A 288358-nucleotide genomic window follows, 5' to 3' on the forward strand; every position below is an offset into this window, starting at 1 on the left:
GACTTATTTCACTTTCTCTTTCCTAGTCCTGTGCACCCTCTGGTGGTGATTCTTGTAAGTAATAAAGTGGCCAAGAAGAACTTAACTGGAGAAATGGAGTTATTATCAATTACAAAAATTCTGACATATATCATGTAATTCCAAGAATTATGTCATTTATCTCATTCTAAGGCTTTTATACACTGTACAATTGAGATCCAGAATATAAAATGAAAGTGTTCACTAGTTGTCTGAGGAACTTAAAGTAGAATATATGTCTTCTGGCTCCACATGCATCCTTCTTTCTCACCATTTCACCATTTTTCCCATTTCTTTCTATATGGATCTTTTTTCAGAAGTTTCTTTTTTCCATGCTGGGGATTGAACCCAGGGACTTGTGCTTCCAACACAAGCACTCTACCGACTGATCTATCTCCCCAGTCCCCCATTTCTTTCTAAAATTCAATTTTTCAACAAAAAAAAATTTGAGTTCTTAAAAAAGGTAATTTCTGAACTGTAACAGCATTCCAATTATTCAAATTTTAGATGCAATATCTTTAGAGTAGGAAAAGTTTATATTTTTAAAAAATAAAGTTATAATTCAAGGGTTGCTCAAATTAGAATGCTGATATTAAAAAGAAAAAATAGTTTTCAGGGAGAAATGAGAGCAGAATAGAATGTTTAAGAAAGACGTTTGAAATAATCAGAATCCTCTAGAAGTTGACGGTGGAGATAATTTGGATCTCTATGAGAACAAGGGCCCTTCTTTACTTGGATCTTGTGGAAATGATCCCTGCTCTCTATGGATGGTTAGACTAGTTGGTCTTTATTGTTTTTCTCGGTGCTGAGAGTCCAGGCAACCAACCTCTGAAATTCATTAATTACATTAATTCAAGAAGAAGAAAACTGAAGATCTGCTCCATTTGCTCCTCTCTATGATGACCCAGCATTTTTTTATGGCAGGCCTTCTTGCAAACCAGGTGTATCACTTCATGTGAGGTAATTCACTTTAGAACTCCCAACACTGTAAGTTAGGGCTACACTATTATAATCCTCCTTTTATAATTCAGAAAACTAAGTCACAGGGAGGTTAAGTAACTTGTCCAAATTAGCATTACTGGAAGTGGCAGAGGTTTTACACACAAATGGTCTGGCAGTGGAGCCACGTCCATTACCACCATGCAATACTACCACTGGGAGCACTAAAACTCAGCTCTAGAGTGTATGGAGTGCTAGCCAAATGCATCCAATATCCTACATTCCAAAATGCTTTAAAGAAATACTGAAAATGCAAAAGCAAAAAATAAAAAAAATTATAAGTGAGAACGTGGAGAGTATCACAAGAAGAGTATCAGACACAGAGAATGAGCCAAGAATGAGATCAGTTTGTAAACTAAAAGTAATAAATCCCATATATAAAATTAGAACTGAACTCCAGATCTGGCTTAAGCTTTCTAGCAGTTAATAAGATGAGAGAAAGAATTGGTTATATATTTTCCTTTGAAATGAACAAAACAAGCAGCATTACTCATCACATGTACAACTATTTCTCCTATAGAAACCAGAGAAAAATTCAAACTCTGGGACTTCATAAAGAGATCATTGTCAATAATAAGAACAGTGTTTCCATAGTCTTAGGGTAAATAAAGTAACAAATTTCATGTTTCTTTTTTCTTTTTAAATAAAACTACTCCTCAACATAAGCCAATATACAATTCAGGCCAACAAACTTGTGTTTGGGATTTATTAAAAAGGAAAGTAGTAAGTCATGTCATTCAGAAACTGGTGGTAAATTGCATAGGATCTAGGAAACTGAATGGGCTTCACGTATTTCACCAAGTTTACAACGATTAAATGTTGGACGTACAATATGACTTTGTGGTTAAACTTCTGGGTTCAGAATTTAGAGTCAGTCGTGGGTCCACATCTAAGCTCTGCCTCTTCTTTGATTCCCTGCTATTGAACTAAATATTTACCCTCACTGGCCAAGTAAGATGGTGGCATGTCATTAGGAAATCTGTTAACAAAATTAATTTACATAATCCTTTATATACATATTATGTATGTTTTGTAAATCACTACCTACATACGTGCAAATCAGTGTAACTGGTTATTTATCTGGAGAGGAATGGATGAAAGGGATAGAGGGGTCATATCATGTTTTCTTTCATTCAGTAAATTTCAACATTTAAATTTTGTGCAAAGTGAGGCAATGTATTGCTCCTCCTAAAAATTCAGTTATAAAAATAAAATGAGTAGGTCATAACACAAAACTAAAAGACTGGTGTTTGAAAACAAATTTAAATACAACTAATAATAGATCAAAATTTTTTGAACATTGAATATGTACATAAATCATTTTGAACAATTATTAGGACACAGAAGTGAATTAATAAAAAACAAAATTATTCCTGGCTAATCAGAGATCCTTTGTCCCTCAAATATAGCCTCCATCAGAGCAGCTCTCACTCCATCTACTTTTCTCTTTTCTACTCCCTTGCATTCTGATCCCTCTCTGATTTTGTGTACATTTCGTGAGTGAACTTTGGGCAAGTTACTGTTCTTTTATGTTTCTCATTTCAAAAGAACATTCGGAGTGGGCCATCTCTGTGCTTCCTTTTACCTGTCATCTAGTGGGTTTCTGTTACTCTCTTGAAGTGTTGATAAAGGATGAATGTATACTCTCTTGGACAGGTAATGGGTTTTAACAAAGATAATGACTCAGATCAAAGATACAATCCTAAACTGAAATTCTCTTGGACAAATATAGGTAGAGAAAGTGAATCCTGCTTGGGTGTGGAACTTTTACTCTTTAAGGAATCAACACACTAAAGAAAAAAAAGAAAAAAGAAACCAGTACACATTGCATTATAGACTAATCTAACTAACACTATCTTGCATACAAAATTGAGATATTGTGTCTACCTTCAATACATTTACTTACTTTACACTACTTCACTATGCTTTCAGTCACTCTCTTGTTTTGTCTTTATTTCCTACTAATTTGTATTTTATTTGAGACAGTTTCTAGTTTTTACGCAAAAGGAAAATAATGATAATACAACAGAAAATTAGATGTAAAAGTTTAGATGCAAAACTTAGATGTAGCCAAAAAAAAAGGTCAACTGATACCTAAGTATCAGTTGAAGTTCTGTTTTTAGTTTATTATCTCTCTGGATCTCAATTTCTTCACCTAAAAAGGAGACCAGTAGCTTCAGAAGCTCAAAAGCAAATATAAACAGTCCCTCAATGCTGTTTTTCCCTGTCATTTTGATTAGAGAATTAGAGTAGACATTTAAGATATTTTCCAATTATAAAAATCTTTATTCTATTTTTCCGAGTCAAAGACAGAAAATGAGGAGGCAGGATAAGGGTAACCATGAAATCCAGAGTCAGGGAAGCATACAATCAAAAACTGTCATGTCACAAATAGCAAAAGATAGAACAAAATGGCAGATCGGAAAATAAATGCAAAGAAACAGCAATGAAGGGTAGTGCAAGCACTAAAAGGGGGCACACACTTAATAAGCAGGTTGTTAACAAGACGATGATTCTCCAGAAACTGGCAAATGACTCCAGAGCCCAGGAAAGCCCCATTTGGCCCGACTCTTACTTTAGAACCAGTGTCCATAGACCTTGGCTTTGAGGGAAATAGACAATGATAATTGAAAGCAGCTGGCTGGCAGAGAGTGTAGCAACCAGAAGACAGCACTTGGCAGGAGTGCTTTTCTGACACTTGCACTAAGTCACAGTGCATTACAGTTATCATGAATCATTATCAGCATTATTAATGGCACCTTCTCCCCACCTCCCGAATAGAATTCTGGGAACCATTAAGTCCACGGCACAAAAAAATGAGAAAAATGAGTCAATTATTCACATAATTCATATCAAAAATCACTTTGAAATGTACACATAATACAGGTTAGAATTGGGGTTCATTTGCTGTCCAGTAAATTGTCACCCATCATTGCCATGACCTATGAGTGTGAATGCAGCTGCAGAGGAGGGGACATCGTGATGATTCGCTCATGCACTTAAAGTACCCTGGATGCCTCAAGGGAGGGGAAGTCAGTGACTGAAATTACCGAGAAATAAACTAGGCCCCTTCTTTATTTAATAAATCAATCTTAACAAAAATTACTATTAACAAATCTTAACAAAAATTTAGAAAAATTGAGCCATCTGCATTTAAAAACGTTTTGTGTTTTTCTTATGTAATTATCACCATCCGTCGAAACTCTTTTGGGGCTTTTTGAGTGACTTTATCCTTTTTGATTCTTTGAATCTTTAAAATGCTAAATGAAAACAAGAAATCTCTTGCTATTTACTTACATTTCATTTTCTTCACATGGCAGATCCGAGAGCACCAACTGAAACACATGTTTAGAACAATAAAATCCAAACATCTCATCAGTCTAATCCTTTAATACGAGCAGTGCCTAGAGACAATGTGGGTTTACATCTTTCTTTCTTTCTTTCTTTTAATTAAAAGCTCTGCTGCATAGTTTATTGTTGGTGTACAGAGTTTTAATTGAAAAAATTTCTCTGGGGTCTGGAGGTGTAGCTCAGTGGTAGAGAGCCTGTCTAGAATACCAGGCCCTGGGTTTGATCCCCAGCACCGCCATAAAACAACAACAACAAAAATTCTCTAAGTAGGTTTTTAAATTCTGCAGTGACAGGAGATGAATATTGCAAACTAGATTCTTATCCTATAAACACTATAGATGGATTTGAAAAGAAGTTTTTGTTTTCTCTATAGGCAGATTTTGCTTGCTCTAAAGAGCTTTTGTATGCCTTGCATTTTTCCCTTTATTTTCACATTCAAGGCAGAAGAAAGAGTTCATTAGTTGTGAGTAGTGTTTTCATGCAAAGGAAGCCAATTCCCAGTATGTGGAAACGTAAGTCAAACCTATTTGCATTAATGGGTGTTAAATACATGCATGAAGGAGTGACTTTAACAGGTCTAGGTCTGAGGTCACATGACATTCCTGATGAGATTTATAATCTTTATCAAAAAAGAAGGAAGGTAATAATAACTTTTAAAAGACCCAAACCCTTAAGCATTCCATCACAATTGTCTTAGTTCTCTGTATTGAACCTTATAGGTTATAACATTGCAGGTCTGCAATTACAAGGGAAGAAACTATTTCTCTCTAAAGACTTTGTGCGTGTGTGTGTGTGTGTGTGTGTGTGTGTGTGTGTTCCTTAAGAACTGGAACTCTTTCTGTGTACAATAAAAAAAAGCAGGGGAACTTTAGATTATGTAGAAGGAAATGAGAGGGAGGGGGATATGAAAAATGGTGGGATGAGACAGACATCATTACCCTGTGTACATGTATGATTACACAAATGGCATGAATCTACATCATGTACAACCATAGAAACGAAATGATGTACCCCATTTGTGTACAATGAATCAAAATGCAGTCTGTAAAAAAATTAAAAGACAAATTTTTTAAAAAGCCTTAAAATGTCACTTAAATGTAGTTCTAAAACTGGGCCAATGAGGTCAGTGGAAGCATGTATTTCACTGGACTGTAGCATATAAGTACAGATAAAAACTTACAGAATTTAAGGTGATAGACCTGGGAATTTTGTATGAGATATGTATTTCCTCCCTTAATCCCAAATGCTTCTTCTTCAGCACCTTGTATCTACTCCACCAAGTTTATCTGGGTAAAGAGATGTGTGGAGTTGCAGATGGAGTCATGAATTGGTCATCAGAGAGTATGGTAATGAACAATTTATAAGCACGGAAAATGAGTTGCATTCTCTTTTGCTAGAATGCTGCAGATAGATTTGCATACTAACTGAGAGGAAAATGAACATTCAAATTTTGTCCATAAAGAAAGTTTATTTATGAGTAAATGAAATCATTTGGGATCTAGCTTAACAGATAAACAAATAAAGCCAGCATTTCAAGTCACATCCTAGTCTTCTTTGCATGCTGTGCCCGAGTATATATGGTATTTCATTTTTACCACCTAACTGCCAAAGCATTAGCTGTCAGACTCCCAGGTTATTTTGAAATGGTGAGGGAAGTTTTAATATACTTTAGACCTAAGTCTTTCAGATATATTGCTTTCAAGTAACACAGATACAGTGATGCAGTTATTGGTCAGAAAGAGATGCTGGAGCGGGGGAACCAAAATAAACCCTAAATGTTTTTGTCTACATCAGTCAGCATTTAAAAAATGTTGAGAATCAAATATGGTTGCAGGCAACAGCAACATTTTTTTAAATTAATCTAGCCATGGCACCTTTATCTGTGCCAATAACATTTTTGATGTTTTGAAAATTCACGGCACAGCAAAGTGAAGTAAAGGTTAAATGTGCATCATATTATTTCAATAATAAGAATAGAACTAAATAAAGAAGATATGTACTGAATGCTGTGGATGTTCTGTTTGCCATATCTTCAGTCAACAAATAAGTCATAAGATGCTGATAACACCTTCTTAAAGGAACCATTTAAAAATAGTAGTTAAAATGCCTAAAGAACAAATCCATAGCAAGTCAAGTCCTCAGAGTACTTCAGAAAATTTTCCTGAAAGAGAGAGGGTTACCTGGAATAGTGAAAAGCACCAGGTTCCTGTTGAGATCACTGAAGTGACATTGAAAGATCTGGATCTTGACATCCTTAAAGGACAGTCTGCTCAGAGATGGTGCTTTGCTGACTCTGCTAGTCTCTCTTTCTCAGAACTTGCTAGCTTCTCCATGCTGTGCTTCCTTCCAGAGCATGCATTAATGATGGCTCCTTGTGACTAATCAAGTGCACACTGGAAAAGAATGTTGGGTGCATGATCTTGGGTACTAAGAGTTTAAAGAATTTTAGTTTAAGGTCAGAACCTTGGTACTGTTTGTCAAGGCCCTAAAAGTGAGGGTTATAAATCCTGACCTCCAAAGCTAGCTGACTGCTTAAGTTACTTTCAAGTGCATGCCTTATTCCAGGGAACTTGTGGGATCTTTTTAAAAACATAGAATCTCATACTGGGAACATTTATTCATTTTTCTACCCTTTATGTGTCCTCTTTGCTCTTCTTTTCCTATCCATCATTATCAGAATCAGGTCTAACCCAGTCTTAAATTTATAATTACCAGACTGGCAAATTCAAAATTCAGTAATGTAGCAGGAGGGGCTAAATATAGAGAAAAACCTTTTTGTATGTAACTGGGAAAACTATACAAATTTTTGGAAAAACAATTGGAATGTCTATCAAACTAATAAATGAATGTACCCTTGGGCCAAGGATTCTACTTCTGTTGCAGATAAAGGACATCTACAGAGATTAGGTGTCCACAAATGTCCTTGTGTACTGGTTCTTGCAAGTGTTTTAAACATGTCACTCTGAGTAGGAGACATGAATTTATTAGAAAGTATAGGAAAAAGAGAAAAAGGGGATTCTTTGAAGGGAGAAAGTGCGTCCTTTCAGAGAGGAGAAAGATAGCACCCTCCTCCTGAACTCCAGTTTTATTGGGGATCCCAGGGAATTTTCCAGAGAGTCCCACACCACTCCAGTTCTTAACTTTTGATTGACAGCAGGTTTGCATTAGAATTTTAAGTCCCCACTTCATAGTCTTACCCCATGAAGGGAAGATTTTATTATTATAATGACATATTAAGATCTACAGCAACACTGAGTCACCTTCCCCCCTGGCTGACTTGCTCTAATCGGAACTTGTTCTTAAAGATTTTATGGGTAGAGAGGTTTGTTTTCAATTACTGTATTTCCTTGAGTTCTGGAATCTGGTCTGTGTAAAGTTCACGAAATTTCCCCCTTTAGGGTAATTTGTGTTGTTCTTATCCACAGGGAGAATCCTCGTGGGTCTGCATTTCTCCTGCAGATAACAGGTTGTTTGCTGATGATATGCAGCATATCCTATTGATTTAGGCCAGGGAGGGTCACAGGTAAATAACTCTTTAAAAGAAAGCATGAGGGAGTCAGCACAGTATGCCCAGTTTATAGTTATCCCCTTAACCTCACACTCCCACCACTCATGTCTGTCTGTTACTTAGCACTTCGAAGAATATGTCCTTATAGACTTAGATTATTTGTACCTATGTGTAAGCCACACACAATAATGCTCAATGAAACTGAAAATATCCATCAAAATGTGACTGGCACATACAAAATGGTTATATCCATTTAATAAAATACTAGTAAACTGATGGTTAATCTCAGAAGGTGTTTTTAAAAAGTGGAGACAGATCACAGATGCTGAGGTAGAGAGATTTTTAAGAGTTTTTTTAAATAAAAGGTACAGATCATGGAATACTTTGTATACCATGATACATTATATTCAAATAAAAGAGGGAGATATAACTATAGTGTTTCTCTCTAAACAAAATTTATGTATATATACCCATCTATATATAGATTGTCCCTGCATGAATGAAACTGTTAACAGTGATCAATTCTGCTAAAGTAAAATGGGAGACTAAGAAAATGAGACCGAGAAGGAAACTTAATTTTCACTGTTAGTTTCTTGTATGTTTAATATATGTACATTTTATAATGTCTGTATGTCAGCTAATCATTTTATACATGCATATCTTTCCAAGGGCTGATTTTGAAGCCAAACATCTAAAATTCAGGAGAAGCATATTGTAGTTCAAGCCCCAGTGTAGTTCACCAAATCTAATTCAAATTATAATATATGAACCCATTTATGATTGCATGCATAGATTGCACTAGAAACAAATGAGCCATATTAGTTAACTAAACTACTGCTCTGAATTGGCCATTAAGGTATATGGATTATTTGAGCTGCATCTGGACGGGCTAAGTAGGCTACGTAGTGGCAATGGTCTGTTTAGTATGCAGTCACAGTCACAGCCATGAATTTCAAAGCAGAGGAAGGGCCCGGTGCCAATGCCAATAGGAGAAAAGTAAACCAAGCCTACAGTATTATTTGTCCCTAAGACACCCTCCATTTTGAGTGTCTCTGAAGCCTGTAATTAAACAGAATGAAAAATAGGCTTTTCACTGGTGAACTTATTTATTAGTCGGTCAGAAGCCTGACTTCCGTCAGCGGAGTCAATTGATCTTAAGAATTTCTGGGAAAGGAAGGGAAGGCCAGATGACTAGAAAAGAGATGGAAGGAAGACAAGGGCAGCATGTTTGGTTTGGCTTTAGAAAATGGAAAAATGACCAGCCAGATACTTAGATTAAATAATTCTTGTCAAAAAGTACATGATCTTGTAGCAGGTGGCTGACCAGGAAAACAGTAACTGATTGGAGATGGGGGTTTATATTCATAATAATACTGCAAACACCACTACTCAAGTTTGGTGCTAAAATAAAAATTATGTGTTACCACCTTTCTTCTCCCACGTTGCTATTTATTCACTTACTTCGGTGACTTCCCCACATCACTCTCCAAAGTTTGGCATGGTAACTTCTGTCTAAGACAGTGGTTTCTCTAATATATTTCCTCTCTAGCATCATGACAGTTTTGGGAACTAGAAGTCTGGCTATGAATGCTGTTTTAGCTGCATGATTTCTTTAGCTTTTTATTTTAGATTATTGTAGATTATCTTACAGTTTTAAGAAATAAAACAGATGGTTGGAGATGTAGTTCAGTGGTAGAATTTAGAACGGTTGCTTAGCAAAACCCTGAGTTCAATCCCCCGCAGGACTAAAACAAACAAACAAACAAACAAACAAACAAAAAACACCCCAAAACAAACAAAACCCAGCAACATCAATAAATCTGATTGAGAGATTCCGTATCACTTTCATCCCATTTTCCCCAATGGTAGCATCTTACATAACCGTTGTACAACATCCAACCAGGAAATTGACACTGTCACAATCCACCACCCTCAAGATTTTGTAGTTTATAATTTTTCACATAAAATTAGTCATCGGTTGTGTTTGTCCAACTACATGCCAATGTGCCTGAACTTGTGCTAGTAAATGCTCATCATTGGAAGGTCCAGTTGAAGATGGACAGTTGTAATTCTTATTAACACGATCCCTTAGGTTCACATGGACTTCTTATGTTGGAATATAAGGGTAGAAGGAAGCAAAAATCTCAAAACTAATCAGGGAGAAGAAGGGACATGTATCATGATGGCACATGAGATCGCACTGTAGACTCACTGAGTACTTGGATGTTGGACCTGAGAGTCTCATGCTTGTACCAAGAGCACATATGTATTCAACCGTTTAGTCCTGACCATTTACCAAGAACTCCTCTTTTCTAGGAGAAATTAAATCCTGTAGAAATGGACAGAGCAGGGGATATGAAAGCTATCCTTTGGATTCAGACCCTGGCAAAAGCCTAAATTCCCTGAAGCACTGAAGTCATATTGATATTTGTCCTTAAAGGTCATGGCATGCAGCTGTTCAAAAGGAACTAAGGACTAAATTTCAATGGATTAAGCAAGAATAAATAAAAGGTATGAAAGAAGTGGCATGCATAAAACAAGGTCCAAAGAATAAGCAAGAAGGCATCAGTTACTCTTTTTATGGAAACTGTAGGAACAGTGTAAGGTTTTAGAAACTGGAAGACATTGGCTAAAGTCATCACTAATCTGTGCTGTAATAATGAATTACTTATCTTCTCAAAAGCTACATTTTTTAAAGTGATGATGATTTCAATTTATTCTCCTCAAATAATTTCATTTTGAAGATCAAATTAAAAATATTAACATGAATTCAGACTTTGCAGTGATATAAAGAATTGGTTCCTAGAGCAAAAATAATAAAACAAAATAAAGAATTCCAAAGTCAGTTCGAATGATGCAGGGCACTGTCTTCACATTTGGTTTCTTCATTTGCTGCTTCTCCCTGGTGAGAAGAAATACTGAGCACCTTGGTAGAGCAATGGCCAATTTTCAGCTTTCATCTTACTTGAAGTAATGGTCAGCATTTGACACAGTTCAATACTTTTCTAATTTAAACACTCTCTTCACCTGGCTCCCAGAACAATATATTTCCTGATTTACCTCCCACTTCCCTGACACTCCTCTCCATCTTCCCAAAGTTGACATGTTAGGAGTACTCTAAGACACAGTCCTCAGACCCCTTTCTTTGTATCTACATTCACTCTCATAGGAACCTCCTTTAGATTATCTCTTTAAACTGACAACTCCTAAATTCATATCTTCAACCTAGATCTCTTCCCTGGACCATATAATCAATTTCCCACTCTATGTTACCATTTGAATGTCTATTAGATGTTTGTAAATAAACTTACCACAAAACTAGCATCTGATCTTTCCCATCTCTCCTCTACCATTCCCCTAACTCATATTTTCCCTGTATCAGTATGCTATATCTTTATCTTTTTACTAATTCATAGCAAAGAAACTTGTAACTTTTTCTGAGTTTTCTTTCATACACCACTTTCAATCAATCATAAAATCCTATAGTCTCTACTTTTAAAATATATATAGACCTTCACTGCTTTTCTTTACTTTCACTAATTACTTCCCACCCAAGTTATCCACCAGTGACCATCATTGACTGCTGAAATGATGGCAATAGCTTCTTAGCAGGTTCTTCCCTGTACACAGCTGCCCACCTGCATTCTGCCCTGAATATAGAAGCCAAAGTGATGTTTTTAACTCTAAGTCAGATCCTATGGCTTCTCCACACAGAACTCTTGAATAGCTTATTTCCCTCAAGGTGCAAAAACAGTCCTTGCAATTGGCTCATAAAGCCTCATGAGGTCTGTTCCCTTCTCTTCTGACCTCATATTCTACCAGTCTCTTGGCTCACTCTGTCCCAAGCTCAATGGTCTTCTTCCTTTTTTGAATTTTTTTTGAATTTCGTGTCTCAGGGCTTTTGCATTTGCTCTTGTGATTGAAAGGTACCTCCCTCATGTATCCACATGGCTCACTGCTTCACCCGTTAAGATCTCTGCTGAAACGCCATTTTCTCAGTGAGATTTTCCTTAACCTTTAGATTTGATATTGCAATAACCTCCGCTCCAGTCAATGCTTCTTATCCTCTTGGTGTAATTTATGTTTTCCAGATAATTTTGAAAAAATGATTGTTTATAATATCACATAAATAACACTTATTTATTGTCTTTCTCTTTCCTCTGGAATGTAAACTTCATGAGTAAAGTCACTTAATCTGACCTAGAATAGTACCTAGAATAGTACCTCTCACATAGTAAACAATCAATCAAAAGTAATATTTGAAGAATAGATGAACTAATGAATTAGTTAAGTAATGTGTGAATGCATGGGCCTAGAAACTAGAGTAGGGTACTAGTAATTCTTCTACAGGCAAGTCATCTTCCAGTGGATATAAGAGAGAAAAAGTAAATATAAATTTTAGATCACTTGGCTGAAATTTGACTAAGCCAATGCTGTAGGTTTATAAGTAGGTGTCAACCAATAAAAATAAAATGCAAAGGGAAGAAGGATGTCAGAGTTGCTACAAAGGCAGAGCATTTAGATAAATCTAATGCCAGCTTGGGCAGATAAGTGTTTCTATGGATTTTTGAATGGAAAACTTGACATTGGTTTGTTCTACATTCATTACTTGATTGTACCAGCAACCAAGAGGCCATGTCTGAAATGAACCATTAAATGTAGTCCTCTGCAGATTTAACACAAATTATATCACTCTGAAAAGTGCTTTGACATAACTTAGAGTTAAACATTTGCTATAAGTGCCACTGTTTATGGTAATAATTGACAAGCCAGGCTTAAGCTAGATGTGTGTAAAGGTAGAAGTTGTTTTATTAACTCAAGACATTATTGAATTCCTGAAAAAAATTGGAGATTCTGGTTACATTTTAAAACCTACTGGATAAACATTGAAGTTGCTAGCAGCTGATTTTACCGTTCTACTAAATATAATGTGACAAACATTAAACTCTACTTCTTACATTAATTTTCATAGAATTTTATTTCTTGAAAAATACTGAACATTTAGGATTCCAACTTCTAACACAGGTTTTGCAAAACATTACCCAAACCTTTGAAAATACATGAGGGATAAATATTCTTAGTTTTTCTTTTACATCTTACATTTCTTCCTTCTCCATTCCCATTTGGGGTACCTGGTTTTCTCCATAAAGATTAAGGTCATAATTTCTTTAAAAAGAATAATAAAATTATTTTGGAACTATTTTGTTATTTTAAATCCAGGGGATGTAATGGAAGAATTTAGTTTATCAATTTTGCTAAATGTTTCTCTAATAGTAGAGGACAATATAATCCTCTAGGCACATGCAGTAGTATGGAGATTGGCTTTATTTGGCTTGTGGAGAGAATACAAGCTCCAGCAAACTCAATCTGTTTCCCTACCCACACAGACCAAAGTAGTCATTACTTTCTTATCTAAGCAGATCTTTCTGACTCTGGCTGCTATTTACCATGTCTCTGCCATTGGGCTAAACAATTTACAAATGTCTATTCACTTAAGCCTTACCATAACTTATTTGCATGTAATCATTCAATTTTATAGGTGGAGAAAGCAAAACTATGGAATTTATTGTATTTGCCAAAGTCTATATTAGCTAGGAAGAGACAGAGGTGAATTTAGAAGCAGAAATGATCATGACTACCAGCATTGTATGTACTGAATTGTTCCTCTTCTTGAACTTCTAGACATGGGGTATGTACAGAAACATCTTTCTGTTATTCAAGGATCCCACTGATGGTCCCTCTACTGAGATTTGCTTTCACAGACCTTTCTGGACACCCACAGTTGTGTCCTGAGGATAGAGATCCTGAGGATAGAGAGAAAGTCTTCTGGACACTCACTGTTGTGATCCTGGGGATAGAGAGAAAGTCTTGAGACTGTTCCTCATGTCAGACACAGGACAGACTGGAATAGCTTTTCTTTAATAACTGTGTAAAGAGAATGGATTTTGATTTAAAAAACAATTAATTTTTGCATTGGAAAGAACTGAAAACTATAATTGTCTATCCCAAATATACTCCTCTCTTAAGCTAACACTGGTCTTACTGAACTACTCTATTTTTCTTCTATATGGCTCAAGTCATTCAACCATCTCTGATGTTCATTCATTCAGCTTGTTGATAATTAGTTTAGGCATAATGTTAATTTAGGCATGCCCATTTCTGAACAATCAGACATGATAGAAAATGGGTTTGGAAGATGTGCACTATAGGGAACATTTCTCCATGCTTATGAAATATTAACCAGAGAATGGTAAAGGCTTTCTGAATGGGTTGTTTTGTGTTTAAAATATTATGTCTGCTTTGCATGCTTTGATGAGAATATTGGAGATGGAGCATGAAGGGTGTATAGAGGTAAAGTGAAGGGTTTGGGCATCTTAGGTGGAAACAACAGAGTGTGCAAACATGTGGCGTCAAAGATGTGTAAGATATCACTGGAGATGGCATCCCAGGACTCCAACAGGACTAGAACAGGGATACAGGGACAGATCACAGAAGCTTTGATTATTAGAATAGAGAAACTAGATGAGTGTTTCCTTTCACGAAATGAATTGCTTAGAATGAATTTTTTTTATATCAGTATGTCATCTAAAGATGACTCAGGCTGGAGAAAATGTCAAGTGAAGTGCTTGCCATTATTAACATCTAGACCGCACAACGGCTGCATGTACTTCAGGATATTATTAACAATTAATCGTATATTTACTTAGTTTTTATTCAGATGTTAAACCTGGGAAAATTAATCAGATTCATAAAAGAATGATTAAAATAATTGCAACTATAAATGTGACAGCATGTCAAAGACGCAAAATATTCATTTTCTTATCACATAACTTTGCCAGAAATTCTCTAGGATGAAGAATGTGAAAGAAATGAAAGATTGACTAGTGAATGCCCTAGGGAACAATTTATGCTCCATGGAGTTTGCATTCCACTGTGGCTGAGGGAAGGAACACTTTGTCTTTGTAATTTAAACTATAATTTGGGTTGTGATAGGGTGACACTAAGTGGCTGAAAACGGAAAGGCTTAGTCAATGGAAATCAAAATAAGAACAAAAAATTGCACTTGTAGTGACATTTATGACTCCCCAGCAACAACATGAGAAAATTATATTCGTAGTAACTCAGTCATTAAAAAAATCAACAACTAGCAATTTCTTTCCTCTGTGAAGCCAAAGATCCTTATAAATGGAAGATAAAAACCAATAGAAATCTAATCATGGAAGCTGAATTTGAAGACTTTTTCTTTTAAATTGGATGAAAATATTATTCTACTTTTGTACTCTGTTCATGGTTTTATATCCCTTACTCCTTTTAGAATCATTTTTTAAAGAAGTGGCTATATATTTATTCACTGAAAAGGAATAAAGCTTCCTAATCTAATATTCATGTTTGTTTATTCAATAAATGTTAGATTGAATTTTATAAAATCATTTTTTTTTTGGTTAAAAATGATTTAAGATTGTCAGTTACATATTACTTAACCTAGGGTTCTGGAAGTACTTTGAGGCTATGGTAATAAATACATGGTCTCTCTATAAAAGGACCCTTTTTCTCAATCTAGTACTAAACACATCCACTGCAGCAGCCCATTTCATCTCTGGAGAAATTTTACAAAATGCAGAGGACCTTTCCTTCCTTAAATTGGATTGTTTCTGGACATTCTACATGTTGGTTATAATTCTGATTTTTTGAAGCCAACATGCACACAAAAAATCTGCTCCATTTTACGTATGATTAATCTTCAGTCTTCAGACATCACACCTCCAACTATGCACCTATTTCTGCTCCAGTCTTATAGTCATCACACTTTGAATTAGGCACTTTTCTCACCTCACCTGACATGTGGTAATCTCAAATTGACATTTGAAAAATGTTGGTGAATTCATCTTCCTGAATTTTCCCTCTCTGAGCTTCTGGGACATCCCTCTCTTCTTGCTTTCATTGGGCCTCTCAGATTCTCCTTCATTTTCTAGGGTTTCTTCTTTGACTGATCCCTTCAACACCAGGTGTCCCTGGAGCCCATCCTTAGCCCTTTGCTCTATTCGTGAGAGGGGCTCTAGATCGTCCCATCCTTTCCCTTTGCTTCATGACCATCCACATGCTAAATGTTCCCACACGTACAGCTCTAACTGAAAACTCTATACAGCCCTTTATGTTCAACTGCCTCATCAATATATCCACTTTAAAGTTTCATGTATACTTCCAGCTACACCTGTGCACAGCTAAATGTATTAGCTTGAATCCAGCTATCATTAGGTCTGTATTTCTGTGTGGTATTTCTTCATCCACCCCATTACCCAAAGTAGAGTCATAGATGCCTGATACGCTCATTCTCACTCTCTACATCGCCTTCCAACCAGTGCAGAAATTCTATCACCTCAAGGACTGTTAAACTATGCCTTCCTATTTGTACTTATTAAGGATCGTATCTCTTCAATAGTCTTTTTAAAATTGCTTTATTTTTTTTTTTTACTATTTTCTCCTTCCTATCTTTCTCTTCATCTACCAATATAACATCCCAGTCAGGCTGTTTCTTTCAAAGCTCTAAGGTCAATCACATAGTTCTGCTTCTTAAAAAGTATGTATTGGCTTCCAACAGCTTTTAGAATTAAATTTCAAGCTTCCTAATTTAGTACAAAAAAGAAGGAAGTAGAAGGAAGGAGATCAAGTATTTCAGTATCCTAATGGGTCAATTTAATCCTCCCTGGCCATATGAATGTATTAGAGGAAGAGAGAGGGAGTAAGAAATAAAGAGAGAAGAGAGAGAGCAAGAAAAGAAGGAGGGAGAGGGAACAGAGAAGAAGAGAAGAAAGGGTGGGGGAGGGGCAGTGAGGAGAGAAGATAGGCTGAAGTTAAGAGAAACCCAAGTGAACTCACAGCCTGAGCACTGTAACCAGAAGAAGTCTGGTTCCATTGTCATCCAATGAAGCCAATAAATGAAGAGGAAGTGACAGAAGAAGAGAAGTAAGAGTATTATTGGCTGGCAGCAGGCCAGCAAGTGGAAGATAGAAGACCTTCACTCCCAAGTCCGTCTAGTCAGGGATAGGTAACAGGCACAAAAGCTCACATAGCATTTCTAGAGAGTTCGATGTTAGCCATAGGGCACTGGAATGGTCATCAATCCTTGTTGTAGTCAATTGCCTTGACCTAATATTGTTAGGTCACTAGGTTTTCCTGGTTCTTGTAGGCTTAAGGAAGATGACTGATGAGGAAACATCACGGATGTTTTCCCTTGTTCTTCCTTTCAGTCAAGGCTGACTTTGTTTTCTGAGAAGGGAGGCGGAGAGGGAGGGATGAGGCGAAACAGAAAGAAACATCAAAGAAAGGACTTGCTCTTGTTCATGCTAGAAGTGAGCTAACCCATTTATCACTTCCCTAGTTGAGGGCAGGAGGGAGAAGAGAGTTCAGCAGAACTGGGACTATATGGAAATGGCAGCTGAGACAACTCATCTACATGCTTAAAAAGAAGAAATTAGGGAGATGGAGATAGAAGTCTATAATTATCCTTCACCTGAACAGTGGTCCCCTTCCCATGTGGACATTATTGCCTTGTCATCTGTCAATCTAAATAAATTTCCATTTTTCCAGGGTAGAGGTGAGGGCAAAGGCAGAACCTATTTGCAAGATGGAGAAAGTGAGCTTTCCCTTATTACCTGTTTGTTTCATTTTCCAGTCTGTTATGTTCTTACAAAATTTGGCAAGTGTTAGATTATCTACCCTTTAATTATCATAAAGCTCCAGGGTTTACATTTTTCTGTCTTATCTAAAAGATTATAAAAATACTCAGATTGAAATGTACCAAGTCTATAGCATTGTTATAAAACAACATTTACAGAAGGTTGACTGAAAAATTAATGAGATAAATTGTAAATAACTTGTTCTTTAATGAATAGTCTACCTTGTTTCACTCTACTTTTGTTTGTTTTTACCAATTTATTATAGAATAATGTGCATTTAATAAATTACAAATTATTTAAAAGCTTTCAGTGAACTTGGTGTATGTATATGCCCATGATTTTACTTTAAAGAAGATACTGAAAAATTCCACAAATCCTGAGTATTCCTCTAGTCCCTTGGCAATGTCCCCCTTCATCCAATCAGTTCTCAGGCAATCGATATCTGATTCCTGATATTATTGCTTACCAGCAGACTTTAGAATTTTATTTAAATGGAATCCCACAATCTGAGCACTTTGTATTTGACTTCTGTCATTCAGATTTATCCATGTTGTTTCATATTTCGTATTTCATTTATTTTTATTGATGAATAATATTTCACTTGGCACACTCTACTTATGGACTCACTTGTTGATGGACACTTTGTTGTTTCTAGGACTTATTGATTACAAATAAAACTTACATGAACTTGCATGTGCGAGTTTTGTGGGAACACATGTCTTCATTTCTTTGTGGTAAGTATCCTAGAAATAGAATGACTTAGTCACCTAGGGCATTTTTGTTTAACTATTTAAGAACATTTCACAAAGCTTTTCAATGCAACTGCAATAATTTAGATTACCTCCAGCAGTGAATGACAGTTAAAATTGCCCCATATTTTTGTCAACATTTGGTATAGTCAGTTATTTTAATTTCAGCTGTTCTAAGGAGCATGTGTTGACATAGCATGGTGTTTTTCAAAAATTTGCATTACTTCCATGACTAAAAATGCTAATCATCTTTTCATATGCTTATTGGTCCTTTGCATATCTTTTATATGTCCAAATTTTGCCATTTTTTAGATTGATTTGTCTTGTTATTGTGTTGCAAAAATGTTTAATATATTCTGGAAACAAATCTTTGCTGATATATTGTACCTATTTCCTTTTAATCCGTTACTGGCACTTTTATTTTTGTGAGAAAAAGTTTAGATTTTGATAAGGTTCAGTGTATTTTGTGTTTTATGCTTCACGATTTTTATGGATTTTCTAATAAATTTTTGTCTACTCTGTCCTCAAAAAGATGTTTTCTGTTATACTGCAGAACTTCATACTTTTATTTCCTCTATTTCTCATCTATATACATGTGTATATGAGCCAAATTGTTGGGTCAAATGGTTACTCTACATTTAACATTTTGAGGAACTGCCAGCATGTTTTCCAAAGTGGTTAGAACATTTTACACTCCTGCCAGCAGGTTATGAAGGTTTCGACTTCTTCCTTCCTCACATTGCTGTCAACACTTGTTATTCTCCTACTTTTTTATTCTATCCATAGTGGCAGCAGGTATGAAGTGATAACTCACTGTGGCTTTGATTATTGGTTTCCTGAAGGCTAATAATTTTTAGTATCTTGTGCTTTTTGAATAACTGTATATCTTCTTTGGAGATAAATATTTTTCCAAAGTACACACAAAAGTGTGTTAAATCTGACCTCAAGATTTCATGGAAATCACTAATATAATTATAAAATTCATTAGTCTGGGAACTTTCTATTATGAAATGTTTTAACTAAGAGTTAACTCTAAGTTTAATTTTTATAACACATATATACCTGTTCTTCCTTATTTTTTCTCTTTTTCCCCCCTTCTTCTCTTGGATTGTTGTTTGTTCTTTTTTTGCGGCCAGTTTTGGCTATTGTGCTTTTGTACAATATACTTGTCAAATTCACTGACATTGAAATGTTTCTAATATTTTTTCGTTATCCTTTTTATGTGTGTATGCCCTGGGGTTATGTGTTATGGTTGTCCACAGAAGCAGAATAAATAATACATATATAAACACATAAGTGGAGGTTTTATGTGAACTGACTCATGCAAGAAGACTCACAAGATGTGATTTGTAAGCTGGGGTGCCAGTAGAGCCAGTGATATAATTCAGTCCACATCCAAAGGCCTGAAAAGCATAGTCAATCGCATAACTCCTAGTGTAAACCCAAAGACCTGAGAACCAGTGGAGGTTCAAGGCGCAAGAGCAGAAGATGAATCTATCAGCTGCAAAAGGGAGTGAATTCCCCCGTCTCTGCTTTTAATTCCACATGTGGGTTCTATTTTTCTTGAGAAAATATTCTTGTTTTTATTTTAGCAGAAACTCAATCTAGTTATATTTTAATTAAAAATTCTGTTTCACCTTTTGAGAATGATAATTTAAACCTCAGTTCAGTTCTATAAAGTTTAGTTCCACTGTTTGGATCAGTCCTGTAAACTGTTTTCTGTCTTTGGTTATTAGGCAGTATTTTAATATTAATTCATCGATTTTGCAAAGCTAAAAGAGAGATCTAAGAAGCACATAGGAATTGAGTTTTTATCTATCCTGTTGCAGTCCCCAAAGTTGACACCAAAATAACAATCTACTGATCTATCATGGCCCCAAGTATATTTTTCTTTGCTATACTTCAGTACAGCTCAGAATTAGGGATCTAAATTAGAAATTATCCAATCTGATTAGTTATAGAACTGTTTCATTTTTTTAGAGAAAGCCATTAAAAATATGATGAACCCACAGTAAGAGGGGCTGTCTGCAAGCTTTTTATGGTCCTCATCTCATAGAAGAATAGCAATACAATAAAATACATCTGAAATTTATGGATTTAGGCTTAAAATATGATGACTATAATTTTTGATCTTAATAAGCTTTTTATTCTTCAATAAATGAATAAGGAATAATTTTTAAATTACATTTGATTTTTCAGGCAGTTACTTTTATTTCTGTCTCCCCACAACATATCCATTCGTTCATTAGAATCTGTACCTAGACATACTTTGTAATTGGCATATAAGAAAAAAGATATGGAAAAAAATTTATATCTAATTTTAAGCTTTAAATTCCACTTAATCCTGTGAAAGTGGGGATAGAAAGAGAAAGGAAAAAAATGACTTTTTAAAATATAACATTTGTAATTTTTACTCCATTTTTGAAACACTGAGGCAGTTTTAGTTTGGACGTAGAAGTTAGATGATAATTGCTGGCACTTTTCATGAAGCATTATCAAGTCAATTCCCTTGCCAAAACCACTTAGCAATGAATACTTAAATATATTCTGCTTTAAGGTATTTTATCAGCTAATTCATGCACACTGTATTTGAAATTTTATATTTAGATGGTATATATGACTGCAGCATGATAAATGTCAAAAAAGATTGTTGAGAACCTCAATATTTCCATGACTGTGAATAATTTATTTTCTTTTCTATTTCCAATCTTAAAAGAACTTGTCCATAATTTTCCTGTGGGTATACTTTTACCTTTTTTATATTTTCTAATAATTATTTTATTAAAAACATCTCTGGACCCACAGTACATGATTTGCTATATTATTATGATCTGGATACTCATCCCTGCTCTTTGAAATTTTGTGATGTACAGGAAAATCCTAGAAGTGAAGTGAGAAGTTTTTGGGCGTCTGCTCTGAGTTTTGCTGAATATCTTTCCAACAACTGAGGAATCCCTGTTTCCTTCTAAATGGAGAAGCCTTGTCGTCATTACCATATCAGAAGTTTTAATTGAAAGCTCTGTGTGAAAAAGGGTGGTCTTATTCTACAATATCTTGTGCATAGTGATCTTTCAATATAGAAAGTATTGTTGATGGTGCCAGCCCATTTGATCTTGATTAAATGATGGACAAAAATAGTGTAAAATTCCTTCCAACATGAGCAACTAAAGATGCTAGAATTAATACAACTATATATAAAACATGTAACTGATCTAACAAGAGGGGAAGAGAATTTCCCAAGTGCTGGGAGTGAAGAGTAAATTCCTGGTATGAACCTCTGAAAATCATAGAAGACAGTAAACAGAATGGTTGAACACATGGCTTAGTGGGACTAGCACTTAGATTTTAATGACTTAGTTCAGTTTGTTTAAGTGGGAAGCTGGAAGAGATATTAATGCATACAGCTGGAGTCCTGAGAGGGTTGAAACCTCAGTTAAAAGGTAAACTAAAATCTACACACTGATATAGGAAGTCAATAGAAAACAATGAAGATTCTCTCTGCCTAAACTCTAGATGGAAAAAGGGAAAAAGGAGAACTTGTGAGCAAGTTTGAACATTAGAATCTAAACTGCCAATAGTTGCAATATATAGATACCCTCACCTAAATAGTTAAGACAAAAATTGAATCCAGTGTTTGCCTAACAAATGTAAATACAAAACCACTTGAAAGAGAAATTCTATGATGTAGATTGCACTAGGAAATCTCAGAAAAGTTTTGTTGAAATGACATCATAATAAAAATTACATATCAGCAGTCAGTAAAAACTGAAGCATCAATTGAAGAAATGAAAGATAAATTGAAGAAAATTACCTGTAGTACAGCAAAAACAATGATAGAAACATGGAAGACAGATTGAGACAGAGAGTATTAAAAAATAATGCCCAATAAATGCTTTGTAGGAGTTTCAGAAGAGTTTCAGAAGACCACTTAGAAAATAAAGGAGTACAACAATAGGTGTTGGCAAGGATGTGGGGAAAAAGGTACACTCATACATTGCTGGTGGAGTTGCAAATTAGTGCAGCCAATCTGGAAAGCAGTGTGGAGATTCCTCAGAAAGTTTGGAATGGAACCACTATTTGACCCAGCTATCCCACTCCTTGGCTTATACCCAAAGGACTTAAAAGCAGAATACTACAAAGAAGCAGCCACATCAATGGTGATAGCTGCTCAATTCACAGTAGCCAGATTGTGGAACCAACCTAGATGCCCTTCAATTGATGAATGGATAAAGAAACTGTGGTATATTTATACAATGGAATATTACTCAGTCACAAAGAATAATAAAATTATGGTATTTGCAGGCAAATGGAGGAAACTGGAGAATATCATGCTAAGTGAGATAAGCCAATCTCAAAAAACCAAAGGAGGAATGATCTCGCTGATAAGCGGATGATGACACATAATTGGGGGGAGGGGGCAAGAATGGAGGAAGGAGGGACTGTATAGAGAGAAAAGAGGAGTGGGAGGGGTGGGAGGGTAGGGAAAAAAATAACAGAATGAATCAAACAACATTACCCTATGTAAATGTATGATTACACAAATGGTATGCCTTTATCCGTGTACAAACAGAGAATCAGCATGTATCCCATTTGTTTACAATAAAAATAAATTTAAAAAAAGAAAAGAAAAGAAAAGAAAGGAGTAGCTGGGTTTGGTGGTGCACACCTGTAATATCAGTTGCTCAGGAGGCTGAGACAGGGAGATCACAAGTTAAAAGTCAGGTTCAGTAAAAGTAAGGCACTAAGCAACTCAGTGAGACTCTGTCTCTAAATAAAATACAAAATAGGGCTGAGGATGTGGCTCAGTAGTCAAGTGCTCCTGAATTCAATCCCCAGTACCAAAATATAAAATAAAAAATAAGGAAGTCTACATTTGAAGGGAATGCATTTCAGAATTTTTGGAATTTAAATTCTACATATTCAAGAATCAAAAGTTTTATAAAGATAAATAATTTCATGCTTGTGCACATTTTAGTGACTTCAGAACATCAAATAAAAATATGTAAAATATAACTAAAACTAAAAGATATATTAAAAACAATGCAATTAGACTGACTATAGATAGCTTAACAAAAAAATTGAAGGTCAAGATTATGAAACATTATCTTACAGTATGGAGAGAAGTAACTGCCAATCAATAATTCTGTACCCAACTAAACTATCAAGAGTGAGGGTTATACAGAGGAAATTTCAGATAAATAAGAATGGAGAGAGTTTTCCCCAATAGGCCTCACTTTCAGGAAAAAGGATTTTGAATCCTGGAAGAAGTAGAATGTAGTAATCAACGATGAGCAAAATTTTAGGAAATGTGTGAGCATCTATAAACATTATTCTTGCAATTTCATATTATTTGTGTAGAAGATAAAATAAAACTATTGATTTAACTTTAAATCAAATCTAAAAGTTCAATTTAACTACAGAAAGAATATGTGAAAATATAAAACATTAAAACTAGTAGTGACAAAATAAGGAAAGACCTTATATTATACTAAAACCAATACAGTGGAAGAATAGAATAGAGAAAAAAGCCAAGAAGAAAGAATGGAATGAAAAGCATAATTTCATGTATTTATATTTACACCAATACACACACACACACACATACTCAAACATATACATACATACACATATATGTATATACATGTATACTTAAACATATATATGTATATGTGTGTGTATATATATGTGTGTGTATGTGTGTGTGTGTGTATATATATGGAAAGATATTGACTGCATTTAGTAAAATTAGACAGTACTGTATTAGGTAACTTTTCTTACTTAACCCTTACAGTGAAGTTGAGTAAGAAATATCATAATCCTTCCATTTTAGAGATTAAGGAAATCAATTTGCAAAATACTTAAATATTTTGCATAAACTCACACACTACTAAGTGTAAACTCAGAGAGTCTGGTCCAATATCTTACTACTATAATTTTTCTATATATAAAATTAAGATGGTGAAATAAATCTAAATACACCTTTAACCATAGTAAATGTAAAGGATATAAATTTTCCATTTAAATATAGATAGCATAATATTGGTTTTTAAAAGAGTTTCAGAATGGATGATAAGAACAGTAGCAACAAACTACATACATTACTTACAAGAGGAGGACATGACAGAACAAATAATAGCAGATGTATGGGGTGGGAAAAGATGTGAAGCAACTTCTAACAAAAGGAATGTTAGTTTATCTATAATAATAACCAGAAAAAATACATATTAATTCAAAAATATTTTAAGAATTAAGAAAATGAAAGCTAGGCATTACATACCTGTTAATCCCAGGTACATGGGAAGCTGAGGCAGGAGGCTCACAAGTTTGAGGCCAACCTGGGAAACATAGCAAGATTCTATTTCCAAACAAAAATAAAAAAGGTGGAATATAGTTCAGTAGTAACAAATTTCATTTTCAAGATGAAAGCAAAAAAAAAAAAAATGCAAATCAAAAGACGTATTTGTAAAACATACAAAGAACCAGCTGAAGAATAGTAATCTCCCCTTACTATTTCCATATTAGAAAATATAGCACAGTTTTTCTCTGGTTAAGCAAAAGCCCTATGTTAACACTGATGTTCAAAATTAGCAAATCAAGCTTACTCAGAATTCAAGAGGTGAAACTTTTAGTCAAGTGTACCTTGGAAATAATGCTAATGATGACTCCTTTGAATCAACTCTTCCATGAAAATTATCTGGATTTTCCCAACTGGGTAGGTCTGTCCCTGTTTTGAATCCCTAATACATATTGGTCTACTTATGGTACCATCTTACATTAACTCAGCGATCTCAATAGATTTTGTTGTGTTCACCTGGAAATAGTTGGCAATGTCTGGAGATAACTTTGGTTATCACAAATGGTGGGGTGGGGTTGTAGTAGCTGCACAACAGAGGTATTGTTAAACATTCTACAATGCCCAGGACAGGCCCCACAATACAAAAACATCTGGGTCAAATGTCAATATTGCTGAGGTGGAGAATGAGCAATCCTATTTCAGTTTATAATTATTTGAATTTTTATATCCTCTGCTTTCAGTTGTAAGAATCTGGAACTGAGTCTTACTTGTCTTCCAAACAATATGTAGAATACATGGCATTGTGTTTGCTCCAGAGTAAATCAACATTTGTTAAGCTGAATTTGCATTCAGCAGCAATCCTTAGTGATTACTTTGTTTTGTGAACTCTCTTTAGAATTTGTGTTGAAAGTGTAATTAGACAGTCTTTATCCTCTACAAATTCCTAGCTTACAGTGAAAGAGATGTATAAATAGATAATTTATAGTGTAATACACCATGTACTTAAACAAAAATATGAGGGGAGAAGTATGCAATGGGAAGCCAAAATAAACAGAAACTAATTCTGCTTGCAGGAATTGGAATTTGGAGAAGGAAAAGAATTTCAATAATTCATAGCACTGTAAAACAGGAAATTACCTTGGGGTTCCTCTACTCTAGCCTCAAATTTTATATATAGTGAGAGTTGAGTTTTAGAGAAGAGAAGTGATTGACAGGATCTTTGAGATGACCTGGCAGAGCCTGTGCTAGGACTCAGGTCTCCGGATTTTTGATTTTTGACTTGACTTCTCTCCATCATAATCCGTTGCCCTACTTCAATGACTATTCAAGGGTTAGCATAGTTTTACCAAATTATGGAGACATGGGATGGATGTTTCTGCGTTATTTTTAGTTCAGTTAATGTGTTAGTCAGGGTTAGCCAGAAAGAAGCAAAAGCAATGGATTGTGGACCGGTGTACATGCATCTACACTATAGGCATCAATAGATTAGCTAGATGAATGAATAGATAGACACAGAAAGACAGAGTCGATAAAATAAAATTCACTCATGGAATTATGGAGGCTGACAAGTCTCAAGATCTGCTGTCAGGAAGTGAAGCCCAGGAGAGTCCATGTAGTTCCAGTTTGAACACCAGCAGGTTCAGGACTCAGAAAGAACCCAAGATTCAGTTTAAGTCCAGAGGAAAGGAAGAGCCCTATCCTAACTCAAGACAAGTCAGGCAGGAGGGACTTCCTCTTACTCAACTTCTTTTGTTTATGCAGACCTTCAGTTGATGAGGTGTGGCCCATGTATAACAGGGAAGACAACCTCCTTTACTCAGGGTGCTAATTCGAATGTTAATCTCACCCACAAACACTCTCACAAACACACCCAGAATAATGTTTTACCCTACATATGGACACCCTGAAGTCCAATGCTGTTGGCACATAAAATTAACCATCAGAGTCAGTAACAACAGCTGACATCCTCTGTCTAGCACATGGTATATCTGAGAGCTGTTCTACTTAGTCTGGAAGAAATAAGATTTCATAAAGGAAACCAAAACAAACCAGAACCTATTTGGTCCCCAACAATTTTGGAAAACGGCTTTAACTAGTTTGGTTAGGTAAACTAGAATTAGAGAATAAAATATAAAATATAGAGATATAATGCTATCAAAAATCTTTCCTTTAGCATTAGGGTTAGGGTTTGGTTTAGGGTTTGGGATAAGGAAGGGGTAAGAATGGAGGAAGGAAGGACTGTATAGAGGGAAAAGAGGGGTGGGAGGGGTGCGGGGGAAGGGAAAAAATAACAGAATGAATCAAACAACATTACCCTATGTAAATTTATGATTACACAAATGGTATGCCTTGACTCCATGTACAAATAGAGAAACAACATGTATCCCATTTGTTTACAATAAAAAAAAAAATCTTTCCTTCCAACATTGGCAATTTAATGATGTTTGCAAAAAAGTGAGAGATTTTCTTGAATTCATATTTTACAATTTCTGAGAGTTCTTCCCTCTACTCATTTGTATTTTTTTCATGGTATTTTATTTTTATTTCATTTGTGAAATATGTTCTCTAATCACTGTGTGGGCTTCCATGAGAGTGTTATTTTTCTATGAGTTTCTTTTGTCTAAAAAAATTATCTGTGTTATCTTCAGTGATATATTTCCTTTGGTTACTTCTTTAGTTCAAATCTTTTATTTTGTAAAACTTGTTTTATGTATACTGATGTCTGGCTGTTTATTCATATTTAAGACTGAAACAATGGAATTTAAGAAGCTTCACATATGCAAAATCATTATATTAAGGTAAACATTCCTTCTATATTCAAATAACAGCTATGTAAAAGTAAATTTAAAACTATTTAGAAACTCAAACTTGAAAGAATGAAGAAAGTCAGTTTTTAAAATTCTAATATTTATATGGGAAACTAGATAAGAGAATTAAAAAATTTTTAAAGAGTAAAGAAATAAGAAGATACAATTACTCTCATATATGAAGTTTAGTATGACAATATAATAATCAAAAGACAGATATTGGAAAATAAAAATAAGGGATGGGGATATACCTCAGTTGATAGAGTGCTTGCCTCCCATGCACAAGGCCCCGCAGTTCAATCCCCAGCACCAGAGAAAGAAAGAAAGGAAGGAAGGAAGGAAGGAAGGAAGGAAGGAAGGAAGGAAGGAAGGAAGATAAAAATATAAGTGGTTACTTACCTTACTTCTTTTTATTTATTTGTTTATTTTTTGGAAGGGTGGTTCTGGGGATTGAACTCAGGGGCTCTCAACCACTGAGTCACATGCCCAGCCCCTATTTTGTATTTTATTTAGAGACAGGGTCTCACTGAGTTTCTTAGTGTCTCGCTTTTGCTGAGGCTGGCTTCACACTGGAGATCCTCCTGCCTCAGCCTCCCAAGGCATGGGTCACTGCACCCAGCCCTTACCTCACTTCTTACTTTAAAATACATGGCAAACTATTCATAAACTGTACTATGAAAATTAAGCCATGAAAGAATTAAGAGAGTCTGGAGAGTTTTACACATGTATGTGCACACATACTCTGTAAGTGGAGTGATGCAGTCTGAGTTGGAAGAATTCAAAAGCTGGGAAAGAAAAGATTGTTGAGGACTGGGCATATAGTTCAGCTGGTAGAATGCTTGCCTTGCAAGCACAAGGCCCTGGGTTCAATCCCCAGCACCAAAAAAAAAAAAAAAAAGATTGTTGAATTCAATTATATTATTTAAAAAATCTACATGGCAAAGTAATATAATTACAATGAAGAGGGAAGAAATTGTAATAGATGATAGACAATAAGTCTGATTTCCTAAATACATAATGCTCTCCCACAATTTAATAAGCAAAAGATAAACAATACTGAAAAAGTGAAGCGATTATAAATAGGAATGACAGTATGTATAATTCTCAAACATGAAAGTACATCCAACCACAGTCATAATAGGAGAAAGGCAAAGGCATCCAAATACAATTTTCACCTGTCAGAATGGCAATTAGAAAAAAGAGAATGACAATCATCAAGAATAAAAATTGCTGAAGAAGTTGCTGTACTACCAGCTTACATACCGTTGGTGGTACAGCAAATTGGTACAACCACTTTGGGAAGCAGTATGGAGATCCCTCAAAAGATGAGGAATGGAACCACCAAATAACCCAGCTATTCCTCTCCTTGGTATTTAACCAAAAGAACTAAAATCGGCATCCTTTAGTGATACAGCATACCAATGTTTACAGCAGCACAATTCACAATAGCCAAATTATAGAACCAGCAAACATGCCCAACAACAGATGGATAAAGAAAACATTATACACATACACACATATAAATATATACATATATACATATATCTGTGTGTAACAGGGCCTTGTGCTTGCAAGGCAAGCATTCTACCAGCTGAACTATATGCCCAGTCCTCGACAATCTTTTCTTTCCCAGCTTTTGAATTCTTCCAACTCAGACAGCATCACTCCACTTACGGACTATGTGTATATATACATATATACATATATGTATATTTGTATATACATATATGTATATATATAGATATATGTGTATATGTATATATTTGAGTTTCACTGCACTATAAGCAGGAATGAAATTATGTCATTTGGTGGCAAATGGATGGAACTGGAGAACATTATATTAAGTGAAGTAAGTCAAACTCAGTCAAGAGTAGAATGTTTTCTCTCATATATGGAAGCTAGTGGGGAAGAAGGGGAAATAAAAAGATCTCATGAGTGTAGAAAGGAAGCCAACAGAGTAGAGGAAGAAGATCTGGAGGCAGGGAGGAGGGGAAGTTATGGGGAAGCACTGGGGAACAAAATCTACCAAATTACACCATGTCTATGTATGAATATACCATAATGAATAATGTATATGTATATAATTAAATGTGCTAGCAACAATAATGATAATAATGATAATAATAATAATAATGATAATATTAAAAGATCAGTAGTGTAGAGGTAGAATAGAGTATGCAGATCAAGGAGAGGAAGAAGGGGAAGGAAAGGAAAGATACTGGAGAATGAAATTGATCCAATTTTGCTATGTGCATGTACAGATATGGCATAATGAATCCCTCTGTTAAGCATAATTACATTGCACCAATGCAAAAATTTTTTTTAAAAGAATAAAATGTAACATTATGTGATGATTAAAAGAATAGATGCTGGAACCATGCTGCGTGGGTTTGAATTCTGGCATTGCATTTCCTAATTGCATAGCTTTGGGAATATTATCTAAACACTCTTGTGCCAGAGTCTTCTAATATATAAAATGGCATGATAATAGCAACTATCTCAAAGGGTTGCTATGATGATTAAATGAGGTAATACATGTAAAATGTTTGGTATATATTAAGTGCTATATAAGTAGCATGATTATGCATTCCAGTTTCTCTAGGATATAGTCCTACTTTACACTCCTGCCCATTGTAATTACAAATACCACTGTTCTTACTCTTAAAGATGTCCTCATTTGGATGATAAAATTATAGACACTTGTAAGTAAATGGAAAGTAATTATATGTAAAGATATCATCTGTGGTATTCTTATAATAGCAAACATTAAAAATAATGCCCATCTTAGCAAGTTCCTAGTCAACTCAATGAGAGCTTGTCTCTAAATAAAATACAATGAAGGGCTGGAGATGTGGCTCAGTGGTAAAGAGCCCCTGGGTTCAATCCCTAATACCAAAAAAAAAAAAAAAAAACCAATAATGCCCATCAACAGATGAACTTGCTAAATACACTCCATTCCTTCAATGGAATACAATGCTGCCCTCAAAAAAAGGAAATTAACCCTAGCAATTGTTTGGAACAGTGGTTTTCCAGTTTTATGTTCTTATGTTCACTTAAATTAATAAAAATTATCGAGGACCTCAAGCACCTTTTATTTTTGTGACTTACATTTACTGATACTTATTGTATTAGAAATTACCGTGGAATAATTAAATGTGTATTTTATAATTCATTTTAAAATAAAAATAAACCTATAACATGTTAAATTTATTTTTAATAAAAAATTGCACTGCATTTAAAATTAGCATGGAAGTCTTTTGCTCTACATTCTGACCAATGTCAATCACTTTCATTTGCTTCAGCTTCTGTATTGTACTATCACATGCCATGCAGTTTCCAGAAGTCCACTGCCTGCTGAGGAGAATATGAGAAAAATGGTAAATAGCATTTTAGCATTATTACAAAAATAATCTTGATCTCAAAACCTTCCCAAAAGGACTCCCAGTGGTCTTGGGTCATATTGTAAGGACTATTTGTTTAGATTTGGGGCCAGAAAAAAATTATTATTTGAAGGTGAGTATTTTATTACTGACATTGCTTAGAAGCACTTGTACATGGTTATACTAAAAGAATGATTTCATTCAGTGGTTTCATTGTTGTCTATAAATTCTATACCCATGATACATCTTCTCTTGCCTATATTGGGGGTACACTCCTCCTACCGTCCCCCCCACGCCCGTACACTGGTGTACAGCAGAGACACCTTATGCTAAAATGCTTGAGCTGTTGCCATAATGTGTTAAAATTATATTAATGTTAAGGATTAAAAATCTTATATTTACTCAGAGTCACTGGAAACTAAAAGAAAAATCTACACCAACATAATCTCCATCACAGACTGAGACCAAGTGGAGGATGGATACAAGACACCCCAGGAAGGAAAGGAAAAACAGTTATCCATTGCTTCTGGAATCCAAGCAGAGGGTCCAAACACACTCATACTAAAACAGAGTTACTGCTCTGTGGGAGGCATTTAAATCTCTGAAAACTTGAAGAAAATAGCTAATTATCATTCTGAGATAATTACTGTTGTGAATTCAGTCATTCAGCCTCTGTTTTTACAACCTGGCATTTTGCACACAGAGTAATCTGCCCTTTGCAAGAAGCTTATTTTCCAGGATCTTCCAAGAGTCTGGCAGCACTGCCCTGGCTCACCAGCTGGGGCTCCCTGAGGAGACGCAGGAGAGAAGAGAATCCCCAGTGCATGTCCTCCAACACGTTTTGGAACTCCCAGTGCATTTCATTGTGACAGTTAGGTTGTATAGTCACCAAAAATCTTCTAAGCAGTTTAATTAAATGAGATTCCAGGAAATTAAACTAAATATGAGGCGAGATGTGGAGCATTCCTTCCAATGTAGCTTGAAATGGAAGCTAATAGGGTCAGAGCGAAAACTCAACTAGAAACCCAAAAAAGTTGTAGGCAAGTAGAATCTGATGAATGCTGATTCAATACATTTAGAGACTGAAATTTTATCTTGGGTGGTCAGGAAGAAAAAACAGTGCAAAAATTTCCAAGATGAGTGACAAGAAGAAGACATTGATAATGGTATACGAAACCCCTAAGATAGTAGAACTAGAAAATATCTGATGGACCATCCAGAATAACCTCTTTATTTTAAAAATGGAATAATAAATCCCCATATTACTACAGTTATAGGAATTGATATTTTGTTTTTCTTTGTTGAGACAGAGTCTGGCTATGTTGCCCAAGCTGGTCTTAGCAATTCTCCTGCCTTAGCCTTCCAAGTACCAGGGATTACAGACACATGCCACCGCTCCTGGTTTGTGCTTTATGTATTAAATATTGCTAATTTATCATCAGATAAACTGTAAGATACATGATATCTCTTAGAAGGAATATACATTGTAGATACTGTTTTCCATAGTCTTCCTTTTCATGTTATATAAACTGTTCTAGCAATACTGAATGCAATACCAGCATAAATCACATCCAAAGATGATAATGTTATTTTGAACTTTATAATTTTGAATTAGCCACATCATTAAATAGAATTCAAAAGCACTGTTTCGATTCTTAGTTCTTACAGCCACTATGCTTAACTCTTCAGAGGAAGCGTCAACGGAATTCAATAAGGTTCCTGACCTCCAGTGATTCGGTTATCCAAGACACATTAACTGTAAGCAAAAACTAGAGAGCTTACAGGCAAAAATAAACAAAGAAATAAATAAATAAAGGCATCTTAAAAGGGACACTGAGAGAACAGGTCACACAGAGTTTAGTTCTATTTAGATAGTTGAGGAAAGCCTCATGAAATTAAAGTGAGAAAGACCTTGGAGGAACAGTAAATCCTGAGATGTAGATTGGGAGAAAAGTCCATTTCAGAGTGAAAAAAAGAATTACAAAGAAAAGTAGAGAAATGGGAAAATCTAGCAAGTTTTTAAAGGAAAGATAAGTGTACTGGCTGTGTGTATTTAGGTGAGGAAGAAGGTAGTTAGCTTCCTGATTGTAGTTCTTCCCATATACATAATCTCTTCTTCAAGGCCAACCACTGTCCAGCCCTGACTTTCTTATAGGTAGCTATAATTGTTCCTATGTGTCCTTGTCTCCATAGGCACCTCGTGGGATTGGACATGAGCTCCTCCACAGGTTAACCAAAAAACTCTATGTTAGGTGAGCCAAAAAAATGAACAAGGTCAATAACATTCCCTCTCTTGATTATTTGCACTCAGAAACACAAGGTTTCAGTGGAAGCCAAAACTGAAAGAGAATATATTTAATCGCTTGGGTCTGAGGTGAGGGAAGGGCATGGTGGAAGAAAGTGCTCAGCTCATAGCAGCCAGAAAGCAGAGATAGAGACAGAGGTGTTGGGGTGGGGGGACAGGGACAATAAACACCCTTCTGGGGCACGCCCCAGTGACCTACTTCCTCCAGCCATGCTCCATCTCCTACAGTTTTCACCATCTGCCAGTAGTTCATGCAGCCATTGGTGGGTTAATGCACTGATGAGATCAGAGCCCTCGTGATCTAAGCATTTTCCAAAAGCCTGACCTTTAGACATTGCAGTACAAGGAATTGAGCCTTTGATACATGAGTCTTTGGTGACTATTCCTGATCTTATATATATATAGGTGTTTATATATATATATGTAAATATATACACATATTTATATATATTTATGTAAACATATTTATATATAATCTTTGTATACATATTATACATATTTTATATCTTTAGTTTACATATATAGTTATATATGTAAATATATACATATTTATATTTTTTTCATGCATTATACATGTATATGGCTTACAATATTTATATTGTAAGATACAGTCAGATCAGGGTAAGGGCAGCTTGGTATTGCAAGGGGAAAGGAGCTCCATGTAGAGAGACAATGGAGTTCTTAAAGAGAGTCACAGAATAGCTGGTCCACATGGCTTCCTCAGTCTTTGAGGTAGTCGTCTAAACCTTCTTTATCCTGACTAAACTCAAGGGGCTCTCTAAATCTTAAATTAAAAGAAACTGGTCAATTCAGAAAGTAAGAAAGCTCATGAAAAATTAGGCGACACTTAATAGTATCAGAGGGAGCAAGCTGGGCATGTGAGATTGCACTGTATGTATTAATAACTGATGATCTAGGAATTACCATGGGGCTTGTTAAAAAGGCATAGAGATTCCGACTCATTGGACTGGGGAGAAGACTAGGAATCTACTTTTCCATAGGTTGTCCTGAGGATTCGGAATCAGTGTTCATAGACAACTACTCGAAAAAATTTGATAAAATTTATTTTTTGGTAGGTCATTATCATAATTATGTGTTTTTTTGTGGGACAGATGTAAATAACAGTGGGACCCATAAGTAAGCTATTAGAATATTCTAGATGAAGATAAGTGATTGTGCAAGAAAAGGTGGTTGCTGATGTAATAAATACTCTTTAATTAGATGTCCTTTTCCAAATTTGCATACATATATCATCTTAGTTTCTTATCTGTATTACCTCCCTTCATTATTTTCTATGTATGTTGTGTTAATTCCAAGCCAATTGAGAATAATTCCAAAGCTGGATATGAAGGTTAGCACATCTGACCCCTGAATTCAGTGATTTGACCAAAACCAGCTCAACTGATTGCTAGGAAGCCTCCTAAAAGACTCGAAGTTTAGCCAGAATTAAGAAGATCTGATGATGTGAAAGGCTATATCTTAATGTTGAGAAATCATTTATAATAATAAAGTTTAATAATAAAAAAATTAAAATAAAAAATTTAACAGTGATAAAGGCTTACCTAGAGATATTTTTGGTTTGACACAGCAACACACTAAAACATAATGTCAGGCATTGGTAACAGGGAGTTGAAAGCAGAGGACTGCATAGAGCAAAAGTCAGACTGCAGTATTTCCGCAGTATTCTTACTTCTAAAATGTGTTTTTAAATTGTAGACTTTAATTTAATAAACTGCTTGTACTTATTAGCCATCATCAGAAACCCATCTTGGAATTAACGTTATGATTTACTTCGGGGTTTTGATATTAACGACCAAAAGCATTTTTCTGTGCCTCTGACTGTGACCAAAGACATGTGATCTGTCACGATTTGAATCAATTATCAAAAACAACAACAACAACGACAACAAAAAAGACCAAAACAAAACAAAACAAAAAACAAGAAAAACACAGAGTAAGAAGACTTGATAAGTTTGAGAAGACTTAGTTTTTCAAGTAAAACTTTAATGACAGAAACGTAAAAGACACAGAGAAATCCCTTAAAATATTTTTGCTATGAATTCACAATATAATTTCCTGAATTTCTCCAATTTTCTTTGCATTAGCCTGTTTCATCTGTGTTGTAAATAAGAAGCAGAATAACTGGGCTTAGATGTGCTTTCAAAGGTAATAGCCAATCTGTGCAGACTTCTAATTGCCTTAACTTGAAAAGAAAGTACACTATTTAAAAAAAAGGAACATAATTCCCTGCAAAACCTAATTGATATCTTGATAGCACTGAAGAATAATTAAAGCTTCCCTTTGCTATAAAGCTTTTTATACTGACACAATCCTTTATCATAAATGTTTTCGAGTATTAGTAAAAGAATATAGAATAGTAACATAAAATTAAAGGCCTGATGGAAAAAAAAACCTATTCACTACAGGTTATGTTAAAGAATAATTTAATGTCAATATTCCAGTTAATGGAAATGGAATTATCTGCATAGCAAATATTAACTCCTATGTCTTATGATGCAGCGACTTTAAAGAGCTGGTATTTGGAGAACTGGTTGAAAAAGAGTTTTTGTTTAAAAGCTTCTCAGAAATGTCAAACATATACTAAATCTACCCGTGATAAAACTGGGAAAATGTTTGAGTTTTTCCTTAATGAATTTCTAAGTGGTCTGGAACAAGTGAACGATAACATAAAACGTCCCTGTTTTAGGGCAAAGACTTGGTAGCACAGTTCTTAGAGATGAAGATTTTATCCTCTGCCAAATCTCCTTTGTATAGTAGGATGTCAGAGCTGGGCTTCAACCCATTTGGTGTGAAAAAGCCGAGAGGTCCTTGTGAAGGCGGAAAGAAAAGAAGGGATCAGGAAGAGGAAGGCAGTGGCTGAATGAATGATAATGAGTTCAGAGGAGCCGCTTCATCATTTGCCTTCCGTGGGCTTCTGTCCGGATAGGACCAAAGGAGCTTCATTTAATGAGAAGATTTATCTTTGATGCCTATGTAGTGAGAGATGATCTGACATTGTTTAAACAGACAACATCAGAATGCAGGGGTTTACTGGCGTTTTCCTGAAATGCTCAAGGAATCCCATAACAAATACATTTAAAACACATAATCTAAATCCTTTTCAAAGGGCACCTCACATTAATCCCTCAGCTGGGGCTCCTCATTTTTATAGCATCATTTATCACTTTAATATAACATTAGTTTAGGGGCTAAAAGCCATGGCGGAAAAGCCGCACTGAATGTTGGAACATTAATGACTTAAGCAGAAAGGAAACACTTGAAAGACCAGCCGGCGCTCCTGTTCTTTCCCCTAGGTTATAATCACAGATGCAGGAAGCAATCGCTGCTATATAAATAATACTGCAATGTGGTTAATGTTGGCAAGACCAGACTTATTTGTAACGCTAAAGGGTAAATAACAAAAGGTTTGACAAACTGACTCTAGGGGAAAATGTGTGTTTATATGTTGGTGGGGGGAGTGGTAAGGGAGAGAGGGAAGAGATCAAGCAGTTCTCTGCTTCGACTGCAGATTTTTCTAAGGAAAGAACAGAGGTGGAGATGAGATGTAGGGGGTGGAGAGTGGAAATACCAGGGCATCCCAGTAGCACAGATGGCATCATGGACTTACTGCCTCCCACTGTACCTGAGGCTGTAGACGCTGCAGGAAACAGACACGGCTGTGGGTGTGGGGAGGGTTTGTGGAGGCATCACACTCTACTTAGCAGACAAAACTCCTGGTGTTGTGAAATGAAATTCTCTGCATGGAAAACTCCTTCTAATGTTTGACTAAAGCATAGCTAGCCCTTTCCCTAACTTCGAGTATGTCATGTTGAGAAAGACACTGGCCTTTCTTGAATCACTTTTCCACGTTTATGAAATAGGCCAGAGACAGGAATGCAGAGGCTGGGGCAGTCTTGATGAACACTTAGCAATAATCTTTTATGGATTTATTTTGCTCTTAATAATAGCTGTGAGTTTTAAACGATGCTTTTGGTGCTGTGGCTGACTCATATCAAAGGGATAGCTCTGTGGGCATGTGTGCAGAAGAGCCTTTTAGGAACTTCTCATCAACTTCAATGTCACACTACTCACATAACCGTCACCCTCATTCATCTCAAGAAGAATACTTCCTTAACATCCTTTTGGTTCAGAAGGGTACAATTCAAGCAGGTTTCTCATCTTGCATTTTATTTAGCCTATGGTGGGCATTTCCCATCTGCCCTACCACTTCTTCTGTCTTTGGGGCCCATCTGGCTTTTGTTTTAATCTCTAACACAGCAGATGACATTCTCTGCCAGTGAATCCTATTTTCAGCTCTCTTGGGCAAGCTACAGAAGCTGAGCCATGCTCCCAAATTTACTGCCAGTTTTAAAACAATAAAAAGCCAGTAGTTTTTATTTCTCACTGACCTAAGTAGGGTCTAAAATGATGGACTTCAATTTTTCTGCAAAGATTTGAAAACCTGTTTAAAAAGTAATTTATCTACCAAATTATTACTTCTGAATGGCCTTGCCCAGCTTATGGGTCTCGGAGGAATTCTTGCTTGCTGAATGCAGTTTCTCCATTGCAACCATCCTCAGTTCCTTGGGAGGTGCTTCAAGCTTAGCCTTGTGCTGTGCTACCTCAGTCTCCTATTCTGTATAGCAGAGGTTGGTAGTTCCCTGCCCCAGCCTACCCCACCTTGAACTTGGAATTCTCAGTCCTACACTGAATCTAACCTTTTTGGGCTTGCAATTTCCAGAGCACAAAGTAAATGTAACCTACATAAGGCCCCTGGTACAAGGATCCTCACTCAAGGTGGCCTGTCTGTCCTGACCTGCTACTTTTGCTTTAGAGCTTTGCTACTCAGAAGGGTACCATCAGCAACTGCAATACTTTAGAGCTTATTCAAAATACAGAATCTCAAGCTGAACCCCTGACCTACTCAGCCTGAATCTGCATTTTAAAAAGAGTCCCAGGAGAAAGTTTGAGAAGCACTATTTATAATATTTCTATTACTAGCTCTTTTCTGGACTCCTCTGTGTAATTCCTGACCTCCTGTCTTCCTAAATACCCAGGGTCTTGAGGGTAGGGACCTTTCCTTATTGTTTGCAGTTTTTTCCTTTGTAGACATAGTTGTGGTCAGTATTCTGGACCCCACCCGCGGTGGCTTTTCTGCCTGTCTGACAGGACCCCTGAGCAAATCTCTTTCAGTTTCCGTTTGCTCTTCATAGGATACAGGACTTACCCTTCCAAGCTGGACACTCTCAGAGTTAATCTCTTGCTCAACACCTGCTCCTTCTTGGTGGACACATCTGGTTCTATGTAAACCTGTCCTCATTAGCCCTATAGTGAGGAATCTAACCTTTACATGGCAGTAGGTTCCATAGAAAGAGACCAAATGAAACTCAGTGGCGATTAGATAATTTTGCAAGAAGTATAGACCTAGAGGAATAACCCATGGGATTTAACTTCATCTAGTGTTGGTGTTGTGACTTGATAGTTGGACCTTTGAATGTCTCTCAAGTAAATATAATTTTATTCACATCTGAAGGTGTTGTAGGACATGGATAATGATGTGATGGAAGCACTTGGAAAAGTCAAATACTGAAACATCATTGGACTATTTGACTGAGAGGTAGTAGTTACAAGGCTGGGGCTTCTGGGAAACTTGGCAGCGCCAAGGTACCCTTTGAAACCCCAGGTCTTGCAATCAAGTCAGAAAGATTTCAGACATGAGTTTATTAGAAGGGATAAGAAAGGGTAAAGGGGATACTCTCAAGGGAGAGAGTGGGTCCTCTCAGGTTCTCAGTCTCCTGCACCTCAGTTTAATTGGGGGTCCCAGGGGAGTTTCCAGAGAGTCCCACCCAGGTCTACTTCTTGATTTTTGACAGAGAAGGGTTATATGAGACACTCAAGTCCCTATTGCTATGAGCAGTCCAGGTCACTTTGACTAATACTGAATGGTTCTAAATCAGATCTGTTCTTACAGGTTTTATGGTAGGGGGAATTATACTTATCTCCCTGAATTCCAGGATTTGGTCAGTATAAGTGTCACAAAATTCTCCCCCTTCAGAGTAACTTGTGTTCCTTTTATTGTAATTATTTGGGCCCACATTTCTCCCGTAGATAACAAGTAGTTTGCTGAAGATTGTAACATATTCTGTCCACTTAAGCCAGGCAGGGCTCCAGGTAAATTGCTATTCAAAGGGGGTTAGCACAGTGGGCCCATTTTAGAGAATTATTCCCTTAACCTCATGTTCCCACCACTGGCATCTATCTGTTCCATTTCAAAATGACTTACTAATATCACATCCCTCTTACAGATATATTTTAGAAAATATTTAGAGATAGTGATAAATAATAAACCAGCACCTCAGAGAAATAATGCATCCTGATTTAATGGGATTGTGGTTGATATTTTATTTTAAATTTTCTGAAGGCTTGCTTTCTTGCTTTTATATGTTTTTAATAACTTTATAAACTTTTTTAAAACAGAGTAAGGAGGGGGAGGAGCTTAGCAGATTCCCCTCAGAGTGGCATTCAAGAAATTCTGTGAAGTGATTACAAGCCCGCGTGCCAACTCCCATCTGGTTCCTCTCTTCACTACCACCTCAACCCATGCCCATCACAAGTCCTTCACATTCTTCCTGGAGCACACCAAGTGACCTTTTCCCTCCGCCTTGAATTCCCCTTTTCACTTTAATCTACTTTTGTGAAAAATATCTTTTTTGTTGTTCTTATGCCCGAAAGTCTCACAATTGTTTATTATTCCAAATTAAATATATCTGAATTTGCCTCTGTCCACAGGATTGGCATGGAATTGGATCTTTTTATTGTTTTGGGGGAGTTGGGGATTTTCCCCCCTCTTTTTGTGTCATGTAGGAATTTGGAAGGCTTATGGAATCCAGAACCTTGGAAAATAGTTTCCAGACCATAGTAATTTATGGCTACTCCTATCAGGAATGAAATTATAGAAAATGTCAATTTTTATGTACGATTTCTTGATTTTTAAAGGTTAGCAAATAATTTGAAATCTAAAAGCTTTCATTTTTTATAAATTTCTTGCAACTCGAAGAATAAGACAGAATTAGAAATTGAATAAATTATGCTACCCCACATATTGAAATGCTATGAAAACGTTAAAGCTTAGCTCAGCTATCTTCCATGACTTTCCCAGAGCCAAGAACTGTTTTAATGAAATTAATTGCTGTCTCCTCTATATGCAATTGCATTTCACATTCTTCCCCCTCTCTCTTCTTTCTTCCTTCCTGCCTTCCTTCCTCCTTCTAAACTGATTTAATTCTACCCTAAAGACAGGTAATTTTATTGTTCCATGTCTATTTAAATACAGGCCAACTGATGCTTATGCAAACTTCCCAAAGTTACCCCATTAACAAGAAGTGTTTTGGGTATTCAAACTCAGGTAGGAATATAAATCCAAAGATTGAACACTTAACTACCATACCATGGAATTTATAATCTAGCAAAGACACATTAGTTAATTTCCCAAACTATTACTCTTAAACGGGGCTGCCATGCATTAGATTAGTTTATAGACTTATATATTCCCCTACCATACTATAAATCCTTTGAAGTGAAGAATCACATGTGATTGGTTTATTACTCTTCTGTACACCTGGCACAGTAACTATCCTACAGCAAACCTCCATAAATATGTATTGAAGTTATTACCCATACCTTAATATAACAAATTCCATGCACTCTGCTTTAAATAAATCCAACTACTACCCTTCACTTCCCAACCTCTTGATCCAGGAAGACTCAAAAACACATGCTCTAGCACCAGCGAGATCTAACATCGTCATGAGTTTTGTGTAATGGAAATAACACAAAATGGGTCAGGGGACATAGATTTGGATTCTTACTCTTTGAGTTAATTTTATATAATCCTTTCTCCTCTCAGATCTCTTTCTTTCACAAAACAGTACATGGACTAAATGATCTCCAGGTGCCTTTCAACTGTGGTAGTACAAAAAAAAAAAAAGCTATGAAGATAGACACAGTGGGATTCAAATCCCACACTTCCAATTCTTCAGCTGTATGAACTTAATCAAATTTCCCAATCTCTAAGACAAGGTATTTACCACAGCACATGGCAAATAGAATTCTCCCAATAATTATTAGATTTTTTTATTACACAATCTTTGATTATTATCAACTTTTTAGGTTAGTTTTTCTAATGCAAATGCACATAGTAGCACATTTGCAATTATGGGCTGATGATATCGGCTTATAGTATCTATAAACCCACTTCAGATTGTCTGTGGTTATGTATGTATGCAAAAAACACTCTTATGAACATTTGGAGAATGAAAAATGGAATCATGCAAGGAGTTGTTTTGTAACTAACATCTTCCATGATTTATTTCTCATTCATTTGACTTGCTTTTCTTTTCAACATGAATTGACCAGATTTATGGCTTTGTGTAGGCACAGCCCATCTCTGATCTTTAGGCACTGTTAAGAGAAAGTAAGATCAGGAAAGCAAATTCTCTGTACATATGAATCTTTTTGAAAATTCATTAGGGTTCCACTTTCACCAAGAAAAATCAGCAGAGACAGGCAAAACCCATAACTTCTTGTTGAGAAAATAGTAAACTTTCTCTCCTTTGGGGAGAGTTGTAAAATTTTAGAAACTTGTCTTGAAGTGTAAATCTACAGAAGACTCAACTTTCATTTCTCTCTCTTTACTACAGAGTAATTGTTAACTTCAGCACTATACATATCTTTGTGTATCTTTATTCTGTATCTATATATTTGTTATTCTTACCAGAATCTGTTATTTGAAAGTTTAATGAATCTTCGCTCTGTTTTTATCCACTAGCAAGAGCATGAAACCCAATTAGGCACATAATGGATTCCTGTGTCACCTCACTGCAAAGTTCCCTTTAAAAGTTAGAACAGGGGGCTGGGGATATAGCTCAGTTGGTTGAGTGCTTGCTTTGCAAGAACAAGGACTGGGTTCAGTCCCCAGCACTGCAACAAGAAAAAAAAAAAAAAAAATAGAAGAGTCCCAAAACTTCTGAATGATACTTAGAGGTCAATTTCACTCTCAATTGTATTGATATTTCTTAACCCTCTCTTTTAATTCTAAAATGTACACAATATACAAAATAGGGAAAAGAGGGATGGAATTTGGAAACAAAAATGTATATGCAATATTTTTAGTGACTTATATTGCTCCTCAGAGTTGGTTATTAGACCTATCTTTGAAAATCTTCCTACCTTGCTTAATTAAGTCAACCAGGTTAAGGTGAGATCAATGTGTGTCATCTTCAAAATATAATATTCTCTAAGATGTTACTTGAGAGATTCACCCTCCCTCTAATAAATACTTTGATGAAATTATCATAAATTTAATTCTACCGATAGAAGAGTCTGGGTCCAATTAGGAGATAGAAATCTCACAGTAAGCTAGACAGGGGAATTTTTGAATATAAAGAATGTTAACTATGATAATAGACTAACTACAGATGTGAAGAAATGATGTAGCACATTGGGATGGATGGAGTACCCAAGAAAAGGTAAACTTGGGACATGTTTAGACCTCATTGGAAAAAGTATGACCCAGATGGCCAGAGATGGTATAGAGCTGCAGGGCAAACAATAAGCCACCCTGTGGAGTGTGAACGACCTATGTGTGATGAGCCACCTGCCCTATAGGAGTGTAGTGGGAGTCTCTGACAGGGAGGAGGATAAGCTTGCAGCTTGCAGATGAAACGACCCTGGGACACTGGGCTTGGGGCTTACCCAGAGAGTATAGGCAGGTGGCTACTTTGAAATCTTAAAGGGTCTTTGGAGGTCATTGAATCTCCATTTTTAACAGTTGTGGAAAGTAGGTCTTGAACAAAATTGACTTGTTCAAATTTGTACAAAGATATAATGGCAAAAAGAAAACTGAGGTCTGAATATAACATCCGGCAGGTTAGGATTAAAAATCAAACCAGTCCCCAAGATAAAAAATAAAATTGCTCTCTGTCCTGAGCGGCAGAGAGGTGAGTGACTAGAATTTGGTTCCAAACAAGCTGGCTTTATTTGATACACTCGGGATAACACAAACCTTAATATTCCTAATATCACACATCAATCAAATCATATGGCAAGTAAACACACCTCAATCAAATAGTCCAAAGTCCTCTCTGCCTTGTTGGTTCAGAGGACCCCGAATGCAACGTTATCTTAGTCGGAGAGAAGACGACAGCTGGTCTCAGAACTTCCTCCGGCCAATGGTCTGGGGAATCGAGGACAGGCAGGCTCCACTGGCCGTGAAACCGTCAGAGCAGCGGAGTCTCGGCAGTCTCCGCGGATGATCGGTGGGGCTACCGAACCTGGCTGACGTGGATTCGTCAGGAGATCTGGGCTGAGCCCAGGAGCTGTCTGAGGGGTGAGTTTATATACCCTTCTTCTTGGCTTGTTTCCAATTCTGGTCCAGATGGTGTCTTATCTCCTTGGTGCAGTGCTCTCGTGACACATGTCTTTTTGGCTTGCCGTCCACTAGGGGCTGGCCATTTATTCGTCAGACATCCAAGTCTGCTCCTTTCACTCTCCAGTTTGGTTTTAACTTGATTTCCATAGGTGGTGAGTGTGGTAATCAGAGTGATGAGGGGTGTGCAGTGAGTCCAGTTTGGATTCTGTTGAGAGCTCTCCACCCTATGACCTGTGTACAGCACCTAACGGGGAAGGTGCAAAGGCTTCCTGTGAAGGGGATCCTTTTATCATTTGGTCATGTTGTTCTTTGCAACTGTTTGGAGTCTTTTCTCTAAAACACTTTTCCCTAATTATTTTAACATACTTTCCATTTCCTAAATCCTTTCACTCTTTGAGCCCTAGCATTGCTCTGCCTTTCTCAGAGGAGAATGCTCAGTGCAAAATGCTGGTTGCTAAGCAGTGCCTATTTTTACTCCTCTTGAGCAGAATAGGGACCCATTGGATGAGATTGTTATCCCTGAGACTAGCTTCAAAGCAGCTTCAGGTTAAGTATTTATCGTACTTAAATAGTTAGTTAGGCATATTGCAGGTTAAGTATTTATCATACTTAAATACTTAGTTGCTGAGACAGAAAAACAAGGAAGGAGGAAGTTTATTTTAAATAGGGTCCAAACCAGAGGGCTTCCTAAGGCTTAGGTGCAGTGAGGAAGAAGAAGCCCATCATCTGAGGTATATTCCAGGCAGAAGGAAATGTTTCTGCACATGCCGTGGAGGAGGTAGGGTAGGATAGGACCACCAGAAGTTGGGGAGGGGCAGGGAAGGAAAGCTGCCCTGCAGGAACTGAGAAATGGACACTGCAATGGGGTTTAGTGAGTGAGAAATGAGGTTGGGGTCACAAACAGAAATTTCAATTCTAGCTAAAGTGACTGAATGGAAATGCTTTGGAGAGCTTTTATGCAGCAAGTGATTTCATCCAGCTTACATTTTTAAAAGATCCTAGTCATTTTTAGAAGAGAATGCATATAGGAGGGCAAGAATGGAACAGAGTCCAGTTAGTAGGCTGGGGGATATTTGATGAGAGGACAAGCAGTGGAGATAACAAAAAGACAAATCTGAGATATATTTGGGAGGTGGAAGAAAATAAACTCGATGATGAGCTTCTCATCTACTACCACGAACCCACTCCTTTTCTCATTTTTCTATCTTTAGCTAATGATTGCTATATCCTTGTTGTTGTTCCTTGGAGTCTTTCCCTCATATCTTTCATTCAAACACTCAGAAAGTCCACATTCGGATTCACCCAGAACTGACAACATCTCACCACTTATGCCTCTACATCCTTAGCCCAAACCACCTTTGTCTCTCACCTAGATTATTGCAGTGGCCTCATGGTCCCACGCTCTGTCTTTCCTCCTGCAGTCTATGATCCATACAACACTCAAAGAGATCCCACTAAAAAATAGATCAACTCATGTTAATTTTCGCTTAACATCCACCAGAAGCTTCCTATCCCACTTTCAGTATGAAAAAAATGCTTTACAATAACTAAAAGGCCCTATGTGATCAAGCCAACCACTGAATTCCTCACTGAACATTCTACTCCTCTTCCCATTGTCCACTCTATTGCAGTCCCTCTGGATCTGCTATTCCTCAAATATGGTGAGATTATGCATACCTCAGGACCTTGGCACTTGCTATTTCATCCTGGATCTCTTTTCCAATTAGTTCCATGATTTTTCCAATTAGCTACATACCTTACCTCCTTTGAGTCTTTTTTCAAATATCAGTCTCTCAAGTAGACTTTCTCTGGCTATTGTATATTAAATTATGCTACCCTTCAAACTCTCTTTTTTCTGCTTTATTCTCCTTACCAGAACTTCTTCTTACATACTATATATTTTATAATTTATTTTACATAAATTAGTGAACACTATTAAGTGGAGACATTCTTTAAAGTTTAATTTTTAGGACAGCTTTATATCTTAAGAAAAATTCAGGAGACAGTACAGTTTCTGCATATCTGGCACTAGTTCCCCCCATTCTCAACAACTTACTTTACCATGGTACATTTGTCACAGTTAATGAACCAATATTGATATATTGTTGCTAAAAAAATTTCCATGGCTTATTCCATTTTCTTCAGTCTTTTTCCCAGTTCCCTTTTTCTATTCCAAGAATCTATCCAGAATACTATATTACATTACGTTGTCATGTCTCCTTTAGTTTCTCTTGTGTATAATAATAATTTTTAAGACTGTTCCTACTTTTGATGCTTTGACAGTTTGGAGAAGCATTGGTCACATATGTTACAGGATGCCCTTTATTAGAAGTTGTCCGATGTTTTTCTCATGGTCAGACTGAGGTTACAGGTTTTGGAGAAGAAGTTCAGAGGTAAAGTACCATTTTATTACCTCATATAAAATGCAAATACTTTCAGTATGAATTATAGCTAGTGATATTGACCTCAATGATGGCCTGGCTGACATGGTGTTTGTCAAATTTCTCTGTCATCTTGCTTCTTTTTCTCTTTATGTACTATATTCTTTGGGTGGAGGGGGCGGGAAACACTGGGAATGGCCCACACTTCCTTGGAAACTAACTCCTTGAGGGAAGAACATCAGTGTAATTATCTGGAATTCTTGTGCATGGGAGATTTGTTTCTTCTCAGCAATTTATTAGTTTTTCAATCATTTTATCAATATGAGCTCATGAACATTTATTTTATTCTTTGAGTAACAGTCCAATGCTACTTTATTTGGTTGTTTTAATAGTTCCAACTTTGACCAGTGGGAATTTTTAAGATTCCCTATAACCATTTGACATATCCTTATTAATTTTTTTAGTACTGTCTTCCTGGTATCCAGAGATGCTCTACACTTATGTATTTTCCTGACTCCATTCTAGGATCAGACATTGTTCCAAGGAATATCAGTGAATCTTTGTCTGATCAATCATTTCGTCATCCCTGACCCTCGGAACTGTACCTATTCCCAAGGAATCACTCAAAAAATGACTGTTGAATGGATATGTTAATGAATTGGAAACAGGAGTCATGGATAGGGCAGTTAGGGTCAGAATCCCCTCCCTGTATTTGACTCTTCTCTCATCAAGACAAGTGGGATTCAGTACTTTGGAATAAAACCTTATATAGGCAGTATTGCAGGATGTAAATTTGCTTCATTTTTAAGTGTTATTATTTTCTAAGGAAGCAATCATCCTGAAAATTATGTGTGGAAACCTTCAATTTATTTACTTTAAAATTATAAGCAATGATTCCTCAGTTCGAATTAATCATTCTCCACTCAGTACTCCCTACCTTCTCATATCCTAATTAAATACCTGATTTTATTTGTTCTTCATTGTCTCTTACTAGGCTGCGAACAGCTTGACTGGAACCACATCTTATTTTGTGCAGTGCCCACAGCACCAAGGAGCTGACATGCGAAAGGGGTGAATGTAAATGGGCTGCATGCACAAGAGCGTTGGCACATGAGAATAAGACTGTCATTTTCTGAGGCAATAATCATTCAAATTAGAAAGCAAGCATAATAAAAAATCTAAGTTTTAAAACCATGAGACAATTGTCTGAAGAAAAAAAAAAAAGCTTCAACTTTGAATACTTAATGGACAGAGGTAATTTTTAAAAAATTAATCAGCTCTTTTGCTGCTGTGACTAAAAGGACTGACCAGAACAACTGTAGAGGAGGAAAGGTCTATTTAAGGGCTCAGGATTTCAGAGGTCTCAGTTCACATACAGCAGGTTCCATTCCTCAGGGCTGGAGGTGAGGCTGAACATCATGAAGAGTGTGGCAGAGGGAAGGGGCTCACATGTGATCAGGGAGCAGAGAGAGATCCACTGGCCAGATCCAAATATATACTCCAAAGCCACATGCCCAGTGAACCACTTCCTCCAGACACACCCTACCACTTCAGTTTTCACTCAGTTAATCCCTGTCAGGGTACTCTTACAACCCAATCACTTCTCCTCTGAACTTCCTTGCATTGTCTCACATGTGAGCTTTTGGGGGACACCTCACATCCAAACCATATCAAATCCATTTTTCGACTATACTAAATAACTGTCTTTTTTCCCCTCTTTCTTTTGTATTGTTTGCCATAAATTCTAGTAAGCAAGTAACTCTCTTTCTTGTTTGGTTCATTTCCTCATTTTAAGAATAGAGCAATTGTAGAGGTGATTTGTTCACACCATCACACAGGAAGGAGTCTGGATCGCAGTCCCCTGTCACAGCAGCTGAGTTGCTGTGACAAGAAGAGTTCACGTTAACACACTCACACATAAAGGATACTTCATGGTCACCCATAACACTGGAAACAGCATGTTTGTTGAATAAAACAAATGAGAGTTAGCTGAACTAATTTGAAGGTGGAATATATTAAAATCATTTAAAAGCATTTAATATTTCTTTAAGTGAGTGAGGGACTCTACACTTAAAATCTACAGAAAACAAAGCTATTATTTCCAAACAATTAACAGCCAACATGAGGTCAGAACAGAAAAGGTAAAGGAGAGCAACATATGGCAAGTGTCCATGATGTTTAGGTTGCCCTTACGTATTGCTTAGTTTACGTTTTCAAATCTTCAACTGTCATTCTGATTGGAGAAGTTAAACAAAACACACTCATACACACAACAGTCTAGTGTAAGAGCAGAAATTTACAATTAGCCTCTGTGCCTCGTGTGTCCAGATATATTTTTTATACTATAATACCTCAAAACTCTTAAGATTTGAATTATTCTTATTGCAGATTTAAACCATTGTGTTGATTTAATTCATTCTTTGTAGTGTATACTATTTAATTCAATTTCATTCAAACAATATTTATAACATGTTTACTGTGTTTTGGGTGGTATATACTACCTGCTAGACAGAAATAAAGGGATTGATCCATCTAGATCCTAAATGGGTACTGCATGCTCATATTTACCTTTAAGGGAATATATGACAACTTGAATGGATGACCAAAGTGCTGTATAAAGTAGTCTATGTTCGTATTAGTGTGTTTAGCACAAGTGTAGAGTGAGAGTACTGATTGGTGCACGTGCGTGTGTGTGCACATGGGTATACATGCATATAAAATCAGCACCCTAAATTTATAGTTGCCCTATACGCATTTCATGTGTATGTAAATAGAATGTATATAAATGCTATTGTTTAATTTTAGTACTTTCCTTACATTTTTCCCCCATGACTGTAGAGCTTAAAATGTTTGAATGCTAACTTATATATAACTCAAAAAAATCTACATCCATTATATATATATATATTTTTTTTTTTTCTATTAGGGTAAAAAGTACTAATGATGTGATCATGACTCAGAATTTTGGAAGCACAATAAAAAAAGAACAATAACACAAAATTTAAAAATTGATAAAGGCCTGACTAGCAAAAAAAAAAAAAAATCATAGAAAAGACTTTTTCACAGGGACTTGGGATTTTCTAACACATTCATTTTTTATTTCAGACTTGGCACATTGTATAAGCATGCCTTATTTGTCAAATTCCAAATTTATAACTTTCCTTCCTATTCTCTAGTCTCAAATTAATTTTCTCTGTCATACCTCAAAGAAATTCAAGGAAAAAAAATGCTATTACACTGCTCCATTTGTCCTGACATACATAAACGGTGAGTTTATAATAGTCATTTTATCCAGCTAATCTCTTCAGAACATTTGTTCTTTAGTCATCATGAAATTCACATAGAAGAGCAGGTCACTTGCAGTCTGACCTTTAAAACTTGCAGTAATGGGCTGCACGTTTTTCTGTCAGATGTCCTGTCTCCTCCATTGTCCTTTGGAAGAGATGATCCTAAGTCAGAAGTCATGAGCTTGAGTCCAGACAATTGGACACCTTTTTCTATTTACTTTGAAAATTTAGCAATAAGGATGTCAAGACTGTCATTAGTAGGGAGATAATGAGCAGAATTAACCTCTTTCTTCCCAAAACCAAGAGGAGGGGATGGAAGAGGTAAAAAGAGACTTTTTTTTTAATGGTGATTAATTCAGGGAAAACCAACATAGGATACAGAGCAAGAGTGTGGGATGTTAAATTTTTACAAAATTGTTTAAAGCCAGGGAATATACATGGAAGAGACAATTTGCCAGATAGAACCAATCGGAGTGATATTTTTTAAAAACTTCTCTAACTCCTTCACACTCTATGGCTCTCATCTCATCTTCCTTCTGTGATATCTATTTGTGTGTTCTTACCTCCTATAAATTTCCAAAAATTTATTGAGGGCAGAGAGTGCATCTGGTTCTGAGTATTCTTTTCCACAGTGTCTTGCACAGTACTTTGAACATAGTAGAAGCACGGCAAATGATGATTGATTTGCTGCAGGCATGAGAAGGGAGATGGGGCTAATATTAAGAGCACATGGATTACAACACCCTGCATGATGTTGTCAATCATTTTCAAAGAATCACTTTTGCTTCCTGTTCCTTAAAGAAAGACCCGCATATGGGAGGAAAATGATAGCTGCATGATCCAATGTTGCCTAACACATAAGAGCATCTTAGGAGAGGAGATATTGGCTTGTGTTTCAGTGGGGTTGGGTCTAATGAAATCAAATCACATAGCAATTGTGCTCATGTCAGATAGCTGCTGTCAATGGTCTTCGGAAGGATGGTGGCAGTTTTCCTTTTGAGATGCCGACTTCATTTAATTGGTTTGCAGACAAGACAATTTCACCCATTCATTTTATGCACTAAGGCCCTTTTTTACAACCTCACCTCTGAGTTGTGTATCTTCAAGGGAAAGAGCTTCAAAGGTGATGCTTGTTTAACAGGAGTGGAGTGTGAAAAGTATTGGTGGAAGAGCCCAGATGAAATAATGATGACTAATTTAATAAAATTGTCTTTTTGTGTCTTTCTAAGGGGAAGCCAACTTGTCTAACTAAACCTCTATGCAATACTAGGTGGAGGCTCATATCTAAACATTTCGAAGCTTTGTGATAATGATACGGACTAGCTTTGCAATCATGTAATCATGGTTATAAACCTATAAGAAAGGCAGGACAACAAGGCTCTGTGAAGCATGTGACAGATATGCCAAAACAGCGTCGTAGGGGGTCACCTGGTGAGGCAGGCCTGGAATCAGTTCCCTTTGCTGGCTTTTACTGCATGTGTCGCCCCTGGAAAGGCACATCTTTCATCTTGAGTCTTATTGTACAAGGGGAATAATAATTCCTGCTTCTTAACTTTCTTACATCATTGTTTAGAGGATGAATTTTATAGATAATAATGCTTTGTAAGGCATAAGAGAGCACATAAACATAAAGGATTATAATTATAAAAATTGTTTCAGGGAGAGATCTTTCTTCTTAGATGTTTATGTAGAGGCCAACTCCATAGCTTCTGTGCATCTGGTACCTGGGTCTTCTCATAATAAATCAGGAAAGCATTTTAAGACTATGTATTTCCTGTTGCAATGTTGATCAAACAAAAAATATTTACTGAGTGACTGTGTTAATCAATAAATGTATGTCAGTGACATATTGACATACAAGTAAGAAATTGTGTTTCTTTTTGTTTTTTTTTTTCTTTTTTGCGGTGCTGGGGATTGAACCCAGAACATTGTGCTTGTGAGATAAGCACTCTACCAACTCAGCTACATCCCCATTCCTTGTGTTTGGTTTGTGAGGAGAACAATAATTAGTACTAACCATTTCCCTTAAAGTTCCTGTGATTCCTTTGGGACAGAAGACCAGTTAGAAGTTGAGAAGGTAGGGCAGTTATTTCTATATTCTGTACAGAGATGATATGCAAGACCTTACGGTAATTTTTTTACATTTATTATCGCATTGAAGCCCCATAATAACTCATATTTTGAGATCGAAGTTTTGTAATACTGTTATAGTTTGGATGTGAGGTGTCCCCCAAAAGCTTACATGTGAGACAATGCAGGAAGGTTCAGAGGAGAAATGATTGGGTTGTAAGAGTCTTAAACCAATCAGTGATTAATCCCTGATGGGATTAGTTGAAGTGATAGAATGTGGCTGGAGGAGATTGGAATTGGGGCGTGGCTTTGGAGTATATATTTGTGTCTGGAGAGTGAAGATTCTCTCTCTCTGCTTCCTGATGATGTGAGCTGCTTCCCTCTGCCACGTTCTTCTGCCATGATGTTCTGCCTCACCTCAGGCCCTGAGGAATGGAGCCAGCCTTCTATGGAATAAGACTTCTGAAACCCATGAGCCCTCAAATAAACCTTTCCTCCTCTATAATTGTGCTGGTCAAATCATTTAGTCACAGCAGCGAAAATGCTGACTAAAACAAGTATCCTTTTTTTCTTTTGTAAATACTAAGACACAGAGAATTCAGATAACTCACTCAAAGGTTCACAGTCAACAAGTTGGAGAGTTGGAAATTTCACCAGCTTTCTAGTCCGAACACCAGCACATAAGCAAATGTCAGGAAACAGTGGCTAATCACAGCAGGGCTGATGACAGCATCCTTTCCCCTCTTGTTACTGTGACTCCTCAACAATATTTTCCACAAACTCACGTCTTTGGGAAATTTACACTCTGCTCCTTTCCCCTCTCTTTATCCTATAGTCTGCTTCACAACAGAACTCTTTACTTAAGTGTTAATTATTTAAATATGGTTGTTTCCTATTACTTCATCCATCCTCATCGAATATTTGAGATCACAAAGCACATAAATCATTTTCACAGTTAGAAAAATTGTTCAATAATATCTCAGAAACCATTGCACACAGGTTAATATCAGATTTAAATGTCATTTATCATAAACTACTTGTAAAAAACGGAGTGTACATTTATTGAATGAATAAACATTCAAAGCTAACATCAATGTCCTCTAAAAATTACTTATTATAAAGACTATCTACCACACATTTTCTCTTAATGTCCATTACTAAATTGCAGATATATTCCAATAGAAAATTGTTTTGACAACATTTGATATAAACACATATACACAAAGGAACATTACTAACATCATAAAAACATATATGGGGGCTGGGGATATAGCTCAGTTGGTATAGTGATTGCCTTGCATGCACAAGGTCCTGGGTTCAATCCCCAGTGCCACAATAAATAAATAAACAAATAAATAGATAAAATCATACATGTAAAAGGAAAAAACTGTTTAGTGAAACATTTGTGACAACAATATTAAAAATGAATCATAACTAGAATTGTTAAAACAAAAGTAATAAATAAAACTCTTAGTTTCCTTTTATCCTTGGGCTTTTCTATAACTCATGGTTTAACTTCTATTTATTGCTTTTTTAATACACTGAACTAAATGCTGTGTTTTGATTTTTCTTTTCAAATATATAACAAATTACTTATGTGTTCACTTTTCTATGGGAAAAAAGAATATTTATCTTTAATTCTTTTCCACAAGAGAAAACGCTGAAGCCCCTTTTTGAAGATATAGTGACAATTTTATTTCTTCTACAAATAACATTGTAGAATAACATAAATAATAACAGATTTTTGCATGCAGTCCAATGTCTTAATACTTCACTTCTTTTCATTTTAGAATTGATTGTGTGGCTATAAATAGAAGGGTTTTGAAGATTACATTTTAAAATTTAAATAAAAGAAAGTTTATGTGTAATTTTAATTTCTAATGTCTATATATAATTTTATGAGATGTTGATCAAATTGACTAAATTGGGCTGGGGTGTAAACTCAGTGTTAGATCCGTGAGACCATATGTTCCATTCCCAGGTACCACTCCCACAAATTGTCTAAATTATTTTCCTAATTTCTTTTTTTTTTTTTTGGTGGTGCTGGGCATCGAACCCAGGGCCTTGTGCTTGCAAGACAAGCATTCTACCGACTGAGCTATCTCCCCAGCCCCTATTTTCCTAATTTCTAACATGAACAAACTACCATTTTTTAAAATTGTGGTGAGATACACATGACACAAAGTTAACTCTCTGAACCATTTTTAAGTGTGTAGAGGACTTGAGTACATTCACATTCTTATCCAAGCAATCTTGAAAAAACTGGAATTCTAGATCCATTAAACAATAACTCCTAATTCTCCTCTGTCGGTATTTGGCAGTCACCTTTATACTTCATGTTTCTGTGAATTTCACTACCCTAGTTACCTCTTGTTTAAGTGGAATTACATAGTATTTGTCTTTATATGACTGGTTTATTTCACTTGGCAAAATGTTTCCAAGATTCATGCATGTTACAGCATGTATCAGATTTACTTCCTTCATAGGGTTGAATAATTTTCCATTGTACATGTGTGTAATACATCATTCTGTTTATCCATTCACCTGATGACAGGCTCTTGGTTGCTTCTGCTTTGGGTTATTGAGAATAGGGCTGCTATGAACATGAGTAAAACAGAACCTTTCAATTCTTTTGAGTATTTAACCAGAACTGGACCTGCTGAATCATATAGTAATTCTATGTTTATTTTTCAGAGGAATCACCCATACTTTTCTTTTCCATAGAGTTTGCACCATTTTACACAGTACTGAGAGTAAATGAAATCCCAATCTGTCTGTATTTATCAACAACAAATGTTATTTTCATTCTTTTCTCTTTTTTTGATACTGGACATCTTAATGGTTATTGGTAACTATCTCATTTTTATTTGCATTCCCTGATGATTCATTATATTGAGCATTTTTCTCATGTTTATTATCTGTGGGATTCGCCCCTTGAAATGTATATTCAAATCCTTTGTCTATTATTTATCAGGTTATTTGTATTTTTGTTGTTGGGTTATGGGAGTTCTTTATATATTCTAGTCATACTTATACAGGTATAGTTACATTTTGGTTGCCATTGTTCTTTTGCAATGAATATCTATGCCATTTTTTTCTTTGTTTTAATTATTTCTTTAGGTAAATTTCCAGGACTAGAATTTCTGGCTTGGGGAATATACCTTGAATCAGTTGCCAAATTGCTTCTTCAAAGAATTTTGTCTACTAACATTAGCATCATGAAAATGTAGCATTTCACTTCTTTGATTATTAGCAAAATTGTAAAGAACATCACTTCATGTGTTCTGGATCTGACTACCTTCCCTTATTTATTCATAGTTTGATCACATATTTGCCTATTTAACTATTGAAATTTGAAAGATTTTCTTATCACTTTTCAAATGTCCTGCCATAGTGTCTCCACACACATTTTTAATTTTAGTTCTTATTGTTAAGATGGTATGTGTATGTGTATAATTGTTAATTCAATCTTCGTCCTGAATTGTGGTATTGGATTTTTCTTTCTACTTGATTTTCTATGATTTTTTTTTAAGAGCAAGGTCAAACTGTATAATTTTTTCTCAAGGTAACTTGCAATTGACATGTTGGAGTTATGGAATTTACACAATCTGCTGCTCTCCTGAGTGGTCACCAAAATGTCAGCCTATGCTATTACGTGGCCAGCTGAACATATTGGTGGAGGGAAATGCATCTTTTGGAAACATAGCACCGATAAATAAAATGGCCTTCAGGGGCAATGAAAGTGTCTTGGTGTCAGCAGTAGCAATCAAAGCCACGTTGGAAGCACCGTGGCCAAGAAAAGAAAGCAAAGGGTCCTAGTTGGATTGGGAAAGGCTGGCAAATGTTGTCCCATGAATTTTACAAGAACAGTAAAATTAAGGTCTCTGACCACAGAGGGTCTTTACAAGGACCAGGATGAGTGGTGATATTAAATCTGAAGACCTTGGCCAAATTCCAGTGTGGGTAATTGCATTCAGCCAATTTCAAATTCCCTCCACAATTTCTAATGCAACCCCCTTCTGTGCTTCCTGATGCCAACCTACCGCCTGCTGTTGCTCTGCATTGATAAGTCACAGTTGAACTTTACCCTGGAGGAGGCCTTGAAGCCACCAGAGGAAAATTTATTATAAAAGTCATTCCTGTCTTTCACTTCAAAAGAATCCCACTTGTAAGCACTTAGGCTGCTATGAGGAAGTGTCGGGACCATTAAGTATGATGTTAGTGCTTATTCTTTTGGGACCCTACTGACCAGATTTGAGTAGTTGGGGGCAATAAAAAGATCTTCAGACTTCAGATGATGTGAATTCCAGTCCTGTTCTCTAATTCTGATAACCTGTATGACCTTGAACGATTCTCTCTTATTCCTCAGCTTTATTCCAATGACTTTCCCCGGCTTCAGAAAACAATGTCTTAAAATAACCAGGCCTCCTTAAGTTTATAGTCTAATCAGTTTTCCTATCAAGTTGACCTATTCCCTGGGATAGAGTCTCACAAGAAAAACAGACCATTTCCTGTCTGTTTGCTGTGCAAGTTCATGTCACTTTGCTTCTGCCTCTGCCATTTCTACAATGCCTCTCTACACTTCTACAATGCCCATGCCTCTCTCTGTTTTTGACAAATCCTCAGTATTGATCTCAATATCATCTCTATAATATCATCCCTGATTTCCCAATTGGAAGTCATCTTGGATGACTCCAGTCCACAGTATGCACATGAGGATGTTCAGTTGCCACACAAAGCATTCATGCTAGAAGTTTCTCTAAGATGACTTTGCACTTCCTGTGGAACACAATAAAGGATTTTATAGTTACTAATTGATTTAATTATTTAATTGATTTTATAGTTACAAATTGATTTATTTTCTTGTGGTCAATATCTGAATATCAAATGTCTCAATATCAAAACAGGTCTTCAATAAGCAAAGAATATTATCTGCTAATTAAAGTTAACAAGTATGTATAAATACTATCAATCTCTTATTGTTTCTTTCCTTCCTGGGTACTTTAGTGATATTACATGCTACATATGTGTAAATTTTACCAAATGTATTTTAACTACTTCTTCTGATAACAATAATGGGATTATATCTTTCTGATAAATACATTTCCAATATGTAGTTTTTAATTTGATTTCTTGTGAAGTTGAATTACATAATTTTGTAAATTTTCCAAATTTGTATTTGAACTAACATGTGACATTAGAGAAGTTGTCCTGGAATGTAGCTGAGGAATCAGCAATTCCAGTCATCTTAATATCAAATTTTAATTTTACATGTCACTTCTGAAGTGAGGTGACTCATCTCACACAATACTCATAACTCACAGGTCTGCATAGGGTTTGAACATCTCTAACAGCTAAATGCAAAACACACCATATAAAACACAATAAAATATAAAAAGCACAGGTTATGTGAGTGCCTATCAAGGGCTGATGACCACTATTCGAGGGCAATTTTGCGAATTAATGACCATTGTAGAGGTAAAGAACCAGAAACTCAGAAAGCAAAAATGACTGTCAAGAATAGGCAGAGAATGAGTGAGTGATGTTTAGACTACTTTCTACATCTCTACATCTTTGCAAGTGTTCTCTTATCTGGGCTCTCTAACTGCTTTAACTTTTACAGGTTATAATTGTATATATGCAATAAGCTGGTATGTTAATTACAGAATATTTTCACAATTAGATGCAGGAATCTCACTGCTACCTCTCTTTTTGCTGCTTGGCATTCAGAGGCATCTAGATCTGCTCCAGGTCTAATAGTCCCAAGGTATGTTTCTAATCCTGAAATCATAGTTTACAATGAAACTAGATTTTCCACTTCCACCGGAGTGCGGGGGGGTCTCTATAAGCTTCAGTTCTTAATGGTGGACCCTAGCAGCTCACAGTCAATTTCTTTCTGGGTTCTTATATCAGCAAATCAAAGAATGAAATACATGGACAAAAAAGAGGGACCATAAAAGTTTAGGATTTGAGTGACAAGAAAAAACGCACATCTCCCAGTAGTTAAGAGGGGACCTGACAATAGGTTTTCTACTTAAATGTATTAGTCCAGAAGCTGATGTATCTTCAGGGTAGAGTTGTTGATCAAAATTCATGTTAAAAATGTATTGGAAAAGTACAAAACCTGTTTGGTTAAAATCTGTGTTTCTCAGGTTTTGGAAAAGTACCAAAGTTATTGGATCAATTTGTAACTTTCTAATTGGCTGTGCCCTTTTAGCACTTGAGTTTGAACTTACCCCTCAACTCCATTCAGGTCTGCCCCAATTCCATTTTCCCACCCCTTTGGGATAAAGGAGTTGTTTGGAATATTTCTACAGGTTAACCTCATGGAGTGGTCTTTACATTTGAAAAAAATTTTAATTGGTGTCCATTACCCTGACTACTTGACCATTTGACTATCTATTCTATTTTATTCAATGCTGTTGCTTAACAAAGGCAATTTCTGACTTTGAGGAGAATATATGCTGGTATCATTCACCAGCTAGCTCACTTTCCAGGCAAGTTTTGACTTTATTGCTAGTGTTCCCAAGAAAAACATGTTGATGAAACCTATGAGAGGAAGCATTGTGCACCAACAGAAATGAAGGTGCTATCAAATTAAGTAAAAGTTCATATCATCTCGTATTAAATAAAATCCATAGCCTGTGGTACTGATAGAGGACAGACAGACGTCAGTGGTGGGATCATGAGGATAAAGGAATAATTCTATAAAATGGGCTCACCCTGCTGATCCCTTACATGCTTTCTTTTCCAAGAAGTAATTTACCTGCAGCCCTGTGTGGCCTAAGTGTCAGAATATGTTACAATCCTCAGCAAGCTACCCGTTATCTGTAGGAGAAATGCAGGCCGGAAATAATGCCAATGAGAGGAACATGAGTTACCCACAAAGGGAAGATTTTTGTGACCCTTTCATTGACCAGATCCTGGAACTCAAGGAGATAAGGATGATTCCCCCTGATCATAAAATCTGTAATAACAGGTTCCAACTAGAACCAGTCAGTATGGACCAAAGTGACCCAGAGTGGTCATGGCAGTGGATACTTGAAAGTCTCATGTCACCCTGCTATTAATCAAGTCAAGAGGTGGAACTGGATGTGACTCTCTGGAAACTTCCCTGGGACCTCAATAAAAGTTGAGGGTAGGAAAAACATGCTGTAACACGCCTGTTACTCTGAGTAATAGTACTGTTAACAGTGCTGGGGCCTTCTGAGAAACTGAAGCAGTACCAAGGCTCCCCCTTCAAATCCTGATTCTTGTGATCAAGTCAGAAATATTTTAGATTGTCACTCAGATTAACACGTATGATTAACATGTATGAGTTTATTGAAGGATAGGAAGAGGGAAAGGAAACACTCTCAAGGGAGAGAGTGGTCCTCCCAGAGAGGAGAGGACCATTGCAACTCTCCTGACCTCCTGTTTTATTAGGGGTCCCATGAAACTTTACAGAGACTCCTGCCCAGATCCACATATTGCCACCACTCAGGTCTGTCTGTCCCCTATCACTATGATTGTCTTGATCTTGATCCTAGTTATGTGTTGTGTTTACTTTGTTACAATTCATCATGCTGTAAACATATGATTAGTGCAATTTTATATATGCATGTTGCACTTTAAAATGTTTACTTAATTTTTGTATTTTATTTTTTTATTTTGATTCATTGTACACAAATGGAGTACAACTATCATTTCTGATTGTACACGAAGTAGAGTTATACCACTTGCATAATCATACATGTAATGATGTTTGTTTCATTCTATTACCTTCTTTCCCCCTGCCCCCTCCTCGCTCCTCATTTCCTTCTCACAATCCATCCTTCTTCCATTCTTTCCTTACCTCTTACCCCGCTCTCGTTATATACCATCATTCACTTATCAGAGAAATCCTTTGGCCTTTGTTCTTTGGGGATTGGCTTATTTCACTTAGCATGATATTCTCCAACTCCATCCATTTGCCTGCAAATGCCATAATTTATTCTTCTTTATGACTGAATAATATTCCATTGTGTATGTATACCACAGTTCCTTTATCCATTCATCAATTGAAGGGCATCTCATTTGATTCCAGAATCTAGCTATTGTGAATTGAGCTGCTATAAACATTGATATGGTTGTGTCACTGTGGTATGCTGATTTTAAGTTCTTTGGGTATAGGCCAAGGAGTATGGGATAGCTGGGTCAAATGGTGGTTCTATTCCAAGTGTTCTAAGGAATCTCCACACTGCTTTCCAGAGTGGCTGCACCAATTTGCAACCCCAACAGCAATGTATGAGCGTACCTTTTCCCCACATCTTCACCAACACCTATTGTTGCTTGTATTCTTGATAATAGATGTTCTAATTGAGTTGAGATAAAATCTTAGGGTAGTTTTGATTTGCACTTCTCTTAGGTTAAAATTTTTTTCATACATCTGTTGATTGCTATAGATCTTCTTCTGTGAAGTGTCTGCTCATTTCCTTAGCCCATTTATTGATTGGGTTATTTGTATTCTTGGTGTAAAGTTTTTTGAGTTCTTTAAAGATTCTAGAGATTAGTGCTTTAAAGCATGTGGCAAAAATTTTCTCCCACTCTGTAGGCTCTCTCTTCACATTGTTGATTATTTCCTTTGCTGAGAAGAAGCTTTTTAGTTTGAATCTATCCCAATTATTGATTCCTATTTTTATTTCTTGTGCTTTGGGAGTCATGTTAAGGAATTCTGGTCCTAAGCCGACATGATGAAGATTTGGACCTACTTTTTCTTCTATTAGGTGCAGGGTCTAATTCCTAGGTCCTTGATCCATTTTGAGTTGAGTTTTGTGCAGGTTGAGAGATAGGGGTTTAATTTCATTTGACTGCATATGGATTTCCAGTTTTCCCAGCACTATTTGTTGAAGAGGCTATTTTTTCTCCATTGTATGTTTTGGCACTGTATTTATGTGGGTTTGTCTCTGTGTCCTCTATTCTGTACCATTGATCTACCTGCCTATTTTGGTGCCAATACCATGCCATTTTTGTTACTATTACTCTGTGGTATAGTCGAAGGTCTGGTATTGTGATACCTGATGCTTCACACTCCCTGTTAAACATTGTTAACTATTCTGGGTCTCTTATTCTTCCAAATGAATTTCACGATTGCTTTCTCTATTTCTATGAGGTTAAACAGAGGTGTTTGTTTGTTTGTTTGTTTGTTTTTTCAGTGCTGGGGATTGAACCCAGGGTCTTGTGTTTGGAAGGCAAGCACTCTACCAACTGAGCTAGATCCCCACCCCTTAAAATGTTTATTTAAAACACTATGAGTAGTAACAACACAGTACTGCTTTAGTTTGTCACATACACCAAGGCAGAGAGTAGAGAATAATCATAAGTTCTGGAGTCAAACTTCAAACCTTCTTAACTGTGTGATGTTTTGTTTCCAGGAGCTTCAATTATTTTGTATCTCTGAACTTGGGAAAAACAGTAACCTCATGGAAGTATTATTGATGACATAATATTTACAAAGGTCACATGCTTAGAGAACCCCTATCTCTCAGAAGGCAGCAGTAAAACTCAGTTATTGATTCGAACATTTCTTATGCCTCGCACCATTTTGGGAGACAAGGACAAGTAACTTAAAGTTCTTGCTCTGAGTGACATAAGTGATGTCCTCTCTTTCTTTTCTACAGATGCCTGATCCAAACAGAGTTGTCCACCTTTTTTCCCTAGTACCACCCAGATGTTCTCCAGCTGGAGTCAAGGATTCTCTCTGCTTCATGGTTCCCATTCCTCGGTGATGGGTTCTGGGCTTACATGAAATATCATGCCATCTTTCCAAAGCACATACCCCATCATGCTGCAGTTGTAATTGAATGGGTGAATGAGTGAATGCTCTTCCCGAATCCTATTGGGTCTCACTCCTCCTTTTATCCTGATAAATTTTAATTCCTATTTCTCCTTCGAGTCCCTTTTAGCGACGCCCTTTCTGTTTGTTTTCTTGATCCCTTCTAAACATAAGTCATTTTTCCTCTCAATAGACCAAGAGTACTTTACTTGAAATTTCTTATGGATATTAGTGAAGATAGGGAAAGTATAGTTCTAGAATCTTTTAGACCTGGGGTTTAGAATGTGCTTTAATGTTAACAAGCTGTGTGACTTTAGGAAATTCAGCTTCTCTGACTCTGTTTTTTGAACACTAAAAGTAGGGAAGATTACTTCTGCCTTTTAAAGCTATTGTAAGGTAGAAATAACATGATCCAAGGGCATGCCACATACTCAATGCCAATTGCTCCACAAAGAGGAGGTATTATTTCACCCTTGTATTCTATAATCTTTGTAACCATGGTATCTTTCATGTCTTCTCTCTTCTCCTGGCCTATAGTAAGAAAGCCATCTCTACCTTAACTCAGCACTGCTCACCATTCCTGAATACAGCAAATGTTCAACACATGTTTGAATAAATGAATGAATAAAAGATAAATTGCTCAATGCTAGTGGCAGAGAAAGAATCATGTACAAAATGCCTGAATCTCATATGACTACTTGAAGATTTTTCTCCAGAGATGAATAATACAAACGCCTCGCTGCCAGAGGATCATTCAGTCTCCCTGTTGCTGCACAGAAGAAAATAGAGCTGGAATGGCATAGTCCACTCAAGTTGCTGTAGGAACAGGCAGACATTAGCATGATTTTAACTGGCACTGACTGGTTGCTATTCACCAGATGGTGACCAATTTGGATTGGGTCTGCCTTAAAGAATATTGCAGTGGTTTGGCTTATGGGATAATGCAGGCGATGGTATCTACCAAAGAGCAAGCTTTCAGTTGGATTGGAGTTTGAAGTCTGGAAGCTGGTAAATGTGTTAACTACTTACAAGGCCAAGTTAGAGCTATGAAAGGTAAGTTTTCCTTTTTTGTATGCAAAGTTCTTGTCTTTAAATGTCCTACTGTAGTAAAGAGTCAACATTGCATAATAACCATCCTCCAAGACTTTATTAAAATCCTGACCTTTGCTTCAAAGTTTTTGTTTGGAAGGAAAAAAACAAGGAGAGAAAATTAGGTCTTTGCTAATAGTTTCCAGGAGCATCAAGCCACAGGCCAGAAAGACTCAGGATGCCTTTTGGAAACCATTCTTTTGCCTGTCACCCTGTCACTGACGCCTCTCTGATGACACTGGGGGGAATATCACTAAAATGACAGCATTCTAAGAAAAGAGAAAATGATTTGAAAGGAGAAACAACTCAGAGAAAGGGATTCTGATCCTCTGACTGTGGGTATTTCCTGATCTCTGGGAACTGCAGCACTCTGCACCTATCAGCTCCCTCCAAACCCCTGCACCAAGAGAACTGGCTACAATCCAGCATGGCTTCTGGAAGCCTAAGACAGTGTTTGGAGGATGAGCCCCACCCCATTAAAATGCCCATCTGAGAAGGCCGAAGACTGTCAGGAGATTGAGCTAGCTGTTGGTTCCAGCCAACACCTGAGAAGGGGCTGTGACTCCCTTTCTTGGAGCATGTCTGAAAAGGCCTTTCTATTTTGAATATGTATCTTTCATGACTCAGTGTAATCTCTCAAGTCTCCAGGACCTTTTCTTTAAAATGCTACCACCTAGAAGGATAGGGCCTCCTTAGCCAGTCTGTGGTAGGATAGAACCCTAATTTCCATGACAGTCGGCTAGCAGACACACTGACCTCATCACATTTATAGTGACCAATCTTACGGTATTTCCCTTCTCTGAGTTCAAACTTCTTCCCTTCCCCCTCCTTCATTCTCCCTTTAAAATGTCTGCACAAATAAGAATGGAACTCATATCTTTACTGTCAATAGTTATGAATAAAATCTGTTTTCATGAGATTTTATCTGTTTTACTGGCTGAGTTTATTTTTGACATCTCGATGGGAAGCAATGCCTTTTCCTGGGGCTCACCTCCATCCCTGTACAGATAAAGGAAATTCTGAAGGGATCTAGAAATTCTCCTTTCTCCTCGCTTCTTCCAGGACAAACAAAACCCAGTCTGTGAGGTCGAGAGATAGAAATGAAGAAAGCTTCCACCACACAGTCACATTTCCTCTTCCAAACTAGAGTTTCAATAGTTACATACCTGTGCTATGAGCATGTACTTCTGACAAGACAGGGTTTAGTAATCTCCACCTTAACATGGCCTTGTTTAGTCTGCTTGATTTTTTTTTTTCATGTGTAGCTAATCAAAACTAAGGGAAAGGGCTTTATCAGGAACAGAGATACTGAGAACCAAGAGGCTCAGGAGGAGTGGGGAAAGACATCCCCTGAGTACCACAAGAGCAACTTGGTATAGCTGAGAACAGATGTGAGTGCTAGAGGGTTGGAAGAAAAAAGTGAGAGGTATGTAAGGTGGGGACATCAAAAATATGGAAGGTGAAGTAATTACTTTTTCTTTTTTCACACTTTATTTCACTTGACTCAGTTCTTCCATTTACCTTTCATTCAAAAACTCAAAGCAAAATGTCTCTATACTGTTCTTTATCCTGAACCCAGCCCCAGAAAGCTATTTGTTGTTTTATTTTTCTTTTAACTTTTCTGGTCTTGCAAAAATAAAAATAAAAGGAGAAGAGCAATGCATTCATCACTTAATGTTTGGGGGTCTTAGTATAACCATGAAAGATTTAGACAAAATTCATGTCTCATCTAACATTTATTAAATGAACACCTTGTGCAAAGTACTCTCCACTCAGAAGGGAGGCTTCATATTACCCTGCTGAAGCTTTCACTCCTGTTAGAAGGCATTCAATAAGCAAGTAAATTAAAATGTAACATTATTAAGACCAAATTAAAAAGGTATTATGTAATGCTATTGTCTGAAAGGGTTTTACTGAGAAGGCGAGAGTTGAGAAGTGATGTGAATGAAGAGGTGAATGAAATGAGGATGAACCATGAAGGAAGAACATTCCGAGAAAAGGGAACAGCAAGTGCAAAAGCCCAGGATGGGAACATGTTAGTGTGCTTGAACAGTAGTAAGGATCACATGATAAGAGGTTTATAGGAATAAGTAGTGCTGCATCAGGGAAGTCCCCTTATGCCACAATAAGGGCTCTGGAAATTTACCTAATCACGATAAGAAATCACTGAATATTTGAAAGCAGATGATGATGTACTATTTCTTGTAAAAATAACAAGGAATACTTACATACCCTTTATAGGTGCCATAGCTTTATAGGTGTTTCAAGTGTTTTACTTGCATAAGATCATTAAAATTTAAAACAGCACTATGGTATTATTATTCCCATTTTACAGAGGATGAAACTGAAGAAAACGAAGTTAAGTAACTTGATAATGTTATGTTAATATGTTACAGAATTTGAAATTAGACTAAGGCAGTCTGCCATCAGAGTCTTGCTCTTAATCACTAGCCTGTATTTGTTCTGATTTCCATTTTTAAAGGTATCTGAAGTATGGGAAATAAATTCTCTGGACTAGAGTTTAAGCAAAGAGACCAGTGAGGAGAGAGGTGACAGTGTATTAGACCATAGTGGTTGTGTGGAGGAGAGGAATAGTGTGCTCAGATTCAAGATGTAGTTCAGATACATTAGAAGTGGAAGGTTTGTGGATGAATTGCACACCAGCAATGAAAGAAAGAGTGAAATCAATGATAATGCCAAAGTTTTGACTTTACCACTGTTTAAAAGATGGTGTTTCTTGAAAATCTATAGAAATGGAAAGGAGATTGTTTGGTAAGGGATAGCAATAAAGAGCTTGATTGTCACCCAGTATGGTACCACACTGTATAATCCCAGAGACTCAGGAAGCTGAGGCAGAAGGATCTTGAGTCCAAGCCAGCCTCAGCAACTTCCCAAGGCCCTACATAACTTAGTGAGACCATGTCTCTAAATAAAATATAAAACAGGACTGGGGATGTGGCTCACTGGTTAAATGACCCTGGGTTCAATCACCAGTATCAATCAACCAACAAACAAAAAAGCTTGATTTTGAACATGTAAACTTCGGGGTGTACACAAAATGTCATAAGGGAAATGAGACTGGACACAGGGGTGCAAACCTATTACTGTCCTCTGGAGACTGAGGCATGTTCAAGGCCAGCCTGGGCAACTTAGTTCAAATCCCTCTCAAAACAGACAATCGAAAGGACTGAGGATATAACTGTGTGGTAAAGGACCCCTGGGTTCAATCCCAGGAACACACACACACACACACACACACACACACACACACATACACACACGCCAGGGAAAACAAAGGAGGCGATCTGGTATACACAGTCCATGGTTTGAAATGTACATTTAAATTTGCACATCATTACCATATAGATATTTTAGAAGTTATATCTCTGGATAAGATCCCAAGAAAGGGAATATAATCACTCCAAAGATTCATCTGTGGGACATTCCTATCTTCAGATATCATGAAGAAGTAAAGAATCCAGCAAAACCGTATGATAAGGAGCAGCAGAAGAAATAGACAAAAAAAAAAAAAAAAAAAAAAAAAAAAATGGATTCCAGAAAGAACTAAGGTGAAGGAGCAATAGATTGACTGTGGAAGCTGCTTGCTAATAGGTCAAGTAAAATGATGACTGAAAATTGACCAGTGAATTTGTTGAGGCGAATATCATTAGAAACCATGATTATGATTTTGTTAGGGACAAAATTCTGACTGGATGGGGTTCAAAGAACTAGAAAAACCTGAGGCTCCATATAAACATACCTAAGTGCCAAAAAAGTGGGGATAATAGGAGAGGGAAGAAAGAAATAGTAATGCTTTTTCCAAACACTTTAATCAATTGCAAAGAAGTTGCATTGAGTGTCTCCTATACACCCAGCACTGTTAAGCACTGCACCGCAATGCAGTTTTATTCATTCTCAGAAAACAATTATTTTTTGAATGCCTGTTATGTGATAGATACTTTAAAATGTTTTAAATTTTTGTAGTACAATCTTGATATTACAACAAAATTTAAAAGAAAAAACTGTTGCTATATTTCCATAATCCTAATGCATCAACATTTTTTCACATTTCTTTCAACCACTATCCATATGTCTTCATAACTTTAACTCAAGATTATTATGTTGAAAGCCTTTTTCCTGATAGATATATTTCCATAATATGAAAAATTTGACAGCAAATTGGTTAACTAATCATTTTTATTTCCAATCATTTATACAGTCTTCAAATGACAATCCACTATCGTTATTTGTCTATGTGTCTTTTATTTTCAGTAAGTTATAAGTAGACTCTCAAAAAGTCCAGGACTCCTTCTGGTTTGATTCTGAACTCCCATTATCTGCCCATCTTCTAGGTAGTACAAAGTTTGCTCAGAGGTGTCTAAGAGCATGAATGCTGACCACTTGGGTTCTTATTTTGACTTCTCCACTTGTAGGCTTGTAACCTTGGCTATTTGATTTGCCATCTCTCTATTCCATCTATAAAGTGGAGATAATAATAGTAGCCTACATGTTAATGGGAGAGTGAAGTGAGCATGTGGAAAGTCCTCATGATTGTGCCTACTACTTGGTAGACTCTATGAAAGTGTGCTACATGACACACAAAAATTGGTGCCTGAGATATGCTTAATGAATGAATAATAAATCAATGAAGAATATTTTTGCTTCACAAAGTTAACTTTTTGAATGTTTGGATTATTTCCTCTTTGGATCAGCAGCAATGTGGTGAGCATGTACTATATGCCAGTTATCCAAAGATAAATAATACTTTCTTGGGATGCATTTTCCTAAGTGATATCAAGAGGTGACATAATGTGACTCTTTCTATAGTTTTGATTACACTGTTAGTTCAACCTGGGGAGTTAAGCTCCACCAGGGCAGGGGCAGAATGTGAACCTTTAGCAAGACTGGCATCTACTAGCTCCCCTTTCATCTGCACTCACCTAGGCCCTTTTCTTCTTTTACATGCCTTTACTTCTTCTCCTTAATTGCTTTCTCTGGATTTCCTTAATAAATAAATTAATATGTTTCAATTAGGTAGCTCTAGGAGTGGGAGGAGTGGGAGAAAGTCAAGGATGGGAGGAGTGAGGCACTTGTGAAGAGACAAGTCAGTTTGACAGATTGCCTTGGTCAGAGAATGGGGGCAGAGATTGAAGGGCAAGCCAGTCAGGATGAAATCCTATTGGACTATCAAAGGTAGCAACAGAAGGTTCTTAAAGAAGGGAGTTTACTTAACGAATGACATTATAAAGCTCCTTGGGATGACTACACAAATGTTACCAGAATTTTTAGGGAAAAGGCTTTGGCTTTGGGGTTCTAATGAACTAGGTTTGGCCACCTGTCCCAAGATGCCAAAGAAAGAGACATGCAGTATGAAGGTAGGAAAGAGCTTTAATCAATGTAGCCATACTGAGAAGCCACACTTAGGTCAAGTGACGTAAAACCGTCTTAAAGGGGTGACAAAGAACTTTGAGGTTTTATGGAAATGAGCAGGCAGACAAGGTTTGCATAGCTGACAAAGCTGGGAATTTTGGTCAGGCGGTGATCTGATTGATCCTTATCTCAGGACTGGTTCTCCAAAGCTCAGGGGGAAGTTTTGTTGGATAAGGGGGCAAATCTGTTCCCATCATGAGAGGATTGCTCCTGCTTAGGGGCTAGTTTCAGTTCTGTCATGAACATGAGGGTAATTGCTCCTGCTTAGGGGACAATTTCATCATGGGGGATTTTGGGGGGAACCTCATTATGGGGTAATCTTCCTGCAAGGCTCGCTGTTGCTTGGGGATAGTTTTTGTGTCTCTGGTCATAGAGATGTTTGTCAATCAGACCTGTTAGAATCCAAGATAACTGCAGGAGAGAATGACTCAGGAGACCTCAGGAGAGAAAGCAAAGATGCAAGATGGAGTCAGAGAGGGAAAGAGTTTAGTTTAGGTCTGTGCTGGGTCCACCTTTACAGCTACCACCCAGAGGGTGTGTGTGAGCGGGGAGTGGGGTTGGTGTGTGTGTGTGTGTTGAGGGGTGGCAGCAGAAGTCTCTTGCTGAAACCTGGAGAAATGAGAATGAATGAAGTCTTTCTTTGGGGATTATTTCCTTCTATAACCTATTAGTTATTTCATTCATTCATTCATTTATTTAGCACACATGTACTAAGTGCCTACTTTGTTCCAGGTATGTGCTGAGTACTGATTATTCACCAGTGGACAATCCAGATGCAGTCTTCTGTCATAACCAACCGGTTGCTTCTTCACATCACTGTCAGTTTTAGTAAGAGCTCTAGACTGCCGAGATGGCTTTTCTGTTTCCTCCTGTTGCACTCGGTGCTTGGTACATGGTGGACGCTCAAAAAGACTGTCATGGCCTTGCTACATGACAGCTAGAGATACGTGGAGATGGGAAGAAAATTCAGGGTTGCATCGACCTCAACTGTGAGACCATAATTTGCAAGGAGCACATGTCTGCGTCTATGTGTATAGTGTATGTGCGGGGCTGGGGTAATCGTCCCAGGGCGCCTGGCAGCGTGCCAAGCTGAGCTGCAGGAGGACGGCTCTCCCTTCCTCGCGCGCTCAGACCAGTCCAGGCGGTGACTGGGCGCTTGAGGAAGAAGCACAGCTTCGCATCCGCCCGCAGGCGGGCACCGCGGGGCTCCTCCTCGCAGCGGGCGGGACTGGCCCGCTGTGCCGCCCAGAAGCCGCAGACTCGGGAAGCCCTGAACGCCGGTGGATCGCGAGCCAAGGCGGCGGGTGGAGCCTGATCCACGATATCGCGGCCAATCGCGCGGCGCCGGGGGAGGAGCCCCGAAGGGGGAAAAAGAAAGTGCGGCGGAAAGTAAGAGGTTCATTGGGGAAGACTGCCGGGATCCAGGTCCCCTGGGCTTTGCTTTGGCCCGGAGCACGGAGAGAAGCAGTGCAGGGAGACCCTCCACCCATCCCGCCGCTTTCGCTGAGCCCGCTCAGCTTCTCAAGAAAGGTGAGTCTCGCGCTGCAGTGAGGACTGGGAGGAATCATCCTGCCGCAGAAACTCCGGGTAGATGGATTCTTAGAGATGGTCTCGTTCAATCCTCCTGTTTTACAGAAGGGAAAACTGAGACACAGGGCGAAGCAGTGGCCAGGGTAGCTCACTCAGTGGCGGGGATTCGAACCCAGCAGTTCAGAGCCCCTTCTTTGCTTGTGTAGGGATTAAGTAACGCAGTCGTGGGATGGCCGCGCGTTTCTGTGCCCGTTCTCAGTCCTTTGCGGGATCTGCTCTGGTCTTCCTGAGCCTTGCTTGCTCCAGTGCGCTAATGTAAGCAATGAGGATAGGAGGCTGTGTGTCCCAGCATGCCCATTCAGTGTCACGTCGCTCTCAACCCCGAGCTATGACAGCCTGGCTAAAGGCTGCCAGCAGCCTCACTCTCTCCTTTCCTGACCTGCTTTCTCGAAAAGATGCTCCTGCTGAGGGTGTCCCACAGGCTCCAGGCGGAGTTGGGGGAGAGGGAAGGGACGTCTGGGTGCTGATGTCCTCCTATGGTACTCCCAGTTCTCTCCCCAGCCCCGGAGGGAGCGGAGCTGTTGGCTCTGTGGGGAACGAGATGTTCCTCCTTAAGGAATTGACTTCATGGAATCATATCGTCCCTCCCTTTCCAGTTCGAAGTATTGGGAGGGTATCAGAGACTGAGTTAGAAAAAAATCGAAAACAAAAACAAACTTCTGCTGTTTCCTTAAAGAGCCCGACCCCAACCTGTCTTTCGTCCATCCTCTGGTTGTGAAATTGTGACCCAGGACACCAGGGGAAGCATTTCCCTGCTCTGCTGTCAGATCCACGGTTCGTTACCAGCTGTAAAAGGAGTTCTTGCCTAGTTTCCAGCTCTGCCATGTGTTAGCTGTCTGAACTTGGGCAAATTAGCCCATCTTTCTAATACCATTTTTTCCCACAGTCACAAAAATGGAGATTATAATGGTCACTGTGAGTCCTTAGGGTAGTTGGGAGGATGAAATGGGGCAGGGAATTCAAGTTACATTTTTTTTAGCACAGTGGCTGACCTGGCACCTGGTCTGGTTGAAACTGATGATAACTATTGCAAATATTCTTGAATAATAATCCTAAAGACATTGAATTTTGAGAACCGTGCTTTCTTATTACCTTCAAGTGACTTTTTTTTTTTTTTAATATGGAAATGGGATGTTTTCTTCTTTGGAGTTTGAACAGTTCTTTTATTTTTTTTTTACTTTTACAGACTGCATTTTGATTCATTGTACACAAATGGGGTACAACTTTTCGTTTTTATGATTGTGGTTCTATGGTTCAATATAGATTCATATCATACATATACATTTTTCACATGTGACTTGGATCATGGTGCTTGATGTGGAATATAAAATTGATATTTCTCAGTGATGTGAATTTTCTACTAGTTTTTAGGTCAAGGCTCAGGCCTGTGAACTGCCCTGACCTGAGGCATCCTTCATGGACAACAAGGAACTTTAATTTAATGAGGGGTAAAAAAGACAAGAGGAGGAAGTTGGAAGTTGCAGCTGTAATAGGCTGTGCTAAGCTTTCTATTCCTGCTCCCTTAGATCAGTCAAGCAACTTTATGTTATTCAGCTAATATTTGTGCAGGGATGCTGCTAAATTCATTCTCTTCTGGACACTAACTTGTTCTATTTAAACACAAACACACACAGGCCTACACTGGTCTTCCCGTATTATTGCTATTTTAAAATTAAATAGCTTTCTTCATACACCTGTACCCTGCTCATGAGAGTTGATTTTATTTGAGTCATACAGTTATTTAGTTCTATCTATAGGCCATGCCATTAGTCCCTGACTTTAGTATTTATAATTGGTTCCCCTCATAGTCCATAATATTTCTATGCAGTATTGATGTGCACCTGAGAATGGGTGTGGTACATTTTGAGAGAAGGTAAAAGTCCAGTGGTGCCCACTCAGGTACCTCCCACACCAAGCATTTGCAGGGGATGGGATCTCTTGCTTCCGTCAGCTTGTTCCGTGTGCTTGCATTGTGATGAGCTGGCTGGGATACATCTGAACGTGTGCCTGAGAGACCAGGGACTTGTGGGGAAAAGGAAAATGTTCAAAATAAGGTCAGAACAAGGGGACAGAGGGGAGATTGAAAACAAATTTCTTCTGGTTCTGGTTCTTTGAAGAAAGAATACCCAGTTATATCCTTATTCCTTATACACATTATTATTTGTTGCTAGCAAAACTGTATGTATATATAGAACTTTAACATTTCCAAAGTGCATCCCACATATATTATCTTCCTTGTTATTTGCAATAGCCCTGGAGAAGGACATGGCAGGCATATTAATAGTGTAAGATGCCCATGTTTTGTGATAAAACATACTTGATTTCAAATTCCAGCTCTGGTACCTAAGGAGTGGGGTGATACTAGCAACTTATTTCACTATTTAGGGCTTCTGTTTTACCCAATTCTAAAGTGGATAAAATTGCTTACTCTAAGAATTTATGTGAAGATTAAATTCAGTGAAATGATGTCAAATACATGTAGTAAATAGGTGCTCATTAAATGACACCTCTTCTTAGCTAGTCTCCCTTTACTGAAAACTGGAATGAGACTCAGAAATGAGAGGCTGCCATGGGTCACCTGGTTGAAAATTTTAGCCGTAGGAATATAGTGCACACTTTTTGACTTCTAGTTTTCCTGTAACACCCTGCCACCTCTCCAATGAGATCTTGAATAGTTGACTTTAGGTGAGGTTAGATTATCTTATCTGGCTGGTGATTTCAAGGTATCCTTTTGGTCACAGAGTAGGTATTTCCTTGCTAAGAGAACAATCCTTCAACATGACTTTGTAGAATTTAGTGAAGCTGACTCTCAGGAGAGGGAGAATTTAAAGTGACGCTCTCTAAGGCAACTTTCTTATTCTCATTTGTTTGATGCGATGCCATTTCAACTCTTAGGAGGAAGGGTTACTATGAATACAATACAGAAAGTTCAGAAATATGTCTGATTATTTTTTCCTGTTCAGAGTGGTTTCTTCCCTCTGCCATCCTGTAATAGTTTGAAGACTGAAGATTGAGGAACAAATGCCATGTGTGACCATAGCTTCATTTAGCTCTCTCACAAATTCCATGGAAAAAGAATGGAGCAGAACAATATGCAAAGGCAACATTTGGAAAAAAAAAAAAAAAAAAAAAACAGAAGCATCCCTTGCTGTTGATGCTAATCATTTGTTTGGAGTCTCAGTTCTCCTTGTGGAAACGGATGGCTGCAGACTTCAGTCGCAAGATGAGCAGATCTGTTTCTGGTCCAGGCAGTAGGGCCATTCATCTATAGAGGCTCCTCACAGGCCATCAGGTTTCTTTCCTTTGTAGCAAGCAGACAGGCTTGCAAATGCAGTCCTGTGAGAAATGTTTTGTTCCTTGCTTTTGGCATTTGGGAGCATATATTTGCTTTTGCCAAAAGTAGGTACATCTTACCTGGTGTAGTAAGGAAAGCAGAATGTGACTAGAGGAAATCAGGAGAGGAGTCAGGGGAAGGAGAGGTTATCTCCAGTGTACACACAGTTTCATTTGTTGCTCAACTTCATCAGGCTTTTGCTGGTGACACAGATGTAGGTTCTGGTGAGTCACTGTTGCCTTGTCTGTGAAATATTAAAGAGAGCCACCTACTGTGCTCTTTGCCCATTTTGGAAATTGCTCTGTGGGGGAAGAAAAACCACCAAAGAATAAGAAGGTTACAAAACATTTAGTGTCTGACATTTTTGGGGAATAAATTCAGGTTAACTTCTCATATGCTTATTTTTATAAAATTTGGAGTGCATTGTTTATGCTGATAGAATAGCTAGGATACCTTTCTAGTCTGAATTTATTTTAACTCTCAGCTACAGTGGTGTGAATTCTAGACTCTGGTAGGTACCTGAGGCTCTCTTAAAGGGATGATTCTCAGGCTCTGCAGTTAGGATGTAGGGATGCTCGTGTCTCCTTAGAACCTTTAGTCTCTGTCTTTTCCAAAAGTCAGCATCTTTTCATAGGAAGAATTTAATAAACACTAATTCTTTCTTCTGCCAGAAATTCCTTCAATTTATTAGTCTGTTAAATTATGGTCATCAAAATTTAATAGCTACCCTTTATTGAACTCCATCATGGTTTGTGCTGAGTGCTTTACATACATCATCTTATTCAATCCTTGCAATAATTCTGTTTTTATTTTTATTTTTTAAGGAAACTTATGCTCATAGAAGTTAAATAGCATGACCCATGCCACATAGCACAACGAAAGTAATGATGCTGAGGACCATCAGTGTATTTCATTTTAGAACTAGGAAGGAACTTAAATTGTCCTTCCTCTGGACTAGAACAGAGGACCTGGGCTAAGACCTCTAGCCATCTCCTCTGCATCCTGCCATTCTAGTCCTGGTATTACTTTGTGCCTGAGGAATCTCTCTATTTTGGGGCCTAAATTGTGAGAGAGCTGAACTAGATGGTCTCTAAGGTTATTCTGCTGCAGTGCCTTGTGTAGTTTTCTTTAAGATTCTTTTCAACTGAAATTCTGCAATCACATCTCTCTGAAAAAGTCAAGGTTAAAGGGGGAAATGGGACTAAAGAGGAAATACCCTTGTTTTTTGCCCCAGAGATGTATTTTCAAGACAGACAGACCACGGCAAGGGAAAACAGCATTTACTGGTGCATGTACTCTTGTCATTTTATTTAAACACCAATGATAACTCTCACATGTATATTACTGTCTGCCTTTTCCTGATGAAAGAACTGAGGCTCAGATTAACTTAAAGGTCTGCTCAAGTTTATCCAGTTAGTAAAGATTAGAACCTGTGTGTGCTTCAGTGTAAAGCCCTTTGGTTCACTGTACTGTATTTTCTGGTCACCACATCAGAAGACTTGTATAACCATAATCATAAATGCCCCCTCCCTGTGTCCTTATGCCATATCTACTCGGACTGTCTTTTACTTTTCTTCTCTTCTTTCCTTCCAGACATGCTGTTCAAATTCTTTTTTGATTCTTCTTAGTTTATGGAACTGCCTTAAATGCTTATAACATCTTCTATCTCTGTTTTAATTTTTTTCTATTTGTCAGTAGTCTGTTCATGTCCTTGATTGGCACCTAAGTAGCCATGGACATGATTTATCCTGTCCTGTGCCTAACACAGTGCCTTGCACAAACAAAGTACAAAACTGAATTGATAACAGATTCATACTAAGTCAGACAGGCCCAGAATTAGTTTTCTGATTTTTTTCTCTATTTTATCCTAGCAGTAATTTTCTCAAAAGGTTGCCTCTATAGACAAATAAGATAATTTTAATTTCCTTTAATTTTTTGTTCACAAAATCAGACACATGATAAGGAGTTATAGAATCTAAAAGATTGGACATTGCTGGCTCAATAATGGGAAAACACATTTATAACCTAATAATAAAGGATGTTTTGCAACAAACACAGTGAAGGTTGACACTGAAGTGCATGCTTGCATATATTGACAGCAAGGCCAATGTCAAGTGTCATAAATAAATTACCTGGTGAAAGTAGGAACTTTCCACAGAAGAGAGCAGCTGAAAAAGGCTTCAGTCTTAAGACTTGTAAAAGTAGTGAAGAATTCATTTTACTTGATATAATTGGCATCAGGTGAACATAAGGACAGATATCTTTGATTTCTAGTTTATGCCCAGCAGGAGCCTATAGCTTCTACCTATCTGGCATATAAGTTTTTATGATCACACTGGCTTCCTCCTTTACCAATCAATTCCAAAGGCAAAAGTAAAAAGAATCAGTGATTTTATAAATTCTGATATCTGAAATGCTTTTATTTTAATGGATAGAATAGTTCCTTAAACTAGTATGATTAGAAGCTACAGTGACTCAAAATTGTGTTTCTGTAACGTAGTTGGCTTTAACATCATACTGACCCCTGGGCTTGACTTTGGAAACATTATTTGGTCTGTCTCTGCCTTATTTTCAGCACCTGTAAAATGAAGATAATAAATTCCATTTCATCAGGCTTTTGGTAGGTGTCAGTCTAAATTATAATATTTGTTAAAAACCTGATACATGAGGGTTTTAAACTTTATTATGATTAACAACCATGATAATAATTCCATTGCATGTCCAAATGGATACTGACTTAGAAAATAAAAGACCTAGTCCAAACAATAAGTTTTTATTTATATAGAACTTGAAGCCTTCAAAATCTCAAAGTGCTGGCTACTATATACACATGCACACTTTTCAAAATATTACTTAATACTTTGTTCCTCAGAGAGACTAAATATTTGCTAAGATCATGTGTGAAGTAGGAGGACTGAGCCTCAGACCCTGTCTTTCTAATACCAAGTCAGCATAGTGTAAGACCATGAGTTTTCCCTCAGCCATTCAGCCCACCTGCCCTGGTTCTGGTTAGTTGCTTTTTGCTCTGGGCCTTCCTTACCTATGAAATGAGGGTGTGGACAGGATTCTTTCTCAAATGGTTGCTATGAATATGTGACTGCTGAGCTCTGCCTTAGGATATACCATGCAAGACTGAGAGCAGAACTTCACTCCTTCCACACAAAAGAGGCATCCACACGTCATGACGTGTGGAACATGACATGGTAAGTCACAGACACCTGGCAGTATCACTGGCTTCAGTGAGAATCACAGCTGAGCACTGCATCAAGAGTCAGATGCATAAAGCCATCTATCTGCCTTAGGGATGTGATTCTGCCACATTTCTCTAACCTGCAGATCCCCCTACCTGTTCTGGATTCCATTTTGGGAGTGGGGAAGAGAAAATAGCTGGGTTAGGAAAATGTACATTTATTTGGGAAATGAAAATGGAAATTTTGAAAAAATAAAACAAGCTCTGTGTCACCATTAATCATAAAAGGATAAAATCTTTGGCTTTCATTTGGATTTTAGCATTATGAGTGCAAATTTTCTGCTTTATTCTTCTAAGTTTTTACTGCTAATGGAAGAAGCTCGGCTTTCATTAAAATACAGGAGTTCCTTCACTTTATAGAAATGATAGAGACTCAAGAATCATAGTACATAAGAAATAGTGCTTTTCTAGAAGATTTGGTCTGTTTTCCAATTACAGAGATGATGGGAACAGGGGACTGAATGATGGTGACAGTAGGTAGTGGAAAGTTGCCTGACTTTGAATTTGGGATTGGATTTGAATCCTAGATACTGCTTGTTTAGGCTCTCCAGTTTTAGTCCCCTCAAATGGAAAATGGTAATAAATGTGTCCTATTTATCTCTCAGATGGATAGATAGATGGAGATTCCTCATAATATTTAATTACTTTATTTAGTCTGTTGTTTTTTTTATCTCATTCCTACTAGAATACAAAATCTATAAGGTCAGATGTGTTTGATCTATTATTGCTGTATCCTAGGTGCCTAGAATATTACCTAGCAAATGGCAGCTATCCAGTCAAGTCAATGATGGATAAGTAAATGTATGGATAGATATAAGTATGATTAATTATCCTCAAGAAGTAGAAAGAAATATATGGAACTAGATAAAGAAATAATTTATATTTATAATATTGAAGTAAAATTTGATATGTATTCTTAAATACACATTTATATATACCCTTATACACATGCATATACAAGTGTATATATAGGTATAAGTGTATATATAGGTATATGTGTATATATATGTGAAATGTTTTATTTTATATAGACTATTGAAATGATAATATATGTACATGTATCATATCTCTATAATCTGTCTGTTTTGGAGTTATCTGAAACTGCCTTAGGTAACAGAAGTGTTGAAGTGATTTGTTTATTGTTTCAATGCTATAGTTGTTTAGAGAGTTTGGGAGAAAGGAAAAATATATATACATAAATATATATGTATATTTATTTCCTGTCTGTCTATTTATAATATGGACAGACAAGTAAAGAAAAGAGAAACAAGTGATTTCAGGATGAAGAAATGGGAGACTGACCGAACGTCAACATTGAAGGGATATGGATGAGGGACAGTTTTAGATAGGGTGTTCAGGAAAGGCCATCTCTGAGAAGGTGACATTTGGATGAAGAGAAAAGCCTGCCAAAGAGGTGAACCTGAGGTCATGGCTGAGGTGACTGGGTCTGTGTAGGAAGGAGAGAAAGACTGGAAATAAGGACCTGTGACCATTTGTGGATAGATCAGACTGGCCTTGCTGGCCAAGGTAAGGAGTCTGGATTTTGCATAAATAATGTGGGACAGGCTGTCCCTTGAGAGCACAGAAGCAGGATGGTGACCAGATTTAACACATTTGGAGCCTTGAACAGAGTGAAGGAAAATGGAGGAGCTTGTTAATAAGTAGAGGAGATGGACTGCTCTGATCTTGTATAGGCTGCTGTGAACGGATGAGAAAGACATTTTGGTTTCATTGATGTGTCATTCATAGCCTCTTGTTCCCCTTAGAATGTCTCAAAGGAAAAAAAATAGGGAAAATAGGAAAACTGTATTCCTTTGGTTTTTCTCAAACGAGACTGTTCTTATTTCCAAATGCAATGAGTGGAAGGAAATGTATGCACTGTTGCTCAATTCAATTCAGCTGGAAATTTCACAGTTCTTGTGTAGGTGTTTTATGTAATCAGTCCCCCAAAACATTGGACCTAGAGTTATTTCCTTATAAAACTTCAGCTACCAGTTTCTGAAATCTGAAGAGTGAGCAAATTTAATTCCATATAAAATCAATTTCTTCTTTCTGACTCTACACTTTTAAATGGTACCCAACCCTTCAAGAAATTGCTTGAAGGCCATCTCTCCATGAACTATTTATTGGTCTATGCACATATAGTCAATCTCATAAGTGGCTCTTCATAAGAGGAGTTAAAAATAACTGGAAAACATATGACAAGACACCATTTCAAGTGCTTTATACACATTAGCTTTGAAATCTCAGAACAATCCTATGAGGCAGGTAGTTATAACCAACATATTATAGAAGAGGAAATTGAGGCCAAAAGTCTGGAGTCAGTCAGTAGCATATTTGAACTTGAGCAAGCTTGATCATTATGTCATTCTGCACTTTGATTATAAGAAGTGACCCTGCATATTTATTCACCTCTATTTGTCCCACTTACTTCATGATGCTTTATATGAAGGAATAGTTCAGTAAGTGTATTTAATCAGTGAATGAATATGTGACCTTTACTCTCAGGTGATATCATTTCATAAGCATTTAATGGTAAAAGCATGGGTTTTCTACTTGAGACAACCTGGGCAGGCAAATGCTTCTCCCTACCTTTGGGATATGGTCAAATTACTTAACAGCTCAACCTGCTTCCTCATCTGTGTTCTTGGCACAAAGATAGGGCAGTTGTGAGGATTAAATAAAATATGCATATAAAGTACTTAGCACAGTGCCTGGAACATAATTAGTGCTCAGTCCATTTGAGCCCTTTTTATTACTTTTCTGAACTAAAATAATGTCCCCAAACATGCTTATAGTTATATACACAGGCAGTTTTTCTAGTTGTGCTTGTTTTATTAACTTCCCTTTAAAAATCAAAGCCAAAGATCCAATCATAATCAGTGATGTTAATTTTGTTTCAGGGCCCATTCTGGCACATTGCCCAAAGCAAATCATGCACTGTGGATGCTAAAAGGCCCTCTTATAGGAAGAACAGCCGGTTCTGGGGAACTGCATGGGAGCAAAAGGTGTTGTGTGACTGCCCTGTCTCTTCCCTGTAAACATTGGATACACCTGCAGGCATCGCTTAAAACCCTGCCCATTCTTCTCCCCAGGCCATCTGCCTGGCTGGAGTTATTTTGTATTCCAGCATTGACCCCTGAGCATCCTGGGTGACAAGGGAAATGCAGGAGAATACCAACATTTTGCCCCAGATAACACTTAATAAGGCTAATTCACAGAGCTGACTGTAAGTTTAGGACCAAATATTGATCCAGGGCTTCTTGTGGCCTGGAGCTGTGCTGAGTGTGTTATTTTCATTATCTCATTTAATCATTATTGTATCCCTATGCAAATTTTAAATTTTAGTTATAAACCTAATTTACAACAACAACAAATAATGTGCCAGAGTCGTTGCTTCCATCAGTGCATTTGGGGGCTGTGATGATTAAATCAAGTATTTTTTTCTGTTTTGCTACAGTTTTCTTCAAAAACAAATTGTGCAGGGTTGCAGCACCTTTGGAATCTCCAGGGACCTCCCCTACAGTGAAGAGATGTTTGGCAGAGAAATGAGACAAAGGTTGTATGAGGGAGGCAAGAAACTTCACTCCATTTGACAGTTTGTTTTGCTCTGGAAGAAGCTAGTAACAACCAACTGAGTCCTGCATGCATTTGTTTACTTCTTTGTAAGAAATCACTGGTGCTTATTTACTGTCTTAGCTTATCTCCTGCTGTTATAACAAAATACCCTGAGACTGGGTAACTGATGAAGAACAGAAGTTTATTTCTAACAGTTCTGGAGGCTGGGAAGTCCAAAGTTAAGTGGTCCTCATCTGGAAAGGCCATCTTACTGCATTATCCCAAGGCAGATGGTAGAAAGACAAGAAAGCACACATATTCTCAAAAGAAAAGGGGCTAAATTGACCTTTTTATCAGGAACTCACTCCCTGAATAACTAATCCACTCCCATTGTAATGGCATAAATCCATTCAAGGGCAGGGCACTCATGACCTGTCACCTCTCAGTGTCGCACCCCTCAGTGCTGTGGGGATCACACACATAAATGCGGGAGAGAGAGAGAGAGAGAAAGAGAGAGAGAGAGAGAAGAGAATAGGAGAGGAGAGGAAAGGAGAGGAGAGGAGAGGAGAGAGGAGGGAGAGAATGGTGCCTGATTCATAGTTGGAACTCATACATATTTTAAGAATGAGTGCATGAGGAAATAAATATCCCTTGGATTTTTTTTCCCTCTGAGAATGGGAGATGCTGTGGAATAATTAAAAATGGTGAATTTTCAGTGTATGCCTTTCTTTTTAAAGTTTTACTTTCAAAATTATTTCAGAAGGAGATTATTTTAAATTATGTGGCATTACTTAATCTTGGTTATTCAGGACAGTTTGTTGGAGTGGACTGTAATTCCTTTAGAATTTATTGAGGTGAGATCATTTACCCATATACTAAATGGCTGCAGACTGGTATACTTTTAAATTTATGCAATCTGATTTTCATAAATTTTCTGTTCTTCTCTCTTACTGTCTGCTAGTTCTTTTTTTCAGCTCACTTTTTTTTTTCTAGCTGTTTTCTCCCAATTCCATGTACAGGGAACAGTTCTACTTTACTGTAGACTAGAAATTCAGGCAACAAATTTGCTAGAACTCTGTGTGTGATAAGAATAAAAGGTGTTGAAAGTAGACTAGAGAGATTCTTCTCTGAGTGAGGGGAACAGAAAAGTGTAGTAGTTCTAAAACCTGTCTTCATATAAGTCAGGTGGTATCTTATTTAGTAGCTCTGGTTTTCAGTTACCTGTGTCAGAAAAACGGAACCAGTGACAGGGACAATTCCTTTGCTCTTTTGGACAGTAGCATTTTCTGAGAACCTTACAGAGGCAAGGCACTGGTGAGATATGGAGATTAAAAAATGATTACACAAACCCAGCCTCTGCAGAGTAAGTTTATAGATTGTTATGAATGATAAGATACATACAGGGGTTTGTAATACAATGTACTTAATATTTGAAATAGTGTAAGAGTATATAGTGCAAATTAAAAAATATATAATAAAGCATTTGGTGTTTTAAGAAAAGAGACAACGGTGTAGCTCAGGAAAGGGTTTATGAGAAGTTCCATTTGAAGGGAGTCTTAAAGTGCTTGGACATAAAGAATTGGTGAGAAGGAGTGATATGTGAATGGGGGTCTAACCAGGGAGCAGAAATGAATGAATGGATTATATGAATGATGTGGAAATTTGGGATTTATCAGAGAGAGCTATAGTTGTGGGAGAAGATAAGCAATTAAAGACCTGGAAGGAGGCAGTTTGGAGATCAGAGGAAAGTCACTATCCACAGTCCCTGAGAAAGAGCTGGTGAAGAGGTCTGTGGAAGGCTGTTTTCTCTGTGGTTGGCAGACAGGCAGAAAGAAAAGCTGGATATGAAGTAGAAGAGAGCAATCCAGAACCCATGAGGACAAATTACAGACCTCTACTGCCCCTCACTGTATGATGTGGGTGGTCTGCAGAGAGGTCTGGTACACAGGCTATGGAGCATCTCACTTGCTTAGCTCACACTTGGAGAGGTTGGAGGGGGATCGGGCAAGGTTGGAAGAACAGTGGATGTGACTGCTGCTACCACCTAGGAGGAAACAGCGATGGTGTGCATCAACTACAGGAGTACCTAGGGCCTGGATGGGCCCTCTGAAGGCCAGCCCTAACTCAAAACCAGAGAGAGCAGGAATCCTGGGAAATGTAATCCCAGTTTAACTACATTGACACTGTTAAAAATCTCCATGAAGGCCAGGTGTGGTGGCACACGCCTATAATACCAGCAGCTTGGGAGGTTGAGTTAGAAGGATCCCAAGTTCAAATTCAGCTTTAGCAACTTAGCGAGACCCTAAGCAATGCAGTGAGACCCTGTCTCAAAATTAAAAAAAAAAAAAAAAAAAAAAAAAAAAATCACCACAAGTGATACTTCAGCAAAGGGAACAAGACTAAAACACAGAGGAAAGCAGGGCCTTCCTCAGGGAGGACCCAGTTCAACTGAGAAATGGCCTATGAGGGATTACTAAGATCAGACCGTAAATTTGGGGATATGGCTCATTGGCAGAGCACTTTCCTGGCATTTGCAAGGCTGTGTGTTTAGTCCTGAGCACTACTGAAGAAGAAAAGAAAAATGTGAGCCCAAGCTGTATTGTTGACTACCTAAAATATCCTTTTGAGAAATTTTTACTTAATCCTGTAAGGCAAGGAGAACCACTGAATATTCTTGAGCAAAGGGGGGGCATTATCAGATCTGTGTTTTAGACAAATCTGGCATTGGTGAAAAAATGTTGCAGATTAGAGAGGAAATAAGTGAGGAATATAATATGATTATATATTATAATATAATATAATATATATTTAATTAATAATTATATATTTATATAATTTATATAATTAATAATTATATTTAATAATTATATATTATAATTATAATAGGAATTCTATTATAATAACCCAGGGGAAATTTTTGCATTCCCAGAACTCTATTCTGTCCTCACCAAGGCTGGTGATCCAGAGTCATCGTAATGGTTGTTCAGGACTGTTCTTGGAATTAAAATGCCAGTGTATATTGCAAGCCAAGGCTGGAATGCCCTTGTGACATGGCTAGATAATTCTTTAAAATTCCCTAGTGTGCGAAGAATAAGGGGAAGTATATAAGCAATAGGAATAGAGACCTAAATGAAGTTGGCTTATGCGGCCACATCAGTGTCATTTGAGGGAAGGCAAAGTCTCTAAAGATGAAGATACTTATTTCCCTTACTAAGATTTTGGACTTTACTGAGTGTTAGTCAGGGTATTCCTTGTGTTTGTCCAAGTGCCCAGTAATTTATGAACTGCTTTCTTGTATCTGGATTTGATAATAGCTCTGTAAGGTCAGTTTGTTCTGAATTATTGTAAGTGAGAAAACTGAAAGCTCAGAGGTTGAGATGACCATCAAGTGGCCACTTAGTCTTGGATGATCAAGAGATCTTGCTGGAGTTCTGTCTATTCAGTGGGCACCTTTCAGTCACTCACTTCCACTTCTCTGCCTGATTATCTTCTTGAGACACATCTTTGGTCATGCTGTATCCCTGTTCTAAATATGACCATGGGGTTTGGACTTCATTACATGTTAGGTCTTTCTGCAACCAGCAGCAGGTGTCTAGTGATTGGATGGTACAGTTCTAGCTTTTTTGATTCTTCACCCCTGTGCAGTATTTTCACTGATTCCAATCAAACTCAAGGTAAAGAAGAAAGTGTCCTTTACAAAAACATACCTGAGTACTTTAACATCCCTAGGAGTTGCACACATTTTGAATTAGGCTGTTCCTGTCTTCCCTGCCAGCACTTCCCAGCACACCCTCCTGCATATTTAAAAACCTTATCTTCAGCCCTCCTGCCTGTCAGGACACAGCTGAACTCCTTCACTTGTCTTGACTTATTTAAAACACTCACACGCTCACATCCAGTGCCGTATCACCTGAAATCTCAACAGACGGCAGCAAGTGACTAGAAGAACTGTAGCCACTATTCATGGCACCCAGGCAGTGTTTTGTTCTCTAAGAGGGACCCCCTAAGGCAAATAAAAATGAGGTGACTGCCGCAGGATCTCACTTTGGGGAGTCTAGGATTTTTGTTGCTAATGATGTGGAGACATAGTGTGGGGACTGGCAGGAGGCATAGAAAAATGCCTAGTATTCTATGAATACTAGGTTGCCAGGATCCAAAGGACTAAAGCTCTGGCTTTGCCAGTGGGCCATTGAGGACTATGCCATGTTTAGAGCCAGCTGAACCTGCCCATAGCTGGCATAGCCAGCCTGCTGACTTCTTATCCACCAATGAAATCCCTCTCTTGTCTTGCTTCTCACATGAGAATGGACCTTCTGATTGCTCCCTACCAGATACTTAGATTTTCTACTTCCTTCTTTTTGCTACAAGGAAAAATATGTTGGGAAAAGTTTGAGAGAATCAAAGATTAGACTTCTGATAATAAGACAAAAATAATACTAGCCAACCACTTTGAGTGTTTATGCTGTGACAGGTGTTGTACAAAATTATTTTACATATCTAATTCCATGAGGGATTTACTAACCCTCTTCACCAATAGGGAAACAGATTCAGCAGGGCTAAGTAGCATGCACAGATATGGAGAAGGATTTGGGCCCAGGTCTGTGACTACAGCCTGCCGTGAAACATCGTGCTTTGCTTAGGTGTGCTGAGGCTTGCCCTGTGTCTCATGACTCCCATCTAATTTGCTTACATATACAGCGAAGCATCTTGTAACAGGTGTTTAGTTACTGCGTGATTTGTCTGACAGTTCTTTAGAAACCCATCTTGGACTAACTCAGCATCAGTGGGCATTTGAGTTTCTGGCCTCTTATTGCTTCCTTTTCTTCTTTTCCACTTTCTTTTAAGTTCAAACACATGGGAGATACCTTATTCAGTTGATGACATTTGTTCCTATTTTAATGATATTTTCATTTCCTCAGTATATTTTTCTCACTTCAAGGGTTAGAGAGGTAAGTAAGGAAATAGTACTTTTTAATGGTCCTGGGATCTACGTAGACATGGAAATTCTGCTTTCAAATACCAGCACCACTGAATTAAATGCCCAAAGGTGTCTGAGGAAGATGGGGCCACTTATCCAACTTGGCTCTAGAGATCTCAACCAGGACAAAGTAGATCAAAATTATAGAGGACCAGAATCTAACTCAACATCCTGACACATTTATTACAGTCAGGACCATATGAAAACTGGACTGGAAATGAATTCACCACTACTAGAGATATTTAAAAAGGGCCTAGACATCCACTTGGCAAGGATGTTACAGGGAGACTTGAATATTGGAAAAAGGAGTTTGAATTAAACTGACATTTAAGTATCTTTCCGGCCTTGAGATTCTGTCTTGAATTCACTTAGAAACTTTATATTGGGAATAAAGGTTTCCCCTTGTTATAATTAACACCAAGTAGTGATGTCGCCTCCTCACTCCCCCCACCCCCCTGCGCTTCCCCCTTCTGAACAACTGCTCAATTTAAGAAGGGGACTTAGGCTGAGGAAGGATGTGGTTCCTTCCCTCTTGGCAGCACTCCGTGTCAGAATGGAGGACTTGTGTCTGGGCCTGGCATGGTTCCCTCATTGGTCCCTCTTACCAGCCTAGTCGTGTCTGTGACCAGAGCACGTGGGAGGTGCACATCCGTGTAGAAAACCCTCCCACTGGCTGCCAGCTCTGGAATTTTTTTTTTTTTTTTTTTTTCAAGTTCCCAATGCATGCAGTCTTGCCCAGGGCAAACCTCTTGAAGGAAAGATGACACACCCCAAAACAAGTTCAGGTCAGACCAGACAAGCCTCCCCTGGAAAAATATTGTTTGTAGTTGACAGCGTATGAGAAAGATTCTTTAAAAATGGTTGCTTCTTGCTTTCAAAGGACAGCAACTCGCAGGTCAGAATGTCAGGAGTACATATTCCCCTCCCCACCCCTCCCTACTGGACCCCCTCCTTTTCTATTTTCTTCCTAATTTTTCTTTTAAATTTAGTTTATTATTAATCTGAAAGCTCTGCTGTTAAAAAGTGATAGTCCTTTGATTTAATATCAGGATTGAGATATTTCATTGGTTCTTGAAGCAAGGAATGTTACACTGGGAGGAAGTGATCAGCAGCTGATTAACAGCTTAAATGTGACCATTAAAAGACAGGAGGACTGGCAGTGGGTTCCACTGGTCAGGACTGCAACTAAGAGTGGACAGTGCTGTTCAATTAAATAGGGTGATCTTTCCCTTCTGGATGTACAGACTTAAAAACTAATCTTCAATCCCGTTCGACTTTTTAAATGAAATGTTATAGCGCAGTATGTTATGCTCAAATCTATCATGTTTGGGTATCTCAAACTATGAAGTTTTATTCCTTGTAGGGAAACTTAAGAAAGTGCTAGATATCTTCAGTCAAGTCAGTTCAACAGTCTCTAGGAAATAGATGTTGACAACTTCATAGCTGCAAGAAATCCTTAGGGATCTGATCAAATACTGCCTGTAGGACATTTGGCCAAGATTTCCCATATACACCATAAATCTTCACCAAAGTCATGAGAAGAATAGCAGCTTCAGCTTCTTTAGCAGCCTGCTTATTTCTCCTGGACCCAAATAGCTGTCTTGATCCGGGACCATTCCCTGCTTAACCATGACTCTTCTCCTGGATATGAATGATGTGAGATTTTTTTTTAGGGACAGTGATATTTCTTTGTGAACTTTCAGGGTTAGGAGGCAGCATGGCTTCATCAAAGAAAGGCCTAAACTGGGAATCAGAAAACATCTGGTTTTATATTTACAATAACAAGTTATCGACCTCATGAAAGTCACCTCTCCTTCCTGGACTTCAGTTTCCCAACTAGTGTCCTGAATAACGTGACGGACTTATAAGTTCCTTTCTGATTTTCTAGAGGTTATCTTGATAAGAAGGTAAGATAAAGTGTGAGAGAATTAAAAGAAAACACTAGAAAATTCAGGGTGTTGTATAGGAAAAAGAGTCCACTGTTTTAAACTCTTTTTAGAAAGTCTTTGCTGCAACAAAGGTCCCTGTGAATATGGGAAACTCTTTTTTGCATAGTACAGGGTATATGAATACCTGCTATTTGTCTCACTTCTGTTGGCTGGGAAATGACTAGAAACACGAATTTTATCACAATATTTCTTAATCTAAAACTTCTACTGTCTGAAAAAAGCTTAATGATGGGTAAATTCTAGGTCATAGACCATTATGGAAAGTTAAGGTTTCAGTCCCTGATTAGCAATTTTGCAATTGTGGAGTGGCCACAAGTATAGGGAATAAAAATCACAAATTCTGTATTATAGCTCTGATTATTTCCAGTAAGTACTGACCTTGGGTCTCTCTTGTTATCTTTGTGCTTTTGTTTTTCTGTCAGTTCAGTGTGGTGGTTGATGCAAAATCTTCCTCAGGTCTCCTGTGATCAAGAATCTCTTTGTCACTCTTTTGATAGGCTGTCTTTCTAAAATGTATTCTATACTTCACTGCTGTCTTATAGCAAGTATTCTGAGAAATTATACTTTCATTCATAATTCAGGGCCAGGATTTTGAACATCTATTATTTCTCATGCACATAATGATGTCCCCAGGACCTACTGAAATATGTAGGACTGACACTAAGTAACTCCAGACCCCCACATTGCTGGCTTTCTTTGTTTTTAATTTTTTGTTTCCTTTTAACATCCTGGCTATCTTCCTCCCATCAACATGCCTGCTGGTAAAAAAAGTTTACCTTCCATCCACATTTTCTACTTCTCTGCTCTGGTATAAGGACTCAGATAACCAAGTTGTTAGAATGAGGATATGAGGATCTGTATCCTAAGTAAAGTTCTTCATTTTTTTTTTTAAGTTGATGCATCCTTGTTGCCATTTAGAGCTCTGGTTTGCCCAGATGTTGGTTTGGGGTATTTATTTGATAATTGACACAGCCTAGTAATTCTTTCAACTGTTGAAGTTGATTTGGGGGGGGTCTCACTTTCCTCTTATTTAGATGTTAATCTTGAGCAATAGACTCATCTCAGGTTTTTACTGAGATCCTCTGGGACCCTATTGATTTTTGAGTATAAACGAAAATGACCATAAGTGTAAGTGTAAATTTTTGAAAATAATCAAAATGTATCAATGGGAAATGACTAGATTCTCTATAGCTGGATAACAATCGTATTTAGGCATTGAAAGGAATAAAGTATATTTACAAGAACTGATCTGGAAAAATATGAATGATTTAATGTTAAGTGAAAGAAGCAAGTTATAGATACACACATGATTCACTTTTTATAAATGAAGAGAAAAAAATGAATGAAGTTAGATACAAAAAAATGGCAAAATCTGTTTCTGGTAGCTACACATGTGATTATGCTGGGAGAGGGATTGGATGAATGCTAAAGGGAGAGAATGGACATATTTTTTTCACCTCCTACCTAATATGATTTTTTTTAAAAAAGAGGAATATTTTCCCCTAACTTTTTAAGGAAAGTTTTAAAAGTTGGAAATATGTGATGGTGAACACGTATGTCCCCCCTCACCAAGATTCCACTGCTAACATTATGTAACCCTTGCTTCATCACGTGTCTCACATGGTTGTGTCTATGCACGGTCTCCATGTGTGCGCCTGTGTGTTTTCAGATGTGTTTACTTATTTAAGGAATTAGCCTGGAGCTTTGTGCTAAATGAGACTCATCACCTATCCCAAATAATGTCAGATGTAGAGATTTGACTGACTCACACAGACACAGAAACAAGTACTGACAGAGGGTTTATTAGCTGCCTTTACTTTAGATACCTTTTCTCTTTATTATTGATAATGTTGGCAGGGGAGGCAGGGAACTGCCCATTAGTGTTTGGCATTTGCTTGAGTTTCCTGGTCACCTGGCAAGTCCTCTGTCTCCTACCATATCACATTTACTCGACTCTTTGTCTTTACATGGAGGCAACTGTACAAATCCTGTGTACTCTTGTAGCCTCATTTATTTTACGTCTTCAGGATATAACTTTATGAAACACTTCTGGAAGCATTTAGGTTTTGAGAACAAATATGAATGCTTTGTGGTGCCACTGAATCACAGCTTGGTTTTAGGGTATGGGGTCATGAACCTTTCAAGGACGTTGGGAAAGGTCATGTTTTGTTTTGGCCTAAATGGTATCATTTAAAGAAAGGTTATTCATTTGAGGATAGGTTATGAATAACAGAGGCAATAGTGGAGAATAATGATAACAGTAATAAATATCAAAAAGTAAAATATGAATAACTTTAGACCAGACCAAAATTCTAGGCTCTTTAATTTTGCATAATTCATTTTAACTGTTGGAATTTGCCTTTCTTATTCGTGATCAGATGTTCCTTCCACCTACACAAAAAATAGAGTCAAACTCATAAAATCTGTATCGTTTTCCCCTGGCATATCACTCTTAGCCATTTTCCCATAATTCTTTGCCTACTCCTCTGCAGATTATACTCATCAGATTTCTCACTTTCCTTTAAATACCCCATTCACTCTTCTGCATTCAGAATTTTGCTCAAGTTATTTTCTCCTTTTGGAAAGCCTCTCCTTTTCCCTTCCCTCCTTTTCTTTTCACTCGCTGCTATCTCTTGTCCTCACTTGCCACACAGACACATATGCCAGTACCTCTGCCTCTTTCCCTGTTTAGATGTGGGTTCTTCTTTATGATACCTTCCAATGCTGTCAGACAGAAGGAATCACTTCTAACTTAGCATGTCAGGGCCCATTATTTACACTGTTCCTTCTCACTGTATGGTCTGTGGATCTGCAGCAGTGGCAACCTCCAAGTGTTGACTGGAAATGCAGGCACTTGAGTCTTGACCTGGAGTTAGAGAATGTGAATCTTCATTATACCCTGGTACTCAGAGCATCTTTATGTGCTTTGCTGTTTGAGAAATACTTTCTTAGAACAGGTTTCCAACTTTGCCTTTCACTAGATTGCTTTTGTGTCAGTGGATTCTAAAAGACCATGTCTTGAGATCAGAAACTCTATCTCCAGCTTTTGTCTGCAAGGCAGGTTGGAGAGCTTTACACACAGAAGGAGCCCTAAGTGTGTGCTGCTGAAAGAAAGCCTGTGCTTTCAGTGAGGGCACAGAGGGGCTCACCTATTATCTCAGTTTCTGCCTCTTACTTCTTTGAGAAAAGCAGCACTGATAGGATATGGGGAATGTGAGCCTTCAGAATCTCAGGTGAGTTCACTGTCGGAGAATTGTGTTTAAAGCATAGGAAAACACCTTAAATTAAGACTTTATTAGCAGGGTTATATCTGTATCACTCACGATTGTGATTTTGTTCCAGGAATCAGAGGTCAGTGCAAGACCCAGAATCAGATTTTGGTGCTTCTGATCTCAGGAAAATAGCACTGCTTTAGTTGATTACATTTTCTTTTTAAAGACTTGACAAGGCAGAGGCCTCATGATTCCAAAGGGTTTTTTTCTGCCTCCCATCTCAGTTTGTCTTCAGATTCGTTCTCTTAATGTCCCCATCTTCTCCATTTTCCCTGGCATTACCGATTCTTATTGCCATCACTTCTGCCTTCTCTTTTGGTCTCTACATATTGCTTTGCAGTTTTCTTAGTTATCCCACTAGTATTGAATAGTCAACTTTTCTCTATTGTTTTATTCTGGTGTTGTCCCTAATCACTCATCATATGTTGAATGTAATTATTACTGACAAGAAATCTAAATAAATGTAATAAATGTATAAAATAAAATAATAAATACAGTAATGAAGTAGATTAAAGAAATAGGAATAGAATGAAATAAATATGAATATATGATTACAAACAAAATGAAAATTAAAGATAACAAAACAGATGACTATTTGACTTACAGAAGAACAAACCCAGCAGAGGCTTGCCATCTTTTTGTGTTTTTGCAGTCAAATCTTGACCATGTGATATCTGCTATATCCATTTCTTTAATATTATTAAGATTACAAAACTGAATACTTCTGTCTACTTTTATTCATGACTTTTTAGAAGATGCATTTTAGATCTGTTCTCTGCCTGTGGCATTGGAATGGATGCAAAAATGAATTAGAAGAAACATGGCTTATTTTGCCTTCAAACCTTCGAGGTGCACACAATGAAATGGAGAGATAAGATGTGTACATATAACCAAAGAACAAGGTAGAAAGGTAAATTCAAACACGTATTTTAAAAAGTCTTTGTTCAGAGATCCAGGAGGTAGTCCATATGAAGACGTTGGCAGGCAGGTTATTAGGACATTAAGAGTGATTAGAGGAATTCTGATTGCCATTACTCACATTCCTCCTCTTCCCCAGTCCTCAGTGTTCTTTTCTCTCTGCCCTCCTCCCTTCTTTCCAGTAAGGGGTCACTTATTACCTTACCTTCTTTCTTTTTTTTATTTTTCTTTTATGGGTGAATATCTGTATGATGTCCATTCTGATGTCCACAGCTTCAAAGACATACAATTCTTTTTTTTTTTAAACTCCTTTACAAACCCTTTTTATGAACCCTTCTACAGAGAAGATTTTTTCCTCTCCTGCCTGTACAATTAGCCATGTGTTTGTTTTCATAAATACTCATTATTTAAAGCGTCTTTCCTTTAGGTTTTTCTGCCTACTTGTAATAATGGGAATTGGTCTTTCTCATGTATATCTGTGTTTTAGTTTTATCTCCCTAGTATTTATTGTAGTGGAAATTATAAAAATTTCAGGCTTGGAGGTGTTGGGGGAATTAAGTTAACAACAAAAATTTCATGCGAGAAATTCCTTCCACAACGTAGAAAGGAAAGAAAACAGCCTTATTATTGAATGAGCTTTTAATCAGAATGTGATGCATATTGTAGTTAATCCACTATGAGATTGCAAAGACAGAAATTTCAATCCTTTTTGTACCTGTTTTCAAGGTAAACAATAACTTGTCCTCAAGTAAGAAGGCTTGACAGCATCATTTGTCACTCACAATCTGTCTTAACTTCACCTGGTAATTGGGGTGACCAGTGGTGTTAGGTGTTAGGTAATTGGCTTTATCCAAAGGAAAACCAAAATTCTTTTATCTTTGTGTCAGGAGGTAATTTTGGAATTTGGAGCAGATACCTACCCAGGTTAGGCTCCTATTCTCCCATAGAAACTAGGAGATGGGCAAAATCTCCCTTGATGCTTACTTTTCAAAGAGATGGCACCCAGGTTTTTGAAAAAGGCATTCCTAGGTCAGGAAATGAACGAAAGACCTATCCAGTTTTCAAAAGGATTTATATATATTTCAAAGAGAGGACAAAGTCCTTAACGATTACAAGTGTTCTAAAGTAAATGTTCTGAGAAAGGAAGGATGCAGAATAAGGGGTAAGAATCACTTATTTTGAACTAGAAGAATTAAACCTCTTATTTTTAGTTTGTATTTGTTCTTACAGAGGGTAGATTATATTTCACTATTTTTAACTACTGCAGTTCAGAATTAAAGCTTTATTTTTCTGAGTTTGAGGTCAACCAGAGATTCATCTGAAGTTTATCTTTGACCTTGTGTAATGTATTAAATGTCTCCATGATGGACTATGATTTTAAAATCTGTTTGAATTTCCTTTGTTTTAATTCTTGTCATGATAAGAGTAATACAATTTGCTCTTTTAACCAATTTTAAGTGTGCCGTTTAGTGACATTAGGTGCATTTACATTGCTGTACAACTGTCTGCTCCAACCACGTCCAGATCTTTTCATTTTCTCCAACTGGATCTGTACCCTTTAAACACCAATTTTCCCTTCCCAGCCCCTGACAAACACTAGGCGTCCTGCCTATGAGCAATAAGTGAAAAGTTGTGTTTCCCCAGAACTTGAGAGACAAAGGTGTTTTCTTGAGAAACTAACTGGGAAAAATCAACTTTAAAACCTTTGCATGTGGTTCCCCCATTTGTGCAAGTGAGGCTACACTAATTACAAACAATCTCAGTCAGTGCACTTCCTCAGAATCATCTCATTTGTGCCACTCCATTACTTTCAAAGTAATAAAAAAGACTTTTCTAGTGAAATATTTTTTTGCTTATAATTCAGGCATTTTACTAATGTAGACTTGGCATTTTCCATGACCTTTGCTCCAGTGAATCTTTATTTTTCTTAATTGATCTTTTAGATCATATTGTGAAACACCACAAACTAAATATTGAACACTTCCTTCATATGTTTCATTAATAGTCTGCCATGGGCGTTGGGGAGGCTGATGTGAATCATGGCAGACTTTCTGCTGCAGTCAGAGAACCTTATTTAAAACCAAGTTTTGCTGTTTGCTGTGATGTCTTAAGGTAGGCACGTCACCTTTTTGGCCTAATTTCATCATCCATAAACAGGAAAATTATATTCCTTTCAGAATAAGTTATGTGAATTATCAAGTAAAATAAGACACGAACAGCAGCACTTTGCATTCTGTCAAAGCACAACTTATTTCTGTTCGCTAAGGTTCCCAGCACCTAGGGGAATGTGGAAGGTATTTGTTGAGTGAATGAACATATACTGTTCTCAAAGTTGAATCTCCTGGGGTTCCTTGCCACAAGTACTCCTGACTTGACTTATCATCTCCCCACTCTTTGTGTTCTTTTCATCAAACTTTCCTTTCCCAAGTTATGCTTCAGGTTCAAAAACTCAAGAATTCAGACTTTGAGTAATGATCTGAAGGAGCTCAAGGACTTTCTGTTACAGCTTTCCATCACCTTTTACTTTCTAAATGTGATTTCCTCTCCAAGGCTTTGGGTGGTAGGGGTGGGTAGGGGTGGGGGGTGGATTTAGAAATGTCAGTTGCAAACAGTCATCCTCTGGAACATACATGGTTAAGATGCAGAGTACTTTCTCTTGTTTCTGTTCAGTGTCAGCATGCCCAAGGGATTTCACCCTGGTCAAAAGATAAATGAGCTACAATAATATTGACTCAGACAATGTGAATCCAAATGAAGCAGTATGCAGTGTCAATCCCAGGAGTCCCTGTATGGACACTTGGGTGGTAGCTCACTGAGAAGCTCTTGTTCAGTGTCACCATGCACATGGTAAATGCAAACACATGGATTATGAGGCATAACCAACTCACACTGACAAAGGCAGGTGGCAGTCTCAGTATTCTATTGAACATAAATTGATCAATTTTATGAGAAAACACCTCCCTAAAGATGATCTGGGAAAAGTAATGAGTGTTCAGCAGCCAAAGGTGTGGAAAACAAATGAAGGAGTTACTGTATTTTTCTGGACTGAGAATCAGCCAGTAGAATAACTCTGTTTGGAAGATTGCAATTATTCAATCAGTAGTCCAGAATATGTCCTATGTGCCTGGCTTCATGCTCGCCCTAGGAGACAAAATGAATCAGATGTTAGTTAGTCTTGTTTGCAAGAGTCAAGACATACATACTTAATTGTAGTTCAAGATAAGCAATTACACTGTCCAGACCATAAGGGAAGCACAGTGAAAGGTGTAAGGGGAAGGGAGAAATTACATCTGACACAGGGAAGCAGGGAGGCTTCCTGAAACAAGTGGTTTAGGTCTTGAAGGACGGGCAGCATTTGTGCAGGTGGAAAGGGAATGAAGGACATTGCAGACAGAAGGAACGATTAGAGGGGAAGGAAGGCACAGGGGTGATTTATGACACCATCTGTGAGTGAACCTGTGACGAGAGTCCAGGTTATACTAGAAGGAGTGGTGCAGAAAAGGACTGGAAAGAGGCGTTCGCTGTCAGATCCTGGAGCATCCAGAATGTCATATGAAGGACATGCGGGAAATAACATTAGGATGTGCTGTGTGGGAAGATTGCTTTGGTCCTTGTCATCAGTCAGCCTTTACAGGTGTCCCCTTGACACCCAAAGCTTACCTAACACTATTTCTATAGCTTTCTTATTTGTGATGTGGTAAACATCTCTTCCTTTGGATTTAGAGGATAGCATTTCAGTCTGCTTTTCAGGCCCTGGTGGATGGAAGGAATTATTACGTTTAAAAACAATTGGATTTTAGGTTAGCCTAATGAATACACACATTTGCTCACCTTTCTCTTTTTCAGAAATAGCAAAACAATTAAAAATAATAGTGCCCTTTATTTCTCTAGCAGATACAAGGTCACATAGGTGAAGGGGTTACTGACTAGATCCCCTCGTATGCTGAATCCTTTTCTAATTGGAGGAATAAAGGCTACCTTCTGTTTTGTGACTCTTTTTCTTTGGTGTCTTACATTCAGATTTGACATTAGTCTTTAAGTATCCAGAATGCTAGAAGAAGTGTAATCACCTTCAATTAGCTATGCTGATGGAGCACAGCATTATAGTGAAATCCACCAGTGTGTCTTATGTCTCATTTTAGCTAGTCATTATGCCACTGTTCCTCCATCAACTGGCCATAGGAATGCATTAGCAAATTAGAAAATTGATTTGAATTTCCCACTTTTTTTTCCCAGTTAAGAATTCATGACCCTTAACTATAAAACCACCTCAACCAGGAAGACTACACCCCACAAGAGAACTTTCCATAAATTTCTCAAAGCTTGGGTTATTGCCGGGATATCTTCCACAGTCCAAACCCCCTTCTTCTGAAAGATCTTCTGTCAGCATTTTGAAACTGTGCCAAGGATCCTAATGTGTGGAGATAATATGAAAGAATTCCTAAAGTCGGTTAGGTTTGAGGACAATTGTAAATTATTCATAAGTAATTTAGTTTTACAGTGTGCTCTGGCATTCTAAAAGGACCTAAGAAGTCCTATAGAAAATGATAACTTTTTAGCTTAATAGAGCACCTAATTATTATGACCTGGTGTTTCTTTAAAATGATGGTGAAACACCAAAATATAACCTCTCAATATCATTCTGTAGAAGCCCAAGCTGGACAATATGGATCAGTAAGCAACCTTTAATGGGTCCAAGGTAATCTGAGAATAAAATTTTATCAAGAGGTTTGAATTTGGTAAGTGCATATATTAGGGCTATATATCAAATCCATCCTTTACCTACCAGGATTTACATGAAAAAAAATTTTTTTTATAACTTGGCAACCCTTTAAAACCTTTCTGTGTCAACAGAGCTGCTCCATCTGATATTATTTTCATGACTCCGAAGAAACACCAAAGGGGACTGAAATAATAAGACATTAATTTTAGCTGCAGAATGCCGATGTTGCTGACCCTGTGGGGTTATTGCAGAGTGAGATTAATTATGCAGATCTGCCACCCTAGGCTTTGGAGTTGAAGTACCCTGTTGTAATTCACTGCAGGATCATTCATGTAGCCAGCATATTGATATGATTATTATTCCACCAAGGTTTTATCTGCCCCTAGACAATTACAGAACCACTTACCAGCATCTCTCATTGACTTCTTATTTAAAATTCCCAGGGCCACGGCAGGCATTCAGGTCCTTTTGTTGGAGACAGCTACAGATCAATGGCATGAAGCAACATGGGATTTTCCTCAGGACATGATGAATGCCGAGCTTGTTTGCTAAGCAGAAGATAGACATTCAGTTTCCAGTAGAAAATAGTGTTTCCGGTCTTGTTGTCCTTAACACCAACTTTTAAACTACTAACAGCAAGAGGAGAGAGGGAACATACAGTGAAAAGAAAGATCCAGAGATTTGGGGTTTCACTTCGAATACAGGCTTCTCTATTTACTACCTATGGAACTTTGGGGAAATCACCATTTCTGCAAAGTGTGATCTATATGAAATGCCAAACTCCTGGCAGTCTTCAGAAGTTTAAATGTATATGTGTGTGAAGAAAACTTTGTGAATGGCAAAGTGTTGTAATAATATTTTCTGTGCTAATGGCTATGGGTTCCATTCATAGATCTTTAGTGTCATTATAATCTAACTTACTTCTCATGGCCCTATTGCTTGCATAATGTCCCGTTCACTCCTGTAGTCACTAGTACTGCTTCCCAGTGCGAAGCGTGGTAACCATGCATTGTTGATGTGATTAGAAGCTCCAAGGAATGCATGTCCTTGAAATGATGGACAGAATAAAATTCCTGTTCCTCCTCTGTGGTTTTAGGGACTTCATACCTACAGGATGATAGTCATCTAATTAGCATTTTTCAATATGTTTTTCTTTCTGTTCTAGGATCAGTGGCAAAAAATATGGCTTGCTTGTATTATAATTTTGCCTTGGATGTCTTTCTTCCTTATGCATGGGGGCATTTCAGAGTACTATCTGTTTTTGGAGTCCAGCTGTAACTGCAGCTCCAGGGAGTCTTCCCACCCCTCACCCTTTGGTGGAAACCCTTTCAGTGGAAACCCCTTTCCTCACTCCATCACCCTCACCCTCCCATACCCTGTTAAAATGCAGGTGACTCCTTCTGCACAGCATGTTGCTTGGCCCCATCCAGTTACTTAATGACATGAGCAAACACAGCTAACCTGCTATGCACAGTTTAAAAATAATAGCAAATACTCTTTTAGGTATTTTGAAATATGTTAACACATACAATCTCTTCAATGAATATATGAAGTAAGAACTATTAGTCTCCCCATTTTGCAATTGGAGAAAATGATAAGGGAGAGACAAATGTGAATGGAGGGAACATGAAGTTAAGGGAATTCCATACAATGGGCCCATTGTGCTGACCCCCACATATTTTCTTTTCCAAGAAGCAGTTTACCTGCAGTCCTGCCTGGCTCAAATGGATACACAATGTCACATTCCTCAGCAAACTACCTGTTATCTGCAGGAGAAATGCACTGCAATATGTGGAACATATGTTACCCTTAAGGGGTGACTTTTGTGATACTTATACAGACCAGATTCCAGAATTCAGGGAGGTAAGGATAATTCCCCTTAACCATAAAATCTGTCAGAACAGGTTGCAGTTAGCATGGGCTGAAGTATTCTTGAGTGGTCACGGCAGTGGGGTTTTGAAAGTTTGATATCATCCTTCTGTCGGTCAAAGGTCAAGAGGTGGATCTCAGTGGGACTCTGGAAACTTCCCTGGGATTCTCTAATAAAACTGGATGACAGAAGAGGCACAGTGTCTCTCTCTTCTCTGAGAGAACCCACTGTCTCTCATTTTCCCTTTCCCATCCCTTCTAATAAACTCATGCCTGATACTCTGATACTTTCAGACTTGATTGAAAGAATCAGGGCTTGAAGGTGGGCAGGGAGCCTTCATGCTGCCTCAGTTTCCCAGAAGACCCCAGCCCTGTAACAAAAATAAGGCACAAAGAGATTCAATAACTTGCCCAGTGTTCTATAGGAATTATGTGGCCGAGTCAGCAGTTGCATGTTTAACTAAAAAAATAGACTTTTGAGCTCACAAGGTATAATAAGTCATATCCAAGTTGGAGATCCTTACTAGGTTGTGAGTTCCTGAATTCCTGGGCAGCGTAAGATGTGTATAATCCTGTAGTATTTAGTATAGGGACTCCATGTTGTAGCACTCAGTTATGATTAATCAGCTTGGACTGGAAAAAATGCCCCCAGAAAGCTTACAGTGCAGCTGCAAAATGCGCCCCCCCATTGTTCTCTGTCAATATTTTTTTTAGTACATGTTCTGCCCTCCTGCTCAATTTGCCTGTCAAAGCATTTTAAAACCTCATATTAAGCACGGCTTGAACACCTCTCTGAGAGGGAGGCCTGTGTTTTTTGTAAGGAGCTGTATGGTGAAGATAAGGCATACTTGTTGAAATTAGGGTCACTTGAGTCTTTAGTGGTTTATGGATTGGTAGGTAATAACACTATAAAATTCCAGCTCATTTTCATTCTTATGTAAGATGGATTGCAGGGTCTTACTTTCTTTGCAATAAAGTCACCAATTGCCAAATGCATATGAAAAGAACTGCGCCTAGAGTCTCCAACCCCTCCCCTCCCCGTGTAACTAGTGGACTGAGGTCACAGCCCAGACTATGGGATCGGTGGGTACACATTGCCATCTGTCAGGATGATCCTGATGCCCAAAAATTGGTGAAAGAAGCCATAGAATTTTCTCAACAGGGACACAGACTCACACAGACCTCCTCAGTGTTAGTTCCAAAGGGGATTTTCTTTTAACACTTTAGATACAGAGGCATGGGATTTTCTTTAGGATTTGCTTTTTCTTTTATTATTATTATTTAAAAAATTTTGTTTTTGGCTTATGTAAATTCCCATAAGACTTGTGACCTTAACTTTGCATCAGGGACAAGTTTGGGGATAGGAATGGGGAGGATGCCAAACAGGCTGCTTTCTCCAGTGGTCTGAGACTGTGTGGATGTGGAAGCTGTGCTTTGTCAGCCTGGTATACGCTGAGTCCTTTGTGAAGGTTCTACTTTAATTGTTGACTTTAACTCTTCCTAATAAAACTAGTTGTGGAAACAGAGGCACAGGACAATAAAATGCACAGCCCAAGTCATGCAGTGAGTTAATGGCACAGTCAGGACTAGGGTCCTGGACTCAACCCACCTCTTCTCTTGTAATTGAGCATGAGGAGCCCTTGAGAGCTGAGTGGACTCGGGGTTCCAGCCCCTGAACTCAAGGGGAGGTTCTGCTGTGGTCTGATGAATGAACTCCAGCAAGGCACTCGGTTTTCTGACAGAATCAAGGGGATGGTACAAGGGTGTGCTCTCTGAAGGGTCAGCTGACTTTGGCTTTCACGATCCATTTATTTTTCATTTCTGAAGATGGGATCTTGGTGATATCTGCTTACCCCAGTGCCCGGGGAGCTTGCTTACTGAGGGTAGCCTTAGCCACCTGTGGATAGGTACCTATGAACAGGTGTGTAAAACTGCATATTTGTATCACATTTCACCATTTATGAGGTCTTTTCATCAACTTCCAGTGTGACCCCACAGCATCCTTTGAGGTGATAATTTAGTATCCCTACTTTATTGATGAGGAGACCAGTATCCAGAGGGGTTGCATAAATAATCCAAGACCACAGCTAAACAGTGACCAATGGACACAGGATCAGAGACTGACTGTGTCCTAGGGGCATGTTCCTCTCACCACCCAGAAGTCATCCTATATTTGTTTACTGTGTAACAGCACTAGACCCCAGGCTGTGGATGCACACCTGGAGTCCTGGTCTGAAGAGGGGTGATAAGATAGAACCTAAACAAAACAGGTAGGGTAGAACTTTCTCAGGGCTCTAGGAGAGGAACAGTACCTGCTCCCAGGTTTTAGAGAAAGAATAGTTATTTTGGGGGAGGTAAGATAAGAAAGAACCAGCAAAGACTGCAGAGGGGAGGTAGGGCTTAGGAGAGATGCTGGGAAAGGTAGATTCATTTTCTTTCAGTGATAGCCAATTCAGTCTCAAGTGCAAAACCAGCAGCATCTTGTGGATTGAGGATTTATTTGGAATATATGGCTTGGGTTCTCCCTTTCCAGTTCAGAACTTTGACCATCTATATCAATATTTCTAGGTGGACCCTAATAGCTACATTGCAACCAAGAAAGAGTTCATGGTCTAATAACTTTGGTTAATGTTTTGTTCAACCAAGTTGACCATAATATTTACTTGACAGATTATCTTGAACCTTTAAAATGCCAATGTTTATTGTGAATCTTCAGGGATATGATACATTACTTTTCAGACTCATTTTTTTTTTTTTTTTTTTTTGTGGAGGGGCAGAACACTTGGCCAGGACCATGAGCATTTGCAGTACTCACTATAGGACACAATAGTTTTAAATATGCAATTTAGGGAGATTGTATTGAACTTGGCCATTTACTTTCCTGTTTTTTTTTTTTTTTTCTCTCTTTTTATTTTATGTGTGTCTGCTCCCAAGCTGTGAGATTCCTGATTATAAGAACAGGGTGCTTATTTCTGTATACTGCACAGCTTCTATTCAAGCATATGGAATAGGAGCTCGGTAAATACTGCTTGATGAGAGCACAGGTTGGTGCTTTAGACTCAGAAGCCAGAGTGCACAGTCTTGATGGATATATCTATGAAAACTTGGCTGCAGGATTTTTTCTTGTGTCCTTTCTGACAGTGTGCCATGAAGGTGCCTTTCTCTTGCAAGGCTCACAGGACTGTGATCTTCCAACCATCCCTTTGAATTACAGAGGTTATTAGTGGCCATGTCACTACATGAAATTTAAGGAGCGAAAACCTCAGTTGACCAAGAAGCTTTTCTGTGCTGGAAAAGTAATTAATTCACTAAACTGGAAGTGACTGGATCTTGGTCTACAAGGTGATAAGACTCTTTTGTGTCTGTGGTTGTTGTAATTACACCGAATTCCGGACTTGAACTTCAAATGACATAACAGGACCCCAGTGAGTTGCTTCCTCCTCTCAGAAGGCAGGTGCTTCGCGGGGTGGGCTTCTGTATGCCTAGGAATTGCAACCACCATGAGAACAGGGGTGGTTTCTGTCTTTCCTCTTCCTGTTTGTTTCCAGAGCTAGATAAATTTTACTGAGTGAAATAGGAAAAATATTAGAACCTCTCATCATCAGTTTTCCTCCTTCCAGCCCTGGAGTTCCTGGGAATAAATCCTTGTCATGCCACAGTATGTGTGGGACTTAATTGATTTTCTTAGTTTAAAGGTGTAGATGTGTGTGAGCGTGTGTGTAGATATATATAAAGTTCTTCTGTATCTTTCTGTAAGGTTTTTTATTTCGTGGGGAAGGATTGAACTTAGGGGCACTTAACCACTGAGCCACATCCTCAGCCCCATTTTGTGTTTTATTTAGAGACAGGGTCTCACTGAGTCACTGAATGCCTCGATTTTGCTGAGGCTGGCTTTGAATTTGAGATTCTCCTGCCTCAGCCTCCCAAGCTGCTGGGATGGCAGGCATGCACCACCACACTGGGCTTCTTGTTGTTTTAAGCACCCTTTAACTTTAAACAAGCAAAAATGTCCTATATATTTTATAGAAACAAATATTAACAGTAAAATACATAAATTTACAACTTGTTGATTTTTTTTAACAAATGTGTCATTGAGTAACCATCATCAAGGAATCAGCATTTTCGGACTCCACAAGCTTCACTTTTATCCCTCCCCATTATTGTCTGCATAACATTAACATTTTCTAATCTGAATTCATTAAGTTACAAAATATTTCCTTTTTGACTTGAAATCTCCATCCCATTTGCTCCTTTCAAATTTAAGGAAAACAAAACAAAACAAAAAAATCAAACTTATTGCATCCTCACCAAACTTTAACACTGTGTATTAATATAGAATTTATACTCACAGAGCCTCTTTTCACCTGTTGGGAGCATCATCTGATCCTCTGTATCACTGTGGAAGGTCAGAGGTTTTTACTGTACTTTTTAAAAATGAGGATTTGAAGGCCAGAAGGTCAGGCTTCATCATAGAGTCTATCACAATAATCTTGACTTTTCGGGAAGTTATAGAGCCCAAGCTTAACTTTTTGGCTTGCTCCTTTGAACATTTTGCAAACACAGCTCTAAACCTGGACCCAGTACATGCAAGAGCAGGACATGGCAAATATGAACATTGCCACAATGGTCCACTGTAAATGTGGATCAAGTTGCTTGGGCTCATCTTTGAAAATATTAATGGTAACTCATGTTGTCTGTTGCTGCTCAGTTTCAAGTGTTTCACATCTATTATCTCACTTGATAAAAACTGTAATAACTAGTCCATGATTGATAGTATTTATGATCCTGACCATGCTGGGTCCACCACAGGAATTATTAATAATATTCCTCATGACAAATGGTGAGGTTGTATTAATTCCTATCATTCCCCTGTTCAAGTGTCCCCAAACATGGAATCATTCATCATCAACTTTTCCACCTACTCCTGAACTCATTTAGAAGTACCCATGAACCCTAGCATGTCAGTCTTAAATTGGTCATGAGGAGTGAGCAGGTTATAGCCCTTCCTAAGTGGTCACTGTATTTGCCCCACTTCTCTTCTCAGAATGTCCAAGATCATGCAAACATAGAACTCCAACTTAGTGCTCTTTATAAATTGCTCTTTCACCTCCCTCTCTGAAAATTCAGTTCTAGTTCTCCCCATGAGACAGAGGACTTCATGATGATATTTCTTCCCTCACCCCAGAGAGCATGTTGCTATTCAAAATACCAAAGAACAAAAGGAAATCAATCTGCTCACATTCTATTCCAAGCTTCCAAAGATGGCAGGTGGTATATTATGTTGTATCTGTCCTCTCTGAGTTCTGAGCACTTTGAAGCTATGGGGGAAGGCAATACCTAAGAGGAGTGTGCTAATATTTTCTGGTGTGAACTTTGGCTCTGCTGTTCTATCAGTAAAGGTTAACAGCACTGACTTGGTAAGCCAAAAGTTGAGGCAGTTCACTGATCTCTCCCTGTGTGTCTATTGCTGGACTTTTCTGGAACATTCAGTGCTTAATGACAAGACTGTTATTTTGAAAGCAAAGGTTGAAAATAGAAACCATATTTAGGTTAAAACAGCCTTCATTTATTTAAACTGCCTAGAAGGGCTCAAAAATCATTTGTTCAGTTTTTTAAAAAGAAAAATTATGTCACATAAAAATATATTTTTAATCAGTATACAATAGAAGTGACCTTTTTTAGAGTGGAGCTGTGTGAATCTTTTTCTCGTGTGTTGAATCATGTAACTACTGCCATAATCAGGGTACAGAACTGCTGTGTGTCCCTATACTGTTCCTGTGTGCTTTTCCTTTGTAGTAACCCTCACCTGCCATCCTGACCACCGTGCTCTGCCTTTTTGAGAGTGTCATTTAAATGGAATCATACAGTAGGTAACCTAGGTTGATCCAGAGTGCTTATCAATAACAATATATAAAACTCGTTGCTTAAGTTTGCTAAATTGTATTCTGTTTTATTGAATGCACCAAAGTTTGTTGATCTGTTTACCTAGTGAATGACATTTGAATTGTTTCCAGTTTGAGGCAATTAATAATAGAGCTGCTAAAATATTCATGTAGAGCTCTTTGTGTGAACATAGTTTTTATTCTCTTGGGGAAAATTCTTAGGAGTGAGATTGTGGTGCTGTATGGCAAGATGATGTTTAACTATGTAATAAAACTGCAACTGTTTTCCAGAGAGTCTAAACTATTACATATTCCACCAGTATGGGAGTTCCAGTTGCTTTGCATTCTCTTCAGCTCTTGTTATTTTCAGTAATTTTTAAAATTTATTCTGAAAAGTGTGTAATGGTATCCCATTGTGGTTTTAATTTACATTCCCCTAATGGTTAATGATTTGAACATCTTCTCACATGTTTATAGTCTGCATATCCTTTTTCATAAAGTACCTCTTCATGACTTAACATTTTAAAATTATGCTGTTTGCAATATGTTTCCTCCAGCTATATTCTTTTTAAAAAAAAATAGTTTCCAATATTTTAGGGCCTTTCTCCTTCCATGTAAGTATTAGAATGAACTCAGCTGCATCTAAAAATATCTTGCTAAGATTTTGATTGGAATGAACAAAATCTGTACATGTCAGTTTTGGGAATATTGACATCTTCTCAATGTTGAATCTTGTATTCATGAATATGGTATATCTCTTTTATCATTTTCTGTTACTACTATAACGAATTGCTAGAAAAAATACTTTAAAAGCACCCATGTATTATTGCACAGTTCCTGTGAATCAGAAGGCTAAGAAGGGTATGACTTAGCTGGGTCTCTACTTAGGGTTTTACAAGGCTAGATACCTAGCTGTCAGCAAGATTGTATTCCTTTCTGGATGCTTTACAGATGAGTTATGGAACACTTCAATTTCTTTAATAGTTATAGGACTATTTGGGTTGTCTATTTCTTTTTTTTTTAATTTTGGTAGTTTAAAGTTTTCGATATGTTGGGTCATTTCATCCAACTTTTGGAATTGATGTGCCTAGAGTTTATAGAATAGTTTTATTACAATTTTAATGAGTCTGTGATCAGTAGTTACATCACCTCTTTCATTCCTATTATTAGTGATGTGTATCTTCTAGAGCTATATTAATTTTATTGTTCCTTTTAAAGAACCCATTTTTTGTTTCTTTTTTTTTTTTTCTACTTTTTTCTTTCTATTTTTTTGATGTTCTTTGATCTCTACTCATGTTTTCCTGCATTTTTCTTGCTTGGTTTATCTTTCCCTTCTTTTTCTTGGAAGTTTAGATCATCTACTTGACATATTTCTTCTTTATTTTTCTTTAGTTCAAGAAATTATCCTCTAGGCACACATTTGGTATGCTGTATTTTAATTTTAGTTCAAATTCAAAATATTTTCTAAATTTCCTTGGGACTTTCTCTTTAACATATGAATTATTTACAAGTATATTTTTAAATTTTGAAGTGTTTGGAGACTTTCCTTTATATTTTGGATGTCTTGTTTAATTCTATGGATAGAGAATATATTCTCAATTACTTTCAATTTGTTATGGTTTGATTTATGGTACATGATATGACCCATCTTGGTTAATGTCCTCTGTATACTTAAAAAGAACATGCTGTTATGTTGTGCCATATAAAATACATGTATTAAAGCTGCATTCACTGAGAAAGACAGATTAGAATATGCGTCCTTCATTTTACTGAGAATTAAAGAATTCATGTTCCTTAGCTAAAACTTGTTTACTGATAAATATCAGATTCTGAAATACTCTTCACAAGGATTCTCTTACGATTTAAAAATTATGAACTAGAAAAGAGATTGATGATTAAAACAATCCTGATTTCTCAATAAATGCTATGTCCTTTTCTGTAAAATGGTATAATTTTGCTGTGCCCTTCAAGGGTGTGATTGTCACATTTTGAAGGTTGTACCAATTCAAAACGTACTCAAACTTTCTCAGTAAATTAGAGAAGGGAAAAGGAAAAATATATGGATGGGATCAGGAGGACTCTGGCAAGTGATGTGGTAGCAGGGTTGACCCCACATGGGGATGGTCATCTAGAGTTCATGCCTTAGTATTAATGGCCAGGTTTTCAGTGGGTAGATCATAGCCAAGGGCATCTGTCAACAGTGCCAGAAATGAAACAAGCCATAGCAGTTTCATGGCCACAAGAGGTTTATCTGGCTGTGTTAGTCAGCTTTTTATCACTGTGACCAAAAAACCTGACAGAAACAACTGGGAGGAGGTAAAGTTTATTTGGACTCACAGTTTCAGACATCTCAGTTCATAGTCATCTGGTGCCATGGCTTTGAGCCTGAGGTGAGGCAGAACATTATGTCAGAGGGCATGGTGGAAGAGAGTCGCTCAGCTCATGGCAGCCAGGAAACAGGAAGGGGCTAGTAGGGACAAGATAAATCTGGTGCATCCTGATAACCTATTTTCTCCAGCAGGGTCCCACTTTCCAGTAGTTCATTGAGTCCTCAGTGGATTAATCCATCAATGAGGTTAGAACCCTCATGATTATTCCATCATTCCCCTAAAGCCTACCTCTGGACACATGAGACATTGGGAGACATTCTAGACATCAACTTAGAACAAGATTTTACAGGGTACAAAATGAGGTTTCTTGGAAGGAGAACTGACAACCACCTGGAGGATATTCCATTTCCAAGCTGTAAGCAGTCTGTATGAATACGGAGCAATACATGGAATTGGGAAGCTGGGAGAAATCAATCTTATGGCCTGGTGAAATGCCACCGTGGAGAAGAAATGCTGAAAAATGTTGACCCAGAGCAATACCAGCCTTGGGGCAGCAAAGCTAGCTTCAGCCTATCACCTGTTGGTCTTACCAGGGAATCTAGTAATTGGAGTGATTCTGAGGTAAAGAGGTTCTGAAGTTCATCAAGCTAGAGAATGCAGACTTTAGAAAATTCCTTATATAGGGACAGATGTTACAATGCTGAGCACATGTTAACAATCCTCATTAACTTTTTTTTTTGATTGCACAGAACTAAATACATATTTGCTACATGATGTAGGCATCTAAGTTGATACATTAGAAAACAATGGCATTAAATATGAGAGAAGTACTAATACCTAAGGGGAGGAGTATAGAAATGTCCATACAGTAAATAAAATGAATAACACAGAAAAGTGTAGCTTGGAATTTTTTATATGTAGGTTCCAGACGTCTGAAGCAAGAGTAAGATCTGATGGGCCCCACACAGTAATCTAAAGCTCAACTGTAATTCAGATACAGGGAGCCATTGCCTTATCAGGCAGGTTCCTTTGTTTTCTGTCAGTTTTCCCATCTTGGACCCAACACCCCCTTACCTTAGGAAACAAGAACCAAAATTGTATTACTGTTTACAATAATAAAATTCCAAGGTTGAATGCAAGATGATTTTAAATGAACCAGCATTCTCTGAGGAGTTTCAGATCAGCCAACCGCCTCCTGCTAACCTTGGTACCTTTAGTCTGTCAGAACTATCTCCTTCAATCACGTTTCTTTTCATTGTGCTTTGTTTTAATTCATCACAGGGAAGGACTGATCCTAGATGTGTGTTTGCACACAGGTTACTTTGGATTAGCTTTCCTCAGTGACCTCTCTGCTGCCTCTGGCATAGTCCAATTACTCTTGGGAATATCAATTAAGGTCCTCAATCACACTAATTAGAATGTCTTATAAGTATTGCTTTAGGAGTTCAGCAGCTTATAAACAAGCAAATTGGGAAAATCTAGAGGTGTGCATGGGTTTTTAAAATAAGCAAAAGCAGTTCAGAAGGCCAGATTGTTTCAGTATAGCCAAGTAGTAGGGCTAAAATTACTGTGCCCTGAATCTCCAATGAACTGTCTAGTTGCTCTTGCTGACAAGGATTAATGCAGAATTATTAATTACTTTTATTAATGACTTGGATGAGGACATAGGTAGCATGCTGATCGAGTTTGTAGATAACACAAAGCTAGGAGGATAGCAATTACTATGATAGCCCCAGGACCCAAGATGATTTTAAGACAGAATTTAGTGACAGTCCATCCAGTACATGCCTAACAGTGTGACCTTCATAATGCACAACTTGATAATTATATCACTCCTCTAATCAGAAAATCATAATGTTTCCCTATTTGCTATTTAAGTAAAGTCCCAAGTCTTCAGTCTTCTCTTCATGGCATTGCTGTGTTCTGATCCTAAGGCTCTCTGCTTTCCAGAAAATTCTTCTATAGTCTTTTTCCAATACCTTGTACTTGAGCCAAACAGGGTTTTTTATATTCTATCTCCTATTTATGTCTCATATTTTCATTAAGAAAATATGAAGATTATCTCCACCAAGAGTTTCTTTTAACCATACTTTTACCTCAGTTCTAACCAACCAAACCAGTTCTTGTTCAGTTGGAAAGAACCTCTTATGTTCAGTCTATGCCTGCTTTGGCTGCAGTAATCGCTTTCCTTGCTAATCTTCAATAACACTTATCATATCCACTCTATTTTTATCACCTTCTTCTTTGTATTGCAGTACTTTTTGTACACAGTTTAAGTCCCTGCTAGACTCTGCCTAGTGCTATAACTTCTGTCTGATAAGTCTCTGCCTTTCGTAAATGCCTGTGCATGTGTGTGTTTTAAACATAGTTGATGACATTGAAGTGCTTTGAATGGAGTTTATCTATTGCAGAGAAGTACCTTTAGAAAAGGCTCTAAATCTTGCTTGCTAGAGGCCCCTGCAGTTAGTTTATAGTAAATTGTAAACAGAAAATGCTCCTTCCAATTTTTTTTTTTTTTTTTTCAGAAGTGCCGGGGTCAAACCCAGGCCTTGCACATGTTAGGCAAATGCTTTACCACTGAGCTACCCCTAGCCCTTGATGCATGTTTATTGAATAAATCAGTGACTGATGGGGAAAAGTAGATGTCCATAAGGTAATGGTGTAGGGATTGGAAAGGGGTGGTTTGGGGAAGAAAGAGACATTTAATCTCTGAGATAAACTAGTTGCTTGTGATATAATAAACTCCCTGTGATTTGTGTATGACTAGGCTAGAGAAGGAAGCATGATATGACCCATAGATTTTTGTTGGTGTTTGGCTAAGACAGGAGACATGGGTTGGAAGCTTGCATTGTCCTTTAGGATGACCACAGCCTGAACTGCTTGGCAGTACCAATTTATACCTTCTCTTTCTATGTAAAATTCTTAAAAGTGGCCCATTTAATTGATGGTATATGGTCATGCTATTTATTGAATACCTCTTTGGCTATATTAGGCGGTGGGTCCCTTTGGTTATGAAACTCATGGTGTAGACTTTTTTGTTGTTGTTACTGATGATTAAAGCCAGGGACATTGTACCACTGAGGTATATCCCTACATCCCTAGACCATTTTATTTTTTCCTTTGAGACAGGGTCTTGTTAAGTTACTGAGGCTGGCCTTGAACACAATCCTCCTGCCTCAGCCTCCTGTGTAGCTGGGATTACAGGCTTGTGTACCATTCCCAACTATGTCATAGGCTCTTTGGGATAACAGCTGTCAGTTTGATGAGGGTATAAATTCCCCTTCTGTCACTCTCCAGAAACAATCTGGACAAGTTCCCAAGACCTCTGTATGTATCTTTGTATGACTGTTTTCTTCAAAACAGAAAACAGAGGTCTTGAGCGGGGAATTTCCAAGTCATTTCCAGGTTTCAGTGTTTTTAAACCCAGAGGATTTATCAGTGGTCAGACATGTCTGGGGTAGTAGGAAAATAAATACTTCACAGAGTTGTTAAATTGCTTGGTCTTCTGCATTAACGATCACACAACCAGATGCAAGGGCAGGATTCCTGCTAGTTGGCAGCTGCAGCTGGTTATCAGTAGGAAGGCTAGAGATCATAGAAATTGGACTTCTGCCTCATCATTTGTCTCTTCCAGTGAGAAGAGCAAGAGCAGCAGGGCATGAGGTTTATATATTTCCCCTTAATATAAATTCAGAGTGTGGTGGACGACAGACTAAGTCTGAATCCAGGACTTCTAGACTTTCCATTCATCACTAAGAAGGAAAAGTACCTGGATCATAAAATATTCCCCACTGGAATAGACCAAGGACCTCAAAAAAAGGGTAAGAATAGATTTCTCTGCTATAAATGTGTCTCCCCGTCAAACATCAAGATGAATATATATATAAATATATATATTTATGTAGGCAGTTGTAGTTCAGTGATTAAGAGAGAGTTCTGGAACTTGGCAGCTGGTGTTTGATCATAGTGCCACCCATTTCTAGCCAAAGGATCTTGGTTATATTACTTCAACTTGTCTAAGTTTCCTTATCTGTATGTAATTTGGAGGTTAAATAATAAATGACAAAACAAAATCCCTCTAATTGGTAGATTCTGACAACTAAACCTGTTGGTCTCATAAAACTGTTGTAGCAGTACTTAATCTATAGTCAGCGTTCCTACACTCTAGTTTTTACTGTTTAAACACTTGAGAGTAGTAGCAAGTATTCTGCCTTACCTTTGTATTTATGTTGACAGGATGGAACTTCTGTGGTGTGTAATGAGTCTCTGCTTCTATGGGATCCTACAAGTTGATGCCTCAGGTAAGTGAATGTCTTTTGACAATCAATTAAAATTTAAGTCTTGTTCAGGGCAATGTATCCACTCTTTGAGAACTAATTGAAAAGAAAATAATGTCTATTCCCGTTATCTTCTGTAGTAGCACAGAATCATAGGTTTGACAGAATTGGTAGAATTTGGTGATAAGAGGGATCATTGATATCTCTGGTCTTCATGGGACACAGTGCACTTGGGGCATGTGGTCTGTTGTGTATAGACAGAGGACATGTTCATCACCTTCAAGACAATTAGAAGACTGATTCTTTTCCCTTATCCTAGGTTCTATGGGAAAACAAATGGTAGTACTGTCTGTTTCCCAAACCTCGGTGGAGAAGCCTCAGTGGTTAATAGGCCACTGAGACCCTAAAAACAAACCAGAAACCAAACCAAAAACTTAAGATGGATTTTTGCCATAATGCTTCTATATGGGAAAGAAAGGACTTTTCTTTAGACTCATTCTTTCTTGGAATGTTGCTTTAGAAGAGGAGCCAGCCAAGACCTTTACTGAGTTTGAATAAATGAATAGCCATCATCAACCTGGATCATATGAAATCAGAGTTGGAAGGGCCTTGATATTAGAGAGGGCATGTTTTGGGGTCTCCTCTCATCTCCAGCATCGCTGTTCAGAATCATCCCCTGGAACTTCTAACTAGTGATCGCCCATTGTATTTTTGGATTGATCACATTTTTAGAAAGTTTTTAGTACAAACAGAAATTTCTCTTTGTCATTTTCATACATTTCTTCAGTTCAGTTATATGATTGAAACAGAAAATAGTTAATGCAAAGTTTCTTCAATTTTAATGCAAAGAACATGGGGATCCTCATTTGAAAAAGATTCCCATGTATAATTCTCCTGAATACCATAGACTATGAATATCTTTGCTTTAATTCCTATTCTATGTGAGAGGGCTTCAGAGATGTTGAATCAGTGATTATGTAACCATGACCCGAGTGTTCTGCACTATATACCTTCAACTGTTGTTCACATGGCATGAATTTGAGCCCTCCTACCAACCTGATCATCTTTGCTGGGTGCATTTCAGTTTTCTATGCCACTTAAAGCATTGTATTAGAAACCAAAAATAGCTCTAAAGGAGGGGTATAACTAGGACAGAGTGCAGCTCAAAGCTGAAAGTAGAGATAACTTCTAAACTTGTTGGCCCTTTGGGACTTCACAGAGGAAAGATATATTTTAACAAGGGTGATATTCAGTTGGGATACACTAGTATACAGACAGGCTACACTAGTATTCCAGCATCTCTCCAACTTGTTTGGGTTTCTCATTTGCTTGTGAATGACTCCATGTCCTGATTTTTAAATATAACCCCCAGTTTTAATTTGTTCTTCTTTGAGTTAGTTCTGTTGAATGTTAACTACTCACGTTCCTTCCTTCCTTGTCCATTTCAATTAAAACAATACTGCAAATCACTTTTAATCCCTCTAACCTGGTTTTAATTTTCTTCATGCCAGTTATTTCCTAAATGACATTAGCTCTTTCTTCTCTCTTCCTCTCCTATTCCCCATTCTTCTGCTCCTCCTCCCCACTCTTTTTTCTCCCCAAACACCTGTCCTCCTCTTCTCTTTTCTTTCCCTTCCTTCCTTCCCTCCGTCCCCTCTCCCTCATCATTTCCTCCCTTGGTTTTAGCTACCTGAGGGCACAGATTTGTCCATTTTGTTTGTTCTCCAAACACTTGGTATAATGATTGACACATGGAGACATAGTAGGTGCTCAATAATACATGTTAAATTAATGAATAAATATGCCTTCACCTTTCCACTTTTTTTTAAACTCAGACTGGCTAGTTTTATAAAGGAAATATTTAAATCCATACTGGTAATTCATTGTGGTTCCATGTTTTACCTCACCTTTAAGAAAAAGGAGAGGGGCGAGGTTTTCCTGTTGAAAGATGAAGGAGTTCTGAGGGTAGTGAGAGCTGATGCCTCCCCAGTGGCTCTGGCAGAGCTTTTTTTTTTTTTTTTTTTTTTTTTTTTCCCGAATGACCTTTACTGTAATCCATCCAAGGAGTGTCCCTTCCCCAAATGCCATTGGTAAGTGAGCTCTACCCAGGAACTATGACTCATACTTCTGCCAGGGGAAGCTGACTTCTTGAATAAGATAAATTCTCATTCCAGCCCCATTGAGTCACCGTGGGAGCAGGAAACATGCTGTAATCCCCTAGGCCCATCTGGCACATACTCATTTGCCTTCCTCATGAAGAGGTGTATTGTGTCTGCGTCAGGGCCGCACTTCCTAGTCGGAGGGAGAGGAGTAAAAGGGAAGCATTGTTAACAAAAATAAAAGGGGCAACTGACTCTGAGGAGGAAAGGGACCATTGCACATCTTGAGGGATCAACCAAGTTCTCTGTGTGCGAAGGTATCGCCTTTTAAGATGGAGATGCTGGCTGACCCGCTGGTCTTTGATGAGGCTCTCTCTGCGCTATGGGTTCTTATCTTTATGGAAGCACCAGTTTTTATAAGGAGCAAAAGAGAGTCTGAAAACCTCAAAGCACTTTACCTGCATATGGCATTAGTAAGAGTCTTATTTGTTGTTTGGGGATTGTCCGTGGGACCTCGCTTTAAAGAGAAGTTTCCAGTTTTAAAAAAGGGAACCATAACAATTTCAGGGTTTAGTAGTACACACTGAGGCACAGAATTCTGACTTCCAGACATGGTCTTCTGGTAGCAGAACTATGGTTTCTTACCCCTCCAGGGGTGGGTGAGCAACATTTACATCTCAGGTAGTGACAAAAGCAAATAATATTTAAAAAAAAAAATATCCTTACTTCCTTTTAAGGAACTAAATATTAGATAATTATAATAGCGATACATAATTATCATGTGGTAGAGTGATAATAATAAAGTTCCTTTTGTTTTAAAAAGCAGTTTGCATTTTATGTATTCAATGTCATTTGATTCTCACACCCAGATGATCAGATGGCCCATGACTATTAGAACTCCCCTTTTTGGATAAGAAAACTTAAAATCAAAATGGCAAATGAATTGCCCAAAGTCACACAGGTAATAACTTAGCATAACTGAGACTTCAGCTAGTTTCTCAGTTCCCAGGACCCATGTTATTCTTACTAGATATGCTTCTCTTGGACCCTAGCATAATGTAAATAATTTAGAAAGAAGGTCTAGGTCCACGGAATTACAGGTAAATCATTTGAAGGAGACAAAAGTAGTCATCTTGCTAATTGTTGAAGAAATACTCAGTAATGGTTTTCTGTGCTGTCTAGATAAGGAGTCTCTTTACAACCTTATCTTCAGAAGGAAAATCTTGACAATCCTAACTTCAAACCTCAGTATTCTCATTGTTGCTTGTTAGAGGGTTCAGCACTTCCACTATTATACTCAGAGACGTTTCCATTTGCGAGAATTGAAAAGGAAACCTTGGAGTCACCCCACATTTCTCCTTGGCTTGCTTCCTGTTGGCTGTGTGTTAGAAACCTAAACTGTTAAAGCTGCCTCATACTAGAAATAAAGATATGGAACCTGAGACTCCAAATTGGGGAGACAGTGAAAGTGGCACCATATCCAGTATGGTGAACTTGAATGATATTGCTTCAACAAAAACATTTGCTGCACAGTTCATTTGAGAGAGAATATACTCTGCGTTATTTCCCCCAAATGCGTGTGTGCATACAGATCTTTGAAAGTAGCTTTTAATTTCCCAGTCAACAGTTAACTATGTGCTCATTGCAGTGTTAAATTTCCAACATATTCTCATTGGGGTGAAGGTTAGGAAGTGACGAGCCAGGGAGATAGCGCAAGCATATGATGCTCATGATAACATGCCTGATAGAGCAGATAGAGCTGGTTTTGAAGGCTGACTCCACCTCAGAAGCAGGGCTCTTTCCTTGATAGCACATTGCCTTGGTTCTGCTATTGAAAGCAAAATCCTCTGATTCGTTTTCTATAATGTTTTTATGAAATCTGCAAAGAGCAGAAATGATCTGTTGATTTATTGGGCATGAATTACACAATGCAAAATAAATAAATAAGTAAAAATGATGAGTTATGCTAGTAATTTACCATGTTAGGTTCTGATTGTTTTACTGTGCAAGCTGTTTAATGACATTAAAAAAGTCATTTCATCACTTTTTGTCACTATGTTCTGACTTGTAAACCCAACCAGCCAACCAACTAACCAACAATAACAGCAGACCTCAGCTAATTCAGCCTTGTCCTCATTAAGGAAGATTATGCCTTAATGACACCAATGGGATATACCGTTCTTATTACTCAATTAAATGGCTTCTAAGAACAATCTTGACAACAATAATTTCACATTTGATCATACATTTGATCATTCTATTTTGCAGAATCCAGGGTGAAAAGGGGATGGTTCTTCTTTTAAAGGTCCTACATTAAAATTTGAGAGAATGGATAGAGAATAAATACCCAGTGGGATGCCATGAGAGACCAGAGAAGTTAATAACTGTTTCAAGAGGTAGCAGGGAAGACTTTTCAATCAAAGAATAAGTGCTCTTTCCTTGGAGGAAATGCATTTCTTGTTTGGTAACAGAATAGTACAAGGTAACTGAAAGGATAGTGTAAAGGCGATTCGAAGCCAAGCCAAGCTGGAACAGGAGGTTGGGAACAGATTGTGGAGCACAGGAATCCATTCAGAAAAAGACAATCATTGTGTTTAATGTATTTAAATATAGTTCGCTAGAGTGCTTCCCCCCCAAATTCTATCTTATTTCTATAAGGATGTATCATATCTTTAATGCTATGTAATGGTTCTTTCAGCTTTTGTTAAGAATTCAGTTCGTTGCCAGCCTCAATGGCCTCATTTTATTTGAATGTGCTTTTTGAAAAACTCCACACTCAGATGTACTTGTGACATTCAGTCCTGTCTCTGTCGCCCATGGCCGGTCATACTGAACGCTCTTCGTTTCTATGCAATTTAGTGCAAACATTTGGAGAATGTATGAAGAATATCATTTCATTTTATTCTTAGTCCTAAAGGTCATTGGAGTCACAGAATTTCACTCTGTTGTCCTTTAAATGCTGCTTCTTAGGAGCCAATCTCACCATCGACCATTGAATTTTTTTTCCCCCTCCAAGCTGCATTTATATTTTGGAACACACTGATGTTTATTTTTTAGTTATTTGTACTTCCCAAGGGTGCATATTATGTAGCCTGATTGAAAAGAGATTTGAGTACCCTAATTTATTGGTCTGATGCTGACTCTGCAAATAAACAGCTTCTTGTAGTGCAGTGATGATTCTGTGATTGAAAAATGACCTGATTCTTCCTTCCCATGGCCTTGTTAGTTAAGAGAAACTAGAAATTCTTCAGGGAACACATGAGTGCCTATGACTGAAAGTAGCAAGGATTGGTTCATAGGAATTTATTTTGCCCTTTGAGTCACTTTCCTTTTCTGCTATTTCCCTTCCTTATTCCAGAATATGTGTTTCTGCCCTACTGAGGTGAGCTCTGTAGAATCAGATCTGCACCTTAGAAGTGACTCGCCACTAGACCCATTCTTGCTCATTTTTATTCCACTGCTTTCTGCTTAGCCCATTACCTACTTTAGGACACAAGATATGTTCCCACCCAAGATGAAACATGATGATTGCCCTCTAGTCTACTGGGTGCTGCCATCTCTCATTTAGTTCTGAGAGATGAAGAGATAATAGATACACTTTACAAAAACTCTGGGAACCTCAGTCAATCACTCCAGGTACTTGCCATCCAAATCTATAAAAGCTCAGGTATAGAACTGCCTTCTGTTGTCTTTCCCCATTTTAGACACAGTAGGAAGATTGAAAAATACAGGATGGCTAAGAACATGAGAGAACAGAGAGAAATTAATCACACCTTCAGTGATCTTGACTTGTCTGTGTTCTCTTGTTTCCTTGAATTTTGTTTCTCTTTCTACCTCAGGAGTCAAACGCATGTGCAATAAAGCAGTGTATTAGTAGAAAGTGAATCTCACTTTCCTACGATGTTTGTAGGTACTGAAATAATAATAGTTTAAGGCTCTTGCCTATCACTCGTTTTTTTCCTTCCAAGATACATTTCTATTTTTGGAAGTGCTCTTTGAGACAGACAGGAATGTGGATTTTGATATGTATATCAAGGTGTCCGTGTTTGCATTTTTCACCTGAGCATAATATATAGAATGTTGTGGTCTCTTCAAGATTTGGGTTTGCCCTGCCATGCCAACAAGATGGACCAGGGGAAAATATTTGCTCAACTGTGCATCCTCAGTGTAAACTCCAGAGCCTGCTCCTTTAGACAGATGTTCAAGAAAGAGAGGAAGCAGAAAGCAAGTGTATCTATTAGTCACTAATGATCTTTCTATATAAATGTTGATCTTTATTAATTTACTATGGTGTGTTTTTTTATTACATTTGCATAACAAGTACAACTATAGTTGAAATATAGAACTTCATTATGTTTCAAAGCAAACACGAATATGTAAATTATTATTCTCAAGAGATCCCAAATGGACCATTATTTGGTTCTCTTTTGTTTGTCTTTTACTTGGAGAGAAAGCTTTAATTGTTCATCACAGACTTGTTTGATGTTTATATGCAGTAAACCTACTAACTTTAAATGGATATGGCTGAGTTAACCTGAAAGGTCTGTCCTTCTGTGCATTCTCTGGGACTTCACGCTGCCCCAAAAGTTGACTAATGAACTAATTTTTGCTTTTCAGAGAGAAAACATTAATTTTATCCTTATATTTTCTAATTTTCTTTGGGCCGGTTTTGATTTATATGGTCTCCTAAGGAAAATGGAATTTCTCTTATGCAACATGATCTGACACCCATAGATGCACCTTACGTACCTTTTCAGCATTATTCACTGTCCACTCAAGATAAAGGAAAATGAAGAGAAGGGAGGAAGAGAGAAGGAGAGACAGAAGGAGAAATACAGTGAGAAAAAGAGAAACAAATACAAAGGATAAAAAGAGAGATACAAATACATTTTAGAAATGCAGAGAGGGATTTGCTTAATTTGATATACACCCTACTGCACTCTTTTCAGATTACAAAAAAGCTTTTTTGTTTTTGTGTTTTGATACTACACTTAAATATTCTCTCTTTTGTCCTGAAGTTTGCATTGGATCATTGAATGATTTCCTTTTGGGACAGTTGGTTTTTTTCCTAGTATTTTTTTATTGTTTTATTATGTTCTTCCTTCTTAGTATATTAAAATGATAAGAAGAAATAGAAATGTTAAATATTATAGAAGTTTCCTTACATGTAGTGCACCTCCAGATACGAGAGCCATCGCCATCTCCAGGGATAAGGCTTTGCAACTCAAGACTTGTATACAGCAGTGGCAGTGGAGGCTTGGAGCTTCTCATGACTTTCACAATAATGAAGGAAGTGGAGATAGTCAGAGTCTGGATCCCCTTTTGCATTTTCATAAATTCCAAGGCACAAAAAAATCTGCTATTTGAAACTGACACTGAGCTGTGAAATGTCTTTGCTAGTTGCAATGTATTGCTTGAGTCTCAGTATAAACCCAGCTTATAGTCAGATCTAGAAGAAGGATGTAGCTTTGGAGAATAATTGAAATGAAATTTTTGAATAGAGTAACTAGTAAATGGAATTGTAGCAGGAATCCCTCCCTCCCATGTATGCAATGTTAACAGAATGCTAAGGAGTGTTTCAAGAAAAAAGTGAAGACAATGTCCTTTGTTCCTGATTGCTTTATTAAAGCAAGGTCTTAGTTAGTTCACCTTTATTACTCTAAATGTCCTGTTATTAAAAATGATTCTTCATTTCATCTACAATACAGTGATAACTGATGACTGCAATAATAGCCATGAAGCATTATACACTATTGATATTTTTAATCAGTTAAGGAAGATCATGTTAAACTAAACATGACTTTAGATCTCTTACTAATGGAGAATAGCCAAAGTGTGTGTGTGTGTGTGTGTGTCTGTGTGTGTGTCTGTGTGTGCGCACACACATGAAATAGCAAGGAGGAAAGGAGAGGGAAATAATATTAATTGAATGAGAGAGTATATTTGTATAATAGTATATAAATTACTAAGTAGTTCCATGTGATAGAGGAATGTTTTCTTCTATGTTTACCAGTGAGGAACTCCAGATTCAGAAAAGTGAATTAACTCATCACAGCTAGTAAAGGGTAAAAACTTGTACTGCTATTTCGTTTTAAGATGTATGCCATTTTAAATATACCATGCTGATAACTGAATTCTTTGTAATTAAAACTCTTTATTTTCAAAACGTGTCAACCAATGCTGTCTGTCAAAAATTGATGACAGAGAAAATATGTATTTGAAAAGAGATACCTAACCAATTAGCAAAACAGAACATAAGATGTGCTTTTTAGTTATGCAAATACTGTTTCAAATTGATTTGTACCAAACTTCCTGAAACTCCTACAGTATATTTCAAAGGTATATATTCAGATTATAGACCACTTTCCAAGTTTATATACATTTCCCTAAAGGAAAACACTTCTAAACAAGAACAACTTTGCAGATGGATGAAGGGAATCTGACTTAATACAGATGTTGTGGGTTTGTGTGGAGTGGGAGGCTGGTAACTTCAGTGTGCCACACAGTTGCTTTTGGTATATCCATTTGGTTTCCATGTGGCTAACTCAGATACTAACTGTACCTCTTTCTCTCTAGCCATCTACTGCAGGCTCTGTTTCTCCTATGTGTTAAGGGACATAGTGAATGATGTTTACATGTGGCTCAGAGATGTTTTTGGTATCCAACAGTATACAGTTCTAGAAAATTCTTTGCAGTCTAAAAATGCCAGTTCTTTTTCACTATGCTTTGGCAGTGATGGGGTGTGAATTTTGAAATTTGATTGTGGTTTCACTCCAAGTTCCTTTTTATTTCTGATGGAGTTGGAATGTTTTATTCTGCACAGAAATTGTCACTTTTGTGTGTGTGTGTAGCAACAAAACAGCTAAAATAACCATCACCTGGACTTAGCAAGCATACAAAAGATTGGGCTGGAGGGATTATCACCAACCTATTCATAGGTAAGCTATTCCACTTACTGCAGGCTTTCCAAAATTGAAATCCAAGAATGTTAATGCAGAAATCCTCTTCAGTCCTAGGAAAATCAGTTTCTTAATAGGCTGCTTATTCATTTTAAAGGTACAATACTTTTGTCACAAAAGGATAAATATCCCCCTCTAATTTTGAGACTGTATCTGTGATGTGATAATAACAGGTCAAAGATCTATATAACCTCCAATTTTAGGGAAACTAGTACTTTATGATTAGGTGAAAAAACAAGTTCAGCAGATGCTGTCTGGGTACCTGTTATGGACAAAGCTTTGTGTAATGGGGAATGTAAAGGCAAACAAGACATTTTGCATTTATTAATTGTTCATAGTGTATGGGCATGGACTAGACATCATACTTGCCTATACTGGTAAAGAAGGCAGTTATCTTTTCCATTATGGTGCTTACACTCTTGGGGATGGATTGCAGATGAACAAAAGGGATAATTAAACAGATTTTTATAAACAGTTCTATGCTGGTTATCTATAGGGCTTTATATTGATGGAAAGTAATGGTGCAATACTTCCCTTGCTGGGTGGTTAGGAAAGATCTATGTAAGATGTCTTTCTATTGAGGTTGAAGGAAGAGAAATTGCCATCTATATGCAAAGCAGAGGGAAAGGCAGTGGGGTAGCATGTGTCAAGGAAGATGCTGAGGATCATTCCACCAGTGTTGCTGGAGCTTCAAGAACTTGTGAGCAAAGGGCAAAGTAGAGGTAGGCAGAGTCCAACACATACTAAAGTTTTGTTACATTTTCCTTCATGGTTGGAAAAACCACTGGAAGAATCGATGAGGGCCATGACATTATTCAGCAGTCATTCAGTGTTCATGCTAGTTACTATGTAGGAAATAGATTGGAGAAGATCCCAGTTTATCTCTGCATGGTGAACAAGGCCCCTTAAGCAAACCTTTTGTTGTAAAGCAGGTAGAAATGCTACATTTGAAATATATGTCTTTTAAAATGAATTGATGAGTTGGGAAGAAATCCTCAGAGGCCCAAACTGAAGTGAAAACAAGAATCCATAAAAGGAAGCCAGTTCTATAGCTGGCAACTACCCAGGATAACATCTAGAGTCTGCAGCAAAAGATATGTTTACATACTATGACATTCGGGGTAAGTTTGTTTAAAAATAAAACAGAATTCTTACGTTAAAGTACTAAAAATTCTAAAAGCAACAAATGTATGCAAACATTTTTATAAAGTTGGTATAGAGAAGACCTTTCCAGATAAATCACCAAAGGTAAAGGCCTTGAAAGAAAATTTGATATATGTGACTATATAATGATTGGGAAAAGTAATAGGGCATCAAGATATTATAAGTTAGAGGGCAAATGAAAAATTGGAAAAATACAAATATGTAGTCGATGATATCAGAATACAAGGGGCTCTTGCACACACAAATCTTTCCTATATAAACTCTGGAAAATGAACAAATATTTGTAACTGGTGGTTCAGGCAGTTCAAAAAAGAATTGAAAATGAAGTGATCATACTAAAATTAAGGTCAAGTTCATGAGAAAGAAAAGCAACAATGCAACACCACTTTTCACTCATCAGTTGGGCAGAGATTAACAACAGTCCTGCTGGCATTGGTGGGGGCATGGTGATCTAATGAGCAGGTATGGTATTCTCATACACAGGGGTGAGCAAAGTGAGAGTGTACCTGGACTAGGTGGCATGGAGGGTATCGTGGCTGTTTGTTTCTAAGGTGCTGCTGGAATGCCTCTTGGTGTCCTGATAATGGCTCTTCCACACATAAACCCTGAGGAAATATTCAGAAAGCATCAAAATGTATTCACAACTATGTTTTCCATAGGATTATTAAAAGTGATAACACTGAATGTAAATATTCACTGATAAAGTATGCATAAATAAATTGCTATGTCAATGAAGGGGAATACTATAGACCCATTTAAAATGTTATATGAATAAGTTATATTGCCCATATGTATAATGTCAAAATACACTGTCATGTATATCTAAAAAGAACAAATAAAAATTAATTAATTAAAAATGTATATAATATGCATTGATATTTATCAATGTGGTAGTATGTTTCTGATAGATCTTTCTGATTAAAAAAAGGTACCATAAAGGAGGGATAGATCAAACCTTTAAAAATGGCAGCAGTTGTTTGCTGGAACTGGATGGTACTAGCTCGTGAGAGTCAAATGTTCAATTTTTCAGGAAGATTTTTAGCCAGTTATCAAATGTTTGGTAGTTTGGAATTATCTCTAGTGAGAATATTTATCCTATAGAAACTGGAAAACAGATGCTACAATTTAGCTTTCTCACCTCCTGGCTGGTGTACCAGCCCATCATGCATGTGTAAGGCCGTGTGTGCATATATGTAAGAAGCCTTTGTAGAATACACCCAAACCTTGACAGGAATTATCTTTACAAAGTGGAATGATGTTTGGGCTTATTTCCCCATTTAAAAAACAATTTTATTTGCTGTCTGACTATATTACAATCCTATTATAGTTATAGATAGAGAGTAATTTTATTTTTGGAAATAGGTGAGAATGAAGATCTCTACTTGTTGGAATCCTAGGGATGGTAAGCAAGGGCTAACTGGGAGAGACACTGTTGTTGACTTTTTGTTTTCACCTATGTTGGTATGTTAATAACTTCCCTAGCACAGAGACATGATATGATTTCAATATTCATACAATGACCTTGCTAGATTACTAAGTTAGATGCTTTCTGAGGGCAAAGAAATATTAGTATTGATTTTCCTGCATTATTACCATGGCCAGTCTTTGTATATTTGTTAAGTATATATTGTCAAGAGAATAAATATTAGCTACAGAAATAGCTGGAAGTTCCAATCAGTGAGTCCTCACTTTGCCTCATCAAAATTTGCTAATTCTGGATACTTGGTCCCCATAGTACCTATATGCTTACCTATTTACCTGCTCTTTAAAACATTTATGTTGATTACAGACAGATTTCTGTTTTTTTGTTTTTCATCTTTGTGCTTGTTAAACACAAAATCAGTGCGACAGAGTATGCTCAGCCAGCTGTCAACATTTCAATTTCTGTGGGCATGATTATGCATGTGTTAAACAAATGAATAGTTTTTCCTTCAGCTGTCAGCATTCCTGCATTCTCCATGCAACAGCATATGTAGTACTGGGTTTACATTAGATGCTGGGGACAGTGCACATTATTTTATGTTCACCAAACAGCACTTTCATAATGCAGTGTTTTGCAGTCTAAACACTGTAGAGGATAGCATCATTCCTCTTCACAGATGAGGAAGTATAGGCTTGTAGAGGTTAGATGATTTAGCCATAGTCCTGCAGGTAGTAAGTAAGAGAAGTAGGACTCAAGCTCTTTTATTCCCAAGGCCATTATTCTTTTTCCTGGACGGCCCATGGGATTCCCTACCCTTTCACTATTGAGGATATCATTTATTTTATATTTTTCTAAATACTCCATGTGTTTCACAAAAGAAAACTAGACATGCTAGTTACATAGCCATCAGTGCAATATTGCAATATAATCTGAGAACCTTTCATTAGCCCAAGAGTAAACCCTGTATTCATTAGCTGCTAACCTTCAACCCCTTCCCTCTCTCCTCCAGACCTACTCACTAATCTGCTTTCTATTTGTATAGATTTTCCTGTTCTGGACATTTCATATAAGTGGAGGAATCATACTAGAGGAGACTTTTTTTTGGACTTGTTTAGCATAATGTTTTCACTTAACACCATGTTTTTAAAATGTGTCCATATTACAGCATGAATCAATACTCCATTACATTTTATTGACAGATAATATTCAATTGTTTATTCATTCATCATTTATAGATATTTGGATTCTTTCCACTTTTTAGCTGTTATGAATAATACTGCTCTGAACATTGTAAGTTTTTGCGTGGACACACACATTTTCATTCTCTAGGGGATATACCTAGAAATAGAATTCCTGGGTCATGGTAAATTTATGTTGAACATTTTGAAGAACTGTCAAAGCTATTTTCCAAGGTGACTGCACCATGATAAATGCTTTTTGAAGTATTGAAATAGCAGGTGAGTCTGAGGTTGTGTTTGATAACTCAGCTTTATAGAATGACTCCTTAGGGTAAAACACATTGCAACAAAAAAGAGACTGTTGCCCATTCAGGGTACTTCCATGTGTTAGCTATAGTGAGTACTGCTGCTGCTGCCATGAACTTGAGAGTGCACCTATCTTTTTGGGGTCCTGATTTCAGTTACTGTGTATGTACACACCCAAAGTGAGATTGCTGGGTCACATGGTAGTTATGTTTTTAATTTTTCAAGGAATGTTCCTAAAGTTTTCCAGAATGGATGAAGAAAATGTGGTTTACAAAATACAAGGAATCAATCTTATGGAAAGAGAAAAAACCCTGCTGCTTGCAGCAATATGGATGAACCTCGAAGTCATTATGCTAAGTAAATAAGCCAATATAACATGATATCACCTGAGGAATCTAAAATCGTCAAACTCATAGAAACAGAGTAGAGTGGTTATTGTAAGGGCTGGAAGAGGTGGAAGCAGATATTAGTGAAAGGATACAAAGTTTCAGTTACCCAAATTGAATAAATCCTAGAGATTTACTGTATAACTCTATCATTAGCAAGATTGCCTTGTATAAATTTGCAAAGATGTTAGATCTTATGTAAAGTGTTTTTTTTTTTTTCATAACAATAATGAAAATAATAACAACAAAGATGGCTGGAGGAAACTTTAGGATTTCACCTTGTGGAGGTTTCAGGGTATGTAATTATATTCAAATCCATCGAGTTGGATTCAATAAACATGTACACCTTTTATATGTCAATCAAACTTCACTGAAGTGAAAAGAAGAGGAGGGGTAAAGTGAGGAGAAAATCATGGTAAATTCCGAAGCCTTCTAGTTCTGCCCCTTAATCTTTGATTGAGCAGTGGAACATCTGAACATTTCCTTTTTGTTTAGTATGACAAAATTAAATCTCAGTACTGTGCAAGCTCAGGAAATATCCTGGGTCAGAAAATGCCCTGGTTAATTCACAATATATACAGCAGAATGAAAAATTCTGAATTCAAGTTAGATCATGGTACCATATGACTCTTAGTGTCCTTATCTGTAAAATGAAGATGATAATATGGGTCCTGCCTACTCTCTTGTGGAGTTGTTATGGAGATTCAGTGAGATAATATATTTAAAAGTTTTTTGTACCCAGCAAAAGGAAGCAGATGCTTGTTCAAAGAAGCCTGGAAACTGAGAGCACACACTTGGCAGATGGGTAAGCACCAACTGGTCCTCTGTGATATGAGATTAGGATTGAGATTTTTGCACTGGAGGGTGGATGCTGGCTTGCAAGAATGCACATTTCCAATGTGATTAAACCTTTTCCCAGAAAGGATTTTCACAAACTAAATGTTCATTTACTTATCAATTTTCTAAGAATTCAAAGGCAAGAGGTAGCATCTTCTTCAAACCGAGTTGCTTACAAACTAGTCTCTGGTCTCATGGTTCTGTGACACTCACTCTGGTTTTGATGATTCGAAATCAGTTCTCACTTGTATTATTTTTCAGTTGTGGTTTTTAATGTAATTGCAGAAGAAAGATGGGGAAAGAAAATGTATTCGTCATTTCAATTGTGATTTGTTGAGGTTTTTCCATGAGCCAGGCATTTGCTAAACATGGGATACAATGGTCAACAAAACAGGACTTGTTCCTTTCTTCATTCTACAGTATTTATAATCTCCTGTGTTTTTTTGTCTAAATGTCTCTGGGTCTTTGTTATGCACCATGATTCATAGGTGGCCCCATGACTGTTTGCTTCAAAAATGAAGAACAAAGGAGAGGTTAGTTACATTTAGTCTCTTAAAAAATACAAATAAGTGAGAAATAGCACAAAGAACATAAAGGATCTCAATGCTGTGGTTCAACTTTGTTGCTAATTTGCTGGGTGACCTTGGGCAAGCTCCTTATCCTCCCTAAATCTGTTTCCTCATCTGTAAAATTGTTCACTTTCTTTGGACTCTAATACTTTAGGATTTCATAACTGAAATAAGTTTGAGGTTCAGGAACTTCCAAGCCAAGTCACCTTCCTTTTACTTACGCTTTTCGTCAAACCATCTCAGCTCTTTCCTCTGACTCTGCCTGCTTCTGTCCATCTTAACTTTCATCCTAGGCCAGGCCGAGCTATCTCACTCTGGGACTTTTTTGCAGGAACTTCCTAACTGGCTACTGCTTCGCTCTTACTCCCTCCAATCCAGTCTTAACACAGCAACCAGTATGATCTATTTAAAATGCTAAATTAAACCAGGTTTCCCCTTCGAAAATATTTACTGTTACTTTTAGGATTAACTTCCAGGTCCTTGTAGTAAACAGCCTGACCCAATGTGTTCAGATCCCTACCTGTTGCTTCAGTTCTTTATATGTCTCTCTTTTTCTTGCTTCTGTCAATGAAACTTCTTGGGGTTCTTCCAGACATTCACTTGTGTGGTTTCCTTTCTACTCTTAAGTTCTTTCTTAACACAACTTTCCTCTCAACTGTGCTCTTCACCTCTTCACTCTGTAGCACTCAGCTCAGAAACCTCAACAAACACCCTCTACCTCCCCAACTGCCAACAGCTGGGGGGAGTAATATCCCTGTGATGTATTTGTCAGGTGACCCTGCACTTCCTTTTCATGGTACCCATTTCAATAGCAATTAAGTTATTGATTGTGTAAATGTTTACTTATTACCTAGTTAATTCATTATTTAAAGTCTCTCGCCTATCAAAGCTCCCTGAGAACAGGCATAATTGTATTCACCTGTGTATCTCTAGTGCCTGGCAGAAGGCTGTGCACTTAGTAGGTGCTCAGTAAATAACCAGTGAATGAGGGAATGAATTTAATCAATGGCAAAAATTTCCTTCTTTACATTAGAAACGAGATTATGAGAGATCATGACCTGTGTCAGAGAGTCCTGAGGAAGCAGAGACTTTTATTTCTATGCAATTATTCGTCTCTATTGTTAGTAGTGTCCTCATTTCACCCTGTTTAGAAACATATATCCACCAGACTATGCTGGGCACTGTGCAGGGTGTGCAGGACCCAGGTCCTGTCCTTGAGCTCACAATCTAGTAGGGGGTCCAGCCAAATCCTCAAGTAACAATTACACAAAGTAAGAAGTGGTGAGGGTCACAAGAAGGGTTCAGCGAAACTGCTATAGTGGTTTTGAAGTGAGAGAAATTGCTTCAAACTGAGAACAGGCAGCTGTGTCTAGAGGTGTAGTGTCTGATTGAGGCTTTGAATAGTGTGATTTGACTACTTGTAGATTGTGGAGAAAAGACATAGCAAAAGGGCCTATGACCAAATAATTTCCTCCTCCCAACTGTTAAAAACAAAACCAAAGTTTTTAAGACCTGGAAGAGGCAGGAATTGCACCTTTGACATAATTTATTTTTTATTCACTCTTAGTTTTATCTAATATATTTTTTAGGTGTATGAAGTCTATGAATTGACAAATGCATACAACTGTATAAAAACCACCACAATTATGATACAGAAAAGTTGCATTGCCCCCCTGAATTTCTCATGCTGTCATTGTGTAATCAACCCTCCCCCAACAATAGTAATCACTAGCAATCCCTAATCTGTTTTCTGTTTCTGTAATTCTACTTTTTCCAGAATGTCAAATAGATGGAATCATGCAGGACCTGTTTCTCTCACTAAGCATAATGCATTCAGGATGCATCCATCCTGTTGGGTGTATCAGGAGCTCACTCCTCGTTGCAAAGTAGTAGTTTATCTTTCATCCTATGGTTTCATCAGTTTGTTTATTCATTCAGTAATTGAAGAACATTTGATGACTTTAAGTTTCTGACTATTAAGATTAAGGTTCCTATAAACATCTGTGCACAGCTTTGTCTGAACACACATTTTCATTTCTTTTGGGTAAATATCTAGGACTGACATTGCTAGGTCATATGATAGGTATATCTTTAGTGCCAAACTATTTTGCAAAGTGATTGTGCTGCCGTTTGCATTTCCATCTTCAATGAATGAGAATTCCAGCTGCGGCCTATCTAACCAACACTTGGAATTTTCTATTTTAAAATGTTTTCCATTTTAATAGTTAAGTAGAGGCATCTCATATCATTTTTAACTTGTACATACTAATTACATTGATTTTGGAGCATCTTTTCATATATTTATTTGTCAAGGTATATGTCCTCTGATGAAGTGTGTTGAACTAATTTTTCCCTTTCATAATTAAGTGGTTTGCTTTCTTTTTAAATTTTGAGATTTCTATTTATATTCTGGATATAATTCTGTTATCAGGTGATTTGTAAATATTTTATTCTCATTGTGGTTCATCCTTGCTAACTTTTAATTTTTCTAGTTCTTTTAAAGTCCTGCTCCCTTGTCCCTTAAGCGGACCTACCACTATTCTTTCCCTACTCAGCATGCTTACAGAACTTCTAGGCTTTTTCAGGCATAGTCAAACTGGGGGGGTCTGAAGATGAAAAAGAGAATTATCTCATTAATATGGAGACTTTTGGTATCTGGAAAGAGAATCTGATTATTCAAACATCTGTAACCTATGGAACAATGTTCTGAGTGTCATAGGAAAGTATAAATGGTATACTATACCACCAAGTACTGTCATTCTTTGAGGTTTCTAGTTGTTAAAATACCTTGAGATCAGAACAAGGGAACAGTGAAGACTCTAGATAATTAGATCTCACAAACTTCAGTAATTGCCCATCTGCAGTTCCGTGAATTACCACTGATGATGATGGGGTGGGGGGGGATGTAAAAGGAGCAGGTACTGGCAACTCAGTCTTTCTCACCTTGATAAGTCAGTCTCTCACTTTAACAGTTGTAGAGCAACAAGTCCACCTCAGAAACCATTAGCCTCACTACAACCCTCCTTAGTCAGGTTTCTATTGACTTCATTTGTGGTTCAATAAGTAAAAGCAGATGATGTCTTACACACGTGGAGATTCATCAGCCTCAGGGCACACACATTTTTCCCAACCTCTCTTTTATTTCTGCTTGTTTTTATTGATAGGTGTCAATCATTCTTCAGGTATCACCAGTGGCTTTTAGTTACCACAAACATTATGTCTTATTTTTACCCTCTATGACACCGGTCTACCATTCTCATGCTCTGATGTTATCCCAAACCCTGTCACCAACCCCAGCTGACTGGCTCCTGTGGCTTCCATAGCCCAGGCTCCTTCCCTTGTATTTGTCAGTGCCCATTCTGTTTGCTTTTTAGGCATAATTCAGATGCCATCTCTTTTGTAAAAGCATCATTGAAATTTACCCTGCTCGCAATCAGAATGAAGAGCTCCTTTAGCATTTTATGACATCCTTTCTCTTTTTAGCATTTGCTTCATTTTTACTTTGCGTTGTATTTGTCTGACTCTCCTTTCTTTCACCTCGTAAGAATTGTCGAGAGCAGAAACTGTCTTCCTTGTATCTCTATCCCCCATCGAAGTCTGTTATCAAGTGTCACATGCTGTAGGTTCTCACTGAGGGTTTATTGATTGAAGGACATGACATAACCCACAGTTCATCCTGCTTCATGACCCAGACAGAGGAGGTGCCTGAGTGGCTGATAGTTGTAACTGGAGGTGACAGGGTGATCTGATGTGTTCTAAGCCAAGACAGTCCTATTTCCCCACCGGCTGTGACTATGCTCTCCTGTCTAGAATAGGAAAAGGATGATTTGATTTTGAGTAATAAGCAACCCAACTCTAATTGTCTATCTTAAATGCCTTCCATTGTTCTGCTTAAGGTGATTTTCTACCAGCATGAAATGTTCTCCTTCCCAGACAGTTGATGGAGGAGCTGAGTCATGCTTGACTATACTTAATAAGACAGAGGCAGCTCATGCCTGAGGGAGCTGCCTTCGAGGACAGGTTGACATTTCTGACTCCTTTGCTTTTTAAAAGTGGGTGTTGTGAGAGAAAGTTGAGCATGAAGATAACTTTGGAGTCTCCACTGGAAACAGGCCTGTACAATGACACTCTCTAATTCAGACAGACGTGATTGGAGCCACCTCTTGGTTGCAATATGTGCCGTCTGATGCCAGCAACTGCTAATCAGGGATTTTACACTTCTCATTAAAGAGACTCACTCACTTTGTCCCACTTTCTGTTAACCAGTGCCCTCACCCCCACCCTTTTCTCTGAAAAACTGACTTGTTTTCATGTTCTTTTAGATTCAGACAGGGAATATTCTTGAAGTTTAGCATAGATTATATACCCTATCACATTATAGAGATGGAAGAGATTAGAGATCATCTGGTTCCACCTTACATTACACAAGAGAAACTGAGTCCCAGAGAAGGTAGGTTACTTGGCCACAGTCAGCATGAGAGCTTAGATCTGGAAAAAGGCAGATGTGTGTCAGAATCCCTTTCTCTTGCTTACTTACTGTGTAACATGCAATGCTTCGTGCCCATCATTTCTTAAAAGGAACCAATAAAGTCAGATGTGGTGGCACAGGTCCATATTCCCAGTGCCTCAGGAAGCTGAGGAGGAGCACCACAAGTTCTAGACCAACCTCAGCAACTGAGTGAGATCCTGTCTTAAAATAAAAACAAAAACAAAAAGGGCCAGGAATGTGACTTAGTATTAGAGCACTCTGGGTTAAATCCCCAGTACCACAAGGAAAAAATAAAGCTAGTAATAAAACTATCTGGAAGAGTTCTTATGAAGATTTAAAGTAAGAATAAATGAAAAGAACTCAATACATGGCTTCTGAAAAGCAGCCGATATTTGAGAGGTGGTGGTGGTAGTTAGATTAATAATGGAACTCACACTGGAAAAATTAGGACAAGAAACCAGAGTCCTGACCCTGTGCCATTGTTCCCATAGGGAATAAAATGAGATTTACCCCAGCAACTATATTTAGTGGTGAGAAAATTTAAAGAGTCTCCCTGACAATGAATTCCTATATTCAGTAGCTAGTTTGCTACAGGACAGAAGAAAAGAACATGGTTTGAAATGATTGTTAACATAAAGAATCAAAGTGAGTGGAGTGTTTGGTGGAAGGAATTGTATATAAGGTCTACAAATTAGAAACCAAAAAGCTGAATATGATCTGAGAGACTGAGATCAGTAGAGTGATGATTGATTCAGAAATCTGCTGCCCTAGCTCTGTGAGCTTCCTAGGTACCCCTCAGAGTCTCTTTTCAAATCTCAAAATGAGGTAGTGATCACCACTTCTTGTATTTAAAACTGCCATCTATACTATAGATTATGATGAATTGCTAATAGTTAGCAATCATGGACTTATAGTCTTTGGTGGAATATGTTGTGGGAAAGAAGGCAATGACTCCTAAGTGACAAGTTTGAAACATTTTCCTCCCTTCAAGGGTATGGAAATAAAAACTGTGTTACATCTTTCTGAGCAGCCAATTTCACTGTCAGTTTTTACCATGCAGATTGGGAGACTAGAAGTCCCCACAGATCAGCATTCTGGACTAGACAGTGTTGCTTTGGGATATGCACCTGGAGACCCATGAGATAGATTCCTGGGCACTTATAGTTGTACTGTGAAGCCACTAAAAATCCTCTTCATATGACTGCAGGCTCTTTTCCTGATCTAGCACCTATTTTTCTAACTTTAAATTTTCAACTTTCCAGTAATTATTTTGCCTTTTTTTTTTTTTTTTCTGCAACAGAACATTGTTGACCTAGTCAATGGTGAGTATGAGTAGAGCGAAGGGTACAAGAGAAGTCAAAAGGATTATTTAGGAGATTGAAAATATGATAATTTTGGAGTGTTTGCTGTTGCCTCATGTGAGAAAAGTGTGCTCTCCTGTTTTGCTTTCTTTGTGTTAAGAGCTCTGGATTTCAGAGAAGTTGGTTTACAGTTTCTGTTTCTTCTTCAGCAATAAATGTGAGAGACATTTTTAACCTCAAGATTATAGTGAGTCAAGAACCTGAATACAAATAAAAGTTTAAAAATTTAATCCCTGCATAGTAGTCAGAGGCAGAACATCATGATGGGCAGCATGTGGTAGAGCTGGATTGCTCATTTCATCGGGGCTGGGAAGGAGAGAGAAAGGGGGCCAGGGACAAAATAATACCCTTCCATGGCATGACCCCATTAACCCTCTTCCTCCAATTAGGTCCCGCCTTCTATAGTTTCTACTCCCTCCCAAAAGTCCATTCAGTTATGAACCCATCAATGGACTAACCCGGTGATGGCATCAGAACTCTCATTACCCTACTGCATTTCAAAAGCCCTACTTTTAAACATTGCTGCATTGGAGACCAAGCTTTTAACACATGAGCCTTTGGGGGACATTTGAGATTCAACCTGTATGTTTTAGTCAGCTTTTCTGCTGCTGTGATGAAAAGACCTGAAAAAAAGTACAATTTTTAGGAGGAAAAGTTTATTTGAGGCTCAAAGTTACAGAGGTCTTTATCCATAGGTGGCCGACTCCATTCTTTGGGTCCAAGGTGAGGCAGAACATCATGGAGGAAGAATGTGGCAGAGAAAAGCAGCTCAGGACATCACAACACAGAAGCAGAGAGAAACTAAGCTCAGTTCACAAAATATATACCCCAAAGGCACATCCCCAATAATCCACCTCCTCCAAACATACCCTACCTGCCTACAGTCACCACTCAGTTAATCCCTGTCAGAGGATTAACACACTGATTGGATTAAGGCTCTCTCATAACCCAGTTATTTCACCTGTAAACCTTCTTGCATTGTGTCACACATGAGTTTTTGGGGGACACCTCACATCTAATCATAACACTGTAACACACTCACTGACCTCCTAGGAGAAAGGAAAACAGGCTGGTGTTAAGTGTAGTATTAACTCTCTTTTGTGTTTGGCTTTATATGCTGAGGTAATATATGATTGTGATATAGAGCAAATAGCAGTCTGGGAGATTTTCATCCTCCTCTGTAACTAACCCAGTCTTTAACCTCAGGCATCCTCTCAAATCTGTGTGTTGTGGGACTGAATGATTTCTAAAACCCCCCTCAGCTCTCATGTGCAGCCATTTTCAAAGAGGTACACTGGAATAGAGATGACTTCAATATTTGAAAAGTTGGACTGGTATTTCATTTGAGCCTTTTCTCTTCCCAAATTCTGTTCTTCTCCTTGGGAGGGGACCCTGCTCTCTAGTGAGTGACCAGTGAATACTGAACCATTTGGAACCCTCACCGTTTGAATTCTTTCTTCAATCCTTTTCCTTCATCCTTCACCTGACAGACATCGCTTGAAGCTCCCTCCCTCAGCTCTCAGCTTTTGACGCTTGCTTCACTCACTTTTCTCTTAGAATCTTTTGTTTCCTGCTTGTCACTACCAGCCTTCAAGAAAATCTACATGCTTGACACATTATTAAAATTGGATGAGACTGCACTGGCATTTCACAGGTGAGGCCTCTGTTAAACACTGTGGCAGGATTGTAGCCTGCGTCTCTTCCTCTGGCAGGTGATGGAGATCGCAAGCTCCCTTTTACTCCAAGCAATTTGCTCAGAATTTCTGAGGAGGTTGCTGGCAAGGCTTACAGATGTGCTTTCCTTTGATTTTGTAGTTGTACAAAGAATACAGCTACAAATCCTGAGGAAGAGAATCACATAGCCTAATTGAAAACCGAAGACCTTGGGTGCTTTTACTGTGCCTTCCTGTGGAAAGCCTATCCTGTTTTGAAGGGGAGTATCCTCTTCTGCTATTTCTCAATACCAACAGAGAATGTTTATGCCATTATGTTTGGAATATATATATATATTTTTTACTGAGATGACACAGTGGAAAGAACAGAAAATTTAGGCTGAAAAAGAATGATTCCATGTGTCTAATCCGTGTATTCCACGTTGTTCATCAAGCTAGCTCTCTGGGCTTAGCTAGCCTAGTTGTAAAATGAGAGAATTTTTTTAAATGTGTTTTCAAAACTCCCTTGTAGTCCAGTACTCTCAACACGTGGCTAGAGATCAGCCCCCATAAGTTATACATCAGTATTTGCAGAAGAGTTTGAAATTGGCCAGACTCTGTTTGGAATTGATTGAGGAATAAAATATTAACCATAGCAAGGACTTACATGGAGAGCTGTCTGCTCAATGCTTTACCGGTCTCATTTCATCTTCACAACAGTCTTCTTTTACACATGGGAATATTTAATTTACTTCCTTATCATCACATGGCTAGGAAGTAGAAGAACAAGGACTAGAACTGGGATTGTCAGAGACTCACCCTTGTTTACAGCATAGTCAAAGCAGTTTGGAGCTATAAGAGACTTGGTTTGGTCCTATCGCTATCATATACTGTCCCATCTCTGAGACCTGTCTCTTGACTGCATTCACTGCATCCATGGAATGGGGTGTTGTCCTTCTGGAACTGGAGGCTGTGACTAGATCTAAGACCAATACGTTCTGGGAATCTTCAATAATGTGTACAATATCTTGACCTCCAGTGCACACAGTTTATTTCTTGAATAGAAATTTGAAGGAGGAAACCACATTTTTTTCTGGAGTTTGTTTATAGCCCCTAGTGCCCATGGAACCCTGAATAAAAATTAGGTAATAATAAAACTAAAAAGAATAAAGGATGTTTGATTATTATATGAGAATTGTAATTGGATCTTTACATCCTAATCATGGATTAGAAAAGATTGCTTGGGAGGAGGAAAAAGGAACTCAAAAGCCAACTAATGACTGCTTAGAGTTTCCCCAGTGTACTGTGCCACACTTGACATAAGCCAGTTTATTTATTGTCACAACAGCCCTGCAAAGAAAATCATTCCCTTCAGCCACATGAGAATACTCATTACAGTAATTTTTTTGTAAGGAAAATAATGGAACCATGGTACAAAGGCAGCATACCCAGAATCCCTTCTTCAGCCTGCTAACCCTTACTGACGCTTTGATGAGAGAAGCAGGCTATTCTAGGTGTCAATTAGATGATGCCATCTGCATTCTTCCTTATTATGTGCAGCAGCAGGCAGAGTGGCTACTGGATCCTTCTTGGACGTTTAAGCATAAGAATTCAGGGTCCCTTTTTTGGTGTTGTAAAACCAGTTGTGAAATGATTTGATGGAGACTGGGAAGGAACCTGGAGACCTTAGAAGCTCCTCTAGACCTAGGGTTTTTGCTCATGTCCTCTGCCACAGGAAAACTTTGTAGAAACTGACAATCGTGTCCTCAAACTGAAAAAAGATACTCAGCATGACAGGTAATGAATGAAAACCGAAGGGCTCAGAGATCATAATGTTGATCCAGTTATAATAGTTAGGAAAGATCCCAACTCTAAGCCATTCTTTAGGTAATTTCATTTTATTATAATGTATTAGCTACTACATTTCTGAATTTAAACTTCTTAGGTTTGTTTTCATCTGATATGTGTGTGGGGAGGATCTTCATTACCTTTTTCACTTCTTCCTTTTCTCCTTTCTCCCCCACTCTCTTTTCTTTGTTTTTATGATCATCTGGTAATGCTTTTTAAATTCAGCTAGCCAGTCCTGACACTTCCAATGAATATAAAATGAACAGAACAGTGTAAATATAAATACCCAGTGTCACAGGGAGGAGTCATACACAAACTTGTTGAGGAATGAACAAATCTGAAGCTCTGACTTGTGGATTTTCCTCCGCAATGCCAACCCTTGTTCAGAATTTGGCATTCTTTCCTTATCTGGCAAATCTTATCATCTGTTATCATCTGCCCAGGGCTAGTTCCTATTTTCTTCAAATTACTCAATCAAGAAAACTCCCTTTTTTTTTGGTGGGAGTAAGGTATTTCTAATTATCTGGTCCAGGAAAGCCATCTGCTGAGTTATTAGTGCAGTATTATTGAACAGTACCAGCAACATGAGGATGGATGACAGATGCCACAGCACTCCACCCTTCCCAGCCCCCAACTTGTCTCTTTCCTTCTGATGGTTTAGTTGACAAATAAGAATTCTCAGAAACATTTTCTACACCTTTGAGACTTTTGTTTTATTCTCCTCTGAATGAGAAAAGTATTGTTTTAATAATATTTTCTCACTGTAAATCATTTTCTACATAAATACCGTTTGCAGATTTTTTGAAAATTGGTGATTTATTATGGGACAATATTAGAGAAATATCCAGCTGTTTTAAATATTTTTTCATTGAGAAACAAAAATAATATATTTTCAAATTTAAATATCAATCAAGGAGACTTCAACTCATGGAATGGATAAAAACCTTAGGATTTGTTTGAGTGCCCACTTACTTAAACAAAGGAAATAGGACATTGTTATCAGTGAGGATGCTGATCAGCTACAAATAAGGAGACTCAAAAGAGTCCTGTAAACTAATGTGTCTCCATCTTTAATGTGGCTAAGGATTACCTGAAGATCTTTAAAATTAAGGTTCTGGTCAGTAGGCCTGAAAGTCTGCAGTGCCTACAACCACTCAAGGATGTTGTTGGATCCTGGGCCACACTTTGAGTGATAGGACTATTTAAAAAAGCTTATTTCTCATTTAAAATCTAGAGGTAGAAAATTCAGGTAAGGCACCTTCATAAGCTATTCAAGGTCCCATCTTCTTTCACTATCAAATTTCATAGTCTTGAGGGTATGTTGGTCATTCTTATAGTCCATGACTTAGCTTCTAGCCATCATATCTATGTGCCAGGGAGCAGAATGGAAGTAATGGCATGGTAGAGGAAGCACAGGAAACAAGACCATGTCAGTGTCTCTCAAGGAAGTTTTCTAGAATCTATACCCATGAAAATTTTAAACATATTCCATTGACCAGAACTTAGTCCCTTGACCACATCTGGGTGAGAGGCAAGTTGGAAAATGACACCTCTATTCTGGTGATAGACCATTTACTCAGCTGAAAACTCCCCATTCCAGAAGAAGGAAGGGGATGGGGTTGGGAGTATGGTAAATGTGATGTATCCAGCAGTTTTTAACACAGATCTGGAGATCTGTCACAAGAAATGGTTTTCCAAAGGTTACACAGAATATTATAGTTCACAGATTAATGTAACCAGTGCATGTGTGTTAGTCAACTTTTTGTTGCTATGACCAAAAGACCTGACAATGACAACTTAGAGGAATAAAAGTTTACTTTGACTTATGGTTTCAGAGGTTCTGTTCATGTCCCACTAACTCCATAAGCTCTTGGTCTGAGGTTAAGTCAGAATATCATGGCAGAAGTACATGGCAGAGGAAAGAAGCTCAGTTTTTGACAGTCAGAGAGAGAGAGAGAGAGAGAGAGAGAGAGAGAGAGAGAGAGAGAGAGAGGTAGAGAGAGAGAGGTGCCATATATAAAATATAAATCCCAAAGACAAGATCCCAGTGAAGAACTTTCTCTAACCATACCCTACCTTCTCATTCATGTCCCACATGGACCAGGGAATAGACACCCATTGGAGGGATGGACTGACTACAAAATAAAAGCTATGAAAGTCATACATCAGAAAATAAGACAAAAAGGCAAGAATATTTTTAAAGTGTGGTGTGATCAGTTGAGCTCACCAGATGGGTCTGACTTTAACCAAGAAGTTTGAGCTTGCTTTTTTTATAGTGGTAGAGATCAAAGGGGATTTGTAGGTATAAGATTTCAGTGTGGGAGAATTCGCCTCGAGGCTTGCTTCTTGATGTGGCAGGGATCTTGCAGTGAACATGTTATTTGGCATTTGGTTCTTGGTGGGTTATTCCCTTCTCTGGGGCCATGTTTGAACTTGAGCTGTGAGATAGATCAGGGTGTCAACGTGAGGTCACCATGGGGTTCTGCCAGAAGTTCCCAAAATGGGGCTCCAAGGTCACTCATTTCACACATGGCTCATAGACGACTTCTTGTACTACCTGACTACTTTTGTCACCCAGTTAATCCATTCAAGTGGATTAATCCACAGATTAGGTCATAACTCTCATAATCTGATCATTTCACCTTTGAATATCCTTTCATTAACACATGAATTTTGGGGGGATGCTTCATATCTGAACCATAACAACATGTGTAAAAATTCTCAGCTTTGTAGTACATTATATTATAGGGTGTTGTATTTGGAGGTGTCTCCCCAGAAGCTTATGTGATAGACAATATAGTGATTTTCAGAGGTTAAATGATCAGATTGTGAGAGCTTTAACCTAATCAGTGAATTAATCCATTTGGTTGATAATTTGAATGATTACCATACTAGATGATAACTGTAGGCTGATGAGGCATGGCTGAAGGAAGTATATTACCAGGGATATGACCTTAGGGAGTATATCTCGTACCCATGGTTCCTTGTTCTGTTTCCTGACTGGCATGAACTAAAGAGCTTTCCTTTGCCAGATCCTTCCACCATGATATTCTGTTTCTTCTTAGGCCCAGAGCAAAAGGCCTATGAAGCCTGAGCCAAAATAAACTTTTCCTCCTCTAAGTTGCTCTTGCTAAGTCTTTTAGTCACAGCAACTAAAAGCTGACTAATATATAAGGTCATTCACTTTTTATAACTGTTTTATATTATCATGAGTTTACTTTCTTAAGTATGAAAACCAAGGTACAAATGGTTGAGGGACTTCATTGGTCATGATGCCCACTTGACTTCCCTCTTTAATACTGTATACCTTGCCCCTCCCCCATTCCCAGGCCCTCTTTCCAGGTTCTGTGTTTGTCTTTGCTTCATTGACTTACCATCTTCCAACATACTATCATATGTAACTTTTTTATTTAGCATGTTAATTATTTATGGTTAGTCTCCCAGTGTTTAGAAGGTGAGTTCCATGAGACCTTTGTTTTTTCAACCAGGTATCACAAGCTTCTGTTTTGGCACATGGTGGAATTCTTAGTACATAATTTTTATATGAATGAATAAAATCAATAGGTGTCAGAGGTTGCCTTTTAATCATGTCTTTATCCTCAACCCTAGCATTCCATACTCTGTGTCACATGCCCCCTCTGTTGGGGCTTCTGCTGATGTTTTAGTAGAATTCTTCTTTGCCACAGAAACTCAGCTCACCCACACTTAACTTGTTTTATTCTTTGTCCTTATGATTTTCACTCAATGTGCCTACCCAACTAAACACCTTGCTTGTACCTCAAATTCTCTGGGGATCACAGTCCTAGGATAATATTTCCTGAAGAGTCATACATATCACTAGAAAGTAAAAACTAAGCAAATCTACGAGAATGGATATAAAACCAGCCTTTCCGTTTGACTTAATCTCTGCTTTCAGCTTAGATTCAACTACTAAAATCTGCTGATGGGAGAATTTTTAAAGTGATTGGGTCATTGACATTGGAGTCCAGTTTGGAATGTAAGAAATGACTGGTATTGACTTCAACCCAGTCTCATGACTACCACCTCTACCCTCTACCCTGTTTATAATCATAATATGGTACAGTACGGCATGGTATGGTATAATATAACATAACAAAATAAACCATATTTTCATGCTTCTATTTAGAAGCCATCACCTACTGAGTTCATTTTGCTCAGTTAATAGTGTGTCTGTGCCATTCTTTTATAAAGATTGTTAGCTTCTCCATGAGCTAGACTCAATTCACATTTGTCATGCACATTCAGCTAACATATTGCTATAGTTTATTTATTTATTTATTTACTTAGTTTTTTTTTTTTTTTGAAAAATGTGTTCTAGTTAGTTATACATGATAGTAGAATGCACTTTGGTACATCACACATTGGTGGGGTATAATTTCTCATTCTTCTGGTTGTACATGATGTAGAATCTCACCAGTCATGTAGTTATATATGTACATAGAGTAATAATATCTGATTCATTCTACTATTCTTCTTACCCCCATACTCCCCTCTACCTAATCTAAAGTAACTCTGTTCTTCCATTGGCCCCTCCTTATTGTGAATTAGCATCCACATATCAGAGAAAACATTCAGCCTTTGGTTTTTTGGGATTGACTTATTTCACTTTGCACGATAACCCCCAGCTCCATCCATTTACTGGCAAATGCCATAATTAATTCTTCTTTAAGCCTGAGTAATATAGTCCATCATATATATACACACACCACATTTTCTTTATCCATTCATCTGTTGATGGGCACCCAGGTTGGTTTCATAGTTTAGCTATTGTGAGTTGAGCTGCTATAAACATTGATGTGACTGTATCCCTGTAGTATGCTGATTTTAAGTCCTTTGGGTGTAAACTGAGGTGTGGGATAGGTGGGTCAAATGGTGGTTTCATTCCAAGTTTTCTGAGGAATCTTCATACCGTTTTCCAGAGTGGTTGCACCAATTTGCATTCCCACCAGTAATGTATGAGTGTGCCTTTTTTCTCACATCTCACCAACAATTTCTCTAATTGCTAGAGATGTTGAACATTTCTTCATATATTTGTTGATTGATTGTACTTATTCTGTGAAGTGTCTTCTTCCTTAGCCCATTTATCGATTGGGTTATTTGGTGGTTTTTTTTTTTTTTTTTTGAGTTCTTTGTATATCCTGGAGATTAATGCTCTATCTGAGGTGCATGTGGTAAAGATGGTAAAGATTTTCTCCCATTCTGTAGGCTCTCCGCATTATTGATTGTTTTCTTTGCTGAGAAGAAGCTTTTTAGTTTGAGTCCATCCCATTTATTGATTCTTGATTTTACTTCTTGTGTTTTAGGAGTCTTGTTAAGGAAGTCAGATCCTAAGCTGACATGGTAAAGATTTGGGCCTACTTTTTCTTCTATTAGGCACAGGATCTTTGTTCTAGTGCCTAAGTCTTTGATCCATTTTGAGTTGAATTTCATGCAGGGTGAGAGAAAAGGGTTTAATTTCATTTTGTTACATATGGCTTTTCCAATTTTCCCAGCACTTGAATGTCCCCTAAAAGCCCGTGTGTTGAAGGCTTGGTCTCCAGCCTGTGACACTATTTGGAGGTAGTGAAACCTTGAAGATATGGGACTGGTGAGAGGAAGGAAGGTCACTGGAGGTAGGAAGGGGATATTGGAACACTGGCCTCTTCCTCTTTCTCTATTTGATTCCTGGCCACCATGTGGTAAACAGACCTGTATCATATACTTTGTTGTCATAGGCTAAAAGCAACAGAGCCAAGCAACCTTGGACTGAAATCCTTAAAATTAGGTACCAAAATAAACCCTTCCTTTTTTATTTATTTAATTTTACTTGTTTTTTTACTTATATATGACAGTAGAATCTATTCTGACATATTTATACAAACATGGAATTTATCTTATTCCAATTAGGATCCCTGTCTTATGGTTGTATACGATATTGAGATTCATTGTGGTATATTCATCTATGTGCATGGGAACATTATATCAGATTCATTCCACTGTCTTAAACCTTTTCTCTTTTTAAATTGATTTACCTCAAGCATTTGTTGCAGCACAAGAAAGCTTACTAATGCACATATACTGAGCTCCTTTCATATTGCTAGCCCCTTTAATTCTCATATAGCACTACAATACAAGTAGTTTGCATGAGCAGAAACAAAGTTTAAAAGGAAGAGCATTTTATTCAAGATCATATTACCTCTAAGTTGCACATGGCAAATAATTACATATGGAAAGTAACTCTACCTTAGGTCTTACACAATTTGAGTATTTGCTCTCTTTCACATATCTGAGTGTCCTCAGTCTTTGTACTTATGTGTCTCTGTACCCTAGTACTCAGCACAGTGCCTTGCTTACAGAAGGTCTCAATAAATTTTTAATAAATACAAATATATGAGCAACTTTCCTGTGGGAAATAATCCTGCGTTTAATGTGTGAGCATAGATTTGGGGCAAGCATCCTAGATCTATGTTCAGGCAGCTTTTATTTGTGCTACCACTCAGGCAAAAGTAAGTCAATTAATCTCTCTGTCTCCGTTTCCTGGCATGTAATGTGGGAATGGGCATGAAAGCCGAGAGGGTGTTGTGAGATTAATTAGTTAAAATGTATACCCTGCTATATAAATGCTAATTGCTGTCAGGAGCGTGGGGTGGATTTTCCAGTGACTTGGCTTCCCGAGGCTTTGCACATTTCCATTAGTCCTCTGTGCCACCAAGTCGCAGCCTTAAGAAACCCTTTGGCTGAGAGAAATGATGACTTTGTTGTTCCCCCATGTTGAAGGGCCAATTTAGAAAGGACTTCCACTGTGGAGTAAACTGGATAAGAAGGGGCATTTTAAACAAAAAGTAATTCAGTGTGCCAGTAATTTGCTAAATTCTCTTTGCTGTTATTAGAGACAAATCTATTTGCATAACAGCCTTTCCCTGTCTTTTCTGAGGCTGGTGCCTGCAGTGAATCATATAATTAATTTGGTATTACATGACACTCCAGCCTGTTGCCATAGATTTTATTTTTATTTGTTCATTGAATAATTTAAAAAGCTCTGACAAAATACCCTCAGGTAGCTGGCTGGAAAAACTTAAAAGCTCACAGAACAAATTTCAAATGGACAAATATCCCAAAGAAAAAGCTTAATAATAATAGCATTTTTGCTAATGCTTATGAATACTAATACAAATGCTTTCAGTCCCTATTGTAAAGGAGTCTTATTCTCTTTCTAGACATACACATTTGATCCATGAAATGTAATGTAAAAGAGACACATAACAGACATAATTATGTCTTTTCTCTTTTAAAATGTATTCAATTTAATTTGATTGAAAACAAATTAAGTTAATGGAATCAACCAAAATCTTGATGATTGATCTGTAATTAAATTTTAGTATGTAAGGACCTTTAACAAATACTATTTTAAAAAATGTCTACTCTTAATTTATTAACATATTATGAAAGGAAAATCACCATTATTATTCACGATATGCAATACCAGTCGCTTTGATGAATTTCAGTGCCTTAATACAATACAGGCTTATTTTTTGCTCACATCACAGTCCCTTGAAAGTGATATGGCATTCCTAAGTAGCTCTGTCTGACACAGGAATCCAGGCTCCTTCCTTCTTGTGATGCTACCCCTTTTAAAATGTCTGCTTTTCAGGCTCTCCCTATAAGGAAAAGAGAAAGCACCAAAAATCAGACGCGAGGTTCATGTTGCATGTCCTTTCTGGACCTGTTTCATTAACCAGATTAAATCACATGACCCAAACCCTATTACTAGGAAGGGATATGTCATTTTCACATGGGTGCAGGAAGAGAAAACGAGTCTATCCCTGGAATCACCAAAAGTCTGTTTCATAACTCCTCCTAAATTGTCTGCCTGAGTACCTGCTCGTAGTTGACAATTGCATGCTAGTTTTATTTTTTATTTTTTCCCTATCTCCTCTTTCTCAATCAGATTCTTGTACTTCACAAAAGAAAAAACTACCCTTCACTCCTCATCTATCTTCTTAACATTCATAGTTCAGGGCTATGGCGACCTCCAAGGACTAAGTGACACATTGTAATAGTGGGGTCAGAACACCTCCATTAATAAAAGCACTGTTAACCTCTAGTAGAGCTTCCTTTTTCTCTCCAGTTTACCGGTGTTCCTGTAGCAGTGAATCATGGCATTAGAACTGTGATATGTGGCCCAAGTTTTTGTGATGTGAATTGAACTATATTGCACAGTGGTGTGGCCTAAAGGATACTAATTTTCATTTAACAATTGTGCCATCAGTGATTTGGGTCAACCAACTCAGAGACAGGAGGTACCTTTGGAAGCAGCATAAGGAATGTCTTTATGATAAACAGAAGGTGGAGACATCTGATTCCATCTAGACAACAAACCTAACGTGGTGAAGTTCCAGCCTCCATCTGTTGTCCAATTGTCTGTCTGTCTCTTACTCTTTTTAATCATATACTTTATACTTAGAAATTGAAATGACTGTTATACCAATAGATGCCAACACAATTTTTGGAATTAAAAACTAAACGCAAGACTTTTCCTAAGAAACAGGAGGTGCAATTGGGATGGTTTGACACTGGCAGTGACTTTGCCAGTTGTAGAATGGGGTTGATATTTCTTTCCCTCCTTCCTTCTTTCTATTTCTAATTATTGTTTTAATAGAAAATCATACTTAGAGATTGTTTTAAGGTCAATGTATTAAAATATCTATACCCACATAATTGCATCCTTTCTGCTGTAAATTCCCTGATTCCCACTAGTTTTCCACCTCAGAGGTAAACACCTTTGAGTATTTTATTTATTTCTCCTGGCATTTCCTGTCTATACTTTGCTAACCAATTTGTGTGTATTATTTTTTCTTTCAGTCAACAATATGCATTTTATTTTCATTTTTAAAAAATTACAGTAAATGGGGGCTGGGGTTGTGGCTCAGTGGTGGAGCATTTGCCTAGCATGTGTGAGGCACTGGTTTGAGTCTCAGCACCACATGAAAATAAATAAATAAAATAGAGGTATCGTGTCCATCTATGACTAAATACAAAAAAATTAAAAATTACAGTAAGTGAGGGTTTTCTCTCTTCAGCTGCTGTACCTTATTTCCTATTCATTCTTCTGTATATAATACTGGTACTTATATGGTAGAATCAATAACCATTTAACTAATATGTCTTTACCTCTTATTCCCTAGGGAATCCTCAACTATAACTTCCAAACAAACCATCAATTAGGGTTTTACATTTATAAGATTATGTTAAATTATATTTATATTGTAATGTATTACATTACATTTGTATGCAATACATTACATTTATAATCAGTTTTAGTTTCAGTCAGCTCTTTGTTTCTCTGAATATTCCTTGTTACAGCATCCTGTTCCTCTTTCTCATGAATGCAGTAGGTTCCTTTCTCTCTGAAATTAATGATAATTTTTAAAAATATTTTCTTTTTTAAAATACCAGTGTAATTATCTGGAATACCAAATCCTATTAATAATTTGGAGGAAGAAATTTCCTTTACTTTACCGGAAACTACATTTTGTAGTGGAGATTTTTTCTCAAGATAACTTCTGGCGTTAACTGTATTTAAGAAGCAATTAAGAACCTGATTGGTGTGAAGCTTGTTAACCTCGAGCTTTTCTCTTGGCTGATGTGGCTGTACAATCTGTTAAAGAGTCTGTGATGTTAAAAATGTTAGGTCTTTCTACTTAAGTCTACTTTTACACTGCCTGGAGGGTAAAAGTTTGGCTACCCCCATCCTTGGATCTGAGTGGGGAAAGTTGTCACTCGAAGAATGATATTAGAATAAAGTTCGTAACCTGTTTGATAGAGCTTTTGTACAATCTTTTTTATTTCACCACTTTCCCCGTAGCCTCAGTTTTGAGGTACCTGGTCGCATCTGCCATGTTAGGATAATTATTGGTACTGATTATCGATGACTTAATAACAGAGATCTACTCTTTTACTTTAAGGAACAAGCTGGAGATATCTTAGTTTGTGTGTTCATATTTTCCAAGGCAGAAGAAAAGGGAAATTGGTGAATATACCATAGATATTAAAACATCCACTACAAGTGACACTCTTTGCCATCTTGGCCAAAGTAAGTCACATGGCTTCTCCTTATGTCAGAAATTCAGGAAAGTACAATCTTATAATGTGCCTGGTAGGATAACCAGAATTTTGTGACTAGCACTAATAATGACTTCTTACTTTTTACCGATAGTTCCTGGGTCTTCTCATCATCTGAATTATAGATTGGTTTATTCTCCAGCTTTCCCCTGCAGGTTTATGACATGTATTTTAAAATCCACTTGTCCATTTTGATGTTTTTTTCTCATGTTCTTGCTGTTACCTAGGATTGTCTAGAAAATTATTTTAGTTTTAGTGGTGTTACAGAAAGGAATGATATTGAATGGGTTTATTAAGTGTCATATTTATCAGAAAAACTATGGTTGTATTTTTTCTATAAACTGAGCTAATTCTGCAACTTTGCAGTGTTAAAGAAAAGGTAGTTAGTGAAAGTGATAAAATAGACATTTTATTTCATTTAAAAATATTGTACAGGTATCACAAAGGTGTATTGATGTAAACAACCTTTTGATCTTTCCAAATCTCTCTGTATGTTTGATTTTAAAAGGTAATTCTAATTAAAGGATAGAAAAAATAGTCATCTGTAGAGTCTTGAAAAAAATAGTTTCATTTCCCAGAGATTTATTATTTACTTAATTGTCAATTTGTTTTCAAGTCAGAAAGATTCAAATTCTTTCCTTTCAAAAAAAGGAAAATAACTACTATTTAGTTGTTCTATCAGTTATCTAGTGCTACAGAAATGTTGCCTAACAATCATCAGTTTTAATGGCAGAACTTCATTTTATTTGTTAGACATGCATTTTTGCTCATGAGGCCATGGGTTGCCAGGCACTGTTGGTCCAGGCTGGGCTTGAGCATCTTTGGTCAGTGTGGAAGGGCTGGATAGCTATGCTTCTGGAGCTGTCCAGCAGCTTTAGCCCACATGTTCTCTTATTTACTATTCAGCTTTTCAGGGCTTGTTCTATAGTGGTAACATGGTTCCTAGAGAAAGCAAAAACTTTTAAGTCTGAGGCTTAGATTGTCCTAGGATGGCTTTTGCTACATTGTGTTGGCCAATACAAGTGACAAGGGGCAGCCCCAATTCAAGGGTTGGGAAATAGACTTGCTCTGATTGAAAGACTCACAGTTTCCAATTGCAGAGGGTGATCATTCTGGGAGGAATTAAGGATGGGGCCTTTTTTAAAAATAGGCTCTGTCTTTAAGAATTGTCAAGTTATCATTAAAAATAATTTTTGATAGTAAAATAAATAAATTGGGCATATCACTGAAAGAATTCAAAGAATTGAGTGACATTTTTCCTGGCTATGAAAAATGTCCTCAATGCTTATATATTAACAATTAATTTCCAACCGATACTTAACTCCTCTCATTCAGAATCAACCCATCCACACTATGAATACCTAATTTCAATGAAATTTTATATTTGGCAAATACTTATAAAATTGAAAATCTAACCTGAATTGTACGTACTATAATCATAATAAAACTCATCCAGAAGAAACAAAGTATAGCACATATAGCTTTATATATTTCTTTATTCTTAGAAGAATAAGATGATGAAAAAATGTTTGAAGACTATCAGACATAAGAATATATTCCACAAAGTAAAATTATGTGTGAAGACAGTGGAATTGATACACGTTCAAGGAGAAAAAAATATTATGGAATTAATAAGTTAAAAAAAGTGTCTTTGTCTATTTTTAGGTTTGACATCATTGTATGGCAAATCTCTATTCCGTTGGGTGTAATTAAAGGAGTGATGTAACCCTTTTATTTAAAAATGCCATTATTTACCATATGACACTATATATGTTCTTTCCAGTTATTATACTTAGCATGAAAACTGAAATGTATGGAAGACTATATGGTTAGAGTGTATGTAAGAGACACAATAAACAAATAAAACTGTCTTAAAATAATTTGGGGGAACTTATAGAACTCCATCACCCCTGCAGTCTCGTCTGTCTTTGCCCCACCACTCATATTTCACTTGTAAGAAAAGAAGTAATTCTCATGGGTTTTTTTTTTTTTTTCTGAATTGAGGGATTATTTTTCATTATAAAAAATAAATTCTAAAAACCACTACTAGTTTTGTTTGACTCTGAATCTTTGAACCACTAGCACTTTTATTCCTCAGTGTGCATCCTGAAGACCTCAACTTCTTAAGGTCCATAGTCACACTCCTAGGCACTGTAGCCAGGAGACAGAATGGCTAGCCCAGGTGGAGGTGTGCAGTAAGTGTAAAATACGTTGAATGTGGAAGATTCACTGCAAAAAGAATTAAAATGTAAAATAACTTCATTAACATCTTTTCGATATCTTGAATATAACCATGGATAAAAAATACATTACTAACATTAATTTCACCTGCTTCTTTTTATGTTTTTAATGACGCAACTGGCACATGTGGCTCATATTATATTTCTATGGGATGGTGCAGATATGAACTCCAGAGCAGGAGATGTGGGAACACAGAGAGTTCTCTCTCTCCTACCTAGGCAAGGGTTGTCTTCTCAGTTACAATTTTCTCCTGAGGACTTCTCTATCTCCAGGAAATGAGAAAGCACATGATTTCTTGCTCATGACACCTCCCTAAGTCCTTGTAGGGTTTCACAGGATCAAGCTGTCAGATCAAATTTTTATCCAAAAGATACCCAAAAGACAATGAAGAAATGGAACGAAGCATTTTTTTTTCACCAGTGGTGTTTATTATATGCATTTATTGGAGGACCCAGAGAAGGAGGTACCTGGAAAAGACTGGGTATCCTAAAGAGAAAGTGTGTCCTCTGGAGAACTTCATTTTGAAGTGACTTTATCTCCTCTTTTCTTTCCTTTTGATGATTCCAGAACGCTGCGATGACTGGGGTCTGGATACCATGAGGCAGATTCAAGTATTCGAAGATGAGCCAGCTCGCATCAAGTGTCCGCTCTTTGAACACTTCTTGAAGTTTAACTACAGCACCGCCCACTCTGCTGGACTTACTCTGATTTGGTATTGGACTAGGCAAGACCGGGACCTGGAGGAGCCCATTAACTTCCGCCTTCCTGAGAACCGCATCAGTAAAGAGAAAGATGTGCTCTGGTTCCGGCCCACCCTCCTCAATGACACAGGCAACTACACCTGCATGTTAAGGTAGCCCAACTCACAGCTGCTGCTGTCTTTTCCCTTGATTCCTACCTAGGCTTTATTCAGATGATGAATGTGCCATGAAGCCAGGGAGGGAACAAAGTATTTAGAGTTATGCTTCACTTCAGTGTATTAGCCTAGAAGGATTGAAGAATGTGTGCAGAGAGAATGAGCGTATTCCAGAAATATTCTCCATGGGTGGTTCCTTTTCAGATCCCAACACAGGTCACAGTTGTCTAAAGGTGGAACTTTATTTATTTGCCCCCTTTCCTTGATATTGGAACCTGCCAACATGTATCCCTCACCTGGAAGCATCCATTTCCCTAGAAAATTAACAGGGCAGGGAATAGAGCCCATTTGTGTCTTTTATTCTTGGCATCTTTCAAAGTGCCTGGCCTAGAATAGACACTGAGAGCACCTTTATAGAAAAGAATATTTAGGAGGCATCAAATATAGGTAAGACGATGTGTTTAAATTTTTCTACTGAAATTTCCTAAGAAGCTAGGTGAACACCACATTCCTAAGAATCTAAGACTTTATTCTTAAGAAAGCTATCATTATTACAAATTTTATCAAATCCACTTTTTTTTTAACATCTATGTAGATTTTATCTTACAACCTGTCTTTCTTTTACTATGGATTAATGTTGTTGTTGCTTAGGAGTGACCCTTGAAAAACAGAGATTCCTTCAAAGAATAATAATTTTAAAGCTGTGTTCTTTGCTTACCTTTTATTCACAGTGTCTTTTTTAGTTCCAGGATATACTTTGTTTTCTGAATTTCCATGTAGGTTGTGGTTTTTGTTTTTGTTTTTTCAATCTAGGGAGCTTTTATTTTTTCTTTTAATGCAGTTTCGTACTATTTAATAGGTATATTGATTTGCCAGAGCAGCAATACCAAAATACTACAGGCAGTGGCCTAACCATTAGGTATTTCTTTTCTCACAGTTCTGGAGGCTGAAAGTCTAAGATCAAAGTTGGTGAGCTTGATTCTCAGTGCCTTTCTCTTCTCCTTAACTTGCATATGGTCATTTTTTCTTCATGTCTTTGCATAGGACTCCCTCTGTGTATGTCACTGTCCTACACTAATCATATGAGACTTGGACCCACCCTTCTGATCTCATTTTATCTTACTTACATCTTTAAAGGCCCTGTTTCCAAATATAGTCAAATTCTGAAGTCAAATTCAACATGAATTTGGTGTGTGTGTGTGAGACACAATTGAGCTCATAATAACTATATCCTGTTTTCCTCAAGGATGTTAACTGTTCTCTGATGGACTATGCTTTGACAAATATAAGCTATGCTGTAATTATATAAAAAGGTCCCCTTCTCTATTGCAGAGAAGCTTCTGGATCACTGTGCACTTAGCCTGCTAAGCCTTTCTAAAGACCCTTCTGGAGCTTTCACCTGACAGTGATTATATTGGAGTGAATTTGAGATTGGCAACTGGTTCCCATGGAGCCTGGGAGTATGCTGTTCCCATTATTTATATCCTAATGCAACTTGGTGAAAATTAAAACAGATTATATTGCAAATAGCATCAGATGAGAAGGCAGAGAAATCTGGCTCTCATTCCAGGTCTGCCACCATTTAGCTGGTGAATGTAGCCAAGTTGTGTCCATATCTGGTGCCTTCATTCCATGCAGTGAGAGAGTTGGTCTTTAAGCTCCTCTTCCTCTTTGATGATCATTAATCTGATACCATTTCCCAAGTGAACATTAGCAGGTCCCTGGGATGTTTTGTGTTCAACTCTGGTCTCCAACACATGTTCTAGTGCTATAGTATCTGTGTTACTTTTTCGCTTGCTACCCACTGCTTACCCAGAGCAGTTCCCTTAACTTTCCTAAACTAACCATTTTGCATCATGAGAGTAGAACTGCTTGGCCAGTAATGTGTGCATATACCTATAGTGTTATTTATCAATTGTTGATTGTCTGTTACCTGCCTTCCTATCTTCCACGTCTCTAAAGCACAGCTAGCATTAAAATTATCTGCTAAGAGCACTAAAAAGCTTCTCACTGTCCGGAGGTGATATCTAAACTGAGACAACCTTGTGGAATCACAGGGCTAGCTGTCTTTAAGGCTATGAAACTAGATTCATCTTCCTGTATTTTACTGCTTATAATCTGGCTCCAATAATATTTAACTTTGGGGGTTGCACAAGTCAGTCCAACCACTCACTGTTCATCACTTTTATTTAAATCAGAAAATGTATCTTTATGTTCAATTGAAATATACCTTCTACAACTTCTGTTTCACAAGGTAGACTTTTGTTATTGGTAGACAAAGTTCCTGCCTGACACTCCCTTATGCCACATTCTTAGTATTGTCACAAGTTGTCTTTGAGTGCCTCTTCCCTCATGTTTGGGAACTCATGCCCCTTCCCTTGCATCATATGTAGTATTTTTTTTTTTTTATTGCAAACAAATGGGATACATGTTGTTTCTCTGTTTGTACACGGCGTAAAGGCATACCATTTGTGCAATCATAAATTTACATAGGGTAATGTTGTTTGATTCATTCTGTTATTTTTCCCTTCCCCCCCACCCCTCCCACCCCTCTTTTCCCTCTATACAGTCCTTCCTTCCTCCATTCTTGCCCCCCTCCCTAACCCTAACTCTAACCCTAATTCACAAGTCAAGTGTCTACTATGCATTTGGTCCTGTACCCAGAAATCGTGAAAAAAGGTGAACAGTGAACGGACTCTAGACACTTAATTTCATTATTCTATTATTCACTTTCTTATTTTCCTATAGGTAGATAAAATTTTATATCCTTTTTTTTCATTAAACGAATATTTTTCATCACTTACTAAAAATTTAGAAACTACTAGATGTGACGAATATAATAAACACCAATGATCTTGTGAAATTTACATTTTACAGATGACATAGATATCTGGATATAGCCATTTTGTTTTGTATTATGGTAATTTTTATTAGTTCTTTTTAGTTATACAGAATGTAAGAATTTATTTTGACACAATGATAAAAGCATGGAATATAATTTGCTCTAGTTCAGTCCCTAGTACTTCTCCTTTCTTTCCCCTACTCCCTCCTCTTGTTCTTTTCTCTCTACTCTACTGACGTATTATGATAAATGTCATCAAAAAAATGTCCAAAGTACTCAATGAATAGGAGGCCCTAAGTTAGATGCAGGGTAGAGAGAGGATAAAAGAGAAGAGGAAACAACCCGTGTAGACATTATTACATGACTTCCCAGTCATACTAAGCAAATTTATTTTCATCTTGATTGTTTTTATAGGCACTGATAACAATTTTGAGTGGTTATATATCATAGTGCTTTTTTTACAAAATTCCTTTTGTTTAGTTTTTCTATTGATTCCAATGTTTTTATTGCTGAGATGGCACTGGATGGACATTTTCGAGTATGTGTGGTCTCTTATTTCCCCCTTTCTATATTTCTATCATTTGAAAAAAAGATTTCCACACCAAATTATCCTGGAAACACTTCTTTTCCAAAGGTTTTTTTTTACCATTAGGAACTATGATTAAATATGGTATTCTTGCCTTTGCTTCACCAATACTGAGTATTACTGAAAAATTTTTAAGTGAAAAATTTAAACACACATATCTGTACACATACACTTTCCCCAACAGTCCAACAACTTACCATGGGTATCACAATCTGCCCTGTGGTTGGGCATTTTAAATCCCCAATCCTTCCTCCTTTTTAAAAAATCTAATACTGATAATGTTCAGGGTCATGTATACATATTTTAGAACATTATCAGTAGACAACTGTGTTTATTTTTTATTCTGTGATACCACTTGACATAAGAAATGCCTCTGTAAATCATTCAGTTTTTACGTGAACTTAACATGTATAAATGAAGTCTCTATTTGGTTCATTTTTATGTGGTTGCTATATTAAGTGAAATGCAAATGAGACTACCTATTTATTGCGTATTTCTCTTTTTAGGAACACTACATATTGCAGCAAAGTTGCATTTCCTCTGGAAGTTGTTCAAAAAGACAGCTGTTTCAATTCCCCCATGAAACTCCCAGTGCATAGACTGTATATAGAATATGGTATTCAGAAGATCACTTGTCCAAATGTGGATGGATATTTTCCTTCCAGAGTCAAACCCACCGTCACTTGGTATATGGTAAGCAAATTAGAGCACATTTTATTCTTAAATGGCAATACTTATTTGCTGAATTAAATGTAGGAGCTGAGATTTCTCTCCTCAGATTTTCTGATTTCGGCTTTAATAACTTGGTATAAAACTTGCCACTGCCTCATTTTATACTGCTTCAAAGAAAGAGGTATGGGTTGCTTCACCTCAGTCCACTGTTTCTTAATTTACATCCTCTGGAATACCAGAACTAACTTGTTTCTGTTAACTTCCTGTCAAACACATTTTGAGAAATGTCTACTTTTACTCACTGCTTAGTGAGGTTAGAAACTGCTGATTCATCTAGGTGAATTTCAACTCCTTGGTTTGTCAGTACTGTTTTTTGTTATTTATGTGTGTTTTCTTATTTGCCCTCATTTTTGGGCACCATCTATCTGTGACTTCTCCTACCTCTGAAGGATCTAGAAAGTGTTTAATCAAAAAATCAAAGTTTGGAAGGTGATACTTGTGGCAGCAAGAAAGCTTTTAAATTTCAAGCCCCAACCTACACCTAAGCAAAACTTGGTGACAAATTATCCATGAGAACTCCTTTTGGTAATTGAGTGAGAGAAGCTACCAACACATTTGAGACCCTTATGGGAAGGCAGGGAAGCCAGCAGAAGGAAGTTGCGTCTTGCCTGGTCCACTCAACAACAGGAGACCCCAAAAGAGCCAACAGGTGCTTACTGGCAAGTATAGTAGGCCAACTCAGGAGCAGCAGCTGAAATTAGGAGAGGATTTACTGGGAGAAGGTAGGTACAAGCAGTAAGGTTTGGATGGGGTTGGAGCAGTTCTAGTGCTTTATAACTCTAAAAAGTGACCAGATCCGTAGAGAAGAAGCTGCTAAGAGTAGAAGAACAGTTGCCTAGTATATGAAGGGCTTAAGTTTGAGCCCCATCATGCAAGAAAAGAAGAAAAGGAACTGGATCAGGACAAAGTAGAAGAAGGGAAAAGAAGGGACTGGCTAAAATGGAGGAAGGGAACAGCAGGACATCCCATGGCAGAGCCCCTATAGATTTGGAGAGGAATCTCTCTGAATTTTGAAAATCCTGCCATATTCTAAAGTCCAGAAAAAAACTAATTTCACATAAAAATGAAGAACAACAGTAAAAAAAAAAAGGTAAAATCCTATTCAAAGCTATAAGAAAAAGTAGAATAACATCTATGCGGAAAAAAGAAAGTATAGTATGTCAGAAGTGTGTATAATTACCTATTTAAAAATGAACTGAAAGACATTAAGAAAGGTCACAAAAAGTGAAAGAATAATATAAATAACAGAAATTATATAACTCACTGAAAACTTAAAATGAAGAAAATAAGTTATTTCAGAAATGAAGGCAAACCAAGGAATGAGTGTGTGTGTACATGAATGCACATATATAAGTATGTACTAGTCCATTGAACTGGTAGAACACTTTACTCCCTGAACCCCCATTACCTTCTTACCCCAGCAGAAGTTTGCACACATGTTCACACACACATAAATACACAATACATAAGGCCTGAAGATTGGTAGGAAGTGAAAAGGAGAAAACTTTTTAAGAGTAAAAAATAATGAATAACATAAAAAGGTTAGAGTAGCTATACAAATATCAGATAAAGTAGACTTTAAGACAATGAGGATTACTGAAGATAAAGAGAACATTTTGTAATAGGAAAAAGGTCACTTTATTGGAGGCATAAAAATAGTAACAGTAAATGTGCCTTTTAAAAATACTTCAAAATACATGAAGCAAGAGTTGGCAGAATTCAAGGATAAATAGACAATTCCACAACCATAATTGAAAGTTTTAAATTCTCTTAAGTTGTTTGTTAATGAAACAACTTAGGAATTAATTTAAAGAAAGAGTTAACTATTAGCTAAAGAGATGCAATTTGAACTCGAATAAATGTAGTACTTGCAATGGTTTTAATTCAATGCAGGAAGTTCTAATTCATAAACTCATAATGATATTTGTAAAAATTTCACTATTTTTATTTGAATGCTGATAGAAAATCAGTTTTTGTCTTGAAAACTAGTAAACAAAGAGAAATAATTTAATATTCTGATTTTCCTGGAAGAAATATACCATTGGTAATAAAACAGTGCAAAAAAGTATGTGTTATATAAGCATTCCTACTAATAAATGAAGGAGAAATCATAGATTTGTAAGTTCCAGTTGATTAATAAATCTAAGCATTAAGCATCAATGATTGTTAACTTCACAAATGATAAACCACTAGATATTTTTCTTCTAATAGAAGAACACAGTGTTAGCTATAATCTTGTCAAATAGGTTAAATCTGAGTCTGATCAAGTCTTTAGACACTGCTGCTATTTTGCCAGAAATCTAAAAAAATATATTGAGGCACCCCATGAGTTTGCAGTCAGCAAAATTCAGACTGTATGAAACTCCACAGGCCAAATATGCTGAATGATTCAACCTGTAGGAAAAGGAAAGGCATGGAGTAGGAACACCTTAAGAAACATGATGTTAAATGAAGAATATAAGACATTTTAAAAGTGGGTGATGCTATAACACCTTAGGATGTACACATAGGTGATAAAATGATGAATGCAAACAAAGAAGCGATTTTACTATGAAAGTATAGAGAGTCACTACTTCAGTGGAGGGAGTAGTAAAGGAGGTGTGATTGACATGGGACATGTGGAAGGCCTTCAAGGGTGACTGGCAGAGTGCTATTCCTGGACCTGACTGGTGCTTACCAAGATATTTGTTTCAAAGTAATTCATTAACTCATACATTTATTTAGAGTGTTTTTTTTTTTTTTTGTAAATGTTTTATTGTATAATAAAGTGATTAAGAGTAAGGGAGAACTTAAGGAAGGGAGGAAGGGTAACAGGGAGAGGCAGAGGAAGGGTGAGAGGGGGGAAGGGTAAGAAAAGGGAGAGGCAGATTGATTTAAGAGCTTTACCCAGCAACTGCATGGGCCTAGGTTGAATCCTGTTCGTTTGAAGGAGCTGCAAAGTAAATTGTGAGAAAATCAGGGAACTCTGAACTTATAATACTGATGATATTAGTGAATTATTACTTTTTAAGCTTGATCATGGTACAGTAGTTATACTAACTGAGAGAGTCCTATGATTTAGGGAAATATTTGCAAATGAAATTATATGATCTCTGTGATTTATCTCAAACTAATTTGGGGGTACAGTGAGTGGGTATGAGACTGAACTGAACTTGTTAGGGTTGATAAGGGTACAAGGGCTCATTTTATGTTTTCTCTGTAATTGTAATTCTCCGTAGTAAATAGCATAAATGATTAAAATAATAAGATTAACAATTTTATATTAAAAAGTATAATATAGTTTCCAGTTAAAAATGTGTTTATCTATTTACTCTGCAATCAAGGTCTTTAACCTCTAACCTTGTCTGCTTTTTCAGTTTTCTTCCCTATCTTCCCATATACATGCATTCATTTTCTCCTCTTCTTTTTCCTCATGCAGTCCCTCTGCCTAGAATGTTCTTTGAAAACAGATCAAGTTCTGTTTGCTACATGAATTGTTCCTTGCTTTGTCCAGCTGGAAATCACTTTTTCCATATACTCTCATAGCTATTTATTTATATCTGTTTTTACTACATTATTTTTCTGTAGTCCTTCATTCATGTATTCATTCAACATCCACTCTCTGAAGATAAGTTTTTTCGCTATATTGTGCCAGGAGTGTGGGGGAAAGGAGACAGATGCCCAGCTCTGAAATCTCAAAGGAGTGTACAATTTAACATGGGCAAGTTCATAAGAATAATTTCTGTTGTTATCAAAGGTAGAACTTAAATTTCACAACAGTGACAAAGAGAAATTGCTGGTGGTTTTAAGAAGAGGAACAGCGTGTGTTCTATGATACTGGCTGTTTCTTCAAAGTGATACCATATCCAGTGACTTCCTGGTTTTGTATTTTCCTCTCTGGAAGAGGGTTGGTGCTGTTAACCATGGCAGGGAATAGTGGAGGAGATGCTGAGGAGTAAGTAATGCATTTAATAAATGTCGTATTAAGTTAGAGATTTCTGCAAGACACCCGGGTGGCAAGCGGCAGTGACTAGCCGATAGTGGTTGCATGCTTATAGGTCTGGAACTTGGGGGAAAAAGCAAAACTGATGATAGAGAATTGGATGCATCCCTGTGATAGTTGGAACCCTTAAGAAGACTAAATAAAGTGAGAAGCGAAGCCAGCCAAGGTCAAGCTCTAGAGGTATTATTCATGAGGAGAATGGAAGATAAAGTCTGGAGAAGAGACTAAGAAAAGTCACTGCCATAAAACCGTTGTGGCAGACAGCCAACAGTGTGTGGGTCACTGAAAATGACAACCAGCAAGCAGCCACCTTTCTGTCTTCTACTACTGATGCCTGTTGTGCTATTTTTTTTAATTTATAACTTTGCATAATTGGATGACACCTTTGATCCTAAGAGTTCTGCCATCCTGGGGACGGAATCTGGGTTTCAGTTGCTGCATGCTCCTGTTGCTGTACCGCAGTGCTGGTCTTGCCTTCAGTTCTCTACCTTCTAAGTCAGCTGTAAGCACCTGCTTAGGTATCTTGGCCCCACTATAGCAGTTCTCTTTTTGTTGAATTACCTACCTTGACATTATAAAAATGATCTCTTTTAGTAATATCAATAAATCTATGAAGATTAAAAGTCACATTAATTATAATCAGTTCCAGCAAATTTGCTTTCCTCTTATCTGCAAGCAGAGTACTGCTGAATTGAAAGGAGGGAGCGGAAACTAATAATCTCACATTTTACTACTATAAGGCAGGATGGTGGTGCCACATATGTTATCATACATAAGACTCATCAAAACTCCCTACCGTGGATGCCACCTCTTAATAGATTAAGAATGGGAGGCTCAGAAAGGTAAATCATTATAGTTAACATCTATTGATCACAGGGACTACATTCTAAATGCTTTATTATACTCTAGTCTCTCAATATCTTGTGAAGTAGTTCTCTTTTCCCCATTTTGTAGTTGAGGAAACTGAGGTATAGTGTAGTTGAGCATTTTGCCAAAGGCCACAAGGCTAGGAGCCAAGATTCAACCAATGTGTTAAGAACCCACACTGCTACATTTCTTCTATAATTTAATCAAAGTCATCCAGCTGTGGATGTGAGTCTGGGGTTTCAGGCAGTTCTGTGTAGTCTTTGAGCCTACACTACCTAGGAGTGATGTACAGTCTGGTCCAGTCTTTACTTTTAGAACTCTAGCACTTAGAAGGGCAGGCAATCTTTGAACAAAAATCAAACTTTGGGCTGGACTATCGTACCTAGGGAAACCTGAGAGGGCCCTGGGAAATCAGAGGGTCTCTAATAAACTGAGTTTGGAAGAAACAGAAAACCCAATGTTTGTATTTCAGAAATGCAGAAGAAATGGGACAGGATTGTATTTCTGTCCTCTGCATGTCTTCTTTTTCTTTTTCGTCCTCCTTTTGGCATTGCAGGGTTTCCTTAGTTGCAGACCCAGAATTCACAGTTCTCTCATTCAACATTCCTGTGAGGTAAATTGATGTGCAGTAAATGTTTGTTGTATGAGCCAGGTTTCCTAACCAGCCTGGAAAACAAACCATGGTTTGTAAGTGATCTGCTGAATTTCAAATAGCCAGTTTATCCAAGAACTTCTGGAACACACTGTGTATATAAATTGGAGACTGCCTGTTTATTCACACAGGGACCTCCAAATATATAGCAGGAAGGACAGAGGTAAGTGATTCTGTTGTTGTTTTTATTGCTATTATTGTTAGATTTATTTAAAGACCTGGGTTTTAATATATGAAAAGCCATCCTCACTTTCATATTACTGAATGAATTCTCTTCCTCATTGTTGTAGTTTGATATTTGAAATGTCTTGTTAGAGAGATACTAGCAAAAGCAAAGGCAACTTCCCTTTTCCTTGAGGATCAGGATAACTGCTTTGGGTGTTTTGAATTTTTCATTTATGGCAATGGCTGATATACTTACAAATGCCATTTAGCAGAATGATTGCCATACTGGATATTGATTTATCAAAAACTATTTGCTTTCATACCCATTGTGATCATTAAAATTGGTATGTTACCTATACTTATAATTTTTGATGTGAAATTAATCTGAATTGGTCAGATATTGTTTGTGAATTGCTCTCAGAAATTAGGAAAATCTTTGTTTTTTTCTGACAAAATACCATCAGGAAAGAACATTTTTAAAAACTGTCAATCCAAGCCTTTTCATTGGCATAGGATGTATTGTTGTGAAGTTAGTTCAAGATCTGTGTAAGAGACTTTATTTTTTAAACGCTCCCTTCAATTTGGTTCGGTAACTTGGCTAGATTGATTCTTTATCTCTCTCCTTTCTCTATAGTCTCTAAAGTAATTTTTAACTTTTGTCATGAAGTTAGTATGCATCATATTCTCTTTCAGAACTATACATGTATAATTCTCTCTATATATGTGTATATATACACATGACATTATTTTATATACTTTTAGGCCCTCTGAGGACCAGGATTCATCACTTAAATAAAATCCAATTCAAGTAAATGTCTCTGAAGCCTTGAGGCTGAATCATGCCAAATGAATCACCTATTCTCTATTGTGATAGAACTTAATTTATATCTCATCTCTGTTCCTGTAGCAATTTTATTTCTGTTCTATACTAGGTAGTGAGCTCTATCTTTCTCTCTTTTTCCTTCCCCTAAACACCAGTCACACAGCACAAAACTAAGCCAATATATATTGCACTTAGGAATTGATTAAATAATTGAATGAATTAGACTGAACTGTAAAATTCCATGAGGGTAAGTGCCACTCCTGTTTTTACTGACTGTTATACATCTGGCTCCTAATAGTGCCTGGCACATAGAAAAGACTTTGTAAATATTTATAAACATTGGATGACTTAGCTCTGTTTATTGGAAAAGACTGTTTTATGGAACTCCTCTGAGACTTCATGACAAAATATAATGTATTTTATACCAACTTAATCTTGGATACAAAAACTTCAGTAGCTCTTCCTGACTGTTCAGATCTTATATCCTAATTAAACTCTTTGTATTCTTACTCCTACCACCCCTTTAATAGGAGTAAGAATACAAAGAATAGCTATATAGAATATAACTATAGAATAGTTATAGATTATCCATCCTATAACCCACCACTCATGTCTTGTATTCCACATGCTCACTACCACTTACATACTCCATGAGCTCTCCACTCCACTCCATGTCTTGTAGCTTTGCTTCTTCAATACACATTTTTGATCATGCAACAAATGTATTGAGCTCTGTGTGCCAGATATTGGGCAAGTTGCAGGCCATGCAGAATAGTGCTCATCCACATCCCACTGGTCCCTACAGGAGTTAATGTTCTAGAGGAGAAGGCATTGATTTATCACTCTGCATGAAAACAGAACATCATAATGAAGTAATTTAAGTACTAACAAGGAGGGAAAAAATACTAGGAGAGGGCAGGTGAGTTCTTCACACTTTTTCTTGTGTCTAGAGTATATTTTTCTCATGTCTTCCAGTAGCTGTTAATAGTCTACTTATCCTTTAAGAACCAGCTCAAGTCTTCCTTCTCCATTAGGTTTTTCTCAGTTCTTTCTTTTTGATCTTCAGGTACTTCCCACCCCCATGTTTTCCATTGTATTCATTTTGTGGCCCCACTACAAGGAATACCTGTGAGTTGTAAATACCTATGAGTTAGGAGACATGTCTTTTCCATTTTTTGTGCAAACAGTTCTTCGTGTGTTGTGGTTCATTGAATGCAAACCCTTGCTTTACTGTGACATTCCCCTGACCACAGCCTTCCCCTCTCCACACGCTTCATTTCCGTCTAAGGATCTCAAAGTCATTTCTTGTGCTTTGCTTTACCTGTGTGTTGTGGTCTGTTATTACAGAAAATGTTACGTGGTTGAGAAGTTGCTCTTCTATTTCACTTCTCTCTTTTGGATGAAGAATGAGGAACTGTTGGGTCAATTAGAAGGACTTTAGCTTCTAGTTAGCTAAGTATTTGCTTCATTGAAGAAATTCATTTACTGTTAACTCATTTCTTGCTTTTGGAAATATGGAAATAGGTTTATATTCTTTGAATATCCAACTCTTTGTTCATGTCCATTTTATTCTGATTTCCAGCAAATGTTTCTAAAATCATCATAAAATTTGCAGAATTTATTTTTCAAGATTTTTTATATGTTCAAAAATATTCAGTCTTAGGCACATGTGCTAGAAATGGAGCTACTTATAAGAAAAAGAGTTAACCAGACACAACAGGATAAAGTTAATATGCATTTACAATTTAATAATGTCCTGAAATTCTGCCCCCCACCACACATACACACGTTTCTTCATTTATGTTCTTAAAATTCTATAGGCTTCATAGCTTTGAAACAGCTATACAATGTTCCTTTCAGCACATTCTTAAGAAATGCTGTTGAGGGCCAGGTGTGGTGGTACATGTAATCCCAGCAACTCAGGAGGCTGAGGCAGGAGGATTGCAAGTTGGAAACCAGCCTGACCAACTTTGCAAGACCCTGTCTTAAAAAGAAAGGAAGGAAGGAAGGAAGGAAGGAAGGAAGGAAGGAAGGAAGGAAGGAAGGAAAGAAGGGAGGGAGGAAGGGAAGTAAGTAAGTAAGGAAGGAAGGAAGGAAAGAAGGGAGGGAGGAAAGAAAAGAAAAGAGAAAGAAAAATACTGATTTAAAAAAAGGACTGGGGATGTAGCTCAGTGGCAGAGTGCTCCTCAGTTCAGCCCCCAGTACTCTATCCTCAAAATGCTGTTGACAAATTTGTTAATAATCCCTGACTTCTTATCCTCAAAAGGCTGCTTTTCTAGTTTACCACTAATTGCAGAAACCAGCCTTATTGGAGTGATTGAAGTGATAGAGCCAATCAAACTATTAACACTGGGACTGGCTCCAGGCATAGAATAGATGCAGGTCCACTCTATGGAGTGAAGACACAAGTATCAGGTGGGATTAAAAGCAAAGGCTTTGAAACAAATACATTTTGATTTACAACTGAAACACATAGTTTGGGTTTTGACCCAGTGCTATGACATTGACTGTCATAACTCACAGACCCTGTTTCCTCATTTATAAAATAGAGATAAGAGCACTGCTAACTTTTTTGGGAAAAGAATGAGATAATACAATACATGTTAAGTGCATGTTTCAGTATAATCTTTACAGCATCAACTCACTGCTGGGAAGAGTTGCTCATTCTTAGTTAAGAAACCCGTGAAAGACCTTTTTCAGCTGGGTTTCAGCTCTGTACTGTGCTATCTATGAGATCTCTTTATCTGTCTGTCTCATTTTTTTTTTTCCTCTCTGTAAAACTGGAGCATATTCAGTCTGATCTGTCTACTTCACAGGGATTTAAGAACAGCTAAGCTAACAAATGAGGGAGAAAAATATCTTTCAACTGTTTAAATGAAAGGTGCCACAAAAATCCAATAGAGTTCTAAACTCAATTTAAACCAAATATGACATAAACTCGTTATAAGAATGTGGTTCTTTGTGGCTATTTTATACTTTGTGTGTAACCTCAGGGTATTAAAATCTGCTGATGTGACAAGTGTCCAGGAGCACTGCTTAGTCAGACAGGAGAAACTGCAATGTCAAAAGTTTACCTGAGTGGACATCATCAGCTCCCTCTTGATGATCTTCTCCTTGAAGCAAAAGTTCAGGGCTATCCTTAAAAGACACATTTCCTGTGACACAGAATTACAAAATGTGCCTCTTAGGGCAACTGCCATATTTCAAAATACATGCTCCAGTAATTGAAGGAAGAAAACCTCAAGCATACAAGAATTAAATATGTGAGTACAGGAAATTGAACACATGTGAGTAATAGATTCTCAGAATGTAAAGATCTAAAGGGCCTTAGAGATAACCTAATCCTTTTTATCATTCATGAATTATTGACACTTAAAAGAAAAACAAAAAGTTTTTTGAAAAGTAAATATTCATCATGTTTTTCTGCCACAGAGGATATATTGATGTTTTCAGTAAAATAAAAAATAAAAACAATATCCTTGAGACTCAGAGATAGAAGGTAGGACTCTGGTTATTTTGTATGAGTTAGTACAATCTCAGTATTTAACCATGAACTGAGCTATATGAAAATATGAGTTAGGAGCAGAAATAAACTCTTAGATTTTGATGAGGCTGATGAAAAAAGCTTTTGATTTTTGGATTCTGGAGTCAGTGATGGTCAGTTGTGAAAATGGGATAAAAGAGCAGAAAAATAAAAATGTTTGGAAATGATTGATGTAACGATTCTGCAGACAAAGAAGGCCAAAATCAGACACCTAATTTGAAGTGTAGTTTATCAGATAACAATGGCTAGATTCCTGAATTAATATAATCACTGAAAAGTTGTAAAAATTTATAATTGTTCTCTACAGCAGGACTTGTAATTGTTCAAATTTTCTTAATCATTTTTTAAAACCTTAACTTTGCTTTACTGTAAACATGAGACTCTGAGAATTTGAAAGCTGGATCCTGAGATAGGAAACCTATGCTTTTGAAATCATATCTCAGTTTAGTATTTTTATTTCTCTTTTGCAGAAAAGTTAAGAACATTTCTTTTATATGTTCTTGCAGAAACACCATCCAGATACTTGACCAAAACATGTTTGTAAAAAGTGTAGCATAGATATTTGGATGCTCTGTGCAAAATTAGATGTGAGTGTGTATGTGTTCATTCATTTTCCAAACATGTATATAACGAGTAACACCTTTTCTTCTTCCAGGGTTGTTATAAAATACAGAATTTTAATAATGTATTACCTGAAGACATGAACTTGAGCTTTCTCATTCCCTTGATTTCAAATAATGGGAATTACACATGTGTTGTCACATATCCAGAAAATGGACGCACCTTCCGTCTCACCAGGTCTCTGACTGTAAAGGTGGTAGGTAAGCATGACTTTGGTTGAGTACACACAACAAATGCAATAATCTTGTTTTGGTTCTTAATCATTTATTACATTCAATAGATAAAAGACTTCTTTTGTTCACTGCTTGCATTTCCATGTGCACTGTAAGCATCCAATAACTGTTGGTTGACTGAATATGTGAATGAATGAAGTAAAAGCATATGGGAATGAAAGAGTGTCTGACAGATTGGTGTTTAAATTATATCACTTCTGGTTAATAGTCACATGATTCTGTTTTGGTCAAGATTTCAGTCTCCTAGTCTATGTTCTAGGATTAAGCCTACCTAGCCCTCCAAATAACTGAGAACATTAGAAATAACATACATATGTGCAGACTCAGTTCCAGGCAAGAAGTGGAGACTCATTGAATGATATTAATGTCATATCAAAAAAGTATTTTATTTGGATTAAGTAAACTGTGTCTTTCTACTTATTGAAAGTACTGTTGCTGTGGGTGTTTGCTAGCAGTGTTCAACCATTATTTTTCTCTGAGAGAATAGTGGGTAAGAAAAAGGGAAATAGAATGAACAACGCCTAGGCAGAGTCAAGACTCCTATCAAACCCAGAGATCAAGAGAACTAGTGTCATGATATGTGGCTTTTAGAGTTAAGCCCTAAATACCACAGCATCTACTGTGTTTAAAATGATAGTGTACTAAATGTTAACACTGCATTCCAGCAACCGGAAATAACCTGTTTTGATGCTCCATGTAGTAGAACAACTAATTCTAAATCCCAAGTCAGTGCTCAGGGCTTTGTCTGTTAGTCTGACACCAGATTCACTGTAAATTAGAAAAAAGAAGGTTTTAACATAGTGCAAGTAAAATTCAAATCAAATAGTTTTGTGATCACTTCTCCTTTGTTTACTTTTGAAAATAATGCTGAGTTTGGGATTAATTCACGAGAAAAAAAAAGACTAAATTTACAATCTAGCATGAGAGGATTTTAGAAGTCAGATGAATCAATTATCTAAGCACATATTCATCTCAGCAGTTGTTTCTAATACATCTACTTGAATATGTCCATTTTTAGAAGTTAACAGGTGTACTTGGTCACTCTGATTATAGATATAAAATTTGACAAAGAGGAGTGGAATGGTTCCTAACGTTGAAGCAACACAAACTCGTTTTTTAAAGCTGCAAAGCATTGAGTATTTATTATATATTGCTAGAGATAATTTATTTGTCAAACTGAAACTCTGAGGTAATTTTTATTTGTCTTGAGTTAAGGAAAATTTACTTTTCAAAGATTAAATAAAAATTCAGGTTCATAGAGTTATCATCTGACACGGTCAGGATTAGAATCTGGCCACTAAATCTTTAAAACCCTAAAAAGCACTTCCGAAGTATTTTTCTCTCAACTTATGAACATAGACAATTCTAAAAGCAGTAATTCCAATATTTATCTGATAATTCAGTATCATTAGACATATGGGCTGTCATTAAAATTGTTTTTTTTTTAATTTTTCATTGATCTTTGCATTCATATTATATTATTTAACCAAGTCCTATATTAGGTACTGAGCATTTTGAGGAGAAATATTTAGATAATAATCATAACTAATAACCATGGATTATAAATTTAAAAGATATACTACTATCATGTCATATTTTTGAGCTAAAATTAATTTGGCATCTCAAAAAGAAAGGGAAATAGAGAAGAAATAATGAAAATATGAGAGCAGTTAATTATAATGTCGTATGCAAGTCTATCTCATGTAAGCTTTGGAAGTCAAGAACACTGTTTAAACCTTCTATCTTGAAAATGAAGAAAACTCAATATGTGTTGTTTGTTTCTTTGTAAAGGAAAACCTGTTTTCTATGCCCACAACCCTTCTGTAACCAAACGTGTGAATTTTCCACACCAAGCAATTCTCCAATTCTCTGTGGACACCATCTGTGCTTTCTACAATTTAATTCGGTTTGATACTAACTACTTGGAGCTAGGACAGACCCCACAGGTTAAGGTTCAGTCCCTCAGGACTGCCCCAATCCCTCTTCAGATACCAGTTGCAAGCAGTGTGTGCCCAGGTCACCCACGCTATTGTCCTACTTGCTTATGTACTGAGTATTCCTACAACATCCTCTTTTACTATAATGGCTCACAGTAATCTCTTTACTTAAATTTACTAGTTTATTTAAAAAGATATTATAAAGGATTCAAATAAACATCCAGATAAAGAAGTATAAAGGGCAAAAATCTAAAAGGATCCTGAGCAAAGGAGACTCTGTCCCCATTGTATTCAGGTACACCATCCACTTTCCATCCTCATATAGGGATGTATTCACCAATCCATTTGAGAGCAGGTGGCTCTCAAAATCCCACTGCTTAGGAATTTTATGGATGTTCCATTGCATAGACATGATAGACTTAATCATTGCCATCAGTGATTAATTCAATCTCCAGCCTGTCCCCTTCCCACAGGTTGGGAGTTTGGGGCTGAAAGTTTCAGCCCTTTAATCATGGCTGAAACCAGCTCTCACTCTGAAGTTATCTAGGGATCCATACCATCAGTCATCACACTAACATACAAAAAGATACTTATCACTCCAAAGATACCAAGAGACTTACAAGTTCTTGGGTCTAACTGGGACTAACATCAAATAACTGGAGACAAAGACAAATGATGTTCATGTTACCCATCAACTGTAAAAAAATTACATTGATGTTAGGAATGCTGCATCAGGAATTGGTAACAGAGACCAAATACATATTTCCTATTACGTTACACTTTGCTTGTTTTAAGTGAATGAAGTGCAGTAATTGAGTTCATATTAGACTATGTTCCTTTTTTAGAATTGACAAACTCTGCCAGGAAACTGGGAAAGGCCTCATGGATTTTGGAATAAGGATACGGGATTTAACATCATCTCTCTTTTTTTCTGTATTTTGTTTTCCATCACAGGCTCTCCAAAAGATGCAATACCCCCACAGATCTATTCACCCAATGATCGTGTGGTCTATGAGAAAGAACCAGGTAATTATAGCTGTGCCTCTGAAATTCATTGAGATTCTCTTAATTACAAGAAATAAAATGAAACTCAAGTTAGTTTAAGACAATAAAGGGCTATTGTAAAGAAGTACAGGAATTTGAACTGAAATGTTGGCAGCTCTGGGGATCAGCTACTTCACTGATCTCAAGGACAGCTCCGGGAATCTTTGCTTCTCTCTCAGCATCTGCTCCCTTCTTCTGCTAGCAGTCTTCCTCTGCAGATTAGTGATTTTTCTGTGAATCAAACTTGACTTTGCACAAGGCTTTGGCTTACCAAAGCTGCAACAGGAATGCAAGACCTCCTTCAAGCTTCTGCTCCACTATAAAAAGGCAGAGGGTGGAGCTCAGAGTCAGGACTGTGGCTATCATAGATATAAATTGATAGAATTAATACACCTATATTCAAAAACATCACAGAATGTTTACTATGGCTCTCTGGGTCTCCTATTTTTATAATTTTTTTCTGCTAGACAAAAATCACTTTTAATTGACCAAATAAAAAATAATTTATGTCCTTCTGACTCAAAGTTTCCCACAGTTAAATGAATAGAAAATGTATAAAAACTTAGCATTTTCTATATTGTATCCTTTACAAGAAATACATTCCAGATGTAATATGAAAGAGAATGTGTATAACATGTGCTAAAGATAATATAGCCTACAATCAGCATGAGTGGCAAACAGCAATACCAAAAAAGAATTAAAATGAGTTTGCAGAAATTGTTTGCCTTATAAAAAATAGAGATTACACTAAAGGATCTGCCAACCTTAAATAAACTTAATTTCCTAGAATTAGCTTTGACTTTATATAGTAATATGAACATTATTCCCACCATCAGGGTAATCTCCTACTAATCACTGAAATATGTTTCGTCTACTTAGAATATCATGTTTACAAAAACAGTTTTGGATTTGATGTTCATTTTACCTTTCTTAGTGAAATATTAATCTAGGAAACTGGAGGATAAAGATCTAAGAATCATGCATTAGAAGGGAGAATAGAAAATGATGACTAGTTTAGATAAACCTAAGTACAAATCAGGGTGACCAGATAACCTATCCTCTAAACCTGGACACTTTTTGAGAGTGAAAGTAGTCAGGAAGCCAGGCATAACACAGTATTATTCTTAGCAAGCTAAGATGGGAATTGCAGTCTAGGTCAAATTCTGGTCTAATACTTTTCAATAATCTGATCTAGAAATGTTCTTTAAATTTATGTGTTAGGGAGCTTTCTATTGCTGTGACATAATACCTGAAATAACTTTAAAGGAGAATTGGTTTATTTTGGCTCAGGTTCAGAGGTTTCAGTTTATGGAGAGCTGGCTCTCTTGTTTCTGGGCTTCTGATGAGACAGAACATCATGGAGGTAAATGTGTAGTGAAGCAAAACTTTTCACTGGGTGATGCCAGGAGGCAAAGGGAGGGCATCAGTCCTCATGTACCCTTCAAGGGCAAGCCTCCAACGACCTGCTGCTTCCATCTAGGCTCCGCCCCCTAAAGGTTCCACCACCTCCCAAAAGTTTTGGGGGGGATTTAAGATCCAAACTATAACTGTCTTTAAGATTCAGTTTTTGCTTTTGTAAAACATGAGTATTTACTCAAGATTAAATAACATTAATTGGTATAAAAACTTATAGCACAGCCACTTGTACAAAATTCTCAGTGTGTATATAGCTGCTGCTGCCGCTAACTACTTTTCTCTCTGTGTGGTGTTCTCCCTAATCTCATATTCCATCTTAGAAGGATAACTTAGAACTTCTATTTTTTAATTGACTTTAAGTTTAATGAATGTACTCCAATTTCTTGACAATTTCAAGATGAGGGATTCTTAGTAAATTCTCTGCAGTGATGGAATCATTCCATCTTCCTTGGACAACCACCAAAGATCTGCAATCATCCTTTGTTTATGAGAGAAATAACAGAAGATAGGAGCAGTTCATAGAGGTTTAAGACTAGAAAGGTATTACCAGAACCTTTGAATGAACAGTGTTATTTAAAAAATATTTAGATTGTATTAAATGTGGGCATTCTACTAATTTTATATAAAGTCGTTAATCTTCCTTTATTGGTTTTGTCTTCTTTTTTATTTGTTTGTATTTGTAATAAAGTATGGTACATTGCATTATGGTAGACAACTAGAGAATTAGAATTAGACCAATATAGTTATGTAAAAGTTGAGAAATGATAGGTTAACACAGATTAACTTCATCTGCTAACCTTTTTTTCTTTTTTCTTTTTTTTTAAAAGGAGAGGAGCTACTCATCCCCTGTAAAGTCTTTTTTACATTCCTTAAGGACTCTCACAATGAGGTTTGGTGGACCATTGATGGGAAGAAACCTGATGACATCACTATTGACATAACCATTAATGAAAGGTATCATGAGGGCATGGAAGGGGCGATTCACCTTTGTCAGTCAGTCAAAGGCCCTTTGATTTATATAAGTTAATGAAAGCAAAAATTCTCATTTTTTCCTATAACTAACAAATATTAGCAGGATTTTCATATCTTTAATGTTACATCTCAAAGCAGGGCTACTAGACTTGCAATCCATGGACCACCTACTACCCAAGAATTGATTTAGAATGTTTTGAGACTAAGATCTTCATCATAGTTTGCTAGTAGAACATGCACCATTACTGCTTCTTAAGCCCTATAAGATTCATACATTTATGATCTCATTTGGAAATAGATGGAATATACATTCTACATGAATGAAAAGCTTACAAAATAGGATTGAGTATACATGAAAGTAGTTGTGTTCTTTTTCTCAATCCTGGAGTATATGCCTATTTTGTGCCTCAGATAATTATGGTTTAGTTCTTGTATTGCAGTGAGTATGCATACCCTGTCTTTCTCTCCCCACATACTTGATAATTACTTTAAAAATATTGAATAGATAAATATATGTTCATTAAGTTTTATTTTAAAAGTGAATTGGTAACAAAATAACTCACTCATAAAATAACAACCTGGATCATTTTATTCTTAAATTTACCTGATATTTTTAAGGGAGATGGAAAAGAGAAATGTATGGGTCTTTGAAGACAGAAGACTTCTCTGTAAATGAAATATACCATTGCCAAAGAGCAATTTGTTCACTGCAGCTAGCAATGAGATTAGCTGATCAACTATGTGACAAAGTAGTTCCAAGACCTTAAGCTTTATCACCTATGTGCAAATAGACCTTAAGCCACTTGATTTCTAGAATTCTAAAGCTATTTTTTTTCCTAACAGTTAGTTCAAATTTTGTGCAAAATCATAAAACTTCTACTTCACAGCAGGTACTGTAGAAGTAACAGTGATAGAGCAATATTTTCAATATAATGTGATAAATACAGTGACTGAGATGCATTGGATGTTATAGGAAAATTTAATAGGGGATTCATTCAGTTTAAGGAGATTAGGTAATGCTTCTCAGATGATATAGTACCAAAATCAATATTTGAAGGATGAATAGAAATTATCTAGTTAAAGAAATGAAAAGAATGTTCCTAGTAAAAGGAACATCCTGCACAAAGGCCTGGAGGTTAGAGAAGCAGAGCATATTGAAAGGCACAAAAGGAGCTTCCTGAAATTGAACTATTTTTTTGCAGAAGGAATTGATGAAAGATGTGGCTGGAGGCTCCAAGGGAGTGTTATTATTGATCATTTCAAGAATTCTGAACATCCTGTTTCCCATCTCCATAATAATAACGAATGAATAGCAATGAAGTCATGCTGCTCCTCCTTGCTGCTATTGAAACACTTTCTCAGTATTCAGAATAGCAGGGGAGTTAAGTTTGGACTAAACCAATCAGAGCCCTTCACCAAATTTTCCTGACTGACAGACAGTAAGCTTCATCCAAAGGAGAACCTGAATGGCAGTTGCTATAGGAGATTCATATTTTTCCTCTTAAAGCAATGCAGTTCAAAGGGATTTTAAATCTTGATCGTAGACCCAAAATATTTGATCTTTCATTTACTGAGGTTTGGACATTTATTTTCACAAAGTTTTCTGCTCTGAGCAGATCCTTCCTTTATCTGTTTGGATTTAAACATGAGGTTTCAGTATCTTCACCCAAATATTCCATCTGTGTTCAGAATCCAAGCTTTTGGAATCACCACAGTATAGCACCTATTACTGTAGGATAAGAATAATTGTCTTCGATGACATTTATTAAGCATTTTTCTAACACTTAAGCATTAAGAATTCTTTACTAAATGAATTCAGATAGTGTGTAAGAATTACTACCTTTCTCTTCACACAGGGCATGGAAAGATTAGCCACACTGCACAGAGTTTATAGCACTAAATGACAAAACCCGGATCAAAACCCAAATAGGTCTGGTCCCAGAAGATTCTTTCTAAATCATTATAGCATCCTGCCTCAGAAGTTTGAGTAAAGGAGACAGTTGACTTTGAAGAAGAAGCTCTCGCAAGAAGCTAGCATTGGAATTTGATTTAGATGTTAGGATAGTGTGCAGTATAGATGGTAGAGAGCTGTTGATATCTAGCTCTTCTGCTTTTATGATCACTGCATTACAAGTAGTACTGCCCATCAGCATTCTGTTTGCCGTCACCTGGGTGGGGGCTCTGTGGGTGCTTATTGGTCTGATTCACACAGAGCGTAATGGTTCCCGAGTCTCACGAATGCTTTGGTTTTCTTTTCCTTGTGTCTAGTGTAAGTTATACTAAAACAGAAGATGAAACAAGAACTCAGATTTTGAGCATCAAGAAAGTTACCCCTGAGGATCTCAAGCGCAACTATGTCTGTCATGCTAGAAATGCCAAAGGGGAAGTTGACAGAGCAGCCAAGGTGAAGCAGAAAGGTAATGGATGCATTCGGCAGATGAATCTGTGAAGCCCAGGTGTAACAACTGGTGAATAGGAATATGGGAGACACTGAGAACTCCTGAAGCTAGCACAGCCTCTGACACACATTAATGAATCAAAGTTGGAATGAAAACTCGAGCAGAAGTTTCCATTTACTTGAAGATACTCAAATTATTTTTTTTCTGATAATCTTGGTACGTTACTGCCCAAATGTTGCTAAAAAATCCATGCAATTATGGGCTAAGTTTTATATCTATTCAATCATAAAAAGTGAAAAATTTTAAAAAATCCAAAATTTCCAAAGATGTAATAAAATTGGTAGAGTCACATGTTGATGGTGAATTATAATGATGCTTTTAGAAATTATTGATAGTAAAGTTCAAGATTCATAAATTGATTAAACCATATGACCTAATGCTTTTGGAGAGTTTTCCAAATAAATTGCCTAACAGACAATTATGTATCTATGAAAATTCATAGTACTATCTATAAAAATTAAACACAGCCACCATCTAATTGTGTACAAGTAGTTAAGGTATAGAATATTAATTTGCAGAAAACACATAATTTTAAAATTATCATTTTACATATTTTGTATCAATATTCAAGTAGTTTTCATAGTGTATCATAAACTATAACTGCTAAAATGAAAAAAATTTTAACTTAAAATATAAAAATGATTCATGTTAATATTATCCTATTTTTACATAATAAATAAAAATTATAAAGCCTTCTTGTGTGAGCTGTTGCTCTAAAACAGACTGTCTCATATTATTTTTGGGTCTCTCCCCTAATACAGTATCCCAGACAATTAATCCCTTTCAGTGTTTTTCAGAATGTTTTTCAGTGATTGGGAGAAAGAAATGATGTCATCACACCACACATGCAATTAGGTCATTCAGAAACATCCTGGATCTCAGTGTTTGATAAAGCTTTCAATATTTATATCAAAAATGAAAATGAAAACCTATGTCATAATTGTTACATTTTGCACTGGGACTAAATCTTTTTTTTTTTTTAACTGATGAACAAACAGAATGCACCTGAACATTTCATTACAAATAAGAAAGGGGCAAGGCCTGGAATGTATTTATCTCTTAAGTCCTGCTGGATTTGTGCAGAATCAGTCATAACTTCTGCTCTTCAGTCACCTAAAGACTGAAGTACATGACATTAGCAGTTCTCCAATGTTAAATCCTAAGAGCACTACTAAGAATCATTATGGAACTGCAATAAGTCAGCCTCTTGAAATCCTGGTTTCTGTGCATCTTAACTCTGTTATCTTAGGAAGGTCACTGAATCTCTCAAAGCCTGAATTTCCTTACATTTAAAGTAGGCAAATGAGTGCCAATACCTCATCAGATTGTTTTAAAGTGCTCAGAGCAGGTCCTAGTATATATTCCTATATCTTAAATGCTCAGTAAACGTTAGCTCTTAGTATAATTTCCACAAAACTTTCATAAGTGCTATTTGGCAATGACTTTTATAATCAAATAAATAACACTATAGTTGAAGTTAAGCAGTATCAATCAAGTTATTTTAGTTCAGGACCTCATAGAGTCTTTAATATATAATATTTGATATGAATATCTGAAGTGGGTTGGATTATTGTTGGCAGGATATTTTCAAATATATTTGACTCCAGATTTCTTAATTTTGAAGCATTTTGTGGGTCTCTTCTAAATCTTGTATTCTGGGGAACAATCATGGAAGATTAATAAATAAAGATAAATAACTAATTGTCAAAGCATAGGGCCTATGTAGGAGGCACAAGTCTGCCCACCAAAGCCACTTGAGTAGCTCCCCTGGCACAGAAGCCACAGCTCTGAATGTAGCATGGACAGCATCAGGGTGGGAAAGACATGTAGACCCACTAGACCAGATGATCTGCCTGAAAGGGAAGTCAGACAATAAAACATTCAGCTCTGTATACCCAGTGGTACCAGATGGGTGGTGGCCTTGTATTATTTAGCTTCTGTTCTGGGCCAGCTAAGCTAGAATTCAGATATGACATCTGAGCTCACACTCATGCTTTGCATTTATGAGTCCTTCTTTGATTCATTAGCAAGCATTCTGTGTGCTTTATGAAAATGATGAGAGGAAGGGGCGAGGACCTGGAATAGGTTTTATTGACAGCACAATTGTATCAAGCAGCTAAAGCCAAGAGTTATAGAAGATGGAACTAATGTAAACATGTGACAAGTGCCATTGGTTTTTAATAGGAAAGTGCTAGGGACTGAGGAATGGTGTATGTTTAATTTTATAGAAACCACCCAACCTATTTCCAATTCACACTCCACTAACAGTACAAGTGCTCTACTTCACTAGCCTTTGGAGTTGTCAAACTTGAAAATTTTAGCCATACTGGTAAGTGAGTAGTGGTATCACATTTTTTTTATATTTTAAAATAATATTTAATCATGTCCAAAGGTTTACAATCTACTTCTTTGTAATGACTGCATGTCATTCAGGGAAAATGGATTTTTCCAGGTTATATTTTTTTAAATTATTTATTTTTTATTTTTTACACTCTGCATTTTGATTCATTGTACACAAATGGGGTACATCATTTATTTCTATGGTTGTACACAATGTAGATACCATTCGTACGTGTACATGTACATAGGATAATGATGTCTGTCTCATTCCATCTATTTTCATACCCCCACTCCCTCTCATTTCCTTCTACATAATCTAAAGTTCCTCCATTCTTCTCTCACCCCCATACCCCCACCTCCATTATATAGCATCATCTAATTATCAGGGAAAACATTCAGCCTTTGGTATTTTGGGATTGGCTTATTTCACGTAGCATGATATTCTCCAGTTCCATCCATTTATTTGCAAATGCCATAATATTAGTTCTTTATGACTGAATAATATTCCATTGTGTATACATACCACAGTTTATTTATCCATTCATCTGTTGAAGGGTATCTAGGTTGGTTCCACAATCTTGCTATTGTGAATTAAGCTGCTATAAACATTGACGTGGCTGCATTAATGTAGTATGCTAATTTTAAGTCCTTTGGGTATAAACCAAGGAGTGGGATAACTGGATCAAAAGGTGGGTCCATTCCAAGTTTTCTGAGGATTCTCCACACTGCTTTCCAGAGTGGCTGCACCAATTTGCAATCCCACCAGCAATGTAAAAGTGTACCTTTTCCCCCAACATCTATTATTGTTTGTTTTCTTGATAATAGCCATTCTAATTGGAGTAAGATGAAATCTTAGGATTGTTTTAATTTGCATTTCTCTAATTACTAGAGATGTTGAGCACTTTTTCCTATATTTATGAATTGCTTGTATGTCTTCTTCTATAAAGTGTCTGTCCAGTTCCTTGGCCCATTTATTGATTGGGTTCTTTGTATTTTTGGTGTAAAGTTTTGTAAGTTCTTTATAAATTTTGGAGATAAGTGCTCTATCTGCAGTGTGTGCAGAAAAGATTTTCTCCTACTCTGTATGTTCTGTTTTCACATTATTGATTGTATCCTTTGCTGAGAAAAAGCTTTTTAGTTTGAGTCCACCCCATTTATTGATTCTTGCTTTGATTTCTTGTGCTTTGGGAGTCTTGTTGAGGAAGTCGATCCTAAACCAACATGATGAAGGTTCAGGCCTACTTTGTCTTCTGTTCGGTGCAGGGTCGCATTGTTTTTAATTTGTGCTTCTCAAAGACTCATGTCACTGAATACTTTTTATGAACTTTACAGGTCACTAATTAATAGTCCTTTCTGTGAAGTGTCCTTTGAAATCTTTAGCCCACTTTGTTGTTCAGTCATTGTTTTTTTTTTTTTTTAATCTAATGTGTTGTAGGACACACACATATGAGCACACACTCAACATTCTCAATACAAGTCTTATGTCAAATATGAAACATATTTTCACCTAGTATATGAATTCCTTTTTTCTTTGATAGACAAAGTATTTAAAAAATTTGATGATGTTTATTTTATGAATTTCTTCTTTTATGGTGAGTGCTTTCTAAGTACTGTGTTATCAGTCTTTGTCTTGTATTAACAGTCCTGTTTTCCTCTGGAGGATTAGATTTTTCCTTACAGAGTTAGACCTATGATATATTTCAAATTATGTTTTTATGGTGTGAGGTATAGGTTAAAGTCTACCATTTGTTTTTTCATATAGCCAGTTGCTCTAGCATTAAATGTAAAATATTTCCCTTTTTTCTTGAATTATTTTGGAAAGTTGGCCCAAAAACAATCACTTGCCTCAACAGGTGCTGGTCTTTTTCTGCATTTCCACTTATTTTCTATTGATCTGTGCCTCTTTAGTCCAATACCTCTTTATCTTGATTAACATGACTTATGATATATCTTATGACTATTTTAGAGACTGTATGATTTCTGTATAGATTTTAGTATCAGCTTGCCAATTTCTACATAAAAGCCTGCTGGAATTTTGATTGGGACTGTGTTACATATATTTACCATTCTGGGAAGAATTGAACACTTAACAATATTGGGTTTTCCCATCCATGAAGATGATGTATCTGTCACTTTATTTATATCTTCATAATTTCTTTCAGCCTTTTTTTGTATTTGAGTGTACAAGTTTTGCACACATATTATCAAATTTAACTCTATGTATTTAGATTTTTATGCTGTTCTAATAGTATGCTTAAGTTCCACTTTATAATTGTTCAGTAATAAAAGAAAGAAGTGCAGTTAATCGATTGATCTTGATCTTTTGACCTTCCCACATGCATTGATTAAATAAGAAGCTTTTGTTTGTTTATTTGTTTTGTTTTTGACTCCTTAAGATCATGTCATCCATAAATAAACAGAATTTTATGTATTCCTTTCCATGCTTTATACCTTTGAATATTTTTCACTGTGTGTTTCTTTCTTTTGGGTCTTCTGTACACTGATCAGGAAATTATGAGATGTGATCATCTTTGCCTTATTCCCAAATGTAGAAGACATTCAGTATTATACATTAAATATGATGTTATCTGTAGGTTTTTCTGTAAATTACAATTAGCTACATGAAGGACTAACCTTTTTTTAGTTTACTGAGAGATTTTTTTTGTTTGTTTGCTTAATGAGTGTGTTGAATTTTTACCTCCATCTGTTGAGAGATTCGTATGAGTTTTCTTAATTTTAGTCTGTCCATGTGATAATTTATAGTGTTTGTTTTTGAATTTTTCATCTAATCTCACAGTCTTTGAATAAACCCCTATATTGTCATGATTTATTTTATTTCTTCTTTATTACTAAGACTTGATATGGTAATGCTTTGTTAAAATATTTGTTCATGTTAAAGATTTGGCTCAGTCTTTGTTCATGAGGGATATTGATTAAAATTTTTATTTGTTGTAATACCTTTGGCCACAAGTTAGAACTAGTTTCTTTTGCTATTATCTGAAATCTTGTGTATAAAAATTGGTATTTATTTCTAGCTCAAGTATTTTAAAAAAATCTACTATTTTTTATTGATGCATAGCAATTATCTGGAAAAGTAGGTTTCATTATAGCATATTCATACATGCACTTAACATACTTTGATCAATTTCAGTAGCTCCCTTTGCCTTCTCCTCCCTCCCTTGATCCCATTCCTCCCCTCTACCGATCTCCCATCTATTTTCATGAAATCTCTCTCTCTCTCTCTCTCTTTTTCCTCTCTGACTTCACATAAAAGAAAAACATACAATCCTTGACTTTCTGAATCTGGCTTATATAGCTTAACATGATACTCTGCAGTTCCATCTATTTTTCTAAAAATGACTAATTCCATTCTTATATATGACTGACTAGAACTCCATTGTGTGTATATATATATATATATATATATATATATATATATATATATATCACACTTTCTTTATACTTTCACCTGTTGATGGACACCTAGGCTGGTTCCATTCATTTGGCTGTTGTGAATTGTGCTGCTGTAAACATGGGTATGCATACATCTCTGTAGTATGCTGACTTTAGATAATACCAAGGAGTGGTATAGTTGGGGCATATGGTGATTCCATTCCTAGCTCCTTAAGGAACCTCCATACTGATTTCTGTAGTGACTGTATTAATTTATATTTCCACCAACGGTGTATAGAGTTCCTTTTCCCCCATATACTCACCAACATTAATTGTAATTTGTATTCTTGATGATTGCCATTCTAACTGGCTTGAGATGAATTCTCAGTGTAGTTTTGATTTGCATTGCCCTGATGGCTAAAGATGATGAACAAACTTTTTTTTGTATATTTGTTGGCCATTTGTACATCTTCTTTTGATAAGTATCTGTTTGGTTTATTTGCCTATTTATTGATCAGATTATTTGATTTTTTTTGTGTGTGTTAAGTTTTTGAAGTTCTTAATATATTCAGGATATTAATCCTCTGTTGGAAATATAGCAAAGATTTTTTATCCCATTCTGTAAGCTGTCTCTTCATTCTGTTGTTTCCTTTGGTGTGCAGAACTTTTAAATTTGATCAATCTCCTTTGTCAACTCTTGCTATTATTTCTTGAACTATAGAAGTACTATTCTGTATCTTGAAGGGTTCCCCTGTGTTTTCTCTTAGCAATTTAAAAGTTTTAGGTCTTATATTTAGTCCTTTAATTTGTTTTAAATTAATTTTTGTACAAGGAGAGAGAGAGAGATTTGCTTTCATTCTTCTACATATAGATATTCAGTTTTCCCTCCACCATTTGTTAAAGAGGCTGTCTTTTCTCCAACATCTGTTTTGGACACCTTTGTCATGAATCAGAGGATTTAGTTGCATGAGTTTATTTCTGCATCTTTTATTCTATTCCATTGGTCTATATGTCTGTTTTTATGCTAGTACCATGCTGTTTTTGTTACTATGTCTCTGCAATATATTTTTTAGTTAAATATTGTTAGACTTCCAGAATTGTTCTTTTTTTGTTCAGAATTGCTTGGGCTATTCTGGATTATTTGTTCTTCCATATGAATTTGAGGGTTTTTTTGTTCTCATTCCTTAAAGAATGTCATTGGTATTATAGTGGGGATTACAGTGAATCTGTAGATTGCATTTGTTATTTACCAACTTAGCAATATTAATTCTGACTATCCATGAATATGGGAAGACTTTTCATCTTCTAATGTCTTCTTCAATTTCTTTCTTCTATGTTCCATAATTTTCATTGTAAAGGTATTTCACTTTCTTGGTTAGGTTTATTCCTAGGTATTTTTACTAAGGCTATTGTGAATGGAATTGTTTTCATGATTTGTTTGCATTCATGATTGGCATTTAGGAAAGATAATGATTTTTTATGTTGATTTTGTATCCTGCTACTTTGCTAAAAGTCTAGTAGAGTCTTCAGAGTCCGAAAACAGGAATAATTGACTTCTTCATTTTCTTTTTGTATCCCTTTTCTTTCTTTTTCTTGCCTCATTGCATTGGCTAAAATTTCAAGTAACATATTCAGTAGGATTGGTGAGAGTGGACATCCTCATCCTATTCCTGATTTTAGAATAAATCTTCTCAGTTTTTCCCTCATTCTGTATGGTGTAGGATTTGATTATGTCATACAAAGCCTTTATTATGGTGAAGTAAGATCCTTCTATACCTAGTTTCTATGGAGTTTTTATCATGAAAAGATGTTGAATTTTGTCAAAGGGTCAAAGGCTTTCTCTGCATCTGTTGAGATTATCATGTGATTTTAGCCTCAATTTTGTTAACATGTTCTATCATGTTTATTGGTTTGTATTTGTTTAACCTTCCTTTCATTCCTGTAACGAAACTAATTTGATCTTGGTGTATAATCTTTTGAATGTGCTATTGTATTTGTGTGTGTGTGTGTCTTGCTGGGAACTGAACCCACAGCCTTGTGCTTACAAGACAAGCACTTTACCGACTGAGCTATCTCCCCAGCCCTGTGCTATTGTATTTTGTTTACAAGTATTTTATTGGAAATTTTTGTATCTATATTCCTTAAGAATATTGGTCTGAAGTTTTTTTTTTTTTTTAATCATGGTTATTTTTGTATGTCTTTGTCTAGTTTTGCTTTCAGGGTGATATTGGCTTTGTGTAATGAATTTGGGATTGTTATTTTTCTTTTTATGGCAGTTTTGGGAATTTGTCTTTCAAGGAATTTTTTTCTAATACACCTAAGTTGTCACATTATTGGCATACTGTTTTTGTTGAATCATTTTCTCATTTAATGTCTACAGAATTTTTGGTGCTGTTCCACTGTCATTCCTGATATTAGTAAGTAGTGCTTTCAATGTATTTCATATGGGTTTCCCAATTTTATCATGTTTTGCAATGAAAAAACAGGTGTTTATTTTTTTCCTATTATGTATCTTTATGATATTTCCTTTATTTTACTCATATCTTTATTATTTTCTTCCTTTTATTATTTTGCACTTAATTTGCTCTTTTTCCACCATCTTCAAATGAAAGCTGAAATCATCGATTCTTCTTTTCTTTTATAAATATTCTGAGCTATGAATTTCCCTCATGGGAGTTCTTCAACCAAATTTAAGTAATGTTGAACTTGCATTATTATTCTGAACAAAATATTTTCTAATTTTTTTTCATTTGTTTTGACCCATACATTGCTTAAGCCTAGTTACCTGATTTATACAGATGTAGGGGGGATTTCTAGATCTTTTAATTTTGCTGTATGTGAAAATTGATCTAATTGTTAGAATTGACTTAATATTCATTTTCTCCTGGTAAAATAATTTATAGTATTCCATGTATCATCTAAATTTAGGTAATTAAATTAGCAGTGGAGATAAAAAGTCAAAGAAAGGGTTTCTCTGACTTAGAACCACCCGAGGAAATTGTATGATTGAGTGGAAGGATCATGAATTTTGATTCCAGACATACCTAGGTTCAAGGTTGGGCTCTGGTGCTAGCTATGTTTATGAACTGATCCAAGTGGTCCTTTTCTTATCCTTCAAATACCCAACTCTCAAAGTATCTGTGAAAACTGAGGAAATTGGTAATACATACTTTGCATGGTGCTGTATGCATCATTGAGTCTTGGATTTTTTTAACCCAACCTGATAACTTCTGCATTTTAATTTGAATGTTTAATCCATATATCTTTAATACAATTACTTGTTTAGGTACTGGGGGTTGAATCCAGGGATACTTTACAACTGAGCTAAAGTCCCAGTCCTTTTTATTTTTATTTTGACACAGAGTCTTGCTAAATTGTTTAGGGTCTTGCTAAGTTTCTGAAGCTGGCCTCTAACTCATGATCCTCCTGCCTCAGCCTCCTAAGTCACTGGCATTACAGGCAATTTTAAACTGGCTTTATTTAATTCTACCATCTTACTTTGTGTTCTCTACCTCTCTTGTTTATTCTTTGTTTTATTCACTTTCCTACCTTCTTTTAGATTAATTGGTAATTCTAATTTATCACCATTTTCCTTTTATTTGTTCTATCTCTTTTTAATTATTTTTATTTGTTTAGTTGGTTGGTTTTAGTTTCTCCTCTAGAATTGCAATAATTATTTTGAACATATGGGTTCTTCTTGCTTTGACTACCTTACTTATTTTATGAAAACTTTATAATGGCATACTTCCACTTATTTTCTCCTGTTCATTATGTTGTTATGAGACATATTAGTTTTCTATATATTATGAAATGCCATAATATATTGTTATGATTTTTTCTTTAAATGATTATCTTTTAGTTAAACTAAGTGAGAAAACTAGCACTTCATTTGCATATTTTCCATTTCTGGCAGTATATGCATTCTTGGTAACATTTTAGTCTGCAGAACTATTTAATATTTCTGATGGTTCACATCTGCTGGTGATAAATCCTCTCCTCTCAGTTTTGTTTTACCCTGAAAATGTCTTATTTCATCTTTTTTTATATTTTAACATTTTATGAAGAAAGTTTTCAAATGCATGTAAGACTTGAAAGAATTATACAGTGAGTAATCATACACCTTACCCAGATTCTACCATTAACGTTTTGTTATCATTGTTTTTCATGATCTATTCACTCTTTTCCCATTCATCAATGCATCTTATTTTGGATACCTTATAAGGTCATTGTAGACATCAATTAAATTATTGCCTAAATGTTTAAGTATCTTATCATTATGGAGATTTAAAAATTTATTTATAGTGCTCTTAATTTTCTGGTAAAACCTAGAGTAAGATATTGCATAACTGAAATGTATCATTTGAAAACTTTTGAGAAATGCATATATCTGCATAGCCTAAAACCCTATCATGACATAGAATGTAACCATGACCACAGAGAGTAACGTTCTGCTCTTCCCCTAATGGGTTTATCCCTGCTTCCCCTACCTCCTTCACCCTTGGAAAGATGACTGGTTGGAGTTTCTTTTTCAGAAGTTTGTTTTTTCCTCTTCTTGGACTTTATGTTCATAGACCCATACAGGATGCACCATTGTACAAGTGTTCTTTCATTGAGCAACTGTTCTTGATATTCACCCACGCTGTTGTTCTTATTGGTCATTTGGTTCCTTTGTTTGCCAAGGAATACTTTTTCAAAAGAATGTTTTGCAGTTTCTTTATTTGTTCTCTAGGTGGTGGACATCTGGGTGTTTTCCACTTTGGGGGTCTTTTAAGTAATGCTTCTGTGAACATTCTTATCCATGTCTCTCTATGGACTTCTTGTACTTTTCTGAGGCAAATTCCCTTGACTAGAAATACTGGCTTGATTTTATCAGAAACTGATAGACCTTTCTTCTCAAGTGGCACCCAGAGCATATGCAAATCTTCACCATTTGGTGTTCTTCTTAGCTTCAGCTTTCATGGTGAGTGTGCCTTATTATAATTTTATTTTTATTTCCCTGATGACTAAATACTGAGAACATTTTCATGTGCTTATTAATCATCTGTAAGTCTTCAGTGATGTGCCAGTTTAAATATTTTTATCCATTTTACAATTGGGAGAATTGTGCTTTTATTATTGAGTTGTAGGAGTTCTTTATCTGCCCTGGATAACACTCCTTTGTCACACACGTTTTTCAAATACTTTTCCCATTCTGTCACATGCCAGTCTGTTTACTGGTGTTTTTAATGCATAGAGGCTCTTACTTTTGATGAGATTTTTTTATTAACTTTTTTTTTTCATGCTTATTGCTTCCTCTATCTTAAGAGAGCTTTGTATACTTCAGTCATGAAGTTTCACTTTTTTGCGCAGGTCCCTGAGCCACCTCTAATTATTGCTTTTTAAATGAATGCTATGAGGTAGGAATTGAAGTTTAATTTTCTTTTTCATATTGGTAAGCAGTGGTTCTGATACTTTTGTCAGTATTTTCACTAGATATATAATTTTAAGTTGAAAGATTTTGTTTTTGTATTTCAGTTCTTTAAAGGTACCCTTCATTTTTTTTCCTGCAAAATAATATTTATAATATGAATTGGGTAGCTTTTTATTATTATTGTTCCTTTTATATATTTCATTTTATTTATTGGTTTGTTTGTTTGTTTGTTTGTTTATTATTTGGTGCTGTGGATTGAACTCAGGGTGCTGTATTCCTGAGCTACATTCCTAGCCCTTTTTAATTTTATTTTGAGACATGGTCTCACTAAGTTTCCCAGATTGGTCTCAAATGTGTGATCTTTCTGCCTCAGCAACCCATGTCGCCAGGATCACAATCATGCACTGCTGTGTCCAGCTCTCATTTGTTTTTCCTTTGGCAGATTTTGAGGTTTTCTCTTCATCACTTTGTTTTGAACAATTAAATTATGAGAGCCTTAAGTATGTTTTTATTTTTATGTATCTTAGTTTATTAAACTTCTTCATTCTGTAAGTTATATTTTTCATTTAAATAAAAAAAATTTCAGCCTTTATTTCTTCAGACATATTTTCCTGTAACTCTTAATCTTTTCTCTTTCTTTAGTCTTGCAGTAAGATTTATGATACACAACTCAGTAGTTCCCCCTCAGGTCACTGAGGTTCTCATTTTTATTTCATCGCTTTTAAAATCTGGGTTTGGAGAGTTTCTAATGTCTACTGATCATTTCTTTTGTGATGTCTAATTTGTAGCATTTTTAATTTCAGAAATGCATATTTTCATTTTTGTATTCCATTTCTCCATTAAAATATTGATATTTCCTATTCTTGGGTCATGATGGTGAAGATACTATTTTTTTTTAATTCAGCAAACATTTTAATAGACATTTCAAAGTACTTACTGGCAATTACATCATCTTTGCCAATTCTGGTTCTGTTTATACTGGATGATTTTTCTTCTGAATATGGATCACATGTTTTTTTTCTCTTTATCCTCTTATTTTTTATTATATGGTGGGCATTATAGATGCTGTATCACTGAATCCCTGCGTTTTATTAGAGTGTTCAGTTTTGTTCTAGCAGGTAGGTAATTTACTTGCATGAACACTTGCATATTTATTTATTTTGAGTCACCTTCCATAGCTGTGTTAGAATAGTCAAAAATAAATTGCCTTTTCTGTAGGGCTGCATTGGACCTACTTCTAAGGCACAGCTTTTTTTGGTGTCTTTGTAGCTAAATAAAGTCTCTAACCTCTAAATGGTCTGAACTGAGCTGTTTTCCAGCCCTCATGGTGTTATGCAGTTCCTAGCTGCTATTTGCCTGATCATGTAAAGTACCACCCTAAATATGCTTAGCTTTGATTTGGCCAAAGAACCCATGATAGAATTCCTTTTCTACTGTACTCCATTGCTAGAGTTCTCTTCTCTCTGGTATTCAGACCTCTAAATCCAATCTAACTCAAAATTCTGGAACTCTAATTTCTTAGAATTCAGTGCAACCACTGTGTTCTTTTGACTTTTCTCTTTCTGTGCCATAACCCAAAAAGTATTTTGAGGCAAAAAGCCAGAGTGATCATGGGCTTAGTCTTTTCCTGTGCCTTTTTCCCCATAGATCACACTCATATGCTACTAGTTGTCCAATTTTGAAAGATTGTAGGGAAGACTACTCTACCATCAATTACTCCTCAAAGGACAGAAGCCACAATTCAAAATACATAAACTTTAACACACTACAATAGCCAAATCAATTGGGTCTACAGGTCAAGTCCATCTTAAGTCTTTGGTTTACCATTATTTAAATTAAGAATTCTGTTTGCAATTCAGGAAAATGGCCATTGCTCATTCCAAAAATTATCAAGAAGTTCCAGAAATTTATCAGATTGCGACCACAGATTCTGTGATTCCTTGGAATCTGAGTAGGTGGCATATGGTTGGAGGACTCAATGGATAGCAAGTTTCCAATTACAATAACTTCAGTGGAATTTGGGATTTGGAGACAATTTTACTGTAGAGTTGCAAAAGGAATGGAGGAAATTCGGATTCAGGAATAACAAGAAGCAAACGGCTATCTCCTGAGTTAGATTATTAGTGATATCAATGAGGGAGGTATTTCAGGGATCCAGTTTGGCCAAATTTCATCACTCCTTTGGTCTGAGAGTGCATAGGGGTCAAATCATTATATCAAAATGCCAGAGCTTGCAGCTGGAGCAGATAGAATATGTGATTGGAGGGTCACCCTTTCCCTGTACACCGGCACAGCTCCACGTGAAAGCCTTGCACGGCATCTCTTGCACATGACCCTTGGAAAATCAGGCTGATGGAGAAATTATTTTCAGAGTCCAATTAGTTCAGTAGTATTAGGAACTCTTCGATATCAAGACGACTGCACAAAATACCGTCTGTAGATATGACACATGTGATTGTGTGACACAAAAGTTAAAGCCTCATTAGAAAAAAATAGACAGTAGTAAAATGGATGTACTAGAAATTTAAGAGGGTAATTGATCTCTTGGTCATTAAGCAAGACCTCTATTGATGGTTAGAAAAATCCATTTCAGGTACGTGTAGCCAGTGACCTTTCCTCCTCCTCCCCCATTTTGCCTGGGTGGACACTTTAGAGAGCCAAAATAACTCAGCAAATAATGAAAATAACAGTGGGACCTACCCTAGTGCACTGTTTACATAACATGTACTTGGAAATATCAAGGACACAACAATTTTTGTGCCAGCTACCTGAATCAGTCTTAGCAAATCCTCAGTAAGAGTACTTCTTTTGGTGGGATTTTCTTGTTTTAAAGGGTCACTATTCATGAAGCAAGTACAAGAGCACTTGATAATCATTTCACACTGCTATGTCCCAGGCTGTACCTGTAGCAGGATGAACAACCTGGGTTTGGGATCATGAACTCAACACTCTACAATTTTCCCTTTAATTAGAAAAGTTTGGATTCAATTCCACTGATTACCATTTTCTCCTTAGGATAGAAAACTGTTTTAAAAGGAATCTCTCCTCCCAGTATATGATCAGTAATTGAACTCATGGCAATATTAAGCAAAGATATCTGCGCTTTGAAATTAGAGTCGCTCCATTGTGATCTCAGCTTTGAATGACATCTTCTGTGCCTATCTCAGCAAACACTTAGCAGCCACAATGTTCCAGGTGCTCACAGAAGATTTCTCTCACCATGCCTAATAGACTTCCCTTGTTTCAGTCTCGTCCCTTGATCACCTCTATCACATACCTTTTTCTTTTTGGCATTGATCACTACTTAAAATTAACTGATAAATTCATGACATTTTTTATTTACTTCTCTGAATTAGGATATTATCCCCCAAAGTACAGAGATCTTTTCTCTTATCCACCATTCTATTCCCCAAAGCTTGTGGCCAACAGTAGATGTTAATAAGACTATCATGTCAACAATTACCTAATTTAAGCCCTCCGGCTTCAGATTCAGGAAATGTTCCGTTCCTTACTCAGACTCTTAAGCTAGTTACCACAAGCAACCAAATGAAGTTTCTGATACATAGTATAGTGTAAAAATTATTTAAATATCTAAGTAGGATGGATGAAAAGACAGTCTCTACCTGGAAAACTGAATACAGGTTAGGGTAAGTGAGAGGGAGTAGAGAAGCAGACCTATAAGATAAATTACATTATATAAATAAAAACACTATAAAAGAATTATTAACAGAGAAAACTGGAAATTTCTATAGGCAGAGATCAGATATGTCAAATAATGGCATTTGAACATGACCTTGAAAACTGAAACAGGGAAAGCACTATTCCAACCAGAAATTCTCTAAAGATCAAGGCATGATATGAAGTCTTTCTGAGTTTTTATGAGGAAAGGTCAGTGTTCAATGAGACAGGAAGATGGTCATGACCAATGATTTGTTTCTAAAAGGCTTGATTTATAGGGCTGACAAGTTAATAGCCAGCTTTACATTAATTGAGAATTACCTCACTCTATTTCTTATAATTCCAAGATAATCAGACATGGTGTCTGTAACATAAAAATAAACAGATTATGTGGAAATCTGCCCATAACCAGATATTGCAAGTCAGTACAGTCTTAACAGTGCATATCCTAGGACTGTGGACATGGGAGATGTTTCTGGAGCCAAGCATACTCAGTGTTTTAGGTAGAAGCCCTCCATTTCTGCTAACTGAAAATAGGATTTTTGAAGCCTCTTTGCAAATAAAGGAAAAGGAACTAAATTCCAATTATATGACAGTGTACCAAGTATCATGGGCTCCTCCAGGTAGGACATTTAAGACTCCATTCCAGAGATTCAATCAGAGGGTAAAAGGACAGTGTTCAAAAATGTTTTGAGGTGATGTATGGGTCAGATTGTGGGTTTAATTAGATAGCTTTCTGAATTCTGCCCAATGTTAAGATTCTGTTTTAATTTGTGTATCATCAAAGTTCAAATTAACTGATAGCTAAAAACAACTTCTATGCTAGAAACAAAACACAATAAAATGAGGATGAGACAATCTAGTATTATGAAATAGAGTCTAAACTCACCACGTGATCTCTGTTTATTCAAACATGTAAGTCAGGTGCTGGGTTCAGCCTCTTGACTAATCCAGCTTTGCGGGATGATGGGCCCCTGTGATCACCATGTAGAAATTCATTCTGGTTTGTTATTCATTCCAGTGGTAGCTCCAAGATACACAGTAGAACTGGCGTGTGGTTTTGGAGCCACAGTCCTGCTGGTGGTGATTCTTATTGTCGTTTACCATGTCTACTGGTTGGAGATGGTCCTCTTTTACCGGGCTCATTTTGGAACAGATGAGACCATTCTAGGTAAGTGATGGAAGTTTGATGTAAATATCTTCCGTTGTCATCTTTAGAAAACATATTCACTTGATAAAACCTAGATTAATTGAAAGATGTAAGCACATTGCCATCTATTTCATTCCTTACCATTAAACAGTCTTCCCAATATGTAGTATTCTCCTTTCTTAGATCAATAAGTGATTTAGTCTAAGATTAGTACTGTCCAAATAAGAAGTATAAAGCGAGCCACATAGGATATTAAAATTTTCTAGTGGCCACATTAGAAAAAGTAGAAAGAAACGAGTGAAAATAATGCTTAGACTCAGTCTGTTCACATTGTCATTTCAGCATGTAATTGATATAAATTTGAGATATTTGGCAGTCTTTTTGGCACTAAAAAAATTCAAAATTCACACTGTGTTACATTTTATACTCAAAACATATCTCAGTTCAGACCAGATGCATTTCAAGTGCTCAATAGAAATGTGATTTACCGTGTTGGATTGTCCAGGTCTACACTCCACGCTCCACACTCAGGGGTGATCTGTGCACCAGCAGTATCAGAATCACCTGAGAGCCTATTAGAAGGAGAATCTTAGGCCTAACTCCTACAGAATCAGAATCTACCTTTTAACAACATTCCCAAATGATTTGTGTGCAGATTAAAGTTTAAGAAGCACTGCTCCAGTACAAAAAAATATCGTCTGGAAATAAGAGTGGAACCTTCAAACACACAGATACTTAGGTCAACCCCATGAGGATTCTAATTTGACAGGCTTTTGGAAGAGGCACATAATTTGCATTTCAATGACTCATTATTTTTATAATTATGCAACTTTGGGAAAGCTTAATCCTTGAATCTAAATATATTTTTAATTATAGTTCTTTCAGGTAGGCTTTGGACAGTTTCAAAAAGTGTCAATTTATAATTCTAATATATAAACTAGTGATGTATCAAGACAAGGAATAGAATTCTCTGCATGGCATTAACTTGTGGCACCTACAATTTAGGTCCATGTTCTTAATTCAGAGTTGAATGAACTAAACCTTCCTCTTTCCCCACTATAGACTCAACTAAGTGAGCTGCAAATAGAAGACACATTGAATAAAATTTAAATATTCAAGTAGTTGTTTTGCCTGGGAAGTGTCACACACAGAAAATTACATTGATATCTATCACATAATTTACACATGCCAAAATAAAAATGTCCCACATGCAGATGTTAGATTTAAGAAAAAAGTTATCAATTTTGAGAAGCTTTCCTAACTTCTATGGGGTCTGTGTTCCTTTTGCTAGATGGGAAGGAGTATGATATTTATGTATCCTATGCAAGGAATGCTGAAGAAGAAGAATTTGTGTTATTGACCCTCCGTGGAGTTTTGGAGAATGAATTTGGATACAAATTGTGCATCTTTGACCGAGACAGTCTACCCGGGGGAAGTAGGTATTTCACAGGAGTACAAATGATGTTATCCTTGAAAGGCAAAGAGATCCTAAGCTTTGGATTGTGTTTGAGAGTCATAGCTCTATATTAGCATCTTTGGATATTTATTGTCTGATTCTTTGAGTAATAGAAACTTCCCAGAAATAAAAATATATTGTAAGATTTATACTATTCAACTCAGTTTATGGTATTAAAATATTTTCCCTGGTTATCTTTAACACTTCCATTTCAGAAAAGTATAGATTCACAGTGGAGTAAAACTAAATTGAAGTGCCACAGCCTTAAAAGTCCTTTTAATTCATATTTAGATTTTTAGAAATTCTATACAAATTTGCATTGGTTTTCCAAGAATTTTTGGTTTTCTTTTTGTTTTTCTACAAAGACTGAGTAAAGTTAAAACATGTTATTTTTATAAAGATTAAGGTTTACTTAGTTTTCTAAAACTGAGTTACAGATTAGAGTGCATAGAATTTTTTCCTTATTTTATTCACTGACATAAGAATATTTCCCTTTGGCATTTGCCCACTTCCTTTTTCTTGCTTTTGCTTTCTGGCAAACTTGTACTACTCAAATTCTTCTTTTCCCTGGGTCTGCTTCTATTCTATCAGCTTATACACTTGAGATTTATTTAAAAATTTTACAAGACCAGTGTATTCCAGTAAGTTTAAAAAAGAAAAGAACTTCAGTTCCTGAATGTCTTAAAGCAAAAATCTATCTCTTCAAGGCCAAACTGTTAAATGGAAAGCAATGGTTCACTTGTGTCTTTGTAAATAAACACAAAGTAACATTTATAAATGCACTGTTAAACTCCCTATCTTTGAAATTCATGTACTGTCTCTAATCTTAAGTATGACAAACTAATTTTCTTCCTAGGAAAATCTGCTTACATTAACCATTTGTTTAACACGTTTTTAAAAAATGTTATGTAGATCATTAAGACATAGGATAGGGTTAAATATTTTTCTCATTTTGAATTAAATGGATCCCCTGTCTTATTTCCCTAATCATCATACAAAAGCTCATCATATTTGTCTTCATAAGATATCTCTTTCAGTATAACTTTGCCAGGACTTGATAAATTAACCATATGGTTAATTCCAATTGTTTTAATACTTAATTCCTCCATATCACTTACTCATCTATTTATCCATTCATACACCCATTCCACAAATACTTACCTTCTGTGTGAAAAGTTAAAGAAAAATATACAGTATATAACTGGGTAAGCCCTTCCAACAGGGTTGATGTTCTTTGGAGAATTCAAGTTGTTCATTATTATTCTTGCTTCTTTCTTTTGATGGATTCTTGCATCATTCTGTATCCTTCCTGCTGCTCTTGCCCAATTCTCTTTGCCTCTGGCTCTCTTTCCCCGCTTACATGTGGTCAGCCTCCAGTTGAGCAGCTTGGAGTAGACAGATATTTATTTCTGGATTCTGCTCCAGGTTGCACCTGCTAGATTCTAATTGCAAGTCTTTACCTATTATTTCTGAACCCGTGAAGATTAAGAATCGAAAAGACTGCGTAGGGGAGCATGGCGAGCCATGACATACATTTCCATAACACCAGTGCATTACTTGGAGTTGGCAACTCTTGCTGCCCTGGTAAAGGATTATGCAGCCCTCCCTAAGCATCTGGGAGGTGATAGATTAGTTTCAAGAATTTAGTGAGAAGAATTAATCAGAGCCCTATGCTGCATAATAAAATTATACTGCACTTCCATTTCCCCGCTTTTCTTCTTCTTCTTTTTTTTTTTTTTTACTTGGGAAAAGCTTTGCCAATTAGTGAAAGCAGACACATCAGCTAGCAACTGCCAAAACACATGGCTCCCCAGTAATGATAGGACTTTAAGGAGTAAGATCCAGGAACTAATTTGGTCTCCACAGCAGACAGAGGTAGTAAGGCAAGTTGAGAATGCATTTCTACCAAAATGCCATTGGATTGGCTAGATTTTTTGAAGGTCCTCATCCAACTACCAAGTCCGGGAGGTTTCAACAATAGAGGAGACTTTCAAACGTGAATGTTCCTACTCTTTCCTGTGTTAGCAAAGAGTGCAGTTCTATGATCTGGGCTCTACAATGTATATCTTTTGAATTTTTTTTTATACTAGAGAGATTATACAAGGGTATCTTTGGAGTAAAAGGGCTCAGGAGAAGATTTGACTGGGCTACAACATACCCCCCCCCCCCCCGTTGTAGAAACTGATTCCTATGTCATCCCTCTGTTCCTTGTGACTTCAATCATGCTTTGGAAGACTGAGGTTAAAGCCACATTTTGACTCATACTTGTTTGGAATTCTTTTTGGAGTGGAATATGTGGATGTAGTTTCCATTTTCCCTGAGGAGAATGGCACTTAGCAAAGAGCATGATTGGGTCTAAGGATAAAATCATTCCACGTGCCGCTGGTAAGGTTTCACCTTGGTTCTCAGGTTGTCACCCCAAGTTCCCTCCATTTGCTCCTCAAGCCCTATGCTTTTGGATAATTCTGGGCCAACACTAATCCCCACGGTGTTTTCTTTCCCAGTTGTCACAGATGAGACCTTGAGCTTCATTCAGAAAAGCAGACGCCTCCTGGTTGTCCTAAGTCCCAACTACGTGCTCCAGGGAACCCAAGCCCTCCTGGAGCTCAAGGCTGGCCTAGAAAATATGGCCTCTCGGGGCAACATCAACGTCATTTTAGTGCAGTACAAAGCGGTGAAGGAGACGAAGGTGAAAGAGCTGAAGAGGGCTAAGTCGGTGCTCACGGTCATTAAATGGAAAGGGGAAAAATCCAAGTATCCACAGGGCAGGTTCTGGAAGCAGCTGCAGGTGGCTATGCCAGTGAAGAAGAATCCCAGGAGGTCTAGCAGTGACAAGCAGGGGCTCTCCTATTCATCCCTCAAAAATGTATGAAAGGGAAAATGTAAAGAGTAACAAGAACAAAGGGTACTCCTGGGAGGAAGAGCCCCTCTTTTCCTTCCCAGTTTGTGGTTTGATAGGCAGAAAAAAATTCTGCCTAAGCCTCATCATAGGGATAAATTCAGGGTAACTATCTGGCTGGCTGCTCTGCTTCTCAGGCATGGCTAAGGTTTAGAATGATAGTGTCAACACTCTGTCCCCAGTCTCTGATGTCACTATATTCTTTGCAGGCAAAAAGACTGGGTTGAAGTGAATTTCTTCTTTTGCATCCTCCACCCCTGTTCCTCCTTCTTTCTGTCTCTCTGTTTAAAATATTAACCTTATAGAGCAGCCATGCCTGTGGATTGTTGACGGGTATTGTGATTTATGAGTAGAGTATTTTTTTTTCTTTTATTTTTACTCATCCATTAAAAAGATAATCAGGGCTTACATTTATTTTTGCTGAGGATAAACAAGCTTTTGTGCTCTTTTGGCTGTTCAGTACACCACCACAGAAAGACCTGATACCCACTTAGGAGGTTACAAAGCAATATAACTAAAAATGTCTCTGATGGTTGATTGAAAGAGCATGCTGCATTTCCTCCTACTATACCACATTTGCCCTCATCTCAGGTAATTGATATCACATTTATAAACTTGAAAAATATAAATAATTTTTAATTACCATAAATTCTTGATTATCTACAGATTGAGTCATATTTATTACTCCATCTCCCTCTCTACTTGTATCAATCACTCAGAATTTGCAGGTTAAAAAATAACAAGACAGATTTTGCAGGTGGTTCCATACTTGGTTTAGTCTAAAAGGCAACTTCTAATGGTGCTAATGGAGAGCAAAATGCTTTTAGGGCATTTCGAACTTGTGAAAAGAGTGCAGAACAGGATGCTTAGCAATTTGCCTTTTAATCCAACCGTGCTAATGTGAAAACTGGAAAAGTGATTTTTCCTCACTTGTTTGTGTCTCCTCATTGTAACACATGGAGATTAGGTTTAGTGACCTTGAGAGTTGCTTTTAGCATTAATACTCTAAAAGAATTAATTGTACTTCCTGTAATTTATTCACTGGCACAGGTAATATCTTGATCCAAAAAAGTCTGTCTGAAAGGTGACTGTCAATGAAACTTGTTTTGCTGGTTTTTAGTAAAATTTTAACGTTCTTCTGACTTGGAAAAGTAAAAATTAAGTGCAGAGTTTACAGAGTGGATATCTATGTTACATGTAGAATATGTATTTTTGTGTATTTATATATATATATATATACATATATATAAATACACATATAAAAATATACATATATATAAATATCCACACACCTTAATTTTATATGCTTGTGTGTGTATTTATATCCACAAGTTGTGTACGTGTGTATATGTATGAATCTACATGCACATGCATTACCTATGTGTGTATATGTACACACAGACACACGCATGTGCTTATCTTTAAATAGCCATTAGTATGATATTACAAAACACTGGAAGTCTTGTCCAGTTTTAAAATTATGTTCATACTGTAATGCTTTTGTGTTGGTGTTGTCATTCATTAATATTATTTGTGAATTTGCTGCTCACAGAGTGGTATTTGTCATTAGTTCTTGCCTTCCCTAAACTCATATAAATAACTTATTATAGCTACAGCTGATCTGGGTTGCAGTGAAATCTGTTATGTAGCCAGATATCTGGTATTAACTGGTTTTCTACTGTATTCCTAGAAGACACATTAAGAAATTAAGTCATGCTAATCCCAGTGCTTAACTATGTGGACTATTAAGTAATAAAAGAAAATAAATATACCTATAAATGAGTTTGGAGGATACTATGAAACATAATAATTCATAATTTAAGGAAGCCCTCATCCCAGTAGTATGAATGTTAATAAGCAATTCTAAAATTGTCTCCTACATTTAAGTGTCCTTTATCAGTGTTAAAGTCTATAATACATCATTTCTCTATATGGAAGTTATTGATTACTTTAAATTGAAAATGATTCCCTTCTGGATTCTTGACTATAAAACTACGACATGGAGTCACTCTCAGAATGAATATTTTAGCCTTTTTAATGCTTTTTCCTTATTATAGATCACAATTATTTCTGCTACTAACCCTTTATAAAGACAACCACAAGGGAGTTGACTCCAGATTAGCTCTGAATATCAATCCTTTTAGGAACTTTAGGTCAACAAGGGGTGGTCTCATCCCCAAGAGGCCATTTCTTGCTATGCTGCATTCTTTTTTGCACTTTGGGGTTTCATATTTATCATTAATGCCATAGGGTACCCCTGGAAACTCCTTGATTTGTTTTTCTATTTATATTCCTATCTTTCATATTGAGTTTTTCCAAATGTTATAATGGAAAGCAAAGCAAATCTAATTTGTCTCATCCTAATAAAACTTACTTTCAATATGTTTCATGTTCTAGAAGTTGCCCAATACAGAGCATCTGAGGGAGATAGGGACACATACTAGTAATATAGTGGACAATAATAAATAATTTCTCTTATTTAAAAAAATAAACTTAATGGTTTTAGATATATGACATCAGGATCTTCTGCACCCAGGTTAACAAAGAACTATATTATGTAGAGTGTCTCATTACACAATCACATTCAATTTATTGAATTCTCTTTTGTATTTCAGCTTGAATGATTCTTAGGATTCTAATAAAAAAAGCACTCCATTGTACTGGGAAACAAAAACATCACTCCACTTGTTAATTACCCATTTTCTTTCTATAGGTTTTAATATTTTAAGATTATCTTTTTAATTTTATTCATGAACTTTTGTATTTTCCATTTTTCATTTGATTTGTAAATTTACATATTTTTAAAATAAACCATTTATTTTCAGCTTTGAATTTTATTTTGTGCATGTGTTTTATGTCTTTATTTTCATGTGTAAGCATAAGAAATAAGATTTAAAATGATTACACTTATAAAAATAAATGAAATCATCGTTAAGTTTCTGAAAGAAATCTGAGAATAATGGGAACTTCATATCAACAATGTGTTGTATCAGACATGGGTGTATGTCTGTATGTGTGTGCATGTGTGTATGGCAAGAGACGGATACAGAGTATGGAGGGGAGATAATTATTCTTTTAAAAAATTCTTTAAAGAGAATTATTCTTTAAAAACCTTTTGGTTCAACTTGGAATTTTGAGAACTTACAGGAATTAATGCCATGCATTAATAGATGATAATTTGAACCAGAGATGTACTTTTCTCACAAACTTCAAGTAAATCAGTGAAAATATTTGGAAATGCATTTTCTTTTGTGTTCATAATATTGAGCCCTTAGTGACAGGTCTGTCTTCATGATAAAAAAAAATTCTCCATTTACTCATTTATTCAAATAACATTTATTGAGTCCCTGCAACATTCTCTGAACTGGTTAACTTTGAAAGAAAAAATTTTTACTCAAGTATTTTCCTCTTGCAAACCACTCCCCAAAGGGTAAAGTTCAAATAAATGGATCAAAGTAACAAGGAAACAGATTTCAAATCAATTAGAAACAACTGCATAAGGGTTGAACAATATTGGAATTCCCTATCTTTGGACATGTTAGGTGTTTCCTTATAAGATTTATGCAAGCAGAGATTTGATGGATTCATATAAGATTTTATATGTGGACTTTCTGCATTGGATAAATGGGGATGAGTCTTACATTGCATTCAACCCTAAAAATATTAAATGACCTCCTAGAACATAGTGGTAATTCTTTGGAAGATTCAGTATCAGCCTTTTGATTGCTTCATTTACTGAGCTATTACTGACATTGTTAAAATCTCAAGATATTTTCTTGAATTACTCACTAAAGCCACTAGATTTTTCATACAAGTAAATTTACAATATGGTATGAGATACACATTCAGCAACTAATCTGTCTTATTTCTCTCTTTCTACCCATGTGATATAAAGTAACTTTAGCAGTGAGCTAGGAGATTGTTTCAATATTACTTTTGATCTACATTCATTTTAAACTGAATACCCAGAATTTCAAATCCTATTGCCCTCATCAATCCATATATCAAAATGATGTTCTAAAATTAGTATCAGGAATTGATAAAAATTCAACAAAATTGATCCATATATTAATATTGTGTGCACGAGATATTGAATGACTACTGCATGCTAGACATTTGCATGTAGATATCTCATTTGTTTGACAGTTCTACAAGTTTTCCCTTACCATATGCATTTTACAGTAGTATGGCCTTAGATTCAAGAATGTCAATACTAAAAATAGAGTTGTTGGAAAAAAAGAAGATTTTGATTTGGATCCATCTTCCAGATTAGGTGCAACTTTTTTTCTACCATAAGTTTTAAGGAAGAGAGCAAAAGAGAGAGCGAGAGAAAGAGAGGCTTACTTTTCCACTGTTATCCTAACCAAAGAGCAAACTGCAGCCATAGTTTTCCTCTATGTAAATTCCAGAGGGATTATGGCAGGTGAATCCTTGAGTGTTGCTGAGTTGAACCAGAACTATGACTTCAAAACCAATAGTGCCATAAAAGAAAACTGATGCCATTGCCACATAGTCACACCTCACCATTTTGAGTTGAACAGCATAAACAATCTAATTTATTAATTCCTCTTTAAATAATGTTTACCATTAAAAATGATAATAACATCCATCTTCAAATATGAAGTTTTGAAAATATGGAAAGTATTTTTAAAATGTGTGATGAAGGAGGCAGCTTTCTTTAAAGTACCAAGTGAAGAGAATTCTATGTATAGGCCAAGGCCCTCGGAGAAGCATCTCCACTCTCATTCCTCAATGTCTGGAATTCTGCCACTCATATCTTTATTTAGCATTGTCCTTTTTCAAATGTAAATCCATCACTTTCTGGAAAGGGTGCATATTTTAAAAAAAAAGAAAACATAAGCTTTAAAGACATTTTTTTTAGAAGATCTAAGTCAGTTTTATTTTCAACTGTGGTATCTTCATTGAAGAAACTTATATTCTCCCAAAATAATATTTTGAGGTAAAATATACCAAACACACAAACACACACATACACACATGAGCACACAATTTATGGGGTTTACCCAAGTCTTCTACACTAGTCATGTTGTCTTAAGGTTATTTTGCATTTCTTGTGAGCCAGGAAAAGCAATAGACTTCCCGCTCTCATATCCTCCAATTTATTAGAGGCAGTTTCATGAGATCCTGGGTAGGATCAGCAAGCAGGGGACAAAGGAGTTACCAAAACACACACACACACACACACACACACACACACACACACACACATAGGTTTTGAAGAGAAATGGATATTTAAATTTGTCCTTCAATATCAAAAACTTTCCAAAACAGTTTTTTTTTTGTTCTTGATAAAAAGTCAAATGTCAAAAACTGAACACATGTCTTCTAATTTTCATTCAAATTCATGTTAAATGCACTGATTGGAAAGGACTAATTTGAGTTGGATCATATCTCTTCATTCCTTGTCAAGTTCATTAAGATCAAATTTACTGCAAACTTTCAGTTTACAAACTGAAAAGTCTCTCCAAAAGTGTCAGCACAACCTCAGTCTGACTCTAGCATATGTTTTCAGAGTTGTTGGTGACTATGGTTCACACATTTGGAATTCCTTTACTTCAGATAATCACATTGTCTAAGTTCCCAAATCTCACAATGAGTTAAGCACTGCATTTATTTGAAGAGCTTTCCTATGGGACCTGTCCAAATCCACCTTAGCAACTGTTAGAACTGAATGTTTTGCAAGAACTCTTAACTAATTTATTGATTATTGTCTATTGTCATTATTTTTGCTTCTTCTGGATTATAAGGTCAATTTTTACAACACACACACACACACACTTACACACAAAGAAGGGGAAGAAGGAAGGAAATAAATCTTAGTTGACAGCAAGATTAGTACTGTGTCCAAAAATGTTAAGTGCCAAGGGATATAACGGAGGATCTTAGGAAGTGGTAATTCCAATTACTCTTTACTGATCTGACTATGTCAGGAACATTATGTTCTTTGCTATTCAAAGTGCTATTCTTAGAAGATACATATATAAACAATATTATTCAGAAGAAATTGATGAAAGTGAGGAAGAGACTAGAAATTATATCATACATGGAATAAGAGAAAAATCCTGAATTTATTTAATCTACAGGTAAGAAGAAAATACAGTAATGTCACACTAGTTGTCAAATACTTCAAACATTTGAAGATGTCAGATCTAAGACCATCATATAAAACTTGCAGAGATGAAGATTTCAAAATAAATAATCTATGCAGCCCAAATTAGCTGACTTTTAGAGATGGTTCACTTAATTCCTGAACCATTTTCTGTTTTTTTCTTTTTTAATAGTAAATAAAGACTTTATTCAAGAAGGGACTACTACAAATGGGGGTTTTGCAGTGGCGGACACATTGAATTCCTATCCTTCCTCATCCTTGAAGGTAGCAAATCCTTTGAAACTATTAGTAATAGGGGTGTAGATAAGATTTTTTGATTTCCTGACTAGGTAGATTATTTAGCACTATTTGAGAGCCTATATTCTCAAATGTTTGTTTGTTGCCTGTCCTTTGTCAGATGCACAATGATGAACTGGGATGTATAGAAATTTTCACAGACACTGTGCCATCTTTTCATTTTCCTATAGATACAGTGGAAGCAGTTTTTGATTTCATTCAGAGGAGCCGAAGGATGATTGTTGTCCTGAGCCCAGACTACGTGACAGAAAAGAGCATCAGCATGTTGGAGTTCAAACTGGGTGTCATGTGCCAGAACTCTATTGCCACCAAGCTCATTGTGGTGGAGTACCGTCCCCTTGAGCATCCACACCCAGGCATCCTGCAGTTAAAGGAAACAGTGTCCTTTGTGAGCTGGAAAGGAGAAAAGTCCAAACATTCTGGCTCCAAATTCTGGAAGGCCTTGAGGTTGGCTCTTCCCCTGAGAAGTCTGAGTGCCAGTTCCGGCTGGAATGAGAGCTGCTCTTCTCAGTCGGATATCAGTCTGGATCATGTTCAGAGGAGAAGAAGTCGTTTGAAAGAGACCCCGGAGCTTCAGAGCTCAGACAGGGCGCCAGGTGCCCCTCCTGACCCTGGCACCTTGTCCAAGCACCGAGGGAAGCCCTCTGCAGCCTGTCGCTGCTGTGTCACCTATTGTGAAGGAGAGAGTCACCTCAGGAGCAAGAGCCGGGCAGAGATGCAGACGCAGCCCCAGTGGGAGACACACCTCTGTAAGCCTGTTCCCCAAGAGTCAGAAACTCAATGGATACATAATGGCACAAGATTGGAACCCCCTGCTTCCCAGATCTCAGCTCTTGCTCTTCACCATTTCACAGATTTGTCCAATAACAATGACTTTTATATCTTATAATTACTGTGTGTGGTGGGTGGTGGCTGCTCTCTCTACCAGCCCTCTTTATGTCACGAAGCTTTGGGAATGACTGACATTTTTATCATCTAATGGACTATCAGATGTGTGTCCCTTTTATTGATTTTTAAAAACTATTTATTTCCAGGAGACAAAAGACCTGAAGGACCTGAATCCAGAGTTATTGCCTCTAACGGCCTCAGAAGAGCACACTCTTCTTGGGTCCTAGAAGGTCAGTATGTGAAAGTTGCCTAAAGTCTGATCCTCTATCTTGCCCAAAGGTTTAAATCCAAGCTAAGTTTTAAATGTTTCCTTTGAGTTAGTTGATTGATCCCAGTCAGGTGTACTTGGACTATGACACTACAGGGTGTACATTTCCCCAGGGAACACCATGGGAAAGAGCTGCTTCTGGTGAATGTTGTAGGACAAAGCTCCAGAGAAAACCTACAGCACATTTTCCCTCAAAGAACCAAACATACCCAACCAGGGATACATGGTGTTCTCTGTCTCACTGTAAACTAGTGTGCTCTAAACTTCCTAACATTGTTAGCATCAATAAAGTTATATTTTTATGTCATTTCATTTGTACTAACAAATTTTTAATTCCTCTCTCCCTTCTACCTTTTCTGGCTTTTGTAATAAAATCTGAGGAGTATTCCATTTCAGAACTTTGAGATAAGGTTTAGGGGCAGGAAAACTGAGGTGTCCCTTTAGTTTCTTCTGAGGTGTACAAGAAATCTGGGAAAGGTCCAAAAGACAGTGAGAAAGTGTTTAAATGAAATGGAATTTACACAAAAATGTTTGTTTGTTTGTTTGTTTGTTTTAAGTGACAGATGATGGAATATTCAGTATTTTAAGGGATTTTAGGGGAGAGTTTGGTGCCCGAGTCCCTTCTTTCCACTCAGGATTCTGAGATGAGGTATTAATTGCCAAGTGCCTATAAGGATTAGAAGGTAAGGAAAAAAGAAAAGATACAAGCATAATACAGGTACTGTCCATCCATGACTAGGATAGAGGTACAGAAAAGTATTATTTTCTGCCAACATATTCACATAACAATAAAAGGCAGGTGGAACTTGATTTTGAAGTTAGAAGCATGATGGGGATCCCTGGGTCGGTAAGTAACTGAAAAACACATATTCTGTACAAAAGGAGTAAGTTTTACTTAGCTCCATTTGCTTGTTGCCACTGGTTTAGCCCTGTGTTGTCCGATTTTCCAGTCTTTTCAAGAGAAACTAAAAATCTAGATTTTTTTTATATACTCTCAATTATGGAGTTATAAAAATAAAACAAAAGCAAAGAGATAAGCAAAACACATCTGTGAGACATATTTAGCCTGAAGGTTAGTAGTTTGTAATTTCAGGACTAAAGTATACAGCCAAAGAACATATGTCAAAATGGGAATCCAAGTGCCATTGGCAGTACTGACACTGGGGAACATAAGCTGGCCCTAAGGACATAATAGGGAATGTTTATTCCCTCCCCAAACTGAAGACATCTGGGCCCTTGGAATAGGAGTGACCTGACCTAATATTCCAGCACAGGAAAAAAGGCTGAAAAATAATGTGTTTCCTATTGACTCCATAGAGGTTCCCTGCCTGTGGGGTTTACTATAAGAAAATCAGAAGCATGAAATCTGTAATTCCTGAATGGAAGCATATCAAAAAGAGCAAGAGACCATACTAGATATACCACCTTCAATACCTTAGTCCTGGCTGCTAGTGAGCTCAGTCTGATGAGTATGGCCTCTCCTCAATCAGTAGCAGAGAGCCAGGGGTGGAGAAAGAAAATACTACTCCTCCTGGAGAGGGATCATAGGATCATTTCTTCCTTGAAACAAGAAATTATAAGATTCTTCCTCTAAGACTGAGCAAATAAGGGCCCTCTAGAGTAAATGTGATTTACCATGGAAGTTTTAATTAGGAAATGACAGTCCACCCTAACTATATATATCCAGCAGAAAATGACTTAGCACAGTCAATGACTTTGTTCTGTATTACACCCCTCTTGAAGAAAGTAATCCATTCTTGATGTATGTTTAAGGATCTGAACTGGAAAATCAGAGAGCAATTTCTCTCCAAATCTGTTAACGATGAGTAATAAAAATGGCTGTAAATTCTCAGAGAGAGAGAGGAATCCCCATTCCAAAATTAATCTGATCAATACAGTTTTGGTGCTCTCAAAGCCAAATTTTGGCTAGTATCAATTTTCTTTGACAATGTATGTATAGTATAAGTAGTATAAAGTCATAGTTTTAGACATTAGTTATATAGGGATTAAAAAGATAATGGACTATATTTTACTATATGAAAAAGGCTAGGAAATTATGCTATTATTCCTTGATCTTTTATGCTACAATTCAAATGTGATCGTAGGTGCCATGTATTTCAATGAGGCATATGATATTAAGAATGAAATTTTCCTCATGAGCTTTGAGTATCCTTAATTGAAATGACATAATTGTACGCTAAATGAATATATCATTATTAAGAAACATTGCCTATTTATAAGCATGGGTACAAAGTCTAATAGAGTCCTGCTTCTCTTCTATCTGTTTGATCATGGTCTCTCTGAGCCTTAATCTCTTAACAAAAATGCAGAAAATATTAACCTCACCGAGTATTGTGGGTATTGAATAGTATACTACAAATTTATTTCACATGAATCAATTATTTTTTACTCTCATAAAATGCTTTGAACAGTTGAGAACTGATACTCAACCAATTAATGAAAGACTTGGGCCTCTACCTCAGGCTTCTGATCTGGTGTCCATTCCCAATTCTAGAGCCAACCCTGGAAGATTCTAGTAGAAATATTTCTATTACAAATCCACCAAGATGAAACTACCTCATCAGAACCATAACACATTAAAATTTTTAAAAAGCAGTTAATGTAGACCCTATGCAGAGGTAATTAAATTTTTTATTAAGTCTATTGTATTGTCTGATCTCTTCATATTATGATTCTATAAAACTTAATTTTTACATATTGTAATTTAAAAAAGTAGGCCCTTTTTTTACACTATGGTCATACTCTAAGCTTATCCTCAAAATAAATTATTTACTTTATTCTTAATGGAATATAAGATGTATTCACCCCCTTATCTTAAAACAAATGTAATATTCTGGCAGCTATGACACTGTGAATTCCAAAGTGTCATCCTTTTGTCACTATTAAAAACTCCAATAATAATATATATACTTCCAGATTGAAGATTTAAAGTAAATGGAAAAACTAATGTTCCTGTTCAGAAAAAGGCATGAATAGTAAATTGAACTAACCATTAAACTGTGAACAGAAAGACAGACAATTCCTTTGGCAATGGTTTCAAACTTTTGTGCATCTAAGAATCACTTGGGAGGCAACTCAGATGAAGACCCCCAAGGCAGTTCCCTTCCCCAAAGGGCTGTCTCCCTAGGTCATGGGCATTTTTATTTGCATAGCTTACTACACAGGTCAAACTTGGGAAATGATGCAAAGAGAACCTATAGGAAATCTTTCAAACCCTTTCCATATTCCCTATGCTGCTGTTCAGATCGCAAGGGAGAAATCTTAAACCTGGGTCTTGTTCAAGTCTTCATGAAACGTATACCTTGATTCATTCTCATAGGAACCATTTCATATTCATATGACAATGCATATTTCTCTATCCTAGATTAACTACACAAGGGTTCCTAAGGTGGGGCAGATCTGCATTTAAATTTCTCAAGTGTTCCTGATGCACAAAACGTTTAAGAACCATTAATTTTTATCTCTCTTTTAATCCTCTTTACTCTTGTAGGCTCTGATTTTCTCCAGCCAAGGAGGACTACAAACCATCTTTTTAACAAGGTGTTTGCAGGCAATAGATGAAAATGTAGGGCATGTTTAGCCCTTGGAATTGCATCAGCACAAGGCAACAGTTGAATAGAGTGGTTAGTAGAGTGTATTTGTGATATATGAAATATATCGACATTTGGAACTTGGCGGGAATCTGTAGTCATCATGTGTTAATAGAGTATGATAAGTTCTGCTAGGAGAACAAATACCCCCAACATTTCAGTAGTTTCATGTAACAATTCTTACATTTTGTTTATGCCACAAGTCCAACATAGGGGTTTGCTTTCTGGTGGCTTTACCATCTGAAATGTGGGACTAGCAATTGTCACTGGTTGGCTTAAATTGATACTCATAACTTTCACTTACAATTTGTTGACAAGAACGAGCTCCAAGGTCTTGATATAGTCATGAAGAAAACTAGAAAATACAGGCTTCCTTTGTCCATAGGAAGGAAAAAAATGAAATTGAACTTGGTGGAATACATAGCACTGTCTTTTATGAATGAGACAAGAATGAGATATGGAAGTAACCTGAAGCAGCAAGAAACTTTCAAACAGATATGTCACATACTTTGATGATGAAGGAATAGAATATCTTTACTGCCAACACCCCATCTGTTTTCCAAGGCATCAAGATAAAACAGCACACAGAAAAGAGTAGACCTGTGCATTAATGTCCCCAACAATATTTGTTGAAGGAATGTATCATAGTAATCATAGCTTCTGGTTAAGAGGTAGCATGCTTAATAATTTAAAAGTCACTGTATTGGTTACTTTCCATTCAGTGGCTCTAGTTAGTTCTCTAAGAATGTGATGCTCAAACCATCTGCAAATGAGCCATTTCATTTTGAATATTCAGGGAGCCTCAAAAGAATTGAAGACATTCAGAACACAGCAGAGCATGTAACACGGTCATTAGAAGGCATCTCCTGATTCATTTATCTGAAGAGTTAAATAGGGAATTCAAATTGAACCTGCCACAGCTCGGATGAAGGAAGAGACAAATGCTAGCGTGGATTTCATGAAGTCTGATTCCTTCTGTGCATCTGTGCTCTCTATGAGTTGGATTCTGTGTGCATTAAAGATTTGATTTTTTGTATGACTTCTGTAATGTGTACAGTATCATTTGATTATATAAGAAAAAGCTCTCTTTGGGTTGGTAAATATCAGTCTTTAAGAGTCTTGATATATGCTAGGGAGTTATAGTGTTGAACAAAGAAGATATTTCTTAGTGTAGTGAGCAGCAACTGACATATTCCAAATTCCTGTTTTCCCCTTAGACATTTTTAACATTTAAAAATATTTAAATGGAACAAAAAACATTTGAAAATTTCTCATGGAAAGAAAACAGAAAGATTCCAAATAAACTGTGAAATCAGATAATGAGCTATCTTTACCTTACAGTAGGTAATGGGTATTTTAATACTCCATTGCCTAATTTAAAAAAAAAAAATAAGTCAGATATTCATTTATTTTTATTTAAAAATCAAAGTCTATGTAACTACTTATTAATTTCTCTTCTGTCATAAGCTGTGTCACATGCTTAAAATTAATTTATTCAGTAATATGCTTCTAAACACCTTGGGCAAGTAGTTCTTAACCAGAATGTAACATTGTCATTTAAAAAATTGCACACATCTGAGGTCTATCCCAGACAACTAAACCTCCAGAAATGATTTAGATATGTGCTCTTGTGCTCTTAAGTATCATTAAAATGTTTTAAATGATTAATGAAAAATCAATGATGATATATTATGAATATGGAATGAAAACTATAAACAAGTTCTACTATTGTAAACAATATTTTTATTAAAGTGTGAAGTTTAAATAATTTGCAAACACTGGACTTGAATTCTTTATTTAGGAGATAAAGCAATCCTTTATCCTTTATTTTCATATTATTCACATGATTATTCTTTTTATGAAATTACATAAAATAAGTGAATAACAAAATAAAGATAATAGAGTTATAGAAATAATCCATATAATTACTAAACTGGGCACCCAAAGGAGGTCATATCCCTAATGTTTATTATTTTGATGTCATCAGTCATGTAAATCAAAACCAAGTATTTAAGACATAAAGACATAGTTATGGGCAAAGACAATAGTTGACTTCTAAAAAGAAACAGAAGAAAAGAAGAAGAATGAACAAAGCCATTTTCTCTTTCCAAATATTAGGAATGTAAAAGAGAAGGGAGATGTGTAAAAACTTCCATTATTAGACAGGAGAGCTAAAATGTAGAGTGGGTGTCAGAATTAAGAGAACAAAGTTAGATATTTATTTTCATTATAAGCACTCGATATAGTTTAAAAATATTACATAGGAATCAGCAGACATGATTTGGAATACCAATTCTGTTGATTGTGTGACTTTCAATAACATACTTTTGCTCTCAAAGTCTCAGTTTGATCACATATCAAATGGTAATAATATAATATCTACCTCATTGAATCACTGTAAGGGTGGAATTATATAATAAATGTCGACCTCTAAAATCTGCGAACATGTGTTTGGTAGTTGTATATCATCATTATCATTATCATATTTTGTTTATAAAAGGAATCTGGAAGAAATGAAGAACTCTAAGAAAAGTTTTTTACGTTGCTGAATTCTAGGATACTTTCCAGGGCACGTGGTTCTGCTGTAAAAGTTAAGGAATAGAAAGTTCAGTTTTTTATTACCATGAATGTTAAAGAGCACAAAAGTATTATCCAAAAAAGTAAGAAATGGGAAAAATAACTGTTCCGTTTGGCTATTTAAGAAATTACCCTTTAGAAACTCAAAACAATAATTATTTATTACCTCACAGTTTCCATGGGTCAGGAATCTGGGAGAAGCTTAGGTGTGTGATTCTTGCTCATCATTGCAAATGAGGAGACTGTCAAACTGTTGGCCAGGGCTGTGGTTATCTGAGACTTCACTGGAACTGGAAGATCCAGTTCCAAGTAGAGGCACATGGAAGTTGGCAGGGACCCTCCACCCCTTGCCTGATGAACTTCCTCCATAGGAACCTTCCCATAAGTCTGCTTGAATATCCTCATGACACACCAACTGGCTTACTCCAGAGCTTGTGATCCAAAAGTCTCAGCAAGGGGGAAACCAAAGTGACCTCTATGACCAAGTCTCCAAAGTGACATTATCTCTTCTGCAACATTCTCTTCGTTAGAGATGAGTCATTGAGTCCAGCTCAAACTCAAGAACTGGGAAATTTACCTCTTCCTCTTGAAGGGAGAAGTGTTAACATTTTGATGGACTTTTAAAATTTTAAAGTCGACATAGTAACACAGACAGGTACTTATTTTTTAGATGAATAAATTAAGGACCAAAAAATGAAAGTGACTGGTCCTTAGCCTTCCTGACTTCATCCCCAACCTAGTAAGCCACCTGGCTGTAGTGGTGCCACACCTCAAAGGAGAGCTGTCTTGCCTGGTGAAAGACTGCAGAAGAGGGGAGTCACATCCTCTGCAGTCCTGGAATCCCTGTCACTGTCTTTCTTTAACTCTATCCCAACATCTACCCCCACTTATTCTGTTTGAATTGACAAAGGAGAAAGGCGGACTCTAGGAATCAGATGTGGGTGAAATGGATGGGCAGGTGAACCACATTCTTGGTCTGGTTTCTGAAAACTGGAATAGAACTTTTATTCTTGGCTCACCTCTAGAGATGTTGAAAGTGACTGTTTATTCCAAAAAGCAGCCATTAGGGAGTAGGGATGAGGTAATTGCTTTCTCTGATGTACAGGTTCTCATCTTAGCTTTGAACTGAAATGGCTATATGTTAATAACCAAGTCATTTCTCTCTGTATCTCAGACTTCAGAGCCCCAAAATGGATAGGATTAGACCAGAAATTCTGTAGGATGCTACAATTCTATGATTCTTTGGCTCACTGAGTAATGCTTAAATAATAACCCCCTCTCCCACATGTACACTCCCACTAGCACCTATTATCTAGGAGTATTTTGGAAGAACACTTAAAAGACATGAGGGTTCTTCCCAAATGATTCATACACACATCTTCTATCTGTTTAGTTCTTATTCTTCTAACATGTATTTCTCACTTGTAAAGCTAACCAACTAACATCTCTCTAACTGTTTTCTGTCACTGGGATGAGTGGCTTTAAGAAAATACATTGTATTTACAGGGAGCCAGTTCATACTTCTACTTTAGTGCTTCCAACTTCCCCAAGCCAACTTTAATTTCAAGGTCAAAGGTAAGAAGACTGTAAATTGAACTGAAAAAATGGTACGTTTGTCTTCTTAGTAGCTTTATGCCCTATCTCTAATGCATACAACTCTCTAGTAACTTACCTATTATATTTGCATACATTTTATGATACCAAGAAAAATAAATAGAACCCAGTTTTGAAATTATCTAGTGTTTTAACAGCAAAATCCCAGGGGCTAGGAGATCTGAGTTCTAATACAAATTATAATTCCTTTGATATGGGACCTTGAGCAAGGTACTAACTATGCCATCAACACAATTTAAGTATAATGTTCTAGGAGTTGGTGTAAAAACAGCAAAAGAAGAGTTTTGGGTGGGATTTAAGGTACAGCCCGGGATTTCTTTCAAGGAATCCAAACTCAGATATCTAAGAAGTTTGACATTCTTCATAAGTGAACCAAATGGTAGTTGTGTTGCTCAAAGTCAAACCAATTCTGAGAGATCTCTAAAAACTTTTACCTCCTGCTCCTTCCCACGAGGATCAAGAATTTAAGCTATGTCTACACTATTCATTCCATTTCCTAAACTCGCCATACTCTCACATGGCCTATGTGCCGTTGTTAAAATTACCTCTACTTCGAACACCTACAACTTTTTTCTTACCATAAGACCTCTTAAACTGCTTCAAGTCCAGCTCAAATGTTTTCAAATCTATGAGATTTTCCTGAGGCAGAGTTGGATGTTCCATCATAAAACTTCTGATATTGAAATATAAACTCTACTCTCTCTCTTCTCTCTCTCTCTCTCTCTCAATGTATATATACTGAAACATATATGTTTCACTCTCCTGTAGCTCTGATGAAGAAGCATTAAATTCCAGATTATATTCTGAATCTCTAATGAGAGCACTTAGAATGGTGATTAGCATATATCAAATTTTTCCATTCATGTTATTTTAAATGAGTTGTCATGATGACTTTCATTGAGATCAAAGTGAAAGTGCCCTGCCCCTTTCTTTTTCCCTTTTTCCTTCCAAAGTAAATGCAATATTTTATCACCATATGGAATGGATTTAAATATTAGAATCTTGGGGCTCCCGACATCATAGCCAATACCAGTAAATTTAGCCCTTGGCTATTACTTGAGGACTGATGATCTATGACCAAGTTGGGATGGGAAAAGCTCCAGCTGTGTCATGCCTGGTCTGGTTGCCACCTCACATTAAGGATGTCCATCGCTGCTCCTCTTTATCTGCAGTAACACCTGAACCTGGAATCAGCATCGGGCTCGTCGGCAGATGTTCTATTTGTGATCTTGCTATTAAATAGGCTCAAAATGACAGAACACTAAGCTGTGATAAATGCTTTCTATCTACAGTGTACCACAGAGTATCTCTGGCTAATGAATTAAAACAGAAAAATAATTAAACTTGCTTATTATTCTGAGATCCAGATGATGTTGGAAAAATGAAATAAAGTACTGTGATGATGTAGGGTCAGATGGCAATTTATAGATGAGTTCTTCCACACACCTTGTTCATGTATATTGTCCTCTATGGGCCAGTAAAGTCTTATAAGATAATGCATCTTACAATTTTCTTCTCCATGTTCACCACCCTGGCTGAGATTCAGGACCCATCATCTCTCATAACAACTGTCTAGTTTCCATCTATGACTTCAGTATCCCTTCCTAAATTCTGTAAACTCAACATAAAATCACAAAATATATGGAATATAATTGTGACCAAGACATTTCATCTGTCTTCCTACAAGATGAATAATGTTGTTTATTTTACATTTTGGGTTCTCCATTCTCCAGCCTCAGCCTATCTTCAGAAACTTACTTTTTATTTACATATGTGTGTATAAGGTTTAGGATACCTGGTATGAGATAGTAGAATATCCAGTACTAGTAACAGCAGGAGGCATCTTTGTCCTGGGTCTAATGTGGCTGGGGGAAAAGTTTATGTAAGAAATCAGGGGCATCTATATACAATGAGCTGAAGGACAGCAGCTTACACTTTCAGTATATGGATTAAGTCAACACCTGATTTCCTGATGAAGCAAGGGGAGTATCTAGACCTTACTCTTTTTCTGCCCACCAATCACTGACTAGTACCACTCATTGATTCCAAACACAAATCAGAAACCAAGGACTCTTGTAGGTGCTATCTAAAAGTTCAGCCTCTCTAGGAATAAAACAAGGTAAAGAAGAACAGAGAGTATCTAGGAAGCTCACAGAAGATATCCATATCTGAGATTTCTAGGAGGATCTCAGCAGAGGAGTAACATGAGTATATGTTAGCAAGGTAGCTCTACCTGTTTTGCCTACTGCAGTAAACTAAGAGATGATGGAGATTTGGATCAGCATGCTAACAAGGAAGTGGTGAGAAGTGCTTTCAAACCATGTAGTTTTGAAAGTTGAACAGACAGGATTTCTTTATCACAGATTACAGGAGTAATGTGAAAGCATGAGAAGCCAAGAATTAACTTATAGCTTTGATCTGAACAAAGAAATATGGAGTTGCAATTTTGATAGGGGATGAGTAGAATGTGAGATTCCATTTTCTTTAAGTTTTTGATGCTCTTAGATTTAAAAATGATACGCTTAGTATTGAGAAGCTGTTATTCAATATAAAGGCCTAGGAAGGATAAATTCATATTGAAATCATCAGAATCAACTGGAAAAAAGTGTATGTGTGTCAATTGGGAAGCAAAAGTCCAATGACTGCTCCCAAGGCATCCCAGTGAGGTGGGGTTGAGATCACAGGGAAAAAACCAACAAAGAATAAAATGAGAAAAAAAATAAATAAACAAAAGAATATAGAGCTCTGTAAATCAAGTAAATACGATGATGCGAATGATCAATATTTCAAATGCAGGGACTGCATCAAGTAGATGCAGATGGGGAATTGACTATTGGTTTTATCTACATAGAGTTCATTGGAAAAATTGACAAGAAGAGTTTTGTGAAATGGTGGGAACAAAGTTGCAACTGGAACATGTTCAAAAGAGTTGAAGGAAGACAATTAGCAAGTAAAATATTTTTCAAAGGAATCTGTCCTGAAAAGAAAACAAAGAAAATGAAATGGATACCAGAGGTAGAAAGTGGCATCAAGGAACACTTTGTTCTTCCTATGCTGATGAAAGGAATATCAATAAGGCCTCACTGCAGAAAGGTAGTCTGTTTGATGTGAAACTACTTACCATCTCTGTGTGTTTTTCTTCACATTTAGGTGCACATGGACAGATAGATAGATAGAAAGGGAAAAGTTAAAATGTTGGGTAGAGAGGAGAAAATTTAAAGATGCAGAGTAAAGAGGAAGAATGACCCTGAGTGAATTGGACCTCATGCATAGTGAAACATTTCCTTAAATAGCACAGGGTCCAAAGCAACAGGAGTGATAGGGGCAGGCCAATAGATATTGTTCTGGGAATTTGAGGAAAGTCTTTTCTAGTTCTTTACTATCAATTTTTAAATTTAAAAATCATCAATCAGTTTGGAGTGAGAATTAGAGACTCATCTCTAATTCTCTAATATTAGGTGTTGGATTTGAAACAGAAGAACCAGATATGAAATGGTCATCTAGGAAATTCAAAGAGTGAATGGTCCAGAGCAATGCAGTAGGATTTCTGCAGGGTAGCAATTAGGGTCTACATGAGAATGGTGGTCATGAAATTTAAATGAGACCAGTCAGCATGGTTGTGTGTTTTCATCCATCACATTTTGCACATGTGCAGGAGGTGAGTAGGAGAGATGGGTTACTAGGATGGGGACTGAGAATGCATGCCAAGAGGTGATTGTATTGATTGTGGAATTTAAGCCATATAGGGAGTGACATGAGGACAGAAGAGAGTGTAGGAACAGTAGAAAGTGGTAAAAATGACAGAATAGTGGTCTTGGTAAAGGAGCTTTTGGAATTAGAGTACATGGGCAAGTGAGCTAGAAAGATAAGAGGTTCCAGACAGAAATTTAGAGGCTCATCACAGATGGAGGGGAAGTTGTAATTCCTCATTTTACTATTAACCAAAAGACAGTGGCAGTGAGCAAAGTATTTGGAAATAGGACCATTCTAGGGGAGGAGATCAAGGAACTGAGAAGCTAGCAATTGAAGTATAATCTATGTCAATATTTTAGTCACAAGAATTATGGCAATACTATTGAGAGAATGGCAGTGAGTTAAGTGTTATAAATCACAAAATAAGGGGGAAGGATCAGGGGTTAGTAGATGACTACATGCCAGAGGTAATCTGCATGACTCATATAAAATTTTAACTGGAGGATTCTATGGAGAAAGAGACAATGGTCCAGAAGCAGCAACAAAGACAAAGGAGAATATTTACGTTAATGCTAGTCAGTTGAACAAGATCCAGAATAGATAGACTTACATTCATCCAATAAGTAGCATTTACTTGAAGATGGCAATTAAGAGAAGCCATTGCTCCAGAGGGCTGGAGGAGAAACAGTATCTCCAAGGGCAACTCAATTTGTATTCTAGTAAGAAAATAATCTACAGAGAAGAAATAGAGAATATCAGAAATATTACAGATGACTTACTATGAGTTTTGGGGGTTTAGTAAGAAAGGCATGTACTGCTTGAGAAGAAAAAGAGTAAGGTCAGAAAAAAGGAAGTACTGAATCATGTGTGAATTATAGTGCAGGAAATTAAGGTGTTCTGAAAGGCATGAGTTCATGTGTCACTGATGGTGACATTAGTCTGACCGACACCAGCAGAGAGATAGATAGGATACTGAATCAGGTAGGAGAGATCTGGAAAATCCTTAAGGAGATTTTAATGGTCTAAGGGTGAGCACAGAATCTAGAATTTTTGTGGTTATAACTGATGTAAATGGGACAGAACTTGGTGGGATTGGCCCCACCATTTTCTAGGAAGAAAGGTGTATTAAGGCTATGAGTGTTGCATTTAGAGAATGTCAGAGTTTTGCCAGGGGCAAGGTAATCCTGAGGTTGCCATTTGATCCAGGTTGATGGAAGTGCGAAGGAGAACTAGGATCTTCAGCTGGGTCCAGTGGCCTGTGCCTCTATTTCAAGCTACCCAGGAGATTGAAGTGGGAGAATCAGTGGAGCCCTTGAATTCAAGACTAGTCTGGATAAAGCAGTAAGACCCTGTGGAAATAAAAAGAACTAGCCTCTCTTCTTCCTGCCCTTATATAGTAGTCTACTTGTTTACATGTTTTATAGTTCCTTATTAACAGTTCCTTAAGATCACAATTATTGCTGCTGCTTGGTTCCTGTTTGCTCTCTGAGGTCTCACACAGGTGCTTAACTGTCGAGCCCTCCTAACCTACTATTGAAATTGATGTTCCTATTCCAGCCTAAATTTATGCAGGATTCACATTAAATGCTTATCTACTTTTGGAATTCCCAGAATTTTAAGTACCCTATCCCTGCCAGAAGTGACACTTCATGGAGGGTTATTTCTATAAGATTTGAGTCACGAAATCACCCTATTCCCATTTCTCCAAATTATTCTTTTCTGTAACAGTCATCTTTTATATATCTTTGACCTCAGAGGCCCACTACTTTACTTCTTCAAAATAAGCCAGTTGTTCACCTTGCAAACTTTTGCTCAGCATTTGAGGATAAGCACAAATATCACATAATTGACAAATGTATAACCAGTACAATTTTGTAAACCAGTGTCCGTTCCCCCTTTCCACAGTAGTAACTTTCTGACTTCTTAGGGATCCAGCTCTTCCTTTCCTCAATCATTGCTTAATGGGTAGAATGATATCCAGAATAAATGAGACTTACATTCATTCAATAAGTAGTATTTACTTGGTTATGGCAATTAGAGAAGATTTATATTCCAAACGAGTGCACAGAAATTCAGATAGACCTACTTTTGGAACTTTGAGAAGGAAAAATTATCTTTCTTGGGGGTTTATGAGAGGACATAAGCTGCTAATACCTTTTTTTTTACCATGTGGTAAGGGATCACCTGAATTAAGTCAACATGGAGAAAGAGAATACAGGACATGCAGAGAGAAAGACTCTTGAAAATCCATTTGAGTCCCTGGGTCAAGCAATATCTAAAGTAGTTTCTATCTCTGGACTTCTCAATTATGTATCAATACATTTTCTATTTTTTTTTCTGAAAACAGTTGGAATGGTAATCTTCCATTTATAAATAATTGACCTTCACTAATAGAGTCAATTTATATAATGGGAAGTCGGAAGTCTAGTGTCCAATAATCAAAATCCAAGATCCTGAGACTTTTTGGGTCTTCCAGGATCCATTATAGGAACAATAAGTCTTTATGACAGTGGAGAGAAAAGACTTTGTCTAGGAGCATTCTCTTCAGCTCTAACCCTCTATTTATGCTTCCCATATGATGAATAACATCAGTCAGGTCATTAATGCAGAGATAATTAACCAAAGATAATTAAAGGGACATTCTTCTTCCTTTTGAAAGCCATGCGAAGTCTACAGTTAAAGGTTCACCCAATTATGACGGTGCCCATATTCAACACAAGTCACATAGTCTTAAAACAAAGCCTGCCCTTGAGAGCAAAAATGGAAAGTTTAAAATCAAAATAAGATTTCTGCTTCCTATTACATGTTATCCAGCCACTTACCCTTATGACACACTTTCAATGTATTTCATTTGGGAATTTCAAGGTTTTTTTCAGAGCTATAAATCAATTAATTAATCAATTATCATTAATTCAGCAACAACCCAGGACAGAGTCATGGAAGGTTACACACAAAAGGCACAGGTCACACTTCTCCAAGCACACAGCAGAACTACTTTAAAATTCTGAAAAACAGATCAAAGATATATCCTATTATTTATTTTTGTGAAACACATTGTCGTTTGAAGAATTAACAGAGAAGAAATGAAGGAAACAATAACCTTTCCTCTGCAGCATCTCAGAATCTGTCAACAGTATGTCCATGACACATGGCCTTGTTTTGTCATGCACACCTTGATCTGGCAAATCCTTGGCTAAATATCTTATTCAGAGAATTACATTTCACCAACCGCAGTGATTGGATATGAAATGCAATTAAATGCAGACAATGATCTGTCTCTAGGAGTACATGTCTGATGTTTTATATTAGTAAGAATTATATGAAAAAGTCCTAGCTGTGTACTTTATTAATAATTATGTTTATGGACATGGTTTTCCTTTTTAAATATACACTTTCATCCTGCTATGTAGTCCTTTTTGATCTCTTTGATCTTGAAATTTTCTGTGAGGTTGTATGGGGGAGGCAAAAGGGACAAGCTGAAGAAAGGGAGATGAAAAACAGCTAGGTCTTCCTACCTTCACTTCAAGCCATTCAGTCATCCTGGGGACAAACAGGCATGAGAATTATTCCCATTTCTTAGGTGAGAAAACAGAGATTCAGAAAAACTAATTTATTCAAAGATCAGACAGCCAGCAAATGACAGAACCAGATTTTAAAACCCAGATAAATCTGGCTGCAATGTCTGAGTTTTCCTCACAAATCAGGCTACCTTATAACATTTCAAGTCAACACAAAGATCCTTAAGTGGTTGTTTGTATTTTTGACACCATTGACATATCATGATGATGAAATGTGATCAAGAATGGTTTGATGATAAATAAACCTTATTATTTTGTCATTACAGAGTCTAATAAGACTACACAAATGATCTTGTGAGTTAAAGGATAGTTTTCTGTTTATGTTATGGCAATAGCAATAAATCACATTTCTATAACATTTCACAGTTTTGAAATATTTCCATATGCTCTATCTCCTTGTGATTCTGTTCTCACAACAACCTGTGAACTAAACAGAGCCAACATTATTCTCACTATTTTATGGTTGGAAAATCAAGAGAAAGGAAGAGGTTTTCTCAAATCCAAATGGGGGGAAAAAAAGGTTTATGAAAATGCAGGTCACTCATTTAATGTAGTATTCAGCCTTTAAATAAATAATTTTGCATATTCATTATGTGCCACATACTCTTCATTTTTCAGACATGTCCAAGCTATTACTCGTTCTCAAATTCCAGACTTAGATTACAGGTATATTAGATACATTGATGATCCTAGCATAGTGCCTAGCAGTTCTAAGGTTTTTCAGACCCAACCTGTTCTTCTAAGAGAAGCTGACTTAGGTTATTCTTTGAGTAAGCTCATTCATTTGCATTGACTCAAAAATGCAAATCCATAAATGTCTGGTAACATATAATGTTGTCTTACATGAAATATCTGCTCAGAGGGGCAATGGCTGTTACATAGACCACTCAGATATTCTACTTCTAGAATTTGAATGGGGAAATATAGAAAAGAATAAAAAAAAAACTGTTAGGAGGAGAAAAGACACTCAAAAAGAGACAGAGACCTAGGGAACAGGAGAGACAGACTTCTGGGCTCAATGGCAGACTTATTAGACTTGCTCTTACTCAGAACATAAAGCATTGCTGCTTAACATGTTTAAAATAAATTTAAAAGAGCTACATAGAGTATATAGTAAGAGGGGACTATCCAGATGAAATAAATGAAACAGAATCTTAGAGTTGAATGATCAAGAGTTGAAGTTATGTTGCCTCTGAGAGAATAGGGTATGTGCATTAATGTCTTGAGGTTTTAATGCTGTGTGTCAAAATTTGCCAAGACTCCATTTTTCCCATATGAAGAATGTCATGGCTGAGTTTTCAGTATAAACCATAAGCCAAAATTAGCACTAACATTATGTTCATGGGATTCTAAATTCTCTGACATCTCTGCCTACTGAGCAATAGAACTTGAGGGCACAGGCATGCACAAAGTTATTAGTAAGAGATTGATAGTCCAGACCTGTGTGGAGCCTAATTTTACACTAACTAAAGTATTAAGAAAAACACTGAGTGAAAAAATTAATATAACAACTGGAACTAGCCTACCCTGCAGGGCCTAGGCAGAGACACCTACAATACTGCCCCCACAAAGGGAGTTCCAGTATACAGAATTTGTGCAAGACTCCCTGGGAAGTTGATTACTGAAGGTATTCTTACAGACATGAAAAGCAGGGAGACCACAGACCTGCCAAATGGGAAAACTCATACATACAGATCACAAGAAAGAGAAGAGAGAAATAAGAAAGAGACTTTAAAATGAGTGAGTTTGTGAGTTTTGAGGGCTCAAAGTGATGCCCAAACCCTGGACTTATAAAAAGGAAAAAATAATAAAAGTTCATGATGCAAAAAGTAGTTTTGACTCTCAGTGAACTTCTTATAAGCAAAACTTGAGGCTAGTCAACCTCTGGAATAATAATATCAAAGTGCTGAGGAAAAAATAAAGCTGTCATCCTAAAATTATGTATTCATTTAAGCCACAATTCACCACCATTGATGAAATAAAGACATTTCAAAAACAATGCTAAGTGAAAGCACTATCCATAGAATTTAAAAATAGAAAATATACTGAAGGAGAGAATGCAAACCCAGAAGAAACGAATAGTATAGAAGAAGAAAATATGAATAAAGAGTTAAATAAAACACACTGATAAACAAAAGAACTAAATGTAAATTTTAAAATAATTATTTCTTTTGTGTATGTGGGAATATGTGGAATAAAATACTAGATAATAGCAACATGAAAGATAAAGGAAAGTAAATAAAATACTTATCAAAGTAGAATTATCTTTTTTCTTGTTTAGGAGAAGGAAATATTTAGTTTTGCCAAAAAATCAAAAAGTAAAAATATTATAAGAGAAGCTACTAATAGAACATAAATATTTAACTTCAAAAGTCATAGACACAAAGAGAAAATACAGAGAATACAGCCAAAAAGGAAAGTCTTTCAATCCAATAGGAGGCAGAGAACAAAAAAAGCATAGTAGGACCTGGGGACATGGCTCAGTGTCATGTCTTGTGTCATAGCTTAGAGCTCCTGCTTAGCAGGAATGAGAACCTGGGTTCCATCCCCTGCACTACAAAAAGAAGAAAAAAAGAGTATGGTGAGGAAAAATAGAAATTAGGGGGGGTGAAACTATGCTACCACTGAGGCATGGTTAGCACGCCCTTTAAGATGCATGCATTGAAATTTAATCCTCCATTGTGAGATATTCAGAGCGTAGAAACTTAATTCAACTATGGTATTGGAAAGTGAGTCCTTTCAGAGGTGATGGGGACTAGTTAAAGTCATCAGGATAGAACTCCATGATCCATAAAGTCGTCAGGATCCTATCGGAGGAGGAGGGAGACCGGAGCACAGGAACATGCACGTGCTTGCCTCCTTGTATGTGAGGTCCTGCACTACCATGGAGTTCTGCAGCAAGAAGACCCTCAGCAAATGCATCCCCTCAAACTTGGATGAGAACTGGGAACCAAAATAAACCTCCTTTCTTTAGTTATCCAGCTTCGATTTTTTCATTCTAGAAGCAGAAACAAGGACCAATACAAACTAAGTTCAAAAATATTAGTAATTGATTAAAATATAACACCTTTTTGAATGATTTTAAAATACAGGAAGTATTATATTTGAAATACACATGCATGTGTTTATATAACTAAAATATAGAAAGCAGTAAACTCAAAATTCATATTAATGGTTACTTCTGTAAAGGAGGAACAGAAATGGGACTGAGAATGGGTAAATGAGAGTTAAACTTTATAGTGCTTTATTCTGTTAGAACAAAAAAGACTTGAAGCAAATATGACAGTATTATAATCTGTCAAATTGGGGTGCTGAATGTAAGGGTATTACAAATTTAATGTTATTGCTTTAATTTTTAAAAAAATTTTCTATTTTAAGTTGGAAGTATCAAATTCATGATAATAGACACTGAAATAAAAATTGTAAACTCTTGGTTCTGCTAAATTCAATAGCTAACCCTATTCATAGAGACACAAAAATAAGTTACAAATATTCCTGGATTCCTTTGCAACTTGTCCTGTATCTACCGACACCAAGGTCTTCAGAGTAAACCTATTTTACTTAAAATAGCTTTAAGAGAATTTCTATTCCTTTTTATTTGAATGACTTAACTATGTACATACATATGTAAATTCAAGAAACTCTAATAGCAGATTTTTAAAAAGATCAGTATCTGTACCAATGTATACATTCTATTTGATTTCACCTGATTTGACTCAATTCATTGTAATTCAACATTTACTCAAGTAGGTGCCAAACTAGGTGTGATGAATGCAAAGATGTATAAAGCAGGAAACTTGTATTCATGTAGTTTGTTGATTAACAGGCAAAAGAAAAGAATTACAACACAGAGTAGCACATGTAAGAAGTATATCTAGATGTGTCCAAGAAGGATGAATGCGAAAGACATAATTCTGACTGCCAATAGTTAGAGGTTTCCTCAGAGGAAATGACATTGCAGTGGTGATTTGTATAATAAATAGGAACTTAATTTAATTTCATCTGTTTGACTCAAGATGTCTCTGAGGCTGCTTTGATTACATATAAAATAGTATGCCAGGAAAATATGTTAAAATGTCATATTTTTAAAAACTTTAAAAAATGTAATTGATGCAGCAATTATAAAATGTCATCTTTGATGATCAGAAAATCCACTTTCTCAGTGGATCTGCATACCCTGAGGCTCCTAGCAAAAGCTGAATGCTTCTTCAGTATTAGCTTTGCCACCGTAGATGATTGGGAGACTTTCAGATTTTTCACAACTGATTTTCTAATTCATTTGCAGACTTATCTTTATTTTACTTAATTTAGCAATTGCATAGTCATTTTTCACTATTTCTAATAGAATATCTTGGACCAGAGATACTCTAAGTTTGCCAAAATAGGATTCAATAATAAGAAAATGTATTGATTCACATATAACTGGAAGTTTGGCAGTAAAGGGGGACCCAGTGAGATAGTTCTAATGATTTAATAGTTTTAAGCAAGAGCGTAGAAGTATAGATTCCTGCCATCTTTCCATTCTGCTGTCTTGGCTTCAGTCTGATCAGAGTCACTCATGACACATATTAATCAGGTTCTACAGAGAAACAGATCTAATAGGTGATATATAGATACCAGTATAGGTATAGATAAAGAAATAAACCTATAGATATCAATATTGATGAATTCTTTATAATTAATTGACTTGCTTGATTATGGAGACTCAGCAGATCATGATTTGCCATTTGTAAGCTGGACACAAAGGAGAGTTGGTAGTGTCATTAGGTCTGACTTCAGAGGCCTGAGAATTGGGGCACTGATGATGTAATTCTAGTCATAGAAGAGAGGATGAGAAGGGATGTTCCACCTCAAACAGTAAAGTCGGGGGCAGGGAAGAAGGGATGAATTCGTCTTTCTCTATCTTTTGATTTATTCAGGCCCTCAACAGTTTGGATGATCCCTGAAATCTACTTTGCTGAGTTCAAATGTTGATCCAGAAACAACTTCACAGACCTGGAAATGATGTCTAAACTGGACAACCTGTGGTTCATTCAAGTTGGCACAAATTAACCATCACAGTTACTATATAACTACAGAAGTTCCAGCATCATCTCCAGTCATATTAAAATCAAGAGAAAGGGAAGATGATGTCTCCTTTTTATTAGGTGCATATACATTTGAGATCATTTATGTCTTCTTCAAGAACTGTCTTCCCCTGGTTATACTATGTCCTCTTTATCTCTGGTAATACTTTATATTTTAAACTCTACCCTGTCTGTTATTAATATAGGCATGTCAGCTTTCTTATGTCTAACGTTGCATGAAGTATATTTTTTATTTTACTCTTGTTATTTCCTGTCCATCTGTGCTCTATATTTAAGGTGTGTTTTTGGTAAACAGCATGTGGTTGGATCTTTTCTTAATTCAGTTTGGCAAATTTTGCTGTTTAATTGGAGTGTTTATTGCACTTTCATTTAATGTAGTCATTGATATGGTTTAAGTTTCTCACTTATGTCATTTATCCTGATTTATTCTGTTTCTCTAGCCTCTTTTCTACCTTCTTGCTAGAGATTACAACCTTGTTAAATTTTTGTGGTTTACCTTCAAATAATATATAAAATATTAATTCATGAAATCTTAAACAATTCCATTTTTGCCCCCTCCCATTTTACTCTAATTGTTTTATATTTTACTTACAATACACATTACAATACAGTGGTATTATTTTGTTTTAAATATTTAATATTATTTTAAATTTAAAATGATATATAAAAATTTGGATCCTAAAACATTTATTTTTGTGTTTAAACAAGTATTTATCTATTCTCATGCTCTTGCTCCACTTGCTTATCCAAGATTCCCTCTGGTTTAATTTCCTTTCAACCTGAACAATTTTTTTTTGCACTTTAAAAAGTTATTTTTAAGCCAGGTGTGGTGGTGCATACCTGTAATCCCAGCAGCTCGGGAGGCTCAGACAGGAGGATGGCAAGTTCAAAGCCAGCCTCATGTGAAAGTGAGGCACTAAGGAACTCGGTGAGACCCTGTCTCTAAATAAAATACGAAATAGGGCTGGGAATGTGACTCAGTGGTCCAGTGTCCCTGAGTTCTGAGTTCAATCCCCAGTACCAAAAAAAAAAAAAAAAAAAAAAAATGTTCTTTATGGTGATTTGGGCCTACATTTTCTCCTAGTAGGTGCAGGATCTGTGGTCTAATTCCTAAGTCCTTGATTCATGTGAAGTTGAGTTTTGTGTGGGGTGAGAGATAGGGGTTTAATTTCATCTGATTACATATGGATTTGCAGATATCCCAGTACCAATGGTTGAAGAGGTTATTTTTTTCCAATATATTTATGGTGCCTTTGTCTAGTATGAGATAAGTGTATTTCTGTGGGTTCATCTCTGTGTCTTCTATTATATATCATTGGTCTTCATGTCTGTTTTGGTGCCAATGCCATGCCATTTTTGTTATTATAGCTCTGTAGTATAATTTAAGTTTTGATGTCGTGATACCTCCTACTTCACTCTTCTTCGTAAGAATTGCTTTGGATATTCTCGGTCTCTTATTTTTCCGAAAGAATTTCATGATTGCTTTTTCTATTTCTGTAAAGAACATCATCAGAACCTCAATAGGAATTGTACTGAATCTGTATAGTGCTTTTGGTAGTATGGCCATTTTGACAATATTAATTCTGCCTATCCAAGAACATGGGAGAGTTTTCCATCTTCTGAGGTTTTCTTCAATTTCTTTCATTAGTGTTCTGAGATTTTCATTGTAGAGGTCTTTCACCTCTTTTGTTAGACTGACTACCAGATATTTTATTTTCTTTGAGGTTATAGTGAATGGGATAGTTTTCCTGACTTCTCTTTCAAAGTTGATTAATCACTGATGTATAGGAATGCAATTGATTTATGGGTGTTAATTTTATATCCTGCTACTTTGCTGAATATGAGTTCAAGAAGTTTTCTGGTGGACTTTTTTGGGTCTTCTAAATATAGAATCATGTCATCAGCAAATAGGGATAGTTTAAGTTCTTCTTTTCTTGTTTGTATCCTTTTAATTTCTTTCTTCTGTCTAATTGCTCTGTCTAAAGTTTTCAGGACTATTTTGAATAGAAGTGGTGAAAGAGGGCATCCCTGTCTTTTTCCAATTTTTAGAGGAAATGTTTCCATGCAAGTCACTGGAAACAAATTATTTCAGACTTTTGTCTGTAGTATCTTTATTTTGTCTTAATTATTAAGGATATTGGTACTGGAAATTGAATTCAAGATTGTTGATTTTTTAAAAAAATTTTCCCTCCTTTTTTATTTTTCTCATAGTATTCATCCAGATTTAGGAATATGAATGATCATTTATAATATAAATCATCTGCAATTGTTATTTTTGTTACTCAGTTTTTGATTGCCAGTTTGACCTAAAATTACCTACCACATTCCTAGAATACTCTCTCTTCTCTCCAATGCATTTCAAAATAGTAGCAATCCCTACATATCCTAGTACCCAGAGGAGAAATCAGGCTGGAGCATGAAATTGAGGATTATCTTTATGAAAAATAAAGTGTAAAACCAGAGGGAGAAAAGAGATCTTCTAGGAAGAAAGTCGGGAGAACTCATGACATAGTTGGTAGGCACCAGTGAAAAATGGGTGAGTCTCGGCATGGGGGTGACTGACTCCAACTCTGAGAGGCCATCAGGGATCCTGATCTCTTCTCCACTCTTTGCTCCAGAGCCAGACATCAGACCTACCTGATAATCCTACCTTCTTGTCACAAAGTTGCCTGAAACCCCACATGTCCAAGTCTTAATTTCTGATCTTCTTTACCAAATCTCTCTCCTTCTGTCCTTTCCTTCCTACCATGCAATTACTGTGCCAGTCAGAAAGGTGGGGGTCATTTTGACTCCCCATTCTCTGTCATCCTTCATCAGGTTCTAAAGCATTTCAACTGTGAGAACATTTATGAAGGTAGTATAAGAATATTTAGCCAGGAACTTGTGTAGTCTCAGTAGTCAGGTGGGGCTTCTCTAAAGAAATAATTTTTAGCCTGAAGTTAGAAGAATCAGGTTCCTGAGATCATAAAGGAAGATGGGGAAGGGGGAGCGTTGTCAAGGACAAGCAGCCTTGAGTCAGGTGGCATGGTTAGAGGAACTAAAAGATTCCAGTGGGGCTGGAGCAAAAAGAGCGAGTGTGAAATGGGGAGAAGAGGAGAGGAAACTGGCTGTAGGGCCAGGGGAAGATCATGGTCAGGGACCAGTGAAGCATTATAAGAAGAGTGCATAGATTCGGTTAAAAATTTAGATTGCTGAATAGTAATCTGCTAACAATGTTGGTTGTTCTGTGGACTAGAATGCAGATGTCATATGATGGGATTTTGCAGAGTCTTTGCTGTGGGGCACTGACAAGGCAGTAGATCAGGAGATGTGTGAGTGATAAAAATTAGGCTTGTTGATTTTTTGATTTGTTTAACATTAACACTTTAAAAACTTCTGATACACTCAGGAAAATATGTACTACTATTACCCTCTATGCAGTATTTCTTTTGTATTTCAGATGTTTTCAAATCATTTTATTTTGTTATAATTGGCTAAGTTTAAATTTATACATGGTATATGCATATGTTAATGACATTTTATCTCTATATAAAAAACTGCATGACCACCACCCTAATCAAGATGCAGAATATTTCCATCAAACAGAAAATTTTCTCATGCCTCTTCCCAATTATGTACTCACTTCAAAGGCAATAATTACTTCTTTTCTAAGACTAGTTTTACCTTCTCTAAAAGTTCACGTGTAGAATAATATGATATATATTGAGTGTCACTCAGCATATTATCTGTGAGATTCATCCATATTGTGGCATGTATTGGTAGTTTGTTCCTTTTAAATTATTTAATGGCATTCTATTATAAGAATATAAAACATTTTTTAAAAAAACTTTATATTCTTCACAAACTTCTGAGTTGTTTTCAGTTCTTGACTTTTTACAATGAATCTATGAACATTCTTTATAAACCTCTTTGAGAAATTATGCCTTCCTTTCTATTACATAAATACCTGGGAGTATAATTACTTGATTACAGGGTAGACATATGCTTGAAATTACATAAGGATCTGCTAACCTTCTCCAAAAATGATTGTGGTATTTTATATCCCCACAAGCAATGTGTGAAAGCTCTTATTCTCTCACCAATATTTGATATTGTCAGGCTTTTAAAATTATAGTTACTTGTGTGGGTGGATGCTGGTATCCCATTGTCAATTTAATTTGTGTTTCCTTAACAGGTAACCATGTTGGGAAGATTTTCATGTGCTAATGGGTAATTGGTTATCTCCACTGCCACATTTTTTGCTTCCCTCATCCTATTTATTATTTTTCTTATACAGTTAAGTTTATTAAGAAGTGTTGGTGGATTTTGTTGTTGTTGCCATTATTTAGTGCTGGGAATTGAATCCAAGGCCTCATGCATACTAGGCAAGTATTCTACCACTGGGTCACATCCTACCTCATCTTACCCTTATTATTGTTTTAACAGTTCTTGATAGTTTGGGAACAAGTATATCATTTTATAAAATAAGATATGTGTGTACATGTATATGTATACATATCTATACACATATACATGTATATAGCTATATGATTTTTAAGAGTATATAGATTTTTTTCCTTAATTTTCAATGTAACATTGTTGAGCAGTACTTTTAAATGAATCTAATTTATCACTTTTATTCTTTTACTACTACCAATTTTGAGGTCTTATCAATCAAAATTTTCCTATCTCAGGTTAGAAAAAGAAAATTCTCTAGGGTTTTCTTCTAGAAGACTTTTGTTTTTTTGATTAGCTTGTTTTTGTGTTGTTTAGTGCTTTATCCATTTTAAAGCAATGATTGCATAATGTGCTAAATAAAAGTCACGGTTCATTTTTCTCTCATTTCATGGCTAGTAATTCCAGCAACATTTGTTGTAAAAATTATCTATGTCCATTGAGTTGCTTTGGTGCTTTAATTGAAAATTAATTTACTGTGTTAAATGTGGATCTATTTCTGTGCTCACTGTTCTGTTCCATTGATCTATTTCTCTATCTTTATTCTATGCCACACCCTCTTGATTACTGTCACTTTATGGTGAATTTTGATATCAGGTTGTGTAACTTCTTCAATGTGAGTCTTCTTTTTCAGAGTTATTTCTCGCTGTTCTCAGTCATTCACATTTTTATATAAATTTTAGAACTGTCTTATCAATTTCTATTTAAAAGACCTTTTGATTTGATGATTGAGATTGTTTTTAGAAGCCAATTTGGACAGAATTAACGCCCTAAGCAAATCTTCCTGTGGATAATTGTGGTAGATATTTCTTTTTGTTGAAGCCTTTTTAAATTTTGTTCAGTCTTGCATGTCTTATATTACGTTCATCCCTAATTATTTTTGTGATTTGATACTGTTGTAAGTGGAATTGCTTTTTAAAATTGCTTATGACTACTATATAGAAGCATAATGGATTATGGTAAATTGATTTTGTGTAAGTCAACCTTGCTAAACTCATCAGTTTCAATGATTGCTTTACACAATCCTTGGCCCATAGTTTTAAAAGATCAACCATGTTATCTGTGGATACAGTTCTGTTTTCCTTTCCAATCTCTCTACCTTTTGTTTCTTTTTCTTGCTTTATTGCACTAACAAGAACCTTCAATACAATGATGAATAGATTGGTGAAGGTGAACAACCTTGCTTTGTTGCTAATCTATGAGGGAAATGAATGTTCATTTGATACTTTTCCAATAAGTATGGTATATTCTGATGGGATGGAGTTGCATAAAAGTATGTACATGCGTGGGTGCACATGCACAACCCCCATCTTTAAGTAGAAGAGATTTTTTTTCTGTTCATAGTTTGATGACATTTACATATTGCATGGTTATTGAAAAAAATAACCATGCACTTTAGCACTTTTTAAGAAAAGAAAAATGCTGCAGATTTTATTCTGTATTCAGTTAATATGGTAATTATATGAATTGATTTTCAAATAATAAATAGATTTTTATTAGAAGCTTCACAGGTATGATTCTTTTATCTGTAGCTTTGTTAGATTTGCCAATATTTTCTTTTCTAAATATTTTTTAAGTTGTCAATGGATCTTTATTTTTTATTTATTTATATGTGGTGCTGAGAATCAAACCCAACGCCTCACACATGCTAGGCAAGTGCTCTATCACTGAGCTACAAACCCAGCCCCTAAATTTGCCAATATTTTCTTAAGGATTTTTGCTTCTTATGTTAATGGGAGTATTAGTCTTTATCTTCTTATTTTTATGAAGTTTCCATTTCAGGGTGTTGTTTATTTCATAAATTGATCTGAAAATTATCTCTCCTCTTCTAATATCTGAAAACTATTGTGTAGGCTTGACGATATTTCTTTCATAAATGTTCTTTAGAATAAACCATTGGAAACAGTTTTCTTTGTGCAAAAATTTTTGATAGATTAAACATATTGACTATTTTAATGCTTTGTACATTTTCTTTTTTATTTGAAGAATTGTATTTACCAAGGGATTGTTCATTTCAGTTATTAAATTTATTGGCATAAAGTTATTCATATATTTTGTTGTTAGATTACTAGTGCCTTAGAATCTCTGCTGAAATCCCCTCTTTTACTTTAATTTAATATTATTAATTTGTTCATTGTCTCTTTTTTATTATTTATTTTTTCTAGAGGTTTATTTTACTATTCTTCACAATACATAGCCATTCCTTCTTCCATTTTACTATTCTTATCTTTTTTCTATCTACTTTTTTTTCTATCTGTTTGGTCATGTATTTATTTTAATAATAGGTAAAACAAACCAATTAAAAGATATAGATTGGCTGAAAGGATGAAAAATGAGATAGAACTAAATGTTATATACTGTATACATATTTTTATCTAAGGATGCACAACAGCTAAAAGTGACAGAGCTGAAAATTATTGCTTGTCAATGGGAACCTAAGAAATGGCCATGCTGATACCAGACCAAACAAATTCTAAAACAAAAAAGGATATTTACATTTCAAGCCATTGTTCATAGAGAATGACTAACGGTTGGCGTTTTCTTGTTTTCTGTAAGTCTTAGAGGTTTTTTGTACTTCTTTTCTTTTTCTTTGTGTTTTATTGATTTTTGTAGCAACATATTTTGATTCCTTTCTTACTTCCCTTTGTGCATATTCTATAGATACAATGTTTATTTTTTACTTTGGGTACTAGGGATTGAACTCAGGGGCACTTAACCACTGAGCCACATCCCCAGTCCTTTTTTGCATTTTATTTAGAGACAGGGTCTCACTGAGTTGCTTAGTGCCTCACTGAGTTGCTTAGTGCCTCGCTAAGTTGCTAAGGCTGGCTTTGAACTCTCCATCCTCCTGCCTCAGCCTCCGGAGCTGCTAGGATAACAGGCATGCACCACCACTCTTATAATCTTTATTTTTAACATTGCAATTACATAAAGTATCTTAATAGTACAATAATCAATTTTATACTGACAATCCCTTAGCCTCGATCACACATAAATTCTACTTCTTTACATTGCTATCCCTTCCACTTTGTGTTGTTGGTGACAGAATTGACCTTTCTTAGTATTGTATATAAACTAGCATTAATAGCTAATCATAACTGCAGTAATATTTGCATATTTTTCTCTGTCTCTGTGTCTCTCCCTCTCTCCTGCTTTATATATCTATAGATAGGAAATTATATATTTTGTATAGTTTTCTGTTGCTGTTAATCATCCTTTCACTTGAAAATAGGGCTCCTTTCAGTATTTCATATAAAGCGGGTCTTACGGTAACAAATTCCCTCAGTTTTTGACTTATTTAGGAAATTTTAATTTTAAGGACAATTTTGCCAAATACAGTATTATTGGTTGACAGTATCTTTCTTTCTTTCTTTTCAGTATCTGGGATATAGTATCCTTTCTAGCCTGTAAGATTCCTGCTAAGAAGTTCATTGATAATATATCAGAAGTTCCCTGGTATAGAATTAGTCACTTTTCTCTTGCTGCTTTTAAGATTCACTTTTTATCTATTACTTTTGACAATCAGATCATGGTGTGTTTCAGTATAGGCCTTTGTAGATTTATTCTAGTTGAAGTTTTTTGAGCTCCTTGAGTTAGTGCATCCATTTCTTCTCAGATCTGAAAAATATTTGGCCACTATTTACTTAAGTGATTTTGCTGTTCCTTTATCCCTTTTATTTCCTTTGGCACTTTTATTGTGTTATGTTATTCTGCTTGATAATGCGTCATAATTCCCCAGAGTCTCTTATTTTTGTTGCTTATATTTTCTTTTTTCTCTTCTCTGCCTTAGTTATTTCAAAAGCCCTATGTTTGAGTTCTCCGATTTCTTGAATCTTTCTAGTTAATTTATCAATTCAGTTGGTGTAGTCTTAAGTTCCAGCATTTCTGATTCTTTTTCACATTTCTGTCCAATTTGTTTATCCTCAATTTGTTTATGCATCATTTTCCTGATTTTGTTTACTTAAGTATCTTTACTTTTAATTTACTGAATATGTTTATAAAGATAATTTTATTCTTTAGAAAATCATATATCTTCCTTTCCTTACATTCAGTTTTTGGGGATTTAATTAGTTCATTTAAATATGTCACGATCACTTATTTCCTTGAATGTCTTATTTTTGTTGTTGAGATTTTTGCAATCGAAGAAATGATCAACTTTCCTAGAGTTTGAAGTCTGGTTTCACACGTGGAATACTTTCTCCATTCTGGATGGTTAGAGATTCTATAGCCTTTTCAAGCTTTTCTGAATTCATCCTCTCTGGTCTTGTGCGTTGAATCTCGTTTGATAAGATTTGACTATTTCTACTCAGGCACTCCCTCTGGCCTCTGCCTGAAATATTGTGGCAATGCTGGTATTTTATTGAATCATGGTTCTGAACCTCCCCCTAGTGTCTATCTGTTGCATTTCAGATTCTGATGCACATTTTGTTAATCTGAGACACACACCCCCCCCCCGTCCCCACCCCCACCTGGTGCTTCATTCTGTTACAGACTTTGATACAAGCAAGTCTTTAAGTTCCCCTGAAAGTCAGAATGTTACATTAAGTTCTACTACTTTTCCTTCCCTCGGGAGGAGACAGGAGTTGGGGGTTTCTGACCAAAGGAAAAGGACTCATATGATTAAGTGGGGATTTCAAAAGTTTCCCTGTTGGGTTGCTGTGGTTGGTCTCATACCTGTCTGGATATCTCACAGAACCAGTTGATCCATTTGTTTTTTCATTTGTGGGCAAAGAAGTCTTTAGGACTTCCTATTCTATCCTCTTGCTAATGTCATGCCTATCTATTTAATTTTTAATATAATTATTGTTGTTAGATTGAGAAAGAACAATTTTTTATTTGTGTCATTTTTTAATGTTTCTTTTCTTTGAGTTAAGATAATTTGAGCATTATGTTTAATTTTCCTCTGGCTTTTTTGCATAGATTTTTAGAGGCTGTTTTGAGAAATAATATAAGTTTATCTTATTAGTATCTACTTAGAACTAATATTACATTATTTTATATGCAATGTAAGAAACTTGAAATGCATAGTTCCATTACCATCTCCCATATTTTATGCTATATTTTCTGTTTATCATTGTTACATAAATATAATCCCCAATTACATAAATATAATCCCCAAAGTAGTGTTATAATCCTTGCTTTAAATAGTCCTTTGTTTCAAACAAAATTTTTATGGGAAATATGTAGTATTTTATATTTATTTACTATCCATGTGTTCTCTGTTCCTTTTGTCTTTGGTTTACAGAAGTTTGATTTAGTTATATCTGTCAGTTTTTCTTGCATCCATCATTGCGGATTGCTGCTCTTTTTTTTTTTAGCTGATTGAATAAATTTGAAAAACTATACATATTCTAAGTTCACTGTGCTGTGCAAACTAGATCATGCCTTCATGCAGAAAGCTGCATTAACATAAAATTCACTCAAGATATTTCCTTCTTTCGAGGACAGACTCACTTTGATTTATCTATTTTGGTCACTCTTATGCCTCCAATTGTTTTACTTATCTTTGTTCAAAGTTTATGATTGTTGTCTGCAAACATTACTAATACATCATTTCCCAAACCAGATTTACTTCATCCTTATTTTGATTTGTTATGATAGAACATGATGACAATTGCTTCAAGTAGTCCCTAAGAGGAAGAACACAGTGGTATGGAATTAAATACTGATGGTCCCTGACTTACAGTAGTTGGGCATAGAAGTTTTCCACCTCACAGTGGTGTGAAAGTTCCTCTATACAACCATTCTGATTTCCAATTTTAGTACAGTAGCCAATAAATCACATGAAATATTCAACCTTTTATCCTAAGAGAACTTTGTGCTAGATGTTTTTGTCCAAGAGTAGCTATTGTCAGTGTTCTGATCATTTTTAAGATAAGCAAAGCAAAGCTATAATGTTTAGTGGGTCAAGTATATTAAATGCACAATGGGCAATGTTTTTCAACTTTTGATGAGTTTATTGGGATGCAACCCCATTATAAGGCAAGGGGCATCTGTATCACTAGAGTAGGCACTCAGAGACCACCTCCTGACCATGCAACAATTAGTTTCAATTGCGAATGACAATGAATTAACTTCTTGGAGAGGTGTGGGGAGGGTATTGACCTGTTTCTCTGACTGAGGAACAGCATGCTGGGAGTATATAGACACAAAAGCCTAGTTTGAAGAGAAAAATAACAGAGTTTGAGTCAACTAGAGTAGACGAAAACTGAAGCAAGAAACCCTGGGAAAGATGGATCCACAGAAGTAGAATTCCAAAAATCTGCATTTCATACCCAAGTCTGAGCGATCCCTCCACTTCATACATGCAAAGTAGAATAACAATGAACTTCAGTTGTGAATAAAATGAGTTACGTTGTTGGAGAGGCATGGGAAGGTAGCTGACCTGTTTTTCTGGCAGGAGAAACATAACACTGGAAGAATTCTGTTCTTAAGAAAATTTGAAAAAGTCAGTGTAACTTGAGCACAAAGGGTGAACAAAAAGCAAAATTTAAAATTGAGGTATCTGAGTGGTCAACCAGATCATGCAGAGACTGAAGAACTGTAAGTATTTTGAGCTATAGCTTCAGGGTAATGGAAAGTCATGGAAAATTTTTTGAACAAGAAAATGGCATAATAAAACTACTGTTTTGTAAACATTATTCATTATTCTAGCTGCAGGAAGAAGAGAGGTTATAGAGACAGATAAGGGCGAAGAAGAAAGACCAGTTGGAAGATTATTTTGGTAATGGTACAAGTGAGAGTTGACCATAGCATAGACTAGCCAGTGCTGACATGGTAACAAAATGCAAAGAATGAAGGAACCATTATGTGATAAAAGTGTTAGAATTGATGGATGTGGGTTACGTAGAAAGAAAATCACTCCCCCCCCCCCCCGCCCTGTGGACAAGGATCCTCATTTATTTTATTTGATGATGTTATTGTCAAACTGTAAAACAATGTTGGTTATGTGGATATCAAATTAATAATTGAAAGGATAAATACTATTTATATAGCACAACTAAATGGGTGATGTCATCCTCCATCAAAATAAAGAACATTGATAAACACAGAAGTTTTTTGGTTTTCTTTTTTTCTTTCTTTTTTAAGTTGTGAAGCTTAGAGAACTTTCAGATATCTAAGCTGAAATGTCAAGTCAGCAGTCATTTTAAGATTATAGATTTCAGAGGAAAGCTCTGTGTTAATGTACTGTGAATCATCTCCATTTGGTGGCAACTGAACCCATGGGTAAGAATGAGGTCTCTTAAAAAGTGTAGAGTGGAAAAGCAAGAAAGAATGTCCCAAAGAGAGTCATATCCATCCCCTTTTTTACATGTTGAATAAAGGAAGAAAAATCAAGACAACAATGAAAAAGGGATCATAGAGTCAGGAGTAAATGAGGAGACTGTGATATTCCAAAGACTAAAAAAAGGTATTTTTTCAAGAAGCACTGTTGATTATTAGAGAAGTAAATTTAAGATTGAAAAATAGCTACTAGGTTTAGTGATATGAGTATGTAGTCAGTATAATAAGACTTGTTTTCATTTTGTCCCACAATTGTTTTGTACCTCAAAGTACTTTATCTTCTAAAATAGTGTTGACCCTCAGGACATATCTCCTCAAATATGACTATAAGAGACCAGAAGATGCCACACCCCAAATATACTTCTTGGGCAATGTATTTTCAGCAGGTTATTTTAGGAAACTGTAAAAAATAGGAGTAGCTCTGAAAAGCTGCCCTTTGTAAGGGAAATTTACATTCATAAAGGCCATCTACATTAGCAAATGTGTCTGTATCTAAAAGAGACCGCTCTGAGAAAACCTTTATTACTGGAGAGACATTTTTTTTTTTTTTTTTTTTTTTTTTTTTTTTTTTTGCCTTCTTACGGTGTGCCGGCTATTAGGCTAAACCCTTTTTTTTTTTTTTTATTTTTTTTATTTTTTTTATTTTTTTTACGTTTACATAGGGTAATGATGTTTATTATATTTTTCCCCTCCCCCCCACCCCTCCCACCCCTCCCACCCCTCCCACCCCTCTTTTCCCTCTACACAGTCCTTCTTTCCTTCATTCTTACTGCTCTCCTTAGCCTAACTCTAAACCTAACCCTAAACCTAATGCTAGCCCATCCCACCCCCCATTATATGTCCTCATCCGCTTATCAGCGAGATCATTCGTCCTTTAGTTTTTGAGATTGGCTTATCTCACTTAGCATGATATTCTCCAATTTCGACCATTTGCCTACAAATGCCATAATTTTATCATTCTTCATTGCGGAGTAATATTCCATTGTATAAATATGCCACAGTTTCTTTATCCATTCATCAACTGAAGGGCATCTAGGTTGGTTCCACAATCTGGCTATGGTGAATTGAGCAGCAGTGAACATTGATGTGGCTGTATCTCTGTAGTATGCTGATTTTAAGTCCTTTGGGTATAGGCCAAGGAGTGGGATAGTTGGGTCAAATGGTGTTTCCATTCCAAGCTTTCTGAGGAATCTCCACACTGCTTTCCAGAGTGGTTGCACTAATTTGCAACCCCACCAGCAATGTATGAGTGTTCCTTTTTCACCACATCCTCGCCAACACCTATTGTTGCTTGTATTCTTGATAATCGCCATTCTAATTGGGGTGAGATGAAATCTTAGGGTGGTTTTGATTTGCATTTCCCTTATTACTAGGGATGTTGAACATTTTTTCATATATCTGGTGATTACTTGTACATCTTCTTCTGTGAAGTGTCTGTTCATTTCCTTAGCCCATTTGTTGATTGGATTATTTGTATTCTTCGTGTAGAGTTTTTTGAGTTCTTTATAGATTCTGGAAATTAGCGCTCTATCTGAGGTATGGTTGGCAAAGATATTCTCCCACTCTGTAGGCTCTCTCTTCACAATTCTGATAGTTTCCTTTGCTGAGAGAAAGCTTTTTAGTTTGAATCTATCCCAGTTGTTTATTCTTGCTTTTATTTCTTGTGCTATGGGAGTCCTGTTAAGGAAATCTGATCCTGAGCCAACAAGTTGAAGATTTGGACCTACTTTTTCTTCTATAAGATGCAGGGTCTCTGGTCTGATTCCGAGGTCCTTGATCCATTTTGAGTTGAGTTTTGTGTAGGGTGAGAGATAGGGGTTTAGTTTCATTCTATTGCATATAGTTTTCCAGTTTTCCCAGCACCATTTGTTGAAGAGGCTATCTTTTCTCCATTGCATATTGTTGGAACCTTTGTCTAGTATGAGAAAATTGTATTTATTTGGGTTTGTGTCCATGTCCTCTATTCTGTACCATTGATCTACCTGTCTATTTTGGTACCAATACCATGCCGTTTTTGTTACTATTGCTTTGTAGTAGAGTTGAAGATCTGGTATTGCAATACCCCCTGCTTCGCTCTTGCTACTGAGGATTGCTTTAGCTATTCTAGGTTTTTTATTCTTCCAGATGAATTTCATAATTGCTTGCTCTATTTCTGCGAGGTACATCATTGGGATTTTAATTGGAATTGCATTGAATCTGTATAGAACTTTAGGTAGTATAGCCATTTTGACGATATTAATTCTGCCTATCCAGGAACATGGGAGATCTTTCCATCTTCTAAGGTTTTCTTGAATTTCTTTCTTTAGTGTTCTGTAGTTCTCATTGTAGAGGTCTTTCACCTCTTTTGTGAGATTGATTCCCAAGTATTTTATTTTTTTCGATGCTATTGTGAATGGAGTAGTTTTCCTAATTTCTCTTTCTGAAGATTCATCACTTATGTATAAAAATGCATTGGATTTATGAGCATTGATCTTGTAACCTGCTACTTTACTGAATTCACTTATGAGTTCTAAAAGTTTTCTGGTGGAATTTCCAGGTTCCTCTAAATATATAATCATGTCATCAGCGAACAGGGATAGTTTGAGTTCTTCTTTTCCTATTCGTATCCCTTTAATTTCTTTGGTTTGTCTGATTGCTCTGGCTAGAGTCTCAAGGACGATGTTGAATAGAAGCGGTGAAAGAGGGCATCCCTGCCTTGTTCCAGTTTTTAGGGGGAACGCTTTCAGTTTTTCACCATTTAGAATGATATTAGCCATGGGCTTAGCGTAGATGGCCTTTATAATGTTTAGGAATGTTCCCATTACCCCAATTTTTTCTAGTGTTTTGAGCATGAAGGGATGCTGTATTTTATCAAATGCTTTTTCTGCATCTATTGAAATAATCATGTGATTCTTAACTTTAAGTCTGTTGATATGGTGAATGACATTTATTGATTTCCGAATGTTGAACCAACCTTGCATCCCTGGGATAAAACCCACTTGATCGTGGTGCACTATCTTTTTAATATATATTTGTATGCGATTTGCTAAAATTTTGTTGAGAATTTTTGCATCGATGTTCATTAAGGATATTGGTCTGAAATTTTCTTTCCTTGATGTGTCTCTGTCTGGTTTAGGTATCAGGGTGATATTGGCTTCATAGAACGAGTTTGGTAGGGTTCCCTCCTCTTCTATTTCATGGAATAGTTTGAGGAGTATTGGAATGAGCTCTTCTTTAAAGGTTTTATAGAACTCGGCTGAGAACCCATCTGGTCCTGGACTTTTCTTTGTTGGTAGGCTTTTGATGACCTCTTCTATTTCATTGCTGGAAATTGGTTTATTTAAGTTGTGTATGTCCTCCTCGTTCAGTTTAGGTAGTTCATATGTCTCTAGAAATTTGTTGATGTCTTCAAGGTTTTCTGTTTTGTTGGAGTATAGATTTTCGAAATAGCTTCTAATTATGTTTTGTATTTCACTCGTGTCTGTTGTGATGTTTCCTTGTTCATTCCGAATTTTCGTAATTTGAGTTTTCTCCCTCTTTCTCTTTGTTAGTGTGGCTAAGGGTTTATCAATTTTATTTATTTTTTCAAAGAACCAACTATTTATTTTATTAATTTTTCCGATTGTTTCTTTTGTTTCGATTTTGTTGATTTCGGCTCTGATTTTAACTATTTCCTGTCTTCTACTACTTTTGGTATTGGTCTGCTCTTCTTTTTCTAGTGCTTTGAGCTGTAGTGTTAACTCGTTTATTTGTTGATTTCTACTTCTTTTTTGAATGCACCCCATGAAATAAATCTTCCTCTAAGTACTGCTTTCATAGTGTCCCAGAGATTTTGATATGATGTGTCTTTGTTCTCGTTTACTTCTAAGAATTTTTTATTTCCCTCCTGATGTCTTCTGTTATCCATTCATCATATAATAGTGTATTATTTAGTCTCCAGGTATTGGAGAAGTTTCTGTTTTTATTCTGTCATTTATTTCTAGTTTCAATCCATTATGATCTGATAGAGTACAAGGTAGTATCTCTATCTTCTTGTATTTACTAACAGTAGCTTTGTGGCATAAAATATGGTCTATTTTAGAGAAGGATCCATGTGCTGCTGAGAAGAAAGTGTATTCATTCTTTGTTGGATGGTATATTCTATATATGTCCGTTAAGTCTAAGTTGCTGATTGTGTTGTTGAGATCTATAGTTTCTTTATTCAATTTTTGTTTGGACGATCTATCCAGTGGTGAGAGAGGTGTGTTAAAATCGCCTAGTATTATTGTGTTGTGGTCTATTTGATTTCTGGAATTGAGAAGGATTTGTTTGACGTACGTGGATGAGCCAATGTTCGGGGCATAGATATTTATGATTGTTATGTCTTGCTGATTTATGCTTCCCTTAAGCAGCATGTAATGTCCTTCTTTATCCCTTCTGACTAGTTTTGGTTTGAAGTCCACATTATCTGAGATGAGGATGGATACACCAGCTTTTTTGCTGTGTCCGTGTGCATGGTATGTTTTTCCCCATCCTTTCACCTTTAGTCTATGGGTGTCTCTTTCTATGAGATGTGTCTCTTGCAGGCAGCATATTGTTGGATTTTTCTTTTTAATCCAATCTGCCAGTCTGTGTCTTTTGATTGATGAATTCAGGCCATTAACATTCAGGGTTATTATTGTGATATGATTTGTATTCCCAGTCAATTGACTCATATTTGTTTTTGACATGATTTGGTTTCTCCTTTTTTTGGCTATTCCTTTAGGCTAGCGCCTCCTGTTGCTGATTTGCATCGTTGTTTTTCATCTCTTCCTCATGGAATATTTTGCTGAGAATGTTCTGTAATGCTGGCTTTCTTTTTGTAAATTCCTTTAGCTTTTGTTTATCATGGAAGGATCTTATTTCATCGTCAAATTTGAAGGTAAGTTTTGCTGGGTATAAGATTCTTGGTTGGCATCCATTTTCTTTCAGGGCTTGGTATATGTTGTTCCAGGCCCTTCTAGCTTTTAGGGTCTGGATTGAAAAATCTGCTGATATTCTTATTGGTTTCCCTCTGAATGTAATTTGATTCTTTTCTCTCGCGGCCTTTAAAATTCTGTCTTTATTTTGTATGTTAGGTATTTTCATAATAATGTGCCTTGGTGTGGGTCTGTTGTAATTTTGTATGTTTGGAGTTCTATAAGCCTCTTGTACTTGGTTTTCCATTTCGTTCTTCAGATTTGGGAAATTTTCTGTTATTATTTCATTGAATAGATTGTTCATTCCTTTGGTTTGTTTCTCTAAGCCTTCCTCAATCCCAATAATTCTCAAATTTGGCCTTTTCATGATATCCCATAGTTCTTGGAGATTCTGTTCATGATTTCTTACCATCTTCTCTGTTTGTTCCACTTTGTTTTCAAGGTTAAATATTTTGTCTTCAATGTCTGAGGTTCTGTCTTCCAGGTGTTCTATCCTATTGGTTATGCTTTCTATGGAGTTTTTAACTTGGTTTATTGTTTCCTTCATTTCAAGGATTTCAGTTTGGTTTTTTTTCAGTATCTCTAACTCTTTATTGAAATGATCTCTTGCTTCCCGTATTTGGTCTTTTAACTGTTGATTGGTGCGATCATTTAATGCCTGCATTTGCTCTTTCATCTCCTCATTAGCTTCCCTGATCGTTTTAATTACGTACATTCTGAACTCCCTTTCTGACATTTCTTCTGCTGTGCTGTCATTGGGTTTTATTGATGTAGTATCTAGGTTTGTTTGGGACATTTTCTTCCCTTGTTTTCTCATAATGGTCAGTTGTCAGTGGGACCCTGAGATATTGCAGTTTTCCACTATTGGCTTATAGTGTCCCAGTAGATTTCCAGTGTATCACCTCCCAGCCTTCAGTAGCCTGATGTCTTGGAGGAATCTGATAAAGCAGCTCATTCGAAGAATACTGCCCCTAGCCCTCTACTGGTTCCACGTTTTGGAACTGGCTCTGTGCGGAAATGCTCTCACTGTGGGCCTGCACCGTGCAGCTGGCCGTGTGGGAAGAGCCCACTGCCGGAGTGTGGAAGACTACCTTGGGAAGACTCAAGCTGCCCTGCCCGGCTCTGCTAAGCCACCTCTATCTGGGCCTGCCACCCGGGCTGAGCTTTACCCAGTGGGCAGACTCACCCGTGGCTCCACTTCAGTCCGAGTCTCTCAATGCCTCCCCTTCTTAACTCCTGGGTTCTGGAGCGACCGGGGGTGCAGTCTCCCTCTAGGCCGCCATCTTGGATCGCCCCAAGAAGAGAGCCTGCAGCCGGAGTGGGCAGAGCCGCCTGAAGAGGTCTCCGGCTGCCCTGTCCTTATCCCTGAGGCTGACTGCAGATCGAGCCTCTCCGCTGGTTCTTTGCAGGAGTACACTGCACTGCAGGGGCTCCGGGACTCGGAGCGTGCTCTGTTCAGACAGGCTCTCACTAGCGGGCCAGTTCCGTTCGGAGAACCTGGAGAAGCTGGCTGTGTGGGCGGGACCCACCGCCGGAGTGCGCAGGACTGCCTGTGGATGGCTCTAGCTGCCCTGCCCGGCTCCGATAAGCCACCTCTATCTGGGCCTGCCACCCGGGCCGAGCTTTACCCAGTGGGCAGACTCACCCGTGGCTCCACTTCAGTCCGAGTCTCTCAATGCCTCCCCTTCTTAACTCCTGGGTTCTGGAGCGACCGGGGGTGCAGTCTCCCTCTAGGCCGCCATCTTGGATCGCCCCGTGAAGAGAGCCCGCAGCCGGAGTGGGCAGAGCCGCCTGAAGAGGTCTCCGGCTGCCCTGACCTTATCCCTGAGGCTGACTGCAGATCGAGCCTCTCCGCTGGTTCTTTGCAGGAGTACACTGCACTGCAGGGGCTCCGGGACTCGGAGCGTGCTCTGTTCAGACAGGCTCTCACTAGCGGGCCAGTTCCGTTCGGAGAACCTGGAGAAGCTGGCTGTGTGGGCGGGACCCACCGCCGGAGTGCGCAGGACTGCCTGTGGATGGCTCTAGCTGCCCTGCCCGGCTCCGATAAGCCACCTCTATCTGGGCCTGCCACCCGGGCCGAGCTTTACCCAGTGGGCAGACTCACCCGTGGCTCCACTTCAGTCCGAGTCTCTCAATGCCTCCCCTTCTTAACTCCTGGGTTCTGGAGCGACCGGGGGTGCAGTCTCCCTTTAGGCCGCCATCTTGGATCGCCCCGTGAAGAGAGCCCGCAGCCGGAGTGGGCAGAGCCGCCTGAAGAGGTCTCCGGCTGCCCTGACCTTATCCCTGAGGCTGACTGCAGATCGAGCCTCTCCGCTGGTTCTTTGCAGGAGTACACTGCACTGCAGGGGCTCCGGGACTCGGAGCGTGCTCTGTTCAGACAGGCTCTCACTAGCGGGCCAGTTCCGTTCCGAGAACCTGGAGAAGCTGGCTGTGTGGAGAGACATTTTTTATTTCCCTAATAAGACAATGGACTCCTTTTCCTCACACTCCCGTGACTTTTTTTTTTTTTCTTCCTACCACCTTCTAGAAACACCAAGCTCCTATGTTATTCTGTAGAACAGGACATGCTACAAATTTGAATCATCTGGCTTTTTCTCCCGTCTGCTATTTTTGAGGCACTTCCTGTGTCTATGCATGTGATTATGTTTTTTCTCCTTTTGTCTACCTCAACTTAATTTGTAGCCCAACCAAAAAACTGGAGTGGGAATGAGAGGTAGAGAAGCCATTTTTTCCTTCCCTATGATGAAAATATGGTTAAAGATAAAATAAACACATATGTTAAGTCTCTGGAAAGTTTTTTAAATATATGGTTTAGATACATTAAACTTTTGTTTTAAATTCCTCTTGAAAGATAGAGATTAGAAAACATTTGCTTTCTGGGGTGCTTACAAAAATGTCACAAGTGGACACTGTTTCTACTGCGATGCTTTCTCCCAGTCCCCACTATTTTCCTTCTAGACTCTACCAATATGTTCCTTCACTCCTATTTTCAAGGTAGTCAAGACTGAAATACAGAGGCTAAAAATATTTGCTCAGCTGCTATTTTCATCATTTTCTCAGCTTAAAATCAGCTGTACTCCATCTCCGGGTTAAAGTGTATGTCTGTGATTTTAATAAAGCAGTTAATAATTGAAGAAATATAGCATAATTAACTAAGTAGGTCTGTTCTCAATGGGCTAGAGATGTCCCACAAGACTTTGGTGATCTTCAGATCCCACGGTGGTAATATAGAAAGGTTTTCAGTCAGACAATCTGCAGAAAATGAACTTTTTACTTCAACCTAATTATTGATAGCTCGAGAAGGCAATTACATATTTGGTTTGCTTGGTTGAATAAAATGCGGAATAAACACCTCTTAAACTCTGAAAATGCTTCAATAGAATGATGGGGGGAATATTAACAGCAACCAATATTTGTCTTGCTCTTTACAGTTAATAAAGTGCTTTTATGATCATCTCCTGAATTTCTACATCTCTGTGAGGAGTGTACATAGGAGTCATTATAATTATTTTCTTTCTATATGTGAAGAGTCTAAAGCTCAGAGGAGTTAGGGATCTGTACAGAGAACAAGAAGGAAGTAGTAAAGATAGGACAAGGCAGATAGCTTCTCAAATCTATGGCTTTGCTACAATTCATATTGCCTCCTTAGAAAACCCACAGAGGGAAGTCAACAGCATTGGTCTGAGAACAACTGTAACAACAGTAACCTCATCTGCATAGGATTTATGTTTTGTGAGACCTTTCCTATCACAGAATCTTTTTGTTTCTTACATTGACCTGTTTGGGTTTTATTGTTGTAGTGTTGTAATGAGGACGATCTAGTCTAAGACCCTCCTGAAGTAGAGTCAGCCAAAGCTTAGCAGGATGATCCAGGCAGGAGGCCATGACCCTGTTCACACTCCACTCAGCACTGGGCTGCTACTTCATGGTATTTAGTGCAGACTGGCTTCCCTCTCATCTTCCTCCTTCTCCTGAATCTCCCTTTACTTCTCTAATTTTCCCTTCAACTCAGGAAATATAAAAGTAGCTTTAAAAGTAGGACAAGTAGAAGAACCAGGTTAGGAATTTCTTTGTGGTGCTGTATCAGATGTTATTTCAAAACTTTGTACATTCCCTTAAAGGAGGTACATTTCATTGGTTAATATTTCATTGGTTATGGATTTCAGTTGCCTCGAAGTGAAAACTATGTTAAAAAAATAAGATGCTTTGTTAAAGGGCCTAACACTGTTTGTTCTCAGGTAATGTGGGCTCATTTTCAAACTGCTTTTGGACACCGGCTAATATAACTGTCCAAGTATCTTAGCTTAGGTTTCTTGGGAACCTGGGATAAATGTAAAAGACTTACATATGTACCTTTATTAGAGAGAGGGATTCTAGAAAATAACAATTAAGGATAAGGGAAAATAAAAGGGAAGAAGGAAGGGTGCTCTAATACAAGGATTTAAATACTGAGACTCCACCACCAGGCAGACCTGATCCATCAGTTCCAAGGGTCTATCTCTGAGAAGCTGAATAAGCTTCATAACATGACAGATTCTTCACAAGAAAGAGGAACTCATTTACACTCCAACTCTCTTCTCCTATTGGGCAAATGTTTCCAACATAAGGATTTATTTGGTACTAGGACTTGAACCCAGAGCCCTTAACTACTGAGCAATATCCCCAGCCCTTTTTATATTTGATTTAGAGACAGGGTCTCACTAAGTTGCTTAGGCTGACTATGAACTCAAGATTCAACTGCTTCAGTCTCCTGAGCTGCTGGGAGGATTACAGTGTGTACCACTGTATCCTGTTCCATACAAGGGTTTAAATCCCCACATTTCTCTGTTGTACTCAAGTGGGGTCTCACAGCTTCCCATTTCCTGCATTGACAGGAGTGCCCCAAGGTAGGAGGCAGAAGGTGTGTGGTAGAGGCATGAGACACTTACTGCCCAATTACACGTGGACAGTTGTGGAGTCAGACAGCAGCGGTTGGACACAAGAGACAGGTGAGACCAAAAGGATCAAATGGTCCATAAAGGACAGTTGATTGAGATCACCTCTCTGATCTCTCATCTATGTTATCAGACCTGTTTGTGCACACTGCCAGAAAGTCATTTTTGTGAAAAAAAAGTCCCTTTGATTTTGTTCAGTTTGAGACCAAGTCTCAGATGTTGACTTCCTAAGACCACTTAGATGTAAAGAATTAAGATGTTAGTTATTTAAATACATTCTCGTTTCTGCTTCTTCATCTAGCCATGATTCTGTTATTGCTACTTAACATTATCTTCCTCTTTTAATTTTCATTCTACATGTTCTACCTTCTCAGCTAGCATAGTGTCTGGTCTGGGTTGCTTGACTGGCTGAGGTCCTAGACCTTAGTTGTCTTCCTGAACTGTGGTTGTTGCTATTGTCCACTAATTATTATCATTGGGTATGAAAACAGGCAGCAGAAAGCATCTTTTCTCCTAATCATCTGGGCTGATTACCACATCAGTTCCCTTCTTTGGTGATACTCTGGAACGAGAAGCTGAAATAAAGTGGGTGGTAAGTGCAGTTTCAAGTGTCTGAGAAACCTAAGTGTAGACCCTGGAAGAAGTGCTTACCCTGGAAGAAGTGCTTACCCTTCTGGGAACTCTAACTTGGCAAAGCCTCAGAATGCAGTGATGAGCTACCCAAATTATGTAATTGGGGCACTGGAAGGAATGCTAAGAGGGGGAGGATCTTATTTCCTGTTTCCCAGATTCTCAGAGAATTATATATCAGCCTTTCCTTTAAAAGAAAAGAAGAGGGAGGGAGTAAGGGAGAGAGAGGGAGAGGGATACAGAATGCTGTATATTGTTTAACTTTCGATAGCATGTTCTTTGTGCTTTCTTACCTTTTGTCTTACATTGGTCCCAGTAAATCCAGAGGGTTTTTTTTTTTTTTTTTTTTTTTTTGCTTATTTTGTTGTTCAATGATTGGGAAAGAAGGAACAAAGGACAATTTAGGTTGTGTGTGTGTGCATATGTGTGTATTTGTAAACACTCTTCTCTAACCAAATGTCCCATCAAAGAGAGTATGACAGTCTCTAACTTAAACCGTCCTGCCCTTTTGGTTTAGTTTCTCTTCCTCTTCACACCCCCATAGCACTCTGTTGTGATATCATGATCTAAAATTATAATCCATCCCTGCTATTTAAGGAATTCCCCCACACACATCTGTGCATATAACTTAGGAAAAGCTGCAGGGGTTGTTGGTGGTGTGTGGTGTGTGGGTTCTCCACGCCACGTCCCATTTTGCAACACCTACATCTTGCTCAGCTCATTCTGATGCTAGGGTGGTTTCCTTCTGTTAGTCAATGTCAGTGAGGTGCTCCAGGCAAAGCTCTTGCCCTCACAGAACCTGTGAATTTAGTTTGTTCCAGGAATAGACTCCTTATTCCTAGATGCAAGTGAACATTTAGAGCAGGTATATTAGCTAAGCCAGCTTTAAAAGATTAAAAGAAATGACTCTTGCTGCTAAAAGCTAAGCATGCTTTGCTACACCTTAAAATGCTTGATCCAAACCAATTATGTGAAAGCATTCCTTGAGTACTTACTATATTTCAGGAACTGGTGATTTCATATTTCAAAACATTCTTTGAGATCTATGGTGATTCAAGAATTGGGCTAGGATTAAGCAGAAAAAGATAAATTTAAGTTATATACATATATACGTATTAAGAGTGATAAAAAAAGAGTCCAACAATCATGATAACCAAAGATAGAGTAGGGAAAGGGGTTAAAGTATCAACAAAGAATTATGGGTTTCAAATAACAGTGCATCTGAGTTGTTTTAAAAACTATAAAACACTCTAAACACCTAAGTTGGACATTAGTAGGTTATGCCTGAGTAAGAAATGGGTCAACATTTGAGTTTGGGACCATTACCTCTTCCTTTCTCTGGCTGTTTTCCTTAAAAAGATTTTTCTCTTAAAAATCATCAAAGTCCATTTCACCACTATTGTCTAAGTATGGATTTTTGGGAAAGTCAATCTTCTAAGGGAAGTAGTTTGACAAGTTAGCAAAGTGAACTTCAAAGCATACTGTTCCTCTATAGTTGTATCTCTTGAAAAAATATATACATGTATCATGAAGCAAATATGAGTATAAAATGAATTGCCTTAGTTGAAGAAAGTGCCAGAACCCTACCTAGTGGACCCAGCTCTGCTAGCATCACTTCTCTGAGTAGACTCTGTGAAGTCACAATCTCATAACCTAGTCTGAAGTCCCTGGATTAGATGGACTCTAAGTTGCTTCAAGGTTTGTTATTCACTAATCTAAGACCAGTAACAACAGTACGTCCATGCATATTGGTCAGGTTTACAGTCCCTGCTGTAACCAATCCATAGTGGCTGAGTCCTCGTCACCAGGATTCTCTTCCTATAGTGCCTGCCTCCCTGCTCTCAGTTTCACCAGCTGACACCACCCATACAGAAATTTATGAGGCTTATACATTTGGCCCCAGAATTCTCCCTGGACTTGAGTTTAGCCTCTACCTTTGACTCCTCTGATCCTGTGCACTAGGCTGAAATAGAAAATCTTGGGACTTTTCCCTGGGATCTAAATATCAACCACTTAATTGCATAACCAGTATATGGGGTGGGTCTGCTCTAGTTCCCAGTCAGAAAATATTTAGAGTAAAATCTTTTCCAAACCATACCTCTCCTAGAAGTGTTTTTAAAATCATAACCAGAAAAAATACTTCAGAGTAATTTTTGACCTACAAATCCACACATTGTAGTATTCCAGAGTTGTAGGAAGATAGAGGTAAAACTGAGAAAATTGAAGGAACATTCAAAACGTGTCAGACTACTACATTTACTAAATTGAATCTATTGGAATTAGTAAGCCTCCCCACCCCCAAAAGGATTCCAGGACAAGAAAGACATCATATTTATTACACCATTTCTGACACAAGCAGCATGTGGAAAACAGGATTGAAAAAAACTTTATATAGCTCCACCTTGTGGTGAATTCCTGAAGTACAATGGTTCTTAAGCAGTTTTTCTTTCTCTCTTTAAACATTGCCATGGATCATCTTGCACACCCTAGGCAAAAATTGTCTGAAATTGAATTGCAATTCTTTGCAACTGCATACTTCTAGCAGAAGAACAGAGACATTTCAGGTGCTCAGTGCAGCAGCAAAATATATTACAGAAACGCTAGTTCCAAAAATAATTTCCAGGACATTCTTGCTATGAATAGGAATAATTTTTTGTGCATTTTGTGACCTTTTGTCACAACAGAAATAATTTCAAATGATAAATTCTAGTCATTGACTAGTAGTCTATAATTAGTGAAGCAAATAGTCAAATACCGTATATGGATAATTTATTCAGTAAATAAAGATGGTATAACCTAAGCTTTGAAATGAAAATGATTTGATAATACTATTTTTAATAGATAACTATGGCAGCAGTGGAAGAATTGCAGTGGAGTGGGGAGTAGGGGAAACTAGGGGATTGTGTGATGGAAGGAATCTATGACCCAAGTTCTATAAGTTTTAAGGAGTTTAGAAAAGAGCATGAACTAGGACAACAGCAGGGGAGGAGGAGGGAAGATATAGGTGCTAGGGTCATTTCTAAGACAGAATTGTGAGAATTATCATTAGGCCAGTGCAAACAGTGAAGAGTGGATGGATTCAAGACCTTGGGCCTCTGGAATTATCCACTAAACAAAAGAACATACTCACTTTCTACAAAGGTACATCCCAGGGTCTTTCTTCCTTACCACCATCATGAAATTCATATCTTATAGGAATAGAGGGAGGAAAAGCGAGATTAATGAATGTGAATCTGCCTGGTCATTTAACCTGAATGTTTAAAAGGATTTAAACTAAATTTTGAGAACAGGCTATAAAGCCAGGACTGGTCCTTGGTGTGCAGGAATATGGGTTGCCATACCAACTCTGCTCCACTTATGCATACAACAACTTTGTTTCTAGCCTCCTGCTTTAGATAATACTTTCAGTACCAAGAATTGTGTTAGGCACTTGGGATTTAAATGAAAACAAGAGGAATACTCGTTTATCAATAGTTTTTACTACCTGGTTGAGACAAGTAAGTAAGCAAGCAGGCAGCTCTAGGAAAATGTGATAAATCCATATTGTAATAAAAACAAAGAGGTTATTAATGGTGCCTTGAGAACACAGAGGAAGAGGTAAATCCTTGCCTTGGAAAGTTTAGGGAGCCTCTTTAAAAATGGTGAGATTTGGGGGCTGGGGAGATAGCTCAGTTGGTAGAGTACTTGCCTTGTAAGCACAAGGCCCTGGGTTCCATCCCCAGACCCCCGCCCCCAAAAAAATGGTGAGATTTAAGGTAGAACTTAGAGAATGAGTAAATAATCCCACTGGAAGTGAGAAATGAAGGACCTTCTAGGTAGCAGAAGAAAGAAACCAGAGGAGAAGCTTGGAGAATTACGAGTAGCTCAGTATGCCTGAAGGATGCCAGTGGGGAGGAGGGAGGAAGGAGAGAGGGAGGGAGAGATAAGAGGTGGACTTTCCGAAATAACCAAGAATCATTTACAATATGCTTTTTTTAAGTGCATAAATGAAAAAGTGTGTTTGTGTTCCTCTACTTCTAATTACTGTCTTATTGTTAAGGGATTTTAGATATGTCTTAGTATTTAAATAGTGCTCTCTTTTTGTTTGCATATGTGGGTAATTTTCATCTTTTGGGATTATTTCAAACTGAAAGCTGCAGTCACCACAAATTTTCCCTTGCAGAAGAGTTTTTTTTTTTTTTTAAACACAGAACTGTGCAATGTTCTAGACATCCATAAAACTGCACTGCACACAGCCTCATGTGAGGCACTGCAAGTCCAGCAGGCAGCTAGAAAAGAGAAGCAGAGAACGGCATTTTGTTTTTGAAGTGTGACTAACCCACAATCTTCTCAATTCCAACTATTTTTCCCCTATAATTTAATTTTAAATATATATATATTTTCCAAACCAGGGACTCACTTTCAAAATGTAGCCCCCAACCCCCAATAGGAACTGGTCAGGGAAGATTCTGCAGAATCTTCTCTCTGACCTAATAAAATGGATTGGAAAATCATCTTTGGGCTGGGGTTTGAGTAACAGAGAAAATGTGAATTTGGATACATCATAGCAAGAATCATTAATTCTATTCACAGATAATGGTATTGAGGTCATTTGCATCAATCTAGACAAAGGCTATCCAGGGGAATAACATTCTTGCGTTCCTGCCTCATTTCTTCCTAAGGGATGAGAAGAGCTCCAGACGACTACTTTAGGACAAAACCAGGTCAACCAACCATGATGGACACTGTAGGGGGGATGTCAAGTGGTGAGGCTGCGTATGCAAGCTTGTAGGGGAAGTCAGTATTTGGAATAAAACTTCTCATCATGATAAGTTCAAAGTATGCTAATAAGTTTGAAATTTATTTAGATGGCTTTGAGCGAACAATACAGTGTTTTAAGCGGGGGAATAACATGATCACGTTTATATTTTATACTTATCAGTCATGCTTCCATGCATACTATAAACTGGAGGGAAGCATACTGAAGGCCAGGATAGCTAGAAACTCTAGCAATAACCTAGAGGAGAGACAGTGACTCGTGAGTGTTGAGACATGGCTGGACTCAAGATGTTTTAGAGAAAGAGTAGCAATAAGACTTGGAGATATATTGGGTATTTCTGCAGTGATAAACAATTTTTAAAAAATGGTCTTGCATCAAAACTTATCTTGAACACACTTAAGTGTTGATTCTTTTTTTTTTTTTTTTTTTTTTTTTTTTTCCTTCTTCTTCAGTGTGGGAGCATGCTGGATCCACACTCAGGGAAAACTAGAAGTGTCACAGTTATTGCTCCATAAGCTCAACCAATGGCATACAGGCAGTGGGCAGATGACTACTCCAGCTCCTCTTCCTTGGTTCTGTGGAGTTCTAGATTTCTCCAGAAGGATTTACCTCCATAGTGGCAATGCTTCATAATGTACCCTAGTTAGTATTCTTTCATTTTCAATTCCACTTCCCCGCTTTCTTTTCACTTTCCTACCAGTATTTCTTGGGATCACTTGAATATTTGTCTCACTGTATGTTTTGGTGGAACCCAAATGGTGACCATTTTCATTGCAAATTGATATATGTCGGGGTAAAAGTGAAGAGTTCAGATTTGGGGAAGATGAACTCAAGATAGTGACACTAAATTCTGGTTTGTTCTAGCTCTTAGACTCTTCCTCTTTTTGGGTCAAAATTCTGCTTCTCGAAGCCCAATTTCTGAACCTTTGATCTAAGGCCAGGGCATTTTTTGCTAAAAGTTCTTTTTAGACATCAAATCTGCTCTTCCATGGAATGCTAGATCAGTTCTAGATTGTCACCTCTGCTAGGTGAAATTCAAATCCCTTATACAAACTGAAGAATATTTTCGATATCTCTTTTAAATTTTACTTCATTTAAGTAGGGAAAATATCGAGCTATAGTCTGAATTGTGTCCCCATAAAACTCATAAAACTCCTAGGTTAAAAAATCCTTACCCCCCAATTATTGTATTTGAAGATAGGACTTTTAGGGAAATGACTAAGGTTAAAGTTACAGGGCAGAGTCCTGACCCATAGCGCGAGTGTCCTTATGGAAGAGAAAAGGCCACTGGAGTACACACACTCTTTCTTGTGTTTTTCTTTCCACATTTTTATTAGTGCATTATAATTGTACAGTATGGTGAGATTCGTTTCACATGCACACAATATAACAATATAATTTTTGGCCAGTATCATTTCCCAGCACTCACACACTCTGTTTTCAACTAGAGTATATGAGGACACAGCAAGAAGGCGGCTGTCTGTGAGTAAGGAAGAGGAACCTCACCAGGAACAGAATTAGTTACTACCTTGATCTGGGATGTCCAGCTTGTGGAACAGTGAGGAAATAAATCTTCTAAGCCACCTAGTACATGGTGTTTTACTCTATGGCCCAAACTGATAAATATATCTGGATATTTTAATGTGTTGTTTCTGTCCTTACTACTTATTTCCAAACCTCTTATTTTCTTTCCTATTTTTTCTTTTTCTTTTTTTTTCATAATGTTTAAGAGAATGGTTTTGAATGCAAACTGTTACTTTGGTCGTCAAATTCCTTAACTGTCTTTGCCTCAATGTTCTCATACATAAGAGGAGACTGACCGTAATTATTATTTGCTCATCAGATTATTGTGGAGATTAAATATTAATAAATATGAAGCCTGAGAAAATACAAATGTATTCTTTTATTATTTTTGTAAATTTTCAATCTTCTTCCATCTGATGCCAGTGATGAGACTCAGTCAGCGCTCAGCTCCTCAGGGCTGAGTTCTGTTAGCCCAGAAATGCTGAGGCAAAAGTAGAAAGCAAGTCTTATTTAAAAGATAGAACAGAGAAAGACATCTCCACAGAGAAGGGGGCTCCAGAGCTGGGTGTCTGAGGAAGTGGGGGTGTCCTGCTCCTTTTAAACTTTTTAGATTTCCCTCATTCTCAAGGTCTTTCCTTCTACCTCCATCCAGGATATGTGACCAGTGACCAGAAGGTAGGCCAAAGGTGGAGTGATCCAGGCAGGAAAGGAGAGGCCCAGGAGGCATTAATTAACAATTCCTACAACTCTCTCCAGGCAAGAACAATTCCCTGGAGGCAGGTCACCTTGGCAACTGGTGGAGGAGGGGGAAAGGCTTTAGAGATATTAACATTTCATTTCCTCCTGAATCAGTCCACATCTTTCTGATCTGATCCAATTATTTATTACCTACACTGACTGTCTTTTTGTCCCCTGAAATTTCTTTCTTTATTTTGCATGAAAATAATATTTTTATTCCAAAAAATTTAGTTGAACCTTTTCATTATTCTCTCTTTCTTACTAACACAGCTCTTTCCTGTCCTTGGTTCCACTCTGCTTTCGAATTCCTTCTTGCCACACACTTCTGTCCCCTAGCAGATAGAGCTCCACAAGCTCATCGTTATTCTTCCTCAAAAAGGGTAGTCAAACAGACCATCTATTGAGATTTCCACTAGATCAATTGACAATTGATTCAATTTGGTCACTAGGCAACATATTTTAGGAAAAGCATGCTATGAATACTGTTTTTGCACTTATTTTCCAGCGATAAAATCTTCTGCAAATAATCTTCAGCTTTGTTCTAGGATGCATGCAGTCTTCAAATAGTATTCACACTGCCTGCCTTTGCTTGCCCATTATGCCATAAATTCTTTCCAAACATAAATCTGTATCAAGATGACACTAGTATTGGATATGGATTATATTTAGCAGTAATATCAAAAAGGAAAGAGAATGTGGAAAGAACATTAAATATATATATATTATCAGAAGAAACACATGCAAAAGAAAGGAAAATGGACTCAAAAATACCATACCAATAGTTTCTCTGTCACCTCACTCTTCATAGTCTCCTAGTGTAATAGTATTGGGTCCTTATTTTCAGTTTTTTTTTCCCACAGTGACCACTAGAGGGCATTGCCAGTTAGCAGTGAGGGTGTTTTCTACCAAATTCTTAGGAAAGTTGAGGTATGAAGGTAGGAGGGGGCTATGGGGTCACACAGGAGCACAAGAACAAACATGAAACGCTAAGACATAATTACATCTCAGGGTAAGATTTTTGCTGGAACTGAGTTGAAGTTGAATAAATAGTTGTAAAAATGTAGTAGGGTATTGTAGATTTTGTTCTCTGCCTGGCTCACTGTTAACATTGATGTTGTAGTTGATTTATAGCTTTCTGGTTGCATGTGTCTCATTCCATTTAATCGGTACATTTTCTTGCAGTTTGGTATAAATAAAGGTCTGTAAACTGGAAACTATTGATGATAGGTGACCTCACCATTGCAAGATAGCATATGCAGGATTTTTAGAAATGGGAATCATCTTTTTTGGAAAGCATAATATTACCTTAACATTTGAACTCATCTTCAAATTCCTTATTAAATTGATTTAAAGTGTGGATCATCACTAAGCTACTCTAGGCTTGATTCATTAGGCTGACAGGAGCCAGCTAGACCAGGGACAAATCATGAATTGGATCCCCAAATCTCCAAACAGTAATTTAGTTAATCTACCAACTCTCCTCATGGGTTGCTTATGCTTCCTCTGATCACCCTGAAGCTGTGCCACCTTGAAAGCCTGCATCATGTTACAGTTCTATTCTACCCTCCTTTATAGGCTTTGGAATGCTCAGATTTGAAGTTGAGATGGGGGCATTTTCTAACTTCAATTTGTTTTAGTTTGCAAATGTGTGGATTGTCTCAGATTAACTTGGACTTCTGGCAGCCCAGTGGCAAGAGGAAGGTTTTACCTTTGATGGGTCTGAGTGCTACTGAGATTCACCTGCCTGAATTACAAAGAGCATAAGGGGCTGTTCTAACCTCAGGTTATCCAAGAGGTTTTGGTTTTGCCTTCAGCACAGTGCCCTCCTGGATTGCCACTGCCGTCAAGGACTGCTCTTCTTTGGTTTTCTTCACTCTCCTCTTCTCCTGGTGTCCCAGGGCATGTGCATGGATCATTCCTCCATCTATTTTCTTTTGCATCTGCCTCATTTCCTTCATGATCTCCTTCAGCTTCATGATAATTGAAGCCACCTAAGGGTTAGTGATTAAAATATCTTATCTCCAGACTTACCTCTCCCATGTGTGTCAAATTTTCTATCCAGATGTCTACCATATAACTCTGAGTGTCTAATAGATGATACCACAAACATAATGTCTCCAAGACTCAGTCGTTGATCTTTCCCCCGAAATTGTTTAACCATCTCAGTTTACAACAATTTCTAGTTTCTCAGGCGAAAAAGGCCAGAGTCCTCCTTCACTCCTGTCTCTCTCATACCTTACGACACACCCATAGTCAGATGTAAATCAAATCCAGCATTGGGCACTTCTTATCTCTTCTTTGGGCTCTGACTGCCATCCTTTCTCTCGGGTAATTGGGATACACTGTGTGCCCCTACTATCAGCACCCTTAATAACAAGGCACTCAGAGATACCACTTAAATTATAAACCCTCTTCACTGTGCATCTTTAAGTAGAAAGGCCAGAGGGAGTTTAGGGGGAGAAATTCACATATTAAGGCGATACCGAAGGCAGGTGTGGGTAATATCATGATGGAAATACACAAGGCAGATAAGGCATATTTAGCTGAGATGGAGCAGGTACCATTTGGTGACAGAGGGAAAGATGCCAACACTGACAAGACCTGAATGACTTAAGCACAATATTTGTTGCCTGCACTGATAGAGGTATTGGTAGATTTCAAAATATTTTCAAATATGATTATTTCATGAGGTCTTCAGCCTTCTTCTCTCAGGTAGGTAGACACAAAAAAAGAAGCTGAATCTCTAGAAGAGTAAGAGATATATCCAGAGCCACACAGTGAGGCATCAGCCTCAAGTGGCCATCTTCAGATTTTAAGACTTAGGAATTTTGTACTAGGCCTGGAACTAGTGAAGGCACATTGATGAGTTTTCCACTGGCAAAATAGGAAAAATAAGAACAGAGAAGAAAATTTTCACGAAGTTAAAAGTATTTCAATACTTTTCAATCCTTTATGCTGGGATTAAGTTCTTTGTAATGTCTGATCTTAAAATACCCTTTACTTTATAACAATAGTGATAGTATTTGTAAATGTATTAACCAAAGAAAATCAAAAGTGAAATCCTAAATTTGAAAAAAAAATTATGGTGTGTAATATGTAAAATCTGAGTACACTGGTCTGAGTCCTATGTTTCAGGTAAGAAAACTTGGGGACCAGCCTGCGTTCTCATTAACATGAGATAGGACTTCCTTCTTAGGTGATGCTTGAGTTTTTGAAATTGTCCAGCTCTATATCTATTTAAAGTGATGACTTTAAAGCAGGAAGAACTCTCCCGGCTCCATCTGCGTGTGCCTTGTGTATATAATGTTCTGTTCTGGCTTTCTGTTTCCATTCAGAATTGAGCCTGTATGCGACATATAAAAAATCTTTTTATTACTTTGTTAGATGAACAGTAATGTTCACCTCATCAAAAAGTTCAAAGGCAATGATGATTACATTTTAGAAAATTGTCTATGATTCCAATAAAAATGCTGCTAAATATGTGTCATAAACAGTTCATTTTTGAAAGTGGTAGTTAGTTACAATAGCTCAGAAATATTGTGGGAAGTAATGAAAGGTAGGTCATGAGAAAGTAAAATAGAAATAAATATTTTATTCACAATGACTTAGAGAAGGAGGAAATAAACATCTACTCAGAAATGTAGTATGGGTTCAGAGATGATAGGCAAGTTGGTCATGTGGTATTTGGTCAAAAATAAATGTGGGAAGGATCAAATTTAGTGTGAAAACTAGTAGAACCTGACAAGGAGTGTTTGGTGTCCCATTTCAGGACTTTGTGATCAGGACCATCTCACAATAATCAGACAGAGGCTATTTTATAATGTTTATTAACGACAACCTAAGTCTTATAGTACTTTTGCTTAGTCCTTGCTTATAGAATTTCATTATTTTCTTTGAACCAGAAATTAGTTCCTGTAGATGAAAGTTACTATGAAACAACATTGTATTCAAAGTATGGGAAAACTTCCTAAAAATCTCAAATATCAGATGGTAAGTTAATTTCCTTGGGAAGGGAGAATTGTCTGTCTTTCAAAACATTAAATGGCAGGAGATTGCTTAGAAGGATTGCTGGAGGGGAACTTGTGTGTTGGTTAGGGATGGGGGTGGCCCCTAAAATTCTCTGGCCGTCCTGACATTTTAGAATTGATGTTTTGGTACACAGCCTTTGCTGTAAAAGGAGCATATCAAAGGACTCTCCTATTTATTAAGTGTCTAAATAAGTCTGTTCAAGAATAGAAAAGAGTCATAGCCCTTTAAAGGATCCTGCAATTTTACTTGGAAAAGAATAAATAATACATGCCCATATTCAAATATGGTTCTTCCATGCATTCTAGACTTCCTAGTGATGCATGTTGTTGGTCATTTTGAAGTTGGAACTCCTGCTAAGGTGTTCTGCTTAGGTGCTGAAGATAAAATCAGAATCGTCCTACATATACTTCCCCACCTCATCTTCAGTACTCTCAGGATACATGGATAACAGTGACATTGCTGTGACCAAACCCAGTACTAGGGCTCACATTAACGTAGCGACCCAATAGGACTGTTTACATAAAAATAGCTAACACTGAAATTTTCCTACATTCCAGACACTATTCTAAGTGATTTATGTTTGCTGACTTGCATAATCTTCAAAATAGCCCTATGATGTTGATTCTCATTTATATTCTGATTTTACGAATGATGTGATGGAAGTAGAATTTAATTAATATACTCAAAAGTCCCAAAACTACCAAGGGAGATATCTCAAATTTAAACTCAGAAGGTTTGAATTCTGATCACATGCTCTTCATCTTTTAAATATATTGCTGCTTTTTCATTCCTACATGAAATGATATAGTCCCTACTAGAAAATAAAAAGAAAGAAGAGAAAAATTAATAATGAGAGGCAGTGAGATGGAGTAGAAAGAATATTGCACTCAGAATCATGACTTTGAATTTCTGGTCTGCTATGCCTCTATTTAATTTTGGGTGAAGCCACTTAATGGCCTGTGCTTCATCTGTAAAATGTAAATTGATTTAATGCCATTTGATTTAATGCTTTTTATTTGTTTCTTTTCAGATCTTTCACAAATCACCTTCAAAGGCATGATCTCATCTAAACTTTGCAGAAACTGTACAAGAAACTTGAGGTTCAGAATAGTGGTAGCCCCCTACCCGCTGCCCACCCACTAGGGTGTACAGATGGTGAGAGTCCTCAGATTCCAAAACCATTGTTTCTTTCTACAGTATTCTGATGCCCTATATTATATGCATAAAAGCATTTTCTAAACTGTAAAATAACTTGCCAGTATTCACTTTTATAATTAATGTGGTATGCAATGGTGGATTGGTAGAATATTGCAAAGAAAGGACAGTTTGGGAAATATTTGAAGGAGCCAGACAAGTTTATGTGAAAACCACCTGCAATTGTTTATTTGTTTTGTTTAAATGCCAGAAGAAATGCAGAACTGATGGAAGAATATGCTGCTTCTCTGTGCTTTGGTGAATTCTTTATTTCGTAACATGAAATGATAAATGTTTGAACAGTTACAATTGTAAAGAATCATACAACATGCAAACACATACATGTGTGTACATGCGCATACACATATTGTTCCCTCCAGGGTTATTGATTGGAACAGTGCCACAGAAAAGAATCTCTAGGTGACATAAATACGTTTTCATTTATTTTCTGAATCCCTTGTGTGGTATAACTTTCTCCATGGGAGGTTTACCTCAGGAGTGAATAGAAAAGAAAAAAATGTGAACAAACCAGATTTTGTGACTTATTGTCTCAGAATAGTTTCTGAGATATTGTTCTCCAGGTACAGCCTGAATACTTTTGCAACCATTGAGTACTAATGGGAAGGAGTTGGGGGTGGCGTCTCAGCTGTGGCCTTGGCCTTTGAACAAATCTTTAGTTTCCATTTTATCTTTGTATACTTAAGAAACATGAATAGAAGGATTTGCTATTTCTTACTTAATTTCTTTCTTAAGCACATGTACTCTAAATATAAACTATTATGCAGGAGAGCCTGTACATCTACTTAATCCATATGCAGTTGCTGTAAATCCTTTTATTGGTTATAAGTTTGAAATCTGAGAACTCAGTTCTCTTCATGTTCTGGGAAGTCACATGAAAACCAACAGTAAGCTTAATTTCCCTGTTGTCTGCTCAAAACAGATGAGTGGGCTTCAATCCATGCCTTACTATTTACTGCTCATTTCATCCAGTAGCATACAGAACATAATCCGAATCTTAGAATGTCAGATTTGGAAATTTAAAATTAATCATTGCAATTTATCCAGCAGGGAATCAGAGTCCCTAGATGTCTTATTGAAGAAGGAATTTATGTAGAATTTAGACCTTAAACAAATGTGGGAAGAACTAAGGCAGTGAAAGTCTAGTTGAGAATAGGAAGGATCAAGAGAAGGCCACTGAGCAGTCTTCCTGAAGTATTTGCAAGGGTGGACAGACAGGGGCATTCATGGAAGTCCAAGAAGTCCAAGGATTACAAGAAATTAAAGCAATCTTGCTTGTGATTTACTGAGAGCTTACTGCACCAGGTACTATGTTAACTGCTTCACTTTCCATATGCGTTCTTCTCAAAGATTTGTTTCCCAATTATTTACATATAAATTAACATGCAAATGGATTCATATAGAAACTGAGTAGAAAGTACAAACTATTTAGAAGAGCTCCATTGTCATCAGCTCAAGGATCTTAGCAAAAAATAAATTAGATGAAGTCTTTGGGTTATAAAACTTCTCTTTTGGGTAATATGAATTTCTTTGAGGTAATTCAGTGGGAAACATCACAAATGAGCCCTTGAAGAGAATAGAAAGCCCCACAGTCAGCATGAGAATGGATCACGGGAATGAGACTATTTGATTTTTTTTTTTTTCCATCAGGGCCAAGTAGAGGCTTTTGAAAAATTTCAGTAAGATGGGCTGAGTGTTCTCACTTGACAACAGTGTTAGAACCTTATCAGCATATGGCCCAGACTGATAACAATCTGAACCCTGCTCATGAGAGCAGAAGATATGTTAGTGATGACAGCCACTGGTAAGTCTGTTTCTTGGGCCACATTTCTAAAATCTGTTTGCTCTTTATATCTTTATATCTGTTGTTCAGTTGGCATCCCGAGTTTGACCTTCACCATGATCCTCGGAGTTCCCTTTACCTGTCTCTTATGTTAGATACCTAGACCCTGTTTTGAAGTGGAATACAAAATCAGAAGCTTTGTGCAAATGGTTCAGGAAACATTTTACTTAACTAAAATATTTGTGATTTGTTTTATCCTTAGGATTTATTTTTTTGTTGGGTTTGATGAAAATACTAGGGTTTTCCTTATTTAACTATGAATTTTGAAAGCATTGGTTGGTTTTATTCTTGCTACCAGTATGGTTTGTTTGAGAAGACCAAAACCATTCTGAATCTTCATATGTATGACAACTCGCTTTATTTTACTCCTCCCCAGAATCTTGGAATATTTCTCTCTTTGCATCTCAAGTTCTTGCATTTTCTCAATTTGCATATATTTTTTCTATTTCTATCAATTTATAGTCCTTATTTCTGAACACAGTTTCCTGCTGTATTTTATAAATACTTTCTTTTATTTTTTTCTCCTTCTGAAAACTTTTCTCTTATGTGTTGCTATTTAAACTCACTAATTTTTAATTTTTCCACATTTCCCATTTCCTTCTCTTGCTATTTTTCTTTCATTGTCATTTCCTAAACCTGTTTTTTTCAACTTTTTATTGAGCTTCTCCCTTGTGCTATTTCATATTTTAGTTCTTTGAAATTTTTATAGCACTTCTTGTTTCATGGCCGAAATACTTTTCCTATCGCTGTAAAGATAAAAATTACAATTTTTACTAAAGTTCCTTCTCTTCACATAGAATTTCTTCCTACCGAGTCTCTTTCTTTTGTTTACTTTTGTCTCTATCTTTTACATTACAATTTTCTCTTGAACATCTGCCCATCTTCGACAGTGGCCTGCTCCTGTTAAGAGTGGGAACCCAAAGGTGAATTGGGTTCTCTCAGTGCCTGTGTGGCCCTTGTTAGCTAAAAGGTGGTCTGCTTGGACTTTTGGTGTGATGTCAGTCTTTCTCTTTAGAGCAGACAAATTGAAAGAAATGATTCTACCAATATTGTCTTTGTGTACTTATTCCTTAAAACATCTCTTGGGTGCATTTTAAGTGTATAATGGAGGGGAGTAGATGATCTATGTGTTGTAAATTTTTAAAAACTAGAATGTCTTCACTATCTTAATAAAATTCACAGAAAATAGCAAATAAGACAAAAGTTGGTGGCTGGGAAGTGCTCATCTTAGTCTTAACTTCATGGAAATGAGTTTAATGGGTTGTCATGTGTCCTTGTTATCACAAATATTGAGTAGATAAATCAGGATCTGAATGTAGGGAAGGCTGATTCCATAAAACTGCGCTAAGATTTGTGCCTCAGAGACCAGATAGTGCCTATATGAGAGCCTTTATGATAGTTCATGAGGATTTGGCATTTTACTGTCCACATGGGATAAAATAGAAATCAATACAAGAAAAGAGATACTTTAAAATTAGAAGAACTATTAATTGATTATATATAGTTTGGTTTTTTTGTGTTTTTTATTTTTTTGTTTTTGTTTGGTACTTATGATTGAACTCAGGAGCACTTATTCACTGAGCCACATCTCCAGCCTTCATTTTTTGCTTTATTTTGAGACAGGGTCTTGCTAAGGTGCTGAGGGCCTAAGTTGCTGAGGCTAACTTTGAATTTGTGATCCTCCTGCCTCCATTTCCAGAGCCGTGGGGATTACAGGCATGAGCCACCAAGCCCTGCTCGATTATATAATTTTGACTGAACATTTTGAACCCTTTTAACCTGAGAAATTCATTCTAGCACTACTAACTCTACACCCAAAATAAACTTCAAGTCTGTGCATTTCTCTCCAATTCCTCTGTTCTCTTTCTAGATAATTGGATTAACAAAGCTTCATACCAGAGGGCCTTACACCCATTTTTGTCATTTCTTACACATAATGAATATAGAACCAAGAAGAATCTTGCCTAAAACTGTTACCATGCCCTTTTCTGCCTTAGAATGTTTTAATGGTTTTCTATATCAACAAAAGATAAAATGTGAATCTTCAACATGATTCACAAGGTCTTTCCAGGCTGATTTTAACCCACTTAGCTTTTGCTTCAATCACTATGCAGCAATCCTTTATTTCCAATCCTTGAAAGTACCAAGGGATTCCCTGCTTTAAGGATTTTGCTTATGTTAGTTCATAATCATCCTTCGGAGCTCATCTTAAATCATTGTCACAAGAGATCTGAAATCATCTAAACTCCAGATCCATTAGATCCTTTAAGTTTCTTTTCATGTTTTAGATTTTCTACATATAACATCAAGAAAATCAGAAAAAGAATGTAGGCAATCTGAAAAATCATATGTCCCATTGTGAGAATTTGTACCATATTTCAGCTACAAGTGTCAGAAGCATACTATCAGATGAGAATGTGCTCTTAATTCACAGAGTGAAGTTTTAAGATCCCAGGAGGTGTGAGACCATAATATGAATTGGAACAGCATCAGAAGGTTGGGCTTTGCCACCCAGTTGGTGAATCCCCTTAGTCAAGCCAAATTGCCTCCACAGCCTTCACTCATCCCACATCTGAGGTGCAAATATTGGACATGAACAGTTCCTATGGATTCATCTAGCTTAGTATTCTGTGACCATCTTTCCAAAACATGGGTTTCAAATGATTTTCAAATACTGCCAACAACAGCAAAACTTTTTTTAAAAAATTTAAATCCTAAAACATACATGTATATAAATACACAAACATGTATACAGACATGTATGTGTATATCATATGGACATTCACACACAAGCATACACACACACACATTCTGAACTTCCTTGAATAGTTTCAGACTTACCACCATAAAAATGTGTGTTTTGTTTTGATTTTATTCCAACATTAAAATTAAATATATTCCCAGAGTGCACACCAGCTGCTCTGAGGGGATCGGTGATCTAAAATTATCATAGAAAGCAAAGAACACAGTGATGAAATGCCTGTTGAATGCATCATTTAATGGTTATCATGAAAGGACCGGAAAATGAGCTGGATGTGGTGGGCACACACTTTTAACCCTTGCTACTCAGGAAGATGAGGCAGGAGAATCATAAATTCAAGGTCAGCTTTAGGCACTTAGAAAGACTGTCTCAGAATAAAACATGAAGGACTGGGATGTGGCTTAGTGGTAAAGTGCCCCTGGGTTCAATCCCCAGTACCACAATTAAAAAAAAAAAAAAAAGGATCTGAAAATGAAACATTTCCAAAACTATGAGAATCCAGGCTATCTAAATATGTACTTGGGAGTGTGCTAGAGCATATAGGGACAGACTCCAGGATGGGCATGAACCAGTGTGAAATTGATAGGAAAATGAACACTTTTGATCAGTCCATTATTTCATTTAAAAGCCAATATTTAAATCCAAAGAAAGACTCCAGTGAATATGATTTACATTTTAATTTACAGGATTTTCAGTTTTATGGGAAGTCAGAGGCCAATGTTTGCTCATTCTAATCTGTTAAGAACTTTTTTCCTCACTACCATCAGGGGAACCTATCTCAGGTGGAATCATGGTTGAATACAAATCCATTACTTTTTTTTTTCTTTTGGTACTGGGGTTTGAACCCGGGGTGCTTAACCACTGAGCCACATCCTTGGCCCTTTTTTGTATTTTATTTGAAGACAGGCTCTCACTGAGTTGTTAAGTGCCTCGCTAAGTTGTTGAGGCTGGCTTGGAACTCAAGATCTTCTTGCCTCAGCCTCCTGAGTTGCTGAGATTACAGGTGTGCACCACCATGCCTGGCCAGATCCATTACATTTTAACTATGATTGGAGTCACAGTTAAACACTGATTTAAATAGTTTACAAAACCCGAAGGCCTAGATATTGACTACTTGTGATGTGTTGAACTATATCTTTTGGAGAAATCTCAGTATTGAAATTAGGACTGAGCAAACTTATAAGAACATATAAAAAACTTATAAGTTAAACATAAGAAAGCCATGCCAAACGAAACTAACTAGCAATGGATCTTGTTCCATAGACTTTTTTTTAATGGATATTTTTCTAAATGACAAGCTGTTGGATAGCTTATGGAGATAGTTATGCTATTAACCTCCAAGGTTAATGGATGTATCATAAATACACCTTTAACAATGATAATGTTTTACACATGTGAACATTTTAGAGTTGTTTTTGTAAAGGCTTTCACATCAGTTGTTGACTATGAGGTCTTCAAATATTTGCCAATATCTCAATCTTATATATTTTTTCACAGTGTAGTGTTCCACATTCATAAATATGCTATAAAATGTTTAAGGAATTCATGGATTTAATTCACTTAACAAATGGTGAGGCATTCAGACACATTATTATACTATTATACTATTTTGTATGTCTATAAAAAGTTTCAGTGATTTTTCAGCATGTCTTCACTAGTTGATGAAGGGGAAAGAAAGACAATGTCTATATTCTGTAATGTTTTTAGCCCTAAATGAATTATAGATAAAATCCCAAGGAGAAAAAAGAGCAATAGTCAATAAAATTCTACAGAGATGGAACTTTTCAAAGAATACATAACTTGATCTGAACACTATTATGATACCTATAACAATTGATCAATAAAATTTATTTCTCAAGTGGATAGAAAGACACCTCAAGTCAGGATTTCATTTCTCAATTGTTAGATTTGTGCACTGTGTCCTAACTTAGCGTTTTCATTTTGTGCTGTTTTTTGCTTTTTAAATTATTATTAACTGCTACCACTAAGTTTTTATAGTGCTCACCTGTGTTTTATCTTTATTTTTATAAGGTTAATGAATCTTTATTAAGGTTTTATGTCTTAAATGAAGTGACACCTGAAATGCAAAAGTTAAATGATTTGAATGCCAATTGTAGAATTAGGTGGAGAGTGTTGATAATTGAGGAAATCATGCTAGCAAGTCGTGAGGTGAGACCCTGATTAATGTGTACGGTTGGGGTGGTTTGGTTGGTGCCCGAAATACAGTTTAAGGAAGGGATTCAGGTTGGGGCCAGGTTAGGCAGTACCTTGACTACCCAACAGAGCCCTCAGTCTCATGAGCAGGCAGAGCTACTGATAGTCACTGGACAGGGGAGTGACAGTGTAGGTTGTGCATGTTTTCTTTTTAAAGCAATAATAAGCAAACCTACCTTCCTATGATCTCTCTGGAGGTAATGAAAGAGGAGTTGCATGTGTGTGTCTGAAGTTAGTGCGAAGTAAGAAACCAGGGCAGGAGCTGAGATTATTTCAATAGTCCAATTAAAATGAAAAGTGTATCTATGATTTACTAGGTATATAACCTAGGACAAGTTACTTCTTTCTAAGCCTTATTCTCCTCATTTGTATCCTATAGGACTGTTGTTAGAATTAAGTGATAGATTATGTTTACAACTATTAGCATCATGCCAGGTTCATTATAGGTACTTAATAAGTGCTTATTATTATTATTACTATTATTATTATTATTATATTAAACCAACCAAGATATATCATTGTATTTGGGGAGATTTAAAAATTGTTTATTGTATGGCTTTTTTATTGACAAAATTATATTTATTTCTGAGGTACAATGTAATGTTTCATTATATGTATATATTGTGGAATGATTAGATCAAGCAAAGTAAGATGCCCATCATTGTGCATACTTGCCACATTTTTGTGGTGAGAACATTTAAAATCTGCTTTCTTAATAATTTTCAGATGCGATACATAACTATTATTAACTGTATCCACTGTGTTGTATAATAGATCTCCAGAACTTATTTCTCTCATGAATATGTCTCGCTAAAATCACTGTCTTTCCTCAAGGGAATTTTCTGTCATATTTGAGATATCTTATTAGACAAAGGTAATAAATACACCAACAATGTCATTTCCAAGGCTGTCCTCCTGGCATCTCTCAGCCTACAGGGCTTTGCTAAAGAGGACTATAGTAAGGTGGTCACATCAACTGGAGTTTCTGCTATTTTGCACCTTAGAACCAGAAGGACAGCAAGTTCATGAAAGAATATTCTGTCATGCTTGAGAAATCAAGCCTGAGTTCCCTGTGTGTGCTCTTTTCCAGAGTGAGTCAAGCGTGATGTTTCACTCATCTTGAATGTTTGCTGCATACTTGGCTCTCATTCATTGACTTGCATTTCTTTGACCCAACCTATGCATTAGGTGGAATGGTGGCACTAGGCTCTACTATTTTATCACACTTTTCCCCTTAAATGGCAGAGGTCATCTTATGATGTGTCATGTAAAAGTTCTGTCATATTTCAATGCTTGGGAAAGATAAGACTTAAATAGCTATGCATTAGAAACAAATATCCAAATTGACAACCAAGGAGCTTCTTTTTTACTTTGGAATTGGTTTTATCACACTAGAATCCAAGGATAATCATGATGCAGGATACAAAATATGCAGTAAATGCACATGGTCTGGAAAGGTAGTGATTATTTTGTTGTTTTTACTCAAAAAACTAAGAAGCTAAGCACCAACTGAAATCAAATTCTTTGTAACAGGAGAGAACATTGAGATAAATGACATTACTTAATCCAGCTTATTTACTGAGCAGTAACCATATGTGAGAATTTCTTTACAAAATTGTTGGAATTTAAGGACTGCCATGCAATGTTTTCTTCCCTCAAAGATCCCAAGTGGAGACTCCAGTTAGGAATAGGCTTGGTGAATAATCACTAAGCAATTTTAAAATTAATTTCTTTGATCTCAGGTTTATTTACCTGCCTGTCATGAGGCATAACTCTGGCTATGTTTGCATACATCTTTTGTGGTTGGAAGAATGTTGTTTGGGAGAGCTAATGCATGCCTTTTAATGAAATTTGGTCATCTGAGCCCCTTTGTTAAGAAATACAATAAACATGCCCATGTTATTTATGTCAAATTTTCATCAGAGACATGAAAAGTTATAGGTTTGAAGGGAGGGAAGAAACACTGAGATTTCTACATTCTGTATACAATATTGTGTTGAAATCATGATTTGAAGAATTTGGTATTAGCCATATTATCAAGTGCCATTGAAAAAGGCAAAGTGTTACTTTAATATGTTGTTTTAGTAGTGACAGAGGTTCTTTCTTATTTGTGTTTGGTAATGACAGTTTGAAATTAATATTTCAGTGCTGTAATTTCCCAGAGTCTTTTCAGAGAAAAAAGAAGGAAAGATTCCATTCTTTTAGTGTTCTGTATTAAAATTCTAGGGTTGAATCTACCCAGTTTTTCCACTTGAGGATTTGATGTTAGAATGTGTTCAGCTTCCTAAGAAGAGTCTTCAAAAGATTGTTGCAGGGCTACCATCATTTGATTCCATTATATAAGAAGCTCATCTTCTGATTTTTCCATGAGCTGAAAGAGAAATTAGACAGAAATATGTTTTAGTAAGTAGTTACATTCCTAGTCCCAATCAAATTAATCTAGTAGATTAATATTTGTTTTTGTTAAATCCAATAAAGTATTTTAAATGGAACTCAATATTTTGTCTAAAGATAATCTGTTTTTAACAGTATGTTTAACAACACCTATTAAGATGCCATTAGTAATTTTCTACCTATTGTGTTACTCCTAGTCAATGTACTGGTATGAAATTACCTGGAAAAGTCACATTTGATATTTATACACGTAAGCTTCTAGTTAACCTAGGTTCAGATGGGTCACTGGAAACATCAGGACGTTTCTCTTAAACTGAAGAAAATAGATTTTCTCTGATTCAAGAGTCAATTGGTAAGTATGGATAGAGCAGATTCGCAAAGTTTTTATTCTTGGCAGAAGGTCTTACCAACTTTTTGGACAGTAAATCCATTAACTAATTCACTTACATAGACTTCAGATGAGAATCTATGATAATTTATTATTGGTTGAAAAAGTCTCTGGGTGGCTTGCCCATTTAACCATGTAACAGGAGGAACACCCATTAAGCTATCTGAACTCTGTTTATCTCTTGTCTGTCCTCAGCTCTCAGAGAGCCATGACAGTTATGTGGTTTTAGCTGTGTCCAATCCACTGAAGTGGCAAAAAGCCCTTTTAGAACAAGTAGATTGCTTTTCTTGATTTGCTACCCATCAAGGGTCATCTCTTTGAACAAAATGGCCATATTTGTATTGTCTTATTCTTTTTTTTTTCCTTAAGTTGAATTTTTAAAATTTTTATTTAAGTTGGAGTTTGGACATTTCCAGCACCTGGAAATGCCTTTGTCTTCACATGAGAAAGCAGCCCATGAGACTGTACTTTGTCTTTGTTTCCTATCTCCTTTTGTTTCTGTACAGACCAAGTCTATTGCTAAAGGTTGATGGGAAAATAGAGGCAAAATCATCAAAAGACTGTTCCTATAAATATCTCTCACAGGACAACAAACCTGTGGGAGGGAAAAATAGCATTTTTTCTTTGTAGATTTATCCAACAGTATGAACCAGCTTTTTACGCTGTCCTTCCTGAGGGATTGTTTCTTTACCTATGCCCTTGTAAAGTAAAGGTGTCATTGAATTTCCTCTGATGAATTTGTCACCCAAGAACATCTTGGGATCATTCTAAGAATCATTAGATACCCTCCATGGCTTAGAGGAATTTGGTTCCTCTAACTTTTAGGACTCCTAGACATCTGTGTGATTTCTATAGCTTTGACAACTGAATGTGTCAAGGGGTCTCCTACTCAATATATTTGTAGAGTTTCTTTCTTGTAAGAATTGTTGTAATTAATGAGGTGAGTTATTGCTGAAAGTTTTCTCTCCACTAGGAAGAGGCAGATGCTTAACTGATGATTGGCAATAGAAGAGAATAAGCCTGCCGCAGGGAGCAATGACAGCCTTAAAGTGTTCAGATACATCCTTTTCTAGGAGAGAAAATGATGATATGACATGAAGGAATTAATGACAAATCCCATCTTAAAATGGAAAAATTTTATAGCCCCCAAATATTCTGTCAACCCAATATAATATAGTGAATAAAAATAATTTCTTTCTGGAGACACAAAATAATATTGAGAGAAAACTGGAGGGAAGAGATTTTTTTTAGAGGAAAAAATACTAAAATCTTTGCTAAATTTATGGTTAATAAGGTATTAAGTGCTGTGATAGAAATTACGCTAAAATCAAGAATTACATGTCCAAGTTCAAGTCCTCTCTGAAATCTTAGAAGTCATACTTATGGAAAAAATATTGCTTTCCTTTTTGTATTTCACCTTCATTAAAAATAACAAAAATTTTCATAATGTTTTTCTTAGTTCACAAAGATATCTTCCTTTTCTGAGCGTCTATAGTTTATATTATTCACTTGAACTGTTGTATGTATATATATATATATATATATATATATATATTTTTTTTTTTTTTTTTTTTTTTTTTTTTTTTTTTTGCAGTACTGGGGATTTGAACCCAGGGCCTTGTGCTTGCAAGGCAAGCACTCAACCAACTGAGCTATATCCCCAGCCTGAACTGTTGTATATTAATTACGTTATATACTGTCATTTACAATCATTACTGAGCTCTATAGTATTCCACTTTTTTCAAGTTCATTGTAAGGTATTTAAGGGTTGGGTGTATGAGTTTCATCTCTTTATAGTCCCTGCTTCTTGCCCAAAGTGAGTGTTTGATCATCGTTGATGGATTGAGACTAGGGCTTCATTTAAAAAGTATTATAAATTTAATACTTTCTAAACACATCAGTGATATTTAAGCTTATTTACAGACTGGTAATAATGACCGCATCAAACAAGAAACTTTTCTTCATACAAATATTTGTATCTATTTATAGAAATGTAAATAGGAAGATGGATACAATTACTGAACCGATTGCCAGTTAATACAGACTTATTCTTTGCATAATCACAGTAGCCCTTTTCTTAAACATGGTGTTTATGAGCATTGATATTTTAAATAAATGATTATTTACATTGGTGATCATATAGTATAAAGAACTAGTATTTTTTGAATGACTTCTCCTAAAACTGAAAAATAGAAACCAGTTCTTCTACTTTTATGTGGCCAAAACGAATTGTAATTCTAATCCTGTTTCTCCCAGAAGGTTCACATTCTCCTTACGACTTGAACTAAATATAGATTAGTTTTTAATCTTACTCCTGGAATTTGGGAAACTATAGATCAATGTAATATTGGAGGTATTAGTTATAAATTAGGGTAGTGATCAGAATCTGGAGTTTACATTTGAAGCCCTGGCGCCGATGACTGTTTCCTGTAACACTGGGTAAAATATGCATATTAATCTCTTCTCAAAATAAGAATACTGTGATGCCTCAAGATATAAGTTTTGCATTTTTACTTCTTCCATTGGTCCCAAATTTGCTGTTTCTCATTCATTTTGAAACATTACATTGCTATCTAAGAATTTCTCACCCTGGAATGAAAACTTTAAGTTCATAAAGAAAACAATCTACAGTGGAGATAGCCTTTGGTGCAGTAAAGAGTGGTGGAATCTCAAGAGATACAGAGTGACTGCGTAATAAATGGTCTTGGCAGCTTAAGTGTCAGGAGTTTAACTAGGCCAACGTGGGTGATTTTATTTGATACTATTTACCTATTTTCTTCTTGTGCAATTTTATTTGCTTTGGACAAGTTTTACTTAACAAATACACTTGAGTCAGAATCTAATGTCCACTTCTTAAAACTCCATCTTATGTTCTCTGTGACACTTGGTTCTCATTTCTAAAATAATGATAATATCTAACTAGCCGAATTTTCATGAATATTAAATGAACATTTATCTAAGCATATTTATTCACTATTAAATATCTTCAAATTCACAGGATGATCATGATAATGACCCTGCAAAGAATCAACAAAAGATTTGAGGAAAATCCAAGAACTCCCTCGTGTTTTTATTCTTAAATGGGTGACTGAACAGTATTCCAAGTAAAATATGTACTAACACATTTTAAACTAAAGCTTCAAAATTCTTTGAACTTACTCTTTTTTAAAAATATTTCTCAGATGTTTGTAGACCTTTATTTTATTCACTTATTTATATGTGGTGCTGAGAATCAAACCCAGTGCCTCACACATGCCAGGCAAGCACTCAACCACTGAGCCACAACTCCAGCCCTTAAACTTACTCTTAAACTTGGATCATAAAGCAAGATTTACCTTGTCAAGAAGGAATCCTTTGCCAGGAGTGGCGGTGCATGACTGTAATCCCAGCAGCTCCAGAGACTAAGGCAGGAGGATTGCAAGTTCAAAGTCAGCTTCAGCAACTTAGGGAGGTCCTATGCAACTTGTGAGACTCTGTCTCTAAATAATAAATAAAAAGGACTGGAATATTGCTCAGAGGTTAAGCACTCCTGGGTTCAATTTCAAGTACCAAAAAAAAAAAAAAATTAAAAAATAAAAATAAAAAAATGAATCCATCTGAATACAGTACATTCACTTTGTAAGTAATCAATAAACTGCTACAACTACCACTACTATTGCTACAAAGATACCAGTGTTTTGATAATGTCAATATCATTCTATTTTAAGATTTTATTAAACTTTATGAATTTATTTTCTAAGAATGTGTTTATGACTTATTGAGAAATGCTTCATTACCTATGTCTTCTCTCAGGAATGTTGTGAAGTGGCATAGAGTAGTTATTCTTTCTACTCAAAGGACATTAAAATAATAAAAATTACAATAAAAAATTATCACCTTAAAAATATAAATAGAAAGGGCAGGGGAGAGGAGGACAAAAAAAAGAGTGACCTAGGACAACATATACCTATTGGACTGGCAGAAGTAGTAAAGAAATATACAAAAGAAGTAAATATGGAGAAAGTACCCTTTCTTATATGAAGTGAAACTTCTTTAGCTTCAAAAGTAGAATCAAGCCCAGTAACAACATGGTTCCTAATAAGAGTTTTAATCAAGTTCATTCAATTTCATGAATTTTTTCGATACCCGTTTGGAAATCTCATCCTTTTATGCAATTAAGGTTGAGCCATAGAACATAAGGACTGGTATTTCCACAACTTGACTTGCTTCAATCCCAATGCTTCTGAGGCATACATAGCCAAAGACAGTAAGAATTGGTTGTTCCCTAGACATCCCTGCAATCAGGTCATGATAATCCAGGAAAGATTTGGCCATCAGTCTTCATGAGCAAACTTCAAGAGTGAAATTTGAGATTACAGTTTCAGGACCTTTGAGGAGGAAATATGGCCAAAATAAGTAAAGATAATGAAAAGAAATTATTTTTTTCTAGCTTTCTCCTTAAGGTTGTCTGAAGAGTCAGTAGTTGATATTTGGCTACTCCAAGGTTTGTGGTTAGAACCGGTGGAGATATTTAAAAGGATTAAGCAATGCTGACAGGCACCTGCAACTGGAGCCTGTAGTAAGTGTTTACAAACTATGATTCAGTTCAAAAATGAGGCAAAAGAAAATTTACAGAGTTGTTAAAGATAAGGGGAAAACTTAGCTTCTGATTGCTAGACAAAGTCTCTGAATGTAATCAATTTTAAAAAATGAAAAGCTTGAAATGCTCTATCTTATAAAATGTATAGATGCACAAAGATACAGAAAATGAATATTATCTGTGTAGTTTGTTTTGTTTTGAATTGAAAAAGTGATTGTGGCTTACCCAGGAAGTCATTACCTTGGGCTCTGGTTTTCAACTAGATAACAAATATCATGATCATTTGTAACAAAATAATAAGGGGAAGAGAGTAATAAGGGAGAGGGAGGGGCAGGGCCCTCAAATGCTCTGACTCAAAGCTTTCGAGTTAATACCCAAGGTACTCCCTGCTAACTCATTCACTTCACCAAAGGTGTACCTATGTAAAAATACATTTCTTCAGATTGCATATGCCTACAGATGAAGTTTGTATTATCCAGATTCCTCTGAGAAGTCAGTCTGTGCTGCCCTGTTGGAACTCACATGGTGTTTCACGCTAATTTTGCAATTCTCAGTACACTCCATGTTACACAGTACACTGTGTCCATATCCATTTACTCCAGTAAACTGTCATTTTCCTAGGGTGAAGAGAGATGCATCCCTACGGGTCTGTTGCTGCCTACATAAAATGGATAAATGCCTTAAAATTGATAAAAGAAGACATTGTTACTTATAAATTTTTTAATAAGAAAGTTCTCAATTTTGAATAATGTTATAAGATCCATTTGTTTTCCAAATAAGAATATTCAAGGTTACCAGATGCCACTCTCTGTCTTTATATCTAAATCCACAGAGATTTGGGTCAGAGATCACAGATTTTGGCTGATTATTTTAAAGGAATTCCTTTCTTGTCTTTTTATTTTAATGACTTACTTAGATTAGTGCTATTTATCACCTGGGCTTTTTGAAAAAATTCTAAAATTTCTCTTTCTCCCTGTCATTCTGTCTTGTGCTCTTTCTTTAGAACTATTTTCCTAAAAAGCAAATTTGATCTCCTTCTCCTGGACCTTACAGCCTCTTTCCATACCCAGTTGCTTATAAGATAAATCCCAATATCTCAATGTATCGGTCTCTTTCTGCTTCGACTTGTATCTCAGGACTCATCTGCAATCACTTTCCCGACTCCTCCAAATACATCAGGAACCTTGTACTGTTTCCATTCGAGAGCTTCTTAGTCATTTTTATTCCTGGTAAACTCCTAATCAGGCTGTGAATCAATCCTCATTACTACCTTCATGACCCTTTCTTGAATGATCTCTCCAAAACTAGTATTTCTATACTCTCTGCAGGGAAGTTTGATTTTCAGGCAAAATTCTAATTCTAAAAATCTCTGCTACTCCAATCTTGTTCCTGTTAATGGGTCCTTTGAGGTAAGATCATGACAACTGCAAAAATATTTTTCTAGAAGAGTAGGTAACTTTATAAAACCTAGCACATTAACAAAACATGGAATGTGAAATTTATCTAACAATTCAGTTTACAATAAATTTATTTTTAATGTCAAATCAGGAAAAAAAGTATTTCTAATCAATAACCTTCAAATCCAAGAAATAGCCTCTCTGATTTTGTTTTTCTGTAGTGAAATGTTTTTCTGGACTTCTTTTTTAATTTGTCATATCTGGATATCTGTGTACAAGGTTTCTCCAGACAATTCTGCCACTCTGTCAAGTGAATAGATTAAAAGTCTGCTGAGACAGAGTTGACAGAAGGTTCTAGAAGGACACATGTGACTAAGTCCAAAGCTCCCTCAGCACCTGTTGAAAACAGTAGCTCTTCTAAGTGTCAGGAGAAGAGATGTCTCTGAAGAAGGATCCAAAGAGTTCCCAGAGAGAAGAGGGAATTCAACTCAGGACCAGCAGGGTTCTTGGTATACATAAAGGATAAAAATTTTAGCATGTGTCAGTCAACGGCCCAGGCAGAGGCTTATTTAGAAAGCATGTTCAAATGAAAGGGAGAGTGGGGGACAATCGTAAGAAAGAAAGGCCTCTGGGGCAAAGCAAGGAGTACACATTCAAGGGAGAACGCTAACTGTCTTCAGAGGGAGAGGCAGCAACCTGTTGGTGTGGTGCCTCAATGTTAGAGGGTTGGTGCTTGGGGCTGGACTAGAGATGGAACCAGGGCAGAGGTGCACAATTTTGTGCCAGTTTTCCCTGTGTTTGTGCATTGCTTTCTTGTTACTTTTTCAGATAAGAACGTGGGTCAAGAATGTGGGTGCAGGGCATGGGTTGCTTCACTCAGACGTTCAAACTGTTCCTGGGAGCTTTCTGCATTTCAGTGATTCATGAGAGTTTTCAGGATTTCAATGGTTTATGGGCACTTTCTCTGAGACTCAGTATGTCTCCCTTTATTCTTAAATTCCTATCTCAATAGGAGTGCTTTGTTATGTTTACTTTTTTGAACACACACACGCAAACACACCCCCTACAAGGATATGCATGCACACATGTACAATATTAAAGTAAAATTAGAGTATGCAGTTAATTTTTTGAAGAAAGAAATTGTATAGATTGCATATCTTCATCACATACAGCTGTACCCTATCCTGACTTTTATTCTATCCTTGAAATCTTTTTCTAAAATATGCGTACACACGTGAAGGATATTTTGTCACTTGAATTTGTTCTAATAGTGCACTTTGAATATTTTCATACTTTAATTTTTTTCTTTGAAGATGAAATTTATAAAATGTTTACTGAAGTTTTCTATGTTCATGGAAAACTCAGAAATGGTCCACTACAGAGATAGGCTCATTGACAGTTCAGTTGTTAACCCATTTGAATGGAAAATGGATGCTGATACTTGTCCAAAGATTTGTTGCAGAAAGCAATCTATCCTAGCATGCTCTGTCATGATTCCCTGGGATAGTGATTGCCACATGGCCTGACTGGGCCTTGTTATTATTTTACTATGAAAGATAATGACCTACTTTAATTCTCTGTAATATATTTTGAAAATGAGCTAATCATCTCTTCTTTCTCTTCCTCTCTCTCTCTCTCTCTTTCTCTCTCTCTCTTTTTCTCTCTCTAGACTCATTTTGTGGGGCTGAAGTTTTCCCATCTATAAAATCAATGTGTCAGCCAGATAGTTTAAAAAGTCTTATTCAACCCTTGTATTTCCACTTTCCAAATCAATGTTCTAGGCTGCCATTTTAATATAATCAAATGAACTTTTATCATTAGATCAGAATAAGTGCTTTATTCTTTTAAATCTTTATAGTTTTTGTTCGGATTGTTTCCTAGGTGCCATTGCTAGGACTAAGATTTTGCTGCAACATCGAGACTTTCAGGATCACAAATTTGATGCAAACCTTTAAACTATGTTACTCATTAATATATTCTGTTTCTTTGGACAGTAGATTCTTAGACACTGGCTTGTGGCCAAATCATCTATTTCTGATCTTCTCAACTCCCTTTCTAATATAGTTCTGACTGTGTTCTGACTTTCTCAATTCACTAGTAGTTTCCAAACTTGTCAAGCCTCTAAACTCAAATGAGGCTTATGTCTTCATTCTCAGTCCTAAAAGGATTGAACCAACATAAGGTAATATAATTCTATGAGAATGGGAAATTTTCTTAAAAGTTCATTTCTCCCAATTCTTTCATTGAATGGGTATAGGATGGAATTAGGATCACAAGAGAAGTAATCTGATTAGTGTCATAAAGGAAATGCTTGGTGAAGTCAGAACTGACTTCCAGGTTTTCCAATTCCTATCCCTGTCCTCTTTCCACAGTATCAATCTGCTTTTCTGATGCTTATTTGTAAAAGTATCTTTTCTGAAAAGTACTCAAAAAATTTCCTTTCATTTTAACCCTAAAGAATAGTGTTAGGCAATCACATTGTTCCTTTTCCATCCTCCTGACCTTTAGATTTTATGCTAAGTGATTTCCTGGAAGTGAATCCTACCACATCAAATACATTTTTTCCAAAAGTCATTAACTTGTTCTACCTTCTGAATTCATCACGACTCACAGGCTTTGTAAAAGCCCCTTGAGGAATTGCTAAATGTCTCAGACATTTCAAAGATGTTCTGGGTCAAATTACCATTTAGAAAGAGGACACTTAAATTAAAGGTGAGTGAAAGAGTTGAAAAATCAACTGATTTACTCCCTGAAGGAAGCAGGAATGTCTCAATTATGTGCAGTATCAGGTCAGGCTTCTCTGGAGATTTTATAGTGATATATGATTCCAGGTCCCTGAAAAACCAAACCTTTATGGATGACCTAATTTAGTTATAAAAATAATTGCTGTAAAGGGCAATATTCACCTTACATTAGACTAAAGCATAAGCTTTTGAAAATTCATTAGTGCATTTGATTCACTTAGAGAGAGACTACTTACTTGTTATTGGACCTCAATTCCTCTTTCTTATATATATATTTTTTCCTGCTTCAAACCCTATTCAACTTCTAAGCTCACAATATCTGCCCCAATCACAAGTGCTCATTCTTATGCAGAAAGACCCATGACATTTAATCCCTCTTATACCACATAGGTTTTTGTTATGATGGTAATGAATTATGCTTCCTTCTTTCTCTCCTGCTTCTTTGTAAGCAACTGTATGGAAGAAATTGAATTCTTTTTCCATCCCAGAAGCCAACATTGTCCGGGAGTCTGGTGGGAGTTCAAGAGGTGACCAAATTTCACCAAGCAAAAGCTAATTTGCATTTTGTTCTGTTCAGAGAAACGTTTGGGAATGAATGAGTTAATGATAAATACAAAAATAAATGTTTGCTTAACATCCATGCCCAAGGTTTCAAAATTGTTCTTTTTGTATTTAAAGGAATAAAAGTTATCAGTTTTTGAATTGGAGGCTAAAAATGTGAATCAGCTGATTTTGTATGTGAGGAAACAAAATTCAACCATTTAAACCAGCCAACTGGAACACAAACAGAACTGAACTGTGAGGTATTTACATTAGACTTAACATTCATTTCTTTAAATGAGGAATTAGTGGTAGCTCAGTTTCCAAAAAGTGATAATTTACCAGCAGTCACGTTTGTGTGTATGGCAACAGGCTTGGCAGTGATTAGAAGAGGGATTAAACAGAGAAATGCACAAAACACCCCAAGTGTCAACCCCAACCTATTTATTTGATTTAATCAATCTCATGGCACTTTCAACTTCCTCGACAAATAAAAGCACAAAAGCCGAGTTAGGTCAGTCATCCTTCTTGGGTTTTGTCCTAGGGGATTTATTCTGCTCACATGCAAAAGAATGTAAAGTTGGCTTTCCAATTTGTATTAAAGCATTTAACAGTGTGAATCAAATTCATAAAACATTGGCTGAAACCTTTTGCTTTAAAATGAACCCTGAAGGAATTCAAATAAAGACTGTGTCCTCAAAGGATCTTCTAGTTACAGGTACGATTTTACATCTGCCAAAAAAGTGCCTACTGAACTACAAGCTGAAACAATGCAGTCGTGGGAATGACGATCCGCCATTATCTTTTAAGATCATAAATCTGTGTGTGAGGTTGGGAGAACATCAAAGTGAAGAATAAATGAACTATACCATGCGTTCCACATCATCAAAAACTTTCCTTTGGAAGACATTCAAAATATCACTACCAACATCTCATGTTTCACAAATATTCTTTGGAGTTCAGCCTCTCCTTGCATAACTACAAGGACAGAGAACTAACTCATTATCTGCCAGAGAAGTCTTCCTTAACTTTAAATAAATTTCTTAGAATGTTTTGTCAACATTGGTTACCTTGAAGTTTTTATCCATGGTGCAATTGTATTTCTCATGACCAAAAATATATCTATTCTGTCCACATGAAAACTTTTCAGTAGAAGAACCGTAACTTCTCATCTGTCTAGGCTAAATGTCATTACTTTCAACTGTTTCTCTACATGACTTCAAGAATCTTCCCTGTGATTATTATTTCTTTCCATTTCCACACACTAAAGTATGCCTATGTTTGTAAAGCTCAGAATTACATGCAAAATACAACATTTTTTTCTAGGATTTTTTGGTTTGCCTTATTTGCTGATGTTCTTTATAAAATATATTATTAATTAATGTAGATTGCATTCGCAAAAGTAATAATAGAGAATGTTTAGTTATTAACCCAATAAAAATGTACACAGTTCTTATAAAATAGTGACAACTAATTGAATACATAAAGTACATGCTAACACTTTTATTATGGGTAAGAAGTTTTATGATTGTAGAGAGCTCAATTTCCCCAAATTAATTTATACATATTATCTACTAAATGTATCATGATCTTGAAATTCTGTAATAAGACAATGAGCTTTATGTAGAAATATGAGCAAGTAAGAATATGAAAAGATATCAAACTGGAAAAATGTATATACATGTAAACTTATTTTTATAAAAGAAAACATGAAGTACTAGTAAAATAGATATGCAAAATATAAAATATAGATTACATATAAATTGAACACATCTGAGAAGACATTTGCAAATCAATAAAGAACTTGGAGCATATTTATTAATAGGTTTTGAATAAATGTTTAGAAAGTTAGAAAAACATTAACTTTTCAAGAAACACTGAAAATATGCAAGGTTAGGTCAAGAGTTAGACATATTAAAAATGTAATTAGGGAAGGGGGTATGAAAAATTACCCTATGTACATGTATGAGTACATGAATCGTACAAATCTACATCATATACAACCATAGAAATGAAATGAAATGAAGTACCCCATTTGTGTACAATGAATTAAAACATAGTCTGTAAAAAATAAAAAAAAATGTAATTAGTTTTCTGAAGTTATCATATTTTGTAATTTTTGAAGTCTCAGAGAAATCACCAAATTACTTTCAACTTCCTCCTTATGAGGTTGATTTAGCATGGTGGATCTACATAGTGCACTAGCAAGATAAGGAGAATTTTAAGATGATCAGGATCTCTATTAAATATAGTGATGGTGAGCAGGAAAATTAACATAGCTCATGGTCAAAAGAGCAGATTTGTGATGTCTGTCTCATGTAAAACAATTTTTCCTTTTATTGATGGAGATTGACATGAATGCATTCTGTAGATACATAGCTGAAAAACAAATATCAGAGTCTTGACTTATTCCAATAAGGACTCACAGTTGGTACAGCTGCAAATAGTCTCACCATCTTGTGAGGGTGACCATATTTCCCTGTTATCTGCTATGATTCATCTGAATTTGCAGATATCACAGTTCTGAATTGATGGGAACTCCCACCCCTGCATACTTTGTGTCTTGGTGTTGACACAAACCTACCTCTGCTATCCTCCTGGGATGTGGCATTGCTGCAGGTTTTGCTGGTAGTTTGAGGGGAGAGCTTCAGGAGCTTCCACTTGGCCTCTCTCCACAGTCACAATAATATGAGGTTTCTTCCCACTGGTAATATATCTACACTTAGGGCAGGGAAATGACCAAAGGTTACACACTTAATGAGATATATTTGGGCCACAATTCCATTCATCCTGTGGCCTCCACCTGTTTTCATCCTGATGAAGAGGACACAATGCATTTCAGAATCTAGAATTTAGATCCAATGTTTATTCATAGTCTGCATCAAATGACTCCAGAAAGATCTGTGAACTACTTTAGATGGGGAAAGAGATGGGAAATAGTTATTTTCTGAATATGAGGCAGCATTGCAAGGTCATTTCTACAAAACTCAGCCTCTCTTTCAACAGATGGGCTCTGATTCTGAGGATTGTTATATAAAGAAACTGGTTAGGGGAACACTATCTTCCTTTGCTGTCACTAATGTCAGCTTTCTGCTCACTAATATTTTACTTTTCTGGTTAATCCATTATAGCTCATCCACCTCAACCCTAGGATCACTGTGGTCAATTGGTCCTCAGCACAGATTTCCAACATTATAAACACTGCAGTTGTTATACCAACCTTACAGGTAAATCCAAGTTTCCTGAAATGATTACCTGGCTTTTCTTATTCTGGACTCTGATCCAAACCCATTAAAACTAAGGTTTCCAGCTGTGTGCACTATCTCCTACAGTCAACCTTAACTGAGAGAGGACAGTCAGTCATGATACTCTCAATCAAGCCAGTGGGTCTGTCTATCTGTCTCTCTCTCTCATAATGCCTCAGAGCAGAATGTGTTTTGTGGGCCTTTTCAGGCAAGTGGTTGGGTCTCCAGTTTCGCAAGTCAAATCCATTCTAATCTACCTTCTTATGTCTTCTCTTTCCACAAAATAAAAAAAATATTAAAAAAATATAATTCTTATATTTCCACCTTATTCCTGGTATACAATTTTAATTTTTCCCTGGCTTTAAAAAAATTTCCAGTAAGGTTTTAGGACCATCTCTAAGTTCTTACTATTGCATTGCCATATGTTAAATCCTGAGTCATGGGAGTGTTCTTTCAGGTGAACAAGCATTTCCTTATTTTACACCTTATATTCAGTCCTTCTGGGTTGGCCTAACACTTTCAGGGTTCATTCCCTCCCTCACAGAGTAGTTAGAACTTGAAAAACTTTTAGTAAAAAAGCTATCACCTATCTGAGCAAGGACTGGACTTTCTGCTCAGCCTATGTTGAAATTGATCCTAACAATCGAAGTATAGGAAATCAGGAGAGAAAAAGACATTCTTGAGGAAGAAAATTATCATCTTGCAAGATGTCCACTCAGGTAAGGTATTTGTGTGGTATCTAAGCAAGGGAAGGACACTGTTTTCTGGCAAGTATATGAGGGTGACTTCTTGCCAAGAGGATTTGGTGGAGTCTGTTGGGTCTTAGATGTATATATCCAAATATTTTTTCCCCAAGTTTCAAGATCTAACTCCTTCCTGAGAGCAGACCTTTTTTTTTTTTTTCTTTTTTTTCTTTTTCAACATAGAAGTTTCATTACAGTTCTACAGTTAGTCTCTCTGGCAATTCTGTCACCTTAATAACTGAATTCTGAGCTTGATTTTAAGATCAGTCTACTCTTGGGCATCAAGAAATGAGGGCATTCTTTAAATGCCACATGGAGGCCTTCCAACTTGCACTGTCTTCCTTGAATTGATTGTTGGTTAAATAAATTAAGTCTTTCTCTTTCTTAAAGGCGTATAGGGAAACGAACAAAAGTCTTCCAACTATATGATGCTTAAAATTATTTCTGTCATATCTTTCAAGTGTCAGAGTTGTTATATAAGTCAGTCATGCTTAATCTTCCAGATGCACCTGAGTTTTAGCATGTCAGGGATAATTACCACTTCTTTACCTCCAACAAAGGAGCCCCTTGGCCACTGACTGATGAGCAATTGATTTAATTCCAATTTCAATCCTGAAGATCTAATTTCTAGAGCTATTTCCGTGGTCAACTCCCTTAGCTTGTCATCCTCCTAAAGTAGCTCCTGAGGTAAGCACCTTGCAGTCACAGGTAGCAAAAGGGAAGAAGTGGGAAAGTGAGACAGAGAAGGTGGAAAAACCAATAAAGGGTAAGTTAATGAACTGATTATCACCATGGAGAACCAGGACTTAATTCTTCTTGGGACCTCTTAGAAATGGTGGGATGCACCTCAGAATTGCTACAAACAAACATATGCAGAGGAAATTCTAAAAACATGTAGTTTGGGCAGAGTAAAAGTTACCTCTGAGGGAAATTATGACATTCATTAGATGAACAGAAAGCTAAAGGAGCGATGATGTAAACGTGCAAAACACATGGAAGTAAAAAGTGGTAATAATATGAGTAAATATAAATAAATCTTGACTTCATGAATACTATTGTTTTGTAGATGTAAGAAATAAGGAGAACAAAAATATTTGAAAACATGTCCAACAGGGATGGAAGATGAAGTATTTGATGCTGTTGGAATTACATCCTTGGAAAGATAATAATGTCATATTTTTATACATTGAATATGTAAATTAATTTTCTAAAATAAAAAAATAAAGATAACCTTCCATAGCTTTCAAAATTAAAAAAGTCATAATGGAAAAGAAGTCAATCCAAACTGAGGCAAGAAAACAAAGTAATTCATTGAAAGAATAAATACAGAGGACCAGAAAAATTGAAATAGCAAACGCAAGCAAATAAATAATTATGAGAAGATTGACTAAAGAAAAGAGGGAAAAGGAAGAAATAAGATCATATAGTACATGACAAACATCAAAGTCTTAGGCACAAATCAATGTATTCATTATCTCGAATTTTATCTGTTTGGGGTTAATTTCCTGAGAGTAGAGCAAGATACTTGGATTGAGGAAGAAAAAGCTATGTAATATTTTGAATCTAACTAAAAGATCTTAAATGGTTGAAAGTAAGTAGATGAACAAAGTCCTATCAATGTAATGCAGACAAATGAAAAATCCAGGTAGTAATTTAAGGCCGAAGTATTACATGGATTAAAGAGGGACATGTTCTGATTTAATATATAATACCTGAAAAATGGTTATGTGTCTAGAGTCTAGCCATAAAACATAGGTAAAATTCTTAGGAAATAGTTGGTAATTTTGATACATTGGTATATCCTAGGGTTGAATCTTGACAGATCAAGTAAACCAAAATTTGAAACGTAGGATTTTTACTAACCATATTTAAACATATATATATATATTTTTTTGGGGGGGGGCAGTACCAAGGATTGAACTCAGGGCACTCTATCACTGAGACACATCCTCAGTCCTATTTTCCATTTTATTTAGAGACAGGTTCTCACTGAGTTGCATAGCACCTCACTTTTGCTGAGACTGACTTTGAATTCACAATCCTCCTGCCTCAGCCTCCAGAGCTGCTGGGATTACAGGCATGCACTACCACACCTGGCCCTCTATATAATCTTTTGTAAAATAGTGATAATATGCATGAGTCTCTGAAGAGTAGAAATATTATAAAACACATTACTGTGATGTCATAGATTAGAAATAATTTTAAAAGAAAAGACCAAATTTAAACAACTACTATTCTATATGTCATGTGAAATAAAAATCAAAATAAAAATGAATGTAACTTTAAAAAGTAAAAATAATATAACCAAGACTTTACTCAGAGGCAAATTCATAAAATTGAATTATGTTCTAATAAATAAAAATAGTTGGAAAATAAAAAAATAAGATTCAACTCAAGATACTAGAGAAGGTACAGTATCAACAAAAGAACTCTGAATTAAAATGTTATTAATATCATAGGACAAATTCAATAATATTGACAGGTAAGATAAGCACTGCCTCTTTAAAAAGACCAAGAAAAGCTATATGCATTGGCACACACCTGTAATCCCATTGACTGGGGAGGCTGAAGCAGCAGGACCACAGGTTTGAGGCCAGCCTCAGCAACTTAGTGAGACCCTGTCTCAAAATAAAAAGTAAGAAGTACTGGGGATATAGCTCAGCCGTAAAGCACCCCTACATTCAGTCCTCAAAGCCAAAAATATAAAAATAAAATACTTTAATTACTAGCAATACTGACAAAGAGAAATATACTTAATATGAGCATCTGTAGACATAGATAAGTAAAGTTATCACATAGATGAATAATATGTTAAATTTTGTTCTAATAAATTGGTAAGTATGAAATAGTTTTCTAGGAAAATAAGGAAAACATAAAATTTTAAAAAAAAGAGAAACAGTATTATTAAAACAATAAAACGAATAGAAACCACTTCTAAAGTCCTCTGTGATAAATGCAGCAAATGAGTTTGAGGGACACAGACACATTCTTAAACCACAGACTGTAGTACCAGTGGCCAGGGGAATGTAAGAATAAGTAGGACAGGACTAAACAAGTGTCCTGTTCCTCAGAATAATTTCATTTAGCATAAGTGACTCCAGAGATGGACCTTCACAAAGGTACAAGGATATATGTTCAGAAATGTTTATTTCACCATTGCTTGAAATAATAAAAGATAGAAATGACATTGATGAACATCAGTAGGAAATTTGTCAGGTCAATTCTTATTGGTATATTTACATGTACTAACATGGAGAATTATCTACATGCTCAAAATAATAAGCAGTGAGTCATACAATAACAGGTCACATTTTTCTTATTAAAGAACAGGGGTTGGGGGTTTAGCTCAGTGGCCCTGGGTTCAATTCCCAGAAAAACACACACACACAAACACACACACACACACACACACACACACACACACACACACACACTTTCTTGGTACTGGCAGAGTAGCTCAGTGGCTAAACAATTGCCCAGCATGCATGAGGCATGGAAAAAAAAATTAAGAAGATAAAGAATGTGAGCATTTTATTAAAATACATAAATTAGAATGCTTAAAATATTGGAGTGACACACATCATGTTTTTAATAGCAGTTACCACCAGAGAATTGGGTTGGGGCAAGTTTGTTTCTCTTTATTTTATAAACTTCTGTAAGTCTTTGCCTTTTCACCAATGTAAGGTTATAGCTCTCATAATCTATTCTATTCATCTCTGAATTGCTGCATTGTCTAACACGTAAGTTTGGGGGGGAGCATTCCTAGATCCAAACCAGAATCTATTTATTATATTTCTTATTATTTATTATAAATAATCTCTTTGTATTATCATGGGAAGAGGTTCAAGGTTTATTATTCAATGAAAAAGCAGGACAGTACATGTAGAATGATCTAATTTCTGTTTAAAATAGTTGTATATCTGAACAAATAATGAAAAATATAGCTATTTTTAATAATGTTAATTAATAATAATAAATAATTATTAATAATGCTTATTTCTATAGAATGGCATTATAATTTTCCTTTCTATTCTATTTTTGGCCTTTTATTTACATATCTGGATTACTTGAAAACATGGCATTTTTATATTATTCTGACAATTAAAATAGTAATAGTATCTAATAAAATACCTGTAACTTCTTCTAAATCCCAGTATCCTTGTTATTGGGTCTGGACTTATACCTTATGAATCAGGAGTTTAGACTGAAATTCAAGACCTTGATACTTTTTCTGTGGTGGATTCAACCCAAAGAGGGAAGCTATATAAATAAGAGTAATTGAGTTTTTCAGTTTCTCAGTAAAAATGATAATTTTAGTAATGGTTTAGAAATAATTAAAAGAGAAAAAACTCAATTTTAATAAAAGTGAGAACAACAAATGTAAAGGATTTGAGCCAAAGTCAAATTTCAATCAAACAAAAAGTATCAGGTAATTCGAACTCTGCACAATCAGCTATATTTCACATGGGAATATTCTTGTTTCACTTTAAAATTAATACACAACCATCCAAGTCCCATTGTCCACTGGAGAAATGAGTACTCTTTCTGTGTGTTCAGTCTGTCACCAGCAGGGTAAATATAGAGTCAACAACAATAGCAAACAGACTTCTAGATGTGGTGCAAACAGCACAAGATAGATGGTCAAGTTCAGCTTTGGACAAGTCGTTCACCCGACTCCACCCCACAACCCCGGTCTAGGCCACAGTTTCTCTCTTTTTTTTTAATTTGTTCTAATTTGTTATACGTGACAGTAGAATGCATTTTGACACATCATATATAAATGGAGTATAACTAATTCTTCTGGTTGCACATGATGTAGAATCACACTGGTTGTGTAATCACATGTATGTAGGATAATAATCTGATTCATTCTACTATCCTTCCTACCCACATACCCCTCCCCTCCCTTCACTACCCCCAATGCGAAGTACCTCTATTTTTCCCTAGCTCCCCTCTACTTATCGTGAATTAGCATCCATATATCAGAGAAAACATTCAGCCTTTGGTCTTTTGGGATTGGCTTATTTCACTTAGCATGATATTCTCCAGCTCCATCCATTTACCTACAAATACCATAATTTCATTCTCCTTTAAGACTGAGTAATATTCCATTGTGTATATACACCACAGTTTTTTTTATCCATTCATCTGTTGAAGGGCACCTAGGTTGGTTCCATAGTTTGGCTATTATGAATTGAACTGCAATAAACATTGATGTGGTTGCATCACTGTATGTTGATTTTTTAATATATAAATAGAGTATAATTTCTCATTCTTCTGGTCGTATGTGATGTAGAATTCCTACTGGTCATATAGTTATATTTTTAAGTCCTTTGGGTATAAACTGAGGAGTGGGATAGCTGGGTCAAATGCTGGTTCAATTCTCTCAGTTTATTTCTATTTAACATTGCAAGGTTAAAGGAAAATTCAGGCAGTGAAAATATGACCCACAGACAAATGTAGTCTGTCTACCCCAGGGTAGGATCTACTTGATATTTTTAGCAGAACTTAGAAGTCTTAATTTACTAATATAGGTCACTTTATATGGGGACCTGAACTGATCAAGCTTTTAAGTCTTAAAGTATTTCTGGAAAGTGAGAGGAAGGGGAAGGAGGTATTGAGGCTTTCTCTAGAACTGCCACCTCTGCCATGGGACATGTTTTTGTCCCTGCATGCCAAGTCTGAAGAGGCAAGTCCAATCAAAATATGTTTAAATCATGTCTGTTGTTAAATAATACAGGTGGGATGCTGATTTTCCAAGAAAGGGCAGATAAGCAATGGCTATATTGGAGAAATAGGGAGCCATACATCCTAAGTGGTCCCAAAAGGATGACATTAAGTATTGATCGAGCCATTTTACCATTTGCAATTTGGTTTGAATTATAGAAGTGAGTGAATATAATTGATCAAGTGTCATGATAATATAATCTCAGATTTTTAATACTCACTTTCCCTATCCTATATCAAACTATAAAAACCAAAGAGCACAAAACCAACAAAACACTTTCCTAATAATTTTTAGTTACAGCTAGAAGTTTAGATTCATTTTGGACACTTTGATAGCATCTTACATTTTAATGGTTTCAGAAAATTCAACTTAATGGCTGATAATTCTTGCTCCTCTAAATTCAGCTATTTCTGTGGGTCAGTGAAGTCAAAGACTTAAGGAACAGCCTGCTCCTTGGGCTTACTTTTTGATCTTGCTTGTTTGGAATGCAAGCAATGACTCAGATTACTTTTGAACCAGCTCATGGCAATTTCACAACTTCCTGCTCTGGCACATTTAAGGAAAGCAGCATTATTAGACAGAAAGAGCAACTCATTCAACTAATCATTTAAGACTTATCCCTATAATGTTTGGGATAGTTGGGTATAGACTTTTAAATGAACAAAAGAAAATGTGTCTAATTCTGACTTTTCTTAGCAGAGGAGCAGTTAGGAGTCTCTTAAGGTAAACCTGTTCTGTTTCCTTGTTTCTTTATGCTGTAGTTTGGCAAATATGTACTTCTTAAATTTTTATTTCGAAATAATTTCCAAACTTAAACTGTGAAAATAGAAATAGCGAAGGGAATATCCTTATAATTTTTACCCGGACTCACCTATGGTTTACATCTTATCTCACTTGCTCCGTCATTTTCTCTCCTCTCCCTTGTCCATTTCCTCCTCGAATAGGCTGCTTATACTCACTCGGGATGAATATATTTATTAGTGTGGAGACAACACAAGGAAGCAGAGGCGTTATGGTGCAAACATAATCTTGCAAAGCAAACACCTCAGGTGTCATGCAAGAAATCCAGGAGACTGGAGGCATCTTCTTAGTTACAAGAGTAAGGAATCTGTGTCCTCTGGGCCAGAGACACAGAAGAATCTGGAGGTTCAAGTTTTGAAGCTCATCCAATCAGACGTCCCCACTGCATGTTTCCAGTGTTTTTCTTTCCCTATCCTCACCTGTGTTGATAGAAGAGATCTTTCAAGGTTATACAGTTATTCTCCATGTAGCTTTGCTACCTCTATAATTGTACCTTGTTGCTCCCTGGTGTGCAGGAGAGGATCTCTCTAAATGTTGCCACACTGGTTTTCATATTTTCACAATGTAACTATTGAAATCTGTCAGTTAATTTTTTATTTTTATACATTTATTATTATTATTTTTTCAGCACTGGGAATTGAACTTCAGGAGGCTTCTACCCCTGAGTTATGTCCCTCCTCTTTTTTTTTTTTTTATTTTTTGAGATAGGGTCTTGTCAAGTTTCTGAGACTGGCATCGAACTTGAGATCTTCCTTCCTTAGCCTTCCAAGTAACCCAGATTACCATTGTGTGCCCCTGTGCCTGACTGTCATTTTATTAAGGAAAAAATGCTTTTGAAGCTATAAAAAAAAGACAACCAAATCACAATCTTAAGAACCACTGTCACTGTGATTTAAATGCCATCATTTAAAACTGCTTTGAAAGCTCAAGTTTCACCTTCTATTTGCACCTTATCCGAACTGATCACTGGGGAAGTCCTTAGTATATCACCACCCCTTACTACCAACAACACAGTCCTTGCTGCTCTCTGACAGGTGAGTGTTAGTTGTCAAATCCTATCCTGATGGTGTGCTTCCTACGGTCTCTTCTGTTACCAAGCAAGTAAGGCTAGTTCCCTCCAGAAGTGGGCATCACAGTATATTTCTGAAAATGACTCTAAGGGATAAGAGTGAGTGTAAGAGGGATGAAAGAAAGAAAGAAAGAAAGAAAGAAAGAAAGAAAGAAAGAAAGAAAGAAAGAAAGAAAGAAAGAAAGAAAGAAAGAAAAAGAAAGAAAGAAAAATGGCGTGCTAATCACACATGGGGACAACTAGGAAGACATTTTGTGTCTTGGAGGAATCATGGGAGAGAACTTGCTTATTGCCTGTGTATTTCAAAGAAATGAAAAATTTATCAATGGGTTTCCATCCTTGTATGTTAGGTATTGCTACATGGGGTTTAATTCTCTCATAATTCCAGACTCTCCTCGCGTCAGAATGGGTGATGGTTTCCTGGCCATTGCATTCAGGTCAATGGAAGGGAAGCTCAGGAAAACAAAATACCCTATTCCACTGATGTGAGATCACATCTGCAAATTGTAGGTTGACAGAAAACCTGGAGTAAGAAGGAGGGCTGAAATAATGTAAAGTGAGATACAAGTTGGGTTTGTTGTGCTTGTCATTTAAGGAAGAGGAAAAGTATTAATATTACAGATTTAAAATATGTTTAAGAATATTTTGCTAATTACATTAGGATAAGACTTACATACATTTCATAGGACTGCTGTATTAATCTGTTTTCCATTACTGAAACAAAATACTTGAGACTAGGAACTTTAAGAAAAAATATTTATTTAGCTCACACTTCTGAAGGGTTAAAGTCAAAACATAATGTACCAGTTCCGGTGATGGCTCCCTGGTTGTGTCAAATAATGGTGGATAGCATCGTGATGGGGTCATATGAAGAAGAGATCACATGGTAATGCAGAAAGCCAGAGAATAAGGAGGAGCCTATCTTGCTCTTTTATTACCTTTTCTGGAGGATTAACCAGGGTCCCACAGGCCCTTAATTCCCTCTAAAGGCAGCATGCCCAGTGACTTTACCTCACGCTAGGCCCTGCCTGGTAAAGGTCCCACACCACTTTTCAATATTACCACATCAAGGACCAAGCTTCCAGCACATGCCCCCTTGGAGACACATTCCAACCATCTCTAAACCACAGCAGCTGCTCAAGCCCTTCAAACAACACAAATGTATTCTGTTATAGTTCTGAAGGTCAGAGGTCCAAAATTAGATTTACTGGACTAAATTCAACTTGTTAGCAAAGTTGATTCCTTCTGGAGGCTCAAGGGGACTATATGTTTTTCTTTTCCAGTTTTTAGAGGCGGAGTATAATTTTGGTTTATGTAACTGTACAAGTCAAATCAGTCTATTGATTTGAATGTCAATCACATTTAAAAATGCTTTCACAACAATATCTATGCTTGTGTTTGACCAGACATCTGGGCACCTCAGCCTAGCCAAATCGACTTACAAAATTAACCATCACTGTCTCTTTCCTCTGTGCTCAGTGTTTTACTCTAGTCTCTGCTTCTGTCATCTCATGACTGTCTGTCTAGTTCCAGTCCCCCTGCATTCCACCTATGAGGACTCTGGTGATTATATCAGGCCTATTCAGATAAACCAGGATAATTTTTTCATGTTAAAATCATTTATGTCAATAAACCTTAGTTTTCTTCTCACTTTCTATCTTTCTTTCAACAAGAAGAAACTAGACTGTATCTTCAATAGTTCGATGGTTTTTCTCAGTAAATAATCAAGTTTATTGTTTATAATTCTACTTTTCATTTACCAATAGAATATAAATCAGCAGTGTTTGCCCTATTAGGAAATGTTTGTGTATAAAAAGATCTTCTTGCTTCCAGTTTCTAATAACTTGTTCCTCATTTCCTTCTAAGTCCACACCACCAGTGTTTTTGGAGTTCATATTTCTATTAACATTTTGTCTGTGATAATTTATATATTCTCTAAAATAATGTAGGCTTAATCTACTATGACATTCAAAATTCTTCAAAATTCTATTCATTAGACAAGTTAAAAGCCATTTCATGCATTTAGGAATTTGTCACAGTAGCACCCTACTTCCAGATACCAAAATGTGTTGGTTTCCTGTTGCAGTAACAAAGTGCCACAAATCTAGTGGCTTAAAGCAATACAACTCATTCACTCAGAGTATTGGAGACCAAAAGTCCAAAGTCAGTTTTTCTGGGTATGACTAATACCATCTATCGAAACTTTGGGAGATAATACAATGCCTCGGACTTTTCAGCTCCTAGAGGTCATCTAGATACCTTCACTTGTGGCTCCTGCCTCCTTCATCAAAGTGTATCACTGATCTCTTTTCATCATTGCATGCCTTTCTCTCTAAAAATGACTCTTCCCACATCCCTTTTCCGAGAACCCTTGTTCTTGGACCTCACATGGACAAGTCAGTATAATTTTTTTATGTCAAAATCCTAATTTTCTCACATCTGCAAAGTCTCTTTTGACATAAAGGTAGTATTTGTGGGTTCTGGGGATTAGGACATGGGCATCTTGGTGGTAAGAGGGAAACTGTCAATGTACCAGAGGCCCTATGTCTCAAGTTTCTTTAGAGAGTAATATAGTGGAAGAAGCCTCTATTCTTCAACCAAATGGAAAAAAAATATTCTTTTTAGTTGTTGTTTTAAAACTTTCATTATATATTTTTGAGGTTTATAATATGATATCATGGGATGGCTATAGATAGTAAAATGATTGTTATAGTGAAGAAAATTAACACATCCATCATCTCACATCAGACTTTTTTTATGACAAGAGCACATTAAATCTACATATTTAACCAAAATCCCTAATACAATATAATTTTATCAACTAAAGCCCTTATGCAGTACATTTCATCACTTTATCTATTCATATAGCATGCCCGACATTTTTTTATCCTCTGAACGACATCTCCCCATTCCTTTCCTCAGTTGCTCTTTTATTCTTTATCTTTATATATTTGAATTTTTTTAGATTCCAATGCAAGTGAAATAATACAATTCACATTTATTTATTTATATATTTTTAGTACAAGGCATTTAACCGAGGGGTACTTTGCCATATCCCCAACCCTTTAATGTTTTGTTTTGAGACAGAGTCTTGCTAAGTTGCTAGGGCTGGTGATACTCCTGTCTCAGCCTCTCAAGTCGCTGGAATTACAAGCATGCGTGTGCCACCATGCCTGGCCAATACTTTTATTTATGTGTCTAATTAGTTCATTGAGCATGATGTCCTCTAGTTACATCCATCTTGTGGCAGATAGCAGGATGATATTCTTATTTTTGTTTATCTGAATATCTCACTAGCTGTATACCATGGTTTCTCTATCCATTCATCTGTTGGAAAACATTTTTTTTTTCCATATTACAAAGCTGCTATGAGCAGTGATGCAGTGGGCTTTCAGATATCTTCTTCATGAGGTGGTAATCTCTTCTGCTTTGGTACATACCCAGAGGTGGGACTAACCGGTCATATCACAGTTCTAGTTCTAAATTCTTTGGGAACCTCCAGAATTCTTTCAACCAATCCACACTCTTATCAACAGTATACATGTGTTCCCTTTATTTCACACCCTTGACAGACATGTCTTATCTCTGGGCTTTTCAATAACAGCTGTTCTATTGAGTGCGAGATGCTATCTCATAGTTTTGATTTGCCTTCCACTAGTGATCAGTTTTTTTGTGCACATTTTCACATATTTATTGGCTACTTCTGTTTTCTTTGAAGAAATGTCTGCTCAGGTCCTCTGTCCAATTTTCATTGGGTTGTTTTTCTACTATTGATTTGTGAAAGTCCTAAATTTTGTGTATTAAGGTTTTATCAAATATGTACTTTATGTGTCTAATATGTAACATTTTTTCCTCTGTCTATAGGCTACCTTTCCATGTTGTTGTGTTAGCTTTTTAGTGTGATATCATTCCATTTACTTATGTTTGCTTTTGTAGTCCAAGCTTTTGCTGTGGTACCTAACTTCATTGCCAAGGTTGGAGTTGTAGCTCAGTGCTTGATGACTTGCTTAACATGTATAAGGTCCTGTGTTCAATCACATACACACATACACACACACACACACACACACACAGAGAGAGAGAGAGAGAGAGAGAGAGAGAGAGAGAGAGAGAGAGAGAGAGTCATTGCCAAGGTAAATGGAGCTATCTTCCTATGATATTCTTTCAACTCTTCTTTCTTCTTGGGTATCATAATTAGAGAAAAAGATGTAGGAAGTAATTGTAGATATTCAATGAGTTGTGGTGTTTTATAGAGAGGCTCTGGATACTGTTTGGCATGAAAATTTGGTGGCAATACCTTTGGTGACCTATGCAGGGTGGGCATATCCTTTGGACTGAAAAATGCCTTCTTTGTTGGCAAATGCTATTCTGGACATTGAACCTGACTGGCTTCTACAATAGAATTATAGTGGAAACTTGAAATATAAATGGGATATAAACAGGTACATGTGGAAGGAAGGATAGTATAGGCAAAGGGCAAGATGTAAACAAAAACACTAGAGGATGTAGAATACATATTTCGGAAATGACCAATTTGGTGTTTCAGAAATTCAGATAGTGCACTGAGTCTTCATACTGCTGGCTTGTCTGAATACACAGTAACCTAGCAAGCACATGTTCACATTCTGATGATTCCAATCTGCTAGTTCTGCAGAAAGTATCCTTGTGAACTCTCTTTTAGTTCTCTTTGAAGCTAGTTTAACTGAAATAATAAAAGAAAGTAACATTCCTTTTATTATTCTGCAAAGGCCATGTTGTATTTCAATCCTCAAAGTGTAGTTACCAAGTTTTATTTCTGCAAGTAGTGGGAAAAAGTTCTGTTTCACTTTTTCCTGTTCTGGAAAGGAGGATTGCTTAAGCTGCAGTGTCTCACAGGGACCTTTTGGGAAATTTCCTTCTCCTATACCTACATAACTTTTCTTCAGGGAATTTAAAACTAGCCTATAAAGTCAGTCCTCTCTGTTTCTCCTTTACCTTCCACCAGTTTACCAGGTCATTCACTCCACAGACATTTATTGGGTATTGACTATGGATACTGGAGATCCAGGATAAAGGAGAAAACTATGAGCTTTCTCATCAAAGAGTTCATATATTTATATATATTATACTTGTTTGGGGGTGGTAGTAGGGATTGAACACAAGGGTTTTTAAACACTGAGTCACATCCCCAATCCTTTTTAATATTTTATTTAGAGATAGGGTCTCTCTGAATTGTCAGGATCTTGCTAATTTGCTGAGGCTGACTTTGAACTTGTGATCCTCCTGCCTCAGCCTCCTAACCCCTTGGGATTACAGAGGTACACCACGGTGCCTGACTACATATTATACTCCTGAAAACAAACTTCCTCCTGGAAACTTTCCTAGCCCCAAATCAACTCACATAAGTACATGCCTTTTTGAGGTTACCTACAAGTAATTAGACAACTAACTCTGAATCCCAATTCAATTCTTAAGTGATTCCTGCACAGAGAATTCACGTAGAAGAATAAGGCAAAAAAGAAGGGCTTGAGATAGACTGGA

The 288358-nt window shown here is 36.6% G+C and overlaps 2 protein-coding genes and 1 long non-coding RNA gene across 5 annotated transcripts in view; 1 reads left to right on the forward strand and 2 right to left on the reverse strand.

Moving 5' to 3' along the window:
* Window positions 1-6620, reverse strand: part of Tmem207 (transmembrane protein 207) — a 19973-nt gene extending 13353 nt beyond the window's left edge. The window contains exons 1-2 of the mRNA XM_047565476.1: window positions 6549-6620; window positions 4315-4352 (exon numbers count right to left, since the gene is read on the reverse strand). Of these exons, the coding sequence (XP_047421432.1) occupies window positions 4315-4352; window positions 6549-6620 (110 nt within the window). The remainder of the gene's footprint in view (window positions 1-4314; window positions 4353-6548) is intronic.
* A 62312-nt stretch (window positions 6621-68932) lies between these two features.
* On the forward strand, window positions 68933-203141 carry Il1rap (interleukin 1 receptor accessory protein). Of its 3 annotated transcripts, XR_007110193.1 has the most exons (13): window positions 68933-69098; window positions 109458-109522; window positions 146700-146985; window positions 150923-151109; window positions 161837-162002; window positions 164927-164998; window positions 167260-167386; window positions 169673-169821; window positions 185706-185855; window positions 187126-187269; window positions 196787-197365; window positions 197651-197734; window positions 201284-203141. XR_007110193.1 is itself a non-coding variant. In XM_047564108.1 (11 exons), the coding sequence occupies exons 2-11, from the start codon at window positions 109459-109461 to the stop codon at window positions 197503-197505; spliced, it is 2064 nt and encodes a 687-aa protein (XP_047420064.1). In that variant the 5' UTR covers window positions 68933-69098; window position 109458; the 3' UTR covers window positions 197506-197599. The 3 variants fall into 3 exon arrangements, 2 of the variants coding, with proteins under 2 accessions (XP_047420064.1, XP_047420065.1); XM_047564108.1 differs by lacking the exons at window positions 197651-197734; window positions 201284-203141 and having other exon boundaries at window positions 196787-197599; XM_047564109.1 differs by lacking the exons at window positions 196787-197365; window positions 197651-197734; window positions 201284-203141 and adding an exon at window positions 189795-193015 and having other exon boundaries at window positions 68935-69098.
* On the reverse strand, window positions 93364-102327 carry LOC124992827 (uncharacterized). Its single transcript, XR_007110194.1, has 4 exons — window positions 102249-102327; window positions 101359-101405; window positions 95547-95688; window positions 93364-93558 (listed from the first exon to the last, which is right to left on the reverse strand). It is a non-coding gene; the product is annotated as an uncharacterized LOC124992827 (long non-coding RNA).
* Window positions 203142-288358: the final 85217 nt, after the last annotated feature.

The sequence above is a fragment of the Sciurus carolinensis genome, chromosome 9 (assembly GCF_902686445.1).
Source record: "Sciurus carolinensis chromosome 9, mSciCar1.2, whole genome shotgun sequence".
Lineage (NCBI taxonomy): Eukaryota > Metazoa > Chordata > Mammalia > Rodentia > Sciuridae > Sciurus > Sciurus carolinensis.

Bases quoted from the DNA above. Each gene is read 5' to 3' on its own strand.
- Il1rap (XM_047564108.1), top strand. From the start codon at position 109,459: ATGGAACTTCTGTGGTGTGTAATGAGTCTCTGCTTCTATGGGATCCTA. The intron at 162,003-164,926 runs GTAAGCATGACT...TTTCCATCACAG, and splicing joins TCTGACTGTAAAGGTGGTAG to GCTCTCCAAAAGATGCAATA. The intron at 187,270-196,786 runs GTAGGTATTTCA...ATTTTCCTATAG, and splicing joins AGACAGTCTACCCGGGGGAA to ATACAGTGGAAGCAGTTTTT.